We start from the raw sequence: 240,206 nt of genomic DNA, 5'->3' as shown, positions 1-240,206 counted from the left end.
CTGCAGCAGATACAAAATGGCCACCGTATCTGCAGGGTGGGGGCCGGACTATGTGTGGGTGGGTGAGTCTTCATACGCTGTGTAAGGATCCTGATTGGCGGAAGAGACGCCTGTGCAGAAAGCAAGGGCGAGAAGAGGAGGGCTGTACACGTGTCGAAAGAGGCGTGTACAGATACGTGCTCTCCTCGGATGCAATCTGGTATCTCTCAGCAGCGGAAGACAAAATTGAGTGTGATAAATCAGGAGGAAAATGGGGAGAAAATGCATTTGCAAAAAAAAAGAAAAGAAAAGCTCTTGGAAAATGTTTTAAGTGCAAGAGAATGGAAAATTCTTAGTTCTTTTGGAATTAGATCATGAATGCAGCATTGATAAAAGGATCACTGACCTCTCACCTCTCTTATGCAAATGTGTGCATGTGTTAAGTGCAATTGGACAGTGCTGGTGTGCTTTGGTGACTTTTTTTAAGGCAGTGTGTTTCCACTGGGGACTCTGCCTTTAATGTGGTAGCAAACCTGTGATCCCCGACCTTCAACCACTTGTCCTGATCAGAGGACTGTTCCTGTGTCTTTAATAAAAAAAAGTACTCATTCAAGCAAAATGTTTAGAAAAAGCAACTAAAGAACAAAACAAACCGTTTGTATTTCTTTTTAGCTTTTGACGTCTTTGTGTTCAGGCCTGTTTGGTGCACTTTCTTATCTAATTACATGCACATAGACATTTTCTTCATGTAACAAACAAGCAAATTACCATTCACCTCTCTTTTTTCTTCTTTTATAAGAGTCAGTATTAATTTGTTTTCTATTTGTTTTGGTGGTTGTTTTTAAGTGAATGTTATGTAACATTTGTTTGCAGACACGGCAGTATTATTCCTCACCCCATTCACCAATATAACTTTAGTTTTGGAGACCTTTTATATTTATGTGTCTTATTTTTATATGTTTTCGTTATGGTTATTTATTACACAATGTAGTGTACAATATTGTAGTTTGTATTAATACAATAATATATTTTAGTATAAAGAATAATTTCAAAGAATAATAAATTCAAAGCTTGAGAATGAAGTCTAGCATTTCGAAATGTTTCACGCAGAAAGAATATTATTTTCAAATGTTTAATGATTTCCATGTTTAGAACACCAATGAAGTTTTGAACTTTATTTTTGTCACATTGCTCAGTCATATTACTGTCTCGTCTCCCCACTAAACTCTGAAGCTACTGAACGTTGATTTGTTTAATACACATGCACACACACATACGTCTTTGTTGTTGTATTAAAACAATTAAGCTTATCCATGAAACTGTGCTGCCCTTGTTACAAAGCCAAAATGTTGTTCATGTTTTTTCATGTTTTATTTGTGCCAATGTGTCTACGTCAAGGTCACAACTTGTTTTATATGTCCCTGTTTTATCTATGGTTATACATTTTTATAGATAGTTTTTTTGTTTGTTTATGACTCCCCATCACACAATAAAATAAATCATGAATTAATATAAGCTTTTCTGTGCTAAATTTCATTATTTATTATTTAATTCTAATATGAGTGGGGGCCAGTCCATCACAGAGCATTGCCTTCACCTAATTACACTGACAAATCTCCAACTGACATTTTTGTGGAGGCGATAAAACCATAGTTATTTAATATCTGCCTCTTAGTATTAACACTTTTAGAGCTACAGTGCTGTGTAAAAGTATTTTTTTGCAATATTTTAGGTTTTACATTTGCATTAACAGCATGTAGCAGATTTTTTTAAACGTTTTACAATTGAGACTAAATACAGTGAAAGCAATTAAGGGTTAAGGGCCTTGCTCAGGGCCCTACAGTGGCAACTTGGCAAAGGTAAAGCTTGAATCAGTGATTTTCTGGTCCCTGGTCTAGTACCTTCTAGGCTTTAATTTAAAGTAAAGACAACTGGAGTAAAATAAAAATACAGATTTTAAAGGATGGCTTTATTTACAAAAGAAAATAAAGTTAGCTAACACCACCAGAATAACCACAGAGGTAAGAACATTTTTACCTAGGACCAATCAAATTAACCAGATATAATTGATTAGGAGTTGATTAGACTAAAAACACAAGCTGTATTGGGTGGCTCGGTGGGTAGCACTCACCTCACAGCAAGAAGGTCCTGGGTTCGATCCCCAGGCGGGGCGGTCCTGGTCCTTTCTGTGTGGAGTTTGCATGTTCTCCCCGTGTCTGTGTGGGTTTCCTCCGGGAGCTCCGGTTTCCTCCCACAGTTCAAAAAAACATGCAGTCAGGTTAATTGAAGACACTGCATTGCCCTATGGGTGTGTGTGTATGCCCTGCGATGGACTGGCGCCCTGTCCAGGGTGTTACTGTGCGCCTTGCGCCCATTGAAAAGCTGGGATAGCCCCCCTCCCGACAACCCTAATTGGACAAGCAGTTAAGAAAGTGAGTGAGTGAGTGTATGACTGCCAGCCCTGTTAAACACAAACATCACTTAAATAAATCCTTCCCAGCAATGTAAAAAACAACCTTCATTCTAAAAATTGGGACAGTAATACAATGCAAGTTAACTCAAAGAGTAATAATTTGTTGACTCTTTTATAGGAATTTACCTTAAAACAGCACAAAGAATGGATATTTAATGTTTCATCTTATTAGCCTGGTTATTTTAATAGATATATGCTTTTGTGATGCCTGCAACACATTTCAAAAACGTTTGGATGGAGCAATTTAAGACTGGAAAGTTTGTGAAATGAGTAAAACAGCTATTTATTTTTTTAAAAGGTAAAAAGGTGCAATAGGCAACAGGTGAAACTGTCATCACTGGATAATAATGGACCATTAACAACAGACTCTAATGTTTATGGGCAAGAATAGTGAGTGAGTAATTTAAGATGTTTTAAAGTTTTTCAGTGTTTCTAATTACAAAGTTGTTCTTTAGGAAATTTAGGAATTTTACCATTTATTTTGCATGGCATTCAGAGAACTATGTAAAAGAAAGGCCAAAAGACAATATTTAATGCCCTTGAACTTCTGTCCCTCAGATGGCACTGGATAAAATACAAACACTCACTCATTCACTTTCTTAACCGCTTATCCAATTACGGATGGGGGGGTGGGGTGGTTGAAGCCTATCCCAGCTTTTAAATAGGTGCAAGGCACACAGTAACACCCTGGACGGGGTACACATACACACACATACACACCCATTCATCTATAGGGCCATTCAGTGTCTCCAGTTAACCTGACTGCATGTTTTTGGACTGTGGGAGGAAACCGGAGCTCCCAAAGGAAACCCAAGCAGACACGGGGAGAACATGCAAACTCCATGCAGAAAGGACCAGGACCGCCCCGCCTGGGGATCGAACCCAGGACCTTCTTGCTGTGAGGCGACAGTGCTAGCCCAAATACAAACACTCTTCTGTAATTAATATAACATCATGGGTTTGTCAGTGAAACACAATTATCACTGCATCTATATTAACGTTAAGATTACCACACAGAGCAAAAGCAATATTTCTTCAACATCCAAGACACACCATCTAGACTCAAGCTCTTCCTGTCAATACTCAAGCTCTTCCTGTAAGGTGGAAAAGGATCATTTTACACATGATTTTGGTTTGTTGATTGGGCAAAATGGGAAAAGCATTTATTCCAACACAAAATTTAAAAGCTGATATCTGTAATAACATGAGAGGTGTTAGTATCAATGGCATAGATCTGTGAAGGCACCATTAATGCTGAGTGGGAACCTAAAAATCACTTCACTGCATGTAAGTCTTTACAAACTCAATTTTTAAATAGATAAAAATGTAACATAACTATTTAAAAGCTGAATGTGAGATCTAGCCAGTCTACATTTCCATTTACTACAATGTAAGAAGATCAGAAGAGAAAAAGCAGACAAAGATGTAAAAGAAGCTAATTGTCTCCTGCCCTTGAGGACTTCCCCCAAGGTTATTGGCATTGATCAGGCTTGGGTTTCAGGCCAGCTTTTGGGCCAGAGAGCATGAATTAGTAATGCACAAATCTATAATCTGATGAAATGTCTGAAAATGATGCCATGCCACGCCAGCTAATTCCCTCTGATACTGTATGGATAAATGGCTGCTGATGTGGAGTTCTTTGTGTTTGTGCTGATGCAAAAACAGATCTTAAGCTGTTTAACAATATATAGCCTGTTGCATTATTTTCCCCAGGCTCATTTTTAAAAAGATGTATGTTTTATACATCTGAATAATGGACAATATGCATTACTTTACAAGCAACACAGTCAATGTGTATACAGGAAAATACACTGGGAAAAATCTGCATTTTAGAAACTATAAATCCTGTTTCTGAAGAAGTTGGGACCTTTTGTAAAAGGCAGTAGAAATGAGAATCAGTAATATGTTAATCCTCTTAAATCAGCAGTAACAATGACATGTAAACAGCATGGTATTGTGTTGCACTGCTATAAGAGCATAATGGCAGTGCCTGTAATTACTGTGAGACACCATTAATCTAATTCACTCATTCCAACACAACACACACTACCATGTTAGTATGTTGGTGTCACTGCTAAACTGCACACACATGTATGAGGTCTGCAAGGTTATAAATACAGTAGACCCTTGACTTGCGAATTTAATTGGTTCCGAAGGGCTGTTCTTAAGTCAAAATGTTTGTTAGTTAAACCTATTTTTCTCATAAGAAATAATGTAAATGGAATTAATCCATGCCAGACCTCCCAAACCACCCCCTTACCTAACCTTTCTAATGTCTTAAATTGTCTTTTTTGTAATAAATACAACTATATTTTCCCACATTTCAGTACAGTACGTGTGCTTTACTATTCGCTACTCTATTATTTCCTTCTTTATTTCAGTAGTGTTGTATTTTGTAGGTGTAATTGCATGAAAGAAAGAATACTTTACTCAGCGACTGTCTTCTTCTCTCTTACTCACTGTCCTCTCTGTCTAATTTGCCATTTTAATATTGAATTTTACAAAATATAAAGAAAACACCGAAAAACACCGAAAAACACCATCCGCTGTCCGAATGTTCGCTCACTGTATATATAGAGAGAGACGGTCGTGACGTCACGTGTTTCGCGAATTTCGGTTTGTAATCCGAAATTTGTTCGTACGTTAAGTTGAAAAAAATCTTTCGTAACCCGAAATGTTCATATGGTAAACCGTTCGTAACCCATGGGTCCACTGTACTCATTCATCAGCATTTGTATGAATTATTATTGACTATATCTGCTGGCTTCTCTATAAATAGGTAGTGTAAAAGCACTACAAAGTACATACAGTAAAAATCTCATCCAAGGCTGACAAAATGTAAAAAAAAATAAAAAAAAATAAAAAAAAAAATAAATAAATAAAAAAATCAGTAGGCTATATGCGGAGAAGAAATTTCTGTATGTTTACATGTAATCCAAAAACTAGAATCTTCTGGAACACAACTGACACTGTTTACAATCAAGCCAGCTTTTCACTCTATGGGCTGTAGTACAATAAAGAAGCTCCTGCACCACAATCGGCATCCAATAGTTCAATCAAGATTGTTTCTGATTGACAAAAAAAACAGGCTAATGCTTTATTTGAACAACAAATGCTAAGCCCGTGGTAACAAAATTAGTTTAACTGGACAGCCACACCCATGTTACATTAGCTTTTGATTCATGGCAAACCTGTTTCTGGTGATTCCTGGATTACATCTAACCATCAGGACAAATTTGAGAAAGTGTGGAATGGATACAGATCAAATGAACATCAGCACACAGCTGCCCTAAACCCTCTATTCTATGTAAAAAGAGAAACGTAAATAAAGAAAAATCTATTAACAAAATTCCATCTTTAAATCTGGTTAGATCTTGGTTATGGGCAGACATTCAGATTCTGCCTTTTAAAAATTTCCAGTCGATTTTCTCTCCTACCTCTATTCAACGCTTCCTGACCTTACCCGCTTATCTGAAATTTAATTCCAGTACATGCCAGAAGCGCAATTTGTCAGGTATATTTCAAGACACGTCACTTTTTCTGGCATACACAAGCTTAAACGCTGTCCAATGCGATGCCTCATACTAACAAGCGCACAGCATGATGTAACCAATTACGCATTTACACTGTCAGAGCTCTTACTGGACATGACACAATACAGTATGAGTCTTACTAGCACTGATCACTAACTTGACAAGTAAAGCAAACCAGTCCTCTAAACACTGCAGTTTGTGTATATAGTGTATCTTTTAAAGAACTTTGAAAAAAGTGTATGGTGTGGTCAGAAGTATTTGAACACCTAAATAGAACATCTGTGTGTACTTATGATTCCAAAACCATGGCCAATATGGACCTGGTTTCTCTTTTCTGCTATAAGAACTTGCAATCTTCTGGAAAATGTAACTGGCTCGAACAAAGATCTGACCTCAACATGTTCCAGCACCTTTAAAATGAACTGGAATACAAACCAGGCCTTATCGTCCAACATCAGAGCCCAGCATTACCAGATTTTGAAAAATAATGGCAGGTATTCATTTTCATTTAGCCACAATTGCAATACTGTTGGGTTCTGATGTTGGACGATAAGGCCTGGCTAGTGTTCCAGTTCATTTTAAAGGCGCTGGAACAGGTTAGGGTCAGGTCTTTGTTCAGGCCAGTCCAACTTTTCACAATAAATTCAGTAAACCATTTATTTTTGGATCTCACTTATGATGCGTTTTTATGCCAAACTGTTGTCAAAGTTTTGAAACTTTTCAGAATGTAACTAAATATTGCAGTATTAAGATTTTCCCTCAATTGACTCATTCCAAACCACCAAAACAGCATAGACTGTTATTTTTACTTAACTAAACCTTACAGTTGCATTATTATGCATTTGTGTAGGCAGCATTCTCAATGACTTATCACTGTAGAGAGTAGAAACCAATGTCAGTGTGATTTACACCTTTTTCAACAGACATTTATTCCACACCCACTTTTTTGTCAGTATTATTCAAGCAACCAAGGTATCCATTACAAAATCTGCTCTACACAAACTCAAGCCTGCTAATGTTACTGTGTTTCTCTCATATGTTGACCTCTACCTCTGGGGAATGTTAATGGTCAGCTCTTCCAACAACTGTGCTGGTTCTGTAAACAACCAGTGAGCATATGCAATTCTGCAACCCCTCCTCCACCTCACTCACAGCCAGATGGCACAGGATAGAAAAATCAATTAGAGCTCCACCTAAGGGGCAGGGGGAGTTCATCCCAGCTGACCCCTCCCAAAACCACGTACAGGAAGGATTGCTCTCTCTTCCTGCTGCCAGCGCGTATCACCTCAACGCTAATCTACTTCACTTGCTCTTTCCTCCCACACTAACCTCATTACAGCATCAGGAGAAGCAGAGCTGGAGGGTGGGGGGAAGAAATGAATGTATTTGGAACTACATGAATCACCAGATTTATGCTAAATACCGAATTATAAGCACACAATTGGGCTGGGCTGGATTGGTGAGGAACATCAGGACGTATCTATCTGTGCTACTAAACCCTGTTAGAAAACAAGAGGAAACATGAAGACTGGAGAAGGTGTAGGGGGATTCAAAAGCTAGGATTATGTGGACAGAAAAGAGCTGAGCTGATGACTGATTCTGCTTTTGACAAAAGGAAAAAAAGATCAAAACATAGGAGCCATTACACTTTTATGGTAGTAGATTAAAATTAGTTAAATTTTTTTAGCCATGGAGCATACTATGAAAACTGCAAAGAACTAATTACACACATTTTGCATACTGTTGAAGAAATGTAGATGTGTGGGTCTTATTTTGCATGAATTTTACAAAACCTTAAGTAAAGTGTAAAATACACAAATTTAGCAAAGTGTTTACCTTATCATCGGGAGAATTAAGCACTATGCTTTAGACAGTCATAGTCACGGTCCAAGAAACCCTCAGGGTTCAAGCCCTGCCTGAATGAGGATGATGGCACTGAGCATCTATAAGCTTACATATCAGAAATGGACAGTTAGCTCTGTCTTCTATAAGTGGTCAGCTGAACTAGGACTTTGTAGAGTACCAGTTTGTAAAGATGCTTTATGTATTTATGATTCTTAAAAAAACATGCTTTTGTTCATAGATTGGTAGCTATCATTATGAATTAGCTACAGTTATGATTAAAAGTTAAAGCAATCATCATCAAAAATTGAAATAACACAATGAATTCAAATGAATTGAATGTCTGTTTTACCACTGCTTCATCCTACTCAGGGTCAAGGTGGGCACAATTCTCCGGGCGAAATTTAGGAAACACCCTGGACAGGTCACCGGTCCAGCACAGGGCAAACACACACATACATTCACTCACAATCAGGGTCATTTTAGTAGCTCCAGTTATTTGACTGCATGTCTTTAGACTGTGGGAGGAAACAGGAGCACCCGAAGGAAACCCATGCGGACACGGGTTTATCATGCACGCTTCACATAGAAAGGACCTTGACTGCTCCAGCTGGGAATCGATCCCAAGACCTTCTTGCTGTGAGGTGACCGTCCTACCCACCAAGCCACCATGCCGCCCTATTATTCTTTATTAGGATTTTAGCATCATGTTTTATACACTTTGGTTATATTTATGACAGGACAGAAAGTTACTGGTTATATAAGATTAATCATTTCAGGTCTTTAATGTCAAACACCGATCCACCATGACATATTATTATTATTATTAGCAACAGTATAGTTTATACAATGAATTCTAGTTATTTTTTTAATTAATTCCAAAAGTAAAAGGTAAAAGTCTCATGTAAAGGCCAGCGTAAGACTTTACGTTAATGTCAGAGCAATACTGCATAAGCTCTGTTTACTGTACATGTTCCTGCTTGCTGAGTCTTATGTAAAATACCCAGTACTGCATATTGTAAAAAATAAAATAAAATACAATTAACATTATCTACAGATTAATATGCCAGCTCACAGGAATTAACCAGTAGTTTATTTACCTAGTGTTTGAAAATAAAATAAAATACAATTAACATTATCTACAGATTAATATGCCAGCTCACAGGAATTAACCAGTAGTTTATTTACCTAGTGTTTGAAAATAAAATAAAATACAATTAACATTATCTACAGATTAATATGCCAGCTCACAGGAATTAACCAGTAGTTTATTTACCTACAGTGTTTGAAAATGCATAGCCAGTTACCCCACAACACACAGAAATACATAGAAATTGACAGTATGGTATACTACAGCTTACTTTGGGTAACAAAAATTACAGATTGTCCTCTTTTACCCTAAGACATCTTCATATTCCTTTGTCAGAGCCATGTGATGATAAAAAGCAAGAATATTTTCTTCTGCAGACCAATACAGAACACTAAAAATCTTTTTAGAATTAGGTCAAGATTCTATTGCCATTACATCATACAGTGTTGCAAAAGGATCTAATATGATTAATACAATGGCAACAATATATTTGTATATCAGTTAGCAATCCTTTCAGTATCATAACAGGATTAGGATTGTCGGCCAAAGAAAGAATTAAGAATTAGGATAAAGTTCCTTCTATGTGGAAAATGCATACAAGCAGTACATTTCTGTAGAAGGAAACTGAATATATCAGCACAAGACCCCTGGATTGATTTTCAACATGAACCTCATTTCTCATAGCTGCACTGGAGCAGCTTCAGTCAGCAATGTACCAGTTTGAATACTTCCCATAAATCACCTTAACAAGGTGTGTATGCCTGTGTGTGAGATACGTGTCTGGGTGGGCAGGAGTGTAACGTAAACTCTAGAAAAGACAGTCGTAACGCAAATACAACTACCTCTCATTTATCACACAAAAGCGTCTGCAGCCAAAACACACACAGCTCACCAACAAGCGTGTGATTTCACAAGCTTTAATTAAGGAGCACACAGAGCTATTTATAAATGTGCTCATCACTTAGTAGCACTAATAGGGAGGTTAGCTGTTGAAACGTGTATCATTAAGTCTTCCAGGGTAGCACAAGCTCTGTTATTGACTTTGCACCCTAATAAGCTGCTGACTAGGCCCAGATCCATTCCTGTGGTCTGATTAGTCTTCATCAGACAGGAAGAGAGACTCACCACATGGCCTTCACCAGTCAGGAGCAAATTAGTAGTTCAGGAGAAATTAGTAGGTAGGAACACTCAAAACTAGCAAAGGATGAGGGAGGAGCTGTGTTTAAAATCCTGGCTAAAATCACAACCTTATTCCCTCAGGCTGAATTCATTGAGAATATAACAGTTAATGCTGCATGGCTAAACCAATCACACACTAGCTCAGCATTAAAGATTTGCATAAAAAGGGGTCCCATTACTGGTCACAATCCACAGACTAAACCATTTTATTTATTGCCCACTTAACAGGGATGATTACATAAGCGCATAAAGAGACTTGAGTGTGTGCTGGGTGGTGAAGTTGTCAACCATGCCAGCCCGGTAGTTCCAGCACTTTACCATCATGTTATGTACATTCGGAATAAATGTTTATTTAAAATGCATTGGATTATGCAAAGCAAACACATCCAGCAATGTGAACGTTCATTAATACCAAAGCAAACACCCACAAGCATGTGAGCTTTATTTTAAAGCAGTCACATGCTGTATTATTTGTAAAGACTTCAAAGCAAGTGCATGCAGCAATATACAGTGCTCAATACACTTAATTATTACAGTATAACATCAGGTCAGTTAAACTTCACAGATTTCAATCTGTTTACTTAGGAACCATACAGTGGGGCCAAAAAGTATTTAGTCAGCCACTGATTGTGCAAGTTCTCCTACTTAGAAAGATGAGAGAGGTCTGTAATTTTCATCATAGGTACACTTCAACTATGAGAGACAAAATGAGAAAAAAAAATCCAGGAAATCACATTGTAGGATTTTTAAAGAATTTATTTGTAAATTATGGTGGAAAATAAGTATTTGGTCAATAACAAAAGTTCAACTCAATACTTTGTAACATAACCTTTGTTGGCAATGACAGAGGTCAAACGTTTCCTGTAGGTCTTCACCAGGTTTGCACACACTGTAGCTGGTATTTTGGCCCATTCCTCCATGCAGATCTCCTCTAGAGCAGTGATGTTTTGGGGCTGTCGCTGGGCAACACGGACTCCACAAATTTTCTATGGGGTTGAGGTCTGGAGACTGGCTAGGCCACTCCAGGACCTTGAAATGCTTTTTACGGAGCCACTCCTTCGTTGCCCGAGCGGTGTGTTTGGGATCATTGTCATGCTGGAAGACCCAGCCACGTTCCATCTTCAATGCTCTCACTGATGGAAGGAGGTTTTGGCTTAAAATCTCACGATACATGGCCCCGTTCATTCTTCCCTTAACACGGATCAGTCGTCCTGTCCCCTTTGCAGAAAAACAGCCCCAAAGCATGATGTTTCCACCCCCATGCTTCACAGTAGGTATGGTGTTCTTGGGTTCTTCTTCTTCCTCCAAACACGACGAGTTGAGTTTTTACCAGAAAGTTCCATTTTGGTTTCATCTGACCACATGATATTCTCCCAATCCTCTTCTGGATCATCCATATGCTCTCTGGCAAACTTCAGACGGGCCTGGACATGTACTGGCTTAAGCAGGGGGACACGCCTGGCACTGCAAGATTTTAGTCCCTCTCGGTGTAGTGTGTTACTGATGGTCCCTTTGATACTTTGGTCGCAGCTCTCTGCAGGTCATTCATCAGGTCCATCTATGTAGTTCTGGGATTTTTGCTCACCGTTGTCATGATCATTTTGACCCCACGGGATGAGATCTTGACCCCAAGGGAGATTATCAATGGTCTTGTATGTCTTCCATTTTCTTACAATTGCTCCCACAGTTGATTCATTTACACCAACCTGCTTGCCTATTGTAGATTCACTCTTCCCAGCCTGGTGCAGGTCTACAGTTTTCTTCCTGGTGTCCTTCGACAGCTCTTTGGTGTTGGCCATGGTTGAGTTTGGAGTCTGACTGTTTGAGGCTGTGGACAGGTGTCTTTTATACAGATAACGATGTCAAACAGGTGCCATTAATACAGGTAATGAGTGGAGACAGAAGAGCTTCTTAAAGAAGAAGTTACAGGTCTGTGAGAGCCAGAAATCTTGCTTGTTTGTGGGTGACCAAATACTTATTTTCCACCATAATTTACAAATAAATTCTTTAAAAATCCTACAATGTGATTTCCTGGATTTTTTTTTCTCATTTGGTCTCTCATAGTTGAAGTGTACCTATGATGAAAATTACAGACCTCTCTCATCTTTCTAAGTAGGAGAACTTGCACAATCAGTGGCTGACTAAATACTTTTTGACCCCACTGTAAGTGATTATGAATCAGTTTCACCTGCTTTAGTGCAAATGAAAGCAGCAACAGCAAAACACTCTCTCCTCATTCCTCCTGGATGATTCTTCTCTAATAATGTGCATTTTGCTAGTGTCCTTTCCACTACTGGTATCATGAGATAATACCTGCAGCCCATTTAGGTTGCACAGGTAGTCTAGTTCCACCAGGATGCTGTCAAAAGAAGGTTTGCTGTGTCTCTCTGCACAGTCTCAAGATAATAAATGTGTTATGTAAAGAGAAAGCTTTACATTAAGTCTATGCAGAAATGCAACAAGCTCCTGGGGTCCAAGCTTACCTAAACTGAAGACAATAGAAATTGATGCTGTGGTCAGATGAGCCCATGTTTCAGCTTGTTATTGGAAAAATAGGACATTGGGTTTTCTGTGCCGAAGACAAAAAACATCCAGACTGTTATTTGTGAAAGATACAAAAGCCAACATCTGTCATGGTACATCAGAGCCCATAATATGGGTGACTTGCAAATATCTGAGGGTACAATTGACACAGAGGCACATATTGAGATTTTTCCCTGTATTTTTTTCCCTCCATATCTATGGATATTCCAGCAAGACAATAGCAGACGTTATTCTGCATGTGCTACAAAATTGTGGCTTTGTAGACAGAATGTTCGTGCTAGACGAGCCTGCCTGCAGTCCAAATATTTCTCCTTTTGAAAATATATGGGACATCATGAAGAGGAGAATCAGACAATGGTTGACCATACTTTACTCAGCACAATTGACTTCTTCTTCTTTTTTTTAACTACACCTTCAGTTTTTTTTTTACCCCAAGGTGACCATGTACCTTTTCAAGCCCCTAAGGCTGAAGCCTGTAGATTGGAGGCTTCTGTGTCAACAAGGTTGTTCCTTATGTGATGGAATGTCCTGAATTTCACTGTCACACACAATTATCCTTCAGTTCAAAATTGGAATCCTTTATCCCAGAATGCCCAACACCGCAACTGTTGAAGTGGTTGGAGTATATCAGAGGTAGACCTCATTGGATTTCATGCCGATAAGTGCTGATATCCACTAACATACAGATGACAGAGTGAGAACTGGCCATTAATAGCATGATTCCATGGACCTGCCATGTATCAACAGTTTAAGTTGCTGCTGGTGTTGTACTGGTCTAGGGAATATTTTTCCTGTCACACACTGGGCACCCTAATACCAGTTCAGCATTGTTTGAATGCTCCATTCTACTGGAACACTGAGGAAGTTCATTTTCTGGCCACATTTGATCCATCCTGAAACAGCTCTTTCCAATATGATAATGCACCATGTAACAAAGCAAAGACACCTCAAACCATGTTCAGCGCACTTTAGTGGCCTCCCCAGTCACTAGATCTGAATCCAGATGTGGTAGAACAGAAGATGTGCAGTATTACTGTGAAGCTGAAAAATCTAAAGCAATTATACGATGCAATTACTTTAACAAATCCAAAATCTCTACATGTACACAGAATCTTGTAAAAGCCATGCCATTAAGAGGTCATGTTCTAAATGGGGGAAGGTTTTTTTTTTACCCAGTATAAACATGGTGGTTGGCTGGTAAGGTCATTCAAGCCATGTGAGTTTAAGGGCTGATTGGTGTAAAGACCATGCATTAGAAATGTTCAGGTGTTAGTGCAACAGTCTGAGTGAAGTCAGAAAATGAAAGTGCAGTAGGGTAATAAATGTTTTATGGCTCGTAATGGTGAGCTCAAATTACCTCCTCACACTTTTGGCTCCATGGACCTGAGAGACCAAAAGCTTTCCTGTCTTCACCATCCAGAAACACACTGTAGAGCATGGAGTGCACATCACACCCCTTTAGCACAACAGCTGCACAAGAACTGCGGTCAGAGCTATAAATTATGGATATGAGCTAATTGTTTTCTCATTTGGAAATTCTGATCCCTGCCCTGCTGCTAAACAGTTTGTGGTCTTAGTCAGGCATGTGCTTTTCTATTTATTTGCTTATTTAAGTGTTAGAAAATAGAACAAACACTATATGACAGCTTCCTAATATGACTGAAAGCTACCTAATAAACAGCCATGTTTATGAGTATTTGGTTTATGAGCACCACTAACAAGCCCATAGTCTTAAAAGTTTTTTTTTATTATTATTTTTGTTTATGCATTTTCTCCCCCTTTTCTCCCGACTTTAGCATATCCAATAACCCAACTGCATTATGCTTCCTCTCTACTGATGTTGATCTCCACCCTGGTTGAGGAGAGCCGAGACTGACACACCCCTCCAACACGTGCAGTAGCCGACCGCGTCTTTTCACTTGCACGAGGCGAGATCATAGGCAGATGTGTACGGAGAGACACACCCTGATCAACGCATTATACCTAGACTCTGTGCAGGCGCCATCAATCAGCCAGCAGAGTAACTGTATCAGTTATGAGGTCCCGTCAGGCTCCAACCCAATCGTTGTTCATATAGGCGCCCAGCTTGCTGGATATTTTCTATGTAATAAGCAGTATGTTTATTCAACTGCTGTACCACCATCTCAGATAATGTCATGACAAAAAACAAAATCCAATTTGCTTATACCTGTAACCAAAGTTAGTAATAGTTAACTAGCAGTATTAGTCGTAGTCTTGGTTTAGTCAACAAAACCCTGTATTAAAACCTAAATAGAAGGAAGATTAGTTAAAGCTAGCTGCTCTGAATCTTAAATCCAAAGATATAAAGACTACTATTTCTAACAAATCCATGCTCAGAAAACACATGCCCACGGTACCTATGCTCAAATAATTAAGCGCCAGCCATGAAAGCACAAATGCTTTTGTTGAATTGTTGGTTGAATGTTGACAGTTCATACGAGAAATCTTCAAAAAGTTTTCGCACTTTAATATTTTGGTTGGAAACGGTGAGGGTGGGAGGAGCAGTAATCAGTCGTGTCTGAGAGACTGAGAGAGCTTATAGTCATGATTTAGCAGCATCTGATTTCCACCTTTTTGGACCGCTCGAGGAAGTTTTAAGGGGAAGAAAATTTTCATGTGATGATGATGTGAAAACAGTGGTGCATCAGTGGTTACATGCTCAACCAAAAACATTTTTTGCTGATGGCATTAAAGTTAGTACAATTAGAGTTTAAAAAAAAAAACGTTTTATAGATAGCCTATGGCATGTGAGAGCTCTACTTTGAAAAACACTAACCATACATTTAAAACAAATACAACAAAGTATGAGAGGAGATACTTTTGCACATGACTTTCTTTTTATTCGATTAGACATGTCAGAAACAGTAGTTAGTCTCAGATTTACATTCAAAATGTGCTGTTTACAATGAATTGCAATGCCCCACTTCTTCTGAAGCTATTAATATGTAATATTTATTAATCTTAATGAATATAATATCAAACCATTTGCAGTTCAAAATATCTTTTGAGGTGTTTTTAAATTGATACATCTTTGAAATCTTGTATTAAAAATACCTTTTTTTAATGTGTAGAGTAACTGAGCATATTCAGAACAAACTCATCATGAACAGTTTTCCTGTGCCGTCCTGTACTTTATATGCAAAGACAGAGTGAAAGGTAGATTAGGAATAGCTGTATTGATCTGAAATAGTAGCGGCAGGACTAGAAGCAAATATCTCCTCTTTCAAATTCCAGTAATACCAGAGTGGAAAAGAAAAGTATAATGAAAGTGAGCAATTAAAAAGAAAAGAAAGGACTGAAGAAAGCAAATATTTCAACAATCTAGGGCAGCCTAAGAATATTTTTCTGCTGTTAAAACAGGGGAGTAAGTAACTTGTCACCCCTAAAAAAATTCTCCAATTCCCTTTTTAATGCAAACAAAATATGCCAGCATACGGCTTCAGTCCAGTTATTTGATCAGAAGGTTGCTCATAGATCAGACAGCCATTCTGAAACACAACCTGTTAAAATGCTGTCACAATAGGATGGATAAGATGAGGTCAGTTATCCAGGAACCAGTTCCAGAAAGAAAGCAGGCAGATTTCATACTGTCCAAGTATGGAACAGTGGATGCAGTCAGAAGGGCAGATAGTATAGGCTCTAAAGGAGGAGCAGTTGAAAAACAAGTCCAGTACACTATGTTAATCTGTATCCTTCTCGGTTTTGAATGTGTCCAGATCTAATACTGACATTAAGCCATTACTCATGTGTAGAAATGGCTTGCATATTATTCAAGAGAAAAAATGTTCCAAGTGCAGAATAGCCCAAAACCTGGGCTAAAATGTAACTCCAGTTATGTCTCGGTTGTACTTCAGATTTTACTATATACATACACTTCAAAAACTTCACATCCCACGATTCGCAAACGATTCCTCCAGCTAATCCATACTGGTAAAGACACGAGTGCAGATTCCAGTGAGAGTAAAAAGGAGGATGATCTACTGTTTCAGAACATTTGAAATATCAATTCAGCTTATTCACAATTTAAAGCAGTAGCAGCTCCTTTTGAGGAAAAGTAAACCAAGAAACAAAATCAGCACAGCTTCAATAGTCCATTAGCATGAAGTGCAATAGGTACCTTTTTATACTCGTTTTTTTTCACCCACTCATCCTAGCACATTCTGCTGTGTACATATGTTCTCTATAAGCACGATGCGCTGCAATGAAGCATGCCTCTGCTTTTAAGTGATGGATTGTGCAGTGGTCATATTTTGGCATGATCTTCTTTGGACCCTATTGTGAACATGAAGATGAGAGATGTACACTCTACAAAGGCTCTACCTGCCAAAGATGTTCTCAAATTCCAAAAGAATCAGTTCTACTATCTGGTTCTGGTAGACCATGTGGACAGCCATGTTGCCTGTCTCGGTCTCGGGTCGTAGGAGTGTCGGGCCGAACACAATGGCCACGCTCTGGGTAGTCATCCTGTTCGCCTCACCGTGATCTATTACTCTGAAAAGGGAAAACAAACAGGGAGTTACAAATTCATGTTAGTAGAAGAAACAAGTTTATAAACAAGCATACAGAATACAGGGAAGCTTCTAATCTGGAAGAAAAAAATGCTGCAACTGTAAAATTTAACACAGAATATAATATACACCAATCAGCCATAACATTAAAACCACCTCCTTGTTTCTACACACATTGTCCATTTTATCAGCTCCACTTATCATATAGAAGCACTTTGTAGTTCTACAATTACTGACTGTAGTCCATCTGTTTCTCTGCATGCTTTGTTAGCCTGCTTTCACCCTGTTCTTCAATGGTCAGGACTCCTTAAGGACCACTACAGAGCAGGTATTATTTGGGTGGTGGATCATTCTCAGCACTGCAGTGACACTGACATGGTGGTGGTGTGTTAGTGTGTGTTGTGCTGGTATGAGTGGATAAGACACAGCAGCGCTGCTGGAGTTTTTAAACACCTCACTGTTATTGCTGGACTGAGAATAGTCCACCAACCAAAAATATATCCAGCCAACAGCGCCCCGTAGGCAGCGTCCTGTGACCACCGATGAAGGTCTAGAAGATGACCAACTCAAACAGCAGCAATAGATGAGCGATCGTCTCTGACTTTACATCTACAAGGTGGACCAACTAGGTAGGAGTGTCTAACAGAGTGAACAGTGAGTGGACATGGTATATAAAAACTCCAGCAGCGCTTCTGTGGCTGATCCACTCATACCAGCACAACACACACTAACACACCACCACTATGTCAGTGTCACTGCAGTGCTGAGAATGATCCACCACCTAAATAATACCTGCTCTGTGGTGGTCCTGTCGGGTTCCTGACCACTGAAGAACAGAGTGAAAGCAGGCTAAAAAGTATGCAGAGAAACAGATGGACTACAGTCAGTAATTGTAGATCTGCAAAGTGCTTCTATATGGTAAGTGGAACTGATAAAATGGACAGTAGGTGTAGAAACAAAGAGGTGGTTTTAATGTTATGGCTGATTGGTGTAACTTATTGGGGGTCTTACCACATCATCACCACTTCAACTTTATAATTGCAGGAGTGCAGGAAATGCAAGTGCCCTGCTTTATCAACAGATGTCACCAGACAAATGTGAATACTAGAGCAACATCTACCAGTAAGGTAACAGAAGTACATGGTCTATAATTCCAGAAAACCAAATGATTTATAGGTCTGTCACCAAACTGACACTTAAGCTAATGACTGACACATAAATAATTCTGAATAAAGATAATTGTGCATGAGAAATGAGAAAAAGAGAGAGAGCGAGAACTGTGTTTCCAGCTGTGTCACTGAGCCAATATATTACATATTACGAGTACGGTAATAAAACACTTTATGAAAAATAGCCATTAGTAAACATAAACAAATGATAGGCATACAATACAAATAACCATAAAGTATATACATAATTTACAGTGTTTAGAAATGTTCCGTGGGAGTGCAATCTGTATAAATGTGTAAATATGACTCTGTTAAACAAAATATTGACCAATCAGATTCACATGATTAAAACAGAATGTAGTTTTATTAATATAGCCCTCGTTAATTAGCCCTAATCTGCCATGCTAATGTATGAATATGTAGGCATGTGGACCCATATGTTTAGTAGTGGTCATGTCAATTATAATTAGCTTATTTAATTGAGCAAATTTTAATTATTTAATAGCTGTGGCATATCTAACGCTCTGTAGTGATAAACTGCAGTGTTTTTTCCTTCCATTGGCTTCCATACACCTGGCAATTTTCACATGCCCCACACCACCCCCAAAAAAGTTCCCCAATAATGCAAAATACATCTATATTAAATATTATATAATCTATCCTAAATACAACTGATGCAAATTATTATTCTAATACTTGAGTTATCTTTACTGCTTTATGCTATAAAAATAGAGAGCCAAGTACAACACGATTTCTTTGACTCTATGTCAACACACAAATATTAATTCAATCTATCTATGGAAGTAAAATGTCAGGCCATGATGTTTATGAACCAACACTACACCTTCATTCTCCATCTCCACTTACATTGAACTTAAGTCATTTAAATGCAAATAGAGGCAAATGTCAGTGTGTTTAATATAGCTATAAAAAATCTGATCTCAATACCAACATGAACCTTCAGAGAGAGTGAGATATGAGAGCATAGTGATCATAATGAACGACTAAACCCTATAGCGCACCTCCTCCTTCATTCACTTGTCTTTTCCAACTAGCTGGCCACAGTTTAAGTACTGTCTAAATTATAGTTGGAGAGGCTCTAAATAACAATTAATCAAAATAATAGTGATAATAAACTTATCTGAAGATCACACACAGCACTGTGACCTTTCTGTAACGCTGTCATCGTGTTTTAAACAATGTGTGTAAATTTTGGGCAGCAATCAGGGTTTTAGCTTTAGGCTTTTATCAAAATGTATAGATGAATTTGTTGTATGATACTATTCTATAGTTTTACCTCTCACAATTACATAATTTACATTTATTTAATTGTCAGAAACGTTTATTCTGAGCTAAGCAGTTATAAGGTAGATTACAGACTAATGTAGACAGTTTATCAGTAGAATAAAACAATAGTTTAAGTCAAACAGTCCTTTTATCTTGGGCTCAGAATTCTATCCCACTAAACTCCTGAATGTAGACCCATCATTTATCCACTAGTGCAGATGGTAGAAGCGAAGCATAGTTTATAATTGACAGTGCATTAAGAGTATTCTATTTATGACTCTATCACTTGACAGAGATTTATGTAGGTATTTTTATTAACAACCTCGTCCTGATCAGGGGATGGTGGGCACTGCATACTCACACCACAAAGATTAACCGTCAGTGAGGTGTTCTTCTGCTTATAAGCTTTTTTCCTGTTTCCTATAAAGAAATTGCTGAGAAATCACTTTTCTTATTGATTTTCCGATATGTTCCCCGTCCTTCTGGGTTTTGGCAATTTCATGAGCAGTTAGTTCAGACAGCTCTCTTGTCTTGACCATTTATAAAATTAATTAGGCATCATTCTTTTTAAGCATTAAAACCATCATTGATTAAGTGAGCCATCATTTAAATAAATCTAATTTCTGATTCATAACAGGTATGTATAATATGATTAGAATTTCTCAAAAGAGTGCCAATAGCTGTCAAGTCCATATTTTCATTTTTATACTTTTACAAAAAATATTCAGACCCTTAAAAAATTTATTAAAAACTAAAATGATCAGGCATATTCTGTTTTCTTTTATTTAACAAAATTGTATTAAAATGTCATATATATCTATACACAGATAAAGCATAATATTATGACCCCCTTTTGCTGCCAAAACAGCCCTGACCCATCGAGGCATGGACTCCACTAGACCCCTGAAGGAATGCTGTGGTATCTGGCACCAAGATGCAGCAGATCCTTCAACTCCTGTAAGTTGTGAGGTGGGGCCTCCATGGAATCGGACTTGTTTGTCCAGCACATCCCACAGATGCTCGATTGGATTGAGATCTGGGGAATTTGGAGGCCAAGTCAACACCTCAAACTGGTTGTTGTGCTCCTCAAGCCATTCCTTAAGCAGTTTTGCTTTGTGGCAGGGAGCATTATCCTGCTGAAAGAGGCCACAGCCATCAGGGAATACCGTTTCCATGAAAGGGTGTACATGGTCTGCAACAATGCTTAGGTAGGTGCTACGTGCCAAAGTAACAAATCCTCGTGGATGACAGGACCCAAGGTTTCCCATCAGAACATTGCCCAATGTATCACTCTGCCTTCACCAGCTTGCCTTCCTCCCATAGTGCATCCTGGTGCCATGTGTTCCCCAGGTAAGCGATGCACACACACCCGGCCATCCACGTGCTCAGCCCACTAACAGGTGCCGTGATGAAGAGATAATCAGTGTTATTTACTTCACCTGTGATCATGTTATGCCTGGTCAGTGTAAATATATATATATATATATATATATATATATATATATATATATATATATGTGTGTGTGTGTGTGTGTGTGTGTGTGTATCAAAAATACTACATGTGAACTCACTGTAAACATTAAAAACATTTTATGTTTTTTTTTATTATTATTTTTTTTTAAATAGTTTCTTAAATGCCACCCAGTCCTGAAGCCACACCGTTAGATTGTAAGCCCCTCTTTAGAACAGGCGTGCAGATAATTATGATCACCAGGCACAACACAGCTCTGGGATATCTCATGCTTCATGGAGGTAGGGTTCACATGCCCCGTACACTAATGTAATAAAATCCCCCCTGGCCACTCACCCCCGCACACACTTCCACACACAAACATACAGCATAAACATTTCAGCACCTGCAGCAGTGACTCACGGAGTATCTTTATGTAAATTAGTCACTCCACTGAAGCGCTCTAACCCCTTTCCTACTGACTATTTGTCCTCGCCCCACCCCTCTCTCTCTCTCACTGATGTGATCTTTTCAGCATCACCCAGTATCAAGAGGATGTGGTCTATCACCTATCTCCCTCCACATCTCCCCCTGTCCTTCATCTCTCAGCCTCTTCCATAATGGTGCAGTTGGCCAGTGGCCAGGTCGAGTCCCAGTAATGGAGTGAGATAACTCAATACAAACAGCCTGCACAGAACACATACCGTAACCCTACTCAACACAAATACAAACACACAATCAATACAGCCCTCTTTCCTAAACCGTATATTACACATATTACATTATACATTTACACCAAACATACATTTAAAGGTCATACTTCCAACCCCACAGTGTACCATATACAGGGACAGACTTACCTTTTCAGGTGTCTGAACAGGACTTGCATTGTTTCCTGATGCGGCTTTGGTAGCTGCTTAATTAAATCTTTTATGGCCTGGACTCGCTGCTTGTAGTCTGAGTTTTCTAAAGGAGAAATAAAATGAGAAAATTAGATACAGCTTTGAGAAAACTTAGTTTATAGCGCCATCTTTTGGCAATGTGAGATTTTAGTTCCTTCACGACCTCTAAAGTACTAGAGGAATAGACACATAAGAAAAACATACGACAAGTACTGTATGTTACTGTTGTTTTACTTTTCCAGCATGATCCATTAGAAAACCTAGGTACTAAATGCACACAAAAAAAAAAAAGGCAAACTTTGTTGAAATAAGAATACATCCTTTGTATTTACATCCATTGAATTTAGCAGATGCCTTTTTTTTTTTTTACAAAGCAACAATGCAAGCTATTGAGTGTTAATGGCCTTGTGCAGGGGCCTAACAGTGGGGACTTGGCAGTGGCAGGGCTTGAACCAATGTTCTTCCAATCAGTAGTCTAGTACATAAACCAATGAGCTACCACTGCCCATACTACCATAGTGTTCACTACGCAGTGGGACCTTACCAATTGTTACCAAGAAGTAAATAACCATGTGACATTAACGTGGCAGCTACCTGAACCTGAACCTTGTGATAAAAAATGTGCAAGTAAGAAACCCTAAGAAAGGTTCCAATGCATTTTTCATTTTTCTGATCATTGCACTGTAGAGATTATAGAGATACAGGATAAAACTCACTGATGGCATTAACAAAGTCATTGAAGGAGTTGTAGGTGAAGAGAGGCTCAGGAAGCTCCCGGAAAAACATCTTCAGAGCACCAGTGATCACGTGGATATCTTCCCATTTGCTATCTGCTAGATCTACCTTCTCATCTGTCACACACATACAGAGATGCATGATGTAATGTAACTGTAAAGGTTGTCAGGGTAGTATGAGAAAATAGAAATGCTTTAACATTTAATCTGTAACAATACAGACTATCAATTCAGTTTTAATATCTACAATATTCTGTCTGTGACAATATACACATTTAGTTAAAGTAAAGAATGATATTTGATTTCTTTATTCATTTTAGTGTGGGCGGCACAGTGGCCGTGTCTGTGTGGGTTTCCTCCGGGAGCTCCGGTCTCCTCCCACAGCCACATGCAGTCAGGTTAATTGGAGATACAAAATTGTCCATGACTGTGCTTGGAATTAAGCACTTGAAGTGATGAATAACTACCTGTTCTGTCATGAATGTAACCAAAGATGATATTAAAATCCTAATAAATAAATAATATTGTAGACTACATATGACTATGAATAAATATAGATACATTAATTAAGAATGGGAACTGTTGTTTAACCAAGAAGATTTAGTTGCACTATCAGAACACCAAGAAAAAACTTAAAAATGCTTAAAATTCTGATGATATAGATGACTGTCAAGAGAACAAAAATAAGTTTCATAAATTACTAAAATTCCAGCAGTCATGACTTTAATTGTAGATGCAACACATAACTATATTAGTATAGTTTAATTGCAAATTAAAATAGAGAATAAATAATGCATGCATACAATACAAACCATGATTAATAGCAAAACGTAGTTTCTGAATGACAGCCAAATTGCCACTGACTCTGTACAATCCGTCAACATTTAGACCTGAATATTAACAGAAAAGGATGGGAGAAGAGGTGAGGAAGAAAAGAGAAGAGACAAAAAAGAAAGAGACCCATGTTTTCATTTAATGTATGAATGTACTAGAGCTATTATTAAAGCCTTTAAAATAAATTAGCAATGTTAATATCACAGATGCCATTCAGACATGAAAGAGTACCTGTGTTCTCCACATGTTCAATACACATTCTGACAAAATTTGGTACCAAGGTATTCTCCCCGGAACAGAGACTTGTTAAACTGCAGGCAAACACCTGATCTGAAACACATGAGAAGTTCACAAGAGAATATTAATATGAGTTCTACAAACACAAGAGAAACGTCAAACAGCTTCAAGCAGAACAAAATCCTCCAATGTACAATTAATTTGCAGAAATCATTTAACTCAGTATGTCAAGATTTTTTAAAATTTCTTATTCTATGGTTGCAGAAGAAAAATATGAAATCTTTTGAAATGACTTCTGCTTTATTCATGAAACGTGTTTTAATAAAAAAAAAAAACACCCCACAAAATGGACCTTATAGGTACAAATTTCCAGAAACCAACTTCAAAATCTTCTTTTCTATTTCCGATAAAGAAACTGCTGAGAACATCACTTCTCATTGATTTTTCTATTTGACCATCGTCCTTTTGTGTTTTGGCAATTTCATAAGAAGTTATCTCAGACAGCTCTCTTGTCTTGACCATTTATAAGCATTAAAGCCATCATTTATTAAGTGAGCCATCAATTAAATTAATCAAATCTAATTTCTGATTCATAACAGGTATGTATAATCTGATTAAAATGTTCCTAGAAAGCTTTCCTAAAAAAGTGAAAGGCTTTTATCGTCACAAATTAGGGTGCCTACTTCATAATATTTCCACAGTTTTGGGATAGGTTGACCAAAAATCTCATGATCAGGTGTCCTTGGTATTTTTCCCATTTAATGTATGCTAGCCTGGCTTGTCAATTTACCTAATTAGCACATTACATAGTTAAAACAACTATATATATTTCTGCATATCTGATTTTGGATATCTGGTTTTTATACCGGATGCCCTTCTTGATGCAACCCTTATAACTACATTCAGACTTTGGGACCAGCACTGAGAGCGCACCTACCATTCTGGGATTTTTTTTATGTAAACTACATCATATGAAACAAAATTCTAACTGGATAGGCGCTGGACACATTGCACTTAATTTATACTTGTGTGTTTTGTTTTAATATATTGCATCCAGCTTGTTTTATGCTTTAGGTAATTGACTGCTACCCTGAAATTGTCTTATGAAATGTCAATTTGCAATTTTTAAACAGCAGTGATTTTGTTTGGAGTGTCCATCTATTACCACTATTCCAAATATTTCTGCAGGTCTTTTTATTTACTTCCTTCATAAAAGCAAGTACACATAGCATGCTCTTTGACGAACTCATTCCACAGAAGAGTAATAACATGAATGCTCATTTCACTGTTTTAGTGCCCACAATTTTTCTGAGCTTGGCACCTCAACAACCCACATCTAAAGATCTCAATTAAAGCAGTTAAAGAGATGAACTGTGAATACATGTTCAATGTTGATGACTATCAAAGGCATGCAATGTTTTGATCCAGTAATATGACTTGAATAAAAATCAGCCCACATGCTGAGATAATAATGTAGAAATCTGGATAATACCAAAGGATTTACAAACTTTTTTGTTTAACTGTAAAAGTTTATTGCTTAATGCTAAGTGTTAAGTGGCACACCGAAAGTTTTCAAATGAGCAATAACTGTAGTTAATATTTACCCAATATTACCCAATATTTACCTTTGATGTAGCCTTTGTCTCTGACAGCCTGTAAGGTGGGTCTTCGTGTAAGGAATTTCTTAAGTTTGACCCTGGTCTTTTTCTGTTCTGTTGATTCCATACTGGCAGAACTCTTCATACCTAAACATGCAAACACACGCATTTCAATATGGCTCACTGATAATCACACTTGTTTTGCCTAATACTGCAATATACTCTATTTATTTATCTTTTAGTTGGGAGGGCTCAGGTGTTACCTTTACTTTTCTTGAAATCTCGATGCTCTTTTTCTTTGTCTTGTTTCTCAGTACCAGGAGACTCTGGCATGTCCTCTTCAATTGCCTCGTCTGACTCCCATGCCTACAACATATGAGGCCAAACACAGAAGCCGAGACACAAAAGAGAGGCTGAAGCATTTCTAAGTTTGTACAAAAGTATGTTTAGAATCTAAACATGTAACATAATTATAAATTTACAACAGTTGTTTGTACATGTATTTAACATATTTAAATATTTCATCCAAAGCGACTTACAATTGTGACAAATACAATGCAAGCAATTGAGAGCCAAACAGTAGCAACTTGGCAGAGGTGGGGCTTGAACCAGCAACCTTACTAGCTTACTTGGCTCATCCTTTGCTCTGTACACACCATCTACTCCTCTATTGTATCCATGAATCACACATAGGATCCCCACTCACAATTATTTAGGTGATGGATCATTCTTAGCACTGCAATGACACTAATTGGGCAATACTATGGTAGTGTAATGTTCTGGTATGAGTGTTGTTGAGATTATTAAATAATAAACAAACTTGTTGACCTCTTTTTAAGAACAAATACCCTGTTAGTACGTCTTGTAGTTGTACAGTTAAAGACCAGATCTATTATTTTCATGTACAATGTGTATTAATCTTTCTTTAATGTTGTAGGTTTTGTATTTTTGGTTGTAAAGCTTTGACAACAGAATTTTCCCAAGATTCCCAACAACACTGCTACACTCATATCTGTACACAAATTACCATATCATTACCCTATTTGTTATATATTCATTCACTAATTTACTGATATCATTTCATATTATAACATGGGCCAAGAGGGATAACAGGGCTTTACATATACAGCATATACATTTCAAGGAGAAAATACACAAAAATTCACTGCAGTGACTTCACAGTCACATAAATAATAACAAGCCACATTATCACCTAACACTTCCATTTACAGTAAATGTTTGAGATACTCACGTGTGTAGTGATGACCTCAGTAAGAGCTCTGTACCAGTCATAGATGACGCTGTCGATCTCTGACTGAATCAGCAGCTCTGTGCCCTGTCGGGTCTTTATCTGTGTTCAGAAGATCAAGATTAGTTAATAGGCATTAGGTTAATGCTGGAGTAGAGCTTAATATATCACAATGTGTAAATAACACAATTTGGCTATTTCCATGCCATAACGTTTTACCTCAATGACATGTTTCTTGCTGGACTTTTCCCTGGAAGCCCACTCTACTGAACTGCCTCGTAGGTCAACAGTGAACTCTGGTTTTGACTGGTTTCCTCCAAACTTCAGACAAAAGAGTTTAGAAAACAGAGTTACATGAATTCTGTGCATGAAGATAAGCTGTAATACATGCAGTTTACTTGTACAATCCCGGGAGTCAGCAGCCATTACAATTTCTCATGTGTACCATGTTATTGTTTGATTATGCGGTGCTGGTGAACAAAGTTAACCACACACTATGTGCCAGTTAGTTTTGGATTAAAGCGAAGGTTTTACCAATAACTGTTAAAGCAGGGTTAATGTTTTCACAATCTTTACATATGTACACACTCTCACAAATGTGCATTTACACAACATGTCCACTGTGAATATTAATTTAAAATGCTTAATGCAGAACCTATTCAGGCATATTAATGTAGCTCCATAAACACCAAGCCAAGGTTTCACCATGATGTCATTCTGCTAGTTGGAAAAATGTATGGCCTAAACCTACATGCAAAAGAATTCACTTTTTTATTCACACATGTTTAAAACTCAGTTAATGCATGCTAGTGCTTGGTGTTTAGGCATTTCCAGTTTCCAACCATCCATCTGAATAGAATAAAATCCCTTTTACTGTACAGCTACCCCCTTTATGAGTGAAAGGACCCATAGCAAGCAAAGCAAAAAGTATACACCAATCAGCCATAACATTAACACCACCTGCTTTCATTTCTATGTCCCCCTTGTGCAGGCAAAACAGCTGTGTATCATGATGTGTGGACTCCACAAGACATCTGAAGGTGTCCTGTGGTATCTGCCAACAACATGTCCTATATTCATTATCCATAAAGTTCTGTAAGATGCAAAAAGGGATCTCCATTGATCAGTTTCATTTGTTCAGCACATCCCACTCAATTGGAAGATCTGGGAATTTGGAGGCCAAGTCAATGTGGTTCAACCCACATTACCAGGCTGAAAGAGACCACTGCTATTAGGGAATGCTGCTGCCATGAAGGGGTGCAAATGGTCTGCAATGATGTTTAGGTAGATGTTATATGTCACAGTAACATCCACATGAATGTCAGGATGCTAGGTTTCCCAGCAACTTACAATTGTGACCACATACAATGCAAGCAATTGAAGGATAAGAAATGCAACCAGGGACTCAGCGTTGGCAACTTGGTGGCAGCGTTGGGGCTTAAACCAATGATGATCTGATCTTATCTAACCTCTAAGCTGCCAATGTCCTTGGTAGGGTCTTTAGATAAGCAGACCATATATGCAATTAAGCTGTGATGCGGTGTTTTCTAACATCTTTGTATCAGGCTAGCCTTTGCTCATCAACGAGCCTTGAAATCCCATGACCTGGTCACAGTACAGTAATTGTTCTTCGTTGGACCAATTTTGAAAACCAGCCGTTATCTATACATAACAATTTTACCCTCATCAAAGTCCTTATGCTTGCCCATTATTTCTGCTTCCAACACACATCAACTTCAAGAACTGACTGGCCCTTACAGGCGCCACTGTAATGAGATAATCAGTGCTGTTTAGCCAATGCTGTGGCTGAATGGTGTATGATTAAGCATAACAGTTAAGCGGAAGGAAGCCATGCAAAGACAGTGTGAACATGAAGATCCACATGAACAGGTCCTGGAACAGTTTTGATCATTATCTATTTTATTATTTAGGTTGTGTAGGGACTGATAAGAAAATGTGATGTGATCAGAGCCTTATTCTTACACTGACTGAAACTAAAAAGTCAATTGTTCACAATAATTTAGTAGTACTTATGTGATGCTTTGGGATTTATTAAGAATTGTTCTACGATTCATCACGATCGAAGCCCTAAGGGCTGGAAATCTCTTGGCACCTTACAATTTGATTCGATCGTGATGAATCGTAGAACAATGCTACCCAAACTAAAGCTACTGGTTCTTTCTTTTTAGTCGAGATAACGTTCAAACTGTTCCAAAACTCTGCTCAGAGGCTCGCAGCGTAAAGATGCACAGACACATACAGAGGAAGGCCCGATATGCTTATAGGAGACCGCAGGGCGGGGCTTAACTGAACGCTTCCAGTTGCTTAGCAACGAGAGGAGGAGCTCAGGGAAGGAGCCATTGCGGTAGAACGACTTTAAAAAGAGGAGAGAAGGAGGAAGGAGAAGAACAACAGAACAAAAAAGAGAGAATGATGATGCAGGAACAGATTTACAATCACAGAAGAAAAGAAAAAAATATGAAGAGATGAATCCCAGGCAATGCCTAACTCAGGAGGAAGCCACCAGATGGATTGGGTCTAGTTTAAAGCCCTCTCAGGATGGGATACGTTTCTCTGGGTGACGTCTTATTTACTTTGACTTTTATTTGATTGCAGACAGTTTGATCCTGAGATATCTCATGTTTTGTCTGCTCAACTTCATTTCATTTGTTAATGAACCTCCATTCAGGCCTGCAACACATTCCAAAAAAATTTGGGACGGGGGCAATTTACGGCTAGTAATGAGGTGAAAAAACTACAATGGGGCCAAAAAGTATTTAGTCAGCCACTGATTGTGCAAGTTCTCCTACTTAGAAAGATGAGAGAGGTCTGTAATTTTCATCATAGGTACACTTCAACTATGAGAGACAAAATGAGAAAAAAAAATCCAGAAAATCACATTGTAGGATTTTTAAAGAATTTATTTGTAAATTATGGTGGAAAATAAGTATTTGGTCACCCACAAACAAGCAAGATTTCTGGCTCTCACAGACCTGTAACTTCTTCTTTAAGAAGCTCTTCTGTCCTCCACTCGTTACCTGTATTAATGGCACCTGTTTGACCTCGTTATCTGTATAAAAGACACCTGTCCACAGCCTCAAACACTCAGACTCCAAACTCAACCATGACCAAGACCAAAGAGCTGTCGAAGGACACCATGAAGAAAATTGTAGACCTGCACCAGGCTGGGAAGAGTGAATCTACAATAGGCAAGCAGGTTGGTGTGAATAAATCAACTGTGGGAACAATTGTAAGAAAATGGAAGACATACAAGACCATTGATAATCTCCCTCGATCTGAGGCCCCACGCAAGATCTCATCCCGTGGGGTCAAAATGATCATGAGAACGGTGAGCAAAAATCCCAGAACTACACGGAATGACCTGCAGAGCCTGGGACCAAAGTAACAAAGGCTACCATCAGTAACACACTACGCCGAGAGGGACTCAAATCCTGCAGTGCCAGGCGTGTCCCCCTGCTTAAGCCAGTACGTCCAGGCATGTCCAGGCCCATCTGAAGTTTGTCAGAGAGCATATGGATGATCCAGAAGAGGATTGGGAGAATATCACGTGGTCAGATGAAACCAAAATGAAACTTTTTGGTAAAAACTCAACTCGTCGTGTTTGGAGGAAGAAGAATGCTAAGTTGCATCCCAAGAACACCATACCTACTGTGAAGCATGGGGGTGGAAACATCATGCTTTGGGGCTGTTTTTCTGCAAAGGGGACAGGACGACTGATCCGTGTTAAGGGAAGAATGAACGGGGCCATGTATCGTGAGATTTTAAGCCAAAACCTCCTTCCATCAGTGAGAGCATTGAAGATGGAACGTGGCTGGGTCTTCCAGCATGACAATGATCCCAAACACACCGCTCGGGCAACGAAGGAGTGGCTCCGTAAAAAGCATTTCAAGATCCTGGAGTGGCCTAGCCAGTCTCCAGACCTCAACCCCATAGAAAATTTGTGGAGTCCGTGTTGCCCAGCGACAGCCCCAAAACATCACTGCTCTAGAGGAGATCTGCATGGAGGAATGGGCCAAAATACCAGCTACAGTGTGTGCAAACCTGGTGAAGACTTACAGGAAACGTTTGACCTCTGTCATTGCCAACAAAGGTTATGTTACAAAGTATTGAGTTGAACTTTTGTTATTGACCAAATACTTATTTTCCACCATAATTTACAAATAAATTATTTACAAATTCTACAATGTGATTTCCTGGATTTTTTTTCTCATTTTGTCTCTCATAGTTGAAGTGTACCTATGATGAAAATTACAGACCTCTCTCATCTTTCTAAGTAGGAGAACCTGCACAATCAGTGGCTGACTAAATACTTTTTGGCCCCACTGTAAATAATGATGTGATTCCTAACAGGTGATGTCAACAGGTGATTGTAATCATGGATTTTCATATTTCTCCCTCTGCAGCGCATATCATTATTAAACGATTCAAGGAATCGGGAGGAATTTCATGGAGTAAAGTCCAAGCTTAAGCTGAACACCCGTGATCTTCGATCCCTCAGACGGCACTGCATCAAGAACCGCCACTCAACAACAGCTGATATAACCACATGGGTGAGGGATTACTTTGGCAAAACTTTGTCAAGCCCTACAATACAGAGTTACATGCACAAATGCCACTTAAAACTTTACTGTGCAAAAAAGAAGCCCTACGTTAATCATGTCCAGAAGCGGCGTCGACTTCTCTGGGCTCGGAAGCATCTACGATGGACCATCACACAGTGGAAACGTGTATTGTGGTCAGATGAATCAGCATTCCAGGTCTTTTTGGAAAAAAATGGATGGTGTGCTCCAGACCAAAGGTGAAACGGACCATCCAGACTGTTATCAGAAACAAGTCCGAAAGCCAGGGTCTGTCATGGTACAGGGTCGTGTCAGTGCCCTTGGCAAAGGTCATTTACACTTCTGTGATGGCAGCATTAATGCAGAAAAGTACATTGAGATCTTAGAGCAACATATGCTGCCTTCAAGACGTCATCTTTTCCAGGGACGTTCATGCATTTTTTAACAAGACAATGCAAAACCACATGCTGCACACATTACAAAGTCATGGCTGCAGAAGAAGAGGGTACGGGTACTGGAGTGACCTGCCTGCAGTCCTGACCTGTCCCCAATAGAGAATGTGTGGAGAATTTTGAAACGAAAAACGCGATGACGACCCCGTACTGTTGCACATCTTAAGACGTGTTTGCAGGAAGAATGAGACAAAATAAAAGCTGAAACACTAAATCACTTGGTAACCTCGATGCCAAAACGTCTTTTAAGTGTGGTGAAAAGCAATGGCAACATTACAAAGTGGTAAATGCTTTACTGTCCCAACTTTTTTTGGAATGTGTTGCAGGTCTGAAATGCAGGAATGGATGTTTATTAATAAATGAAATGAAGTTGAGCAGATAAAACATGAAATATCTCAGGTTCATTCTGTCTGCAATCAAATAAAAGTCAAAGCCAACGTAAGAAACTCTGTTTTTTTTTTTATTATTTGCTTTTTCCATGCCGTCCCAACTTTTTCTGATTTGCGGTTGTAAAAGTAAAAGAAAATGTACAGCGTACATCTATGAACACAGAGCCTGTCCTGTCTTGTGTTAACAGTTCAGGCTTGTGGTGGTGGTTTATTGGTGCAGAATTGATTTCCTGACACTTGATTGTCTGTTTTAATGTTACATCCTATCTGAGTATCATTGCTGACTGTGTGCATCTACATATGGCCACGATTTATCAATTTATAATTTAATACTAATGCATCATGTCACAAAATACAAGCGGCCTTCAAATTAACTAGATTGAATTTAGAGTTTTATCAGCACCTTGTATAAAATATCCCACAAAAATTGCTGCCCAGCATTTGTATGGTGTTCCTAATAATGTGAACAGTGAGAATGTGAAGTAATACTTTATATACACTGAAGTGCCAGAAAAACTAGTACAGGAGGACTGTAGCAGCTGGTCGTGGCTCCATAATGTTGTGGGGTTTGTTTAGCTGGCATTCCATGGGACTACTTTTTGATGAGTTACACCTGTTCATGTCCTGCATTTATTCTGATGGGTTTGGACTCTTCCAACAGGACAACGTGCCATCACATGTCTAGAGATGCCAAATTCTGGCTAGAGGAACACACATCTGAGTTTGGGGTCTTGACAATCCCACTTAAGTCACCAGATCTCAACGTTATCAAAAACATCTGGTTACATTCACAGCAGTATTTTTATATATATATATACATATATATATATATATATATATATATATATATACATATATGTATATATATATATATATATATATATATATAAACTATCATATCATAGTTTTTCTTTTTCAGTTTTTGTGTTGTCTGTCTTCATATGTGTATTGGTAAAGAGTTCAACTTCAACTTTGTTGAAGATTTCTTTTATCGTTAGGGGGAAAAGCAAGTCTTTGCAGCTCTTGTATATACTGTAATTCTTTAATTCTTTTTATTTCTTGTTTGACCTTTAAAACTATTTTTTCCTCTTTTAGACAACGTGTTGAGTTTCCAATAACGCTGTTTTTCATTATCAAATACAATAATAGCTTTACATTTACTGCTAAATAATCAGTCTACTAAATATTCTGTTTTTTTACGATTTAGCTAATATAATTTGTGATACATATATTTGATCTATCCTCGTTTTAACTGATTTGTCCATTCTAATAAAACAGCTATTGTTAGAGTAAATTTGTCTGAACGAGTCATTGAGGTCAGACAGTGTGCATATTTTACTAAGAAATTTGCTGTCTTAGTTATTAAAATATCCTGATAGGTTAATCTATCTTTCAAATCCATAACTGTCTTAAAGTTGCCACAGATAATAATGAGGAAGCCGACATTCAATAATTCATAAAGTGTGTGTAATACTTTACTGATTACAGTTTGAGCAATTGAGGGTTAAGGGCCTTGCTCATGGACCCAACACTGGTAACTTGGTGGTGGTGTGGCTTAAACCAGCAACCTTTTGGTTACTAGTCCAGTACCTTAATCGCTAAGCTACCCCTACCACCTGACCATGAGCTGGATGGACATGTTTTTTTTTTTTTTTTTTTTTTTTTTTTAAAGAATAGAGTGACCTTTATGTGATTTTTTAGCTAGGACAACAGCCACTCTTCTGAAAAGGCATCTCACAAGATGTTATGTATGGGAATATGTTTAGGTATGGGAATTTGTGCCCATTCAGACACTGCTGTTTTAGAAAGCCTCAGTTGATGTTCCAGTTCACTCTGGAGTTTCTTTAAACTGTGTTTTTCTTAAACTGTTGCTACAAAGTCTGAAGCTTAGAATTTCCATTCTTTAATTGATTTATTACACCTGTTAGCAATTATTGTAGCTGAAACATGTGAATTCAAAGAATTTGAAGGGACGTCCCCATATTTTTATATTTTTAGTAATCACAACTTGTAACCACAGCAATATGTTACACATTATGTTCAGTATTATGTTCAGTTCTTGCCCATCTCTTTCTGTCATTTTGCACATTTGTTTCCCCTTTTTCTACTTTAAACTGCTTAAATTTTTTCAATTATAATTTACATTTCTATTTTAATTTTAAAATTCCTAATTTTCTACACTTTTTCTATATTTCTGTAGTAATATTTTTTCAAATTCTGTAATTACTAATGTGGCCGAGCAGTCACAGAAGCATTTCAGTGCCAGTTGTACTGTGTATGACTCTGTATGTGACAAATAAAATTTGATTTGATTTGATTTATTACTCCTTAACAGTAAATGAAGAACCTGGGCTCTGAACTGAGACCTATCAGTTCAGCTGTGTGGGGCTCTGTACAGTAAATGCTGTATAACCTGAGAGTTCCGAATCTCCACGGTAACCCAAGACTTTTGGAACTCTGGTGATGCAGAGACTCAGGCGTCTTGTAGAACAAGCTCATTTGCATTTGGACCACAGAGGAGAGAGACAGACATTTATCTACCTGTGTAACCAAAATAGCTAAATCGCTACTGGACAGCCAGCATGGACGAGGTCAGAACTGTTAGATTAGCTTCAGTTTTTGATGTTTTATTTAATATAGAGTTTAAAGCTGCTTGTGTGGAAATTAAAGAGAATTTCACTTGGTTGGTAGGTTTTATATTGCTGTAAGGCCTTGTGCTCCTAGAGAAGAGATCCTGTGCTGCTTCTGATATCAAATAAAGTCTAATTATCACTCACAGGCTTTAAATAATGTCTAATCGGGGTGATTTTGATTTTTAAACTTTGTCATTTACAGGCTAACAGCTTTTGGTGTGTTAATAAGCAGCTACTCTGCATCAAAAGCTAAAAAATGTCCTTTATTACAATATATATTCTGTGTCTCTGTCTCTAAGTCTTTGAAGGACTACGCATACTGCAAGGTTCTGGGCGAATGGCCCCGGTACTTTCAGTTGGCTGAGGTGGAGCAGAAAGTGGCTTGGTAAGCACACAGACAGGACCTGGACTCATGTGGGGTAAACGATGGCTTCTGACTAAATTCAGTCCCTTTTTTTTTGCAGTGAAGTGGAGAGACTTAAAAAAATAATGTCCCTCGACACTTCAGAACAAACATCACAGCTGGTAAGTAGTTCCAAATAACCCTGACCTGTGATTAATAAAAGAAGGGTGATAATCAATAAACACCAACCAGCCTGGTTCTAAAAGTGCATTATGGAGATAAATATGATCACGATATGGATATTAATATTAATACTAGGGCTGGCATGGTATCGGTCCGATATTGGCCCAAATCACTGGATCGGATATCGAAAGGAAAAAAAAACATGTAATCCGATCCGATACTGTTGCTTATTGTAAATAACACAATGTAAATAACATTTTATGTAAATAAGGCAATTCAGAAATGAAAACACACTGATCTACTTAAACTTTTAGCATTTTAAAAAATCATCTACTACTGCCACATCTAAAAACACTGTTTTACGGCGTGTCGTCCAAAGTGTCTACAATTGAAAGATGTGGATGTCAATCAAACGCGATGGACCAATTAGAATCGACGCAGTGTTTGGTTGAGATTTTCCGTTAAAGTTCTGTCACATTTTTAGACGATTAAAAACCAAAGCCGCTTATTAAAAAACCCTGCTGGATTTAGAAGAGGACATCTGTGGCTAAACGTGAAACGGTGTAGTTTGTTTTATTTCATAACACTAATGGATTAATCGTAGAGGATGTGAGATATCTTCAAGCCGGGACAAGATATATACATCTGTTTATTTTTTATTATTTAATTGTTTCATTTTTATTGTTTATAAATAATATTTTTATTATTTATTTTATAATTTTTTCGCTGCCTCTTCAAGGTGTGGACTTGAGAGTTGACAGATCTAGAATTTTATATTGAAATGATAATTTATTTGTTAAATACAGATAAAGTTGCACTTTAAATTTTATTTTAAATGTTTGTACGGTGCTGTTAAACAAGCCAAAAATGCTGCTAAATGTTCTGTGTGTAAAAGTTAAAATAAAAACAGCAGTTTTGCATAAGTGTGATGTTGTAGGTTCTGTTTTTATTCCTGTAGAATATTTGTTTCACAGTCTGAGCATTGTTATTTAGATAGCTAGTTTAACCATGGTGCATTGAGACATGTATTATTATTGCCTAGTTGTTTGAGAGGAGAAATATCAGATTGGTATCGGTATTGGCAGATACTCAATTTGCAGTATCGTATCGGACATAAAAAAGTGGTATAGAGCCAGCCCTAATTAATACGTGGCAAAAATTGGGAGGGTACATGTGTGAAGAACAGCTTAGGCAAACACACACACACACACACACACACACACACACACACACACACACACACACACACACACACACACACACACACACACACACTTTTAGAACATTTTAGTAGCTTTAAGTAACTTTTACTATCCTGACTGCACGTCTTTGGATTTGTGGGAGGAAACCCATGCAGACACGAGGAGAACATGCGAACTCCATACAGGGGAGCAGAACCTAGTCCCTTCTATGCCACCGTGCAATATGAAAATATTTCTATTGCAGCAAAGCGGTTTCATTTCCTTCACTAACGTCTACTAACGCCGTTTTAGCTTGACAGCGGAGACCATGACACCGCTGCCACCCCTACATGCTCATCCGAGGGCTCCTCCACCCACGCCCTCCTCCCCAGCACCTGCTCACACCCAGTTCCCTCCGGTGATGCCTCACGGGCAGACAACGAGCGCAAACAGAACAAAAAGAAGCGTAAACTGGTGGAACTGAACAACGAGCCTAAAAGCAGAGAAACAAGAGGCCAAGGGCGGAAAAGGAAAGCCGAGGGTGAGAAAGGAGCCCGCAAAAGGCGTCGCCCTGCGCCGGAGCGAAATCACTACCCTGCTTCAAGTAAGGATTAAGGAAAATCTTATCTGAAACCACATCTGATGATTTAGTGTTAAGGACCTCGTCTATTTTACAATGAAATCTCTAGATGTCTTACATTCTCTGTTCTCTCCACAGACACGTCAAGCAGTTTTAATCTAGTTCCACCACCCCGCCCTGTGATTCCCAAATACCGACTGTGAGTCCGATTCAACTCTCTATGTATAACTCCTCACGCTCTGTGGTCGGAATCGACCTATATTTCACCCCCTTCATCCTCGTTCTACACCGGGGTGTGTAAACTTTTGCTCTCTCTGTCCTCCATAGTCAGTACACTCCAGTGTTATCACTGGAACAAAGGGAACGCTACGTAGCCGACTACATGGCTGCTTACAACGAATACAACTTCTTGTACTCTCGGATTGGAAGTACCCTGCAGCACTTCAATTTCAGAGAAGAACAGCGCAGGTGCATGGCTCCAGGATCCGTGCAGTGTCAGGTCAGGACGCCAAAAGTAAACGCACTCCTAATGTTAAAGAGCTCCAGAGCTACAGAACAGATCTTAATAAATGTGAGACAATCTTGTATTGGGCCTTCGGGTGGTACGGTGGTGAAGCTCGCTAGCCCACCAGTGTGGACTTGAACAATGAGAGACAGGGGATAATGGAGATCAGTGCGTGACTCTCCGTGCACGATATAAATCTCCAAATGAAGCTTATGCACACATGTCGGAAGGGAGGTGTGTTAGTCACAGCCCTCCTGGGTCAAGAGTGGTCAAATACGTAAAAACATATGCTAGCACACCAGAGCTGGGAGCTCGACTACATCATATCGAGTCTCAGCTCTGCCTGCCGGCGGGGCTGAGCAGCCACATGAACAACGATTGGCCTGTTGTTCATATAGGGGTGGGTAAAGCCGGATAGGGACTCACTCATAACTGATGCAACTACGACCTCTGCTGGCTGATTGATGGCGCCTGCACAGAGACGGGGAAAGAGTGCGGATCAGGGTGTGTCTCTCCGTACACAGAGCTGATACGCAGCTGATCTCGTCTAGTGTATGTATGAAAATACATACGGCTGCTGCCCACAAGTCGGAGAGGACGTGGGTTAGCTTCGTTATCCTCAATCAGAGCTGGGGCCGGCATTAGTGTAGAGGAAGCGTGACACAATCGGACAATTGGACACGCTATAAAGTCGGGAGAGAAAGGGAAGAAAATGCATAAACAAAATAAAAAAAATTTTTAATGGTTAAATATGAACAGGGAATTGGATATACTGGGACTATACTGGGAGGGAAGAAAATTGGGCCTTGTATTGTCATTTTGAACAAAGTGAAATATTTTCTGTCGATAATAAACAGCTGGGAATCTCTCTCTTGTGCAGGAGGCGAGTGCCCTGGTGTGGTGCGAATACCTGGATGTGTTACAGGTGAGTTCCAATATAAAAAAAACACCTCATGCACCGTCAAACGTTTCATACATGAAGCTCACGGTCTCTGTGTTTGCCGATTATTAAACACAAGCTAAATGGAAACGTTCTGTGTGTCTGCAGCATCACCCAGGCTACACTGTAGACTGCATTCGCTACTTTTACCTCCAGAGCAAGCTGGCGCACATCAAGAGGCTTGTTAAGGAGTTTGACCGCTCGTGTGGTCAGTTCTTCTACTGATCAGAGCTTCAAAACCCCAGTCAGCGGGAGTCAAGGGGATCTAGCGCTGCAGATTTTTTAATTCTCCGCCATTTTTTATTATATACCGGTTTAAACCATGTGATATGTTTTCAGTCGGCTTTGCTACACATGCTAATGACACACATGCTCACATGCTCTCAGGCTAACGACTCGCCTTGACGAGATGAGCCTCTCTAGCGCAGGACACTCCTCCCTAGGACGGCTTTTTAGCTCACTTGATTTGTTCATTTATTGCGATTGGTGGGCCGCTCATCGTCTTTTAGCTCTGATCTCGTTGAGGTTCGCCTCATCTTAATGCTGTAGTAGCTGGCTAGCATGGCCGCTCCAGCTCCTAACTAACTCGCTGGCTTGCAAACCGGGCCAGCCAACGTGAGCGCTCACCGTGCTACCGGTGTTAGCATTAGCTGCTGATATAGTCACCGACCACTGACTATACAGTCGTTTAACACTGTGTTCTTAGTTCTGTCGGATCCACTGGCTCGGTTTACAAGCTAGTCAGTTGTGTGTGTGTGTGTGTGTGAGTGTGTGTGCGGAGACAGAGGCACAAGACGATGAGCAGTTCACCCAATCAACAATAAATGAACATCTTAAGGAGCTGAAAACTGACCGACTCGGGACGTGTCCTGCGCTAGAGAAACGTATTAGCATGTGTAGCAATGCTAACTGATCACTCTTTGGATTTGTAGATCAGTTAAACAATCGTAATCTTCCCGTCCCTGAACCTACACACCATACACGCCCCCCCTACCAGAAGAACATTTAACACTATTAAAAGATCCCCTTGCCTGCTGACTGCTCACACCCCTTGTTTGTTTTTTCACCCGTCCCCTGACATTCTTTGCTTTCTGAATAAAGAAAATCATTGCAAATGTTTTTTGTGTTTTTATTTCTTTTAAAATCTATCAAATTATTTGAAATGAAGGGAAAATGAGTCTAATTTAATCCATATAAATAAAAAGCTTTGTTTTTATTTTGGGTGCCAGGGAATATTGAAGAGCTTAAATAAGTAAAATACGCTAGCACACCAGAGCTGTGATTTCGAATACATCGTATTAAATCTCAGCTCTGTCATTTAGCTGGGCTGGATGACCACATGAACAACGTTTGGCTGTTGTTCAGGGATGGGACGAGCTGGACCAGGGTTCCTCATAACTGGTGCAATTACGACCTCTGCTGGCTGATTGATGGTGCCTGATCAGGGTGTGGCTCTCCGCGCACAAGGCTGATCGGCATATGAACTCACCTCGTGCAGGTGAAAAGAGGCAGTCTGTACTGATCACGTGTCGGAGGGGGTGTGTGTCAGTTGCGAAGCTCCTCAGTCAGCAGTGGAGGGATGTATCGGTAGAGGTGAAACAGGGTAATTGGATACAACTAGATTAGGGGGGAAAATTGGGGGGGGAAATCAGAAGATGGCAAAATGGCAGCATGGGCCAGACAGACACCTGCACTGGGTGGAAGGTTTGGTTTGGGGGTGGATTGGCAAAGTAATTTCATGTGATTGGTGGCACCATGGCATTGTGAATTAAAACAACAAATAAACTAGTTCATCAGTAGAGCTATTTCACCACAATGTGGCGCTATTTACATTTACATTTTCAGCATTTAGCAAACGCTTTTATCCAAAGCGACTTACAGCACTGTGACAGTATACTGTCTAAGCACTTGAGGGTTAAGGGCCTTGCTCAAGGGCCCAACAGTGGAAACCTGGCAGTGGTGGGGCTTGAACCGGCAACCTTCTGGTTACTGGACCAGTACCTTAACCACTAGGCTACAGCTGCTATCACGGCGTTGACAATAACGAGCATTTGGAAATGTTTGAGCCGTTTCGGAATCATCGGAATCGGAATTGTCACTCTGAAAGCTCCACATGCATCTGTGTTTATCTGGATTTTTCCTTCTGTTTCACTTTTAAACTTGTGTTATAACTCGAGGTTCTGAGAAATTGTGAGAATCAGCTTTTTTAACAGTCTAAAATGCTTATTGTTAAAAAAAGCTTAATGTGGTTTAATGTATTAAAAGAACAACATAGATAAGGAAACAATAAAGAAGTGACGGTAACGTGCAGGTTTTATTGTATTTCAGTGTTTTTATATTGTATTTATGGAATTTTCATTGTACATTATTTTACTTAAGGCTAAAATATATGCAGTTCCACGGGACCATGGAACGCATTAACAGGTTTCCCATACAACAGTTAGAATATGTCTAATAAAGACAGGTTCTTGGCAAGTGTCCCGTTCTGCAGGACTATTTCTGCAAGCTCATAGAGTCTATGCCCTGTCATATTTCTAGTCCTACGCTCCCATGTGGGACCTACCGACTATAAGACAAGTGTACCAGTTTTTCCTGCCACTTCAGTGTATATAGCTTTGATTAGAACAGCCCATTCAATCATACTTAGTTTTTCCCACTTCAAATGTGCAACAGCCACATTTCAAACTTGAAACCAGGGAAAATGTACCTGTTTGTCACGTACATTAAAACATTCATTAATGGCATGTTCGCTACTGTAAGCTATTTTTTCAATCAATTCAGCACTAAACCTGATGTGAAATTCAGTGATGTTTTAAATTTTGATAGTAGCTTCTTCGTTGACAGGTAACCAGTGACTAAGTACATTTGTTTATCTCAGTAAGAAATGGCAAGATTTGAATCCCTAGTCATCCCTTGTATTGTATGCACAGATAAAAGTTGGTAAACAAAGAAGCATTTCTTTCAGTTAATAAAACAAAGAGACCTTAAACTGTATTCAAGAACCTACTGGGCAGTAAACTTAGACAGCAGCAGTGAACACATACCCAGCTGGTTCCACTGGTTTGCCCCTTAGCGAAGAGCAGCGTTGAACCCTGTAAAACCGTCCAAGATGATGTCCAGTTCTTTCTACAAACACAGGAAAGCAAAGCATTCTACAGTCCAAACTATAACATAATATTCTCCAATATAGGACATGAACATTTTGGAGGTAGGTGGGTTAGCTGCAAATTTTGTTATTTAAAATGCAAAGAAATTTCTTTTGGCCAGATTAATGAGGTGAAAAGTACATCACGGACCTCGTTTGTAGCAGACACAGGTTTCTCCACAAGAGGGAGCCATTGGAAGTTTAGTACTTTCTGTGTCAGGTCAAGTCACACTTTTGCTTCATATTACAGATGTAATGGCACAGTATTCTGACTGAGAGTAAACAGTACTTGCATTTAACATGTTAATAATAAATTACTTAATGTGGTAGGACATTAGATTAGATATTATTTGGAAAGCTCAAGCCCCACCACCATCAAGTCGCCATCGTTGGTCCCTGAGCAAAGCTTTTAGGCCTCAATTGCTTGTAGTGTAATTAGTTACAAGAATAAGTCCATTTGGATTAAAGAATGAAGTAAAGCTTGGATTAACTGTGTGTCATACTACTAAAAAACAGACTTCTACATTGTTTGCTATATTAGCTTGGAACAGTTCCACTAGTTGAACTTAAACCTGTGGTAAAACATAACCTAGAATATTCCCTAAATTCTAATTCTAATTCTATATGTCCAATTTATTTCTCATATATAAACACTATTTTCTAAATTATATTTATTATTTATTTATTAGGATTTTAACGTCATGTTTTACACTTTTTGGTTACATTTATGACAGGACAGTTAGTTACTGGTTACACAAGATTTATCAGTTCACAAGTTTAATGTCAAACGCGGTCATGGACAATTTTGCTCCAATTAACCTGACTGCATGTCTTTAAGGAAACCCACGCAAACACGGGGAGAACATGCAAACTCCACACAGAAAGGACCCGGACCACCCCACCTGGGGATCGAACCCAGGATCTTCTTGCTGTTAGGCTACAGTGCTATCCACTGAGCCACCAGGACGCCCGAATTAGATTATTTAAGCCATAAAAACATAATGTAAAAATATTCCAGACAGCAGATCTGTTAAAGTGTTACAGTTAAACAGGACATCGGTCGTGGAGGACTACATACCTGACTTTCTTTCCATTCTCAGTGATCTTGGTCACATTAAGAACTCCACACTTTTCTGAGGGCTGAGAAAGAAAGAAATATAAACTAAAACAATGTAACTAAACAATGACTTTTGTTGGAATCTACAGAATTAAAACATGTAACAGATAGAAAAGTAATCAAACACTTTATGAACTATAGAAATAAAGAATGTAGACAAACAGAGCAAATCATTTTTGTACCAGTGCAGGTACGGACATATACCTTACATGGCCAAAAGTAGACAGACGCACAAACATCAGCATGTCCTTATTGAACATCTCATTTTAAAACCATGGATATGATTATGTACCTTGTTCATCAAGTCCTAACAGCATCTACATTTCTGTGAAGGTTTTTGATGTTTTGTACATAAAAAAACCTTGAAAAATAACTTCCATTCAACCGCAAAACTAAGGTCGAGCACTGATGATGGTAGGTAATGCCTGGCTCACCTAATTAAAATAAATATCTTGGATGTTATTGAGGTCAGAGCTCCATGCAGGCCAGTCAAGTTCCTCTTAACAATTTTAGCAAACCTTTCATTCTTCATTAATTCACTGCTTCATCCTGGTGAGGGTCCTGGTGGAGCCTCAGCTTAAAAACACCAGGTGTTGAATGGGAATACACTCTTTACAGAGTGCCAGACTGACAACTATTACAATACAGTACAGCCTATTCTATTCTATTCCATTCCATTCTACTTTCGGCCAAGTATTGTATATGGTTTATTATGCTTAAGCAAAAAACAAAGACAATAGCACAGACACTAATGGTTCAATGAACTGATTCCAATTTTTTTTTATGTAAATCCCACACACTACTCCCATGTGACCCACACACAGACTTCATGTGTTACACTGACACACACACACCTCATGTGTTACACCGACACCCCAATGTGTTATACCAACACAAATCCCATGTGTTACACTCACACACACATGCATGCATCCCGTGGGTTACACCAACACACAGACATCGAATGTGTTACACCCACACAGACTCATCACTGGTGGTACAGTTAATGAGAATGAGGATATGTGGATTACAAGAGCATTATGAAGACACAAAGTCATTAGTATGTATACTAACTGTAGATGAGTGTTTAGGGGAAGAAGGACATGAATCAGAGTCAGGGGAATTACGTTTGGTGGTCCCAGACTCCTAAAAACCAAAAAGAGGAGGGGAAAAGGTTAGTTCTATATGGAAGGAGTAAGAAAGAAGGATGAACACAGAGGAAACTTAAGCCAGCCTGAAGGTATGTCAGATGATCCTAATGGCTAAACTATTAGCAAAATCAACAACAGTTTCATTCTGGTCAGTGTCATAGTGGGTCAAGTGTTACCGAACTCGGAATGTGAGGTAGAAAAACACCCTGAAAAGGGGCGGCAATCCACTTTAGGGTAACTCAGACTCAAATGAATGTACTTGCTCACTCCTAGGGTTAACGAGAATTTAGTAGCCAATAAACCTCCTGCATGTTTTGGAGGTGGGAGAAAACCAGAGTACCTGACAGAAACCCACACAGATATAGGAGGACATGCCAAATTCCTTATAGAATGTGGCTGGGGATGTGGTTGGGGATGTGGTTGGGGATGTGGTTGGGGATGTGGTTGAACCTTGGTGTTGCTGTTCAACACTCACTTTACCAGTTGCATGTTTTCACATACATTTAAGCAACTCTGAAACACCTTCAGGAAACAACAGAGGTTAGTGGTTAGATTAGGTTAGATTTACATAATTCAATTTTAGTCAAGCAACAAACTCTCACATGCGCACAAACGGTGACGGGTATTTCATTACTATCATGTGTGATTTAATTACTTCCAGTGCATGTATCCACTTCAAATAGACACATATAATGTCTTTTAACATTGTATATGTTTCATCAGCATAAAACATGTTTAAATATTTAATACAATTAATTATAAAGTACTCACACAGTCTAATAAAAATGTATACAGTGGAGGCCAAAAGTCTCAAAAGTTTTTTTTCTATTTTATTTATGCATTTTCTCCCATTTTCTCCCAATTTAGCGTAGTCAATTTGTCTTCCGCTGCTGGGGGATCCCTGATTGCAGTCGAAGTGGGTATATTGTTGCTCACGCCTCCTCCGACTCACGCGCAGCCCTTGGTGGAACCCTTTTTCACTCACACACTCTGCACAGGCTCCTCTTTATCTGCTAATCAAGGTCCTTACACAGCGTTTGAAGACCCCACCCACGTAGTCCGTTCACTCCGCCCTAGCAGAAACGTGTCTGCTGCAGGCACTGCCAATTATGCCCGCTAGATGGCGCCCAGCCGACCAGTGGCAATGCCGAGTTTCGAACCAAGGAGTTCCCGTTGTGCCACCTGGGTGCGTAAGTCATTTTTTATTGAATTTAATATGTTTTTCATTACAAATCTCAAACCTAAAAGCTTTGAAACAACTATTTAAGGACCGAAGTAGATCAAGGAATCCTAACTGTCATGTATCTTTCTTCATAGTCACCTGACTTAAACCCCATTAAGCTTTTTTTTATATGGGAACTTGAAGTCAGACATTTATTTAAATCACAGGATTCTCTTTAAAATATTCGTAAATCATGCTGTGATAACATGGATCATCAGATTTTGCACAAACTTGTGGAGTCTATGCTAGTTTGAGTGCATGGTCATTACAGCTTAAGAGGGACTTTCTAGAATTCATGTAATTTTACTCAAATTGTTATGCAAATTTTTTTAAAAAATGCCAAATTTACACTGTATATGTCAAGTTTACATTGACACAAAGTTTTACATATTAACCATACAATGAAATGCTCTTGTTTAAATTGTACCTGGCCTTATTTATCACTGGCATTGAGAAGGGCTTCTCAAGGACCAAACAAAGAAAAACTAAAATGGAAGAAGTTCCAGAGCCACAGATAGCAAACACCTTAAACATTCCTAACAGTTCAGCTAATTTAATAATCTGCAGGTGGAACGCTAATGGAACCACAACTCATCCCCAGACAAGAACGCCATGCTTTTTTACAACTTTTACAACTTTAACAATCAACAGCAGAGCAATCACTTCTTCCACACTCCGAAATAAAAAGAAATACAGAGAGACACATATCTGCAATTTGTAGACAAGCATTTGTACAAATCAGAAACAAAAACAGAACTCACAGTAAGGTATGGAGTTCAGGGCAAAAGAGACTAAATAATAAATAACTAAAGTCTAAAAGGTTACAATGCTTGAATGGCTGCCAATCTTGTGAAATAAATCCTGGCAAAAGAATCCTGAGTGAAGAATTTCAGAGGGACTTTGGGGAATTAAAGAAAATCTGCCAAGAGGAAAAAGTCAATACCACAACACTAAAAGAGGCTAATTGTTTCTTAGTGGTTTTAAAGCTGTACATAGCACAAATGTAGCAACAAAGTGTACTAATGTTGTTCATTTGTGTTGTCACCATTTTCCCTTTTATTCCCTTAAACATTTATGCTCTTAAGTACATTTTTGTTTATATTAATAAGTACTAATTAAAATGTCACTTGAAAAGTGGATACATGCACTGAAAGTATATTAAACAAAACAAGTACTTTCGCAATGCAAAGACAAACACACAGACGCCAAAGCGTGTATCAAGCTGCTAAAATCAGAACAAAATGTGATCCTTTATTGTAATTGTGTGATTTTCCTAAAAGAAGTTTAACTGAGGAAAACGGCTGATTGGTCAGAGCTCAAGAAAAGGGGAAATGGGACGGGCACTAACTTGACATCTGAAATAGGAAAGGCCAAACGCCTTGGAGAGGTGTCCCAAGGTGAAGCGCCTATTTCTTAGTGACTGCTGGAAAAAAATGTACAGTATATAATGCTGTATTTAATGTAACTGAATTTTACTGTTTAACAGCAATATGTAATGATTATTATAATAAAGAGAAAAAATGATGTCCTTATCTCAAAAGTTTCCAGACTTAATCTTGCTTTCTCTAACCAGATTAAGTCTGGAGAAAGCTGTAATGAATTTTGGTTTAAAGGTGGGTGGAAACATTACAGTAGTAAAAATTAATCTATTTAAACGAAAGGCAAAATAAAGCTGAAATAAAAAAGTGAGTGAACCCTTTAGCATGATCTGGATTTCTGTATTGATTACTAGAAATGTGGTCTGATTGTTATCTAAGTGACTATTATAGACAAACCCTATTGACTACACTATAACACACAAGTGGTTGTACTGTTCACTTCGTCTATCGAGAACATTAAGTAAGCATCTACAGTACAGGGAGAAAGAGTAAGTCAACCTTGAATATAACAGCAATCACCTCCAACTAACATTTCCTGCAGCTACAAATAAGGTTAGCACAACTATGAGGATGAATTTTCGACCATTAGTCTCTAAAAATGTGTTTCAGTTCATCAATATTGCATGCATAGCCCTCTACAGGTCATGCCCCAGCATCTTCATAGGATTAAGGTCAGGAAGGAAGGAAGACTTGGTTAATTGAGTTGATCGTTAATAGATCTTCTGTGTGCTTTGGTTTATTGATTTGTTGCATCACTCAACATCTCTTCCGCTTAAGGTCATGGACTGCTGCCCTTACATTTTCCTGTAAATGTCTCAATGATTGCAAGTCATCCAGGACCTGAGGCAGCAAAGCAGCCTCAAAACATGATGCTCCCTCCAGCATGCTTCGCAGCTGGGATGAGAGGCTGGTGTACATTGTTTTTTGTTCCCCCTAAATATAGCATTGTGCATTTGTGCACAATCTTAACAGGTCACCCACTCCTAGGAAGAGTAACAACATCCCTAATGATTTCACATCCTCAAATCTCAGAGCTGATAACGAGTGAGCTGGTCAAAACAGTCACAATCAGTGTTTTTTTTACAGTCACTACTATTTACTACTATTCTTTACTGACTTCACACAACTACCCAAGCTTTAACTCATATATGACACACTTTAATATACAGTGGGGGAAATAAGTATTTGATCCCCTGCTGATTTTGTAAGTTTACCCCCTTACAAAGACTTGAACAGTCTATAATTTTTATGGAAGGTTTATTTTAACAGAGAGAGACAGAATATCAACAAAAAATCCAGAAAAAAAACATTAAATAAAAGTTATAAATTAATTTGTATTTAATTAAGGGAAATAAGTATTTGATCCCCTACCAACCAGCAAGAATTCTGACCCCCACAGACCGGTTATGTGCCCATGAGGCACACAAATTAGTCCTGTCCCTGTATAAAAGACTCCTGTCACAGAGTCAGTTTCTTCCATTCAAATCTCTCGACCACCATGGGCAAGACCAAAGAGCTTTCAAAGGACGTCAGGGACAAGATTGTAGACCTGCACAAGGCTGGAATGGGCTACAAGACCATCAGCAAGAAGCTTGGTGAGAAAGAGACCACTGTTGGTGCAATCATTCGAAAATGGAAGAAATACAAGATCACAGTCAATCACCCTCACTCTGGAGCTCCATGCAAGATCTCACCTGGTGGGGTAAGAATGATTCTGAGAAAGGTGAGGTCAGTCCAGAATTACACGGGAGGAGCTTGTCAATGATCTCAAGGGAGCTGGGAGCACAGTCACCAAGAAAACCATTAGTAACACACTTCGCCGTAATGGATTGAGATCCTGCAGTGCCCGCAAAGTCCCTTTGCTCAAGAAGGCTCATGTACAGGCCCGTCTGAAGTTTGCCAATGAACACCTGAATGATTCAGAGAAAGCTTGGGAGAATGTGATATGGTCAGATGAGACCAAAATTGAGCTCTTTGGCATCAACTCCACTCGCCGTGTTTGGAGGCAAAGAAATGCCCGGTGGGGATGGTGTTCTTGGGGTCATATCCAGCATTTCTCTGCTCCCAGCTCCCTTGAGATCATTGACAAGCTCCTCCCGTGTAATTCTGGACTGACCCTCACCTTTCTCAGAATCATTCTTACCCCACCAGGTGAGATCTTGCATGGAGCTCCAGAGTGAGGGTGATTGACTGTGATCTTGTATTTCTTCAAGCTTCTTGCTGATGGTCTTGTAGCCCATTCCAGCCTTGTGCAGGTCTACAATCTTGTCCCTGACATCCTTTGATAGCTCTTTGGTCTTGCCCATGGTGGTCGAGAGATTTGAACGGAAGAAACTGATTCTGTGACAGGAGTCTTTTATACAGGGACAGGACTAATTTGTGTGCCTCATGGGCACATAACCGGTCTGTGGGGGTCAGAATTCTTGCTGGTTGGTAGGGGATCAAATACTTATTTCCCTTAATTAAATACAAATTAATTTATAACTTTTATTTAATGTTTTTTTTCTGGATTTTTTGTTGATACTCTGTCTCTCTCTGTTAAAATAAACCTTCCATAAAAATTATAGACTGTTCAAGTCTTTGTAAGGGGGTACTTACAAAATCAGCAGGGGATCAAATACTTATTTCCCCCACTGTATATTTTTTAATTTTATTAAATATTTATTAAAACCAATTCATGCATCCATACCTTCTCGCTGAGGTCTAGAACACATGTACTGTATCTCCACTTCGTCAGAACAATAGGTTCGGGCAGCTTTCTTTCCAAACTGCGACTTTTAGGAATGTCAATGGAGTTTGGAGAAGGAAGACTGTACTATAGTAAGAAAAAATGTATAAATAATGAACAACAAAGAAAGCACAAGAAAGCATCAAAAGGTAATAAAATAAGGATAGAATGAAACAAATAAGAAGCATTTTAGCACAACAAAAAAAGAAAAACAGTTGAGCAAAAAAGAAGAGAATTGTGTCTGCATCAACAGTCACAGTATGTGAAAAGTAAAAAGCACAGAAACATAACTGCATAGTATATTAAGATTAGGGGTCTATACCTATGCCTATAAGCTCTTTGGTTACTTGGTAGACAGAAGGTGATTGCGACTTTTCTTACCTTAGGAAGCTCCCACTCAGAGCGGGATCCATCTACGCTGTAGTAGTACGGCCTGCCTTGTTCATCCACATGCTTTATCCACTACAACACACAGAAGAGAGACAGTAGTACGCAGTCAGAGAAACTGAACACCAGTGGTACGGGTGAGCAATGTGGCAAAAGTCTAATTGTTTAACAATCTTTATTTATGTATCTATTTAATTAGATGTTTAACGCCATGCTTACATAATGGTTATATTCACGGCAGGAAGGGTAGGTAATTTTTATATATGTCAAAACAGGAGAGCTACATGAAAAACACATTTTCATTTCTTATACATATGTAAATAATTACCAAGGGAAAGAACAACAAAACAAAACAACTGATCCAGTTCTTTCCCCCTACTAATATACAGTGTGTCGGATGATATGGTGTAAAGCCGCCACTGGACTCTGGAACAGTGGAATCGTGTTCTGTGGAGTGACACAATTTTCTATCTGGCAGTCTGTGGACAAAAGTTTGGGGAAGGAGGGATATTGCTATGATGTTGTTTTTCAGGGGTTGGCCTAGGCCTCTTAGTTCCAAAATCTTGTTAAAAAACCTTCCCAGAAGTGGAAGCTATTATACCTGCAGGGGGGAAGGGGGTCAACTCGGCCTATGGATTTGAAATGGGATGATATAAAACCTCATTTAAGTGTAATGTGTAGGAATCTCAATACTTTTGTCCATATAGTGTATATTACTGCAGTAAGTGATTCAAAATAACCAGAGCTGGACAAGAGCTTAACTGATCCATAAACATTACACAGAATGCTAGATTATTAGGAATAAACTTGCACCTTCTCATTGTTGTATTCACACACATAAAGTGTATGGCCGTGTTCATCCAGTTCCTCAGACCAGCCTCTGGGGGGCGATCCATACTGACTGTCTGACTGACTCGAGTGTGTGCTCGGGCAGTTCTCTTCAGAGGACAGAGGCTAAAAAGAGGAAAAAAAGAGAAAGACAATTACATTATTTTAAAGTGTAGTTTAACCCTGCCACACAAACAGATGTTACAAATGTTAGTGTTTCTAACTTAAGTTCCTGGTTAAATAAACCAGTTTTAATGCCAGTAAAACCACTAATATGAATATGAATTAATCAATTACATGCACTTAGTGCTTGGTTTAGCTTAATTAGCTTTACAACCCTTATGAGCTGTTTTTTAAAATATAATGCAGTATTTTAATTTTAAAAGCATTCCTCAAAGCAGCAATTAGAACTTCTGGTCCTAGCATACACTCACCGAGCACTTTATTGGAAACACCTGTCCTGAACGTACATTCATAACAATTTTATGAGCTAAACCTACAATATACATAGATGCACTCTTGGTATATTTCACTAGGTGTATTTTATGGATGATCAGAGACTGTAATTCATCTGTTACTCTGTGCACCTTGTCACCCCTCTATACCCTACCCATTAATGGAAAGGGATCCCATAAGACCACCTATAACCAGATGTCACTTGGATTATGGCTCATTCTCAGCATTGCAATGACACTTAAATTGTAATAATGTATACCACACCAGGTATTAGTGTAGTAGGTTCAGTATTATTGGGATTTTTAAAGACTTCAGTGTCGATGCTGGGAGGACAATAGTGCTCCAATTAAAAATAAAATGCCAAAGCATCATATGATCAGAAAGTGTTCACTGACAAAAGTTAACGAGTTCATAATAAAGAGGCATGTAAGAATAAACAGTATGACACTGATGCACATAATACACCGAGAATGGTCTATCACCCAAATAATATATTGTCATAAGGGGTTCTACAGGGATCTTTTTTGATTAAAGGATGATGATGATGATAGCTGGGATTTATTGCCACTTCAGCACGATTACGGCTATATACGTGGCATCTTTTGATTAAAGGAAGAGGCTGACAAGGTGTACAGAGCAACAAATGGGCTACAGTCAGCAATTGTATATGCACAAAGTGCATAAAATGACCAGTGACGATACAATCAAGACTCAAGGTGAGTGTGTTTGAAGCAATAAATCATAATTAGTTCCACCTGCATCTCGACTAAAAACAAAAATCTTTTAAATCATTTATATCTTGTAAATATTTATACTCTATAAAAACTCTACTACCATAATATGACAAGCACTTGACTATAACAAATGCAAACCAGGCTAAACTAATTGCAGTCTTTTGCAGGACAAAAACCCTAACACATTTTTACACTTTTTTGTTATCCGAAACAAACTCCTGATGTCAAAACTATTAAAACACAATATTTAAGCACTAAAACTTGTGTCCGTTCAAATCTTTTCGTAACAAGCTGTACTGTCATGTTTCCACTGCAAAAGATGTTCATCTGCTTCTCTTCTGAAGCTAGGTCAGTGACAATTAGGTGAATCTCAAATATCAGCAGGGCATATGATGTTTAAATATAGAGACCTACTTTAACCCTGGCCTAGTTAACACACACACACACACACACACACACACACACACACACACACACACACACACACACACACACACACACACACACACACACACACACACACACACACACACACACACACACACACACACACACACACACACACACACACACACACACACACACACACAATTGAATCACATTGACAGACTAAATGGACAATGAGGGTGGGTGATAAAACAGTGCCCACGACAACACTGATACATTTCTATACAGTATCGTCATTGTATGACTGACGCAACAATGACGCCATGCTGTGCTTAGAGTCCGCGCATTATTCCTAACAATCAGTTCAATGGTAAAATCGGTCCAGTTCTGTATGAATTCAGTTCTTGTGTAAGTATAATTAGTGGTGTCATGCACAACAGTAAGTTGTTTGCTTGTAACGCTGGTCATTTTCAATTCCGCCTTTCCAACTCTGCTTACGCTTACTTGGCTTGATGCAAACATCAGAACTGTCTCTGACATAAAGGCAGCATTTCATCCCTAGGTAGAGTGCAACCTACCTTTCCAACCAACTGGCATGTTGAGGCTTCAAATCTTTTCCATATAGCACCTGCTCTTTTGGTGAAGTCACATCCAAGCATTTGCATTCCAATGCTGATAATACTCAGCTTATCCTGACATTCCTTCCTGAGACACCTAAGTATCGCATCCCAGCATGCCTGGCAGTTATCTTGTTATGGAAGTCAGCTCATCATCTAAAACTTAAACCCAGTAAGCCTGAGCTGATATATTCCTGGAGATATGTGCCCATTCCAAGATCCAGGTCATTTCAAACCATCTGTACAAAAATATACAAAACCTTGACACTGTTCTGGATAGCCAGCTATTCTTCTCGACTTAACCTGACCGATCATGCCTGTTCTTCCTCTAACACATCAAACCACTTAGATTTGAGTCCAGTCACTTGTCATTTCGAGGCTGGACTACAGAAGCTCCCTTCTAGCGGATCTTTCCATGTCCAGCGTCAGACTTCTGCAACTGATTAAAAATGCACACCTGTTTTTCAATCTACTCTAGCAGAGCCATATCAACCTGTTGCTCCAGTTTCTGTTTACAGGCTTCCCATAGCTACCTGCATACAATTTTAAACAACGGAGCTTGCCTACAAAGTCAAAAACGGGCCGGCCCTGACATATCTTAGAGCAGGGTTTTTCAAGCCCTGGGTCGCGACCCTAAGGTGGGTCACAAGAAAAAAACAATAATGAAATAAACAAATTTTAACAGGTACATGAACTTGTAATAAAAAGCCTCCACAAGGGGGGCGTTCATGTACATCTTGTAAACCACAGTGGGACCAGACTGTACAGAGCAGAGCGAGTAAGATGCATTGTTTGTGTTGCCTGGGTCGCATAAAAAAAATCATGGACAAAATGTGGCTCGCTTGAAAAAAAAGTTTGAAAAGCCCTAATTAAGAGCACTGTGAACAGCTAACTCTCCTGGCGTCTTCAAAATACGACTAAAGCTTCACCTCTTTACTAAGTACCTGAGTGGAAACTAAATTGCATTTACTAATGTCTCTATATTCAAATGTCTCATATTCATATCCAATTGTGTCAAAAACAGTCCAAGGAACTGAGGTTTAAGGACCTTGCTGAGGGCCCCAACAGTGGCATCCAGTGGCACGACTAATCTAGCACCTTAACCTCTGAGCTAGCCCTTGTGTGCCCACTGAGATGATTGATGTGTAGATCCTAGTGCTTTTTCTGGTCAAGAAGCCCGATACACTCACTCACTGTCCTCAAGGTCCTCAAACCTGACCCTTCGCTTAGCTGGTTCTATTTTGATAACAGTAACACGTATTACCTCTATATGCAGAATATTTTGAAGGCCAAGCTCTAAAGGTATGGATTTCCGTTAATGTATGCTCTTACCTCCATGTCAGTGGTGTTAGACGCGTCTCCTCGGCTGCCCCCGGTGTTGTCTCGTGAGCGCGGTGGCTTCCACGTCCTCTCCTGAGTGCTGCGGTTGTAATAGAAATGTCTTCCGCTCAGGTCCTTATGCGTCTCCCAGTCTCCTGCTACATGCAGGGGAGAGGATGAGGGGACAGGAGGTAGAGAGGACTGGGAGATCTTCAGCTCTCGTAGGTTGGTGTAGACTGGAGATTCTGAACGACCATGGCCAGTGGGTGACAACGTCTGAGGGACACAGAGGGGTTCAAGAATTTATGATTAGCTTATTTTCGAGGATAAATGCTAAAAACTAAGTATAGATACTTAATAATCACAGTAGATGTACATTCAGAATAATCAGGACACAAATTTAAAGTCACTTCACTCTACAACTGACAAAAGGGGTTTACAAATATGCACATATGTAACTAAATAAGGATGTCCTTAGAACAAAAAACTAAAACGTGGAATAAATGTGATTTAAATGACACAAAGTGATATGGAAGACTCCAAATGTGTGGCTCTAATTAGTCTCAGGAATGTTGGCAAATTTTTCTATGGCTGTATGCAGAGTTATGTGCTGGTTTAGGGTGTTCATAAGTAGGTCATCAGAATACAATGTCCCTGGCTGTGAATGAAGAGGGGTGATTTTAATGTATTTATTCATTTTATATTGATTTAGTAATGTAATTGAGGGAAACTGGTAAAAATATTTGCCCTTTCTTTAAGTCTTGTGGCACAAAACCATGAAACTAGGTTTCCAATGTATGCAAAAATTATAAGATGTGGAACAATAAGTGCAAGAATGAAAAGCATGGTGTGATTACACTCATACATTAACAGTCTAATCTAGCTCAGTTGCAAATAGGACAGGTGTAGCGTGGGTCAAAAGTAGGCTGACTGTATGCAGAAACACAAGCTAAAATGACCCAGTCTGGTTGATAATATGCTTCAGCTAAACTCTCATTAAATGTGAGTTCTGGAAACCAGATCTGAGTACATTGCTGTCATTCCACAATAGTATGTATAGCAGGTGATAGTGTTGTATGTGTGGGCTGGTTCTGACCCATCACGCATTTCATACAAAATTATTCTTTTCTCACACAATAATTAAACAAACAGCACTGAGAAACCCAGTTTGGGGTTACTGGAAGGTAGTGCAACATATACACTAAAAAAAGAAATTCATTTCCTCAGTAAGAAAGCAGCAAGATTAGCAAAACTAACCTACAACAGTTACAAGTTACTTTTATAACTTGCGCAACAACTTATGCAATAAAGAGACTTTTCTGTGTTTCTATGTTTCAGAATATAATTTTTGCAGTATAACTGGTAAACTAATAATCCTACACTGATATTCATTCCATTATCACATACTCATCCTGTTATTTTATTGTATTTGCAAACTAATAAGAATAAATAACGTTAGTGGTAAGTTTGTTTCACAGTTTACAGTTAATGTAAGTAGTTAAGAAGAAGAAAGTGGTCAGAGAAAACATATCTTTATTCAAATGGGCAAAGAGATTATTTGTATTTTATTTACAGGTAAAACTATTAGTACTCTAATATAATCTAATATAATGTTGAAAATCAGCAAATCAGTTGACAAAACTGATTCATTTTCTGAAGTTACTGTTAGTGAAAATACTCTATATATTATATACTTGTATTTCACATCTTATCTTGTACACATTTTACCTTTCATTATAATTTTACTCATATTTCACTATAACATATTTGCATTATTCATTTTTCTGTTCATAGACATTTTCTTTGCTTTGACTTTTTCTTTAAACAATTACAGGTATTAAAGGGGTAAAACATGTTTATATATTTCTATTATTATTATTATTATTATTATTAGTTATGACAGCTAGACTTTACTTGCCATTCACAACATAATAAATCCCTGCTTATGATCAATATTAACAGCACTTTTCTCACCATTTGTCCTTTGCTGCAGTAAAACACAGCACCTTCCTCTTCATCCTCACTGGTAAAGGTGTCAATGACTTCAAAGCTGAGCATAGTAAACTAAACCACTGCTTGGCTATAGTTCTTCTGCTGTTGCGTTTGTGGTGGAATGAACTTTAAGTGAAACAGTGTGCTCTCTCTGAACTTCTCTTTTCATGACCCTCCTGGTATCCACACACATACACACACAGAAAGTGGAAGTGTGAATTCTGCCTCGCCACGCTTTCACCCTACTAGCTGAATAGTTGTTGTTAAGATGTAATTTTTTAACACTTGTTTTTATTTAACTTCTTTTTTTAGCAAATGATTTTGTGCTTGGGTTAGGGTTAGAAACATATTATTAGGTGCAGTTAATTGTGTGTTCATTGCACTTATTGTTTTTTTGCAATTTTCTGCTGGTTCCACTTTTTGGTGGAATGATTGGTGGCACACTTACTAATTGCAAATTTTTAAGCCAACTGAACTCAAAGGAATGTTTGCTAAGACTTTGCACCTTTTTTCTATTTAAGTGTTTAACTATGTTGTCCCTAAAAACTTTTAAAAGTACATTCACATACAAAGTACATTTAGTAAAGGTAACGTGCGGCACGCAATCAATTTTGATTAAACTCGGGGTATAAATATCTCTCTTTTTTATTTATCCTATGAAATTATGGAATTATTTTGACTCCTGATTGCATAGCAATATAATGTAGATCATCAGTCCAGAAAAGTGAAAAAATGTCCGGAGCAAAAAAAACACTGAATTCCTACTTTCAGTCTTTAAAAGAGAACATGTCTGCAATTTCTTTAAGTCACCAGTAGAGGTCTACATGCATTTATTGGAACGTGAATTAGTGCAAACACAAGGACATTCCAATCCTCACCCTCTGCCATGTGCATGCGCAGGATTGGGGGTGTTTTCGAACAACACAGTGTCTTCTGTCACTAACACATTTGCATTGGTGACTAACAAAATGTGTACCACTGGAGAGCTGGTTGCATAACAGCTTGGCTCTGATGGGATTATGGGATATAGACATAATTATGGGAGAGGGACATACCATGCTGTTACGGGGGAAAAGATCTTTCTGTTTTTTTATCTCTTCACTGGTCACTGGTATATAGCAACACAGCCTATATAACTAAAGGTCTGTGGACACCCAAGTCCCAGACATAGCATAGGTTGAAAACATCACAACACTTAGGAGAATTAGTGAGAAACACAGATTAGGTGTAAGAAAGCCTGACTCGCAGTTAGCATTCCAGGTCATCCCAAATGGGTTGGCAGAGGTTAGGGCTCTGCAGAGGACTGTCAAGGTCAACCAGACCAGACTATTATGGCAAACCATTTCTTAATCATCCAACATGATTTGTGACATGCCATTCATGAAATAGGAGGCCTCTGTAATGTCATTTTATGCAGCTCTTCATTCTAACAGATCCAAAATTCAATTCTTTCTCCACCAGACTCTACAGCCAGATGTGATCATACTGTCTAATAAAGAAATGAGCTACATTGCTTTTCAGCTGAGCTGCTGTTGCTATCTGATATTTTAAAAATAGAAACAATAGAACATAAAAAGTTGACCACTGCAGCTCTTACAGGACAAGAATGTAAAGACCTGCCTTACAGAGTTGGCCTCCCATGTGGAGTGCTGCTTGGAAACTTCAGTATGACCCTCATTTGCCACCAATAAGTGCATATACACATACAAAAACCAGGTGACCGCAAGAAATTTGATTATTAGTCAGTAATGTAATTTCTACAGTAACTGTAAAACAGCTTTTTACATCCAAGTAGGGTGAAATCGCTACTTTATTTAGTCATTAGTCATGTTTACTTTGCTTGGGTGGCACTAAAACACACTGGCCAACTATTGAAATCTGGGGTTTGAATCCCTGCAATACCATTAGCCAGGCGTCTACACAGAACCAAAATATGTGTGTATGAAATGAGTGATGGGCCAAAACCAGCCCACACATACAACACTATCATCTGCTACACATACTTCTGTGGAATGACAGCAATGGACTCAGATCTGGTTTCCAGAACTCACATTTAATGAGAGCTTAGCTAAAGCATACTATCAACCAGACCTCAGAGCTGGACCACTTCTATTCTGAAATCAAACTGCAGCACAATTACTTTATATGGTAGGTGGCATGTGGGTCATTTTAGCTTGTGTTTCAAATATGCCTGCATACAGTCGGCCTACTTTTGACCCACGCTACACCTGTCCTATTTGCAACTAAGCTAAGCTAGACTGCTAATGTACGAGTGTAATCACATCTTGTTTTTCTATTTTTCATCTAGAAAAAAAAATATATTTTTTTAAATAATTCTTGTACTTAGTGTTTCACTTAAGCTATCACTTGCATCCGTGGTTTAAAAAGCCATTTGGAGGTGCACTTGTGCTCTCAATACCGTTCCCAGGCACAGATAAAAGAGGATGGTTGCGTCAGGAAGGGCATCTGGCATAAATTTGTGCCAGGTCAGGTATTCGGAGCAGAATGATCAGCTGTCTAGAGCCCTAAATAAGGAGGCATCTGAATAAAAAGAAAATGTAATGATGGCTGTCTATGCCAGTGAAACACTTGGTGGGTTCTTATTCCTGCTAATATCTCACTCTCATTTCATATTTTCTTCTCATTTCCGCAGCTCCTGTTTGCATGTTTGCAATAACAAACAGCTTAACCGACATTTGCAGATAATTGACTACAGGGAGTACATATCCACTCAAAACCCCATAAGCACATCTGTGACATGTCAATGTCATGCACATCACACACACAGTTTGTATAAAGCGATGATAAAGCCAGTGGTTGTTCATGATTTAGTAGTACTTCATAAAGCTTACAGAGCTCCATTTCTCACATCAGTGAGTTTAACCACACTCTCACGATGTCTGATTGACATGTAATTAACCTTAGCAAGGCACCCACAACCACAGATGAAACCAATCCACCACTCCAACCACACAGAAACTCCACACTTTATCTCAGTACTGTTAGATATGAGGTATGGAAATATACACTGTGGGTGTGTTCGAAAAGCTAAGGAGCTCTCTACATAGGCAGCATTTTACGTCATCCTGTGCGCGCTCCCGAGAAGGAGGCTGTTCGAAATCCTAGATGCCTTAATATGCTCACTACTGAGGCATCTTAATATTTCAATGTTATTTTGACTTAAGAACGAGTGAGCATCCGACGCTGCCTTAGTGATCAAGGCAATGCCAGAATTCATTGCGGGTCGGGTGCTCTTCTCTCACAAAAAAATAAACATGGCTGACGGTGCGGACAAACAAATGGAGTTATTTTCAAACGTAAATAAAATATTACTGATTTTTTACTTATAAACTTGTACCTAGTGTTTTTATTTGCAAGTTCGGGCTTGTCAGGAAATGTAACCGTTATCGGTACCTGAAGGAGATGCTATATTGACATGTTGGCATGCTGTGCTACCTCAGTCCATTGGTTTTAATGGCAGGATGCTAAATGCTAAACGCAAAAACCCGATGAAATCGCTGTCTAAGTAGCGCGTTTGAATAATCTGCCTAATAAGTCAATGACTTATAAGAATCCTCTCTACCGAGGCAGCTGCCTATGTAGACAGTAAGACAGCAAGGCAGCTCCCTAGGATTTCGAACACACCCTTCGAGTCTGAAAACCTAGTGAGCTCTCTGCAGAGACAGCATTTTGTCATCGTACGTGCGCTCACTATAGAAGGCTGTCTAAATTCTTATATTATCTAACATGCTGCGTACCAAAATGTCTTATTCTGAGCAATATTCTGACCCAGCGTTCATCTTTTCTCACAAAAGATTTCTAATATGGTGAACGGAAACAGAGCAGCGAGTGGAGTTATTTTCCAAATGCGAGTAATTCTCATTATTATTCTAATTATTATAAAGGTGCACAAGTGTCCTTTATTTGCAATATTGGGTAACAGTTTTTGGTACATGGTGAGAGATGTTGGCGGACATGCTAGCGAGTTGTGTCGCCTCAGTCCATTGGTTTGAATGGCCTAAGGCTAACTCTGTTAGCCTAGTAAGCTAAAACTGCAGCAGTATGCGGGGACAGCTGATGGTGTAATCTCTGTCTAAGTAGTACATTTAAACAATCTGCCTTCTAAAGATGGTGTCAGTTAGAATCCTTTCTAGGTACGCAGTGGGCAGCAATGCAGCTCACTAGGTTTTTCAGATGGACCTTATATGTTAAGAAATAAAGTCTTCTCTACTTAACATATGTGAATCCATTAATAGGGATTATGAACAGTAAAAGAAAAGAGAAAACCTTCAGAGAGTTAAGGGTCTCAGTGCTATCACACGCTTCTGTGGATGCAACTCTGTTTTGGAATCCGTCCTACACCCTTAGGGCAGACAGCTTTGATGTGTATGCCAAATTCATGAAAGCTTAATGTTTGGCCCATTCCGATGGCAAATCCCTTTTTATTAGTCCTGCTTTTCTTTTAAATTCATCAATTATTTATAAATAAGAGACAGGACCCCTGATGGGATACACTATCTGTGGGAAACACTATTTTCTGTCTGCATATATCTAATCTGTCAGCACTTGCCCTGCAGTCTCATCTAAAACGTCCTTTGTTTCTCCCTAATTGCAGTCACCCAGTGTGTATATAATATACTTAACTACATTAACTACCCAAGCGGCATTAGCGGGGTTTCTTTTAAGGACTGCAAGGACAAAGTCAGCTTTGTGTCAGCAGCAAACTTCCTGTGTACAGAATTTTCTGCCATTATTAGTCAGCATGAAATGAAAAATCTGCACTGAACTGCACTTTCATTCCAGCCATTTATTATAAAATTGATGGGAGGCTATATGCTTTATGGGTAATGGTTAGCCGTCAGCTAATGACAGTCTAAATTAAAAGACATAGGCAAAGTGTGCATTTTAAATGACTGTACTTTTTGTTTTCTATAAATACTAAAAAGAAAAAAACCCTATATGACTATGCATGTCCAAACTTGAAATATCATACATTTATTAATTCAATTTCTCATTAACTGCTAGATCAAAAAACTAAAATCTGGGATTTGTTATTCCCCTCAAATCTTTATTTAACTGACCAACAAAATACAAAGAAAAAAATCTAATGTTTTTACTGACCAACTTAATTATAGGCAGGCCAATTACTAATGAGCTTCCAAGGAAATAAACATCTAAAAACATCTAAAATGCCAATTGGTATCTTCTATTGGAACCTCCAATGTCCCTTTTGTGTCCCCAGAATGTCCCCAGAAACAAGTTAAAATTTTGACTCATTTGACCCCAGCACACGACTTTCGGTCCATCTGAGATAAGCTCAGGCCCAGAAAACTTTGGCATCTTTTTGTGTAATTTTTTTTGTAATTTGTGAACATATTTGAAAACTGAAAGACACAATGAAATCCCTCAATACTTACCCATACACCCACCCTGAATCGTAGAGCCAACACAAACAAAAAAGTTGTTACAAAATTGCTACAGTTGAGAACGATTCTCTAATCCAGAGTACGATAAACAGCTCACATTATTTCATGATACCCTCACTTGTTAACTAGGGGTGGGTTTATAAAATCGATTTTTCGATTCGAATCGATCTTTATTTGAACGATCCGATATCGATTCATATAAACGCGAGATCGATCTTTTAAATACGCCCCTTTTTACGGTGTACACGGAAATCTGTTACCCCTTTAATTTCGCGTGACCAGCCAGTGTTTTTTCATGCAACGAGATCTGACCTGCACATCAGTTTAGCATGGCAGAAGCTCAAGTTATGACCACTACACAACTTTTTTCACTGATTTTCGCTCGGCGACAGGTCGGTGCTGGATTCGGGAGGAACTCGATGTTCGCTCTGCGATCAAAACTCGGCTCTCAATCAATGTGAGAAACAGCGAGGGGAAACACAGGGGAGAGGTTGTAAACAGGTGGTGGAGCGCAATATAGTTTCTATTAGAGATGGAACGATCGATTGGCTATGAATCGGTATCGGCCGATTTTTAATCAAAATATGCTATCGGCGATCGGCCGATATTTCCTAAATGTAGCCGATCCGATCGTGTGATATATAAAAGATCACGTTAAGTTAACAGCTCAGTGGATTGATCCAGACTTTGAGCTACAAAGCACCAACCATTGCATCAAAATTCGTCAACAATCGTACAGAAACCATCGTGAAAGCTCTTACGATGTAATTTTGCTGATTGAAATATTTACTTTTAAAAAATAATTCAACCCGGTCACATCTGATTAGATTCTATCAGCACGTTATATAAACTCCTGGTTCACTTTGGTAAATCGTAAGTGGTTCTTGCTTGTGCTGTAGATGAGAACAGAAAACGTTACAGAGCCAATCAGAGGCAAAAGTTTATTCATTACCAAATTCGTTAGTTCAGGATCATCTGCTGAACTTTTAGGATCATCAGAAAACTTTTAGCTGCTTAGACGGAACGAGTCTGACTCGGTTACAGATCTGTGGTAATAGCAGTTTAATTAAGCTTTTTAATGTAAGAGAGTCACACAAAATGTTCTGTGTTAGTTGGTGTTTATTTAAAACCACAACATTAATTAATAACAGTAAACACGGAGAGATAACTGAGAAGAGAAACTTACGCTTCGCGAAAAATGAATCGACTCGTGAATCACTTTAAGCGATACAGTGAACAGATCATTTCTCTCTCACACACACACACACACGCTGCTCCGGTTTATCTTCACTGTGAGGCTCTTTTTAAGGTTTTTTCAGACTGAACGGGATAACATTAAACCTGCGTGTGTGTGTGTGGTCAGTTAGACTAATGAAATATGTCTCCTGTGGGTAAAAAAAATAATTGTTTGATGTACTTTATTCACTGCAAAATTTATCGGAATCGGCTATCGGCCGATATCCCTGAAAGGAGATCGGAGATCGGAATCGGTGCCAAAAACCCCGATCGGTACATCTCTAGTTTCTATCAGAATACATCAGCACACGAGTTTTACAGTATTTCTGACCTGATCGTTCTCTACAAAACAAAATATTTATTAACCTCCAACTCACTACAGAACGATCCATGCTGCTCGTGTTGCCAAATCCACTCAGATTCATTTATTTCATCAGCGCACAAACTTTCATCTCTCGCTACTTGTTGATGTGCATGTTTGGACGTGGTATCATTAAACCTTTCATCACTTCTCACGTGTGTTTTCGTGACAAAACGTAGTTTTGGAGAGCAGAGAAGCTCGCCTGTGATTCCCCCTGGTGATAGATGGTGTAGTGTAAAACCCCCCATCGCCGATCAGTCGTGTAGTGTGAACATTACAGCGACCAGGTGTTAATCAGAGTGTCGTGTAGTGTAAACTTGGCATAAGCTGTTCAACAGCCAGGTGTATGTTTACATTACATTTACAATGTTGTAGCGTGTCAGACATATCAAATAATAATAAAAAATGAATGTTACTGTTTTCTGTTTTGGATTAATTATTTATGTAAACAAAATACACAAATATTTTTAATAATGAGTGTTCTTTGTACAATTATCACATTCTTTCTCTGAACATCTGTACATATTTAAACAAAACCTGTTAATGTAACTCAAATATGCCTAACTGTGTTGAATCGAAATTGAATCGAAAATCGAAGATCGAATCGGGACCTTGTGAATCGGAATCGAATCGATCCAGGAAATTAGTGGCGATACCCAGCCCTATTGTTAACAATTTATCTGCTTAATGTGTAATGTTTCAAAACAATAGAACTTAAAAATTCCATAAATCCTTTAGTCTTATTTTTCTCCTGTCCCAACTTTTTTGAGCATGTATACAATCAAGATGGTCAGGCAAAACATTAAAAGTCATGTTTCATATTTCATTTACATTTTCAGCATTTAGCAGACGCTTTTATCCAAAGTGACTTACAGTGTACATTCTAAGCAATTGAGCAAGCAACCTGGCAGTGGTGGGGTTTGAACCAGCAACCTTATGATTACTAGTCCAGTACTTAAACCGCTAGGCTACAACAACCCTACAACTTACATCTTTTTCAGTTAAATAGAAGTTCAACAGAATTAACAAATTGCACGCTTTTTAAGTTACAAAATGTCCTTTTCTGAAATTGGGTTTGTAAATCCTGCACATGCCACAAGTCCATTGCACACTTACAGGTATTTGTCACACCCAGCAGAAATTTAAAGTGACCAGTTAACCTATTGGCATGTTTTTGGGAGCTGGAAGGAAACAAAAGTAAGAAGAGAAAACCCACAAAACCACAGTGACAGTCCAAACTCAATACAGACAGTTTCTGGAGCTCAGGATTCAACCTATGTCCACTGAGCTGTGACACACAATCTGTACATGTTTCAACATGATTGTGTACATTCTGTTTGTAAATGCTCATTGGTGCTTGTGAGAGCAGCTGAGAACAGCCTTTAGCAGCAGCTGGTACTAAAACCCAAATCCTGACCTCCTTGACCTGTGTAATGGCCTATAAACCCATCATAAACTCGTCTTGTCCTCTTTTATGAGCACCTAGTGACAAGACAGGACACAACTGACCCAACAACTAAAATCACAGAATAAAAAAATGGCCACACAGAAAGACAAGCAGTAAACGAATGACATTTACTATAGACTAGCTCACACAGCTGGTGGATACACTGATGAATAACAAAGCGTTTTATGTAGTACACTGAAATCAGTGTAGGTAATCATATACAGGCATTATGCACAGACAGCTTTGGAGTGTCTACGCCCCCCTGACTAATGAATAAATCCCTGCTGAGCCAGTGACTAGAGCTAATTAGCAAAGCACCGAGGATGTGGCTGCCTGGCAGTGGTGTCTGAGGTGGCATTATTGTTGGGCAGGTCTGTGTAAAGGTGGCAAAGTCATGTTCATCCATCCATTAAATCAGGATGCTCAGAGGCTGTGTAAACACAAACTAATGAATAAAACGCTAACTGGAACAAAGTACTAAGTGTAAAAAAAAATCAGGATTGCTGTTTTATTTAGTAAAAACTCCAGTGTTACTACAAACGACTGACAGCATGGCCTTATAAAGACTGGGACAAATGTGTCAGTGGCAGCTATAAGCTGATCACTTAACACACAAAGACTTCCTGGCCGGACTCCACCACTTAAGCCACTCTCGACCAAGAAGCACAGGAAGGATAGACTGGAATATGACAAAATGAATGTGAATATGTTCTGGAACACAGTGCAATGCAGTGATGAATCAAAACTGAAACTGTTTGTCCATATGGATTAGCAGTCTGTCTGGCACAGGAAGGGCGAGGCTTATAACCAGAACAATACCCCATGGTCACACACGTAGGTGGTAACATCAGTGATTACATGGGGATGTGTTTCTGCTGCAGGAACTGGCAATTCTGATCATGTGACTGGCATGGATTCACAGAAATACCAGAGCATTTTGAGGAGGAATGTTGCGTCTTCTCTCGTGAAACTGAGAGAAACCTTGGAGACAGTTGGACTTGCCAGCAAGACAGTGTTACCAAACACTTCCAAGACAACCAAAACTTGGTTACCACATCAGTCCTGGTATATCAGATATCAAATTTAAATACCATAGAAAATCTTTGGTGGTATTTAAAATAGCGGATGCATCATGTAACTTATTAAACTACAATGGGCTTAAAGCTTTAGCACGAAAAGAATGGCTAAAGATTCCAGGAGAAGTGTCAAAAACATGTTAGAACTTAAAGAAATTGCTTATTAGAGATTATCAAGGGAAAATGATGTTCCACCAAGTACTGAGGCTGGGGGTTGAATATAAGAACCATATGTTTTTCATTTAAACTCAAAATTTGTCAACTTAGGTAATCAAAATTGCTTGTGTGTATTAATAAATATTTTTTCTCTGTTTACTGAGACTCGTTGTATAATTTCATTTTATTCTATACACATCATAACAGCTTTTAGGTGAGGGGGGCTGAATATTTATGAGTGCAATTGGATATAGAGAACACATATTATTAAAAGTCTGCTACCGTTTTAGCTACATAACATTTATCAGTTTTACAGAGAACGGGACCCACTACAGTGCAACCAAATAAGCAGTTCTTTGAGATTATCTAATGTGTGACCATTAAGGCATTTATGATTTATTTATTACGATTTTAATGTCATGCCTTACACACATTGGTTACATTCATGACAAAACAGGTAATCACTGGTTACACAAGATTCATCAGTTCAAGTTTTTAAATGTCAAACACAGTCATGGACAATTTTGTATCTCCAATTCACCTCACTTGCATGTCTTTGGACTGTGGGAGGAAACCGGAGCTCCCTGGAGGAACCCACGCAGACACGGACCCACAAAGAAAGGATTTTCTAATCCACACAGAAAGGACCCAAATCGCTTCACCTGGGAATCGAACCCAGGACCGTCTTGCAGTGGGCTGACAGTGCTAGTCATCGAGCCACTGTGCCACCTGGCATGTTGTAGCCAAATGCTAAACCTTTATTGCTTTTTGCATTTTTGACTGAGTTCATGCTACATGATTTTATGGCATTTAGCACCTGAAACAAACCAGCGAGAACACACATGCATGTAAAGAATAGAAAGCCTTTATTTGTCATATATACAAATACAGGTGTACAGTACAACAAAATTCTTTCTTTGCATAAACCAGCTTGTTTGGAAGCTGGGGTCAGAGCGCAGGGTCAGCTGCATCTGAGAGGGTTAATGGCCTTGCTCAAGGGTCCAACAGCGGCTGCAAGGCAGAGCTGAGATTTAGACTCTCAACCTTTTAATTGATAGTCCAAAGCTCTACCCACTAGGCTACCACTGTCCCGAATAAATAACCTTCATTTTCTAATCATGTGGCGCCAACTAAACAACAAGAACTGCAGCAAAATTGGAAAAAAAAATAGCATAAATCCAGTTTACACTTTAATCAATCAATTAAACAACAAAAAAAGAAAGAGCTTAACATTACACAACCCTATTATTTATGTAACTTCCTACCAGAAGTCACTGAAGGTATTATGAAGGAAAACTGCCCTTTATAGATCTGCCTTTATGATCTGTAGGGCTGCTTTTAATCTTCATCCCCACATGTACATACAGTGTATCACAAAAGTGAGTACACCCCTCACATTTCTGCAAATATTTCATTATATCTTTTCATGGGACAACACTATAGACATGAAACTTGGATATAAGTTAGAGTAGTCAGTGTACAGCTCGTATAGCAGTGTAGATTTACTGTCTTCTGAAAATAACTCAACACACAGCCATTAATGTCTAAATAGCTGGCAACATAAGTGAGTACACCCCACAGTGAACATGTCCAAATTGTGCCCAAATGTGTCGTTGTCCCTCCCTGGTGTCATGTGTCAAGGTCACAGGTGTAAATGGGGAGCAGGGCTGTTAAATTTGGTGTTTTGGGTACAATTCTCTCATACTGGCCACTGGATATTCAACATGGCACCTGATGGCAAAGAACTCTCTGAGGATGTGAGAAATAGAATTGTTGCTCTCCACAAAGATGGCCTGGGCTGTAAGAAGATTGCTAACACCCTGAAACTGAGCTACAGCATGGTGGCCAAGGTCATACAGCGGTTTTCCAGGACAGGTTCCACTCGGAACAGGCTTCACCAGGGTCGACCAAAGAAGTTGAGTCCACGTGTTCGGTGTCATATCCAGAGGTTGGCTTTAAAAAATAGACACATGAGTGCTGCCAGCATTGCTGCAGAGGTTGAAGACGTGGGAGGTCAGCCTGTCAGTGCTCAGACCATACGCCGCACACTGCATCAACTCGGTCTGCATGGTCGTCATCCCAGAAGGAAGCTGACGCACAAGAAAGCCCGCAAACAGTTTGCTGAAGACAAGCAGTCCAAGAACATGGATTACTGGAATGCCCTGTGGTCTGACGAGACCAAGAAAAACTTGTTTGGCTCAGATGGTGTCCAGCATGTGTGGCGGCGCCCTGGTGAGAAGTACCAAGACAACTGTATCTTGCCTACAGTCAAGCATGGTGGTGGTAGCATCATGGTCTTGGGCTGCATGAGTGTTGCTGGCACTGGGGAGCTACAGTTCATTGAGGGAAACATGAATTCCAACATGTACTGTGACATTCTGAAACAGAGCATGATCCCCTCCCTTCGAAAACTGGGCCTCATGGCAGTTTTCCAACAGGATAACGACCCCAAACACAACCTCCAAGATGACAACTGCCTTGCTGAGGAAGCTGAAGGTAAAGGTGATGGACTAAACCCAATTGAGCACCTGTGGCGCATCCTCAAGTGGAAGGTGGAGGAGTTCAAGGTGTCTAACATCCACCAGCTCCGTGATGTCATCATGGAGGAGTGGAAGAGGATTCCAGTAGCAACCTGTGCAGCTCTGGTGAATTCCATGCCCAGGAGGGTTAAGGCAGTGCTGGATAATAATGGTGGTCACACAAAATATTGACACTTTGGGCACAATTTGGACATGTTCACTGTGGGGTGTACTCACTTATGTTGCCAGCCATTTAGACATTAATGGCTGTGTGTTGAGTTATTTTCAGAAGACAGTAAATCTACACTGCTATACAAGCTGTACACTGACTACTCTAAGTTATATCCAAGTTTTATTTCTATAGTGTTGTCCCATGAAAAGATATAATAAAATATTTGCAGAAATGTGAGGGGTGTACTCACTTTTGTGATACACTGTATGTGCACTTCCTTAAAGCGTACAACAATGAACTCCCCTCGTCTGATGTTACAAACCACAGTTTTTGCAGGAAAGAGCATTAGATACCTTTTACATAACAACACAGCCGGCTTTGGGGTTTATCCAAGCACACACACGATCTTATCCCATTAGTCAACTTCTAAAATAGAAAAACTACAACACTGTCTGCTGTTATATGGTCCTGTAAACTACAATTCCAGTTCTTAGAATAGTTAATATGGGACCGAGCACAACAAAGACGTCTCAACAACTCCAGGCTGTGATTCAGGGCTGTAAATACCACATTGACCGCAAGGTTTCTAAATGTGAGTCATGAAGGTTGCTGGGAGAAATCAGAAAGTTTATGCGATTCGCTCTTACTCATGAGTGCACTCCTACACAACCTTCAGGTCAATCACTGACTGCCATTTCCACTCGCTCATCCGCACAAACAGAGCAAGAACACATTAAAAAGCTTTGTCTTTAGAGACTGATAACATCCCACATGTTCTAAGAATTTAAACGTCTAGACAAGAAAAATCGACCAGCACGGTGTAGCAGAAACTTTTGGTGCCTGTCTCGTAATGATCCTAAAAGAGAACAACAGCTCTTTGGTACAGACTAAACAATGGCTATTCAGCCAGGTCCAGTCTTCAATCCTCAGAATGTCTCTCAATAACAAAACAGTACAGGCAGAGGGAGAAAAGGAGGAGCAGCAGGAGACCAGAGGGTTATGGGGAAGGTCTGCAAATCACATGAGATGCCATGACAAATGCATAATCAATTAAGGAACTGGTCAAATATCTTTTAAGATCAGTGAAAGCTGGTAAAGGCTGTAGTGATAAAATTGGAGAAAGAACTGGATGTCACATTGTAGACTAATCTGAATGAAACATGTTACATTTTATACACCGTGGTAACTAGAACTGTCATTGCTTACATTTTATTGTCACTATAAACACTTAAAAATAAACTATAAACAAATAAATGGCTAAAAATCATTGGCTGTAGTTAATATTGTTTGTTTGTTTATTAGGATTTTAACATCATGTTTTACACTTTGGTTACTTTCATGACAGGAACGGTAGTTATCAGTTCACAAGGTTATATCGAACACACTCATGGACAATTTAGTATCTCCAATTCACCTCACTTGCATGTCTTTGGACTGTGGGAGGAAACCGGAGCTCCCGGAGGAAACCCACGCAGACACGGGGAAAACATGCAAACTCCACACAGAAAGGACCCAGACCGCTCCACCTGGAAATCAAACCCAAGACCTTCTTGCTGTGAGGTGACAGTGCTACCCACTGCTTGATTATTTTATGTCATGCACTGTGTATGTACACAATGCATTTTTATTTCATTTTTTATTTGTTTTACACACTTCGGTTATATTCATGACTGGACAGGTAACCACTGGTTACACATTATTCATTAGTTCAAGTCTTTAATGTCAAACACAGTCATGGACATTTTTGTATCTCCAATTCACCTCACTTTGACTGTGGGAGGAAACCGGAGCTTCCGGAAGAAACCCACACAGACACGGGGAGAACATGCAAACTCCACACAGAAAAGACCCGGACCGCCCCACCTGGGAATCAAACCCAGGCGACAGTGCTAGCCACTGTCCCGCCCCAATGCATTTTAACATTTTTGTGTCCTGTATGTAACAGAGTTTGGAGTCAGTAACATATTACTCATTTAGTTGTACATCATATTTAATAAACATTAAAAGTTCCATATTTTTGTTGATTTTGTAGGTGACAATTTGGTCCTTTTAAAATGAAGCACCTATGCTTAACGGTCCTACTCAGACTTTTATGGGATTGACCTTTTGATTATTTAGTGCGAGTGCTCAAGTGGTACAACAGAGCCCCACTGAAATCCAGGTTCTAAGCATATACACGGACATGACTGGCTGTCTGGGTTGGTGGTGGCCAAAGCCCTGCAATGGATTTGCGCCCTGTCCTGCCTCGCGGCGCGTGTTTCCCAGTGGAACCGTGCCGTCATGACCCTAACCAGAATAATGCTTGATGAAAATGACATGGAATGAAAATCATACAGTGCTCAGTTATCTAGAAATCAGCAGCTTTAAAAAGTAACAAAACATTTCAAATATTAAATAAATTAGGGAATAAAACTTATACAAAACACTTGGCCCCAAACCAGTAAGGTAAATACAACATAGGCTAGCCAGTGAACTATGTGCACATTGAAAACCACTACAATAAATTTTATTTTAACATCAATGCTTGGCTTTAAGGACATACGGGGCAACTTTTGTACACTGCAAATTCCCTTCCCACCACCAACACAAACACACACGCACACACACGCACACACACACACAACACAGTGTGTATGTCCCGTCACTGTGACGAAAGTCATGATGTAATCAGTAAATCGGATGCAGTGACCACACTGGCGTAATGTAAATTCTCGCCTTTCAGTCAGCTGACCTTATGTCCTGTCAGTAAGCATCTGACACTGCCCCAGTTATATCTCTGACATTTTACAATGCATTTAGCGGAGGTCAATACAACCCACATGTTCACTTTAGATGCACTGAAATGTCATAAGCAGAGTTAACATGCATCAAACCGCCAGAACATGACAAAGAACAAAAGCCTGATGGTTTAACACTACAACTGTCACTACAGTCGACCCGCAAATAATCGCAACTTAGATCATCATACAAAGTTACCTACAACATCTAAAGTTTACACAGTACTTTATTCTGAGAACTTACCAAATAGTGAGGGCTATGCAGGTATGAGAACATGTTTTCTGTTGATTTGGGATCAAACACTGACCCTATTTAGGAAAGTAAGAAGTCTTTATCCATGATGAAAACAAAGCAATAAGACAGATGGGAGTTGCTCTCCAACCCACAGCCACAAAACAGCAGTCGGAAGCAGTTAGAAGCATGAAGGAGCATCTCTACAGCTATATTTAGCACCAACAACTTCCCTTTAAATAGACTCCCTTCTCAGGACAGCATCCTCAAACACTGACAAAGAAAGGTGCCGAGGGAACAGAGTATCTCAGAGTGCTGGGGGTCTGTCAGTACTGCATCGAGGTTAAAGGTCATGGCTCCAGGGGTCACAGGAGTTGCAGTTCACACGCTCTGGAGTGGCAGGGTGACGTCTGATCACCTGCGGTGTGTGGCAGTGAAAGAGCACGAGGGAGAACGCACATGAGGAGCAACAAACTGACGGAAACCAAAGTGTTAAAGAACGGTGTTAGATTTCTGGTCTAGGATGCAAAGAAAATAACCCACGGAACAGAACAGATTATGAATGTGGCTTGTCTGACATGGAAGGGGATTATGGAGATTATGGGGATGTCTGCGTGTAATTTGCATAATTCTGTGGACAGCTGTGGACTGCAATTTCATAACAAAGGAGCACTATTCTGTTTAAATAGGCCACTAAAATGCTAATAATAAAAATAAAAACACAATAAGGAGAACAATTTTAAATGAGTGCATTCACCTTTCTGAATAAACAAGCTGCATGAATTGTTATATTAAATACACACATACATAACATACATAAAGTTTATTTGTCCGGCTAATAAAGCCTTTGTGCAAAAGTTTTAACACCCCTTGTATTCAAAATTTCCAAGTGTGGTTGCTTTTATAAGTAAAAATTAATGAAAAACATCAGTTACAGGAAACTTTACTATTTTTCTACATGCACAATTTAAATTTATTTTACAAATGTAAATTATTGGGGGGGTGTAAGCTATTTTTATTTTTTTCCCCTTTTTCTCCCACTTTAGGGTATCCAATTGTTCAATTTGCATCGTGCTTCCTCTGTCTATGCCGAACCCTGCCCTGACCGAGGAGATCGAAGCTAACCCATATCCCCTCCGAAACATGGGCAGCAGCCGGATGCATTTTTGCCACCCAAACATTGATGTGTGGCGCCACCTAGCGTTGCATGCAGAGAGACACACCCTAAGGGCACTCTTCCTCATCTCTTGTGCAGGCGCCTCTAATCAGCCGGCAGAGGTCGTAATCGCATTCTGACAGAGAGAGACCCACATCCGGTTCTTTGTCCCACCCCCACACTGAGCAACCGGCCAATCGTTGCTCATACAGCCACTCAGCTTCAAACTGGTAAAGCAGAGCTGGATTCGATACAAGGTACTCAGAATCCAGCCCTGGTTGCAGCGTGTCTTTTTACCGCTGCGCCACATGAGCGGCTCAGCTATTTTTTATCAATATCAATGACAATAACATGCATTTAAGTTACTGGTTAGGCATTGACCAATGTCGGTTGCTCACTGGTTAAAAGACATTCCTAGCAGCCATACAGCAAGCTCTCATTATAACTGAATAACAAATACTGTTTGTTTTGGGTTTTTTATGCATTTTCTCACCTATTTCTCTTAATTTTTAGCACGTCCAATTTTTTGAGGAGAACGAGATTGTAACACACCCACTCCGACACATGTACAGTAGCCAACTGCATCTTTTCACCTGCGTGAGGCGAGTTCATATGCAATTAGTCTTGTGCAAGGAGAGACACACCCTGATCGCATTATTCCTCTACTCTGTGCAGACGCCATCAATCAGCCAGCAGAGGTCGTAAATAGTTATGAGGTCCCTATCTGGCTCCCTCCTTGGATGAACAACAGCCAAACGTTGTTCATATAGCCGCCCAACCCAGCCAGATGGCAGAGCTGAGTTTCAAAATAACTTGTTAACTGAAGTGAAACAAGTGAATAAAATGACTAAATGGAAAAAAATAGAAAAATAGATTGTGAAGATAATACATTTTAACAACAATAAAATATGCATATTTCTAAATACTGATCCAAAGTTGTTTATAAAAAATAAGAGTATAATACTTAGTTTTGCTGTAGTAATACATTAATACCTTTAACATCCTTATGTGATGCTAAAACCCTATAAAATCTTATAGCTCGAGTCTTTGGCCTTGTTCTTAGAAACGAGTTAGTTCTTATGCTGAATGTGTTTGAGTGTCAGGATACTGCAAGTGTAAGCATTCCTCATCTGTGCCTGGATTAGCCCGGAAACGGAGGCCATGACAAGCTGGGGTTCATGGTCCTAATACTGTTACAACACAACACACTCATAGCTGCTTGAAGAACAAGTGGAATAATAAAACCAAGTATTATGACATAACACTGAATCTACTGTAGTCACTTTTGCTAAGGTTTTCTGCACTTTATTAATAGACAGCTTTGATGACCTGATAATTGTTCTTCTTTATATCAGCTTAATGGCATTGTGCCATTAATCATTAACTGTACTCTCAATATACTCTCACAGACATTTATACTTTATTATGCTCACATACTTTTGTAAGCACATGAATAAGCAACACATACCACATCATATACTTACATGTATTTTGTGTGTATACAATCACTGACTTTAGCCCATCTGTACATAATAGATATTTTAAAAGCTTCTCCTAACAAACAGACACATGTTGTGGGTAGACAATTACTAACCCTAGGTCGTCTCTTGATTTGTGTTCACTTTGTCATTCCCAGTCACCCGGATTCTACACCAGCTAATAGAAAAGGACCCCCACCCCCCACTGATTAGATATTATTTGGGTGGTGAACCATTCTCAGCACAGCAATGACACCAATGTGGTAATTAAATAGTACTGTGCAGTAAATTGGTATTAGTGCATCAGGTGCAATAGTGTTGTTGTGATTCTTAAAAGCAATCCTGAGAAAGAATTTAATTGGGTCTAGTAATCAGAAACTGGCTAGATGAACACACATGGTGCAGAAAAAACTAACTGTACATCTGCAGCCTGAGCTAACAACGTATGTGTGCATAACAGGCCAGAATATGTAATTGTACACTACTTCAAACACCCAGATGTAGCTGCACCTCATGGACTAAACCCTGTTGCTCAAAAATGGCCAATAAATGATAGGTGTTCCTCCAAATAAAGTGGCTGGTAAGTGTAAATTTATTAATATCATTCAGTAATAAACTATGGTTAATGGCAGCTTCTTCATGTACTGAATTAGTACCAAGGATCTAAAGATTTTACTGGTATTAACCCCATGATTTGAATAGCCTCTACTTAGCACTTACATCTTGGTAACAGACATGAATTTTCATTATGCAAAAAGCTGTTTCCTCTTATGCTTAAGCCTGGTTTATGCTTTTAAAAGTCACATGAAACAAACTTTTAGAAAATCTAAAATATTTACAAACAAATCAGCAAAGGGTTTTTAATGAGGTTCATAAAAGCTCACCATTAGACAAATATCTAGAAGAAAACTACAGTGCACATTGTGGTGTCAGCACACTTGGAGATAAAGCCTTAAACTCTTTAAGTGTACAATATTATCACACTTTCTCAGCAGTGCTGGGTAAAATGTAGCTGACTAAGGGTATTTTTCCTAAAGTGTAGAAATGCGTTATATAAAAAATAAAGGAGGCAAGATTTAGCAGTGCTTTTCTGCTACTAAAACATCAAACAAACCAACTGAAGAGGAAAATATATATATATATATATATATATATATATATATATACAGTGTATCACAAAAGTGAGTACACCCCTCACATTTCTGCAGATATTTAAGTATATCTTTTCATGGGACAACACTGACAAAATGACACTTTGACACAATGAAAAGTAGTCTGTGTGCAGCTTATATAACAGTGTAAATTTATTCTTCCCTCAAAATAACTCAATATACAGCCATTAATGTCTAAACCACCGGCAACAAAAGTGAGTACACCCCTTAGTGAAAGTTCCTGAAGTGTCAATATTTTGTGTGGCCACCATTATTTCCCAGAACTGCCTTAACTCTCCTGGGCATGGAGTTTACCAGCGCTTCACAGGTTGCCACTGGAATGCTTTTCCACTCCTCCATGACGACATCACGGAGCTGGCGGATATTCGAGACTTTGCGCTCCTCCACCTTCCGCTTGAGGATGCCCCAAAGATGTTCTATTGGGTTTAGGTCTGGAGACATGCTTGGCCAGTCCATCACCTTTACCCTCAGCCTCTTCTCAATAAAGCAGTGGTCGTCTTAGAGGTGTGTTTGGGGTCATTATCATGCTGGAACACTGCCCTGCGACCCAGTTTCCGGAGGGAGGGGATCATGCTATGCTTCAGTATTTCACAGTACATATTGGAGTTCATGTGTCCCTCAATGAAATGTAACTCCCCAACACCTGCTGCACTCATGCAGCCCCAGACCATGGCATTCCCACCACCATGCTTGACTGTAGGCATGACACACTTATCTTTGTACTCCTCACCTGATTGCCGCCACACATGCTTGAGACCATCTGAACCAAACAAATTAATCTTGGTCTCATCAGACCATAGGACATGGTTCCAGTAATCCATGTCCTTTGTTGACATGTCTTCAGCAAACTGTTTGCGGGCTTTCTTGTGTAGAGACTTCAGAAGAGGCTTCCTTCTGGGGTGACAGCCATGCAGACCAATTTGATGTAGTGTGCGGCGTATGGTCTGAGCACTGACAGGCTGACCCCCCACCTTTTCAATCTCTGCAGCAATGCTGACAGCACTCCTGCGCCTATCTTTCAAAGACAGCAGTTGGATGTGACGCTGAGCACGTGCACTCAGCTTCTTTGGACGACCAACGCGAGGTCTGTTCTGAGTGGACCCTGCTCTTTTAAAACGCTGGATGATCTTGGCCACTGTGCTGCAGCTCAGTTTCAGGGTGTTGGCAATCTTCTTGTAGCCTTGGCCATCTTCATGTAGCGCAACAATTCGTCTTTTAAGATCCTCAGAGAGTTCTTTGCCATGAGGTGCCATGTTGGAACTTTCAGTGACCAGTATGAGAGAGTGTGAGAGCTGTACTACTAAATTGAACACACCTGCTCCCTATGCACACCTGAGACCTAGTAACACTAACGAGTCACATGACATTTTGGAGGGAAAATGACAAGCAGTGCTCAATTTGGACATTTAGGGGTGTAGTCTCTTAGGGGTGTACTCACTTTTGTTGCCGGTGGTTTAGACATTAATGGCTGTATATTGAGTTATTTTGAGGGAAGAATAAATTTACACTGTTATATAAGCTGCACACAGACTACTTTTCATTGTGTCAAAGTGTCATTTTGTCAGTGTTGTCCCATGAAAAGATATACTTAAATATCTGCAGAAATGTGAGGGGTGTACTCACTTTTGTGATACACTGTATATATATATATACAGTGTATCACAAAAGTGAGTACACCCCTCACATTTCTGCAAATATTTTAATATATCTTTTCATGGGACAACACTATAGACATTAAACTTGGATATAATTTAGAGTAGTCAGTGTACAACTTGTATAGCAGTGTAGATTTACTGTCTTCTGAAAATAACTCAACACACAGCCATTAATGTCTAAATAGCTGGCAACATAAGTGAGTACACCCCACAGTGAACATGTCCAAATTGTGCCCAAATGTGTCGTTGTCCCTCCCTGGTGTCATGTGTCAAGGTCCCAGGTGTAAATGGGGAGCAGGGCTGGTAAATTTGGTGTTTTGGGTACAATTCTCTCATACTGGCCACTGGATATTCAACATGGCACCTCATGGCAAAGAACTCTCTGAGGATGTGAGAAATAGAATTGTTGCTCTCCACAAAGATGGCCTGGGCTATAAGAAGATTGCTAACACCCTGAAACTAAGCTACAGCATGGTGGCCAAGGTCATACAGCGGTTTTCCAGGACAGGTTCCACTCGGAACAGGCTTCGCCAGGGTCGACCAAAGAAGTTGAGTCCACGTGTTCGGCGTCATATCCAGAGGTTGGCTTTAAAAAATAGACACATGAGTGCTGCCAGCATTGCTGCAGAGGTTGAAGACGTGGGAGGTCAGCCTGTCAGTGCTCAGACCATACGCCGCACACTGCATCAACTCGGTCTGCATGGTCGTCATCCCAGAAGGAAGCTGACGCACAAGAAAGCCCGCAAACAGTTTGCTGAAGACAAGCAGTCCAAGAACATGGATTACTGGAATGCCCTGTGGTCTGACGAGACCAAGATAAACTTGTTTGGCTCAGATGGTGTCCAGCATGTGTGGCGGCGCCCTGGTGAGAAGTACCAAGACAACTGTATCTTGCCTACAGTCAAGCATGGTGGTGGTAGCATCATGGTCTTGGGCTGCATGAGTGTTGCTGGCACTGGGGAGCTGCAGTTCATTGAGGGAAACATGAATTCCAACATGTACTCTGACATTCTGAAACAGAGCATGATCCCCTCCCTTCGAAAACTGGGCCTCATGGCAGTTTTCCAACAGGATAACGACCTCAAACACAACCTCCAAGATGACAACTGCCTTGCTGAGGAAGCTGAAGGTAAAGGTGATGGACTAAACCCAATTGAGCACCTGTGGCACATCCTCAAGTGGAAGGTGGAGGAGTTCAAGGTGTCTAACATCCACCAGCTCCGTGATGTCATCATGGAGGAGTGAAAGAGGATTCCAGTAGCAACCTGTGCAGCTCTGGTGAATTCCATGCCCAGGAGGGTTAAGGCAGTGCTGGATAATAATGGTGGTCACACAAAATATTGACACTTTGGGCACAATTTGGACATGTTCACTGTGGGGTGTACTCACTTATGTTGCCAGCCATTTAGACATTAATGGCTGTGTGTTGAGTTATTTTCAGAAGACAGTAAATCTACACTGCTATACAAGTTGTACACTGACTACTCTACGTTATATCCAAGTTTTATTTCTATAGTGTTGTCCCATGAAAAGATATAATAAAATATTTGCAGAAATGTGAGGGGTGTACTCACTTTTGTGATACACTGTATATATATATATATATATATATATATATATATATAAAAATATAAGAAAAAAATAAATGAACATTTTAGTCATGACATTAAAACAGCTTAAATGTGATTAAGGTCATGGTGGGTCAGATGCCACCCAAAAACACTGGGTGCGAGATGGTAATACACCAATCTGTTGCAAGGAACCAAACATTCCTACTCTCTCACTGATCCACCTTGGGAAAATTAGGAAAAAAAAACTTCATATGGTGGAATTATACCAAAGCACCCAGAAAAAAACAGAGAACATGCAAAACATCACAAAAGTGATAAGTTCTATGTGCCACATACACTATCTGCATTACCACTGTGCCACTCTACTAAAAGAATGATTGAATAAATGAAAAGTAAATTAAACCTACTTCTGTGTGTAAAATGGGCTCTAAAATGCCTTGAAATGTTAGTTTTGTTGGTGTGTAAAATTGTAATGCCTTGAAATGTTAGTTTTGTCGATGTGTAAAATTGTAATGCCTTGAAATGTTAGTTTTGTTGGTGTGTAAAATTGTAATGCCTTGAAATGTTAGTTTTGTCGATGTGTAAAATTGTAATGCCTTGAAATGTTAGTTTTGTTGGTGTGTAAAATTGTAATGCCTTGAAATGTTAGTTTTGTCGATGTGTAAAATTGTAATGCCTTGAAATGTTAGTTTTGTTGGTGTGTAAAATTGTAATGCCTTGAAATGTTAGTTTTGTCGATGTGTAAAATTGTAATGCCTTGAAATGTTAGTTTTGTTGGTGTGTAAAATTGTAATGCCTTGAAATGTTAGTTTTGTCGATGTGTAAAATTGTAATGCCTTGAAATGTTAGTTTTGTTGGTGTGTAAAATTGTAATGCCTTGAAATGTTAGTTTTGTTGGTGTGTTAAATTGTAATAATTGGTCTTTATTGGTAGAAAAGGCTATAAAATTGTTATAATACTCTTATAGGATCATTTTATTTTGGTTATTTGTAAGCTGATTTTAATATGATTATTTGATAGAGCACAACCTTGACTACAGTAAAAGCAAAAGTGTAAAAGCAATAAAAGTAACAAATTTTTTATAAACATCATTCATATGCAGACAGGAAGTGATGTCACAAATGCAGAAACAGGAACAGACCCAGACAGGAAAAGTGCAAGAACAGCAGTGGTGTCTGGCACAGATGCAGTAGTCTGATGGAGAGCAGAGCGCCAAAAATACTTTATTTTTGCATGTTATGTATGACTTTGGTGCAAGATAAAGAGAGCAAGCTGAGATTAATAAAGCAGAATCAGACAACTGTGATACCAGCAACAGATACATTTAACAATAACCTGTTAAGAATAAAATTAATGGCTGCTCATGCCATGCCAATATAATTATAATCAACAGAGAAAGCACCACTATAGTGAGAGTCAAAATATGGCTACAACACAATCCAACAAAATCAAAAGAATTTGACATTTACTTACACTGGAATAAAAAAGAACTAATATAATAATACTGAATGGATTAGCCAGGGTATTCCTGCCATGTGCCCAGTGTTTACAGTGGAAGTGTGTCGCTGCAAACCTGAACAGGATCATTTATTTCTATTATTTAACATCATGTGTTACACACCAATAGTTACATTCATTACAGGACTCGTTACTCATACTAAAATTGGGTGCTTGGCCAGCGCAACGAGCTAATGCACTAGCCCACCACTGCTGAGCTCTTAAGCTTGAATCTTAGGCAGTGCTGTCGACCTGGCCAGGTGTCCATATACAGGCAATTGACAATTGACTGTGCCTGAAGGTAAGGTGGGAGGTCAATAGAGCATTATCGCTGTACAACTGCAAACTCGGCTGTCTGCACTAGTGGTGAAGTATTGGTGGAGTTGCAGTTCCACCCAGTGGCAGGTGAAAAAAAATGTGGTCTGTACGTGCGAGAGGTGAGGCATGCTAGTTTCAGCTCTCCTTGGCCAGCGTGGGAGTGTTATAGGCAGAAATAGAACTGCAAATTGGCAATAATTAGATTGGGAGAAATAAGGCAGAAAAACAACCAAATATAAAAGATGTAATTAAGATATAACAGGTACATTCAGTAGCACTAACCACAATCTGAAATAAATGGCAAAATGTATAATCTCCAGACAGTTTGCGGTTGTATTTCATGAAAGCAAGTACCGAGTTCCCAAAGTCTTAACTTTTTAACATAGTATAGTTTACTACACACCATTAATTAGAAATTATTCTGTGGAATAAAAAATACTAAATAAAAAAAGCAGTAACAAAAACAATATAATGTCTTTTATATATAAACAATAAAAAGACCCAAAAGCTTCTCCTCAGCTGTGATTAATTAAGCACTTTTATTTTAAGCCCTCAATAGTTGTGTAACTCATGGGGCAGGGTAATGAGATGGCTCGCTTCAAAAACAAACTAAATGTTGTGGAGATGTCCAAACCAAAAGAAAGGAGCTAAACAGCTCTGAGTGTTTGAGCTGGCAGAGAAAGTCTTTAGAGCCACCATGTGCCAGCATAAAGGGACGTTTTTGAGACACGCGATGCCCATTGGCACAAAAAACACTGCGCTCTTTCTCTGAGAAGACTAGCGACAGCACCACACCACAGAAAACACAGAAAGGCAGATAATCACCCGCTAAATAGAGAAGATAAAAGGAGGAGCTGGAGACAGATAGGAAGTCTAAAGGCCCTGGCCCACCAGACCCATGTCTAAAACTAGTGCCAACCAAGCATGTAAAGGTCCTATCAGTAGTATACCAGTAATAATAAGTAGACAAACCATTAATAGTAGCATTTTAGCATGATACTTTTTGACTGTTTAGTCCAGTTGCATGCAACAGAGGAACCAAACAAACCATCCCAGATCAAATATTCGCCACTCTTCTGGGTAGGCTTTCCGTTTTGAAGAGTGTCTGGAGGAATTTGTGCCCTTTCAGTTAAATGTAAGGTTAGGCACTGATGCTGGACAAGAAGGCTTTCAATCAATGACCCAATTCATCCAAAAGGTGCTTACTAAGGTCGAGGTCAGCGCTTTGACCTCCGTGAAGCTGGCCCCCCATGTGGTCAGAAATGGAATATAAATATTATTATTCGTTTGTGCTGCGTTTGTGCTGGTTTGTGCCGTAGGAATCATCGTTTGTGCTGGCACCGTTTTAGAGAAATTAAGTATTATATTTTATTACCCGTGACGTCACTCAGCCCCCCATCAGAGCCCAAATTGCACCAAAAGCATCTCATTCGTTTGTGCTTCGTTTGTGCTGGTTTGTGCTGCTAAAAGAAACATTTGTGCTTTTTTAATTCTCAAGTTATTACGCTATAAATATTACACCCGTGACGTCACCAGCCCCCCCATTAACGTCCAAATTGCACCAAAAGCACCTCATTCGTTTGTGCTGCGTTTGTGCTGGTTTGTGCTGCTAAAAGAAATATTTGTGCTGGTTTAATTTTAAAGTTATAAAGCTATAAATATTACACCTGTGACATCACCAGCCCCCCATTAACGTCCAAATTGCATCAAAAGCACCTCATTCGTTTGTGCTGCGTTTGTGCTGGTTTGTGCTGCTAAAAGAAACATTTGTGCTGGTTTAATTTTAAAGTTATAAAGCTATAAATATTACACCTGTGACATCACCAGCCCCCCATTAACGTCCAAATTGCATCAAAAGCATCTCATTCGTTTGTGCTGCGTTTGTGCTGGTTTGTGCTGCTAAAAGAAACATTTGTGCTGGTTTAATTTTAAAGTTATAAAGCTATAAATATTACACCTGTGACATCACCAGCCCCCCATTAACGTCCAAATTGCATCAAAAGCATCTCATTCGTTTGTGCTGCGTTTGTGCTGGTTTGTGCTGCTAAAAGAAATATTTGTGCTGGTTTAATTCTACAAATATTGGTCCAGTGGCGTCAGTAGGTGTGTGTCAACTTTTGACAGGTAGTGTATTCAGTAGATGTCACTCACCAATGATGAATGCAATACTAATTGAAATGCAAGACACAGAATATCAAGAAGTGGGTTATGTTTAGTATGAATGTAAAAACAGTTACAATTAATTAATTACAAAATTGTTAAAGACAGAACGTAAACATGTGATACAAAATAGAAACATTGTAGGTTAAACAATCTAGTTCACAATTGATGACTGATCATTTTTTTTATGGCATCCAGCCATAAAAGTAAAGACTATCAGTCCTTTGTATAAAATACAACATGTGGTTGAATTTTTGTGTTTTCAGGGGCTGTCATGACGCGATTACAAAAGTCATCATATCGCTCCCAGACAAAGTATGACCTCCTGCAGTAGGCCACATAGTGTCCAAGAGTGTCTTTTGGCCCTGGGAGAAATGCCACAATGCCTCTGAGTGTGAACGAGTCTTTGCTCAGACTAATGTTGATGGGGAATTCACTTAGTGGGAAACTGCATTCTGCTGCTGTTTCAATGTACAGTGCTGGACCACTTGCATAACTGTGCGTGACCAAACCATTGCACATAAATTTCAGTGCTGATGGATGTTCTGTTTTTAAACTGTCTGGACACTTTTCAGGAGACTTCAGTGGCTGAAGACATTTTGATGGCTCCAGCCTCAGACCTGCTTCAAGTGCAGCCTGAAGCCCTCTCATTCCTTCTGTATTTAAAATATCGACATTGACTGGAATCAGAGGAATTTCTCTTGAGCGTACCAAACTACGGCTGCAGTATGGAGAGGAGCACTGACTTTTGCTTGTGACACTTGGCGTATGCTTCATTGTTGAGGTGATAAAGTGAGCGATGTTGCATTCTGCATTTACCTGCTCCACACCTGACTTAAGTTGAACAGAGTTAAATATGTCTAACAACAATTTTGCCCTCTGTTTGTACACACCCTGTTGTACTCCTCTTATGGTTGTGGTCTTAACCAAATTGAACAATTCAACATTGTCTTGCTGTTCAGTTACATAGGAGCTAAAATTTTCACTGTCACAGAAGGCACAGCAGAGACACTGGCAGAAGGAGTCAAAGGCACAGGTATTGATCACGCTCACAAGTGTTTTGTCTACTTTAATGGGCTGTTTTGCAGAGTAATTGCCATTTTTTAAAACACCAATTTGGGTTCTTTGTTTTTTAAGAGATGAATCAACATGTAGCCACTCTGGACAGTGTACAAGGTATGATGATTTTCTCTTTTTCAATGGCAGACCAAGGCCTCTCCAATTTTCAATCGGAGACTCCTGTTCCATTAAGTCTTCTGTAGACTGCTGTATTTGTTTGTTCTCCTGAATCAACTGATCTTTCATGTTTGCAGGATGTCCACATTCATTTGACTTTGATATTGTTTTCTCATTATTTGCAGATGTGGCTGCTGAAGAAAGTCTCATGGTCCCTTCAATGAACCCAAGGTGTCGAGTGATGAAGCGGTCTACTCGAATTGGCAAACTTTCATGTTTGAAGAGGCCGTACTTCAAATTTTTGAATTCAGCTTCAGCATGGGCAGAGCTTGCTGTGATGCTGTCACTTTTGAAAAGTGGAACCATTACACCTGTCCAGAGAGGTAGATAAGAACCTAGTCTTATTAGATGGGGAATAAATTCTGGAAGAAAATGTAAATTATCCCGATCACCGTCGTGAACAGCCAGAATCTTGCTTTCCTCGCAGATGTCAATCACCCACTTCTTAACATCAGTGGTACATTCTGTCACAGGCTCCTGAGTCTTCACTGTGTCCAGACTGTCATCAGTGCATGTGAGTGGATCGTATCCATCAGCAATTCTTTTTTTCAGATTTGTTTTGCAAATCTCTGAGATGACAGGCATGCCCTTTTTGTCATTACCCTCAGACTCACTCAGTGCAACAATTGCAATAGAGTGTATGAGCTGCCTTGCATCCTGGATTGTCACAGACTGAAGAAGCTGTGCCATGGCTCTTAGATAAAAATCTTTAACCCGCCTTGCTTTCTTATGGAGACATTCCCATTGACTAATCATCTTTATGCAGTGTGCAACATCTACTCTGATGAAGCAAGGAGGCAGTTTTGTTGACTTCCAGCTGTTTAGTACACCAAAACACTCATTTATATAGGTCTTCAAATCAGAGTAAGGAGTAAAGGCCTTAACAAGACCACCCAGCAATGCAAGGGAGAAATCAGAAACAACTTCTTTTGGTACAGATGCTCCTGCTCTTAGCCATTCAGAGAGCCAGTTTGATATGGCATTAATGTCATGCCGCTCAGACAGCATTTGCACCACTGGGATATGAACAGAAGTATCTCCATGTGAGGACAGAACTCCTTGATACAAAAATATATGTCCTGATGTTTCTGTTGGTCTAGTGAGCCTTTTGACTACTGTACCTGTAGCATCAAAACTTACACTTGAACCTTGAGTCTTTACTAATGTTTTGTAGACTAGTAGTTGAGAGGGGGTCCAATAATGGCAAAAAAATTTGTCAAGGCCTATGTCATGAATACTGCCCCTATGAGGCACACTGTATTTTATCAGATGAAGGGAAAGGATGGGGTCTTTGTGTCCTAACTCCTTATCCCCTCTCTCTTGTTTTGCTTTTCTTAATGTATTCAGGCTTGGTAGGTGGCTAGGCTCTGGGTCACCGAGTGCCATTATTTTGTAAGCCTCTGCGGCTCGCCACACATGTGGCAGTTTTTTACCCTCCCAGAGTTCTTTAGAGACCTGCAGTCTTTTCTCTCCAGATAGCATGCGTTTTGCCTTCCCAGTATGAAGACTTTCATCAATGTTATCTATTCTGCATTTTAGCACTGCTGGTGTGCTCACCTCTGGTAGACTTTCACTGGAAATGCACAATTTTGCATTGCACTCAGTACAGTGGCCAGCGATGTCAATGCACTTAGATGCACTCTGTGGGTACACTTTTGCTCTTTTAAATCTAAGTGTGCAGGCTAATTTGGTCATGTTCCAGATCTTTTCATTTAGGACATTAGACCATGTGCCATGTTTCAAGATGGTGTAAGTTCTTTCATTTGACTGTGCAGCTTTGTTCTTGTAGACTGCTTCTTCTTGCCAGATGTCAGTCCACTCTTGAAAGGGGATGGTAAGTTCAAAGTTGATGTTATTTGTCTTTTGTGTGGAATGTTTATCAGAATCAGAGCTGTCACTGTCCTCATTTACTTGTATACCTAGGCTTTGCCAAATGTTGTGTCGATCCATCTTGACGAATGTGTACAAGCTTTTAGGAGTCATTTTTCCACCAAGCTGTTCACTAAGTTCTGTCCACACCTTTTCAGAGGGGTGGGCAATACACTGTGCTCTGACAATTGTATCCCTAGCAGCTTGGATGAGTTTTATGACATCATCCTTGTTACAAATTGGCAGCTTCGGCATCTATGTAAAAGAACATCAGTTATTTTTGATGCAATCATTTTCAGGTTTTTTTTTGTTCCACGTGTCTATTAATATATATGTACAGCATATGTTTGTTTTATATTTTTCACAGAACTGTCCAGTCTTGTTTTAAATGTCATTAATATGATTTAAATTCTCACAGGACTATTACAGGGTTTTATTAGAAGCAATAAATTACCTTGAAATGAGAATTATGTGTTTGTGTTATAAAAACACTTTCCTTTTTTGTCAACAGTCGCCTGAGGAGAGGACAAAAGAAAAGTATGCTCAGACCCTCAAACGTGACAATGAACTTTTTGTTGCTGGGACAATGTTCTTTTTTTTTTTTTTTTTTTTTTTTTTTTATTAAATAAAGGTTGCATAAAAAAATTTTTTTTATCATGCCTTGGATTGTTGAAGCCCAATTTACTGGCCAGTGAGCATAATTAAAATGTAGGTATTCATAATGTGGTAATGTGGTGTATAGTGGAGCAGAATGACATTCTGCCAGGGTTTTGGTGCAGCATGCTATCTAGTGAAAGGGTACAAAGTAAAGTACAAAATGAATGAGTGCAGTGTTATTAGACAAGACAGTGCATCTTAATACAATAAATATGCAGGGCAGCATGGTGGAAAGTATAAATGTGTAATCTATGAAGATGTGTGAAGACCTAACAGAACTGACAGCAAGTTGCACAGGGAGACAGATGGATAAATAAGTATAACCTGAATGACTAATATGACGTTATATGGTGAGGGTTATATATTTTTGTGTTTTGTAAGTGGATGCTGCAGTAAATTTTTGCTAACAATGTTAATGATCTAAGGATATTACTTCTTTCTAGTGTCATTACAGTGATACACATATGGGAATACATTGCCCCAAGCAATGACCATGAAAACTTGATAAATTTCCCACAGCAAACAATTTGCTGATCCCCATTAAACTGCATGACAAATCAAACATACATTGCATTTTTCATATAATATTTTCTGTATTTTATCACTGATGTTGAGTCTACTAGAGACTTTTCATTAAGTGACAAAGTCTAAAATCTTGAAAATAGGTTATGTTACTGTTATTTTAGTTATATTTTTACCTGGAAAAGAAATTTTGGGGGTTGGGAAGAACTGCTGTCTGAAAATGACTGCTTACAGTCAACAGGTCCCCACCCCTTTTCTGCATCTCGGACTGGGGTCCACATGGAAACATGGCTTAAAATAAAGATTCCCCTCATAAAGAAGTCACATAGAGAGAATAGGTTTATCACATAAGTTTTGACATTAAAATTATTGATGGTGGTGAATTATTGAAGTGTCATCACTTTACATATTATTTAGCCTATAACTCGAGAATTAAACCAGCACAAATATTTCTTTTAGCAGCACAAACCAGCACAAACGCAGCACAAACGAATGAGGTGCTTTTGATGCAATTTGGACGTTAATGGGGGGCTGGTGATGTCACAGGTGTAATATTTATAGCTTTATAACTTTAAAATTAAACCAGCACAAATATTTCTTTTAGCAGCACAAACCAGCACAAACGCAGCACAAACGAATGAGGTGCTTTTGGTGCAATTTGGACGTTAATGGGGGGCTGGTGACGTCACGGGTGTAATATTTATAGCGTAATAACTTGAGAATTAAAACAGCACAAATGTTTCTTTTAGCAGCACAAACCAGCACAAACGTAGCACAAACGAATTAAAGGGTTTTGGTGCAATTTGGACGTTAATGGGGGGGCTGGTGACGTCACGGGTGTAATATTTATAGCTTTATAACTTTAAAATTAAACCAGCACAAATATTTCTTTTAGCAGCACAAACCAGCACAAACGTAGCACAAACGAATTAAAGGGTTTTGGTGCAATTTGGACGTTAATGGGGGGCTGGTGATGTCACAGGTGTAATATTTATAGCTTTATAACTTTAAAATTAAACCAGCACAAATATTTCTTTTAGCAGCACAAACCAGCACAAACGTAGCACAAACGAATTAAAGGGTTTTGGTGCAATTTGGACGTTAATGGGGGGCTGGTGATGTCACAGGTGTAATATTTATAGCTTTATAACTTTAAAATTAAACCAGCACAAATATTTCTTTTAGTAGCACAAACCAGCACAAACGCAGCACAAACGAATGAGGTGCTTTTGGTGCAATTTGGACGTTAATGGGGGGCTGGTGATGTCACAGGTGTAATATTTATAGCTTTATAACTTTAAAATTAAACCAGCACAAATATTTCTTTTAGTAGCACAAACCAGCACAAACGCAGCACAAACGAATGAGATGCTTTTGATGCAATTTGGACGTTAATGGGGGGCTGGTGATGTCACAGGTGTAATATTTATAGCTTTATAACTTTAAAATTAAACCAGCACAAATATTTCTTTTAGCAGCACAAACCAGCACAAACGCAGCACAAACGAATGAGGTGCTTTTGGTGCAATTTGGACGTTAATGGGGGGGCTGGTGACGTCACGGGTGTAATATTTATAGCGTAATAACTTGAGAATTAAAAAAGCACAAATGTTTCTTTTAGCAGCACAAACCAGCACAAACGTAGCACAAACGAACGAGGTGGTTTTGGTGCAATTTGGACGTTAATGGGGGGCTGGTGACGTCACATGTGTAATATTTATAGCTTTATAACTTTAAAATGAAAAAAGCACAAATGTTTCTTTTAGCAGCACAAACCAGCACAAACGAAGCACAAACGAATGAGATGCTTTTGGTGCAATTTGGGCTCTGATGGGGGGCTGAGTGACGTCACGGGTAATAAAATATAATACTTAATTTCTCTAAAACGGTGCCAGCACAAACGATGATTCCTACGGCACAAACCAGCACAAACGCAGCACAAACGAATAATAATATTTATATTCCATTTCTGACCACATGGGGGGCCAGCTTCACGGAGGTAGCGCTTTGTCCTCCACACCAAAGCAGTCACACATGAACAATGTGTTCATGTTCCAGCTCTGTGAACAGGGAAACAGTAGTGCTGGAGCAGGACAAAGCCTTTTCCAAACCGATGCCACAAAGCTGGAAGCATATTATTTATTTAATATAACCCTTTTTATAAACCCAACTGGCTGAAACATCTGAACTCAATCATTAAAAGAAGTGTAAACCTAGTGAGCTCTCTAAACAGACTGGATTTTACGAGCCTCCGAAAAGACAGAAAAGAATTCTTAGATGCCTTAAAATGCAGCCTGATAAGGTGCCTTATTTCAAAGTTATAAACTGCCTGATTAACGAGGGAGCGTCCAATGCTTTCTTGTTCTTGGTGAAGACAATCTAGCATTCAGTGCAGCACAACTTTTCTCTCAGAAAATTACAAATATGGCGGACCATGTGGAAATTCAATGCCGATGACAATTTAACCATTTTCTGTACACAGAGGGAGATGTTAGCTGGCATGCTAGTGAGTTGTGCCACCTCAGCCCATTGGTTTGAATGGCCTGAGGATAACTGTGTTAGCTTAGTAAGCAAAAACTGTGGTGAAGTAATGGCTGTCTAAGTTTGTTTGTTTGTTTATTAGGATTTTAACGTCATGTTTTACACTCTTTGGTTACATTCATGACAGACACACGGTAGTTACTCGTTACACAAGGTTCATCACTTCTCAAGGTTATATCAAACACAGTCATGGACAATTTTGTATCTCCAATTCACCTCACTTGCATGTTTTTGGACTGTGGGAGGAAGCCGGAGCACCCGGAGTAAACACACGCAGGCACGGGGAGAACATGCAAACTCCACACAGAAAGGACCCGGACCGCCCCACCTGGGGATCGAACCCAGGACCTTCTTGCTGTGAGGCGACAGTGCTACCCACTTAGCCACCGTGCCGCCCGTCTGTCTAAGTAGTGTGTCTGAATAAGCTGCCTTATAAGTTCGATGTCTTATTAGAATCCTCTCTACTTAGGCAGCTGTCTAGGTAGGCAGTAGTGAGGTTTCATTCTCAATGTTTCTGTCAAAAGAACCACCAATATCAGCCCACAGGAAAAAGTGAGAGAATTCTGGCTCATATTTGGTGTGCAACAATCCAGTTTAACCCTTTAAAGGTCTCACCAAGAAAATAATGTTGAATATTTTTTATTAGTGCACACAGTATTTTAATGAGCCCCTACCAAACAGTTCAGATGATCACAAAAGTGATTCATGGATAATTTTTTCAGCTGCTAGTTTCAAGCTGCCATATAGGTTAGAAGGCTGTTTTCATAAACTACCTATCTACCAATATTTTCGAGTTTAACACGTCACCCATATGGCCCAAATAAAGCTGATTTAAATACAGCTTATTTTACCCAGGTATTTAGACTCAAAGAAAGCTTACATTACATTTTACTTTTTCAGCATTTAGCAGATGCTTTTATCCAAAGCAAATTACATTATACAGCTTAAGCAGTTGAGAGTTAAGGCCCTTACTCAACAGTCACAACCTGGCAATGGTGGGGTTTGAACCAGCAACCTTCTGCTTACTAGTCCAGTACCTTAACTGCTAGGCTACAACTACCAAATGGTTGAGCAGACCATTAAAGGGTTAAAATTTGTTGGTCAGAAATGAGCACATGCATATACTTCTCAATGTCCAGTTGATTGTTTATAGTTTGCATTACTGATGAAAGACATTTTCTTTAAATGTTTTACATCTTTCATTTACAGACTTGGTCAGAATTTGCGCTGCTTTTTGTTTGTATTTTTATTTGGATGGAAACAATGCAGAATAGAACGCTTTTATTAGTCATATATACATAAACACGTACATGTGTTCAGTACAATGAAATGCTTTTCCACTAATCCCAGCTTGCTTGAAAGCTGGGGTCAGAGCGCAGGGTCAGCTATTGTACGCTGCCCCAGGAGGGCCCAAAAGTGGCTGAATTGCAGAGCTGAGATTTGAACCCATCACTGGGAGTTTGACAGGAATAAATATAGAAAAATCACATATAAATATTTCTGCCATGGTTAATTTGGTCCAAATCCAAGTGCAGTTGCTACTCACTCACTCGATTAAATAAACCATATGAGGGGCTTAGCTAAAATAGACTAAACCGAACAGGTGTGTCACCATCTAGGAGTGTTGTACATTACAAGGCACATAGTGATGGCTACTGAACCACAGATGCAGGATAATAAAGATAAGGTAGGTGTGTGTGTGTCCCAGTTTGTTCTGCTCTAATAAGAAGATTTACAGAGTTGAATGTGTTTGTAATTTTTATTCCAGAACACAGACAGCGGAAATAATGTCACCCTCTTATACAACAGTCTATAACTTACTAATCCCTTGTCCAAAAGACAGGGCAGCTCCAGTCCCACACAGCTTGTTTTCTTTAAAAATATTTTATTAAGTGTACCATCAGTAAGAGAATTCAATTTCTGAACTCTGCAATGTTATCAGATTTAACACCATCAAAACGGAACCTTGTTTGCTTGGTCAGCTAAATCAGACCCATTTCCACGACAACGCTTCAGCTACCCTGCAAAGAAAGTACCCTCAGTTACCAAGGGCTGGAAAGTTAGACAGACCACTTAAAGTCCAGTCTAAAACCAGCCAAACCCATAAAGAAGCATGTGACACTTGAGCTGAGCTCCCCAGAAGCAGATGGCCTGCAGGCTCTGCTGGTGGAATGAGAAGAGGAAGAGGAAGAACAGCACAGACTGCTTTCTGAGGATTAGACTGATTTCCTAGAATGAGATCCACTCTGCTAAATGGCACCGGTCAAATAAAAGGTCAAAGCATCAGGGTGGATGCAGTACCGAGTAGAGAAGCAGAACTGAATGCCACTATGACTCAATACCTAGAAAACAACTGTTTCACTTTTACATTTGCTTTGGAACCTAATACAAATACTAACCTTATACTGACCCTATAACACATTACACTATAAAGAATATGAACAAAAGATTATTACATTTTAAAGTGTCTTTTTTCATTTACAGTGCTACGGTCACATTAATGTAAATATATAAACTAAACTATAATTTCAGGCAAAACTTAAAAACTACCTGATGTTAGCATTTATCAATATGCAATTGCTTGCCTAATTCAGTATATAAAGTTGACGACCACCCCCCAATGTCATTGTATAATTTGCACTCTATAACTATTTACAATCATCATTTGCCTTGCAAGTTATAGTGTAAAAGTACGGTATGATTATTAACTGCTTATAAAAAAGTAAAATATGAAATAAGACATATTATTTAAACCATTATGTAAATAATTGTGATTTGAATTAAAAAAAAAAAAAAAAAGGCAGTTTTACACAGCCTGAACATGACAATACTGAAAATAGTCAGCAGGGGGTAACAGGACACGAAGTTACATTGTCCCTCCAGTGTCCCTACAGAGCTTGGAAACAGACCTAAAAGTGGTGCATTCTGGGCCAAATCTGCCATTGTGCAAATTTGTTTTGTTCACATCCGACCACAGTACTGTGAGTGAGTCAGCATTAAGAGCTGAAATATTACAGTCAATGCCGTTAATCGATTAATGGTTTAGTTTACAAATATCTTTCAAATTTCACCAGCTGATGCTTGATTCTATCTGAGAGCCGCTACAATCTGTACAGAGTAGAAATGCAGACACATCACAAATCTTTATAATGTATGCAGCAGCTCTGTGTACAGCCGCGTGTGGAGTTTTTAATCTGAAGGATTTTTATGCATTTATATAATTTTAATAATAAACAACAAAACCATAACGCATTAAAATTATAACTGGGAGCTGTTTTGTGTGACTATAGAGTCTAAATGCATATGCACATGCGAAGAAGTGTGTAATTTTGTAATTTACAAAAATAATATGTGCATTTTGCATCATCTTCCAGTTTAAAGGTAAAACTCTGCTTATCATCTTATTGTTACTACACTAACGTTGACAGGAAATGCTTTAATAAACCTTCTGCATCTTAATCAACATTTATTGTTTGGTTACTATTTATAATAAACTGTTTGCTACCTACTCTATAAAAATACACATTCTGAACGCTGAACTGGTTTTAGTCCCAAACAAATTTCTGCATGTTTGTGTGTTCATACACAACCTGCCTATAACATCTTCGCTTGGAGAACAAAACGGACGGACGGACGGACGGACGGACGGACGGATTAGATCATCTAGTCATGTTTTACATGTTTTACATTCATGGCAGGAACGATAGTTATTCGTTACACAATATTCATCAGTTTTAATATCAAACACAGTCACAATTCACATCACTTGCATGTCTTTGGACTGTGGGAGGAAACCGGAGCTCCCGAAGGAAACCCACACAGACACAGGGTGAACATGCAAACTCCACACAGAAAGGACCCAGACGTTCCACCTGGGCATCAAACCCAGGACCTTTTTGCTGTGAGGAGACAGTGCTACCCACTGAGCCACCGAGCCGCTGGATGGATGGATGGATGGATGGATAGACAGATAGACAGATAGATAGATTATTGATCCCGAAGGAAATTAAAGCCCCAGTAGCATCATATAGCAATGATGTAATTACACTAGGGCTGGGTATCGCCACTAATTTCCTGGATCGATTCGATTCAATTCACAAGGTCCCGATTCGATTCGATTTCCGATTCGATTCGATTCGATTTCGACTCAACACAGTTAGGCATATTTGAGTTACATTAACAGGTTTTGTTAAAATACGTAAAGATGTTCAGAGAAAGAATGTGATAATTGTACAAAGAACACTCATTATTAAAAATATTTGTGTATTTTGTTTACATAAATAATTAATCCAAAACAGAAAACAGTAACATTCATTTTTTATTATTATTTGATATGTCTGACACGCTACAACATTGTAAATGTAATGTAAACATACACCTGGCTGTTGAACAGCTTATGCCAAGTTTACACTACACGACACTCTGATTAACACCTGGTCGCTGTAATGTTCACACTACACGACTGATCGGCGATGGGGGGTTTTACACTACACCATCTATCACCAGGGGGAATCACAGGCGAGCTTCTCTGCTCTCCAAAACTACGTTTTGTCACGAAAACACACGTGAGAAGTGATGAAAGGTTTAATGATACCACGTCCAAACATGCACATCAACAAGTAGCGAGAGATGAAAGTTTGTGCGCTGATGAAATAAATGAATCTGAGTGGATTTGGCAACACGAGCAGCATGGATCGTTCTGTAGTGAGTTGGAGGTTAATAAATATTTTGTTTTGTAGAAAACGATCAGGTCAGAAATACTGTAAAACTCGCGTGTGCTGATGTATTCTGATAGAAACTATATTATCCCCCTGTACCACCTGTTTACAACCTCTCCCCTGTGTTTCCCCTCGCTGTTTCTCACATTGATTGAGAGCCGAGTTTTGATCGCAGAGCGAACACCGAGTTTCTCCCGAATCCAGCACCGACCCGTCGCCGAGCGAAAATCTGTGCAAAAAGTTGTGTAGTGGTCATAACTTGAGCTTCTGCCATGCTAAACTGATGTGCAGGTCAGATCTCGTTGCATGAAAAAACACTGGCTGGTCACGCGAAATTAAAGGGGGTAACAGATTTCCGTGTACACCGTAAAAAGGGGCGTATTTAAAAGATCGATCTCGCGTTTATATGAATCGATATCGGATCGTTCAAATAAAGATCGATTCGAATCGAAAAATCGATTTTATAAACCCACCCCTAAATTACACACTATAAAAATTCTAAAGAACAAGTACGAAATAACAAAAACATGAAGAACAAAGTACAACCATCAGTACAGATACGAAAACTGAACATACACAACAATAGGGACCTTTAAGGTACCTGTATTTTATATATATTTGATAGTTGTAGCAAGTCAACACCACGAGTACAATTTAATAAATGAATAAATGTGTAAATGAATGAACAAATGAATAAATGAATGAATGTGTAAATATAGAATAACCCAGGTCTCAATCATTTCTCACAAAGAATGGGCTTGAATAGTCAGCTGATCCTCCAGAAGTGTGGTACTGTATTGTGGTAGGCAACAGTTTTAACCTTATGTCACATTAGAGATGACATACGGGGAGGATTTCATCCAATCCCAAACAAGCACAACAGCCTGGTGGCCTTGTGCTTCCTATCCGGTGTTCCACACACAGTGATGACAAGCCTCAGTGTTAAAATTAGAGCTGTATAGCCACTGATAATATTTACTTCCGTCCAGTGCAGAGCTGTAAATGTGTTTGGTTAGCAATTATGTTAAATTAGAAGGTGTTTCTGCCTTAATAACAAGCTGTTCAAAGTTTATACACCAAGTAAAGAAAAAGAGTCAGACCACAGAAAGCAAAAGTGTTTGTCATATTCCTAAGCATTAACATTTATATAATACAACAGCAAATGGTTTCCCAGGTAGCTTGTGTGCATGAGTGGTGAGGGCATGGCTTTGGGGGAACACTGGGGAAGGTGTTCTTCAGAAAGAACAATGCTTTCAAATTTGTTAGTTTTACATCTCTGACTTTTGTTCCTTATCAGGGTACATGTGAATTCTGAGTTGTATAAATTCAAACATTTGTATAAACAGTGTTAGAGCTGGGTATGGTCCCAATTAAGTCAGCCTTAAACTGAGGGTCTGAAGGTTTGCTTTAATTAAACAGACTGTGCTGTGTATGGAAGTTTTCTGGACAAGAAATAATTAACTGAATGTGAACAGCAGTATATTACGCTAGTCCACCAATGCTAACACCCAGGGTTGATTCCCGGGAATGGAAAGAATTATAAATATTTAATAAACAGAAGTGACATTTACATTTTTAGCATTTAGCAGACATCTTTATCCAAAGCGACTTACAATTAAGACTGTACACATTGCAAGTTAATGAGGGTTAAAGGCCTTGCTCAAGGGCCCAACAGTGGCAACCTGGCAGATGCGGGATTTGAACCAGTGACCTTTCAGTCCTGTACTTTAACCGCTGAGCTATCACCGCCCATATATAGCATGAACATGAAAGCCACACACTTACTTATTGCCTCATATTGAGGAAGGTAGTTTTACCCTGTAGTAATTTTCAAGTCTCCTTAAAAAAAGAACATGCCAAACACATTATACACAGTGAACAAACATGTTTTTAACTCATTCTTCCAGGACCCCCCACAATACCACAAAGCTATATTTATTTAGTTTTATTATAAATGCTTGGGTGACACAGTGGTAAACTGTGCTAACCTACTACTGCTGAAATCCAGGGTTCGAATACCCAAGGGTGCTATTAGCTATACAGCCATGATTGCCTATTTTCTCTGGAGGGACAAAGGAGGTGATGGCCGAGGCCCTGTGATGGATTGGTGAACTGTCCACAGCATTGCACACGGTGATTCCAATGAATCCAGACCCACCACAGCCCTGACCAGGATAGATTAAGGGTTAAAACATGATAATGAAATAGAAAAAACTCAGTGACGTCAGCGTTAGTAGTTTTTAGACCTAGAAATGAGGGCTGAGACCTAGCTTACAGAATTTGGGTCAGGACAAAGCACTGCAGCACCGACCAGTTGTGATTATGAGGGAGTGAAAGGAAGCACCTGCCTTATAATAAAGAGGCTTCATGAAACCCACTGATTATAGTGGTGAAGTCGATTGTTCCAGCATGGGGGGAGTGAAGAAGTGATTCGGGATTCTTCTGCTCTGCCCCGTTACCCCCTCATTGTCCTGGCCCCATCTATTCATCAGGCTCAGAGGTGGAGCGCCCTGCCAACAAAAGAACTCGGCTGCTCTAGAAGTGCCATTCACACGTTCCCACTGCATTATAATGGGCAGCAGCATCACAAGGCCCGATGCACCAACACCCAACAGAGCTCACAGTCAGGAAGCAAAAAGTAAGAACGAGAGAGATCATTTTAGTGCGTGCACCCCCATCTGTCCCATATACCTCACTGAGGACACAGAAAAAGAGGATAGTTGAGCTGAGAATTGCTTAAACATCAGAGACAGGACTCGTCGTTTTAATCAGTGCTGCAGAGGAAACTTCAAGGATTTTTTTTTTACATTCATTACAACAGCATACACAATCAGTGTTGCTGCTGATCTTGACTTGCAGTGATTATGTAAGGTCTGACACACACACACACACACACACACACACACACACACACACACACACACACACACACACACAGGACACACACACACAGGACACACACACACACACACACACAGGACACAGTAACTGCCTCTGTACACCTGGGATATTATAAGTAATGTTTTTTTATTGCGTTTTCATTAACAGCTTCATCCTGGTCAGGGTTACAGCAAGTATAGTCCCCCTGGGAAACACTGGGTGTACAGCAAGAATACCCTTACAGGGAGCCAATCCATCAGAGGGTTTCAGCCACCCCTTCCACGATGTAGCCAAATCATGTCTATATAAACACACTGACCTCAGTGGGAGTGGGTTAGCGTAATAGATAAATTCGCATTCATATTTAAAAAAATATTTAAGACTTTTAGTCTTAAAGTCTGCTGAGTCTGAGAATTTAATAATCATTTATCTGATTGTCCTTGTGTCTATTTAGCTGAAAGATTGACTGAATATGTAGTGTAATGAAATCCCTTAAGCAAAGCCCTAAAACCTGTGTGTCTATGTTTAAGGGCAGTTCTTCTGTATGTTGTGTGTTTATGTGAGTGTTCTTTTGGAAATATTTCTCTGACTTCTTGAGTAAATTAAGCCCTAAATCTGTTACATACACTGATCAGCCATAACATTAAAACCACCTCCTTGTTTCTACACGGCTCCACTTACTATATAGAAGCACGTTGTAGTTCTCCAATTACTGACTGTAGTCCATCTGTTTTTCTACATACTTTGTTAGCCCCCTTTCATGCTGTTCTTCAATGCTTAGGACCACCACAGGACCACCACAGAGTAGGTATTATTTGGATGGTGGATCATTCTCAGCACTGCAGTGACACTGACATGGTGGTGGTGTGTTAGTGTGTGTTGTGCTGGTATGAGTGGATAAGACACAGCAGCGCTGCTGGAGTTTTTAAACACCTCACTGTGACTGCTGGACTGAGAATAGTCCACCAACCAAAAATATCCAGCCAACAGCGCCCCGTGGGCAGCGTCCCGTGACCACCGATGAAGGTCTAGAAGATGACCAACTCAAACAGCAGCAACAGATGAGCGATCGTCTCTGACTTTACATCTACAAGGTGGACCAACCTGGTAGGAGTGTCTAATAGAGTGGACAGTGAGTGGACACAGTATTTAGAAACTTCAGCAGCGCTGCTGTGTCTGAACCACTCATACCAGCACAACACACACCAACACACCACCACCATGTCATTGTCACTGCAGTGCTGAGAATGATCCACCACCTAAATAATACCTACTCTATGGTGGTCCTGTGGGGGTCCTGACCACTGAAGAACAGGGTGAAAGCAGGCTAAAAAAAAAGCATGCAGAGAAACAGATGGACTACAGTCAGTAATTGTAGAACTACAAAATAAGTAAGTAAGTAAAATTTATTTATATAGCACTTTTCACAGATAAGAATCACAAAGTGCTTTACAAAAACATTACTTGACAAAATATACACACTCATCTACATAATAAAACACACAAAAACATTACATGACATAAAATACACAAACACACACACAAAAATTCATTTAACATCTTTTAACATCAAACAAATGCCTGCTTCAAAAGATAAGTCTTTAGGTTTTTTTTTTGTTTGTTTTGTTTTTTTAAGAATCTACAGAATCTGCAGATCTTAAAAAGTTGGGTAGTGCGTTCCATAATTTTGGCCAGCGAAGAAGTCCAAGTTGTTTTAATACTGATAAACACGATGGAGTAGTGTAATTGTTAAGTTTCATCAGTTGGTTGACGGAATAACTTAACATCGTGCGCGTTGGGAGATTAGCCAGCTGTAGCTGCTACTCGTAGAAGCGGTGCACAGAACCAGACCACAAGGCAAGGCACACCAGAAAATTTAAGCCCAGGTAAGAAGTTCCTGTTTTGTAATGCTGACAGCAGATAGGTAGAAATCGAGAGTCATTCCAGCTTACTCTCCTCTTTCTCAGTTGCAGGTCTGAGTTTTAGATATCTCGATGTACTGTAAGTACAAAGCGAGGAGGGAAATCACGATGGCGAGGAGGGAAATCAAAGTTTAAGCAGTTCCATAGCTGTATAATGTAGTCCAGACATCACCGTTTCGACCACATTTAAAACACAAAAGTTAAAAATGAAAAAATTATGACGATTATGAAGGTAGAGCAGCAGTCACCAAAAGTACCAGTGTCCGCATCTTTTAAAATTATTCAACACACGCCATAGTCATTTAATACCCAACAGGTGCCGAGATTATCTGATAAAATCAAGAAACAGAGCAACAGGAGCGGTAGCGATCACAGGCGTGTATAAAAAGATGAAAATGAAAGAAAAACACAGTGAAATACAATAAAATACGGAAAAATACGGTAACGGCAGCCAAAATGCGCCAGCGTCCACCATCACCATGACAACATTTTTTTTTTTTTTTTAAGTGCTTCCATATGGTAAGTGGAGCTGATAAAATGGACAGTGAGTGTAGAAACAAGGAGGTGGTTTTAATGTTATGGCTGATCGGTGTATATCTCTTAAGGGAAAGGGCCGATTTATTAAAAACACTTGCAGGTCTACGATAAGGCAAACAACACTGTTGCACCTGCTACACAAGTACAACACACATCATATCATAAGTGCATTAGTGTCTAAAATCATGTACAGGGGTTAGAAAGTGTACAGAGAAGCAGATGGGCTACACTTATTTGGACTGTCATATCCTTTATTGTTAAAGTGTAATAGCTGCTGACAATTCTGAATTATATAGTCTCAGATTAAATATACGTACAGACAGACAGACCGACATCACACATTTTGTAGACAGACAGTAGACAGGTAATGGAAAAGCATTCCCTTAAAACAAACACAGCTGATATAATCACTCACACATATCCAAGGCTGAATACATCATCAGCTGAACAATCAGCACGAGCTCCAGCTAAACCCACGCTTTAAAGTCTGAGTGACAAGACTGATTAGATCACTCACAACTGCACTAACAGGAGCCACTGAGAGACAAACAAGGATTAAATGCTACTTTCGGTCACAGACTGTATCTGCATATGATCTGCAGCTGGTAATGTAGCTGTAGAAGATGATTGTAGCAGGCATGAATTACCTTACCTGCTGTGTGCATTCACTTCATAACACACCAGAACAAGTGTGATTAACTTCTCATACACACACACACATACACGCAGAGTGTTCAACAGAAAGCACACGCGTCAGCAAAGCAAGCAAAAGCGAGGAGATGCAGTGACAGCATCACAGGGTCTGCCCAGTTACAACACACACACACACACACTTATTCCAGCTGTTTCCTATTTCCTGGATAAAGGCCTGTACCCAACACACACATTACTTGGTTATTTGGTCAAAAAGTATGTGGACACCTAAATATGGGCTTGTTGGACAACTCATTCCAAAAACATAAACATGTGTAAAGCAACTACACACCCCACTGAACCTCCTATAACCGCCTGTATTCATCAGGGAAGACTTCAAAACTTGAGACTTTTTAAGGCTTTTTCAGAAAAATGTGTCAGTGGGATTTTGCACCTATTCAGTAAAAAATAGTATTTGTGAGCTTAGGGGAATGAGAATTCCTGGCATACAATCAAAAATCCCAATGTAATGTGGTTGATGTCAGGGCTTTATGCAGGCCACAGGAGGAGAACTTGTCAACTCTTGATTGGCACAAAGGACCTTTCGTAAACTGTTGCCATAAGGTTCTAAGCTTTTTATTCTTTTTATATAATTGATTTGATATACTTTTTAGCAAGGGGTGTGGCTAATTAATTTTTGGCGGTATATTGTATGTTTATGGCATTATCTACTGGACCATTTCAGTCTCAATCAAAAATAGAAGGAAAAACTAAATAAAAGATAAACAGCCTCAACGTCATCTGAATTCTTGTGATATTAAGTGTGAACAGTGTGTGCATAATAATTAAACACAAAACAAGTGTAACCAGTGTGTAGGGTTTTTAATTAATTGTCTAAACCAGCCTTTCTCAACCGGGTTGCCGCGGCACCCTGGGGGTCCGTCTGGCTTCATCAGGGGTGCCGTCAAAAATATTCTGACGTTACTGATATTATGAAATAAATTTAAAATACAAAAAAGTCAACTTATCATGAAAATGTAGACCATTAGCCGCCTCAAACATTAAAAATTGTCTCACACACCCCTTTCCCCATTCTACAACGTCAACGCGGGTTGCGTGCGTTGCCTATAGTGATGGCTCGTTCGCGAACGATCCGATTCTATTGAACGGCTCTTTAAAATGAACAAAAGGAACCGAGTCGCGCCTCTGGGAGCCGCTATATATATATATATATTTATATTTCTTATTGGCTGTAATTCAACCATTCTGCTTCCATCAGTAGAGGGAATTAATCAGTCATAATAAGAGCTGTTTATTGTCGAAATTCAAATCACTTTCAGTATCGCGGAGAGAGCAAGCGACACACACACCGACACACTCAAACTCTCAAACTCAAAAGAAGCTTTATTGGCATGACAAATAAGGACATTCGTATTGCCAAAGCAAGTTACAGAGAAATATTACAAATAACAATAAGAAAGAACAAATATATACAAAACAGTTACATGTGCAAAAAATATAAAATAGAATAAAATATTAATAGAAACAGTGCAAAATAATAACAATAAAAATTATAATATTTACATTAATGAGGTAGTAATTACAATCAGTTTGTGTGTGTGTGAGAGAGAGAGAGCTCATTACCTCATTAATGTAAATATTATCATTTTAATTGTTATTATTTTGCACTGTTTTTATAAATATTTTATTCTATTTAATATTTTTGCACAAGTAACTGTTTTGTATATATTTGTTCTTTTTTATTGTTATTTTTATTATTTCTCTGTAACTGAGCTTTGGCAATACGAATGTCATGCCAATAAAGCTTCTTTTGAGTTTAAGTTTGAGAGCCGTAACCGAGCTACAGAGAAACCATGCAGACTGTGAGCAGTGCTAGTGGTATAATGACAAATAATTGAGAAATAAACTATAAACTTGTTTAATGACGTTAAATCTGATTGGTTCATGGTGCGTATGTTTTAAAGCAGAAACAAACACAGGCTCATCTCTTCACAAGAGAGGATTTTTCTGAAGCTTAATGCAATGCAACCACAGTACGTCTCATCCCTGTAGTGTGTTTGTGTGTTAGCAGTCCGAGGGATGCAGAGTGTAAGTTTTTTAATACATTTTAGACTGGGGTGACTCGAGATTTTGAATACTTTTAAAGGGTGCCGTGACTGAAAAAAGGTTGAGAAACACTGGTCTAAACCACTGTCCATAACATATACATCCACAGTGATGAAATTCTTCATTTCACTTTAAGCTGATCACCACTCAAAGGGTGCCATGACCATCCTCCTCAATCCGAAGTGACAGTAAATTTATAATTTCATTATTTCACAAATACAGGTAGTAATTGTCAAGACCCCTTGCAAAAAATATGGCTTTAATATAAATGACCAAAGCTGAAGCTCCACACTACTCCTTTCATGTCCTTCCCTACCAGCTGTACTCAAAGTCTTTCATTACAGAGTCACCGGGTTTGATTTACTGAAGAAATGGCATGCCTCTGTGCACATTCATGGCTGGCAGTAAAAGTGTGTGTGCTTTATGTACATACACAAAGTCTCGCAGCATCTACCTTCACTGCACCGAGGAAGATGAGGCTTAGCATGGGGGATGGATGTGGGAAAAGCAAGACAGAATCAGGCTAAAGCTGAGAGCAGGAGAGAAGTATTCCCTGTGTAGGTTATGTGTACACAGGTGGAAAGATACTAGATAGATTTATTTGATAAAGAAGCAAATATTGGATTAGGGTGACGAGCGCTTTCTATGATCTGGAAAGCTGGACCTAGTTTCCCAACTCGGTCTGTGTGTGTGAGTGTGTGTGTGTGTGTGTGTGTGTGAGTGTGAGTGTGTATAAGAGAAGGAAAGGAATGCTCAGGAGAGAAAGCAGAGCCTTCTTTATAGTCTGCACAAGAAGGTAGAAAGAACAATGTATGCACCAAAAGAGGAATTGTGTTTGTTTTCCAAAATTGAATTTAATTGAGTTTTTTTTTTTTAATTATTATTATATTAGGATTTTAACGTCATTTCTTACACACTTCGGTTACATTCATGACAGGACAGGTAGTTACTCGTTACACAAGATTCATCACTTCAAGTCTTTAATGTCAAACACAGTCATGGACAATTTTATATCTCCAATTCACCATACTTACACGTCTTTGGACTGTGGGAGGAAACCCACGCAGATACAGGGAGAACATGCAAACTCCACACAGAAAGGCCCAGAACCGCTTCACCTGGGAATCAAATCCAGAACTTTTTTGCTATGAGGCGACAGTGCTACCCACCGAGATACTATGCAGCCCCAATTGAAATTAAACAAATACAAAAAATTATACATAATTAACTGATCCATTTGTAACAATTGCTTTATTATGACCAGGGCTGTGCAGTGTCCAGTAAAAGTTAAACTCAAGGCATTGATTAATCACAGGCCAAAACACATAAATTTAACTACTCGCATACAGCCATATAATATAATCATTTTTATATTTTGAAGAGTGCTTCGAATTTGGAAGGCGAGAGGAAACTGGAGAAAAAACCCCCATAAAAAACAAGGAAAACATGACAATGACGAAAAGCAAGGATTGACCCCCAGGTTATCAGTAACCTAGCGCTGTCCAGCACTTCCACTACCCGGAATTTGCATATAAAGCACAAAATCTAAGCTGTCAGAACACACACCACTTAAGAGACATGTTTCTCACACAGCACACACTAAGCCCATGGAGATGTAACGCTTGTTTGATTGTGGACAGTGACCAGCAGCTTCCAATTCACAGCAGACCTCTTGTCTGTCGTTATATACATTTAGAAGAAGAATGCCTTAATTTGTCACATATACATACACAAGTACAGTACAATGAAATTCCTTTTACACATATCCCAGCTAGTTTAGAAGCAATGGTCAGAGCGCAGGGTCAGCCATTGTACGACGCCCCAGGAGCAGACAAAGCTTTACCCACTAGGCTACCACTATCCCGGATTTGACCTGGATGACAAATTTCCTCTCAGCATAAGGTGAAAGTTTGGCTTTTTTGTCTTCATGACTTTGCAAGAGAAAGCTACTCATGTAGTTTAATGGATGCAGTCATACTAACCCTATTTATATGGGCACAGAGAATTCATCCGCTTGAGTCAATCAATCCTCAACAAAAATGTATGTAGAAAACCCACAATGAAATGAAAGAACTCAAATTTCTTAAAAGTGAGTTTCAATCTATTACAACTTCTGATGACCAAACAGATAGTTTTTTTTCCCAGAATATCCTGCCATCTAGTTGGGAATTCAGGCTTCTCAATGACTCTTTTAGTTGTCCTATAACTGTATCCATCTGTCTTGTTGCTAGCCATCCTCTTCGTCTTTAACCTTCAACTCTTCCATCGACTTGGTTTTTTACATAATGTGTCCAAAACAATCAGGTTCGATCAGGTTTGATTTCTTTAAAAATCTATTTGTTTGTTGCCTTTGCTGTTTAAAGTACTCTCAAAAAGCAAGCACTAAAGTTAAAAGGCATTACTGTACATGTGGACAAACGTATTCGTAATTATTTGTTTGCCCAAAGAATTCTCAATAAATATTCTATTCATTTATACAACATTGTTCTCATTGACATCTTTAGAGAGACAGTCCTTGAGGACAATAATCTGCAATAAACGCTTTTGATTTCTTTACTCTTCTTAAGCAAACTGTTTCTGCACCCTTAGTTTTATAGGGGCCTTTTCACATCCTGCCACTTTTAAATCTTTCGACAGATGTTGATTTAGATCATGACTCATAGCAACATCACACGTCTCTTACACGTGCATTTTAACTTTTGACTTTAACTGTGGTGTTTACAAGGAACAAGGCAAATAACAAATGCAGATTATTGATTATGAAGACACACATGCTAAATGCAGTAAAAACATGCCAAAAAATTATACTGTGAGAGAGACAAAGTCCATGTTTCCACGCAGCTGCCTCTTCTAATAATGTTATATATTCCACTGCAGCGCTTTTATTAGTATAGAGACACGCTGCTTAATCCCACATATTTAATCCCCTGCTCATGTTCAGATTTTAGAAGCAGTTTTAGTTTCTGATTAATGTCAGAATGAATATATAGAGTAATATTTTAGGCGCTTTTTACCTCTTTTTATTAAAAAAGTAGAATACAGTGTGTGCATTATTATTTTAAATGTATTTTCATTACTTTTATCCATGCTAAATCATTTAGGGACAGTGGTAGCCTAGTGGGAAGAGCTTTGGGCTATCAATTGAAAGGTTGAGAGTTCGAATCTCAGCTCTGCCATGCAGCCACTGTTGGGCCCTTGAGCAAGGCCCTTAACCCTCTCTGCTCCAGGGGCGCCGTACAATGGCTGACTCTGCGCTCTGACCCCAGCTTCCAAACAAGCTGGGATATTTGGGAAAACAATTTCATTGTACTATACACGTGTATATATTTATGTATGACAAATAATGGCATTCTACTCTAGTAAAGTAAAGTAAAAGATGCTTAACAAGCCTGATTAACCAAAGAATGCTTCAGCTTAAAGGCTACAAATTGTACTTCAAGCATCCCTGAATGCCATAAAAACAAGTAGTTCAGTCAGCTAATATATGAACAGCTAGTTTAAAACGATAAAAATTTACCCATAATTAGGGGGTGTATTTACTACTGTTTATGACATTGGCTTTTCCACTTAGCACATTAAAAATGGCATATCTATGGTCCAGCTCGAGCTGTGGACTTGTGTAAAGTTGTGTTTGCTGTTGAGTCCACTACAATTTAGTTTGACTCATTCAACAGCATCTTCGGGCAAATATATGTCTTGTAATTTCAATTTAAATGTCCTGATCAAGCTGTTAAGCTCAGACCTAAAATCTTAAAAGTACAACCATAATTTCTGATTATCAGTCTTCTAGCAGGAAATCTGAATAAGTTAAGAGGTACCTGGCAGCTTGGAACAGCACTGTGTTTTGCTGTTTCACACATCTTTGCTACAGACTGCACTGACAGCATACCTTATCATTTCCTTCATATTTTATGTGGCTGGACAGGATAAGCTGCTGTGGGCCAAATAAGCAATCAGCTTGTAATTGTGTAAAAAAGTGACATCATAGTTATGGGAAATTTAAAATAGGTTGCTGGTATATAACATAATGACAAAAACAAATGAAAAGAAAATTAATATATATAAATTAAACATACTTATATACCCTAATGGTGGTCATCAGAACATCCTCATATACCAATTTAGACTGATCATTCCACCTTGTGCATGTACGTACACAGAAAAAACCCTTAGACTGCTGAGACTAAAAAGGCCTGTCCGTATCAATAAAACCACATGATATGGTACATTGTTTCATTTAATTTCCATCAGTCGCTTTATTGTGAACGGACAGGTCCGGATCCACCCAGGAAACACTGAGTGCAAGGCAGAAACACCCTGACTGATAGAGATCAATCTATCAGTCAAACAAACCCTGTTAATATGGGCGCAGAAAATTCATCAGCTTTAGTCAATCAATCACTGAGCAAAAATGTAACCCTTAACAAAAATGTTTGTAGAAAACCCACAATAGCCTGACAGCACCACTGAGAGGCTATAAATTAGATCAATAACCCTCTGTTCCATTAAATAAAAACTATTCAACAGAGTAAAAGAGAAAGTATGCTTTTATTTTACTTAATCAAGTGTGCTCGATTGGTTTGTGCAAATTCTCCACATTCTTGCACGGACTGTTTACGTTGGAAGCTAACACACTGTGCCCTGGCATAATGCAGCATCTAATAGGTACCACTGAGTGTCATGAGTTTATTTTTAATGGCTTGGCACAGCACGTGTATAAACAAATGTTAAAATACAAAGGGTTTCATTAACTATGCTATACATCACGTACATGCCCGGCGTAAACTGCAATAGTAATTTACTTGACCACACTTTTTTGCCATTTTCTCAGAAATTTGTTTAATTTTTAATGGTTTGGGTGGAGAAGCCCCTTAAAGCTGAACACACTGCTCTGTTCTTAGCAGAACCAGTCTGACTGACCAAAGAAAATGATGACGCATCCGCTTAAAGGCTACAAATTGTACTTCAAGCATCCCTGAATGCCATAAAGCAAGTGTTTTAGTCAGCTAGTATCAACAACTGGTTTAAAACTGCAAAAATGTACCCATAATTAGAGAGTGTATTTACTACTGTTCATGACAATGCCTTTCCATCCATGGACCAGATCAAGCTGGCTTCTAATTCAGAGTCAGTATAACAGATGTGTCCAAATAACTTGACTTCAATTTGATTTCATTTGACTTTTGATTCAGCATCTTTGTGCTGAGTGTCATGAGTTTATTGTTAATGGCTTGGCACAGCATGTGTATAAACAAATTTTAAAATGCAAAGAGGTTTCATCAACTATTCTAAACATCACGTACGTACATGCCCGGTGTAAACTACAATAGTAATTTACCTAACCACACTTTTTTGCCATTTTCTCATAAATGTGTTGATTTTTTTAAATGGTTTGGACAGAAAAGCCCCTTCGAGCCAAACACACTGCTAACCCCGTGCACCCCACTGTCACGTCCAGTCTTTGTGTGTCTCTCTTCATCACATACTCATGGGTGTGGGGGTAGAGGGCACAACAGCATCCTATGACCTACTTTTTATCCTCCCACAGCCCCCCGGTGTTCCTCTCTGCAAAGAGAAGTTGAGACAGGGAGGCAGGAAGCCATATGTGTATGCATGTGTGTTTCTATTGTGTAGGAATTTTTAAAGGGGTCTTTTGAGTCAGTATGTAACTTTAGTGGCATTGCTAATATCACTGTTTGATCTCAGTACAGTGCTAGTTTTGTGGGTGCTGTAGTCACGTGCAGCATACATTTTAAGGATGTGAACGATCAGTTAATCTAACTGTCATTGCGTTGCATTTTACCATAGTTAACCACAAGTATAATCCTGCCAATAGATTTGATTTTGACTTGATTCTGACTATTCGTGCTCTTAGAAATGCCCTAATTTTACAAAGACCTAGATGTTACATAATTAGGACGCTATTAAATTCACTGGAAAATGTGCTTAATTTCACAGAACTGTTGAATGAAAACCTAGAACATCCAGCGATGGTGCGAGCCTTCGTGTTCTGTCTCAAATACAAAAATACTCGTCCGTGTTTTGACACCCCCTCAACATCCACAGAATTGGTTGGGAGTTTTCCAAACTCAGCTACATAAGTAGTGTTTTAAGCTGCTTCAGACTTTGACATCTTGGGCATTTTGACTAACCGACTGCTAATTGAATTGCCGTAGGATTGCGAATTAAGCAGAAGTTTGAACTTCACAGAAAATGAAATATTACATGGGAAACGGCTCATCAGGGTTGGTGATGTGATTTTCAGAGCCGTGAATTAGGTAGGGCCTTATATGTAAAATACAATTTTCATCATAAGAGAGGTCAATAATGGATTTGTTCACAAGAGACTTAAAAGATGACAATTAATAGTAGGGTCTACATCATATAACATAATATCTAACAGAAAACATGTGGACAAGCTGCAATAGTAAAACAGAGCTAAACACTGCAAAAAAGCAAAAACACATGACTGCCCTCCTATTAATAATTCCATCTCAGTAGGTTGCTGGTATAATAAAGACAAAAAGAAATAATCCTGAGCAAAGTTGCTAATGATTAAACCACAACTGTTGCACGCAGTGTGAAAAAAACATTAAAACAGTGGAAATAAATTATTACGGCCACATAGCAAGAAAAACAGCACCTCACACACAGGAGAGAAGAAATCACATGCCTGTGCCTCTGGCAAACAGAGAAAGCAGGGAGAGAAGGTAGATAAAGAGCAAAACCAAAACAAATCTGACAGCAATGGCTGGAGCAATGCAGCTGGGAGTTGGCCGAGTGGCGAGTCGTGATTCTCTTACCTGCACGTGCTCTGTGGAGCTGCTGCTCAGCTCGTCTCCCGATTCCGAGTCGTTACGCAAGGTCTCGGAGCTGTTTCCCGGCAATGATCCATCTGCGTCCAACAACAACACTCCTAAAGGTTTTCTCCGGCAACCTGGCGGCTCCTTGGATGGCGACTCGGGCCTGGTACGTGAGAGCGCCGTTGTGTTTCCATGGTGATGGTTGTGATGGTTGTTGTTGTTGAGCAGAGCAAGCTCCGCCAGCACGTCCTTCATGCCTGCGTTTTGATTGGTGTCCCTCAGCAGTAAAGGTGGAGTGTGTTGCTCCGGTAACGGAGACGGCGTGCAGGAAGGGGGTGGCCGTCCGAAGCTGACCATGTCCGGTGGCGCTCGCTGCTGAACGTTCTCGTTGGGAAGGACGATGGGCAGGACGTTAGGGGGCTTGGCACGAGGTTTGGGTGGAGGCAAGACGGCCCGTCGTACCTCGCGCACGTACTGCGCTGGCACGTAAAAGGCTTTGGTGCCGTCCTCCCGTCGCACCTGCCACCAGTCCGAGTTGGTTTTCTTTACCAGCATGTAGCACTCGCCCTGGTGGATGGAGATGAGCCTGTCTTTGGCTTTGTACTCGTAATCATACTCGACCTCCACGTAGATCTGCCCAGGTGCCGGTCCTGAATCGCTGTGAACCTCCTTCTCAGACATGACTTGGTGTGTGCGCTGAGATTCAGAACACACCGAATGAAAGAATCCACATCTCTTTTAGTTATGTATCCACACGTCTCTAAAAACAAAAAACAGATCTCGTTTAACAGGATGTAAAACACCTGCACACATCATATTTGGCTGTTCTAAATGTATGCCAAACTCACAGTTGAATAGAAATTATTCTAGACTGAGCAATTTTTCATGCACACTTACTGTATATCCACACACATGCTCAGACAGGAAGTCCTGATGGTGCTGTACCCTGGAGCACTGACCGTATCAGCATGGTAACACAATCATGCACGAGGACACCATGGCAACAAGCATATCAGTAACTCAGTGATCAATTTACACTGACAGGACCAGTAAGCACATACACACACGACTCAAAAACTTGAAAATACAGCCTGGTTCAACTATATTAACATCTGGTCCTAAAGGACACCATTACCCCCTTTTCCACCAAAAAAAAAAAAAAAACGTAGTTCTTGAACCGGTTCTGTTCAGGTTTCTCTGAACCTTGGTGTTCTGTAGAGAACCGACGCGCGCTTCCACCAGTTTTTGAGAACCAAGCAGCGTCATCGTCAGTGGGTGCTACTTACTAAGAGTTAAGAGCAGTAATAACATGGCGGAGTGTGTGGATTATGTGCGAGCATTTGTGCTGCTGTTACAGATATTTGTTTTTATGTAAAAAGCAGCGATCTAACTATCGGTGATAAGAAGACGTGACGTGTTTGTCTCAGTTGTTGTTTTCTTTAGTTTATTGGCGTGAGAGGAGTTTTGCACTTCGGTTTCACCGCGACTCTCGGCGCAGATAACCGATTTGCTCAGCGCTCGACTCGAGCGGTGAAACATCATTAAAGTTCCACAACACAAACATTAATCTGTGTGAAATAACCATCAAACCCACTCTAAAATACAACATGTATCTGTGTTTAACTGGATTTACTTCACGTGTGTTTATGCAGCTTGGGGAGTTGAAAAAGCTTCATGCTTTATTATTCATGTTAAGCGTTTTTCGTTCTGTCCGGGTCTCTTTTATCACGTAATATCACGCAGTTCATCGTTTTAAAAGCGCTTTGAAAATATCAGCGGCAAACTGGCTCAAAATGTAATCAGGTGAAGTTTAAAAGATAAAAATGCAGCATTACGCTCCATATGAGACTCCAGCTGACGCCATTGTTGCTAACGCGCTATGCTGTACAACATGACACGCCCACTGACGGACGTCACGGTTCGCGCTGAAAAAACAAGTATTCTGTGGTGCCAGATTGGCCCGCTAGTTCACTGTCTGGAACCTCCTTTTTTCCGGTGGAAACACGCGGAACCGGTTCAAAATCAAGTTCGGGAACCGGAACGGGCTCCGTGCCGCGTCGGTGGAAAAGGGGTATATGTGATCAAAAATCTGTGGACAGTGGACACATGACCATCATCTTAATGGATATTTAATTTGTTCAAGTTGCCCTATGCTTGCGACAATAATATAGCCTCCACTCTTCTATAAGAAGGCAATCCACAGGATTTTGGAGTGTGTGGTCAAAAGAGCATTTGTGAGAAAATGCACTAATGTGAATGAGAAGGCCCGGCTTGCAATCAACTTGCAACTCAATCCTAATAAAACTGAAGTTTTGCTTGTTGGGCCTAAGACACTGGTCTCTACGTTTTCCAGTCTGTCTGTTAATGTGGATGGTCTATTCTGTCAATACATTCAAATACCTTGGTGTTATTTTCAACTCATCACTTCCTTTTGAGGCTCACATTAAGTCGATCACTAAAAATTCCCACTTCCATTTGTGCAATGTTGCACCCCGATGTCGATGCTAAAATGCTGGTAAATGCTTTCATTTTTTTTCTCGCCTGGTTTATTGCAATTCCCTTCTTAACGGTCTTCCTGCTAAGCTGGTAAACCGGCTTCAGCTTATTCAAAACTCAGCAGCCAGAGTCCTCAAATATACTATATGGTCTGCCCACATCACTCCTATCTTCCACCAGTTGCACTGGCTTCCAATAGCCGCCCGTATCAAACACAACATAATTCTGCTCACTTTTAAAGCCCTTAATGCCCTCGCCCCTTTTTACCTCAGCAAAGTCTTCACCCTTACCGTCCCAGTCGTGCCATAAGATCCTCTGGCAAGGACCTTCTAGTGGTTCCCTGTTTTAGACTTGGGTCGGTTGGCGGCAGGTCCTTTAGTTCCTCAGCCCCCAAACTCTGGAACTCTCCCTTCCACAATCGCTTTGTGACTATTCCTCCATCTCCTCCTTCAAAGATCAACTAAGATCAACTAAGATCCTCTTTACTGCACATTATTCTTCTTTCTCAATGTGTTAGTTTTGCTGTTTTTTGTGTGTGTTATAATGATGTTATATGCTCTTTCCCAAGTGTCCTTGGGTATGTGGCACTATATAATCTGAACTGAAAATATTATAATTATTATTAACTGGAGTGGTTGCATCATCCCAAACACATTAACCCAAGTCTTCATAGACCTTGCATTGTGCTTAGGCATCACAGTCATGCTGAAACAGTATAAAGTCTACCTCAAACTGCTGCCACAGTTTTACCTGTAAGCAATGGGTGTGGCTGAAACACCTGACCTTGATAATTGGAAGGGGTGCAAGATATTTTTAAACAGTTTAACCAATTAGTCCCTATGACTTTCTACGACTGGTCACCTGTTTCTGTTCTTAATGTGCATGACTGATATTTCCTCCAGTGCATTCTTCATATTAGTACTTTAGTACTAATTCTCTGTTTCATGTATTATTTCAAATTATTTTGCATAAACTATTTTAGCATAAAATGTAAAACAACATTAGATGCTATTGTTAAAATAATACAACCCCTGGCAAAAATTATGGAATCACCACTCTTGGAAGATGTTCTTTCAATTGCTTAATTTTGTAGAAAAAAAATAAATCACAGACATGCCACAAAACTATCATTTCTCAAACTGTCAACCCTCTGGCATTAAGAAACAATAAAAAAAGAAACAAATATAATAGTTGTGGTCAGTCACAATTGCTTTTTTTTAGATCAAGTAGAGGAAAAAAATATGGAATCACTCAAATCTGAGGAAAAAATTATGGAATCATTAGAAAACACTGCACCATTATTACTTTGTTGCACCACCTCTGGCTTTTATAATGGTTTAAACTCTCTGAGGTATGGAGTTAACTAATGACAAACAGTATTCTTCATCAATCTGCCTTCAACTGTCTCTTGCTGTTGCCAGATCAGCTTTGCAGGTTGGAACCTTGTCATTGACCATTTTCTTCAATTTCCACCAGAGATTTTCAAATGGATTGAGATCCGGACTATTTGCAGGCCATGCCATTGACATTATATGTTTTCTTGAAGGAAAGTTTTCACGTCCTTTGCCCTATGGCAAGATGCATTATCATCTTGAAAAATGAAGTCATCATCACCAAACATCCTTTCAACTGATGGAATAAGAAAAGCGTCCAAAATTTCAATGTGGACTTTGGCATTTATTGAAGACCATCTCCCCTGTGCCTTTACCCGACATGCAGGCCCATATCATCAACAACTGTGGAAATTAACATGTTTTCTTTAGGCAGTTATCTTCATAAATTTCATTGGACAGACACCAAACAAAAGTTCCAGCATCATCACCTTGCCCAATGCAGATTCGCGATTCATCACTGAAGATCACTTTTATCCAGTCACCCACAGTCCACGATTGCTTTTCTTTAGCCTACTTTGACCTTGTTCTTTTCTTTTTAGGTGTTAATGATGGCTTTTGTTTGGCTTTTCTGTATGTAAATCCCATTTCTTTTAGGTGATTTCTTACAGTTCAGTCACAGACATTGACTCCACTTTCCGGCCACTTGTTTCTCATTTGTTTTGTTGTGCATTTTCTGTTTTCAAGACATATTGCTTTAAGTTTTCTATCTTGATGCTTTGATGTCTTACTTGGTCTACCAGTATGCTTCCCTTTTACAACCTTCCCATTTTGTTTGTACTTGGTCCAGATTTTAAACACAGCTTACTGGGAACAGCCAACATCTTTTGCGACATTCCACAATGATTTATCTTCTTGAAGGAGTTTTATAATCCTCTCATTTGTTTCAACTAACATATCTTGTGTTGGAACCATGATTCATGACAATCTGCTTTGTGCAACAGCTCTCCGAGGTGTGAGCACTCTTTTTAAATTGAAGAATAATTAGCAAATCTAATCTGCTGCAGATGTTTTGTTTTTAAACTGCAAATTACAGAGTGATTCCATAATTTTTTCCTCAGATTTGAGTGATTCCATATTTTTTTCCTCTACTTGATCTAAAAAAAGCAATTGTGACTGACCACAACTATTATATTTGTTTCTTTTTTTTATTGTTTCTTAATGCCAGAAGGTTGACATTTTGAAAAATGATAGTTTTGTGGCATGTCTGTGATTTATTTTTTTTCTACAAAATTAAACAATTGACAGAACATCTTCCAAGAGTGGTGATTCCATAATTTTTGCCAGGGGTTGTAATTCCGGATGGCACGGTGGCTTCGATGGTGGTTCGATTCCCAGGTGGGGCAGTCCGGATCCTTTCTGTTCGGAGTTTGCATGTTCTCCCCGTGTCCGCGTGGGTTTCCTCCGGGTGCTCCGGTTTCCTCCCACAGTCCAAAAACATGCCACCAGGCTAATTGGAAACACTGAATTGTCCTATAGATACCTAGCCGCTAGATGCACAAACCAGTGCATTGTAGTGCCGGTCCCAAGCCCTGATAAAATAGGGAGGGTTGTGTCAGGAAGGGCATCCGGCGTAAAAATTGTGCCAAATCAATTCGGATCATGATCTGCCGAGCGCCGACCCCGCAACCGAACGGGGTAGCATTGCAGACCTTAAATATCAGCTGTAAAGAGACTGTTCTCCTCCACCTGACCTGATTAAGCTTGGAGATTAAGGTTACATGCTGCAACTTTACTGCCTGTTTTCTTTTACAATGGTTGTTTATGGTCAGTTTCCAAATTCCATTATTTCCTCAAGAGTAATTAACAATCAGTGCTTAACAAAGCCCTATCCCTAACATCCATCAGCAGCCCAGTCATCAGTCCCTATGTAGTTCAGATCTGTGCATTCTGGTAAATATTTTTAGGCTCACAGCTACATTTAGCACTGCATTTAAATAATATCAGTTACCAGGACAAACAGTCTACATACAGCTTACAAGATTAGCATGCCATCCTTTTATAGAGTATGGATGCATGTAACGTTATCCTCAGAGATGTGAGGAGCTCCCTGCGGTCCCTTGTGTTAAATATACACCTACATGTTTGCATATGGAAGCTGCAGCTGAGTGACTGCAGCAGCAGCCTGAACGCCAGCACTATTCACGCAGGCACTCACATTTCCTCTTTCATACTCTGCTTCATTCAGAAATAAAGAGGAAAAAAAGGCAAATGCACTGGAGTTCTATGCATGAAACAATATTTGCTGTAAAATAAGATAGTAAGTGGTACAAAATATATTATGTCAAGGAAATTCAGATTCAAGTCCCCTACAGTATATTGATGTAAAATTAAAAATTAACATATTTTAAACACTAGCTTTGCATAATGTTAGAATCCATTGCTGTTCCCTTTGGTTGTTGATATGGCAAAAATGTCTCAGAAGGGCAAGGACCCCCCCCACCCCCAACCTTCCACACTCTCCCAATGTTCAATCCATGACTATGGCTCTGTATTATATTTGCTGTGAAATTTAAAATGTAATGTTTGTGTTCAGTGATTTAACATTTTTCATTCATGTAGCATTCAAGTGCCTCATGTTTACCGTTAATTTTCACTACATGGCGGTCCTAGCAATCCTACGACAATTCAGTTTGCAATTGCTTAGTGAAAATGTCCAAGACGTTAAAGTCTCAAGCAGCTAAAAACACTACTCGGGTAACTGAGTTTGGACGCAGAGGAGGGTGTGTCAAAATTTTCATCTTTAAGACAGAGCCTCGCACCATCACTGAATACATAGATTTACATTCAACCATTAAGGTAGTCTATGCTGTGTATTGCACCTTCTGTTTATTCTATCATTTAATTTATGAGTGTTATTTAATGGCTGACGTGAAATGTGGTGCTTTTCTTTCAAAATCTGTGAAATCTGTGATTTTTGAAAAAAAAAAGAGGTCCGTGAAATTAAGCACATTTTCCCGTTAATATAGTAGGACCCTAATCATCATAAACCACATACTAAGCACGATGTCAGACACCATTGTGCGAGCACCAATTAAAAAGCAGATACATACATTAAATATTTAGCAAAACAACCCAAGTTATACACAGTTTAGCACCCAGTGTGTACTAAACACAAAGTTCTATATTACTGTATAATATTGTAATAATATCACTCAGCCCTAATTTGCTGTTTTAGAAACTACATGCACCTTGTTGGAAACACCCTGCTCAACAACCTCTTCCAATCATCCCTCAGGTCTGATTGTACACCCCCTGCTTCACGTGTGATCGGATTATCAAGTGACATAAATAGCATCCTACTTCTAGACTGACTGCTGCACATGCATGTAATTGTTAGCTCAGTTTTGTGCACTCGCAACTCGGAACTAAATTTAAATATGGGGACCACATGTAAGTCATCTAGGTTATAAAAGGAGACATACAATTTATCCCTTTCAGCACATGGTAAGTGAATGCTCTGGTGATAACACAGTAGTAGAAAACTGAAGGGAAACACTCCAATCATCATTAATATATGGACTGCATTTAGGCTTAAAAATCGACAAATAGCTACCAACATTTAATTTTAAATTTACATTCTGAACATCTAACTACAGACTGGCCTATTAAATAAAATGTGTTTTCTGCTTCCCTGCTAACAACTACTATTTAAAGCATTTTATACTCAATAATACAAATGTATAAAACTCTAAAGCTTCTGTATTCAGGGAAAAAAAAGCCCCCCTTTCTGCATTTATTTATTACACTACTGACCTTGGTGCCATTTTGGCTGGGATAGAAAAGGTTTTGCTAAGATTCCTTGCCCAGACATAATCAATGACCAGTCCTGCTAAGACCCAGCACCTGTCTGAGGAACTAGATTATTTCAGCACTTAATATAGAGCAAAGTGGTAAGAAAATAATGTAAATAAGGAACACAGCACTTCTGCAATTTTAAGTGCCATTAAGAGAACGGATGGGAAGAGGTGAGGACCTAGAGCACCCCTGCTTCCTGTGAGGATCCTCTTCGTTCAATACAAATTGTTACATTTGCCAACATGGGATTGTTTCATGGTCACATGTGATTCTTGTATAACCCTTCTCTGTCAGAAGTCTACTAGCTTTTCAAAGAAATCTGATTGAAAGCAACACCAAGTAAACCAGTTTTGGATTATGTAATAAAGATCAAGTTGTTTGAGCTCATGTAAAAATTGGTTGGCTATATCTCAAACTACATATTCTGTACTAAACAGACATGTCCAGGTCTTTTTTTTGAATTCCGGATCCTAATAAAAACACTGCACATTAGACAATGTGATACTGATCTGATTGTTTACGCAAAACTTTAAAGGCGTACTGGTAACGTTTCAAGTACTTTTGCTTCCGGTCATGTTGGTAAAAAATCCGGGCCGCACGGTGGCTCAGGGGGTAGCACTGTCGCCTCACATCAATGATTCCCAGGTGGTGCATGTTCTCCACGTGTTTGCATGTGTTTACTCTGGGAGCTCCAGTTTCCTTCCACAGTCCAAAGACATGCAAGTGAGGTGAATTGGAGATATGAAATTGACTGTGTTTGACATTAAAAGACTTGAACTGATGAATCGTGTGTAACCAGCAGTTACCTGTCCTGTCATGAATGTAACCAAAGTGTGTAAAACATGACAATAAAATCCTAATAAATAAATAAATAAATAGTAAAAATCAAATTTAAAAGATAAATCAGTAAAATGTAAAACGTACCCGATTATAATAGCATTTTGGCTGGTACTCTAGCTAATACTAATACTCTGCAATAGATATTAATTGTACTACATAGTGTGGGTGTGGTAGAGAAAGTGCAAAAAGGAATCAGAAACAATTGCATGTACTGAAAACGCAAAAATGCACACAAGACAACTTAAAGTAAACTGCTATCACACCTCTAACTATCTCTACCTTTTATTAGTACGAGGATGTTAGGATTATGTCAGTGAAGAGCAACTATGAAAAGCTTTGCTGTCAAAAACTGAAAATATAATGAATGACTAATATAACATCTAAACACACAAAAATGACTAAGCAAGTATGTATGCAGAATGCCCTCAGAATGATGACGTCCCAACATTATGCCTTATCAATTCAATCACTTTTCTTTAAAATCCATAATGTAAAGAACTTTATACAAATATATAATACATGCTATCTAAAAAAGAATAAGGAGTTCGTCTCTACCATGTGTCTCTCATTTTAGAATTTGAACAGGGGCCAGAGTGGAGGCTCTATAAACATGAAGCAGATGGAAGGACTCTGGTTTGGCTGAGAATGTGAGGTCAAAATAGCACACAGAAACCACTACTGACTCTCCCAGTGTGTTTGTGTGAACACTCAGCTAAGATAACTGGCAGTCTTACAGAAACCTGCTCTCTTTATTATGACAGGGTCAGTTTTACACTGATTTCCTCAATCAGTCAGTTTTCAAAGTGGAGAGCAGAACATTTCTGGATTTCCTAAAACTAGAGAAGATGCACATCCATGCATGTGTGTATATATGAAAGATTATGCAGGCACATTTGTTAGAATAATGTGCTTTCAACCCTTTGCTAATGACTTACTGTTTAATTGCTGTTAAGAAAATGAATTCAAATATGCCTGACCCAACAAAAAGGAAAGAGCCACAGTATTTGCATAATCAGGCTATACAAAAGTGCAGTGTGTGTTTGCCTTCCTCTATTTGTGTTTTGCAGACTGTTATTTGGTGGTGTTTAAACCCTTGACTCTTAGAGAGAGCTGAGATTCATTCTGTTGCTTAAAGCTCGGAGAATCCAGCACAGACGTTACATGCACTTGTACAAACATCATTAAGATGCTTCAGGTTAAAGGTTCTCCACCTGAAGCCTGATATATAAGAGTGCAATAATATAGTCCAATTACTACCGTACATTAACAGATGTACTGATGCCCTTGTGGTGACTTCTATTGGCTAATTATGCAACATGGCCAGGACAAAATACTGATATGCATTAACCCTTGTGTTGTTGTAACATTGTGTATACTCCCCTTGTCCTAAAGGTCAACAAAAAAAAAAACAGTTTGTTTTCAGTAAACCCCTAATATAAGGCAGCTTAATTAAATTTTAGAACCTATTTTGTATAATTTATTTATTTTATTAGTATTTTTTACACACTTTAGTAACATTCATGACAAGACAGGGCGTTACTAACTACACAAGATTCACCATTCAGGTTTTAATGTTAAACATGTCAAAAGTCATGGACAATTTTGTATCTCCAATTCACTTCACCTGCATTTCTTTGTACTGTGGGAGGAAACCGGAACCACCGGAGGAAACCTACACAGACACGGGAAGAACATGCAAACTCCACATAGAAAAAAAACCGGACCGCTCCACCTAGGAATCAAACCCATGACCTTGTATAAAGAAGCAACCTGTCATTTATCACAAATTTTGTGAGTATCTGGGGTCACCCTAGAAATAGTCAAATTAATAAGACTGGGTCATTTTTGACCCTTAAGACAATGTGTCCAATGTCTATCAGCATTATGTTTCATTCTCTTACTGAATCCAACCGCAAACCAGCATGAGAGCATCACCAGTGCCAACACCGTAACTCAGTAAAGTGAAGCATCACTAGTTGATAGTAAACTGCAATAAAAACAATAGACCATCTGGCCTGCACCAAACATTCAGACAGCCTGCGGGGTGAAATCTGACAGGATTGCACTCTTAAGCACCGTCCTACTCTATTGTCAAAACGATTCTTTCTGGGTCTTCTGCCTGACATGGATGTCAAACATCATTATAGGTTTAATACATACTGACCTAGATTTCTGAGGATTTAGAAGCAAAACAAACTGAACTTAAATTACTTACAATGTTCACATATAAACAGTCAAGGACTACCATAAAGATTTCCCTTTATAATTTAGTAAACCAAGCTCAGGTGAAGCCGGTACAGAGTTAAAACTAAACATAACCAGCCAATATGTAAAATTAAAAGTAGAATGGCTGTATTCTTTAACAAGAGCACAAAACACCACTTCTTCTTTAGCTGCCCATTCAGCCGAAGAATCTGAATCTTACCAGGACTGCAGTATTGGCCCCTTTGAAGACTGATCCCAGCTTTTTTTTAAAAACAATCCAAGACATTTAGCCATAAAACAGTAAACATTTTGTAATGTCACTTACTAGGAGAGTGAATAGCATTACTTAAAACCCATAACGCTTAAATGCAAGACATGAGGTAAAAAACAAATGGTAACAATATACTTCTCGATAAATGGACAGTCCACACTCCAGAAACTTCTCATAAAAGTTCAATGATGGTTAAATCTGAAGACTATGGAGGTCATGGAAAGTGCTTGAATTAAATCAATGCAATAAGCCACCCTCATATAATTTTTGCACGGTGTATGGGATTTCTATCATCCCAAAAAAATGAGACCATTAGCAGGAAAGAATGTTTGCAGCAGAGTGTGTTTATGCAGGAAAATTTTTTGGAACTAATGATTTTCACCAGATGGCTAATCATACCATTATGAATTCTCCACTGTACAGCCTGCAGCAGACAAAAAGGCCTCCTTTAAATTCCTGGATGTTAAAATTACTGACAATTTTTTGTTCATTGTTCATGAGCCAGGGGTCTAAGTTTTGTGCTCCTTTAAGCTCCTTTAAGCTATGTACATTTAAACAGTGTGATACCCTAATATTTGGCATCATAGCTGTTCGTTTTTAAGAATGCTGCAGAGTAATAGTATACACCGGCATGCACCAATCCATTACTGAGTATCTGTAGCAATAAATTGAAATGAGATGCTGGATCTGTCTCAGACTTGATGACATGCTGTGTTTCTGATATTCACTAACACATGATCCTGCATGTGAACACAAAGCACAAACTAGATTAAATGATCCTACAATCACACCTTTATTTCTTTAATTTTCTTGTTTTGCCACCACTGTATCCTGATCAGGGTTGCGGTGGGTCTGGTTTCCCTGGAATCACTGGGTCCAATGCATTAACACAATCCGTTGTAGGGCCTCAACCATTACCTACCTCAGACACAGCCAATCATGTCTGTATGTAAAAGCCTGACTGGCCGATAGCAACTCTGGGGATATGAAACAGTAGCGTAATCTACCCAACCGCCCATCACACTCCTTATTGATCATAAATCCTGCTCGAGAGCCAGCACGGTTACCGTGATATATCGTTCTTTGGGGGTTTTTTTTGTTTTTTTTAAGGCAAACCCTGCATCCCTAAATTGTAGTGACCACAGCACTTCTCACACATACATGCATTTTCAAACTGTGTTTACATTTACTGATGGTTTTAAATGAGGTGAGGCATCTCTGATTGATGAGTTGATTTCATTAAGAAGGAAAAACCTACAAGAAGAGCAGGATTCTGCAGCATTTCCCAAAATAGGTCAAGTCAAATCTCCTGAGCTAATTTGCTGCCCTAAGTGACCTTTCGAGCTGATAGAGCAGCCTGTAATCAACTCATTGCATTTTGGAGCTGCTTAGATTTCATATGCATGTGCTCCAGCATGCATGACTTCCTGCCGTTCGTCCAATTAAACAGTTTTAAAACACAGAGCCAGGGCAAAAGCTCTATGTGGTCCAAATGATCATAAATAAACCACAGTGACTAAGAGTTAAAGTGTATCCTATAAAAACAGCTCTTTTCCTGCTCAGTCCACCTGCTTCTTCTCCAGTGCTTTATGTCATTGAGGTCAGTTTTGGCCCGACATTTAGCTTTCCTACTTCTTGCATATTGTCTCAGACCTAAAGTAAATACAGAGCAGATCATGTGCAATCTGAAACACTGCTCAGCGTTTAGTTAACAAAAACAAACAAGAAAAAAACTACTAGTACCACATAAAGTGCCACATAACAGACATAAACAAGCATAACAATATTTAAAAAATTAGTTATGGAAACTCAAAGACAATTGCACTATAATGTAATACTACAAAAAGTTGCATTTCCACATGGTTCTTAAAATGTTCATTTAAAAGGGATTAAGGATAGCACAACAGATTCTTTAATAAAAACGCTTTAGCTACTTTAAACTGCTTCAGGTCCCAGAAATGTTTGATCATATTACCCTGTACACAGTCTTACTACAATTTAGTCATTTTAAAGATCTTGGAAATCAATGATTTCGGATTTGCAAATTTTACTGATATCCTGAAGCAATATAGCCCATCTCCATGACTTTATTTAGCCAAAGCAGGACTTGTGTTAATCCCCTGGATTGATCATGGCTCAGCCAGTAAACGTTTATATATGTATGACCCCTAAACACTGACATTGTGTCGTTATATCCTATAAATATTCTATCCTATGTTAATATTTTGTATTAATAAATGCATTTATGTTTTGTAGCCATTTTTATAGTTTTATAGTTGAATTACTGTAGATTGTTCCATTATCATGCTTTGTTATAAACCTACTTCTTTTGTAAGAATGTAAGTATGTGTATAATAAGTATGCTTGTGTATTATGAAGAGCAAGATAAACATACTGCTGATGTCCAAGATTATTATTATTATTATTATTATTATTATTATAAACACGTCAAATATTTCCTTAGATGAACAAACCAAAGAACAACTTCAGGTGCAAGTTAAAATCGTATTTGTCTCCTTCTACACCTTGTATCTTTAAAAATAGATTCTGCTACATCAACACAACAAACAAGCGTTTAAAAGGCGTTCAAAACATTCGGCATGTTAAGTGCCCAGGATAAAAATAAACTTATTATTACACTGCATGCAGAAATTTACACCCAACATGCAAATACCGTCTTAATTCAGATTTAAACTCTACACTTTAACGCAGTTAGCATACAGTAAAACCTTTAGCAGGCTGCATTTGACCGCAGCTCCTGAAGTGGTTAGCCGCAGCGGAGCAAACCGCCAACCATCACTAACAACAATGTAACTCTTCATATATCAAACAATGCTCTGTTCGGCTAATACCTATGCACCTACAACGTCTTTCTACTGACCTTGCGTCCTCTGAATCGGTGTTACGAGGCCCGTGTGTCCTGGAAATTTGAAAGGAAACTTTTAAATGTCCGTTTTGAAGTGAAAAAGCACTTTGCAGTAAACCACACCAAGCGAGAATCTCTGAACCACACGCTAGTCCGTTACTGCCTCAGCAATGCGCGCTCCCATCTTCCCGCGCGCTCCCTGCTTCCTACTCCGGTATGCTCAGAGACTGCGCGCTCCCGCGTCTCTCATGCGCGCCTGTGTTCCTCGTCCCATATGAACTGCTCTGTTTCTGCATTATTATTTGCATTATATATTTCTGATTGTTCTAACTTCTCTACACAAGGATGTTAAGAAAGCAACAACAAAGCTGCCTTTTAAAGAGAAGATTTTGTTTTAGAAATGCTAACCAAAGGTGTAAATACAAGCATGTTTCTATCATAGTGGATAAACAATTAAAATGATGTAAACTATATAATTGATGCTTTGTAAAAGTCAATCAATATTTTAAACAACTCTTTTTACTTTAAAATACTTATTTAATTCCTTCATTTGCGTCAGTTTTAATCATGTCAATTGTTAGTTTAAATTCTTACTAGTTTTCTAAGTGACACTACAACTCAAATACATTACTGTTCAGAATGAGCTATAAATTAAAAGTCCCCTGAGCCCTCCACAACTTCTGTATATTTATAGTGAAGTTTAGAGTTTATCAGTCTCTATAAATGTGCTAAAATAGTAAAATAGTACATCTCTAAACCTCACGTGAAGAACTGGAATAGTGGGCTGCATAATACTGCCATCACTCGTTCATCTGAAAGCAGTGCAGCACATCATCATATACAGTAATACAATCATCATTTTGTAATAAGGTCATTCTCTGAATATACTGTAGTTTATATATATATATATATATATATATATATATATATATATACAGTGTATCACAAAAGTGAGTACACCCCTCACATTTCTGCAGATATTTAAGTATATCTTTTCATGGGACAACACTGACAAAATGACACTTTGACACAATGAAAAGTAGTCTGTGTGCAGCTTATATAACAGTGTAAATTTATTCTTCCCTCAAAATAACTCAATATACAGCCATTAATGTCTAAACCACCGGCAACAAAAGTGAGTACACCCCTTAGTGAAAGTTCCTGAAGTGTCAATATTTTGTGTGGCCACCATTATTTCCCAGAACTGCCTTAACTCTCCTGGGCATGGAGTTTACCAGAGCTTCACAGGTTGCCACTGGAATGCTTTTCCACTCCTCCATGACGACATCACGGAGCTGGCGGATATTCGAGACTTTGCGCTCCTCCACCTTCCGCTTGAGGATGCCCCAAAGATGTTCTATTGGGTTTAGGTCTGGAGACATGCTTGGCCAGTCCATCACCTTTACCCTCAGCCTCTTCAATAAAGCAGTGGTCGTCTTAGAGGTGTGTTTGGGGTCATTATCATGCTGGAACACTGCCCTGCGACCCAGTTTCCGGAGGGAGGGGATCATGCTCTGCTTCAGTATTTCACAGTACATATTGGAGTTCATGTGTCCCTCAATGAAATGTAACTCCCCAACACCTGCTGCACTCATGCAGCCCCAGACCATGGCATTCCCACCACCATGCTTGACTGTAGGCATGACACACTTATCTTTGTACTCCTCACCTGATTGCCGCCACACATGCTTGAGACCATCTGAACCAAACAAATTAATCTTGGTCTCATCAGACCATAGGACATGGTTCCAGTAATCCATGTCCTTTGTTGACATGTCTTCAGCAAACTGTTTGCAGGCTTTCTTGTGTAGAGACTTCAGAAGAGGCTTCCTTCTGGGGTGACGGCCATGCAGACCAATTTGATGTAGTGTGCGGCGTATGGTCTGAGCACTGACAGGCTGACCCCCCACCTTTTCAATCTCTGCAGCAATGCTGACAGCACTCCTGCGCCTATCTTTCAAAGACAGCAGTTGGATGTGACGCTGAGCACGTGCACTCAGCTTCTTTGGACGACCAACGCGAGGTCTGTTCTGAGTGGACCCTGCTCTTTGAAAACGCTGGATGATCTTGGCCACTGTGCTGCAGCTCAGTTTCAGGGTGTTGGCAATCTTCTTGTAGCCTTGGCCATCTTCATGTAGCACAACAATTCGTCTTTTAAGATCCTCAGAGAGTTCTTTGCCATGAGGTGCCATGTTGGACCTTTCAGTGACCAGTATGAGAGAGTGTGAGAGCTGTACTACTAAATTGAACACACCTGCTCCCTATGCACACCTGAGACCTAGTAACACTAACAAATCACATGACATTTTGGAGGGAAAATGACAAGCAGTGCTCAATTTGGACATTTAGGGGTGTAGTCTCTTAGGGGTGTACTCACTTTTGTTGCCGGTGGTTTAGACATTAATGGCTGTATATTGAGTTATTTTGAGGGAAGAATAAATTTACACTGTTATATAAGCTGCACACAGACTACTTTTCATTGTGTCAAAGTGTCATTTTGTCAGTGTTGTCCCATGAAAAGATATACTTAAATATCTGCAGAAATGTGAGGGGTGTACTCACTTTTGTGATACACTGTATGTACAGTGTATCACAAAAGTGAGTACACCCCTCACATTTCTGCAAATATTTCATTATATCTTTTCATGGGACAACACTATAGACATGAAACTTGGATATAACTTAGAGTAGTCAGTGTACAACTTGTATAGCAGTGTAGATTTACTGTCTTCTGAAAATAACTCAACACACAGCCATTAATGTCTAAATGGCTGGCAACATAAGTGAGTACACCCCACAGTGAACATGTCCAAATTGTGCCCAAATGTGTCGTTGTCCCTCCCTGGTGTCATGTGTCAAGGTCCCAGGTGTAAATGGGGAGCAGGGCTGTTAAATTTGGTGTTTTGGGTACAATTCTCTCATACTGGCCACTGGATATTCAACATGGCACCTCATGGCAAAGAACTCTCTGAGGATGTGAGAAATAGAATTGTTGCTCTCCACAAAGATGGCCTGGGCTATAAGAAGATTGCTAACACCCTGAAACTGAGCTACAGCATGGTGGCCAAGGTCATACAGCGGTTTTCCAGGACAGGTTCCACTCGGAACAGGCTTCACCAGGGTCGACCAAAGAAGTTGAGTCCACGTGTTCGGCGTCATATCCAGAGGTTGGCTTTAAAAAATAGACACATGAGTGCTGCCAGCATTGCTGCAGAGGTTGAAGATGTGGGAGGTCAGCCTGTCAGTGCTCAGACCATACGCCGCACACTGCATCAACTCGGTCTGCATGGTCGTCATCCCAGAAGGAAGCTGACGCACAAGAAAGCCCGCAAACAGTTTGCTGAAGACAAGCAGTCCAAGAACATGGATTACTGGAATGCCCTGTGGTCTGACGAGACCAAGATAAACTTGTTTGGCTCAGATGGTGTCCAGCATGTGTGGCGGCGCCCTGGTGAGAAGTACCAAGACAACTGTATCTTGCCTACAGTCAAGCATGGTGGTGGTAGCATCATGGTCTTGGGCTGCATGAGTGTTGCTGGCACTGGGGAGCTGCAGTTCATTGAGGGAAACATGAATTTTAACATGTACTGTGACATTCTGAAACAGAGCATGATCCCCTCCCTTCGAAAACTGGGCCTCATGGCAGTTTTCCAACAGGATAACGACCCCAAACACAACCTCCAAGATGACAACTGCCTTGCTGAGGAAGCTGAAGGTAAAGGTGATGGACTAAACCCAATTGAGCACCTGTGGCGCATCCTCAAGTGGAAGGTGGAGGAGTTCAAGGTGTCTAACATCCACCAGCTCCGTGATGTCATCATGGAGGAGTGGAAGAGGATTCTAGTAGCAACCTGTGCAGCTCTGGTGAATTCCATGCCCAGGAGGGTTAAGGCAGTGCTGGATAATAATGGTGGTCACACAAAATATTGACACTTTGGGCACAATTTGGACATGTTCACTGTGGGGTGTACTCACTTATGTTGCCAGCTATTTAGACATTAATGGCTGTGTGTTGAGTTATTTTCAGAAGACAGTAAATCTACACTGCTATACAAGTTGTACACTGACTACTCTAAGTTATATCCAAGTTTTATTTCTATAGTGTTGTCCCATGAAAAGATATAATAAAATATTTGCAGAAATGTGAGGGGTGTACTCACTTTTGTGATACACTGTATATATATATATACCTACCTACCTACCTATATACAGTGTATCACAAAAGTGAGTACACCCCTCACATTTTTGCAAATATTTCATTATATCTTTTCATGGGACAACACTATAGACATGAAACTTGGATATAACTTAGAGTAGTCAGTGTACAGCTTGTATAGCAGTGTAGATTTACTGTCTTCTGAAAATAACTCAACACACAGCCATTAATGTCTAAATAGCTGGCAACATAAGTGAGTACACCCCACAGTGAACATGTCCAAATTGTGCCCAAATGTGTCGTTGTCCCTCCCTAGTGTCATGTGTCAAGGTCCCAGGTGTAAATGGGGAGCAGGGCTGTTAAATTTGGTGTTTTGGGTACAATTCTCTCATACTGGCCACTGGATATTCAACATGGCACCTCATGGCAAAGAACTCTCTGAGGATGTGAGAAATAGAATTGTTGCTCTCCACAAAGATGGCCTGGGCTATAAGAAGATTGCTAACACCCTGAAACTGAGCTACAGCATGGTGGCCAAGGTCATACAGCGGTTTTCCAGGACAGGTTCCACTCGGAACAGGCTTCACCAGGGTCGACCAAAGAAGTTGAGTCCACGTGTTCGGCGTCATATCCAGAGGTTGGCTTTAAAAAATAGACATATGAGTGCTGCCAGCATTGCTGCAGAGGTTGAAGACGTGGGAGGTCAGCCTGTCAGTGCTCAGACCATACGCCGCACACTGCATCAACTCGGTCTGCATGGTCGTCATCCCAGAAGGAAGCTGACGCACAAGAAAGCCCGCAAACAGTTTGCTGAAGACAAGCAGTCCAAGAACATGGATTACTGGAATGCCCTGTGGTCTGACGAGACCAAGATAAACTTGTTTGGCTCAGATGGTGTCCAGCATGTGTGGCGGCGCCCTGGTGAGAAGTACCAAGACAACTGTATCTTGCCTACAGTCAAGCATGGTGGTGGTAGCATCATGGTCTTGGGCTGCATGAGTGTTGCTGGCACTGGGGAGCTGCAGTTCATTGAGGGAAACATGAATTCCAACACGTACTGTGACATTCTGAAATAGAGCATGATCCCCTCCCTTCGAAAACTGGGCCTCATGGCAGTTTTCCAACAGGATAACGACCCCAAACACAACCTCCAAGATGACAACTGCCTTGCTGAGGAAGCTGAAGGTAAAGGTGATGGACTAAACCCAATTGAGCACCTGTGGCGCATCCTCAAGTGGAAGGTGGAGGAGTTCAAGGTGTCTAACATCCACCAGCTCCGTGATGTCATCATGGAGGAGTGGAAGAGGATTCCAGTAGCAACCTGTGCAGCTCTGGTGAATTCCATGCCCAGGAGGGTTAAGGCAGTGCTGGATAATAATGGTGGTCACACAAAATATTGACACTTTGGGCACAATTTGGACATGTTCACTGTGGGGTGTACTCACTTATGTTGCCAGCCATTTAGACATTAATGGCTGTGTGTTGAGTTATTTTCAGAAGACAGTAAATCTACACTGCTATACAAGCTGTACACTGACTACTCTAAGTTATATCCAAGTTTCATGTCTATAGTGTTGTCCCATGAAAAGATATAATAAAATATTTGCAAAAATGTGAGGGGTGTACTCACTTTCGTGATACACTGTATATATATATATATGTGTGTGTGTGTGTGTATGTATGTATGTATGTATATATACTGTATATATACCCACTTCACGCCCTGGAGGTGTTTCGACAGTCACAGACTGATTCCTTCCAAATGCAGGACTGAACGCTACAGGAAATCTTTCCTTACATCTGCAATCAGACTGTTCAACAACTCATAATAATTTAAAATAATTCATAATAATGTACAATAAATACCTACTTTTTGTATGCTATGCATGCACCATAAGACCAATGTTTACATACCTAATAAATACATACATTTTGTATGCTATGCATGCACCATAAAAGTGTTTACATGTACAGTATATAGAATCATACTGTACATTTTTATTTTTATTGCTTGTTTTTATAGTTAGTGAAAGGATCAATAACCTACCTACCTACCTACCTACCTACCTACCTACCTACCTACCTACCTACCTACCTACCTACCTACCTACCTACCTACCTACCTACCTACCTACCTACCTACCTACCTACCTACCTACCTACCTACCTACCTACCTACCTACCTACCTACCTACCTACCTACCTACCTACCTACCTACCTACCTACCTACCTACCTACCTACCTACCTACCTACCTACCTACCTACCTACCTACCTACCTACCTACCTACCTACCTACCTACCTACCTACCTACCTACCTACCTACCTACCTACCTACCTACCTACCTACCTACCTACCTACCTACCTACCTACCTACCTACCTACCTACCTACAGTATCTATCTGCATTTTCTCCCCTTTTTCTCCCTTTTTAGTGCGTCCAATTGCCCGATTGCATCATGCTTCCTCTCCACCAATGCCGATCCCTGCTCTGACAGGAGAATGAAGCTAACCCACACCCCTCCGACACGTGGGCAGCATGCCGTATGCATCTTATCACCTACACTTTGACGAGTGCAGTGCAGCTCAGCACTATGTACGGAAAGACACACCCTGAGAGCACTCTTTTCTCATCTCTGTGCAGGCGCCATCAATCAGCCAGCAGAGGTCGTAAGTGCATTAGTTATGATTGAGTCCCTATCCGGCTTAATCCCACCCATATCTGAACAACAGGCCAATCGTTGTGTTTTTACCGCTGCGCCACCAGAGCAACCCTCTGAATATAGTTTTAAGGCTTTGGTCAAACTTTCACACAAACTTAATGTTTATATATTTTATTAAATAATACAAGTATATCTGGTTATGTTTTTATTTTAAATACTGGTTGTCCTGTATTCATTATACTGTACTTTACCATACATAATAAAATATTACAGAATTTAGGGCACATGTTTACATGAATGCATGTATGTGTGTATGTATGCATTAATTTAATTTAATTTATTTATTATCCATTGTCTGTTTTACCACTGCATTATTCTATTCAGGGTCATGGTGGGTACAATTCCCTGAGTGAAAGGTGGAAAACACCCTGGACAGGTCACCATTCCATCAGAGGGCACACACACACACACACACACACACACACACACACAGCTAGGGTAATTTTAGTAGCTCTATTTAACCTGACTGCATGTCCTTGGACTGTGGGAGGAAACCGGGGCTCTTGGAGAAAATCAACATGATTGCTCCACTTGGGAATCAAACCCATGTGACAGTTCTACCCACCAAGCCACAATGCAGGCCTAATTTCATCCAGAACAGAGAGTTACTCGTTGTAGCATGTAGAGAAAATGAGGTTGATGCAAGTTAATGACTCATTCACATTACTGTTTTTCTTTCAGCCTGTTTAATGTCAGGCTGTCAGTGGTGTTATTTGTAGTGGTGTAACAGCTACTAATTTTAACAGCATTTAATATAAATGACAAATTAAAACCTTTCTTAGAATAAAAAAAATATGTAATAACACATATTATGTTCATAATTTATCCAGTATTTTAAAATCTAGTATCTATTATACAGCCATCAGATGTGTTCGAAGCAGTAAAATGAGGAACTGCCAAGATCTGAGCATTTTTGACAATGGCAAAATTATAACGACTTGGTCAGTGTCCTGAGAAAAACAAACAATGAACAGGCAACCAGGTCATGCATGCCCAAGGATCATACAGTATATGTGTGTGGGGAGTAAAGGCTAGCCCATCTGGTAAAATCCCTCAGAAGAGCTACTATAGCACAAATAGCTGGAAAAGTTAATGCTGCTTATGATAGAAAGTAATCACAAACCATAGAGTGCCCATGCTGACCACTGTCCACTATCAAAAGCACCTACAATGGGAACATGAGCATCAGCACTGGATAATGAAGCAGTGCAAGAAGGTGGTCTGATCTGGCATCACATTTTCTTTTCTTGTGGAGGCCCAGACGCATGTGCATTACTTACCTGGAGAGTGATTTTACCAGCAGGATATTTTATGGTAAGTCGAACTGGTAGGGGCAGTCTGATGCTCTGAGCAACCTGGCATTTTCATGTGGCTATTACGTAGACAAGTCCCACGTACGTAAACATTGTTGCACCTAGTACAACAATGCAAACACCTAAATATAGTACAGCCCCACCATGACAACATTCATGAGTGAACTCTTTCAAAGAGTGATAGAGTTCAAGGTTTTGACCTTGGTCTCCAAATTCCCCAGATCTTAATCTAGACTGTGGGATGTGCTGGACAAACAAGTCCAATCCACAGAGGCCTCACCTGGCAGCTTACAGAACTTAAAAGATCTGATGATAAGCTCTTGGTGCCAGATACCACATGACACCTTTAGGGGTCTTGTGGAATCCATGCGTTGTTGAGTCAGAGCTGTTTTGTTGGCACAAAAGGGACTTAAATATTAACCAAGTGGTGATTGGTGTAGAATTTGGCTAGTTTTATACTGGAAGATGAATAATAATAATAATAATAGTTTAAAAGTTTAAATATTTTGCAAGAACAAATCAAGAAAAAGTGGTACAACCAGCTATATTTGACAAAGGCTGCTTTTTCTCTGAATAATTATAATACTTGATTATTATCCTTCCACAGTGATTCGTGGAAGACTGAGACGGTTCTCTTCCTGCATTCTACATACACAGAGATGTAACTGGTCCAAATTCTCAAATTTGTTTGAGGAAAAATTGTGCATTTTGCTGTTCGAAGCTCCAACATTTGCTAATAGTAACTAAACATTACTGCCCTCTTAAATATTCTCTGTATTTTACACACCAGTCATCCATCCCATACTCAGAATGACACAAAAACAAATGTTGAGAATACCTTAGCAACAAAGCTAAACAAATACAAACGAGTTCCACTAAACAAGCCAAAAACTGCACGTTAGTCACTGTTGCTCTGTTGGTTGTTTCAGTTTGCACTGTCTGTACTACATCTCTGCTTTCCCTAACTGCACTCAACTTACAACTTTCCCAAGGTCTCTAGTATTTCATCATTTATAATTTAACATGGTGTTCTTTATGTCAGGCACTTTGTTTACTGTCACATGCAGAGCTGTACAGAACCAGAATTATTAATATCATCATGTTGCAACAAAACATTGAAAAAAAATAAATAAATAAATAAAGCACAAATGTTCAATGTTTTTAACCATTAACTTTATTGGCATTTCATGTCAAGGGTGAAAACCTGACCTACAGTAAGCATTTAGAAGAAATATACATAGCAGTTTAGTCCAGTCAATGATTCAGCACAATTTAGAGAGCTGAGTGTGAGCACACACAATATCTCTCATCATTCCAGACAATAATAACAATGTTAACATAATTTAAATCACAATGCTGGTTCGAAGAAAACAAACAGTTTTTAAAACAACCGGCCTTCACTAATGAAACTGTCCAAAACAGTTTGGTCATTTCAAATTTCTGCAAGGAAAATTTTCATTTAGTCAAGTTGACTTGAGATGTTTATACTCAGGTGTAACAGACATTTAAAGTGCTTTTCAAATTTAATAAGAAAAAAAAAAAACAGGCCAGTAGTGTGTGTTGGTAATTCATCCCTAATAATTCATCTTTTATCACGTAGTGTGAAAGCTGAATTATATCTGATCCATATTGCACATATCAACATTATTTCTGTCAAAATTATTCAGCCACCCAAATTTACACAAGGAGAACTAACCAGATGAAATATTAAGCTAAATCATTTATTAAAACTGGAAAAAAAGATAAAGGAAATAAAACCAACATGTAGAAAACTGAAACAACCAAAAACGTTTTATGTCTATATTAAAACAAATAAATAAAAACATACACCTGCAAATACAATGAATGAAAACATGATAAATGACTTAAATAGACCCCGTCCAAAATTCAACAACCATTTAAAGGCCAGCAATTTCATTTCATGCTGAATCTTAGAAGTGGACAAAATCCAAATATTCAAAACTAATGAACCCATCTAGAAGAGAACTTGCAATCACAAGGCGACAAAACGTATGTGGAGTGTTATATTAAGCTTCATTGCCTTTGATTTGAGTCAAAGCCAAGCATAATGGCTACAGTAACATTCAAACTTCATTAACGCTTCCTAGCTGACAAATAAAACTAAGCTGATTTATTAAAGCCTTTACCTTACACTATCTGCACACGTTATTCTAGACAATGACCGGAGAACACATTTTTCAATCGTGGGCTTGCATTTCGGTGCATAGCGGTACACGACCTTTGCTGAATGCTTTTGGAAATTCTGATCCATTCCCATGTCAATTTCTGAGGCAGTTTACTAAAGAAAAAACAATTCTGTCCAATTGTGCACATGTTGTGTCTACACTGAAATGAAGAGAACATGTGCTTAACTAAAAAGCTGAAATTCTCCACATTGATCAGAATAAACGTGGAACACATGAACATATAGAGAACAGGCTTACTAAAACTAAAAGCTAAAACAGCCCAAACCCACTTCCTCTAATTGCAACATTCCACTCAAAATGTGCAGAAATCCATGACACTTAGAACGCTACAAATGTTATCAAACCCGCCTAATTAAAAGCAGCAGACTAAATTCAAAGGATCGACTGATGACTTGATTAGTGATTGATTTATTAAATCCACCTTAACAGGGAAGGGAGCAGCAATATTGTAAGTATTAACTTTCTCCATCGGCTATAAAAACAGCAATATCTATAATAGGACAAGAGACTTTTCATTTACACAGACTGAGAGTTCACAAATATCTTTATGCTGATATCACTATCAGAAATGATGCATATCAACCACTATGTTCTGTACAGTGCATTAAATTATCATGTGGAGTGTCTACAAACAGCAGCTTTCAGTCGTCTTTTAAACTGTCGCTTCGTTTCATCATTTCTTTCTGTCCATCAGGTGTGTTTACACAATCTGATAACTGCAATAAGTCAGATTTTGGCAGTGATTCGATCACCAGGTGTACGTACACTTCAGCAATCTTAGATTCATCAGTGAGTTTTTCTTCTAACCATTCAAAATATAACATCAGCATAGACATCTATGTCAGTATTAACTTATTTATTTATTTATTTTCCCCCCTTTTTCTCCCCCTTTAGGGCATCCAATTGTTCAATTTGCATCGTGCTTCCTCTCTGCCTATGCTGAACCCTGCCCTGACCGAGGAGATCGAAGCTAACCCATATCCCCTCCGAAACATGGGCAGCAGCCGGATGCATTTTTGCCACCCACACATTGATGAGTGTGGCGCCACCTAGCGTTGCATGCGGAGAGACACACCCTAAGAGCACTCCTTCCTCATCTCTTGTGCAGGCGCCTCATCAGCCGGCAGAGGTCGTAATCGCATTCTGACAGAGAGAGACCCACATCCAGTTCTTTGTCCCGACCCCCAACTGAGCAACCGGCCAATCGTTGCTCATACAGCCACTCAGCCTCGAACTGGTAAAGCAGAGCTGGATTCGATACGATGTTCGGACGTGTCTTTTTACCGCTGTGCCACCTGAGCGGCTTTAGTACTGTAGTAGTGTTTGCAGTTCGTAATAGCCGTTTTAACTATCAGGTGTGTTTTCACAAATGACAACTGATATCTTAAAAATCTCTTATGGCTGCTCCTGTATTTAGGTCTGCATTCCTGCTTAGACACTGTTTTTACCTGGGATTCATGCATCCCTAATTCATCTGGCCTTGGGAGTGGCACTGAGAGCACACTGGCAAGTGCCCCTCTTAATGGCCATCCCCTCAAACATAGCCAATCGTGTCCGTGCATATGCCCGACCGGTCGATGGCACCATCTATTGGCCAGTGTAAATTTAAAACTCATATATTGAATAAAAATCATGATGCGCTAATCTAGAGTATGCTGGGACTTGACTAATTATAAAACTGGCAAAATCTGATTATCAGTGTTCATGTAAACACACCCACTGTTAATAATGTTATTTCATACTAAAACCCTAATGCTTAATAACTTACTCAGGTTCTGTGCTTATGTACAGTCACACTGTAGTGCTAAACTTTTCCAATCAGGTGAATTAGTATAATGAAAACTGCTCCGCAAGAGAGAACTACACCACTTCCTTTAAAAAAAAAAATCAAAACAGGTAGCAGTAACATACATGAACAAGCTAATAGAATGCATTTGCTGTTTTTCTTTCTTTTTCTATTTTTTTCATTCATTTTTGCCTTTTTAAACATGTGTAAGTTTTGCTGTAAGATACATTCCGCTTGGCACAGTGAGGGACTAGGATGATCGATTTTAGAGTAAAGCTATGAGCTACTTACATTGCAGTGACTGCACTTGTTTTAGTCTTGCTAGTGTTTCTGTGTGGGAAATGAAGCTCTATTGAAATGAGCAAAAGGGGACAACTGTACAGCACATGTAGGATAGTTTCATACATTATATATATACTTATATTCAAATATATATATATTTATATAGTTTAATATGTTAGGCCTGAAGAACTGTCCACCGCAGGAGAGAACGTTCAGCTGTTCTGTATCATAGCAACATCATCTAGACAACTTCAAGCTTTAAACCCTAGAAAAAGAAAACAATAGAAGGTTTAACATTACAAATCAAACTTTCTACAAGTTAAAAAAAAAGTACAAAATATCAACACGCACTTTACTGTTTAGCTCCGCCTCCTCGGATTGCAAGTGGCTGGTTGCTGAAGAGCCCCGCTCCCGAGCGGCTGATGTTAGGGTGGGTGGGGGAAGCGACCGGTTGCTGTCCTGGTCTGATTGGTTTGGCTTTAAAAAAGAAGAAGTTAATAAGGACTGAAAAACACTCATAATATTCACAAGTAACAGGGAATACTAAACTTTTACTCTCCCCAAACTCCTGATTCAATTTCCAAGCTAATAACCAAACTTATGAGCTCAGTCATTTGTGATGTCACACGTCCTGCATTAGCATATAAGAAAAATTTAGTGTGTTGTATCTGCCAAAGTTTATGGTCTGTGTTTTCCTTTCAATTTGCCATTTCTCCTCGATGTAAAAATGTATTAGTAGTTTGATATCTGTTGAAGGGTTTTGATGTTTGTTGTATATTGTCTTGTTTTTTTTTTTTTCTGTGGCGAGTTGATTCACTTTTTCATTCAGAATGAAGCAAATACTAATTAATGACTATTAATTTTAGGGTGACTTTAATAGAAAAAGATCTGCAGGTAACAAAATTATGACTCAATATCGCTGAGCTCTGTGTCCGTACGAGTGCTTACCAATCTGGGCAGAATGTCCTCTGCGGGCCATGTTCTTGGCTCTGACAGCCTCTTTGATACGGTCCACCTCCTGCTGATAGCGCTTGCGGTCACGTGCTGCGTTCTCTTTGGCCTCCTTTAAAGCTGATTCCAGGGCCTTCACCCGCTCAGCAGTGGCACGCAGGCGCTTTTCCAGCTTGGGCAGCTCACAGCGCAGATCAGCATTATCACGCACCAGCTACACACAAGCGCACAGACAAAATATAAATGTAAGGTAAATGTGTACTCAAAAATATTACAGGAATAAAAATGTAAACAACCTTCACTTTCACCTTCAAGAAAGAGCTTTTAAACAGTCTGGACTATTTTACTGTCTCTAAATACATTAATCTAGAGTGCATGTGAGTGTGTGTGAGTGTGTGTGTGTGTGTGTGTGTGTGTACCTGCTTGTGGACTTTAGTAAGTTGTTCTAGATTGTTCTCCAGAAAGGAGATCTTCTGTTTTTGAGCTGCGCTGCCACCAGTGTCATCTGAGTCCATCTCTGCACTCTGCAATAAAAAGAATAACTCTTGTTTTTGACACACACAAAAAGGAAATACAGTCTGAATATGGTAGAAAATATGTCTATTTCAGCATCAAGGTGCAAAATGTTTTAAGACAATGCTTCAAAACATGTTCGAATAACTAGTTATTCATATTACGTTTGATACATTGTTTTATTGTAAGTATTTTTTTTTTAAATAATATAATTTGTTATATTCTGATCATGGAGATGCTTCTTTGTCCCATCATGGATTGGTTGGACTCCAACTGAGCAAACAGGGTGCACCTGACCACAATTCACAATGTCACAACACAGGGTCTGTTTTTAAATTTTTACTGAATTACAAAATCATTTGTCATTGTGGGGGATTAAGTTTATATTGGTGGGCAAAATTGGCCGATATATCCATTTAAAATCAAATGAACAAGACAAGGCTGCAAAAAAGGTTGAGAGGTCTGAATACTTTCTATATGTACTATACACATACGCTGGGGGTCAAAAGTCTGAGTCAACTGGTGGAAATGCTTCTATTTTGCTTTTTAATGCATTCTTTAACTAGCATAACAATTTAAGTGAAAAGGCGAATATTTACATTTTTACAGGAATTTCAGAATGCCTTAGTATTTGAACTGGCAATTTTGTTAATACTAGATGAACAATGACTGCAAATGTATTTACTTAAACAAGGTTCTGATTAATAGATCAAATCCACATGATCAAAGACATCTGAGCATATGCTTTATTAGAAAATAATGGATAAGACAAGACATAAGAGTACAGACAAATACATATTCTAAAACATGTATCTTTGTTTGTTCATTTGGCACTTTATTCAAAGATTTAACTTTTTACTCCAATTGTTAATGCTCATTATAATATTAGCAGTGAAAAACATAGCATAAAAATGAGAAACATTTTTATTAGTGGTCTCAGACTTATGGCAATTCCTTTACATATTATTTTTAATATTTTGAGATGCCAAAGCAATGAATGGGTGGTTTACTGTCTGCGGCCATCAACTACCATCTAAAATGCCTGTTGCATCTAAAATTTCTCAAAAATAAAAGTCCGATTCCATAAATTTAATATTATAAAAACCTGAACATGTTCTACCTTCTTGACCCGAGTTGCCAAGTCCTGCACGAACAGCTTCCGCAAATTGTGAAGAGTCTGCAGTTCCTTAGCCTGAGTAGAATAGTAGAAAAAACATATACTGAGTACCTCAAAACATATATACACAAACACACATATAATGGCAGATTTGTGTGGTAAGTCAGGCACTTACCACGGTCTCCTCCAGGCCTTTAAGGTCTTGTCTGGCCTGCTCCCTTCTGTCCTGCATAACCCTGTTCACATACATACACAGGCCAAGCGGACATCAGTTACAGTCAAAAAGCCTCTGATCCAGGAAGTGTCAAAGTATTATTCAAATACTGTTTTAATACCAGTCCTCACTTTAATAGTCTTAATTTAACAGAACATGCTTTATACACCTGCAGCAGATGGAACATTTACAGTTATGGCTTTATACACAACTTATTCTCCAGCCTTTATGTCTTCATTTCTATTAACAATATAGCGACTGACATATCCTAGACAAAGTCATCAGACTCTTGTTGTAAAACACTGTTTGTGAGGAACACAATATCCATTGTTAGTTTGTGTTTTGCTGGTGTTGTGTATTGTTTATCTAGTTTACATATAGTGAGTGTTTCCTTAACCTAATTATTGTCCACATTTACACCATTACAGCAAAGGGCTGGATTTACCTACCAATACTGCCTTCTACAGACAATAAGAAATATACAAACACAACAAACAATTATCATGACTAAGACAATGAAATAAACACATTTAGAATTTTCATAAACACTGACTTTAAGAGGAAGGAAACATACTTGAGTTCATGCAGTTTACGGCTCTTGTCCTGGTCCATCGTTTTAAGTTTCTCATGTTCCACCCGCAGACGCTCCTGTTCCAGCATGATCTTTTGATTCATACTGACAGGGAGAGGAAGAGTGAGACAAATAAAAAGAGAAGAAAGAAGAAAAAAATATGGTGATCAGAGCTATCAAAACATCAAGAAATGCATGCAACTTTATTTATTTGTAGAATGCTGTTTCTCTTACTCCTGCAGTTCAGTAATGAGTTTCTCCTTAGTCTCCAGTTCATCTCTCAGACTGCTTAGCTGTTTCTGATGAGCCTCCCTGTGGTTCTGGATCTGCTGCTCCACTGCTGTCTGAACATACAAACACACATTCAGTTACAACCACATCTAGTCAATTGTAGTCAAGTCATTTTATCTGTATAGTGCTTTTTACAATGGACATTGTCAAAAAAAAAAACTTTACAAACTCCAGGACCAACAGACCAAAAACCCCTGTTGAGCGAGCCGAGGGCGACAGTGGAAAGGAAAAACTCCTTTAAAACTGCTTTAAAACTCCTCTAAAAAAGAACCCTTGAGAAGAACCAGACTCAACAGGGACCCCCATTCTCCTTGGGTGGCCTTCTGCTGTGGAAATGCTGACTAACCTATACTTAAAAAACACTACAAATTAAATGTAGATGTGCACCAAAAATAGGCTATGTTAATACAGTGGTTTCCTACACAACAAAGCACTATAAATCAAATAAAGTAAGCAAGAAAGTAACAGTACAACAGGCTTACTGCATAAACAGGGAAAGAAACCATGTCACTGGGTCTGGAGTAAAACTTGGCTTCCAAGAATGTAATATATTACATTGAACAGCCCATTTCACAGCCAAACATTATAACAGCTGTTATTTTATTCTTACTCAAGTACACTGTTATAAATAACATGTTACCGGCAAGGTGTTTTAACCATCACACATCACCACAAAACCTACCTTGACCTCATTGGCTGTCTGAATCTCATTCTCTTTCTCCATAGCATGAACTTTCTCTGTAAAAGATAATAAGCATGGTCATAAAACCTGTGGATGCCGATTGTGCAGGAATCACAACTCGTGCAATTCTGAATGACTGAATACAGTATACACACTATATAAAATTACAAACAGATCATGCAGTCTAAAAACTGTAGTCTTGAGATGTGGAGATATGTGAGGTAACGTGTATATACCCTGTGCACTGATTTTCACAAGTTCCTCATTGAGGGAGTCTACATTTTCCTCAAGCTGTCGCTTCTTCTGTTCCACATTCTGAAGGTACTCTGTTAGAGACTTAATCTTAGCTTCATGCTGCAGAAACAAAAATAAAACAATATAAAACTGGCACAGTTAAAACAGCAAGACATATTGCACAACATACACATTTTAGGGTTTCAGACATGATATTTTACATCACACCTGTTTGTGGCTTACAATTAATGGCAAATAAAATTACTGGTTGACACATGACCATGTCAGGTATTGTCTGAAAGGTTTTATGGCATTTCTACATCTGTCTGTTTAAAAGGGTAGCAGAGTTTACACATTGTCTGGCTTCTTGGCAACTTTTTATTAACATGTTGTTTGCTTTGAATGTCATAGAAATCAGTGCATTTATACCAACACATCCTTGTGAATGCAGTTCAAGGTTTTAAAACAAATACGAAGCATGTACAATTCACACATCACACAAGTCACACATGTCTTGCGTCAATTACCTGAGAGATGCGGAGTTGGCAAGAGGCCAGCTCCTTCTCGTTCTCGTCCATTTTCTTGTTGCTGTCCGTCTGCGCCTCCTCCAGTTGCTTACTGCGCTTCACCAGAGTCTTCACCTCAGACTTCATCTTACTGATGTACAGCCTGGCCACCGTAAACTCTTCGTCGATCACGCCACTGCCCTCATGCTGCTAAGAGACAGAGACGAACGCAAAATGGGACAAAAAGAAACAACAACAAAAAAAGAAAGAAAGAAAAGGGGACAGGGTGTGCAGCACAAAATAAGTTATAGAAAACAATTACTGAATTTTTCAATTTTTTTTTTATCAACAACTTTATCCTGATCAGGTTTGTGGCAGGTCTGTTTCCGCTGGGAAACACTGGGCACAAGGCTGAAACACCTTGGACAGGGAGCCAATCCCTCAGAGAGCTTGGACATGGCCAATCATGTCTCTGTAGACCCCTGAATGGCTAGTAGCACCGCCTTGTTGTGGTTTAAATACCATGCCAGCCCTTATGCCATTTTCATGGCAGGAACAGTTAGAAGCTAAGAGTGTATGTTAAGAGTCTATTTATGTGCTTTCAGTCCTGTCACTGTTAAATATTTCCTCTGTTGCCACAGGAAAGTGTAATATTTTGTAATGGTACATGAAGTGTTTAATTAGCAGATGTTTGATGGCACCGCTGAGATTCAAACCCAGATCCCAGCTGTGGTAGGGTAAGGTAATAGACCACTGCACCCCCCAAAAGCCTGTGTTGACTGTCACTCTTAAAACAAGCATGTAACTACAATGTCTGCTTTTGAGCATTAAGGACAGCAAAGGGAAAACATGGCTAAAAACAAGGCACTGAAGCGCCTGTTCTAATGCAGTGGTTTCTAACTATGGTACGGTCTCCCTCTAGTGGTATGCAAGGGGATCTACTAAAAAATAAAAGAAAGTCGAAGAATGAGATAAAATTAATTTAACCTTAAGCTGAGGTAGCGGAAAACGATAAAGAGCTTAACAAATCTTCATGGCTCCAAACAGTAATGTTATTTTATACAGGGTGCTGAACAGAGTGGGCCTATATGCTATTAAGTTTAATGTCGAAAATAATGGTGGTATTCGGCAAGTCAAATGCTTTCAAAACATCTGAATAAATAAGTGTTCCAACAGCCAGATCAGCAGTGTGACACTAACCTTTATGTCATTACTGCCCACAGCAATACCAATCTCTGTCAGGTCCTTTAGTAGTGAAGACATCATTTCAGTCACTCTCTTCTTCTGGTGATTGGTCATCTCCTTCAGCTTCTGCAGCTCTGAGTCTAAAGAGGCCAAAACGCTCTAGAAAAAACAGACAAAAAAGAATGTAACTTAAAAACCATAAATATGCATTATGTACCATTATACTCATTAGTAATTGACAGGAAATAATACTATCCTAGGTTCCTGTCACAAATCACCAAGAAGTTATTTTATCTGGACTAGATATTCCTTGGTTGTTTACACTCATGCACTAATAAGATCTGTATCTTTAACTAGTCTTTAAGTGAACACAATCTTCAAATCTTCAGATACACAAAAGGTACACTGACAAGTGTGGGAAGAATGCTCATGGCATAGCAGATGTGTGTAATAAAAATAAAGTACAGATAATTACTTTGGCAGCAAGCTTAGTGCTCATGTTTAAAATGTTTGAGTACTTTTCTGTGTATTTATATATACCGATTTCTGGCTGAGTTCCTCATTAAGGGTTTCAAATTCTTTGGTCTTGTCCTCAACTTCCTGGCTCTTCTGGTCGTAGTTAACGGCCAGCTCCTCCAGAGCCTGCAGCACCTCCTTCACCTCCTCTTTAGACGCTTCATTCTCCATCTGCAGCCGCATCAGCTCTGACTGCAGGTTATCATGGTCCCTACGTGACGAGCCCAGCAGCTGGAGAAAGCACATGTAGTTAATACAAAGCCAAACAGAGGTGCACATTAATTACCATGCTTACAAATTTCACACCCTTTCCAAAGTCTCTAAAGACATGTAGCTAGCTACAACCTCTTTTCTAACTGTAGCTCATGCAATGAATACATTTATTCTTTTATTTATTAGGATTTTAACGTCATGTTTTACACACTTTGATTACATTCATGACAGAACATGTAGTTACTGATTACACAAGATTTATCAGTTCAAGTTTTTAATGTCAAACACATTCATGGACAATTTTAGTATCTACAATTCACCTCACTTGCATGTCTTTGGACTGTGGGAGGAAACCGGAGCTCCCGGTGGAAACCCACGCAGATACGGGGAGAACATGCAAACTCCACACAGAAAGGACCCGGGCCACTCCACCTAAGAATCAAACCCAAAACCTTCTTGCAGTGAAGAGACCGTGCTTCCCACCGAGCCACCATGCCGCCCTTGCAATGCATTAATAAAATCCACTTGCTTTGTGGATTCAGAGAGATTTGTTTTAATGTTACATTATTGACTTCCTTGTGGAAGTAGCCTATTTACAAATGGTAAATTCCACAATACCATCACAATACCATGAGAAACTAATTGCAACTTTTAATGAACTCTGTTTCCACCCCTAATGTACCACAGTACATTATACATACAGGGGTTGGACAAAATAACTGAAACACCTGTCATTTTAGTGGGAGGTTTCATGGCTAAATTGGACCAGTCTGGTGGCCAATCTTCATTAATTGCACTTTGCACCAGTAAGAGCAGAGTGTGAAGGTTCAATTAGCAGGGTAAGAGCACAGTTTTGCTCAAAATATTGCAATGCACACAACATTATGGGTGACATACCAGAGTTCAAAAGAGGACAAATTGTTGGTGCACGTCTTGCTGGCGCATCTGTGACCAAGACAGCAAGTCTTTGTGATGTATCAAGAGCCACGGTATCCAGGGTAATGTCAGCATACCACCAAGAAGGACAAACCACATCCAACAGGATTAACTGTGGACGCAAGAGGAAGCTGTCTGAAAGGGATGTTCGGGTGCTAACCCGGATTGTATCCAAAAAACATAAAACCACGGCTGCCCAAATCACGGCAGAATTAAATGTGCACCTCAACTCTCCTGTTTCCACCAGAACTGTCCGTCGGGAGCTCCACAGGGTCAATATACACGGCCGGGCTGCTATAGCCAAACCTTTGGTCACTCGTGCCAATGCCAAACGTCGGTTTCAATGGTGCAAGGAGCGCAAATCTTGGGCTGTGGACAATGTGAAACATGTATTGTTCTCTGATGAGTCCACCTTTACTGTTTTCCCCACATCCGGGAGAGTTACGGTGTGGAGAAGCCCCAAAGAAGCGTACCACCGAGACTGTTGCATGCCCAGAGTGAAGCATGGGGGTGGATCAGTGATGGTTTGGGCTGCCATATCATGGCATTCCCTTGGCCCAATACTTGTGCTAGATGGGCGCGTCACTGCCAAGGACTACCGAACCATTCTGGAGGACCATGTGCATCCAATGGCGGTGCCGTGTATCAGGATGACAATGCACCAATACACACAGCAAGACTGGTGAAAGATTGGTTTGATGAACATGAAAGTGAAGTTGAACATCTCCCATGGCCTGCACAGTCACCAGATCTAAATATTATTGAGCCACTTTGGGGTGTTTTGGAGAAGCGAGTCAGAAAACGTTTTCCTCCACCAGCATCACGTAGTGACCTGGCCACTATCCTGCAAGAAGAATGGCTTAAAATCCCTCTGACCACTGTGCAGGACTTGTATATGTCATTTCCAAGACGAATTGACGCTGTATTGGCCGCAAAAGGAGGCCCTACACCATACTAATAAATTATTGTGGTCTGAAACCAGGTGTTTCAGTTATTTTGTCCAACCCCTGTAAGTGTCATTTAAAAGACCATGTAAACTAGATTTGGTCTATCAATGTAATAAGCATATTTGAAAGGAATATTAAATAGTGAAACGTATAAATATAAACTTATAAATAGTGTTTTTTTTCCACTGATCTGCTGTCGACTCCACATTCACAGTTACTGTGTTTTAATGGTCTTTGCCCTGAGAACAGCACACATGTACAAACACGCACAATTAACTATGAGGCTTCTTTCTGTGTACAACTCATGATGGGTTACATAAAGAATCTTTAATTAAGAGTGAAAGACTACCAAAATGTAAATATTATGTATATGTAAAATGGGATTTTGTAAATAAAATAATACCTCAATAATGCCTCCATAATACAGATACATTTTGTACTTTCCTAAAAGGGACATAAACTATTCACTTTATCAGGGTAACAGCAGGTCTGGCTCTCATAGAATCACTGGGCACAATACAGTAACACTGCCCAGACAGGACACCAATCCCTTGTGCAGCATCAGCCATACCCCCTCCTCAGACATAGCTAATATGTAGCTATGTCTGTAGCTATGTAGCTAGTATGTAGACGCCCAATCGACACAGCTGGGGATTCGAAACCTGGATCCTGGCAGTAATTTACCACTGCGCCACTGGAGCGCCAAGACATAAACTACTAAGGTAAAAAAAATACAATACAAGCCACTGAGGTTAGGGGCCTTGTTCAGAGGGTTGTTTAGTGGAAGCTTGGCAATCGTGAGGCTCTGAATCCGCAACCTCAGTCGATACACCTTAATCGCTGTACCAGTGTATTTATTTTATGACCTATATTGACAAGATCATGGAGCTGCAATAGCCAGGTAACATCTTACATGTCACAATTAATAGAATTGAATTCAACAAAGCCAAATTCTATAAAAGAGACAGTATGTAAAATTAAAACATGCAGGGGTTCCTACCTCTTCCTGGTCCAACATCTGCTGCTTGAGTTTCTCAACAAGCTGAGATTGCTGGTTAATCTCATCATCCTATACAAGGAAGAAAATGTGACTTTTAAAGAAGGGAAATTCCAAATATATAGCAGTAAATAACCCCAACTGAAATTCGGACACAAACTCAACAGCCAGCATCACCTTGTCATCCAGCTGCTTGTACATCTTGGCCAGTTCAGCCTCACACTTGTCCCTCTCCGCGTCGGTCAGGCGTACACCAGGGATGTTAGGAGTGGAAGCAATCTTGTCATTATTTACGGTGTTATCAAGAGCCAAAACATCAGCGTTGGCCTTCTCCTTATCATACTGCTCTTCAATCGGCACACTCTCACCTACAGCCAACCACAAACATGCATCATTTACAACCAAGCTGGGCCTGTCTGATGACAGAGTGAATATGTAGACAGCAAATAAATGTTCTTGTTTGTACCATTCCTCCAGCGATTCAGCTCGTTCTCCAGCCAGGTGATGGTGTTGCGGAGTGTTTTGTTCTTTTCTTTCTCTTTCTCGTACTTTTTCTTCCACTGTTCTGCTGTCAACTCCACATTCACAGTTACTGTATTCTTAATGGTCTTTGCTCTGAGAACAGCATAGCACATACACATGTACAAACACGCACAATTAACTATGTGGCTTCTGTATACACCTAATTATGGGTTACATAACGAATATTAAAATAACAGTGTGAGCAGAAGTATGTGGACACCCAAACATCAGGCGGCCTTTATTTTTTCACTAATAAACTTTACTCACTCAAATGCAAAGTGCAGTTATAGAGTTCTTTTGACACCTAAACCATAGCTGGCTGTCTCTTTTCAAATGGTTATGTATATAATGATTTATCCAAAGGTAATATGGGACTGAGTATTGAGTGTTGCCACATAAAGACATGATTATGCTTTAACACCTTCTAAGCACCATCATGCCTAACTGATACATGTTTCCACTGCACAGTAACACCAAATGTGATTAACTAACTTGTCAAAAAGGTGCTATTTTATGCCACATTAAAAAACAGTGAACTTAAAATATATACTGATTTATTGCCAACGTTATATACCATTCCAATGACGATGCAATGTTCTATTGCCCATTAAGATTACACAACTGTTTACACAGCATCTATTAGCAACTAGTGTAGCTGAAATAACCAAACCCACTAATTAAAAAGGATGCCCATATACTTTACAGCAGGGTTTTTAAACACTCGGACACAAACCTTGGGTAGGTAGCAAACAAAAAATAGGTCGCAGAAAAAAATAATAATAATTAAATCAATCAATTATAACAGGCACGAAGCCACTCAGGTGGCGCAGCGGTAAAACACGTTAGCACGGCAGAGCTGACATTTTGAACTCATCGGCTCGAAACTGGACGGCTACATGAACAACGATTAGCTGTTGTTCATACAGTGTGGGAAGCCGGAGCCGGGAGCTCATAATTGATGCAATTACGACCTCTGCTGGCTGTTCGATGGCGCCTGCATGGAGTCAAGGAATAATGCATTGATCTGGGTGAGGCTCTACCGTACACAAAGCTGATCCGGATTTGAACTTGCCTTGTGCAGGTGAAAAGATGCAGTCGGTTACTGCACATGTCGAAGGGGGCGTTTGTTAGACTCAATCAGAAGTGGAGATAAGCATCAGTAGAGAGGAAGCGTAATGCAATTGGGTAATTGGATACAACTAGATTGTGAGAAAAATAGGGGGAAAAAACAACAGACACAAACACAAAATTAACTTGAACACATGCCCCCTTGTGGAGCCTTTGCGTTACATCTTGTAAACCACAGCAGGACCAGATTGCGACCATTTTTATTAAATATATTTCGTTTTGTGTTTCATTTTGATGCATTGTTTGTGTTGCCTGGGTCAAAACCTCGGACAAAATGTGGGTCACTTGAAAAAAGTTGGAAAAACCCTTATCTACAGTAACTGTGTAAACGTGTAAACTGTGCACAAATAATCACCTCTGTCCAAACATGAGAGTGGATTTGCTCTCAGCCTCATTAAACGAGGATGGAGAGCAGCAGATGACGATGGTAGTTCTGCAGTTACCACCCAGAGAATCCTGAAGAATCCTGGTCATCTTACTGTCTCTGTATGGAACATATGTCTGAAATAGATGCATACCATGTTCGTGAAATGCCACAATAAGGGAAAGCAGGTAAATGGGGAAAAATGCACACAAAATAAATTACATGATACAATATCATGAACTATTGGTGGCTTGAAAAGTGCATGAAAACAGAACTTAATACATACCGATCCTTCAGCCAGCGCAGAAATAACGTTGCCCAGAGAAGAGAGCGACTTGTTTATGTTTTTGGCTTCATCCAATACAGCTCCCTCAGCTCCAGTTTTACTGACCTACACACAGAGTGTAAATAACCACAAACTAGGAGTCAAACAAGGAACCAAACGAAGTAAAAAATACAAACCGGATATAAACAAAGAAAGACATTTACCTTTTCACTACCAGCCAAATCAACCAGATAGAGCTTTCCACTCAGTTTCTGCTCTGTCTGTGTGTTCTCTTGCTTTACATTAATCTGGAAGATACTGTGACTTCTAGAGCTGTGCTCATTCATGTCTAAAACACAGATAAATAAGACATTACAGCAGGTTAAAATAAAGGAAAACAGAGGCAGTGAGGTGGCGCTAGCTCATTGTCATTGAGAAACAAGTCTTGATGGCATCACCAGTCCAAATGAGGCCCAATTGCGCTTCATTTTTCACTGCTAATTGCACCTCATATCTTTTGCTGCTACTATTGACTGTTTGCTGCTGTCATTATCTGCATGTTTAGCACGTGTTTCCTGAATTCCACAGCAATTGCTAACAGGTGTAATAAATAATGTAATAACTAATTTTTTGCTTTCGAGTTTAAGAATGGCCGTTTCATGTTCCAGCATGACTGAACCCCAGTGCATAAAGTAAGGTCTATAACATGAAAAAAGGCTTGGTTCAAAGAAACTTTAGTGGCCTCCAAAGAGCTCTGGCCTCAGCCTCATGTAATAGCTCTGAAATGAACTGGTACAACAATTGACCAGCTTTCTTGACCGACATCAGTGCCCACCCATACAGATGCTCTTTTGAGTTAATGAGTCCAAATTCCCACAGACATGGAAAAGTAAGGGCCTACATAGCATTTGTCTATAATATATGTATCTTAGAACTGCAGCATGAAGGGCTGTGGAAGCCGAAACAACTGAATCATCTGCTTGGTGACGCAGCCAATATCTACTGTGGCTGTTGACAACAGCAGCTCTAAACACCACCCCTGGGACTTGCAAATCTCTGGTGACTAAAATGTATGTGGCAACAACACATGTCTGCGTTTAAAGAATCCTCAACAATCTTGTAAACAAAAAGGTAAATCCTGTTTACTTTCTAGGTGATTCCGTTAATTTTTCGACATTTTTCTCGATTTTATTACAAATCAAACAATCAGAATAACAATCTGAGGGAATCCAAGTTGGATCTTTGTAAACATTATACAAATTACTTAGTATTTTGCACTACTAAAAAGTAAGCACATTTGTGAAATTGGCAGTGCGAATTTCTTTGAACAAAAACATTTACAGATCATGAAATGCAAAGATGAAATGACAAAAAGAACATTTATACATTTATACTTTTAAATAAACCGTTTGCTTATAATATCTAAAAGATTGCTGTATGAGTCTGCACACACAGCTTCAGCCAGCAAGGTGAAATGCGGCATCTCAAAGGGGGGGACAAACTAAATACCAAGAAATTCTGCAATTCATGTAATAGTTTCCTCTATTTATTTCTAATTATTTCCCTTCAGGACACCACCGTTTTGTATTTGTGAATAACAGAAAACACGTCTGTTGGCTTACTTGTCACAGCCACATGTCTGTTGGATTTGCCCTCATCAATTGTGTCCATCACCTCCTCAGGGCTGCAAACAAAGCGCTCAGTGCAACCCTGCAGAACAAGTGAGACAATCAATTACTTCTATTCTGAACACAATAACCCCCACAAGTGGCTTCTCTGATACCAGTGAAAGTCTTATATTTTACCTTGACGTATGGAACCCTGTTCTTGTCTTCATGCACAGAGAGATTAGTCTTAGATACTGAAAGGAAAACATTGCATTACGTTAGATGTGTTTCGTGACTGCAATGCAAATTTAAAACAGTGATAATAAAATAATTACACTTACCATCCAGCAAGTCTCGAATTTTATCCAGGTAAATCTCAAAATATGACACCTAGCAACAAAACGTAAGTTAGTTTACAGAGCATTACTATATAAACATTATAAAGATTTAAACACATTACAAAATAATTTATAATACCAAGGCAATGTAATCACCATCATTCTCAAAAATAAAGTGTATTTTTTCCAATATATATTTGTCAAAACAAACAAATTAGAAATAATTAATACTTATAAATACTGATAATCAATACATTTAAATACCCCATTAAGAGTTATTTGTAGTCTAGAACATGGAATTGATCCAAGTTACCTGGTCTATTTGTGTATAACATTATATTAAACACAGCTTGTAGATGGGGTATAAACAATTTTGTAATCAGATACGCATATGAAGAATTTTAACTTGACTAATGGGATTAAACATCATTTACTTGACAAAACTAGCTACTTCATAACTAATTCTATTTACCCAAACAGGAGAAATTAGTGATTTCGTAAGGAAATGCCCTTAGCCTTCTGCAATATCTTAGTAAATCAACACCAAATCAGTCTGACAGTTCACTGGTCACTATAGAGGAGGCAGAACTGACAGATGAATGCAAGTTTTTTTTTTTTAAACAGTCATTTGATCAAATCCATGCATTGAAATAAGCAGCCAGGTAAACTGTAGTGTAAATCCTGCATGTGTGTAAACCAGTGCTGGAAGATAAGGTTTTAAAATGTAAAAAAGGCTCCTAGTGTATTCAAAAAACCAAGTACTTATAACTATTCATCTCTGCAAAACTCCAGAGTTCATTTACCTTAATATGGAATTCCAGATTTTCATCCATCGAGTAAATGTAGTTAAATATGTCCTGTACAATACGTGGAATGATTCCCATACCGTCTGGGTCATGCAGATTACCCTGAGCAAAAAATAACATATATTTAATATTAATTATTTGTATTTTGTGCAATTGAATTATGCATTTAGTGGAAGCATACATTTCAGTTCCACAGTGCTAGTAAAAAAAGAAGCTATTGCTAGAGAAGCTTACCTCCATAGTGTGTGTTTTTCCAGAAGATGTCTGCCCATAGGCAAATATTGTACCGTTATAACCCTCAAGCACATCTACAGCAAAAAGGAAATGTTTAGTAATACAGAACGTTTATCAGCAAGATTATAAATTGCCAACGTTTTAACTGCTCATTAATTTTGGTGTTAAAGTATTACAGGTACACTTCAGTGAAAAAGCACTTTTCTATTTTCATATATTTGTAAAGGATATGATATATGCAATCAGATTAATTCCTGCCAGCTCTGATTAATAAACATCACCTAAATAACTAAATGTAAGCTAGGCTAAAATTTCTTAACAAGACAGCCACAAGAATAATGTGCATTAAAATGAATTTAGAACTGCATGATGGCACCCTAAATCATAATCACACTGAACTGTACCACCACTATTAGCAAGTACAAGTCTTTCTTTTGTATCCTGCTTACCTTTAACAATCTTCTGAGCACAGGCGTTGTACACCTGCTCCTGTGTAGTGTTAGACGGGAAAACATGGTCAAAGACGTACGGCTTGCCCTGAATAACAGAAACCAAAAAAGAAAAAGCAGAGTTGAAGTGTTTTCTCACGCTGGAGGAAATACATATATGATGTGCATTTACAAACTGGACAGCAATAAACCTTCATCTGCTACAGTAAGCAACTTACAACCGTGACAATCTGTTATTTATTTATTAGGATTTTAACGTTTTACACACTCTGGTTATATTCATGACAGAAACGGTAGTTACTCATTACACAAGATTCATCATTTCACAAGTTTAATGTCAAACACAGTCATGGACAATTTTGTATCTCCAAATTACTTTACTTGCATGTCTTTGGACTGTGGGAGGAAACCGGAGCACCCGGAGTAAACTCACGCAGACATGGGGAGAACATGCAAACTCCACACAGAAAGGACCCGGACCGCCTTACCTGGGGATCAAACCCAGGACCTTCTTGCTGTGAGGCGACAGTGCTACCCACTTAGCCACTGTGCAGCCCACTCATTTTATGTAATCACATTTGTGTAAAACAACCTAAAATATGAACACCATGTCATGTACTAACCTACTTACTGGGTGTGAGACAGGCAAAAAGTTACCTTACTGAATTGAAAACAGAATAATAAAAATTCTCTCGATGTAGAAGCTATTGAAACCAATAGCCAATAGTCCATCAGTATTCAATTAATTGCTAGTCTGAAAATCGTTGACCCAGAGCCTCCTACTAACTACAGCTTGCTTTTCTTGCCCTTAAACTTTACTTCTGGGACACACATCTGTTAATCTGTTTAAATAACCATAACAGATCTTTATTTAAGTTAACATTAAAAAAATGCTTTTTAATCTGCTTAAACTAACTATGGAAAAAATAAAGAACTCTTAATAAATCTTCAAAATCCAAAAAGAGCTGCATGTTTTTCCTCCTGTAACTAATATGCTTTCAAATTTATTTGCTACTATACTGATGCCAGTACAAGTGGTTATATGTGTCATAATTAACACAGTAGAAAAAACATGGAAGAGTATAACAGCTAGTTTCAGACAATGACCAAGCAGAATTTCAACCCTAACAAACACGAGGTCAGAATTTAAACAGCTTATGATCAAGCTGTTAACAATTAAAATACTCCTCAATAATAACCTTTACCAAAACTATAAAATGTAATTTTCCCTGGAGGAATTAAGGCCAGTGTACATAAAAGTCAACTAAACTACAGTTTATTTGTTCATTCTAGCTGTTGGTTATCAGATACACTGCATATTGTAGATCTGCAGTAACTAGGGTGGAGAAGTTGGCAGATATTCAGTGCCATGTCATGGCCTAATCCATTTGGTGATCCTGCATATTGCCAAGTTCTGTGGCTGTAGTTCATTTGTACAGATTAAAAAACCCACACATGCTGGCAAGCTAAGCGCATGCTAATGGATAAACTCAGTGAACCTTAATGACTGATATAGGGATTTTTGTTTCATCCTTTAAAACAACTAATGGACCCTTTTTGTCAGACCAACATAGATTACAAAGCAGTGACAGTAAGCCCTGCTTCTTGTTCTCTGTTACCTACTGATGTCAGGTCAAAGCACATTATATGACCAAAAACTACATGAACAGCCCTCCTATTTATTGAGGTCAAGTTTTAAACACTCACTGATATAATTATAAAAATATATAATAGTCATTTCATCTAAATAAATATCAATAATATAAATAATATACTTTCTAATATAATATACATTTAATCTAAAAACCTATCAGAAATAAAACTATGACATTCATGGCAGGAATCTGTGTTTATGCTCAGTTGTAGTTTTTAGCTGTAAAAAGCAAATAAAGGTCTGATCTATTCCATCTTGCTTCCCAATCGGATAATTTTTTTAATAAATAAAACAATAAATCTACTTCTGCATCTTAGGCTGCTATGTCAGCTATGGTGGATCCAGAAGGCCTGCTTTACCATCCGTCATTACTCTGCCACTCTGCCATTACTAACACGTTACATGTCTTGTCATAGTTCTTGACCCACCTCTTACTCAATTAAGTTATGACTTCATATTTTCACTATGTGGGTTGCCAGTGCAAAATAATCAACTGGCCATTAGAGCTACCTCCTTGTAAAGTGTTCTTGCTTAAGACAGATGAAGCAGGTTAAAATTATTGGTTGCTGCAAAAGCTTTTTGAAAACTATTAAGTAACTCCTAACAGTGAAAAACAACGCTAAATACAACACACTGGCTCATGAAGGCAAATTGCGGATGTAACTACCTAAACCAACCGACACTGTACACATAAGGCAAATAAAGGACAGATAGAGATATAAACAAGTACAAATGTAAGCAATACAAAGACAAAGCCTGTAGAAACGACAGATGAAACATTTAAACCAACAGGAATTTCCTACTGTGTGTATTTGGCAGAACTCTAGTCTAAATCTAGATAGATGTCATCTATTCCTGTCCTGCAATGTTAAAAGCCAACATACTCTGGACCAACTCCGCAATAGAACCTTATAATTAGAGCTGTACAAAACTAGCTACAATATTGATTTCTTTTATTAAAATCTTAATTTTTATACAAAATTTGTAAGCAATTTTAAATCATGAGGTGTTTGAGACACATGGATCAGGAAACTGATCAGCTCAGAGACACAGCTTCAGCCGAGAAGCTGGTGGGTGTGCCTCAAACCGTACTTTACTATACAGGGTGTACAAAATATTTATCCATCAAGAGAGGAAATCATTTAGGACACTATTTATCATTATTATTATTATTATAATTATTATTATTATGGGATAGAGGACAGCTTTCTTCTCTTTTGTGTGCATCCTGACACAGGGGGTATGCTGGATGCTTTGTGATGCACTCAGCATACTTTTCATTCTTTTTACACGCCCATTCTCACTCATGCAGACTGCATGGCTGATTGTAGAATTTCAAACATGCTGGAAAATAACAACTGGAGAAATTGGGTTACCAAGCAGTGCCACCATACAAGCACTTAACAAGGGTACACGCCTGAGTAGTGTGAGCCACACCATGAACACATGACAATTTTTTAAATATTAAAGAAAAGCATGGAAATGTACAAGCCAACAACTGGATTTATTTATTACTTGGTTTATTATGGATTTAATGCCATGTCAACACCACAGTTACATTCATGGCAAGAATGTAAATCACATTTAATACATTAACCTAAGGCCTATGTCAAAGGTCTTTCTAAAATGGCAATTTTAGATGTGTGCTTTCAGGTTTGACCAGATTTAAAAAAAAATTAAAAATACACATTATTTTTAAAGGTGGTATTTAAAGGGACCATTGGCTTAATATTGTGCGCACATACACTACTACAGCTATTACTTTTTCATTCATGTCGCTATGATTATTATCTTTGTACACATCACACACTGTACAATATGCTACACTTTAGATTGTCAAGTGCTGTGCTTGGCAAATCATCAAATTTATAACAGCAAATCACATTTAAATGACAGATAATGTTAAAAGAACATCTTTATAAATCAGACACTGATAAAAAAAAAAGTCAGCAAACTTTGTGCAAGCTAATCCCATTTCCAATGCATCACTGTGATGATTGACAATTTATGTGCAGGCTGCCTCAAAGAAGCACACTTTACCCTTTTTAATTATGTATAACGCAGAATGCACTTCTCTATTAAGCTGGATGTACACTGGGATTTTGGAAAACGTTTGCGCTGCTGACAACTCTGTTGTGGTCAAAAGCTTTGATCTGTATGCTTACACTGCGGTCCAGCTACAATGACATAACATGGGAACTCACACTGTAACACCCCCCACTCTTAGTCTTTTCTACTGAAAACTCATTTTAAAACAATAAAGCCACACCTAGTGTGGTGCTATAATGTGTCCCGAAATAAACAAAAATGAACTGAGAAGACACTAACTAAAACATACGATAATAAAAAATATTATTATTATTATTGGGTATAAGTCATAAGTTTTATATATTTTGACAAAACACCAGACCAAATATTTAAAACGTAGCAAATCATCTGAAACCTCAGTCTTAGCTTGTTTTTGCAATTAATAATAGTTCACTGCACCTTCAGACACACTGCATGTCAAACAACCAATGATGCAGCTGAAGTTCAGTCTGACTAAGATCTGAGTGCTGCTTATAAACAATTTAGTTGTCAAGTCATTCAGCAATCCTATCTCTTTAAAATTTGGTTTTTAAAATACACACTTTGCACCACTATTTTTACAACCACTGTGTTTTGTATGTCTTTTATGAAACAGTGATGTGTAACTCACAAGTAATGCAATCAGCAAGATCTTCTCTAACGAAGATGGCTAAGTGGTAGCACTGTCGCCTCACAGCAAGAAGGTCCTGGGTTCGATCCCCAGGTGGGGCGGTCCGGGTCCTTTCTGTGTGGAGTTTGCATGTTCTCCCTGTGTCCGCGTGGGTTTCCTCCGGTTTCCTCCCACAGTCCAAAGACATGCAAGTGAGGCGAATTGGAGATACTAAATTGTCCATGACTGTGTTCGAAATAACCTTGTGTGAACTGATGAACCTTGTGTGATGAGTAACTACCGTTCCTGTCATGAATGTAACCAAAGTGTAAGAACATGACGTTAAAATCCTTATAAACGAACAAACAAACTCTAACGAAGGTTTTCTGGAGCAATTAATGAACATCCTGAAGTGACACCTCCTCCACATTTACTTAACAATACCCGACAGCACACACTAGAAAGAAGTAGCTACAAAGAAAAGGCTAAACAGTTTTTTGTCAGGCAAGTCAGGCTTGAATCAAGAAACAACAGTTTATCTTACATAAGACCCTAACCAGTATCGTTTGGGCACACATATTAGCCAATGTTAATGGTTAATGAGTGTAGCAGATAGACAGGACCTGTAATGTCTTTTCTGAAACATTATTTCTGGACTAATGTCGTTTAACATGTCCAGAATACAATGTAGTGAAGTAAAGGGATTCTAATTACACATGTTTTTAGAGTATACAAAGCCTAATAAACATGTAAACATGAACAGTGACAATTGTGACAGTGTTTGGGGTTTTAAATTGAGTCAAGCATGTTAACTTTTTACAGTTGTTCATGTGCAGTCCTACAAGAAAGCACACAAAATGATTGTAGGACATTTACAAGAAAGTTTTCTTCATACTGTTTTTATTCTATTGTAGTAAAGCAAACGTGTGAGATATTAAGGACCGTGCTTCCTGTGATTGCTTAAAGGTCACCTACACTTGAGTTCTTTTAGTTTTGCGTTTTCTAGAATAGAAATAAAATGTTTAGGAGACAAAACAAGGACACAAATACCATGTCACTAGCTTTATAATTGCCTAACATTTTCACATGACAACTCAACTCTTTGTATGTTTGTGTGCTGGCATATGATGCCTGGACAGAACATAACATTAGTAAGCCCTATGTGAGTAAAACTTAATTTAAGTCAAGAAATTGTGTTTGCTTAATATTAAGCCATATTAAACTATTTTAATCAGTCTGAACTAGGGATGTCACTGATTAACTGGTTAACCAATAAGTGACATGAGAAGTAATTGTTTGATTAATGCTTACAGTTAAAAATGACATTAATTTAAATCAGCTGACACTGCTAAAGCAGAGCTACAGTCTAAACAAAGTAAGACTGTATTTAGATTGACACTATTTAAATTCACTGCATTTTATATTATTTAAATAATATATGGCAAAAATATTACACATCAAAAATCACAAATTGTGAAGCCGGTTTGCATTAGTATGGAGTCAAACTGCATGTTAAACTCTGCACATGGATTTGTGGGATATGTGTAACATGTTTTTGTTTTTTTAGAAAAATGATGTGGATATTTTGCATTGTGTTCCAGTATAAAACGTAAAACTCTGCTTATCATCTTATAATAATTACATACTAAAGTTGTCAGGAAAACCTTAAATATACCGGCTGCATCTCTATAAATTATGATTAGTGTGTTTACTTAGAACTTGTAATCAAGTTTTTGCTACCGACTTGGTTTAAAATCTACATTCTATGCTGATTTTGCTCACTGTGTTTATGTTCATCTTACTGTTCTACATAACATTACAGGACAGTTCATTACACTGTATTAATCAATAAAGCATGCGTAACTTTTCGATATAAAGCTTGGTTATTTATTTATTTATTTTTTTTATGCATTTTCTCCCCTTTTTCTCCCCCTTTAGCGCGTCCAATTTCCCCCAATTGCATCATGCTTCCTCTCCGCTTATGCCGATCACTGCTCTGACTGAGGAGATCGAAGCTAACCCATGCCCCCTCCGACACGTGGGCAGCAAGCCATATGCATCTTATCACCCACACATTGACGAGTGTTGTGCCACCTAGCGTTGTGTATGGAGAGACACACCCTAAGAGCACTCTTTCCTCATCTCTGTGCAGGTGCCTCTAATCAGCCAGCAGAGGTCGTAATTGCACCAGTCTGACAGAGAGAGACCCATATCCGGCTTAGTCCAACGCACCTGAACAACAGGCCAATCGTTGTTCATGTGACCGCTCAGCCTCAGCTGGCAAAGCAGAACTGAGATTCTATATGACAATCCCAGCTCTGGTTGCAGCGTGTGTTTTTACCGCTGCACCACCTGAGCGGCTTTGGTTATATGTTTTAATAAGACACTATAAATCTGTCTTATTAAGACTTTTATCGGGTAAAAGCAATCAGCAAAATTTGCATCCCTAATCTAAACCTGATAACATCTTCAACCTGTTATCTAATTCTAGCAGCTGGTTTTAACAATAAGTGCAAGCTGCAAAATGTAATTGTCATCTAAATACTAACCAGAATCCAAAAGTCAATTACCTCCATATACAAACCATATATTTATGTTGTACATATACAGTATATTTATACAAACCATATATTTATATATTAACTACTGTTATGTTTTCTTGGTGGCTCAACAGTATTCCTAATTAAAAGTCAAATAAAGGCAGGCCATGACATGTTTGCCTGTTTATAGTTTGTTACATGTTGTAATGCACTCGAAATTATTTTAGTAAGTTACATTTAAATAAAATTCATTTGACAATATGGGTTGTTTGCTTTTGTTTGACTGGCATATGTGAATAGGTGGGCCAAGTTCGGAATGATGAACAAACTGCAGCAGTGATGCTGTGCCAACTTCCTTTTAAAATAATGAAGCGCACAATCACTCTGCAAATTGTGCGATTCATGTATTATCATTATTTATATTTGAATAAAGCCTTGATGCTGTGTATTTAATAGGACTTGGGGTTCTAGTAGTTTTCTACTAAAGGCACAAAGAAGAAAGAATGAAAAGTTAAGGATAGATGGGCGGACTGCCCATTACATTATTATGATAATAACAGGTATTGTCGACGGCTCTGAAATTAAAGTTTTTTCCCGCAGTAATTAAAATGTATGAACAATATAAATAACTAGCTTACCTGGTAACAAAGTAAACAAGTCAATAATAAAATGCAACAATTGTTAGCTGCTGGGCTAGGGAGCTATTCAGTTAGCATATCCAAGCTCGGTCATAAACCGCATCCTAGTACACTAACTACTGTGTCAAACTGGCAATGGTAGTGCACTTATTTGTACATATTACTACTAAGGCAGAGTGCGGTTTAAAACACAGCTATATTAAAGGTTAGAATAAAATATACGTAGATTTTAAGTAAAAATACACACATTACGTTTGCTAGCTAAGACTATAGCAAATGATACCAACTGTTCTACAATGTCTATCTCACGTTAGCTATTGACCGTCATTGGACTTGGCTCGGCCACAATGGGCGTCCTTCCTAAACTGCGCATAACTTACTAAGTAGTGTGCTAAATCAAGCACATAACTCATTGTTAGGGTAATAATTGTTAGGGTACGTTCACTGCTGTATTTCGGGACGCAGCCCATCTCTGGGTTAGGTTTGGCTAGTTACCTAGCTAGCGTTCATTTACAATGGAAAGCTAGCTAAGGCAGCGGTTCAGATATATACATACATTGGCGCAGACTTACCCCAACCACTACGTTGTCGTCTCCTTGAAATTTAGGGACGTATTTATCCCCCCTTTCCACCTCGGATTTGTTCAGTGGCCTGAAACGGCACATTACTTTGATGGTGCACTCCGCCGGGGCCGCCATCTTTCCCCCAGATCAAATCGGGGTGTCAACACCACACAGATCCTGCTCCGTCCGTCCGTCCGGGAGGAGGCCGCGCCTCAAGTAAAACCCTTTCGATTAGTAGTGCAATTGTACAGTTTCACAGAGTTGTCCTCGAATATGTCTCGTCTTAATGTCCCGCTAATAAGGCAGCTGCCATAGCGGGGTGAACCTGACACTGTACGCGGCTCTCCGTCCCTCCCGGTTCGACTCTTGGTGGAGCGCGGATGCTCGATGACGTCACTGCTGTGTCCTGAAGGGGCGGATGCGGCTCATGACAACAGTCCCTACAGCAAAAATCGTACACACACTGCATCCACTGCTTATATTCTTATATATCTTATATTTAATAATACACACGGTTAGAAAAGTCAATTCCATAACATTTGAATGCTTGCTATGCCCAGCCACGTCGACAAGGTCGCTTAGTTCTGTAATAAACTGTTAGCCTAGTTAGCTTCCCTTAACCATGACATGACCTCATTGATATAATCACCAGTGTGGAATTTTTGCATAAACACACATGAATGACTGAGGGAATGGAAATAACATACGGTCCATAAACTTACAAAATGACCATACCAAAACTAGGACTGCACAATTAATTATGAATTAATTGTATAGGAAACAGTCACATTTGGGTAGTTTTATATCATTGTTTGTTTATTAGGATTTTAAAGTCATGTTTTACACTTTGGTTACATTCATGACAGGAACAGTAGTTACTCATTACACACAAGGTTCATCAGTTCACAAGGTTATATTGAACACAGTCATGGACAATTTAGTGTCTCCAATTCACCTCACTTGCATGTCTTTGGACTGTGGGAGGAAACCGCAGCACCCGGAGTAAACCCACACATGCAAACTCCACACAGAAAGGACCCGGACCGCCCCACCTGGGGATCGAACCCAGGAGCTTCTTGCTGTGAGGCGACAGTGCTACCCACTTAGCCACCGTGCCGCCCGCCAGCACTATCCACCTCACTTGCATGTCTTTGGACTGTGGGAGGAAACCGGAGCACCCGGAGGAAACCCACGCAGACACGGGGAGAACATGCAAACTCCACACAGAAAAGACCCGGACCGCCCCACCTGGGGATCGTACCCAGGACCTTCTTGCAGTTTTATATCAAACAGGCCACATTTTGCTAGTGTAGGAAATAAATTGACACAGTGGACTGAGTTTAGAATTTTTACAGCATTCATTTGCATCATCATATACTTGTTTTTCCATTGATTAAAACAACTCTGCCATATCTTAAACAGACCTAAAGCAAGAGGAACTAAATAACAGTTTCAATACAAATGTATACCGAATACACTAGTGATTTTGGTCGTGGATGCCAATATACAGTTTACCAATATACAGTGTATCACAAAAGTGAGTACACCCCTCACATTTCTGCAAATATTTCATTATATCTTTTCATGGGACAACACTATAGACATGAAACTTGGATATAACTTATAGTAGTCAGTGTACAGCTTGTATAGCAGTGTAGATTTACTGTCTTCTGAAAATAACTCAACACACAGCCATTAATGTCTAAATAGCTGGCAACATAAGTGAGTACACCCCACAGTGAACATGTCCAAATTGTGCCCAAATGTGTCGTTGTCCCTCCCTGGTGTCATGTGTCAAGGTCCCAGGTGTAAATGGGGAGCAGGGCTGTTAAATTTGGTGTTTTGGGTACAATTCTCTCATACTGGCCACTGGATATTCAACATGGCACCTCATGGCAAAGAACTCTCTGAGGATGTGAGAAATAGAATTGTTGCTCTCCACAAAGATGGCCTGGGCTATAAGAAGATTGCTAACACCCTGAAACTGAGCTACAGCATGGTGGCCAAGGTCATACAGCGGTTTTCCAGGACAGGTTCCACTCGGAACAGGCTTCGCCAGGGTCGACCAAAGAAGTTGAGTCCACGTGTTCGGCATCATATCCAGAGGTTGGCTTTAAAAAATAGACACATGAGTGCTGCCAGCATTGCGGCAGAGGTTGAAGACGTGGGAGGTCAGCCTGTCAGTGCTCAGACCATACGCCGCACACTACATCAACTCAGTCTGCATGGTCGTCATCCCAGAAGGAAGCTGACGCACAAGAAAGCCAGCAAACAGTTTGCTGAAAACAAGCAGTCCAAGAACATGGATTACTGGAATGCCCTGTGGTCTGACGAGACCAAGATAAACTTGTTTGGCTCAGATGGTGTCCAGCATGTGTGGTGGCGCCCTGGTGAGAAGTACCAAGACAACTGTATCTTGCCTACAGTCAAGTATGGTGGTGGTAGCATCATGGTCTTGGGCTGCATGAGTGTTGCTGGCACTGGGGAGCTGCAGTTCATTGAGGGAAACATGAATTCCAACATGTACTGTGACATTCTGAAACAGAGCATGATCCCCTCCCTTCGAAAACTGGGCCTCATGGCAGTTTTCCAACAGGATAACGACCCCAAAACACAACCTCCAAGATGACAACTGCCTTGCTGAGGAAGCTGAAGGTAAAGGTGATGGACTAAACCCAATTGAGCACCTGTGGCGCATCCTCAAGTGGAAGGTGGAGGAGTTCAAGGTGTCTAACATCCACCAGCTCCGTGATGTCATCATGGAGGAGTGAAAGAGGATTCCAGTAGCAACCTGTGCAGCTCTGGTGAATTCCATGCCCAGGAGGGTTAAGGCAGTGCTGGATAATAATGGTGGTCACACAAAATATTGACACTTTGGGCACAATTTGGACATGTTCACTGTGGGGTGTACTCACTTATGTTGCCAGCCATTTAGACATTAATGGCTGTGTGTTGAGTTATTTTCAGAAGACAGTAAATCTACACTGCTATACAAGCTGTACACTGACTACTCTAAGTTATATCCAAGTTTCATGTCTATAGTGTTGTCCCATGAAAAGATATAATGAAATATTTGCAGAAATGTGAGGGGTGTACTCACTTTTGTGATACACTGTACATCTGTTAAGTTAATACACTGTGCCACCACCTCAGACAATATTAGTCCTTCTGAAAAATTTATGTCATTTCCCAAAGGATTTCTGTAGCCTAAAAAGGACCTAAAAACATCTTAAAATGTGGAATTGTTGGTGTTTCTCTTATACTTGTTGAGGTGGTAAAAGAGAATTGTTTTAATGTTGCATATATCCTTCTGCTTGTTGTAATTACCCAGGAAAAAATTTACTGCGAAGTTTTACAGTTGAACCATAATACGTAGTTCGTAGTTCTACTGTCACCTTTACAGTTTGACCATGAGTTCAACTGTGAACTCTCATGTTACTATGAAGTTCATGGTCACCTCTTCCAGTGTTTATTAATATTGACTGTGAAGTTTACAGTTCAACTGTAAACATGATATTGTTGAACTGTGAAATTAAGTTTGTACAGTTTTAGTCAATTAACAGTTTACAGTTTAACTAAGAATAGTTCATAGTCATCTCTTCTGATGTTTAAAGTTTACAGTTTAACTATGAAATTTAACAGTAAATTTTTTCCTGGGTATAATATCTTACATACCACTGCAATGGACTAACACATGTATTGATTACTGATTATTCACATTAGTCACATTATTACTCAGGCACAAGCAATGCTGTCATCTAAAGCTTAAACAATGTATGATTTAGGTTTTTTCCCCTGTTAGTAGACGCCTATATTTGTTTTGATCGTTAAGTGCAGGAACTGGGTCAACAACTCTGAATGAATATAATGAAACCAAAATCCTGTTCTGTAATTCATCTGTACGTTGTCTGCCAGGATATGTAGGGCTTGTACCTGAAGTCTATTGTATATTAAAGTCAAATGCTTTAAAAGCCCAAAAGATTTTGAAGAAACAAAACATGGCCATATCAAAACCATTATCAAAATGAGGACAATCATAAATAAATAAGGTGGCCAAATTAACAGAAACAAAGTAACATAAAAAAATACAAAACGTCTGCACTGCAATAGAGAAAGATAGAACAGGTATAGCACAGAACTAAGAACTAATTGTTACAATATGACAGACTTCGGCTGTCTGCGACAACTGCTTCTTTTCTACAGGTTCATACAGGGATAAGTATCATAAATGGAGAGTCATACACTGGTCTCAATTATCCCCATCGACCAACCAGCAAAGGCCATAATTGCAGCAGCAATGAAGAATCCTTTTCCAGCCCTCCCCCTAGCATAGCCTGACTGACCATTAGTAGAGCTGAGATTCAAAAGCTAGAGCTCGAAATCTCAGCACTGGTGTGCTAGATGTGCCACATGAGAGCCCTTTGATGAACTCTACATGAGGCTCACTGCCAAATTACTTCAGCAGCTGGCACATTAAACAGTGACAGAATAACTAGGAAATAAGCTATTTAGTGTGGCCATTTGAAGTCCTTTTCTCTCGGTGTGCATTTTTGTTTTATTGCAGTTAATATGGGGCATGAGCAGGTAAGCAGAGACATTAAAATTAGAATATCTGGCTCAGGTCTTGGAGTAGGAACAAAGTAAAACTGCAGACTGTTTGGGCTTGTAAAAGCCACCCAAAATAAAAAAAATAAAATAAAAAAGACATTTTTTACTTTCCATTCACTTTCCAAAGCATGAAGGATAGAGATTGGCTACTCTAAATTGCTCCTAGAAATAATTTCATTATTTGTGTGGTTCTATCTGATGAATCTGTACCCTGTTTGTCTGTCCAGGGTTTATTTCTGCCGTGCACCCAGTAAAAAAATGGTTTAAACACTTGTGTCATACAACCGCATGATTCATCATTACATCATTGGGCAAAAGGCAGGAAACACCCCGGTCCATCACAGGGCAAACACACACACACACACACACACACACACACACTTAGGGCAATTTTTAGTAGCTGTATGTCTTTGGACTTGTGGGAGGAAACCAGAGCACACAGAGAAAACCCACAAGAACAAAGGGAGAACATGCACACAGCTCCCCTGGGCATCTGGCCGGGGAATCAAATTGAGGCTGTGAGGCGACAGCACTACCCACTGCACCACCATGCCTATTCACTCACAAATATTCCCAAATGAATTTGACCTGATGTATGTAACACAAGTCTTATTAATGTACATTCCATACACAACTGAGATATCATCAATGGGAAGGGAAGTGTGGAATGATGTGTCTTTATGAACTGTATCAAAGCACCTGTTTTATTTGGATATGTGCCTGCATGCCTTTCACTCTTTGCAAAGCACACTTACACTGATCAGCCATAACATTAAAACCACCTCCTTGTTTCTACACTCACTGTCCATGTTATCAGCTCCACTTACCATATAGAAGCACTTTGTAGTTCTACAATTATTGACTGTAGTCCATCTGTTTCTCTGCATGCTTTTTAACCTGCTTTCACCCTGTTCTTCAATGGTCAGGACCCCCACAGGACCACCACAGAGCAGATATTATTTGGGTAATGGATGACTGCATTCTCAGCACTGCAGTGACACTGACATGGTGGTGGTGTGTTAGTGTGTGTTGTGCTGGTATGAGTGGATCAGACACAGCAGCACTGCTGGAGTTTTTAAATACCGTGTCCATTCACTGCCCACTCTATTAGACACTCCTACCTAGTTGGTCCACCTTGTAGATGTAAAGTCGGAGACGATCGCTCACCTATTGCTGCTGTTTGAGTTGATCATCTTCTAGACCTTCATCAGTGGTCACCGGATGCTGCCTACGGGGCGCTGTTGGCTGGATATTTTTGGTTGGTGGACTGTTCTCTGTCCAGCAGTGACAGTGAGGTGTTTAAAAACTCCATCAGCGCTGCTGTGTCTTATCCACTCATACCAGCACAACACACACTAACACACCACCACCATGTAAGTGTCATTGCAGTGCTGAGAATGATCCACCACCCAAATAATACCTACACTGTGGTGGTCCTGGGAGAGTCCTGACCATTGAAGAACAGGGTGAAAGCAGGCTAACAAAGCATGCAGAGAAACAGATGGACTACAGTCAGCAATTGTAGAACTACAAAGTGCTTCTATATGGTAAGTGGAGCTGATAAAATGGACAGTGAGTGTAGAAACAAGGAGGTGGTTTTAATGTTATGGCTGATCAGTGTATATTTGTAATTAAACACGTGTATAAACTAAGTTGGTTCAATAGATTTTTATACATTGATTTGTTAAACACATTTTCATTTAATTCACAAATTTTTTTAAAATTTAGTAAATGCATTTTAGATATTTCTAGACACTAGCTGATCACAGAGGACCTGTGCTAGAAATAGAATGCTGCAGTAAAACACTTGCAGCAGAGAAACAGATGCAGACTGGCAAAACAAAACATATATCTTTAATTACAGACTAATAATATTCTTTGTGATATGTTTTTTTCCTAGCGTTATCATGGTACATTTTTGCTGTTTGCTTCTTAGCCTTAGAGCTGTCGGTATCTCGGCAAGGTCATACCTAAACGTTGATTAACTATCCATTCTCTAAAAAAGTTCAGTAGAAAATTACATGACAGTTGATGGTAGTTATAAATATTACTATGCTTTTTATAGGTGATGCAATATATAATTGAATAAATTTTCTTTGACTAAAATATACAATGCAGTTAAATTTCTGTAATTTTTAAGTTTTTTTCTAGTATGAAGGTAAATATTCAAGCAAAAAATATTTATATTTCCAAGGGTGAGAAAATCCATTGGTCAAAATCCAGTTAATCCACTATTTAGTATTTAATATCAAGTCTTTCCTGCTCCATTGGCAGGCTGATACAGCAAGTGTCATGATAATATATTATGTAAATGTGATTCTTCTTACCTGTTTCAAATTTATACTTGATTTCACTCTTAAGTTGTTTAAGTTGTAGAGGGCCTGTGGCAACCCCAGCATCCCCCTTCCTGCTCTTTAAATCAGTTTTTCACTTTGGGGTAAAAAAATCACCAGAACAATGTAATTGAAGTAGGTATATTTGGACATAAAAAATACATTCCAGACGGAAAGGAATGCTCCAGCAGATAAAAGCACTAAGAGATGTTACACAGGCATACAGATAAGCTGTAAGGTATGATAAAAAAAATGTAATAAAAAAAAATATATGTTGCTATGCAGTGTAGGTCATTTATAGATTTATTTTACGGTGCTTTGTACACTACATGTTGTTTAGTTATTTATGCTGATGTGACCTGAACTCATGACTACCAGCATGCTGAGCACTTATAAAGGGAATGATTGGCTCATCACTCAGGTTGGATGCCAGAGGAGATTCCTCATTACTCTGCTGGCTGACCTCTGCTGGCTGACTGATAGCATCTGCACAAAAATGGTGATCAGTACATCAGTGCATGACTCTCCATGTGCGAGACTGAGCCCCATATGAACCCGTGTGTTAGTCATGGCTCTCCTTAGTCAGGAGTGGGAGAAAAATGCAATCAGGTAATTGGATATGACTAGATTGGGAGGAGAACTGGGGAAAATGCAAAAAAAGATGGGTTTGAAGGATCAACACCAACCTTCAATGGTAGCACACGTTTATACACATCTTCACTTATTTCAGTTTTCCTAGTTTTTTAAACTTTACACTTTTAAAACTTAAACCTAAACATTATCATTTATTAATCATAACTTTAAGCGATCAATTAATTTGTTCTCCTTGACATTTAATTATATATTTTTTTCTTTATTATAGGCCATAGGCTCTAAGATTTGTTTATTCTATTATTGACCACAGGGTGGCGCTGTTGCCCACAGATGCTATTAAGCACATCCTTACAGAAAGGGGAATTCTTAATTAAATATAAAAAAAAGATCAACACGTCAAAATGTGAGATAAGACATCATTTAATAAGTTTCTAGGGCTTTAGGGATAATTTAAACAATGGAAAAAGTAAAGTTTAATTCACAAATGCATTTGTTTAAAGGTTTCAGTGCAAAGTACCCACCCAACATGACAGTTCATTGACAGTTATTTGCTGTAACTGGTCCAGTAATGTGTTGAACACGTTATTGTGCTTTAAAGTCTGAAATAAATTTACATTTACATGAAGTGAGAGGTAGAAAAGGGAGTGAGTGAACCAACGAGAGAAAGCATTCATTAGTGTTCACATGCTGTTCATTTGCTTCTAACCGTCTGCCATAATTTTGCCCTAATTACAAAAACCAATTACAGCAGTGGGTCTGTTAGTATGACCAAATTATACACACAGTGCAGGTTATTTACACCATCTGGTCAAGAACAATATTACTATGCACACATAAAAATACAGCTGAATCGTAAACTACTTTACTGTGTGTTGTATGCTTTAAACATCCCACTGCCCCAGTATAGTCTGTGTACAACATTCCCATTTTATGGCATAATTGGGCAAATAGTAGCTTTGCATTATGCTACAATTGTTATTATTAATCACATAAAAACAAGACAGTAAATTTTATCTGTTAATGTGACTCTGTGAATGTTTCTTGTTTGTTTATTCACGCAACGCAAATGGTAAATACACTATGGACAAGATGCCAGTCCATTACAGAGCATCCTACACTTAATCATTGATCAGAGACAAAAGTACATACATGTAACTAAAGTTGAAGCTGCAAGGCACCAACACTATCCACTGTACCACGGTATCACCCCATAGTCACAACTGTGACCCAAAATGTGTTTTTCCCCTCAGAATTGGTTTCAGCCTAATGTACAGTGGTGTTCAAAAAATTAGCAGTCCAACACCATTAACCTGATAAATCACTGTTTTTAGTAGAATTTACTTGAAAGTGTAGTAGAGTAATGAAAACAAAACAAACCCAACAATTAGGACATGCATCCCACTCATTCTGAGTAATCCAAGCATTGATTGAAAGGGGTTGTTCAAAATAATAGCAGTAAGGAGTTTAATTGGTGAAGTCATTCATTCTGCAGAAGAACGGCTGTCAATTTTGGTCCTTATTTAAGGTAGGAGGGTGGCAAATGTTGCACAGGTTGGTTATAGCACATTTTCTTTTGAATACTGGGTAAAATGGGTTGTTCCACACATTGTTCTGATGAACAGCGTACTTTTATTAAAAAGTTGCTTGTAGAGGGAAAAAACATACAGAGAAGTGCAGCAAATTATTGGCTGCTCAGCTAAAATGATCTCAAATGCCTTGAAGTGACAACCAAAACCTGAAAGACGCAGAAGGAAGCGATTAACACAAACTGGTCAAATTTTTTAAATGTTTTGATTTAGAATTGAAAGTGTAGTATTTTCAGTGCATTTGCATTTAGGGAAATAAAAGTTATTATAATGATTTTGTGCTTTATTCACTTTTTTAAAATCACTGCTATTTTTTTGAACACGACTGTATTTGTTAGTTAAGTCTCAGTGGTGATTGACTGTCACTGGCTGAAAGCAATAAGAGGCCAAAAAGGGAATTGGTCTCCATCTTTGTTTTAAAGGATGTGCAAACCCTGTCTTATTTAAAACTTGAATGTCCATCACAGCAGATTTCCAACTGGCTAAATTAATATTATGCTTTTACGTGGGACTCAATCTAATTTTATAGCTAAAGCAATCCCTGGAGTGACTGGATGTCATCCATCTTTTCTTTGGCAAAGAGTTTCTCCACACCAAACTTGTTAAACCATGTCTTTATGCTTCCCTAAAATGTTGCCACAGCTTTTGAGAATATTATTAATGTTAAGACAGTTAATCTCAATAATTAGAAAGTGTTCACATACTTGGCCATATAGTGTAACACTTACAGACTACTATTATAGAGCTATGATTGATTAATATCCACATCACACAGTTACCTTGTTACCATACAGTGAAGAGTATTTTTAAAAGTCCAATATGTTTAATGGCAAAAGAAAAACAAAAGTATAGCCCAAGTATTAATTAGGAATATTATATTGTTATACATTATACACTGATCAGCCATAACATTAAAACCACCTCCTTGTTTTTACACTCACTGTCCATTTTATCAGCTCCACTTACCATATAGAAGCACTTTGTAGTTCTACAATTACTGACTGTAGTCCATCTGTTTCTCTGCATGCTTTTTTAGCCTGCTTTCACCCTGTTCTTCAATGGTCAGGACCCCCACAGAGCATGTATTATTTAGATGGTGGCTCATTCTCAGCACTGCAGTGACAATGACATGGTGGTGGTGTGTTAGTGTGTGTTGTGCTGGTATGAGTGGATCAGACACAGCAGTGCTGATGGAGTTTTTAAATACCATGTCCACTCACTGTCCACTCTATTAGACACTCCATCCTAGTTGGTCCACCTTGTAGATGTAAAGTCGGAGACGATCGCTCACCTATTGCTGCTGTTTGAGTTGGTCATCTTCTAGACCTTCATCAGTGGTCACAGGACGCTGCCCACGGGGCGCTGTTGGCTGGATATTTTTAGGTTGATGGACTATTCTTAGTCCAGCAGTGACAGTGATGTGTTCAAAATCTCATACCAGCACAACACACACTAACACACCACCCCCATGTCAGTGTCACTGCAGTGCTGAGAATGATCCACCACCCAAATAATACCTGCTCTGTAGTGGTCCTGGGAGAGTCCTGACCATTAAAGAACAGCATGAAAGGGGGATAACAAAGCATGCAGAGAAACAGATGGACTACAGTCAGTAATTGTAGAACTACAAAGTATGGTAAGTGGAGCTGATAACATGGACAGTGAGTGTAGGAACAAGGAGGTAGTTTTAATGTTATGGTTGATCGTTGTGTATATTCCAACAGAAAAATTGAGTCAAAACTATAAAGTCATTTTGAAAGGATTATGGAATTAATCTACACCTGCCAGACAAGCTGAAACATTGAAGGTATTCTCATGGCATTTTCAAGGTGGCCAAAACCATTAAAACTAAAAGTGCTAATACACAAATATGTGTGTAATGAGTTACTCTGAGATTATGTGGGTTGAAGCACTTTTATTGGTCAGTTAAACCAAGGAAAAGATATTTTAAGCTGGTTCCCAGGGTGATCATTGCCACTTTTTTACATCTCTTCTCAAATAAAATTAAATTAAGATTAATAATTAAAGCCCAATACCTGATTATCAATTTTCTATCATTATATCATGCAACACAATTAATAGCACATTTTAATTGAGTGTTGCATGATAAACAACACTAATAAAGGTTGACAGTATATTCCTAGCCACGGTCCATGCTTCCTCAGCCTAGCATAACAACAAGCACTGCATTTCATTGAATATTATGAATGAAGAAGTTCCCTTGGCAACAAAAGTGTGAATGCTAAGACTTTACCATGCCTTCATATTTCAGTCAGTTACTATAGTAATGTCCTTGATGTCATTCCAGCCCATTGTGTTTGTATTCTACTGTGGTTTTCAATATTCTCAAGGTTAATTATTTGACCCCTGCTGGAAACATTATGACAGTATAGCTGATAAAACCAGCTTGCCTGCAGCCGAGCACTGCAGCTGCACAAACTACATTTACTGCTATTAATATACAACAACTAATTCCACTTATGATTGACCTTAAGCAGAATGCAACACTCAGGAAACCATAGAAACACAAGACCTAAAGGCATAATACAATCTAGTTTTAAAAAAGGACCTTATAAAAGACTTATATATAAACCATTTCTCTTTTGATTGACATTTTTTGTATTTTGTTTATGTATCGTCTCCCTTTCCCTCCAAATAGCCTTCTGCTGCTGGGGACCTAGATCGTAGACACGCAGTGAGAGACACGTACTGATCTCCTTGTTCCTCCACCTCTGTACAGGTGCCTCAGGCTACTAACCAGGGTTCTTACACACTGTTTTTTAGTCAGGTCTTTTTGCATTCAGCAGACTAGTGGCCAATTTTGTCTGCTGAAGGCACTGCCAGTTGTACCTGCTAAGGGACCTGCCCAGTCGATCAGTAGCAGAGCTGAGATTCAAACTCAGCAGTAGTGTGCTAACAGAATATCCCACTGCACGACCATGCCATTGATTAAAATTGTAATTAAAATCAAACATTTACATAAAGCTTTGAGGAACATTTTATATACACTTTATGAACGTGACATTTTATATACACTTTATAACCAAAGGTATGTGGACCATGAGCTTGTTAATCATCTCATTTCAAAACCATGAGCAGTAATATGAAGTTCCTCCCTTTCCTTGAGATTAAAACCTCAATATTCTCCAATATTCTCAAAAATCTTAACACAAAATTTTGAAGTGTCTGAATTTATGCCCATTTAGTCAAAAGAGCAGGACAGGCACTGATTTTGGACAAAAAAGGAATTTGGGTTTAATTTATTCCAAGTCAGGGCTCTGTTCAAGCCACTAGAGTTTCTCCAACCATGCTGTTATTTACCTCACTTTACACACGGGGCAAATTACAGAACAGCAAAAAGCATTTAGAAAAATCCTGCCAAATTTGGAAGCATATAACTACCAATTGATCTCTTAGCAATAGGTGTAGCTGGAACATCTGAACTGTTTGTCACTAGGTTAGCTGCCTAATCCACCAGGCTGCGACAATCACATTCTTGAGAAAAAAAGTGTACATGGAGAAAACTCAGAACAAATTGGGGTGGCTATAAAACAAGCAGGACTACCACTCTACCTACTGGCATAGCCCACATGGATAGCATGAATCCAAATGTGGGGGCTCTGGAAGCAACTCGCCAGTTTAGGGCAATTCCACTGTGATGGCTGAAAAGTCCCGCAAAGCCGGCTGAGTTCCCAGGAAAAAGATGAAGTGCTGACATCTGCATGACGGAAAACCGGACTGTATCAAACCCAGCATCATGGTTTCCAGAGAAAAGCAAGTTGCAAATAGAGGAGCCAGCAACCCTGTGGGAAAGAAATCATGATTAAATCGAGTTAAATTAAATCGAATTAACGCTCAATAAGTTGCAGAGCTTGTTGGTTAAAGAAATCAATACAATGGCATTGATTTCTAGTGGCATGGTAGATGGGCATGATTCTGCAACTGATGCCCACCTGCCAAAATGTATGGCAGTTGGACGGACCCATTACGTATAGAAGAGAAAGATGTAGTAATTCCAGAGCACAGTCATTTCTGTGTATTGACAGATTTTTCTAGACTTAGCTGATATGTCCTCATTTTAATGACATGTAATGGCTTGTTTTGTGGCATTGTCAATGCACATCATCTTCACTATACTGACTGTTGTACCTGTGTAAGCAACAAACGGCAAATAAAGTGCTTTGTGGAGTGTAACTAATAGCTGCCTAGTCTACACTAAATGATCATTTAACACCATGAGACTCTGGTCCATGCTCTAGTCACCTCCCGGCTTGACTACTGCAATTCAATTTTATATGGGCTTCCTGCCAAAACCCTCCGCCCTCTCCAACGTATCCAAAATACTGCTGCTCGGATCCTTACATTTTCCCAAAAATATGACCATATTACACCTGTACTGGCTAAGCTGCACTGGTTACCTATCTCTTTGAGAATTAAATATAAATTACTTATACTTACATTTAAAGCGCTACATGGCTTGGCCCCGGTATATTTAGCTGACTTACTAACGTATCACTCTTCCTGCCGCAGTCTTAGGTCCTCTGACTCTGACTTATTGGCTGTACCCAGGTTCAAGCGGGCTTCTATGGGTGGCCGTTCATTCACCTGTGCTGCCCCTCGCCTCTGGAATTCCCTTCCTCTGGCTCTCCGCTCTGCGTCTTCCCTCACTATTTTCAAATCTTTGCTTAAAACACTTCTCTTTACTGAGCATTTTTCATAGTTTTTGTATTGTATTGTAAAAGTATTGTATTGTATTGTATTGTAAAATGTTGTAAAGCGTCCTTGAGCATTGAGAAAGGCGCTATATAAGTTTAACTTATTATTATTATTATTATTATTAATTGGTTTTAGGCTTGAATAAAATGAATTTATATCCGGGTAACGTCTAAAGACTGCATTGCATAAAAAGATGAATTTTTTTCCTAGAAGTGCAACATAATGTGCATATGAAGCATTACAGGACTAAACTGCACACTAATTTCTGGAAGACGCTGGCTCACTTTGCAGTACAATTCAGCCACTCTAAAAAAAGTGTAAAAAAAAAAGCTGTTTGCATTTAGCTGCTTCCAACACGGTGTCCTTCTTAGCATTACATCGATCTGTCTTCTTAATCATTTTTGACCAGTCCAGTCGATGGTTTGGATATTAGTTTTAAGTTTTAATTAGAAGGGGGTAACACAGAAGCAATAATAAACAACTGAGCAGGCAGAGTAGAAATTTCCCACCTGAGCAAGTTGTTGAAAAAATTTTACCATAAAAACTTACCCTAGACCATGTTTAAACCAACCAAACCACCTTATTAGGTGATACCCTCCCCAAATCCTCATCCCAAAGTCTCCTATAGATTCCGAAAAGGTGGTGTATGGGCAAAAGGAACTTGTCTAAAAGCTGCTAATGCAAGAACAGTGCCAAAGTCTCTAAAAGTGTTAATACCAAGATTAGAACCATCAAGAAAGGAAGAAGAAAAAGCATGAATAGGAGCCAGTGGAGCATATGCAGAAAATGATTGGAAGCCAAAATGTTGTTTTTAAGGTTTAGACAATCATGTGAAATGAGTAGAAGAAATGTGGGAGAGTGTTGATTTTAACAGAATTGATACAGGCAATCAAAGAAAGATTAAGCACCAACCAGCGCTCACAATCTTTGCAGATACAGGTCAATAAAGGGTGTAGATAGCATTGTAAAGTTCTTCAAACATGTCTGTGACCTGTATTCCAAGACACCTAACACTATGTGAGGCAGATTTAAAGTGAAAGTCATATAGAGGATACTTCCTAGCTGCTAAATCAATAGAAAATAATTCACTCTTATGTAAGTTCAATTTCAATCTTGAGATTTGGCTGAAAGATTGAAGAGTAGCTATAGCAACAGTGATAGAGACAGGCAGGTTAAAAACATCCAGCAAAAGGTCGTCAGTATAGGGGAAGCAATGGCGATTACGAATAACAGTTAATGACCTGGTAGATCGACACAGGTAAATATAGTCAGATTGGATATTATCTGTTCTACCCAAAGTCTGCAGGCCCTCAAGATAACATTTTTGTAAAGCCAAATTTTTGAAGAGCATAAAAAGGTAACTCCACCCTGTCAAAAGCGTTATCAGCATCTGATGATATAAAGACTAGAGCTGGGTGGTTCCTGAATCACCCGGGTTAATGATTAGATTCTTCGTACTGAATCAGGAATCATGAGTCCGAGGTCTGAATTAACCCGGATCCTATGAGTCCTCTGATTGGCTGCTGCTAAGTACGCAAGGCGAGTGAACAGACTCCCCGGAAACACTGCGGACTGTGATTTGGCTGAGCCGGCTTCACTCCAGTCCATGAATCTAAGTAATAAGTTAAATATTCCAGCAAACAAGCGGTTAAACACACTGGTGTTTGTTAAGTGGTTGATTTTATGCACATGCTATTATTATTATTATTATTATTGTTATTATTATTATTATTATTATTATTATTATCAGTAGTAGTGGTATAGATTAGTAATGCAGCATATTTTCTTGTAAGCAAAACAACAACAAAATATAGTTATATTATTATTAAAATGCAAATGCTTACAGGCTACTTTAGGACTGTACCACTTAAGGAGTATTATAGCCCTTGCCCATGGAAATTTATTGACTGTTTTGGTGCCACTGTGGCTGCCTGACTGGGTCAAGTTACAATGGCATCCCCCTTGAACCCTTGATCCATTAATATACCCATCTGATCGGTAGGTGAGTCCACCCCCCTCTCCCCTCTCCTTGTCCCTATCCCCCTTGATCAAGATATCACTTAGAAAAAAGTGTCAACTTGTCACTGACAACAGAAGTGAGAGGTGCCGAGAGAATTAAGAGAGAAGGATTTATTTACAAACGATGAGTGCACGGAAGACAAGTGATATTTGGATGCATTTTCATGCAGTAAATCAATTGCAATCAAGATGTCAGTACAAGTGACTCAAGTGACTCAAGTGAACCGGATCACATTACTGAGTGACTCAGATTAACCCGAATCCATAAAATGAGCCGAATTTATAAAGATGTGAGAGCTGGAGATGGAGGAATTATAGATTATAGATTACACAGACGTCTAAGCAACAGTGATAGAGACAGGCAAGTTGAAAACATACAGCAAAAGGTCAGTATAGGGGAAGACCTACAACTCTGTCTGTATTATTCCATAGTATACCAGTAATTGGTTTAAAGCAATGGCGATTACAAATAACAGTTGGCTCAAGGACCTGGTAGATCAACACAGGTGACTATACTCAGATTGGATATTATTTGTTCTACCCAAAGTCTGCAGCCAAATTTTTGAAGAGCATAAAAAGGTAACTCCACCCTGTCAAAAGCCTTATCAGCATCTAATGATATAAAGACTTTGTGAGAGCTGGAGATGGAGGAATTAGAGATTACACATACTGTATGTCTAAGATTGAAAAAGGAATGTCTTATTTTGAATGAACCAGGCCTGGTATTGGGACATAATGAACAGTAGAATGCATTCCAGGCATAGGAGAGCAGCTTGGATAATACTTTGAGATCAATGTTTAGTAGATGAGTGGGTCTTTGCTTTAGTAAAAGTTAGAGGAAGGTGGCCAGAGTTGAATGACTCAATAAATATTAATCAATTGAGGAGATAATTTATATTTAAATTTCTTTTAGAAACTCTGAGGGTAGAAGTCAGGTCCAGGGCTTTTCCCACTCTATAATGCAAATGCTGCTACTTTCAATTCTGAAACAGAAGTTGGTTTCTCTAGTTCCTCTGTCACAGACTGTCTAAAAATGGGAACAACCAAATAGTTTCCGAAAGTAGATATTCATAGGAATTTGGGCATGATCAGCTGTAACAATGGCGTTATATGTGCATGCAGGCAAGCAGTCTATCAACTAAAAAAAACAAAAGTGAGAGTATGATGGATATGAGAAAAGAAGAAGTGTTCCCTCTCAAGGGGATTTAAAAAGCGTCCGACGGTGCACGCAACCCAACCTCTAAAACTAAACAATCATGCCTTACAGTAACTCTGTCACAGCTGCTACCTAGCATTTTCTGACAAATGTTACTCATTACAATATACACTGATCAGCCATAACATTAAAACCACCTCCTTGTTTCTACACTCACTGTCCATTTTATCAGCACCATATAGAAGCACTTTATAGTTCTACAATTACTGACTGTAGTCCATCTGTTTCTCTACATACTTTTTTAGCCGCTTTCACCCTGTTCTTCAATGGTCAGAACCCGCACAGGACCACCAGAGAGCAGGTATTATTTATTCTCAGCACTGCAGTGACACTGACATGGAGTGGATAAGACACAGTAATGCTGATGGAGTTTTTAAACACCTCACTGTCACTGCTGGACTGAGAAAAGTCCACCAACCAAAAACATTCAGCCAACAGCGCCCCATGGGCAGCGTCCTGTGGATCAGACACAGCAGCGCTGCTGGAGTTTTTAAATACCATGTCCACTCTATTAGACACTCCTACCTAGTTGGTCCACCTTGTAGATGTAAAGTCAGAGACGATCGCTCAACTATTGCTGCTGTTTGAGTTGGTCATCTTCTAGAACTTGATCAGTGGTCACAGGACGCTGCCCATGGGGCGCTGTTGGCTAAATGTTTTTGGTTGGTGGACTTTTCTCAGTCCAGCAGTGACAGTGAGGTGATTAAAAACTCCATCAGCATTACTGTGTCTTATCCACTCATACCAGCACAACACACACTAACACACCACCACCATGTCAGTTTCACTGCAGTGTGTGTAGAAACAAGGAGGTGGTTTTAATGTTATGGCTGATCGGTGTAGATAAATCTACAATATAGGTATACACCAATAAATGTAAAGACACATGTAACCAGTCTTAGAAAAATACATTGCAGAAACAAAATGATTGGTAAACCAGTTCAAAATTGGTGCTTTTTGTATCGTGGTGGCTGCGGAATCTTGTTCAGCGGGTGATAGACATTAGGAGTCGTGTACCTCTGTGTAGCCTATTTTTGTCTGGCAGATGGAACATGGTGGCACATGGTGGTAGTGTGTGATCTGTCAATTCCTTTTGAATGTCAATCACCTGTGCCTCATGAGGGTGTATTCGCTCAGGAAATATACTTCAGAGCCTGGAATATTTTATACCTCTCTGCTTTTTTATAAATCTATTAGTTCGCTGTCTCCTCTTTGTCAGTTTTCACACCCCTTACATTAAAAATCTGTAGTGTGAAAAGCATGTCGTGTCTTTAATGTGGTTATGTAAGTTTTAAATGCGAGCTGGCGCTGGGAAAGGTGCTTGGTGATTATTGTTCTGGACAGAATCCATATTCACAGTTTCACACGTCATTGTCACTAGAAAAAGATTACTTAATAAATAATTCAAATAACTGAGATTATTAACAAATTTTTTTTATTAAAGAAACTTTTAACTGGTATTTCGTCTGACAGTAAATTTAAAAAGGATTTATCCTGCGAGTGGAATAAGAGCTTATATTTAGAGTGATCTGAGTGTCCAGGGATCAGCAACAGAATTTAATTAAAGAAAAATGTGGCAGGGCTCCCATGTTTAATAAAATGCATTTGAAGAGGCCACTGAATGTGGTGGAACAAATCAGTTCCTGACTGAGCATTATCACTACTCATTTAAAATGAAGAAAATGCAGACACTCATAAATCAAATTAATTATTTCTTGTTTGTGTTTGGTGTCATTTAATTATCTAGCAGTCTTTTAAAAGACCATGAATGATGTGGAATAGTTTTCCAGTCTTATGATGTTTATCTAGACATTTAAATTTAATCATAAAATAGAAGTATGCAAATGAACTTTGTATAGGGCAACATAGTGGTACCAAAGTGGGTGTCATAAAGCAGTTTGAGTCCAAAGGACCTGGGTTCGATCCTTATCTAAGGTCACACAGTGTCTGTGTGTCACGAATCAAGCCTCAATGCTCCTGGAGTTTGTTTATGTGCCACGCCCCTCTCTTCAGGAGCACATGTTTGGAGTGTTTGTTTTCAGGGGCTATTCAACACCCCCTCACAGTGATTGGTCTCCTTCTAATTATCCACAGCTGCACCTCGTCTGAGGGAATATGCTAAGAGGATTTAAGCAAGCTGTGGTGGATCGGAGATTTTGCCCTTGTCATGCTTTAGGTTCTAAGTACATGTTATTTTGGTTTTGCTTAGCTCATTACTTTGTAGCGCTCCTGTCCGTTAGCTCTTGCTCATGTTTAGTGTTAGTCTTGTTCATGTTTAGTTTATTTGTTTATTGGGATTTTAACGTCATGTTTTACACTTTGATTACATTCATGACAGGAACGGTAGTTACTCATTACACACAAGGTTCATCAGTTCACAAGGTTATATTGAACACAGTCATGGACAATTTAGTATCTCCAATTCATCTCACTTGCATGTCTTTGGACTGTGGGAGGAAACCAGAGCCCCGGAGGAAACCCACGCGGACACGGGGAGAACATGTTCATGTTTAGTGTTAGCTTAGCTTATGGTTTAGGTTTGGTTAGATTCAAGTTTCTTGTGTTTAGCTTTGTTCGATTACAGGGCCAGCTGTAGCCTAGTGGTTAAGGTACTGGGCCAGTGATCAGAGGGTTGCTGGGTCAAGCCCCACCACTGCCAGGTTGCTGCTGTTGGGCCCTTGAGCAAGGCCCTTAACCCTCAATTGCTCAAACTGTATACTGTAACTGTAATGTGAGTCGCTTTGGATAAAGACGTCTGCTAAATGCTGAAAATGTACATTTAGATTAGCATTAGCATTTAGCTTAGGTCATGTGTTAGTGTGTCTTGTGTTGTTCCAACCTATCCTGTGTGATCCTGTCTTGTGTTTTCTTATTATTTAACAGTTTGTTAAACATCTCTGCGTGCGTGTCTGCCCCTCTTGTCACGTCTAGCCCAAAATTCGTTACACTGTAAGGAGTTTTGAATGTTCCCCTGGTGTTCACCACTTCTACCTCCAAAACTTGGAGTGGATTAGCTGCTGTTGAGTTTGTAATTGCCTGCAATGAATTGGCATCTGGTTCAGGGTGTATTCCTTAATTGTGCCTAGTGTTTCTAGACATACGTAGAAGTTGATAATTGTAATATATAGATTACAAGATTTAATATACGGCATGTATTATATTCAACAGGTATACAAAACATGGTGACAAATATTTAAAAAAATACAGTGGTACCTTGAAAGTCGATGTCAGTTGGTTCTGGGAGTGGGGTTGAGTTTAAAAGGCGTTGAGTTTCAAGGTATTTTTTTCCATAAGGTTGTATGGGAAACCTGTTAACGCCTTCCATGGTCCCGTGAAAATGCATATACATATTTTAAGCTAATGTAAAATAATAGGGTTGTTTTTTACACTTATACACTGAAAATAACACAAATATAATATCAAAACACTAAAATACAATAAAAAAACAGTTAAAAATCAATCAAAATACAATAAAACCTGCTTTTTACCTTTACTTCTTTATTGTTTCCTTATGCTTCTTAATCGTGGAGATGCTTGATCTTGGAATACCTATTCCTTAGCGAGTTCAGTAAGGGCACATTCACATGAGAAGCGGCAAAATAGCTTTTGCGCTGGATGTGCCATTATTTCCAATGGAGTGTGCAGGTGCACAAAGCTTACCGTGGTTTATTATACTAAAACAACAAGCAAGGAATTTCAATAGTGGAGAGAACATGTGAGCAGTTATAATAAAGAGAAGTTTAATGTTCCTGTGTCATTCTTTTAATACATTAAGTCACAGCTTTTTGTAAACAATAAAAGCAAAAAGCTTTTAAAATTGGAAAAGCTGATTCTCAGCACCCCGAGCTATAACACGAGTTTAAAATCCAGCTAAACACAGATACATGTGGATGCTTTCATTTAACGGTTATTCCACACAAATGCATATTTGTCTCATATGCGCACTTTGATGACGTTTTACCACACCGCTCAAGCCAAGCGCTTAACAAAGCAGCAGTCGCACACACATTGAGTTTAAGGGAAACGTCAAGTTTAAGGGTACAAATTTCTCAACAAAGGGTGTGGAGTTTCGAAGATTTTGAGTTTAGGGGTCGTCGAGTTACAAGGTACCACTATATAATGTTTTGCAATTATTTACCAGTATACAGATATTATTAATTAATCCTCTTTATAGAGGTATTTGGGAGGATACTACAACCATTCTCTTGTTGGGTTCTTAATCCTGTTCTCCATGGCTAGACAGCACAGTGGGAAGTGTGTATCTGGAGTGTGATGCACAGTGCCGTGATCGTAATCCCTAAATAAACACACATCGCACACGCAAAGAGAGAGAGAGATTAGTGAGTCAGCCAAGTGGGGGTGGGGAAAGGGAATAGCATTAGCATATCAGAAAGTCAAGAAGTTCTTAATGTCAAAGGAATTCTAATTATATCTTACAAGTGTGGCTTTTATATTTATGACATTTAGCATTTGCTTTAATCCAAAGCAACTTACAATTGTGACTGAATACAATTTGAGCAGTTAATGGGTAAGGGCCTTGCTCAGGGGCCCAACAGGGCAACTTTGTGGTGGTGGGGCTTTAACCAGCTGCCTTTTGATTGCTAGTCCAGTATCTTAACCACTAAATTGCTTATAAATTTCTTATAAGGTGCACCTTAAAAATCATATAATGTAAAGACGTCAATGTTTGCTAAAATTAAGTCGTTTTTTTTTTCACATGCATTGGGTGCAAGAGGACATCCTCTATGTCTACGATGACAAAATAACATTATTTATTGTTTGTTTCTTTTTTGCTATTCAAACCACCGGTTTAGTATCTGTTTTATTAGTTTTATTTTTAGGGATGTAAAATAGCAGCACATTCATAAATATACATATTTTCTAAGTATTATTTTATATTACATCATGTCCTGTATGTATCTAGCTACACTACATTGACAAAAACATTTGGGCAGTAAAAAATTTAAATATAACCACCAGGGGGCCGCTCAGGTGGCGCAGCGGTAAAAACACATGCTGGAACCAGAGCTGGGATCTCGAATACATCGTATCGAATATCAGCTCTGCCTGCCGGCTGAGGCTGAGCGGCCACATGAACAACGATTGGCCTGTTGTTCAGATATGGGCGGGACTAAGCCGGATAGGGTCTCTCTCCCATGACTGGTGCAATTACGACCTCTGCTGGCTGATTGATGTTGCCTGCACAGAGATGGGAAAAGAGTGCTCTCAGGTCGTGTCTCTCTGTACACAACGCTGAGCTGCACTGCACTCGTCAAAGTGCAGGTGATGAGATGCAGACGGCATGCTGCCTACGTGTTGGGAGGGGGAGTGGGTTAGCTTCGTTCTCCGCAATCAGAGCAGGGATCGGCATTGGTGGAGAGGAAGCATGACGCAATTGGGCAAATGGACGCGCTAAAAAGGGGAGGAAAAGAAAATGCATAAACAAAATATATATATATATATAAAAAAAGAAATAAAACCACCAGCAACGATTTGTACATTTGTTGACCTGTATTCAAAGAAAAACAGTATAAACAGGATAAATATAATACAACACATTTCAAAAAACGTTCTGTAACCATTTAGAAACTAAGGACACCAATAGTCATTGTCAAAGTGGAATGTTTCCCCCATTCTTAATGCATTACATTCCAGTGTCTATGTTGACATATACTGCACTTCAAAACGCTCTACACAGTTTCAATAAGACACAGGTCTGGACTGCAGGTAGGCCAGTCTTGCATCTGCACTCTCTCACTACTATTGTTTACAAAAACAGTTTCAAAAGGTGGAACCATCAGACCACAGCACATAACAATTCTGTGTGAGTCTGTCTCAGGTGAGCCTGAGCCCAGGGTAGTCAGCAACGTTTCTGGATGTTATGCAAACTAAAAGCCATATTTGAACATCTGCCAACAGCTGTGCAAATCAGAGATAGCATCTGTGAGCCTGTGGCCCTCCATGGTCCTGTTATTGTGCATGTGGGGAATGTGAAACTGGCTTTTTCTACAGTGGGGAGAAAAAATGTAGCAAAAATCAGAAAATAAGCACTTACACCACCACCACTGTATTATTATGTGAGACCTTAGGCTGTGTTTATAAGAGGAGCTGCAAGAAATCAAACATGGCAGCATAGACATTCAATTTCATTGAACATGGTAGAGCACTCACTGCACTGACTCAATCAATTTTCATTCATCTTATATGTTCTGCCTCTGCACCAAATAGCTCATTTTTTTTACACTTACCGTCTTTATCAAGGCTATAGAAATGAATTGAAAATGACTAACTTTACTGGGAAGGGGGTGGGGGGTGCTTGCCATTAATAAATACTGACACATTTACATTCACTCATTCAGCTACACATTAGGACAAATAAGAGCAGACAATTTAACCAGCTGTACATTAAATGGGATTGTATCTGCTCTTGGTGATGTGCAACTAAAGCCTGTTAAACATGGGTTCGGTTAATGGCATTACTTGCAGTAATAATGATGCAGTTGCTTTTTGGTAATGTGTTGTCATGGTAATGACTCCAGTTATTATTGAAGGTGGTAGAAAATGTAACAGAACTAAAGCATTGAGTACTATCGGTGCTAGTTGTTGAATGTACAGTGGAAGAAATGACATTTGAAAGTAGATTTTAAAAGAGACGGTAGAGAAAATCAGAGAAAACCCCTGGAGAGTAGAGAAAGTACGACTGTGTGTGGTGTGATACCTGAGGACTCATTATACTTACAACTATAGATGATTCAATATGAGTGCACTCATCTAAGCACACACACACACATAAATGACACGAGTTAATCTCATTACTAGGGCAACTAATAGGATACTTTGGGTTCTCATTGATTATTAAACTGGACACACACACACACACAGACTTCTAATGTTTTTCAGAGCTGAGGGTATACGAGTCCATGTGGAGGAGTGAAACAATTACAAAGCCGCTATAAATAGGCAGCAGGAGTCATGCTGGGGTTTTTATATCAATCCATGCTGGCGATTCTATCTAAATATCTTCACCCGGAGAGAGTGGTAATAGTAATCCTGCAGCCCACACACTCAGCGGCCATCTACTCCCCTCCAGAGTCGTCTTCTTTACCCCCACCCACAACAATAGCTGATCTATCAGTGTGGGATGCAGCCTCTTCCAACCCTTATTAGACGTATTAGGAACATAACTCTGCTGTATTACGCACTACTAAGTAAGGCCAATAGTATGTGGACACCTGGCCATGATCTTGTATATAAAATATAAGAAAAATACAAGAATTTAAAATTTGTTTGTCCCTTTTTTATATTAATGCTTCAAGACACTTTTGATAATTGTTTTCTTCGGTGTATTCCATTTCATGCATCAATACTTATTTATATATTCATTCATTGTCTGTTTTACCACCGCTTAATCCTCTTCAGGGTCACGTTAAGTCCAATTCACTGGGCAAAATACAGGAAACACCCCGTACAGGTCTCACACAGGTCTCACACAGGTCTCACACAGGTCACACACAGACACACACACACAGACACACACACACACAGACACACACAGACACACACACACACAGACACACAGACACACAGAGACACAGAGACACACACACACACACACACACAGACACACACAGACACACACACACACAGACACACAGACACACAGAGACACACACACACACACACACACACACACACCTAGGGGGACTTTAGTATTTATATATTTAGACATTTTCTATTAAATGCATTTATTAAATATTATTATTATTATTATTATTAACTTTCTTGGGATACATTCAGTATATGAATAAATCTATATTTAATTCATCATATTTTTTTATGGATGATTGTAAATACTTGAAATTGTGAGAGGTTTTATATGAAAACGTTAAGTGATTCAGACAATGTACCAGAAAGTCCAGGTCTACTCATTATCTTCAGTCTGCTTTTTCACTGAGATGCTTTTCATCGATCTTGGTATTGATTACTCAAACATGGTTGTTTGCCAAATTACTTTACAAGGATTTTCTCCCCTCATCACTCATAGCAACAGCACAATCCAAAAAAAAGGTATCTTTATCAGAGTTCCAATACCACTTGAAACTCATGGTGGTCATGGTGAAGGATCTTCTTTTTAAATTTCAGGTTTTATTATTTACACAGAACCTTCTAAGCTATTAATACATCTACCTTGGGATTGGTTTGATTGAAAAATCATCTCTGTTCTCTGATTCAGAAGGATGGTTTTATAAATGAAAAACCGCCATTAGTCAACAGTTAATAACAGACAAGCTTATGGCAGCCAATCAAAATAGAAAACATATTTTTGAGGTTCATATCAACGACATTTCGTGCTTTATTAATTAAAAAAACAGTATAATATTGTGAACATGGCAGTAATGCAGAACAGTTAAATGATCATGAACATAAATAGATTTACATTTTTGCCATTTAGGAGATGCTTTTATCCAAAGCGACTTACAGTTGTGACAGTATACAATCTAAGCAATTGAGGGTTAAGGGTCTTGCTCAAAGGCCCAACAGCAGCAATCTTGCAGTAGTGGGGCTTGAATAGGCAACCTTTTGATAACTAGTCCAGTACCTTAACCACATGGCTACAGATAATGAGCATAGATAAACTTTAAAGCCAATAGCAAAATGTTCATTACAAGTATACATGCTAATCATAATTAATAAATAAGCAGTCAGTATATTAAAGCTGTTTCTGACAACATTACTATTATAAGACAATAAGCAGAGTTTTACTGTTGTACTAGAGCATGATGCAAAATACAGTATATATCAACTGCCATTGTTTTCTGGTGCTTTGCCTTCAAAAGCACTCAAAAATTTCATCTCTCTTAATAGAAATGTCAGGTCCCTTTAGAACGTTACCTGAAACTTAGGATCAAACACTAAGCCTGAAGCTTTGTGCAATCAATGTACACTGACTAAGGTATAACATTATGACCACTGACAGGTGAGGTGAATAACACTGATTATCTATCTATTCATCACTGTACCTGTTAGTAGGTGGGATATGTTAGGCAGCAAGTGAACATTTTATCCTTAGTTAATGTGTTAAAAGCAGGAAAAATGGGCAAGCGTAAGGATTTGAACCCTTCTACACCCTTTCATGAAAACGGTATTCCCTGATGGCTGTGGCCTCTTTCAGCAGGATAATGCGCCCTGCCACAAAGCAAAAATAGTTCAGGAATGGTTTGAGGAGCACAACTACGAGTTTGAGGTGTTGACTTGGCCTCCAAATTCCCCAGATCTCAATCCAATCGAGCATCTGTGGGATGTGCTGGACAAACAAGTCCGATCCATGGAGGCCCCACCTCACAATTTACAGGAGTTAAAGGATCTGCTGCTAACATCTTGGTACCAGATACCACAGCACACCTTCAGGGGTCTAGTGGAGTCCATGCCTCGACGGGTCAGGGCTGTTTTGGCAGCAAAAGGGGGACCAACACAATATTAGGAAGGTGGTCATAATGTTATGCCAGATCGGTGTATAATCCCAGATTACTTTTCTCTCTAAAAAAAAGCACAAAGCTTGTGAAAGCCAAGAGAGGACCTAAGAGGACACAAAGGGATTGAAAAATACAGTGAGATGGGAGTACAGAGGCAGTCTGGAGGAAAATAAGTGGACAGGATAGGTCAGCAAAGCACAAGAGAGAACAGAAGGGCAAAGGAGAGGTCAGAAAAAAAAGATGAGAGAACAAAAGGTTACAGGAAAGGAGATGGCAGAAGGAAAGAGGAGAGGTTGAGAGAGAGCAGGAGATGTTAAGAGGCAAGGAGAATTTAGAAGTGGACCACAGGGGGGATGAGAATGATCAAAAGAAGACCAAAGAGGACAGGATAGGTTGGTAGACAAAAAAAAAAAAGAACCTAATTTGCATCTTAATGTTCAGTGAGGGAAGTGAAAGTTCTTTGGAGTCACTGAGAAAGCTGGGTTGAATAACGTAGTGTTAGGCATTAATTATTTCTTTATTTCTTTATTTTATTTTTATTTTTTTAATATTTTCTTTAAGCATTTTGCCTCTTTTTCTCCCTTTTTAGCGCGTCCAATTGCCCAATTGCATCATGCTTCCTCTCCACCAATGCCCATCCCTGCTCTGATTGAGGAGAACGAAGCTAACCCACGCCCCCTCCCAACACGTAGGCAGCATGCCGTATGCATCTTATCACCTGCACCTTGACGAGTGCAGTGCAGCTCAGCGTTGTGTACGGAGAGATACACCCTGAGAGCACTCTTTTCTTATCTCTGTGCAGGCGCCATCAATCAGCCAGCAGAGGTCGTAATTGCACCAGTCATGAGAGAGACCCCATCCGGCTTAGTCCCACCCATCTGAACAAAAGGCCAATCGTTGTTCATGTGGCCGCTCAGCCTTAGCCGGCAGGCAGAGCTGAGGTTCGATACGATGTATTCGAGATTCAGCTCTGGTTCCAGCTTGTGTTTTTACCGCTGCGCCACCTGAGCGGCCACCATTTCTTTATTTTTTAAATGGATGTGGTAAAGAGTGGCACCTAGCGAAAGAGAAGCTTTGAAAAGTTTTGGAGGCTAAGGGAACAGAGGAGGTCAGAAGAAGACATGGTTGTATTAGGGATAGGAGAGACCACGAGGGTACAGGCGGTACCTAGAGGAAGCACAGGTCTTGTGTTCTTAATTCCTTCAATGCCACAAAGAGCGATTTTGTAGCTTTGTATGCCTACTTACGATAAAAGCAGAAGAAAAACCACTCTGGTGTTTTCCTCCCTACCCCCTTACTCTGCCTCTCCAGCATCCATTCAGCTAAATGGATGGGGCTAGGCAGGTGCATGACGAACAGAAGATCTGTTGTAAGCCCTCTACATGATCAAGCCTCATTCTAAACAGGTGCATGCAAATCCCCTTGCTGGATGCCAAATCACACAATCTGCCAAATGTCACTAATACTCTAATTTCAGATTTTTTCCACATTCTCCACAGTGGGTTGGGGACTGTTTTTATGTGTTTTGTTGCTTTGCTGCATAATTGTGAAGTATGCATGTGTACAAGTGGCAAAAAACACTGTAATTAACATCTCATAGCATCTGTTCATACTAGTTTGCACACTACTGGCTAGTACATTGTTACATGGAAACTGCAAATTCATATTTGTTTGCAAACTACACATTTCTGGAGTTTTTCAGGCCTACAGTCTGGCTTTCAGTGTACTCATCCTGATTTTTAAGCCAGTTGTAAGGAAAAAAGGAAGGAAGGACATCTCTCCGAACTTGATAAAAAATGGTCAGTCTTTATTACAAGTTTTTACACTTTTGGTTACATTCATGACAGGAACTCATTACACAAGATTCATCAGTTCACAAGGTTATATCAAACACAGTCATGGACAATTTAGTGTCTCCAATTCACCTCACTTGCATGTCTTTCGACTGTGGGAGGAAACCAGAGCACCCGGAGGAAACCCACGCAGACACAGGAAGAACATGCAAACTCCACACAGAAAGGACCCAGACCGCCCCACCTGGGGATCGAACCCAGGACCTTCTTGCTGTGAGGCGACAGTGCTACCCACTTAGCCACCGTGCTGCCCCTTTATTACAAAAAGCAGTAGCAAGATACAGTGGGGGAAATAAGTATTTGATCCCCTGCTGATTTTGTAAGTTTACCCCCTTACAAAGACTTGAACAGTCTATAATTTTTATGGAAGGTTTATTTTAACAGAGAGAGACAGAATATCAACAAAAAATCCAGAAAAAAAACATTAAATAAAAGTTATAAATTAATTTGTATTTAATTAGGGGAAATAAGTATTTGATCCCCTACCAACCAGCAAGAATTCTGACCCCCACAGACCGGTTATGTGCCCATGAGGCACACAAATTAGTCCTGTCCCTGTATAAAAGACTCCTGTCACAGAATCAGTTTCTTCCGTTCAAATCTCTCGACCACCATGGGCAAGACCAAAGAGCTATCAAAGGACGTCAGGGACAAGATTGTAGACCTGCACAAGGCTGGAATGGGCTACAAGACCATCAGCAAGAAGCTTGGTGAGAAAGAGACCACTGTTGGTGCAATCATTCGAAAATGGAAGAAATACAAGATCACAGTCAATCACCCTCACTCTGGAGCTCCATGCAAGATCTCACCTGGTGGGGTAAGAATGATTCTGAGAAAGGTGAGGTCAGTCCAGAATTACACGGAAGGAGCTTGTCAATGATCTCAAGGGAGCTGGGAGCACAGTCACCAAGAAAACCATTAGTAACACACTTCGCCGTAATGGATTGAGATCCTGCAGTGCCCGCAAAGTCCCTTTGCTCAAGAAGGCTCATGTTCAGGCCCGTCTGAAGTTTGCCAATGAACACCTGAATGATTCAGAGAAAGCTTGGGAGAATGTGATCTGGTCAGATGAGACCAAAATTGAGCTCTTTGGCATCAACTCCACTCGCCGTGTTTGGAGGCAGAGAAATGCCCGGTGGGGATGGTGTTCTTGGGGTCATATCCAGCATTTCTCTGCTCCCAGCTCCCTTGAGATCATTGACAAGCTACTCCAGTGTAATTCTGGATTGACACATGACACCAGGGAGGGACAACGACACATTTGGGCACAATTTGGACATGTTCACTGTGGGGTGTACTCACTTATGTTGCCAGCCATTTAGACATTAATGGCTGTGTGTTGAGTTATTTTCAGAAGACAGTAAATCTACACTGCTATACAAGCTGTACACTGACTACTCTAAGTTATATCCAAGTTTCATGTCTATAGTGTTGTCCCATGAAAAGATATAATGACATATTTGCAGAAATGTGAGGGGTGTACTCACTTTTGTGATACACTGTAGTACATGTATAGTCATATGGGTTGGATGGCACAGTTACAGTTCACTATGCTTTTTCAAATGTAATACCACTAATACCTTGTGTTGGATGTATTTTACTTCACATATAAACCATCTAGCAGATGCTTTTAGACAAAGGGATTTGTGACCAAGTACACTGGAAGCATAAACTATGTGAACTAAGCATAGTTTCTAATCAGACAATTGATTTCCTACTCTGGAAGGCAATGAAGAATGGGCTTCCTCCTGCTGAGTTTCACTTTTACCAAGTTTTTACTTCTAACTACATTACAGAGAAATTTAAATTGCCAGTCACCTTTGGCTTGCTTAGAAGCCTATATTAAGCCTGTGTGGCTGTAAAACCATTAATGAACCACACTACTGCTTAAACAGCAAACCACTGGGGGACAATTTCCATTTGCTAAACGTCTAAAATCCAAGATACGTCCATGAGGTGTTTCAAATCTATAAAGCAGTACATAGGATCCTATTCTGTTTGCATCTGTGCCTGGAAATGCTTCAAAATCATCTTTGTTTCTTTCTTCAGAGCTTTTTTGTTGATTTGATGACTCACTCCTGAAAGTGTAAATGTTTATTCCCAAATAACATCTTTCCATGATGACTGAGATTTTCAAGGGACACTGTTGCTTAGAGAACACCAGAACAGATCATGAAAAACATGCAGTTTATAAATATCAGATGACAAATGATGTCATAAACAAAACCACAATAATAAATTCATTTTGTGAGACGCTCTCGCAGACTGCCCCCAGCTTTTGTATTTTTGTATCTTCTGAGTAGACAACAGAGAAAAAGAAAAGGTGAATCACACTCTGAGCGGTGATGATGATTTGACCTTTTAGTTGTTTTTATCAACAGCAGTGTGAGATTCTCACTTTATATTCATCTGTAATGAATGAATCAGGGCTAATGATATTATACACTGATCAGGCATAACATTATGACCACCTTTCTAACATTGTGTTGGTCCCCCTTTTGCTGCCAAAACAGCCCTGACCCCTCGATGCATGGACTCCACAAGACCCCTGAAGGTGTGCTGTGGTATCTGGCACCAAGATGTTAGCAGCAGATCCTTTAACTCCTGTAAGTTGTGAGGTGGGGCCTCCACAGATGCTTGATTGGATTGAGATCTGTGGAATTTGGAGGCCAAGTCAACACCTCAAACCCATTGTTGTGCACCTCAAACCATTCCTGAACCATTTTTAATTTGTGGCAGGGGGCATTATCCTGCTGAAAGAGGCCACAGCCATCAGGGAATACTGTTTCCATGAAAGGGTGTACATGGTCTGCAACAACACTTAGGTAGGTGGTACGTGTCAAAGTAACATCCACATGGATGGCAGGACCCAAGGTTTCCCAGCAGAACACTGCCCAAAGCATTACACCGCCTACGCTGGCTTTCCTTATTCCCATTGTGCATCCTGGTGCCATGTGTTCTCCAGGTAAGCTCCACGTGATGTAAAAGTAAACATGATTCATCAGACCAGTCCACCTTCTTCCATTGCTCCGTGGTCCAGTTCCGATGCTCACGTGCCCATTGTTGGCGCTTTCGGCGGTCTACAGGGGTCAGCATGGGCACCCTGACTGGTCTGCAGCTGTGCAGTCTTCTTCAGCAATTTGAGCTACAGTTCCTCGTCTGTTGGATCGGACCACAGGGGCCAGCCTTCGCTGCCCACGTGTATCAATGAGGCCTTGGCCGCCCATGACCCTGTCGCCGGTTTACCACTGTTCCTTCCTTGGACCACTTTTGATAGATACTGACCACTGCAGGCCGGGAACACCCCACAAGATGGAGATGCTCTGACCCAGTCGTCTAGCCATCACAATTTGACCCTTGTCAAATTCGCTGAAATCCTTACACTTGCCCATTTTTCTTGATTCTAAAGATCAACTTTGAGGATAAAATGTTCACTTGCTGCCTAATATATCCCCCCACTAACAGGTGCCGTGATGAAGAGATAGATAATCAGTGTAATTCACTTCATGTTATGCCTAGTCGGTTTATATCTTAAGGCTTCTTAAAATGTTTGTATTATCATTTTCAGTTCATTCATTCATTCATTGTTTAAGTTGGGTACACATAAACATATAAAGTTTCTGACCCAACAAAACACTGATTAGGATGAAGCAATTAGCAAAAAATGGCTAAATGGAGAAAATGAGCTTTTAGAAGATTTGCCTCATCAGAAATCGCTGCTGATTTTGAATGCAAGTCTACACTGAAAAGCTTTTCGGACAAGTATGTGTTTTGCAATGTGGAATACGTGGTCAGTGGTACATTATTCCACATCTCTGGTGTACAGTGCATTGCGTTGGGTTGCTGTTTTGTATGGATAGAATTATAAACAGCGCTATAACATGAGGAAAAACTGCTTGAAGGATGCTATAGTGTGTGCATGCTTTCATATATATATACAGTGGTGTTCAAAAAAATAGCAGTGATTTTAAAAAAGCGAATAAAGCACAAAATCATTATAATAACTTTTATTTCCATAAATGCAAATGCACTGAAAATACTCCACTTTCAATTCTAAATCAAAACATTAACAACATTTAGCCAGTTTGTTTTAATCCTTTACAGAAAATTAAGAAAAATGAATTTTAGGCTGTTAAAAAAAATAGAAGTGCCAGCAATTTTCTTTAAAAACTCAAAAAATGTATCTATAAACTGAAAATGTTTGAGGTTTCACTTTACTTTAAATTACTGAACTAATATTTAGTGGCATTACAATTGTTTCCGATATATGTGTAGCATGGCGTCGATCAACTTCTGGCACCTCTGAACAGGTATTCCAGTCCAGGATGATTAGACGACATTCCACAGTTCTTCTGCAATTTTGGGTTTTGCCTCAAAAAAACGTGTTTCAGATATCAGAACACAAGTTCTCTCTGGGATTGAAGTCAGGGGATTGGGCTGGTCACTCTATTACCTCAATCTTGTTTGTCTGTAACCAAGATGTTTTGGGTCATTGTCATGTTGAAACATCCATTTTAAGGACATTTCTTCTTCAACATAGGGCAACATGATCTCCTCAAGTATTCTGATATATTTAAATTGATCCATGATTCCTCGTATGTGATAAATAGATGTAACACCATGTTATGAAAAACATTCCCATATCATCATTTTGTACCACCATGCTTTACTGTCTTCACAGTGAACTTTGGCTTGAATTCAGTGCTCGATGGTCGTCTGACATACTGTCTACGGCCACCAGACCCAAAAAGAACAATTTTGCTTTCACCAGTCCACAAAATGTTGAGCCATTTCTCTTTGGACCAGTCAATGTGTTCCTTGGCAGATTTGAACCCATTCAGGACACGTCTTTATCTTAACAACGGGACTTTGCAAGGAGTTCTTGCTGGTAAATTGGCTTCATTTAATCATCTTCTGTACTCACTGGTAAATTTAGATGTTCCTTGATCTTTCTGGAGGTGATCATTGACTGAGTATTTGCTATTTTGGCTATTCTTCGATTCAATTGAACAGTAGTTCCACGCTTCCTTCTGCGTCTTTCAGGTTTTGGTTGTCACTTCAAGGCATTTGAGATCATTTTAGCTGAGCAGCCAATAATTTGCTGCACTTCTCTGTATGTTTTTCCCTCTACAATCAACTTTTTAATCAAAGTACGCTGTTCATCAGAACAATGTCTGGAACAACCCATTTTACCCAGTATTTCAAAAGGAAATGCGCTATGACCAACCTGTGCAACATTTGCCACCCTCCTGTAATATTCATGCATGATTGCACTGAATATGTTGTATGATTGATTTGGAGTTGATTGCATATTAAAGGGATGCTGTGATTGGTTAATGAGCATGCCGGTTTGCTATTGGTTGAATTATGCAATCTGTATGTATGTAGTGGGTGGGACGTAAGGAAAATGCTAGTAGAAATGGCGGAATAGTAATGTGATATGTAAATGCGCTGTTATTGAATAAATTACGCTTAAAATACCAATAACTCGTCATCCTGAATCTCTTTAAAAACGAGAATTAAAACACCTCCTATCTTAAATAAGGGCCAAAATTGACACCCGTTCTTCTGCAGAATGAATGACTTCACCAATTGAACTCCTCACTGCTATTATTTTGAACAACCCACTTTCAATCAATGCTTGGATTACTCAGAATGAGTGGCATGCATGTCCTAATTGTTGGGTTTGTTTTGTTGTCATTACTCTACTACACTTTCAAGTCAATTTTTTGCTGTGTAGGAATATCACTTCTACTAAAAACAGTGATTTATCAGGTTAATGGTGTTGGACTGCTATTATTTTGAACACTACTGTAAGTGTATGCAACACACAAATTCATTATACCAGATTCTTGACATCTAGCAAGGCAGCTTTAATGACATGCCAGCTTCAAGCCCACAGGATTCAGGCTCAGGAAGGTGGGAAGGTACATTACAGAACCACCTTAAAGAAACACTAATGATGTACCTAAATATAATAACACATGCACACTTCTATTTAAAGTCAGGGTTTCTGCTAACATTAAACCTGCAGCTTGTGCTCAGATGTTCAGCTGGATACCTCAATCTCTCACTCACACACACGATTCTTTGATTTTACCTGCTGTTTACCCATCATGTGTTCCCTCTCAGATCAAACAGCATGCTGAGAGCTCTGACCCAGAGTGCAGCACGACTTCATAAGAGCGTATACAGAGCACCATCCTGTGAAACACTGGTGACATCCTAAAATCTATTCACCTTCAACTGATAACCATGTTATTGTCATGCAGTTCCAAATGACCGAGTGTATAAATCCACAATATTACTCTGATCAGTTCAGCACTGTACCTATACTTAAAATACAAGTATTAATGTGTCATTTTTTCTATAAAAGATAAAACCACCTGGTGTTTAACTCAAAAAAATATTTTATTTATGCATTTTCTCCCCTTTTAGCACGTCCAATTGCCCGATTGCATCATGCTTCCTCTCCACCAATGCCGATCCCTGCTCTGATTGAAGAGAACTAAGCTAACCCACACCCCCTCCGACACATGGGCAGCATGCCGTCTGCATCTCATCACCTGCACTTTGACGAGTGCAGTGAAGCTCACACCCAGAGAGCACTCTTTTCTCATCTCTGTGCAGGTGCCATCAATCAGCCATCAGAGGTCGTAATTGCATGGGAGAGAGACCCTATCCGGCTTAGTCCCGCCCATATCTGAACAACAGGCCGATCATTATTCAAGTGGCCGCTCAGCCTTAGCTGGCAAGCAGAGCTGAGATTCGATACGATGTATTTAAGATCCCAGCTCTGGTTCCAGCATGTGTTTTTACCGCTGCGCCACCTGAGCGGCCGCTTTTTAACTCTTCTAAGACAGCTTTTCAGATATTTTCACAATTTCTTTGTCCATATTGTATATACACATGCATTATTTAAGATGTTTAAATTGTGAGTCAGCTAGAAATCAGCATTTAAATAAACCATTTACTTGGCATAATGTATTAAAATCGGAAGGCGGTAATCACAATATAAAAATGGGGCACAGGTGAATGCACAGCCGCCTAATATTCAGATATGCTAAAAAAAAAAAAAAAAATTTACTGATGTAAAAATCATAGAAAAACACTTTACCCAGCTTTGCATAATGTCAGAATTTCAATTAGTTGTTGATGTGGAACGTCTTCCTATAGTCACAGTAAGAGGCAAATTATTTTTTAGCTATGTGAAATGCTCCCACACATTACCAGACAGTAAAGCAGGCTTACAGCTAATGTAGTTGAGTAACATAATTCATAATAGATTAAATTAGACCAAGAGAAATAATTTTTTCCACTTTTAATATGACTTGTACTTCGTAAGCTCTTTGTGGACGTAACATCTGCTATAAACATCAAGAAAATCTCGCTATAACAGCGGAAATTTATCTGGAGTTAATCATTATAACTGATGGCAGGTGTCACTGTACTATTTAACACGAGTTTTAATGTGATTGGTTCATTCTGAACACGGCCACATCTATTATAAGAGTGTGTTTACCCTCGAAGTTTGTTCTTCAATTGAATTAATTATAGGTCACAAAGTTCTGAAATGATTTATTTGTCAGATTGTTGTCATGTTGACTTTTTATCCATTTCACAGCTTGATGCTTCTAATCTCTAAAAAGTTTTTAGAATCACGCTGCTAGTTTAGTGATTTCTTTTTATCTTGATAGCATAAAGTTAATGTAATTCACTTGTTCATTTTCACTCGTTTACTAACATAACTTAAACAAAGACATGTGCAGGAGGTCAACTTTTCTGAACAAAGAAAAAACAAAAACAAAAAAACAAGAGTTCCAATTTCAAATAACACTCAAGTCATATGGGTTGGTTAGTAAAACTAAAAACTACAGATAAGGACGTTGGTGCTTGCTTTATTATTTAATTTCCATTTAAAGTTTTATATTTAATACTTCAAATTATCAGTTAAGTAACAAAGCACAATGTTCTCACTACATAATGCCTATAGATTGCTCCTCTGTTCCTACACAATGTGGGATGCTTTTGTTCTCAAAAAAGATGTAATCATTTTACTGGGGTTTTATGCATTTTACACTCCAAGAAAGTCTTGCTTATGACATAAAGCCATTAAAAAGGTTTAGATCCTCTACATCTTGCTAATTTCCTATAGCAGTATAGCCCACCCACAGTTCACTTTGTTTAGCCAGTGCATTTCTAAGATTAAATGCAGTTTTTTCCTATATTGCCTTACAATCTGGAATAGATATTTAGTATATTAGAAAAGCAAAGCTACAAAATTAAGCAGTGGTAGCTCAGAAATTAAAGTACTGGACTAAAGAGCAAAAGGTTACTGTTTTAAGCCCCACCGCTGACAAATTGCCACTGTTTGACCCTGGAGCAAAACCCCTAGCCCTTAAGTGCTTGTATTTATTTACAATTGTTAAGTTGCTTTGGAGTTAAACACCTGCTAAATGTTATAAGTTTACAACGGTTTTAGATCTAGATTAATTGTAAACGTTTAGCATCACTAATCTAATCTAAAAAAAAAAAAAAAAAAAAAAAAAAAAAAAAAAGTTTTTAAATGTACAGTAAAAAAACGTAGACATTTTACACATTCCTATTAAACATACTGCATATTTCTTAATGCAATTTGACAAAATAATTTAGTTTATTAACTAATACACAACAAAATGTTTATGTAAAGAATATTAAATTTTACCTAATGTGTATATGGACCCAGTAATACGTAGATTATGCTCCTTGTTTTAATACTAGGACATTTTCAGCAGTGGCAGCATTTCATTCATTCCCACACACTCAGATTCTCTCAATAAATGCACAACAAGACCTTATCACATAACCTGGGTTTTATTGTCAGATTTCTGTGTGAATGGTCACATCTTTCCCCTCTTGATTTTTCAATAATATTTATTTTTTCCCCCTCAAATTTTTTAATAGTTTAATTCTTTAGCTGCCACCAGGTTTGACTAGACGGAGGTTTAGTTCAGCCAGTGGACTGGGTATCGGAGATCCAGGCTCTGGACAAATTAGAACTGCAGGACTGCAGTCTTGCCCGAGAGCTATCCTCTTCATGGAAGAGATGAAGCAGCATATTCCCAAAGGAAGGCACACCTTTTTTTACTTGTGGTTTTAGGACATGAAATAGTCTGAAGTCTGTTGGAAACTGGAGCTGGATGTGAAGCTTCCTGCTCCTTTTAAATCTTGCCATTTTGCTGAAATAAAGACACGGGCACAGCAACAATGGACAATCATCTGCATTCGCTTATCAGTGACGGCTACTGACAAGGACAATGCCTTTCACCACGCGAAGCGCAAAGTCGCTTCACCACAAGAACTGAAACAAAACTATAACAAAAGTTACAAAAATAATTGTCTCTGTTGTACAAAGAAATTAATATGGGAAGGGGAAACGATAATTCAGAGTATTAAAAGGAACTGAAATTATACAAAAGCAGCAATAATCACTAAATAAAACAAAACAAACAAAAATAAAACAAAACAGTGCTTAGTTGAGGTGGAAGCCACAGATGCTTCCGAGTGAACACTTCATGACCTGTCATCACTTGTTTTGGGATCTTTAGTTAATGGAAGATTCCTACACTCCACTCCACCCACCATACCCACAGAGTGACCCAAATCCACACAGCCTACCCACAAACAAAAACACCAAAATGAACTAGAAATGAACAAACTGGGGACATGATTGAAAAGATTGGGAGGAGGAAGGAAAAGGTTGTGTTGCATTCATGTGATTTGGAAAGAGAATGAAGAACCTGATGCTGTTCACAATGTAAAAAAAGGTAAAGCTAGCCAAAAACCTACACCACAGGAACAGATGAGGGTACAGTGTTCATGGAAAAAGAAAGTGTAAACACAGCACAATAAATAGGTAAAACAGCAGGTTTCCTTACATGCACAACACTATGACTTAGTCATTCTCTTGTGCAACACAGCTTACACTCAATCTCAATATTATTTTCCTCCCCTTTCCTTCTGCTTGATCATTTTTGTAATATCCTAAGTGCAAAATATCACAAATGAACAAATCTGTATTCAGGTTTAACATATATACACTTTTGGAGGGTGGAGGAAATTACCTTTTTTTTTTTTTTTTACTTTATACAATTATGCAGTTTCTGTACATTGAATATTGGCCATATTCATAATTTACATATGGATTTTCTCTTATTAACAGTGATGAATATATTAAAAAAAGAGAGAAAAGGACAAAGAAAAAAAAATTGAGATTTGCTGTCAAGGTCTGACAGCTGCTGTGAAAACCCGCTGTCCCTTTGCATTCCCAGAAGCGATTGGTGCACAGCACCAAAGAAATGGAGTGGGTGGGAAATTGTCGCCCAGGCAACAGTTACTACGTCACCTCCATAGCGACTGTGTTTTCCGCTATACTGTTGAGGGGCTGCTTATCCTGTTCATGATTCTCCCTGTAAATAAGCACACACAATTCCCGCTTTAGTTTCTTTACATCGCCGGTGTAGCATCATTTCATTGTGTGTACAATTTTAAAACCAAAGACGCTCACCCAGTGGTGACTTTGGGGAGTTGACAGTTGGTAGCAGCGGCTGCTAGCTTCAAGGCAGCAGGTGGCATGCCGCCGAGACTTCTGGGTAGGTGGCGAGAGTTGAGGGTGGCGATCTGGGGTGTGGCCATGCTGAGACGGAGATGCTGCTGTTGCATGCTGCTGCCAATCAGAAGCTGGGGGGCTGAGTTAGCAGTACTGTTCCCGTGGTTGCTGAGGGGGGAGTGAATATTGTGGACAGAACTCGTAGTGGAGTTAGTACTGTTAGCAGTGGGTAAGCTAGCAGGGGTTGAGGTCAACCTCATTGGAGATGGACTTGTGTGGATAGAAGATGTAGACACGTGTGAGCTCTTATAAACCCCTGGAACAGAATTCACACACAAGACTAAAATAAGACGTTTTGAAGTGTGATGGCTGACATGTTACAGCAAGCTTCCAAACTAATAATAACACTGCACTTTTTCCATGTCTTTTCACTGTCATTAATCCCCCAAAAGCATTTATTTATCAGGATTTTAACGTCACACTTTTGTTACATTCATGACAGAAATGGTAGTTATAAGATTAATCAGTTCACAAGTTTAATGTCGAACACAGTCATAGACAATTTTGTATCTCCAATTCACCTCACTTGCATGTCTTTGGACTGTGGGCTCCTGGAGAAAACCCACGCAGACATGGGGAGAACATGCAAACTCCACAAAGAGAGGACCCAGACTGCTCCACCTAGGAATCAAACCCAGGACCTTCTTGCTGTGAGGCGACAGTGCTACCCTCTGAGTCACCCAGCTAAAAGCCATCTATTTTTAAATAGGTCTATTTTTCCTATTATTTATTTGGATTTTAACACCATGTTGAACGTGTTATTATGGGGATTATGTTTTTGTCTGCTTAGTTCATCTTGTTTTTATATTTTGGGACCATTTTACATTTATTTTCATGGTTGCCAGGTAGGTTAGGACTGCTTTTGTGTTAATTCTTCTATTATAATTGTTTAAGTCAGCGCACCTGATGCCTGAAGGATGCCATTTACTCCACTTCCAATAACACCATCCTCTTTGACTTTCAGGGTCAACAGCTGATCAGAGGTGAGCAGAGCAGAGGCAGCAAAATGGGCGCTGGCTGAATCCAGCATTTTTGACACAACAGCCTACAGATAAAAAAAAAAAAAACACACACATACATACATAAGAATGATTGTAATGCCTCAAATCTCAATGAGAGTTACACTCACACCAACCCACCCCTACCTGTGAGTGGTTGGGAACATCAGTTATCTGCTGTTGGATCTGTTCCAGCTGTTGTTTCTGCATGAGAGCCAGCTGTTCCTGATGCTCCTGGAACTGTTCTGCTGTGAATGCTTTTTAAAAAAAAAACATCATCAGTAAGAAATACAAATCATCTGTAATTATTACACAGCATGCTTGTGTGTAATGACGTCCTGTAAATTGTTTGCATCCTTGTGTTAGACAATCTGTTGCAGCCCTTCGGTAGATTTTAACTGTTCTAAATAATAAAAATAATAAGAAGAAATTGCGATCTTCTGTGTGAAACCAACAAAGAACATCCATTAGATCTCACACTGCGTGATTTGCCAATACATTAGCTTGTTGTGCTAGTCGGCCCATTAAATTTGATAATGATTAGAATTAAACAGCTGTGTTTTTACAAATATCAACAGTGTAAAAATGTAAATAAGAGAAATGTTTATTTTTTGACTAATATTAAAAATACAATACCAAACAGAACATAAATCCCAACCCAAAAAGAAAAAGACTACTGATACTGAAGACATTCTAAATTTATACTGGTAAACCACATGTTCCCACCTCCAGTCAGATCAGTTCATCAAATCTTAATAAAATGTGGATCTAGTTCTGAGACAATGATTTGTTGTTTTAGTTGCAGATGTGGCAACATATCAGAAAAAATAAGTTTTTGATTAATAAACCATTTCTACTTTATATTAGGGAAGATTTGTTTGGTGTGTCATAAAATACCTCATCATGAGCAAGCATAAGTTGTCTATTCACACTATTTACTGTTTTTAAATGGGACTATACATACAACTACAGCAAAAAAAAACAATCAATGACATGTTCTAAGGCAGGGGTTTTCAACCTTTTCGGACATGCGCCCAAACCTCACCCACCCTCAGTGTGCCAACTGTAAACTTGACAACCCCCTGCTATATCAACCCTTGCCCAGAAACCATTGCAAAAGCGTTGTGCACATACGATGCAATTTGCTGTTTTAAATATTTACAATGATGCCTTATTCAATGTGACAGCTGAGCCTGTTTCTGTGAGCACATCGTAGAAATTTGTGGTTCAATATCAGTTACAGCTAGTAGTAAATCATCCTCCGCTTTCAATAAACATGAGCGGCACTTGCTTTTGATTCAGGCGAGTGCAGAAAACGCTGCTTTATAGAGCCAAGTACAGGCAAAAGTACATCAATTGCTAGGTTCGCCAGTTCAGGATACTCTGCTTTGACTGACGGCCAAAACTCTTAATGTAGATTGCTTATCGGCATAGATGGTATCGAAATCGATGGCCTTGCTATGGAGTCCTCGGCTGAAACAACGCAGTCATTATTTTTGTCACTCTCAACCAATTTATCTTCACCACTTGCCCTATTTTTAGCCATCGGTGCATTTTCAGACCGAGCTGGATAACATTAGACGTGCGTGGTCCAACTAATCAAATATGCCTCTTGTGGGTGGAAAATTAACTGCTTTAGTTTTAGAAGTAAAAAAATATTGCAATGTCACACCCCCCTGGACAGGTACTTGCCCCACAGGTTGAAAACCCCAGTCTAAGATAGTCAGTGAACAGCTAAAAATTAATTGCAAGACTGTACAGTTTCTAATTTTAAGTGTGTATGTGCGAGTGTGTAGACTTACCAACTGCAGAAGGTAAAGCAGCAGTCCCTCTGTTCACTGTGTTAGTGCACAATCCTAATGGGGTGTTTGGGAAGCTCTTGAGGCCTCTGTGGGACGACCGGTCCCCAGGATTTATCTGTCGTTTTAGTGTCCGTGGTTTAAAGTGTCTCCAGCGACAGGCCTTAATATTGCGCAGGACTTGCCGTAGGTCAGACGATGAAGAAAAATAAGAGGGAGGGGGATGGCTTGGGGATGATGGGGTGGGGATTGAGGTACTGCTGTAAGAGGAGTTCTCTGAGTGAAGAGGAGAAGCAGAAGCAGCTGACTCTTCTATGTGTGAATCCAAACTGTGAAAAATGTCGCCCATATCCGAATGGGCCCGATCGAGAAGCACTCTACGTTAAAAGATAACATTTGTATGAGAGCTCGGAGTATATGAACCTCAATACAGTAAAAAGATTGTGTCAGGTCGTATTTTCAAAGTCTGCAAAGCATCATTGCCATTGATGCATCATCATTGCAATTTAGCATCAATTCTTCACAAACATTTTTGAAGCCATTTTATTGTTCCATGGATACTCGTATTGTATGTATATATATATATATATATACAGTGAAGCCCGAAATTATTCATACCCCTGGCAAATTTTGACTTAAAGTTACTTTTATTCAACCAGCAATTTTTTTTTTGACCAGAAATGACACAGGTGTCTTCCAGAAGATAATAAGACGATGTACAAGAGGCATCATTATGGAAAAAAATATTTCCCAGCTTTTATTTACATTTGAACAAAAAGTGGCATGTCCAAAATTATTCATACCCTTTGCAAACTGTCACAGTCTATGGGAAAATCCAAAGTTCTATACCATTCCAAATAGTCCAAGCTGTTCTAAAGCATCCTAATTACCCTGATTCATTGGGAACAGCTGTTTTAATCAACTCAACAGGTGAAAAACAGCAACTCTCTGCAGTTGGTTTGTGGACAGTCATGGCTAAGACAAAGGAGCTCACTAAGGACCTGTGGCTGTGCATTGTGGCAGCTCACAAGTCAGGAAAGGGCTATAAGGCCATATCTAAAAGTTCCAGTGGCTACAGTGCAAAGTATTATTAAAAAATACAAGACATTCCGCACTGTGGAAAATCTCAGAGGACGTGGTCAGAAGCCAAAAGTGACACCTGTGCTGGCCAGGAGGATAGTGAGAGAGGTGAAAAAGAATCCAAGGATCACCACCAAGGCCATCCTGGTGAATCTGGGCTCTGCTGGTGGCAACGTCTCAAGGCAGACAGTCCAACGGACACTGCACACTGCTGGGTTCCACGGACGCAGACCAAGGAGGACGCCACTTCTCCAGAAAAGGCACACAAAAGCTCGCTTGGCCTTTGCAAATGCTCATCTGGACAAAGAAGAAGACTTCTGGTCTTCTGTTTTATGGTCAGATGAAACAAAAATTGAATTGTTTGGCCACAATGATGTATCCTTCATTTGGTGTAAAAAAGGAGAAGCCTTCAACCCTAAGAACACCATCCCCACTGTCAAACATGGTGGTGGGAACCTAATGATTTGGGGGTGTTTTTCAGCCAATGGACCAGGGAACCTAATCACAGTAAACGGCATCATGAAAAAAGATCAATACATCAAGATTCTCAACAACAACATCAGGCAGTCTGCAGAGAAACTTGGCCTTGGGCACCAGTGGACATTTCAGCACGACAACGACCCAAAACACACAGCAAAAGTGGTGAAGAAATGGTTAGCGGACAAAAACATTAACATTTTGCAGTGGCCCAGCCAGAGTCCTGACTTGAATCCAATTGAGAATCTGTGGAGGGAGCTAAAGATCAGGGTGATGGCAAGGAGACCCTCCAACCTGAAAGAGTTGGAGCTCATCGCTAAAGATGAATGGGCAAAAATACCAGTGGAGACATGCAAAAAGCTGGTCAGCAATTATAGGAAGCGTTTGATTGCTGTAATAGCCAATAAAGGCTTTTCTATTAATTATTGAGAAGGGTATGAATAATTTTGGACATGCCACTTTTTGTTCAAATGTAAATAAAAGCTGAGAAATATTTTTTTCCATAATGATGCCTCTTGTACATCGTCTTATTATCTTCTGGGAGACGCCTGTGTCATTTCCGGTCCAAAAAAAAAATTGCTGGTTGAATAAAAGTAACTTTAAGTCAAAATTTGCCAGGGGTATGAATAATTTCGGGCTTCACTGTATATATATACACACACACACACACACACACACATATCTTAAGAAGATAACTGTGAAGCTAATGAAAACTGCCTCACTGTCCTGATGCCTTTTTCTAATATTATCAAGCCCACATTCTAAACTGATCTCGTACCAGCATCCTTACAGTAATCAAGCTGACTTCCCTTAAGCATTCAACATCACTAAGCCTGGTGGTGACAGGATTCAGGTTTGTGTTGTACGTTTTATCCCCAAACCCTGTAATCAGTACCGGTTTGGCAGATACAAGAACAAACCTATTGACAATTCTAAAACTTAATGATGTTTGTAATTTCCAAAATGTCTTTCAGAATTAAGGCTGCAGTACTCTAACAAGAAGAAATTACCTGCCGCCTCGTCCCACTCTTCGCCGTGCCAAACCCAGACAGCGGGGTGGTGCAGAAAGGCTGGTAAGCGAGTAACGGAACCGTGGATCACAGGATCCACCCTCAGATTCATTGCACCATGGCCAGCTTCCCACCTGATCCAAACGAGCCTGATGAGAGTTAAAGAGATAAGTTTGTTAGTATGGTTGAAGAGCATGAGAATATAAAGAGGCCGTTTCAGCAAAACTAGTAATCACACAGCTTAGAGAAGTGCTGTCAAAATGCAAACAGATTTTAAACAAAGAAAGCAGCAGAAATCAGCAAGCAGAAAAGGACAGGAGAGTTAATACATACTGCATGGTAAACACATCCAGCTTTCCTTCTGAAGACAAATGCTCCATCAGGGTCGTTTTCCTCCTCAGCATCCGATGACCCAGAATGCATCTGCATTGTAGACAGCATAAATCAGAAACAATTCCAAAAGCTAAGGAAATAGCAGTTTCTATTTTAGCCTTTAACAAAACACTGTCAGATATTGTGCAGTAAAACTGAAATATACATGATTCTTTAAGAGTGCTGAAAAGAGCATGCATCAGGTATTCTTTAATAAATAATAACCTAATAATACATACCTGTGAGAAAGGATCTTCATCTGAGTTAGGAAAGTCATACAGGTTGAGGTCATTAAGGTTAAAGTGGCCAGACTGGGAAGAGGAGAAGGGCTGGATTTTGGGCTTTTTCTCATATTTCCTTTTGGTTCGGACAACCTCAGGCTTCTCAGGCTGAAGGACAGAAAAATAAAACCTTGGAATCAGTTGTTTGTTAAGAAGTCTTAACAATCAGTCAATAAAACACTACAGCTGACCATTTACCTATGCCTATATTTGCATAATATAATCTTTCTTCATAATTTTTGTTTTCGTCCAATATTGGATAAAGCAATCAGCAAATATTACCAGTAATGGAACTTTATTTAGTAACTGACATTCGAAGGGATAAATACACTGAAGAACTTCAACAAATCTTGAACAGTGGACATGTATTTCTGATAAAAAGAAAACCTCAGAAACCTCATTGATAACGGCACAGCACCCCAAGTTCTCAGTTTCATTTGATGCAATGATTAATTTAATAACATACATTTATTCATTATTATTAATTGTAGTTCTAAATAAACCCTTACCTTCGATCTATAGTCTTTGAGCTCATGGTGGTCCTGGTGGCGGTACTGACTGCCGCTGGGTAAGGGAATGATGGGAATCTTGTAAATGGGCTTGGCAGTGGCCAGTGCCTCTGCCATCACATCAACACCAAAGTCAGGCATGCTGTTCCTAAATATACAGAACACAAAATTAAAGATGTAAAATCTGTAAATGTAATATGCTCCGGAGCATTGCTCCATTGTTTTCACCAACAATGATGCATTTTTATTAATAAGCATAAGGAATTGAATTTGGAAAGGCTCCTTCTGGAGGTGTGGCTCTGCTGCATGACCCTGCGAGCTTGTGGCCGAATGTTTGTTGTGTGACTTCGTTTTTAATATTATTAGAAAGAAAGATACAATTCATGCATAGATTTGGTAAAACTGTGTTTGGCCTCATGCCTCTTGTCGATTTTACAGCTCATCTACACACAGAAATACCCGCTTTCTTTCAGCTATATCTGGTTCAAGTTTAATTTAAGACTTGGGAAACATGGTGAGCGAGCTTCCTTGCCGGCAATTACTTTTTTAATGTACGATCACTGCATAACAAAACAGATGAACTGCTCACTAAGTAAATATTCAAATGTTCAGCCAGAGTAATTGCTTTATCAAAACATGGCTGTGAAATGAGTTGAGCGATGTGTCTGTCTCTACCCAACTACACCATTTAAAGAACAAACAGAGATGACATTAATTCACTGAAATCTATCAGAGGTGGGCTGTCCATGCATGTGGATTACAACTGGACAACCAACTTTTGCATACGAGAGCAGACAAGCTCTTGGGACCTTGAGCTCCTCACCATGTCTTTCAGGCTCTTTTACCTTACCAAATTTGGGCAGGTACCTATAATTTTGGTTTACATGCCAGGTCTGGATTATAAAGGTGCTGATATATAAAAAACACGGAGAGTTACAATAATGCACTGATGCGCTCCTTGAACCAGACTGTGTCTATTCTAGGGGGTTTCAATGATGTGACTATGTCTGTCCAAGCTGCACAGCTAAACGGAATGTACTACCCACCTTAAACAGACAATGGATCAGTGTTATGTCAAATAGGATTACAAAGAAGATAACTAAGAAAACCAGTCAACTAATCGATGATGGTTTAAAAAATATATTGTAGATGTTCAATTATTAGAATACAATAATGGAGATACAGTGAATATTTTGGTACCTCTTTTCCACTATTTCCAGTGTCAGGTGCAGCAGCTCTCTCTTGCTCTTTTCACGTTTCTTGATCATCTCCAAAATAGTGACAGCCCTGCTAAGGTCTCTCCTCAGTTTCAGCATCTTCTCATATGATGCTTCATCATTCTTACGGTTCTGTAATAAATAAGCAAAAACATTAATTAGCAAAAAGTAAATCCAAAAAAGTTTATTTAAAAAAAATACTTTAAAAATAGAGCCTATTTTAATGACCATCAAGTGACCCACCTTTCTGGTCTGCATTTTCTCTGTCCTGCGCCTAAAGGCCACATAGGGGTCACCAGTGCTGGAGCCATCACGCTTTTCCTGTTTTACTACTGGGGCAATTGCTCCAGTTTTACTTGACTTCCTCTTCCTGCTCCAGTACTCAAACACCTCCCTGATCAACTCATCATCCTCTTTCAGCAGGAGCTTCGCTTCCTGTAGAGTCACCAGCTAAAACAGAAATAGGTGTATTGTTTGTAAAAAAGCAACAATGCATTAGCTTCTAATTTTCCATATAAAATGTTAATAAGGCACCTAAACAGCCTTGTTTAGCCCTGTTTAGTCAGAACCCTCTTACAGTGGTGTTCAAAAAAATAGCAGTCCAACCCCATTAACCTGATAAATCACTGTTTTTAGTAGAAGTGATATTTCTACATAGCAAAAAATTTACTTGAAAGTGTAGTAGAGCAATGAAAACAAAACAAACCCAACAATTAGGACATGCATGCCGTTCATTCTGAGTAATCCAAGCATTGAGGTGTTTAATTGGTGAAGTCATTCATTCTGCAGAAGAACGTGTGTCAGTTTTGGTCCTTATTTAATGTAGGAGGGTGGCAAATGTTGCACAGGTTGGTCATAGCGCATTTACTTCTGAAATACTGGGTAAAATGGGTTGTTCCAGACATTGTTCTGATGAACAGCGTACTTTGATTAAAAAGTTGATTGTAGAGGAAAAAACATACAGAGAAGTGCAGCAAATTAGAGGCTGCTCAGCTAAAATGATCTCAAATGCCTTGAAGTGACAACCAAAACCTGAAAGACGCAGAAGGAAGCGTGGAACTACTGTTCGAATGGATCGAAGAATAGCCAAAATGGCAAATACTCAGCCAATGATCACCTCCAGAAAGATCAAGGAACATCTAAATTTACCAGTGAGTACAGAAGATGATTAAATGAAGCCAATTTACCAGCAAGAACTCCTTGTAAAGTCCCGTTGTTAAGAAAAAGACAAGTCCTGAATGGGTTCAAATCTGCCAAGGAACACATTGACTGGTCCAAAGAGAAATGGCTCAACATTTTGTGGACTGGTAAAAGCAAAATTGTTCTTTTTGGGTCTAGTGGCCGTAGACAGTATGTCAGACGACCCCTGATCACTGAATTCAAGTCACAGTACACTGTAAAGACAGTAAAGCACGGTGGTACAAAATGATGATATGAGGATGTTTTTCATACCATGGTGTTACGTCTATTGATCACATACGAGGAATCATGGATCAGTTTAAATATATCAGAATACTTGAGGAGATTATGTTGCCCTATGTTGAAGAAGAAATGTCCTTAAAATGGATGTTTTAACATGACAATGACCCAAAACATCTTAGTTACAGACCAACAACATTGAGGTAATAGAGTGGCCAGTCCATTCCCTGACTTTAATCCCAGAGAGAACTTGTGTTCTGACGTCTGAAACACGTTTTTTTGAGGCAAAACCCAAAAATTGCAGAAGAACTGTGGAATGTCGTCTAATCATCCTGGACTGGAATACCTGTTCAGAGGTGCCAGAAGTTGGTCGACTCCATGCAACACAGATCTCAGAAACAATTGTTATGCCACTAAATATTAGTTATTATTAGTTAAATATTAAAGTAAAGTAAAACCTCAAACATTTTTTCAGTTTATAGATAAATTTTTTTAGTTTTTAAAGAAAAATGCTGGCACTGCTATTTTTTTGAACAGCCTAAAATTCATTTTTCTTAACTTTCTGTAAAGTATTAACACAAACTGGCTAAATTTTGTTAATGTTTTGAATTAGAATTGAAAGTGGAGTATTTTCAGTGCATTTGCATTTATGGAAATAAAAGTTATTATAATGATTTTGTGCTTTATTCACTTTTTTAAAACCACTGCTATTTTTTTGAACACCACTGTACCTTTAATTGACTGGACCGAAAAAAGCTGGGTAATACAGTTTTGCAAGTGGTCATCATGACTGAGTATGAAAAAATAGTATTATAGTAAGGGTGGTTATTATGTCCCAGTGGTTTAATCATGCTATAAGCCAAATTTAGGTTATACAGACTAAAAGAAGGTTTTAAGATCAGCAATCTTATAGGCTGAATAATCGTGTCATGTCGACATTGAATAAAATACAGGCCACAAATTATTTACAAACCACTGTGTCAAACTTATTTCTTCTATTATGAAACTTAGTTTGTCAAAGTGTATTTGTGTGTTTGTATATATAAACCGATTAGCCAAACATAACCAGGCTAAGAAATTGTTGTTGTGATATTACCTGCTGGCCACTGCCTTTCTCCAGCCTGTCAATCATCAGCTCAAACTGCAGAACTCCCACCTCCATCTTCTTTTTCAGCCTGTTCACAAATGCCTCATCTTCAGAGTCCAGATCATAATCTGGCTGCTCTGCATCCAGACTGAAAGCTGTGGCACATTAAATAAAAAAATTCCCATTAATAAACATACATTTGTTAATGGGCTAGCAGAAAAACTACACAACACACACAAATAGCCATCACTGTGTCAAATTTGGCAACACACATAGTAAGTAGTAAATAAGGTATCTATACATGTTGTAATACTGTGTTTTATAGGACCTATAGGAGTGTGAAGTTTCATTAAGCAGACGAGGCATAGTACCAATAAGACAGTGGCTAGTCATACTTATAACGGGCAATCAAACTGCATGCTAAAAGCTGTCTTTAATAATAAAATAATGTTGCATTAGAAAAAGTATTTACTATTTCCTTAAATCAATCCATTATTACTACTGGAGAGTTTTTAATTAGGTTCATTGGTCAGGACATAAACGTTTAATTAATATTATTAAAGCTATTCTTGAGTTAGAAAAATCAGTTGTTAAAATAAGTTGTTTTTATGTCTGCCAAAAACAGCTTTATTAATTAGCTTTATTAAAATAAAATCATTATGCATAACTGTGCCGTAAAACAGTACCAATTATGTTTATTAGAACCAGAAACTGCTACTTAAAGCATAAAAAAAAAAAAAGGCATGGCACTAACAGCTGTCACATTTTGCATAATCTGGCAACTAAAGCTTCCGATGAGCTAAGCCTACGTCCCTTCGATTCACCATTAATCTTTGGCACCCTTCCAACTGTCCATTGACAAAAAAAAATACTGACCCAGTCACACAATAAGGTTTAGTGGAAATAGAGGTCAGTGAGATGAGCCTGCAGTCACATGCAGCAGCCAGACCGCTACACTTCTGCTACGTACTTGTATATTCAAACAGTTATAGAGTAAATGACACACACACACATATATATATATATATATATATATACAGGGTGGGCCATTTATATGGATACACCTAAATAAAATGGGAATGGTTGGTGATATTAACTTCCTGTTTGTGGCACATTAGTATATGGGAGGGGGAAAACTTTTCAAGATGGGTGGTGACCATGGTGGCCATTTTGGATCCAACTTTAGTTTTAGACACATCAAACTTATTGAGAATTTCACAAGAAAAACAATGGTGTGCTTGGTTTTAACGTAGCTTTATTCTTTCATGAGTTATTTACAAGCTTCTCTTTGTTTACAGCCATTGACATGTCGCAGAGGTTAACACGTGAGGAGCGGATAGAAATTGTGTTGATGTCTGGTGAACGCAGTACCCGGGTCATTGCAGCAGATTTCAATGCAAGACACCCTACGAGACCACCCATCTCCCATGCTACAGTTAGCAAACTGCTTGCCAAGTTTCGTGAAACTGGTTCAGTGTTGGATTTGCCAAAATGTGGACGCATGAAAACTGTCACTAATGAAGAAACATCAGTGGCTGTCCTAGCTTCATTCAGCAAGAGCCCACAGCGTAGCACTCGCCGCATGTCACTGGAGAGTGGCATCAGTCGAACATCCCTTCGGCGGATATTAGCTACTCACAAATGGCACCCTTACAAACTCCAGCTGCTGCAGCATCTCAACGAGGATGACCCAGATCGGCATACTAAATTTGCAGAATGGGCAAAACAAAAATTGGAACAGGACCCTCAGTTTACACAGAACATTTTGTTCAGTGATGAGGCAAACTTTTATGTGAATGGTGAAGTTAACAAACAAAACCACCGCTATTGGTCTGACACTAACCCACATTGGATAGATCCCTCCAAGACTGTTGGAACACAAAAATTGATGGTATGGTGTGGTATATGGGGTACAAAGATAGTGGGGCCATTCTTCATCAATGGAAACCTCAAGGCCACTGGATATTTGAAATTGCTACATGATGATGTGTTTCCCTCTCTGAAGCTGGCACATTCCCTGAGCTTTTCCAGCAAGATGGTGCACCACCACATTATGGGTGTCGGGTCCGAGCATTCCTAGATGAACAGTTTCCTGGAAAGTGGATTGGTCGTCGTGGGCCAGTTGAATGGCCCCCAAGGTCTCCCGATCTGACCCCCTTAGACTTTTATCTTTGGGGTCATCTGAAGGCAATTGTCTATGCTGTGAAGATACGAGATGTGCAGCACCTGAAACTACGGATACTGGAAGCCTGTGCTAGCATTTCTTCTGCGGTGTTGCTATCAGTGTGTGAAGAGTGGGAGAAGAGGGTTGCATTGACAATCCAACACAATGGGCAGCACTTTGAACACATTTTATAAGTGGTCAGAATCTTGTAAATAACTCATGAAAGAATAAAGTTACGTTAAAACCAAGCACACCATTGTTTTTCTTGTGAAATTCTCAATAAGTTTGATGTGTCACATGACCCTCTTCCCATTGAAAAAACTAAAGTTGGATCCAAAATGGCCGACTTCAAAATGGCCTCCATGGTCACCACCCATCTTGAAAAGTTTTCCCCCTCCCATATACTAATGTGCCACAAACAGGAAGTTAATATCACCAACCATTCCAATTTTATTTAGGTGTATCCATATAAATGGCCCACCCTGTATATACAGTGTATCACAAAAGTGAGTACACCCCTCACATTTCTGCAGATATTTCAGTATATCTTTTCATGGGACAACACTGACAAAATGACACTTTGACACAATGAAAAGTAGTCTGTGTGCAGCTTATATAACAGTGTAAATTTATTCTTCCCTCAAAATAACTCAATATACAGCCATTAATGTCTAAACCACCGGCAACAAAAGTGAGTACACCCCTTAGTGAAAGTTCCTGAAGTGTCAATATTTTGTGTGGCCACCATTATTTCCCAGAACTGCCTTAACTCTCCTGGGCATGGAGTTTACCAGAGCTTCACAGGTTGCCACTGGAATGCTTTTCCACTCCTCCATGACGACATCACGGAGCTGGCGGATATTCGAGACTTTGCGCTCCTCCACCTTCCGCTTGAGAATGCCCCAAATATGTTCTATTGGGTTTAGGTCTGGAGACATGCTTGGCCAGTCCATCACCTTTACCCTCAGCCTCTTCAATAAAGCAGTGGTCGTCTTAGAGGTGTGTTTGGGGTCATTATCATGCTGGAACACTGCCCTGCGACCCAGTTTCCGGAGGGAGGGGATCATGCTCTGCTTCAGTATTTCACAGTACATATTGGAGTTCATGTGTCCCTCAATGAAATGTAACTCCCCAACACCTGCTGCACTCATGCAGCCCCAGACCATGGCATTCCCACCACCATGCTTGACTGTAGGCATGACACACTTATCTTTGTACTCCTCACCTGATTGCCGTCACACATGCTTGAGACCATCTGAACCAAACAAATTAATCTTGGTCTCATCAGACCATAGGACATGGTTCCAGTAATCCATGTCCTTTGTTGACATGTCTTCAGCAAACTGTTTGCGGGCTTTCTTGTGTAGAGACTTCAGAAGAGGCTTCCTTCTGGGGTGACAGCCATGCAGACCAATTTGATGTAGTGTGCGGCGTATGGTCTGAGCACTGACAGGCTGACCCCCCACCTTTTCAATCTCTGCAGCAATGCTGACAGCACTCCTGCGCCTATCTTTCAAAGACAGCAGTTGGATGTGACGCTAAGCACGTGCACTCAGCTTCTTTGGACGACCAACGCGAGGTCTGTTCTGAGTGGACCCTGCTCTTTTAAAACGCTGGATGATCTTGGCCACTGTGCTGCAGCTCAGTTTCAGGGTGTTGGCAATCTTCTTGTAGCCTTGGCCATCTTCATGTAGCGCAACAATTTGTCTTTTAAGATCCTCAGAGAGTTCTTTGCCATGAGGTGCCATGTTGGAACTTTCAGTGACCAGTATGAGAGAGTGTGAGAGCTGTACTACTAAATTGAACACACATGCTCCCTATGCACACCTGAGACCTAGTAACACTAACAAATCACATGACATTTTGGAGGGAAAATGACAAGCAGTGCTCAATTTGGACATTTAGGGGTGTAGTCTCTTAGGGGTGTACTCACTTTTGTTGCAGGTGGTTTAGACATTAATGGCTGTATATTGAGTTATTTTGAGGGAAGAATAAATTTACACTGTTATATAAGCTGCACACAGACTACTTTTCATTGTGTCAAAGTGTCATTTTGTCAGTGTTGTCCCATGAAAAGATATACCTAAATATCTGCAGAAATGTGAGGGGTGTACTTACTTTTGTGATACACTGTATAAACAGAATAACTTCATATGGCAACGTCAAATCAGCTCCATGCTGCATTATATGATGCTTTATAAATTAGTTACACCAAGGCTTGAAAATTAATATATGGGGTGTCTGCATCTTACATGTAGTTTAATATTTGACCTCAGATTCTTAATGAAATGGAAAAAAATGTGTTACTTCTATACAACCCTTTAACACTTGTTGACAAGATGAATGTTGTGGACTCAAAAATGGACTCAACTGAGTGCATGCTGTATATCCATCAGTATTAAACTAGTTGCAACATCAGTTGATATTTGTACTTATACTCCAGTGCACACCCAGGTCAACTAATAAAAACCAACCAAACTTTAAATATATCTGATGCAATACCAGAGCACTACTATCTAGCATCAGAACCCTTTAAACAGAACCTACTGCTGGTAGATTTATTTACGCAACAGTACGATAAATAGCCTGAGGGGTCACCAGCACTTCATCTAAATGCTGTGAAGGGAGAAATGAAACAGAAAAAACACAGAAAACTCAATATACATTGCAGTGGCTTAGGTATTTTAAAACAGCATAGAACTAGCAATGACAAAGCAAAGAGTTTAAGAGTCTTTGTAGGACGCACAAGATCAAATTTTAGTTATAATATTAGGATGGGACTTCACCTTTCCTCACCTGGTAGATATGCAACAAATTGGCTATCTAGTCAAAGTCAAAAAGGATCGTTTCCCTTACTTGTTTTTTTGTTTTTACTTTTTAATTACTTTTAAATAGACCCAACAACTTAGGCAGAAATGCCTTGTTGATAAAACATGTTTGAAGAGAATAGCAAGACTGTGCCAACAGGACTGCTACACTAAATAAATAACCACCCTTTACAACTGTGGCCAGCAAGAGCACATCGGAAATCACTCCTAGGGCAGATTTATTTATTTATTAGGATTTTAACGTCATGTTTTATTCATGACAGACACGGTAATTATTCGTTACACAAGATTCATCAGTTCACAAGATCAATGTCAAACACAGTCATGGACAATTTTGTATCTCCAATTCACCTCACTCCTGCATGTCTTTGGACTGTGGGAGGAAACCGGAGCTCCCAGAAGGAACCCACATAGACAGAGGGAGAACATGCAAACTCCACACAGAAAAAACCCGAACACTCAATTTCACAGGAATTTGTAAGTATAGTGGGCGCTGGTTTACCAAAACTGAACAGGTAAGAAAAAAAGGAAAATCAATGCTGTGCAGTGACATACAAGGGTCAGAACGTGGCACAAACAGTAGAAATCCATGAACCCAACTGGAATGTTGAACAGTTTTAAGTCAAAGACATGGCAGTCAAAAGACATGTAAGTTAGGTAAGTTTGAGATACAAAATAGTCTGTGTTTGACATTGAACTTCAACTGATGCATGTGTAACCTGTAACTACCTGTCCAGTCATAAATTTCACCAAAGTGTAGAACCTGACGTTAATTCTAATAAATAAATAATATGCATTTCAGTCAGTAATTCTATGATAACAAACCACTAAGTTTATATAGGTAAATAAGTAACCAGATTTTATAGAGTGAGAACCTGTAGTAAAGCTGTTTAGACTTAAAAACAGTAACTGTACTATACTGGAATGTAATGTTTACTTAAAATTTAACAATTTTACTGATTAAGAAGAACTGATAAACTTTTCTGCATTTAATATTAAGAGCTTTACAGACATGAGCCATAAATAAAAATACATTAAAAGCCAGAGGGGAAATTGTCTGTGTAGATTATGTACAGGGGTTGGACAATGAAACTGAAACACCTGGTTTCAGACCACAATCATTTATTAGTATGGTGTAGGGCCTCCTTTTGCGGCCAATACAGCGTCAATTCGTCTTGGAAATGACATATACAAGTCCTGCACAGTGGTCAGAGGGATTTTAAGCCATTCTTCTTGCAGGATAGTGGCCAGGTCACTACGTGATGCTGGTGGACGAAAACGTTTCCTGACTCGCTTCTCCAAAACACCCCAAAGTGGCTCAATAATATTTTGATCTGGTGACTGTGCAGGCCATGGGAGATGTTCAACTTCACTTTCATGTTCATCAAACCAATCTTTCACCAGTCTTGCTGTGTGTATTGGTGCATTGTCATCCTGATACACGGCACCGCCTTCAGGATACAATGTTTGAACCATTGGATGCACATGGTCCTCCAGAATGGTTCGGTAGTCCTTGGCAGTGACGCGCCCATCTAGCACAAGTATTGGGCCAAGGGAATGCCATGATATGGCAGCCCAAACCATCACTGATCCACCCCCATGCTTCACTCTGGGCATGCAACAGTCTGGGTGGTACGCTTCTTTGGGGCTTCTCCACACCGTAACTCTCCCGGATGTGGGGAAAACAGTAAAGGTGGACTCATCAGAGAACAATACATGTTTCACATTGTCCACAGCCCAAGATTTGCGCTCCTTGCACCATTGAAACCGACGTTTGGCATTGGCACGAGTGACCAAAGGTTTGGCTATAGCAGCCCGGCCGTGTATATCGACCCTGTGGAGCTCCCGACGGACAGTTCTGGTGGAAACAGGAGAGTTCAGGTGCACATTTAATTCTGCCGTGATTTGGGCAGCCGTGGTTTTATGTTTTTTGGATACAATCCGGGTTAGCACCCGAACATCCCTTTCAGACAGCTTCCTCTTGCGTCCACAGTTAATCCTGTTGGATGTGGTTTGTCCTTCTTGGTGGTATGCTGACATTACCCTGGATACCGTGGCTCTTGATACATCACAAAGACTTGCTGTCTTGGTCACAGATGCGCCAGCAAGACGTGCACCAACAATTTGTCCTCTTTTGAACTCTGGTATGTCACCCATAATGTTGTGTGCATTGCAATATTTTGAGCAAAACTGTGCTCTTACCCTGCTAATTGAACCTTCACACTCTGCTCTTACTGGTGCAATGTGCAATTAATGAAGATTGGCCACCAGACTGGTCCAATTTAGCCATGAAACCTCCAACACTAAAATGACAGGTGTTTCAGTTTCATTGTCCAACCCCTGTATGTACTACTATGTAGGCTATGTAATTTTTTTTGTGAAAGCATCACAAGAAATGTATCAGAGTTTTTATTTAAATAAATGGCTCCTTATTAAGATACACTAAAACTGCCTTATGTTTAAACCAGTCATGAAGATCATCTTCAACAGAGCACCTTTTACATGTGATCAACAGGATTTTTTTATTATTTACAAATATCTGACTACAAATATTTTAATTCTGTTATGAGATTAAATAATGGCCCACACAGTAGCCACATGATGTCTATTAATAAAGTGACCAGTGAGTCCATTCCTCTTAGCTCTTTTTTCAGTTAGACATTTATATCCACTAAAAAGTGCCTGGCACAACTCTGGTTTAATAATATCTGGTTTTCTGGCAAAAACCTTTCAGTACATTCCACAAATTCCCGACAGGATTAAGGGCAGTCATTCCAAATGCTTAATCTCAAGGTTTAACTGCAGAAGTTTATGGTAATTTTCTTCCTTGATCATCATGAATTGTTTGCTTTCTGCAACGCACCAGTTACACTTGCAGAAAATAATCCTAGAGCATAATGTTGCCATCACCATGCTTGGCCGTAGGCAGGGTTGTTTGGTTTAAATGCCTCACCCTTTTGTCTAAACTTAGAGGGAAACTACTCCTAATCGGTTGTTATTTTCATCCAAAAAATTTGCTAACAGGTTTTTACACACATGGTCATGAATTCTCTATTAGGGCTGCAACGATTAGTCGACGTAATCGATAACGTCGACTATAAAAATTTGTCGACGTGGAATTTCATTGTCGACTAGTCGTTATTGATGCAATGCACTAAAGGGACTGCAGGGGGCGCAGCATCGCTTCCATGGCGCAGCGGGGAGTTTATGAAGACAGAGAGGCAAAGATAAAGAGACTGAAACTTTCTAAAGTATTTCAGCCAAAATAACCCAAAGAAACGAGCTGGACGCAGACACTACAGAGCAGAGTTGTGGTTTCACACCAGCACTACAGTGAAACGCCTTGCAGCCATGATGAGCAGCGTTATTACGGTAAGTTTTTACACCGCTTTGTGTTTTAACCAACGTAGTTAATGTTTGTTAATGCTAGAGTACTTGTCGGAAAACTATCTAAGAGTTCGCTATTTTTCAGGTTTGTTTGCTAGCTAACTCATTAAGTGCAATAGCTAATCAGTCATTTATATGAGTAACGTTATATAACTTAACATTATAGCCTAACGTTACCCTGTCTCGTCTTCCATATTTTTTGCTCTCGTTAATGAGAGCATTCATTCTAAATAATAAGCCTCATCCACTTAATGATAGCTAGTCAGCTCAGCAGATAATTCAGTTAGGATATTTAACCTGTTATGGTTTAGTTGGCATAGCCAGTACACTATTTGTAATAAACTATGATACATAGCCTTCAGTTTGTGATAATTAATACAGCTTTCTCTTTTGTGCTTTCTATTAATAGCACTAAGCAATGGAGTGTGGATGAGAAGAGGTTCATGAACCCCTCAGATGGCTGAGGTCTTCACAGACAGCATTCACATGTTTCTCAACCACGTTATATATGTTTTTGACTTCCAGAGTGATAACGTCTGAAACATAAGTTTCTAATGCTGTCCAAAGCTTTCTTATTTAATTTTTTTTTTTTATTGTGATTGTGTATTAATGTTTCAAATATATTTAATTAAACTATCAAGCTTAAGTTTCATATTCATGTTTCATGGGTCATTATTTTAATTTGATATTGGAACTTAAATGACATAAGAGTTTTGTTATGTTAAGGCAGAGATGACATATGACATAAATAATCGTTGACTAGTCGAAAAAATAATCGTCAGATTAGTCGACTACTAAAATAATCGTTAGTTGCAGCCCTATTCTCTATAGAGCAAAACACTGGCAGCAAAATACGTTTTACTGAACAGCTTACTGACTAAATGTGGGACTTTCATGGAATGCTATCTCTACTACACCTTCGCTCTGCTAGGCCAGGTTACATGCAAGAACAAATATGTAACTGTAAAAGAGGCATTATGGAGCAACAGCAGTTCATCTATGTTTGGTGTGAGAGAACTCTAACAGACTGCACACAGCCCTGATCTTAACCCAATCAACACCATTAATTATGAGCCAGGCCTTTCTATCCATCACCAGTGTCTGATCTGACTAAATGGGCACACATTTCCACAGACACACTAAAAAAATCTTGTGAAAGTCTCCAGAGATGAATATAGATGTGCAAATAAGGTAATAGCACTTTGAGTGGCAACTGTTTGTAAATGAAAAATGCAAAGAGCATATGGTCAGGTGCAACACAATACTTTTGGTAATCACAGCAAATTAATACCATAACCTTAATTTTATTAGAGCATGAACATTTTTTCAGTCCACTGGCACATGCTTAAAACATTTATTTTGTCTGACATGAGCCAATATAAGCAGACATTTGTACTTTTATAAATCCTTCTAATTGCAACTGTATCTGCAGTCCTACAGAACATCACAACAATAAAAGCCTCAAAGAATACCTTCACACAAAGCTTATAACCAACAGCCAAACGGATCAAATACATCATGGTAATTTATCTAGAAATGTAAGAATTTTGCTGAACCATCTTGGTTAAACAGGCTGTTCTGCTTATTTAACACTTATATGAGAACACCACGAACAAAGTCTGTCTCTGAAGACTCACGCTGTATGTGAATGAGCTGCTTTGGCATCTTGAAGTCTCCGGGGTAAAGTGACTCATAATAGGAGATGTTGCTCTCTGCTTCGGGCACTGGGATTACCATGTTGTCTCTCTTTTCCCCATACACCTGCTGCGCTGAGATAGCCCGCTGGAGATGGTGTTCCTGAAACCCAAGAACATTAAAATGAATATTCATGTGCATACTTGCTTAAAAAACAAACACATTAATAGTAGGAAAAATAACACCTGCAGATTTAAAGATGCTTTCATTATGGAGAAACTTTGCTGAGCTAAATGCGAGTGAATAAAATAGAATTAAGGTCCATATTGTGCATTATATCTGTGAAGATATGAATCATTACAAAAAGACATATGGATTGTTGATACACTGGTAAAAATGTTAAAGATTTAACTAGAGATGGGACGATCGATCGGCTATGAATCGGTATCGGCCGATTTTTAATCAAAATATACTATCGGCGATCGGCGATATTTCCTAAAAGTAGCCGATCCGATCGTGTGATATATAAAGATCACGTTAAGTTAACAGCTCAGTGGATTGATCCAGACTTTGAGCTACGAAGCACCAACCATCACATCACCATTCATCAACCATCGTACAGAAACCACAGTGAAAGCTCTTCATGACCTAAAATAACATCATTAACTTTGTGCATCATACATACGATGTAATTTTGCTGATTGTAATATTTACTTTAAAAAGATAATTCAACCCGGTCACATCTGAGTCGATTCTATCAGCACGTTATATAAACTCCTGGTTCACTTTGGTAAATCGTAAGTGGTTCTTACTTGTGATGTAGATGAGAACAGAAAACATTACAGAGCCAATCAGAGGCAAAAGTTTATTCATTACCAAATTCGTTAGTTCAGGATCATCTGCTGAACTTTTAGCTCCTTAGACGGAACGAGTCTGACGGTCGGTTACAGATCTGTGGTAATAGCAGTTTAATTAAGCTTTTTAATGAAGCTTTTTAATGTAAGAGAGTCACACAGAATGTTCTGTAGTAGTTGGTGTTTATTTAAAACCACGACATTTAATTAATAACAGTAAACACGGAGAGATAACTGAGAAGAGAAACTTACGCTTCGCGAAAAATGACTCGTGAATCAATGAATCACTTATAGCGATACAGTGAACAAAGCGTCTCTTCTAAAGGCGCGCACACACACACACACACACACACACACACACACACACACACACACACACACACACACACACACACACACACACACACACACACACACACGCGCGCGCTGCTCCGGTTTATCTTCACTGTGAGGCTCTTTTTAAGTTTATTTATTTTATTTACTTTAAAAAGCAGAGGCAGTGACCCATTCTAATTAGTCACTGGCTAGTCAACATCAATGTACTTAATTAGCTAACATGTCTCCAGTGTAGACACATAAAAAGAAAGAATACACATTTTAGTGGTTTCTTTTAACCGAAAACCATCAGCTACGCTTATAGCATCTCATTAGTACATAAAATCACTGAGCTTCATATCAACAAGTCTATTTTTTATTGATTAAAAACACTGCAACATAGTCAACATATCAGTATGTGAAACAGCAAGATAAACACTGTTTAGAACCAGTTCAGCACTCAGAATGTAGATTTTACACCAAGTCAGTAGGATTCATCCCATTACAATCACTAGCTAAATATGCTAAATCACAAAGGAGATGCAGTCAGTATATCAAAAGTTCTTCCTGACAACATTAGTGTAGCAATTTTAAGATAACTGGCAACGTTTTACCTTTATTCAGGAGCATGATGCAAAATATTCACAAAATTCAAAGAATTTAAGAAGATATGAAGAAAGAAAACCTGGAGAGATTAACATTAACTCTGACTCCACACTGAGCCACAACAGCTTTCATTTGTGGTTTTAATGTTCATTAGTCAACATTTAATATTTAAACAATATAAATACATAAAAACATTTTCCTATGAAATGAGAGTTGGTTTCTCTTCATTATCTTTCTGTCTGGATTGTAATTGTGCTCTCAATCACAATCAAGCTTCAGCTGCTGGAAATTAATTTAAAAGACTTTTAACTGACAGAATTAATCAAACAATTACTTCATTGTCATTTATAGGTTAATGATTAACATTCCCCCAAGTAACATTATGTACCTTAAAACAGATAAAACAAAAAAAATACCTTCTATTATAAAAACAATAACAAAGAGCGTGGCTCCAAATGTTGCCTCTGTAATGTAGCATTTGTATCCTACAGTACATTTTAAAAGACCATAAAAAGTGTGTGTTTTTTCTGTCCTCTTTAAAGGCAAAAAATGCACTACAAAAGGTTAATTACATACTAAAAAGCCTAGGATGCTGAAACTGCTTCCTTGCACTACACTCTTCATAAACTGCACAACGAAATGTAATTTTAGGCTGGTTACTAAAGACAAAAAAACTTTCTTGGTTGGAAGATTTTTCCACCAAAATGACTGGCAATAATGATTTTATTCAGGGTTATACTTTCAAGAATGATTACATGCCCCAATAAGAAATGCAAAGCTCATATCTGAAGCAACTAAAGAAATAAGAATTTCAGCTTGAAGTCCTTAAGGGTAAAGTTCAAGTAATGGTATTGTTTTAGTAGTTTACGTGACAAAATCATTGTAAAATAATATATTAAACAGCTCTAGCAATATTGACTGCTATCATAGCAACTTTGTAGGAACTAGTAGCTGTGAAATGGTTAGCAATGCTAGCTAGTGCTTTACCAGAGCTGCATGCCAAATAGTTAGTTAAAAGAAAATTACAACACTAAGTTAGAACTGTCATTCACTTTAATGGAAAAATCTAATAAGTGTTCACAAAGATTTTTGGGTGAATTTGTAATTTTATCATACTTCTCTAATGTCAAAAATGGATACTGCTATTAGCTGTGATTGTGTTTATCACCGTGAGACACTGGTTTATTACAAGGCGATGTTTGTAACCAAAGTGTGTAAAACATTACATTAAAATCCCAATAAACACACATTCATGACAAACGGTAATTATTCATTAAACAAGATTCATCAGTTTACAAGTTTATATCAAACACAGTCTTGGACAATTTCGTATCTCCAGTTCACCTCACTTGCATGTCTTTGGACTGTGGGAGGAAACCGGAGCACCCGGAGGAAACCCATGCGGACATGGGGAGGACATGCAAACTCCACACATAAAGGACCCGACCGCCCCACCTGGGGATCGAACCCAGGACCTTCTTGCTGTGAGCCACCGTGCCATCCCACAAGGTGATGCATGGTACTAATCGCAATAGGCCTGAAAAGACAACTAAGCAACATTCAGACATGCACAAAAGGTGTGTATTAAAAAAACCTTTTTCCAACTGGGTGCAACATAAGTGAATTCTATTTACAACAGTATACACAGACAACAGCTCAGCTGAAAATTGTGCCAATAAAGTTTTCCTAATAACCAACCATCAGATAGGTTAGCAAGAGTTTTCTGCATGATTAAATAAATTTACACAGCAAACACGACAGCAGAGCTGCCAACCTTGAAATAATTTTATGAGTACAAAACACCCCGCCCCGCTCAAGTCCAGTCCACCACCGCCCGCCTACCACTTAGATTTCACTCAAGTTTTATTATCAAAACAGCTTTACAACGGTGTTGTGGTCATTATAATAACAACAGATTAACTGTAGAACACAGTTACTTCTTTAAACTGTTTCTGCTTGTTGCTTCACATGGGCTGTGTGTAAGCAACATTGAAATGTAGCCCAATGCTTTGCTTTCCTTAGTTCAGGGGTGCACAACTTCTTTTTACCAACGGCCGATTTCACATAAACACCTAAACCAGAGGGCCACACATTTCATTTTTACAGATCTGTCCACATGAATTTGTAATACAGTTAGGGCTGGGTGATATTGAAAAAAAAAATTTCGATTATTTTCAAATGTATTATTGATTCTCGATTGCGATTGCAATTTTGTTTTTGTATAATGCAATTGAAAAATTTTAATTTCAAAGACTGCAGAAATGCAAAAATAGTAACAGCACCACCTAATTATCCTTTCAAGGAACTCAAACTTTATAACAATAACAATATAACAATAATTAACAATAATTTGAACAAAATAGAAATCTTAATTAGCTATATCCTTTATATAAAAAACTCACAAACAACTCACTTTAAATAATGTGCAGCATAAGAAAAGTGCAAAACCACAAACAGTTCTTTACAGGTTTTTTAAAAGGAACTCGAGCCTGTTTACTGTTTCCACCATATAAGTGAGTCTGTATCAGTATCTACACTGGGGGACATCGAATAAGCACTCAGCTCAGCTTTGATTTTGTCTTCTTGTGACTGGGGGGTGGATGGAGGGGGCATATTGCACGTCTAACCATATGGACTACAATTCCCATGAGCCCCTGGACTGTCAGTCTGTCAGGATTCAGTTCAGCTGTGTTCGGTTCCATGAATCTTATTTAAACTCTTCTGTTTGTGTGTTTCGATGTGAAGTTTTGCTGATCGTGTTTGTGTCCTTATTTCTGAATATAACCATTACCGTGTATAATCCTTGCTGTCTTCCGTTTCCTGCCTGTCTGTTTATCCTCTGGTTTTGGACTCTGTTTTTGCCCTTTTGATATTAAACGTTCCCTGATTTATATTCCGCGAGCGTCTCCTCAGTTTCTGCCTCGTGACATGTTGGTATTTTAATTAAAATATAAAGTATGTAAACAATCGCGATTGTCACATTTCTAACATCATGTGAAAAAGTTCATTCTAATTAACAGAATTAATCGTGAAAATCGCCCAGCACTAAATACAGTTACATAACATCAGGTACTTAGAAGAAATGTGTTGGTCAGTGGGAGATACTGCAGCATCTTTCTGACACCAACTGATTAATGTGGTCGCAAGCACACCAGACATGAGAAAATACCTGTATGTCCATTCAGGGTTAAATTTTGTATGCTCGAGATCCACTTTTCCTTTTTTACTCGTACTTGGTTTGGACAAACACATGGTGCAGCTGAAGTAACTTGTATTTACATAATTTACTTTTCAGTCGCAAGTTCATGGAATTACCCGGTGAATTTAAAGTGACAGCATCATTTATTTAAAAATGCATCAGCACCTCATTTGCCGGGCCGGATCTGGCCTGCGGGCCGTATGTTGTGCACCCCTGCCTTAGTTACTCCATAAGCATATACTTGTAAACCATTACTTTTGGACAGTTACTGCAACCACACCACACACCCGACATTGCATTGAAAATAAACTATAGTACAAGAGGTATAGCCCATGGAAACTCATTCCACCTGAGAATTTTCTCAGAAATGAAAGTAAACTGAAGACATTCTTTGTAAATAAATAAATAAATAAAAATATTAAAATTATAAGAACACAGGGAAACGTGATGGTTACAATTGCAACACACATTGAATAGATGAACCTTGTAACCTTGACAAGTGGTTAACAATACCATCGGGTTAATATTGGGCTAACTCATCGTCTTAATTTTACCTTTTCAATGTTTTCAGGTCAACGGGCGAAAGGGAATTAGCATTTAAACAACATATTTTACATCATTGATAAAATCTGATAAAAACCTCATGAAAAGTTTTTGTAGCGTCTTTCTCAATAATGCACAAAAAACGGCTCGTTATGACTACTGCGCACAACTCCACAGCGAGAGGGGGTTCGCCACTAGCACGCTGACCCCCCTCCGCTCTTGGCACAAGCAGCAAGCTGATTGGCTCTTTTTGTTGAAGGGCGGGACTTTATCCCTGAATGGACGCCATGATTCGCGTTGTGAGAAATCCCATTCATTCTGCAGTCAGTGGCGGGTCTCAGACTGAAGCGCGAGGCGGGGCGGTTGGGTGAAAATGAAGCGCTCCGATTGGCTGAAAGCACTCCGCTTACGCACAGATCTCTGTGGCTCAGCGGCGGAATCAACTTTAGTGACAACCTGGTGACAACTTGACTGAAACTGGCGAAATGCGAGATCAAACGATATGTGTACTTTAGTACATGGAATCGTACAAGCGTACTAGGAGGTCCAAATGCCTGCCCGTTACGCAAAATGCGTACATGTTGGCAGGTCTGTGACAGTAATGTGTAACAGCAATATGACCATCAGCAGCAAGAACAAAACCTACTGAGCATTTAGAGTTAGAAATGCACATTTTGACTTCATTCAACCAACAACCAAACATCATTATTCAACAAGCATATAAAAAATATAAATCACTAAGCTTCACAAGTCACACATGCTTTAATAATGCAATAGCAATGCAACACAATCATTGACATCTCTACTTAGAATGTAGAATTTATTAATTTATTAGGATTTTAACGTCATGTTTTACACACTTTGGTTACATTCATGACAGAAACGGTAGTTACTCGTTACACAAGATTCATCAGTTCAAGTTTAATGTCAAACACAGTCGAGGACAATTTTGTATCTCCAATTCACCTCACTTTGTTTTTGGACTGTTGGAGGAAACCGGAGCTCCCGGAGGAAACCCACACAGACACGGGGATAAAATGCAGACTCCACACAGAAAGGACGCTGACCGCTCCACCTAGGATCTGAATCCAGGGTCTTGTTGCTGTGAGGCGACAGTACTACCCACTGAGCCACCCCAGTTGAGCTCTCTGCATTCCACAACAAAAAAGGTCATTTAATTTAATGAGCGATCAGCAACAAGACTTAGGTACTTGGGTAATGCCGACTGCCACTAATAACATTCAAAACACACATACAATAAAAAGCGTTTGTATTTTGGGAGTAAGGGAATAAGACATTCTCGTGACCTACACTCCAGTGGTATAACAAAACATTAGATGCACTAGTTTATATACAACTAAGATCTTCCAATATAAACAGTGAACATAAATGGTCAGTTTCCAATAACTATACTAAAATTATATTTACACAGCGGATAAATACAGTTTTAATTGTATTAATGATAATAAAAATAAGTAACAACATATTAGGAGTTTAGAAAATAAAGTGATGTCAGTGTATAAGTTCTAGGAAAAAACCCTCATCAGGCAAACAACATTAGGTCTGGCTGCCTCGACTGTAGAGAGACTCGTAGCAGAGTCTGACGGCAGTGGGTAAAAAGACCTCATATGCCACTCTTTGGCACCGCGTTACTGTTTTAGTCTGGTACTAAACCCACTTTTCTGTGCCTTCACTGTAGAGTGAACGGGGGTGTGCGGAACTGTACAAGAGTCAAATTTATTAAGTGTCCTACATGGTCAGTGTTACACTGACAAAGTGAAAATGTGCATCTCATGTAAAAAAGGAAATCAGTCTCCTCAGTCAGTCTCTGGAGGTTTACAGTGATGTGTGGCTGCTTAAGTTATGCTGTAATAGCTGACTAATGCAGTCCAGCTTGAGTGTTTATACTGGCATTCTGCCTGGGAACCAGGGGAAAGCAGGTCAAATCCAAGTGGAACGCTTCATCACCTACAACACAAACTGCTTACTGGCATGCAGAACATAAACCACTGCAAGAAATACATAACAGACATGACTTCTAACAGATTGCTTTCACTGACGTGTGTTCTTTAGTTTCTTTCCACCCTTTTCCAATCTAGTCAAATAATTAAATTGCTTATCGTATATTGCAATCCTCTGCTGCATGCATTAGCCCGTACGAGCTGCAGACATCATATAGAACCCCTCCCCCATGCAGTATTAGCCCACATGAGGTTATGCCTAATCTCGCAAAGCCATACTTATTTCCACACAAGTCTAACTACTGATCAGCCAACCATTTTTCCTTCAGTACAAACTAGGGATGCATCAATACCATTTTTTCCCAACCGAGTACAAGTACACGTATTTTTGTACTTGCCGATACCGATACCAATACCTATTGGATCAGATGTCTGACATGCTAGAAAACTCGACCTGTTCGCCGAGCGCTCGGCGAGCCGGTCGGATCGAGTTGTTGGATAGTTCACACTTAGCGATCGAGAGCCGAGTTTTGATCGCCGAGTTGCTCCAGAGCCGGCGAGCCGGCAAATCTAGCGCCGGCCAGTCGCTGAGCAAAAATCAGGGCAAAAATCGTGTAGTGTGAACTAGGCATAATGCAGCAACGTGCACTAGGCATACGGTATCGGATGTTTAGTATCGGAGCCTCGTTTGCAAGTACGAGTACAAGATAATGAGCGCGGTATCGGGCAAATACCCGATTACCAGTATCGGCACTCATGCATCTCTAGTACAAACGTTTACAATTTGTCATAAACAAGAAAGATGGTGCAGTCATTAGTCAGATGATTAGAGCTGTGGCTACAGATTTATATACATGACATGTCAGGTATTGTAATTACTCAGTGACATTAGAATCAGAATCGGGCTTTATTGGCCAAGAATGCTCACACATACAAGGAATTTGTTTTTGGTTACACAGATGCTTGCAGTGCACGAAAAATACAGTAAAGACAATCTTATTCACACAGCTCACTCTCTCCTTACACACACATTCATACCTGTAAACATAGAAAACATTTGTAAACATTTAGCATGTGCAATTGACATTGTGCAGGAACACTGTTTACCTGAATCTGTCAATAGTCAAACTTATCTTTAAGGTAAAAAACCACTAACAGCAATAGACATGTGTGAAGGTGTAGCTGACACAGGACTCATGGTGTACATGCACCCTTCTACTGAGCATCACTGCAAGCAAAAATATGATCTGCACAAGAGTCAAAACTATTTTATCTAACCCGTTTTCAGCTTAAATGATACAAAACACCTGACCTACTTTACACAACACCCCCACCATACATTAGTTGTAGTTCCCTGACATCACTGAAAAGCAGACAAAAGACCAATCACTGGTTCAAAAAGTGTTTCACTGACATTGACCATAGAAGTAAGATATCAGCACATTTTAGCCTTAAATGAAAGTTAAACAATCAATTCATGGATAAGACAATATTAGGGATGCATCGATACCATTTTTTCCCAACCGAGTACGAGTACAAGTACATGTATTTTTGCACTCGCCGATACCGATACCTATTTAGAATGATGCAATCTGGAGCATTATGGAATAGTGTAGTTTTTAGTGTAAAATAGCGCAGTGGAACAGACATCATTGAGAAAGCTTCTGACAAGCTAATGTAAACGTTCATTAATAAACGCACGTAATTAACGTTGTGCACATCATACATGCGATGCGATTCTGCTGATTGAAATATTTACTTTAAAAAGATAATACAGTCCGATCCCATCTGAGCCGATTCTATCAGCACATCCATTCGTGGTTCACTTCGGTAAATCGTAAACGACCGAGAGTCGGCTCCCGCTCGGTGGTAAAAACCAGTATAATTAAGCCTGAGCTTTATAATGTAAGCGAGTCACACAAAATGTTCTGTAGTATTTGGTGTTTATTTACAACCGCATCATTTATTATAACAGTAAACACGGAGAGATGACTGAGAAAAGAAACTCACGCTGTGCTTAAAATGAGTCGACTCCTGAATCACTTGTATCGACACTGTGAACAGAGTATTGAACACAAACACGTCCTATAACAGCGGTCGCTGCTTTTGTAACCGGTTATCTTCACTGTTAGCTCTATTTTGAAGGTTTTTTTTTGTGAAGCGGAACTAAATAACATTAAACGTGCGTGTGAGCGTGGTCAGTGAGAATAATTCAATCTGTCTCCCGTGGGTGAAAAATGAATTGCTTTAGTTTTAGAAGTAAAAAAATCTCGTAATGTCACGCCCCCCCGGTCAGGCACTCGCGCCCCACAGGTTGAAAATCCCTGCTTTAACGCAGCAACGTGCACTAGGCACAAGGTATCGGATGTTTAGTATCGGAGCCTCGTTTGCGAGTACGAGTACGAGTTAATGAGCGAGGTATCGGGCTAATACCCGATACTAGTATCGGTACTCATGCATCTCTAGACAATATAAACCTGCAATGATACAGACACAAGGACAAGGCTGGCCTACATACAACTAACCATGCCCAGAGAGCGAGCAAACAGTTCACAGATCTGAAACAAAAATGAGAAAGTCACTTGCTGGAAGGATTATTACTAATAATTTGTAGGTAATTAAATGAGACTGTTTCCATTTACATGGAAATATTTTAACTAATTTGATTAAATTGATTTCAGTTATAGATTAAGACTGGGGTGTTCAAATGAACACTACACTCAACATGATGAAAATCTTTGTTTACAAATAATCCAATCCAAAAATGGCACGCATGTGTAGAGTCCTACTTCATGTAATTTAACATCATAAGCATCACGTGGCTCTAGTCAGAGAAAAAGGAGCAGTGAGACATGACCGGAGTTTTAAATTGATGACTCAGAAAAATGTACTTCTTGTTTACTGAAGAGGAATAGTGGCAAGAAGAATACATAATGTCCTGCAGCATTCTGAGGCATATGAGCTGGATGCCAGTCCCACTGTCTATGACACTAACCACCCAGATGAAAGTGGGAGGGTTCAGCTAGGTGGGAGACTAAAATAATTAAAAGTAACTAAAAGTAAAATTTCCGTGTGACACAGCAGTCATTCATGATTTATGACATGATTTAAAAATTCTCACTGTGCAGAACATACCAGAGTATAATGGGAATGCACATGTGTATAGCATTCTTTCTGATTGGGAATGTAATCAGATACAGGTGTTTACATGGCTATTATTTTTCTTTTTAAAAGATTGTTTCGAAGATTTCCCACCTCATTCAATCCAATAGAAACAGTATTCAGAATGGCCTCAATCTGACTGATGTATACACGAACGTATTCTACTCCAACTGAGCTGTTAGTTACATTATTTAAGGATTATCAGACTGAATGTAAACATGGCTATTGTAAAATAACAGTGAAAAAAAGTTTTTAAACTGAATAAACAAGTGATAGGTCTGGGATTTGGATAAACCAAGTTTATCTCAAGGCCCATTGGGAGATATATTTTTTTATCTTTATCTTAAAATGTCAGCACTGAAGTTTCTAATCAATACTTGTTGCATTTCTTTTAAACCATAAATACATTCAAGTGAATCTTAATAATTTTAGCACGATCACATATTTCCCACAAATTTTAAGTAAATCCTGCAGGTTGCATGTTTGAAATGATGACAGGCAGTGAAAGTGTTGCCAGCGAAAACAAACAAAAACATCCTCACTATCTAAAAACTGCAAAACGCTTATGGTGGCTTTGTGTTTTTTTTTTTTTTTTAAAGCCGAGTTCTGCTAAGCTTGGCAACTACACTACAAACGAGACACTGTGTAGAACTGGCACAGCTCTTTAGTTGAAGTAGGATGGGGGAGAGTGGACAGGCACTGTCTACACACACACACATCATGGATGTGAGAGCGCAGCTAGAAATCCCTCCAACACAGACAAGCAAAACAGAGTGATGACTTGTGACTCATCCTTACCTATCCTCAATGTGCATGGGCCAGTTTTGTTTACAGATGCATTCAGAGAGAATTCCTAAGTAAATTTTAAAAGCCAGAACCAAGTGGTAAAAAGGTAACTTAAGTTTGTTTGCTTATACATGGATTTAATGTTTGCTCTGAACTGGCATTTTCACACCTATCGCTTGTTTGCTCTGGTCTGGTACTTTAAAAATTTTAAGTACACCAAAATGCCTTACAAGAAACCATGCGAACGTTCACTCCACTTATTAATCAGATGTGTCTGAGGCAGGAGGAAGTAAATCCAGGATAACTGCAATTACACAAGGAGCAATGGCAAAGATAGTGTCAGTCATCTGAGCAATATACCAGGCTAAACTACATCAGCAGAATGCCGAATTTACTTTAAGACCACATCTTGAAAATACGGCTTCAGATTTTGCAAAGAAGACATGCTGCTTTCAGACGACTGAGCAGAAGCAGGGAGCTTAATATTAAGAATGCACAACAAGAAGCTAGCTGGGTCAGCTCGAGGTCAAACCACAGTCTGACTACAAACAAACTGCTCAAGAGTTTTTTTTGGGACTGAACCAAGACCACCTTAGGGACCACAATGGAAATAAGTCTATGGACTTTTTGTGTTATCCCTGACTGTTTCAGTTTTTTATAGGAGGTATTGTATCTATTTATAAAATATGAAATGGTTCAATAAAATCAAATCAAATCAAATCAAACCTCCTCTCAAGGGTCTTGGTGAGTTCACACTACCCAGATGAATTGCAACGAAGTGGATATAAAAAAAAAAAAAGAATTGGTTATTATTAAGGCTAAAATTTTAGGCTAGCTTCGGCTCTATATACATTTTGGACCGGCACATCCAATACTAACATACAGTTAAATGACAAAACTGTAAATGTACATTTACAAGAATTGTCAATGTGTAAGGGAATAAAGTGGCATATGGCATGACTATGGCATTAAAAGGGTTAGTAAATAAAATGGTATGTCAAGAACATTGAATACCACATTTAATACATTTTTTTTGTTTGCATTTCTTGTTAACAGGAATTTGATTAGCATTCTCCTAGGCCACTTACAAATATATTATATATTTTTATATATGTATACACATCATTGGAAACAGTCACTGTCTTATATAAAACCTATTACAGCATTTTAGGACAGATAGATTATCCAATGTTCTATATGAACTCCAGCATTTTATTTCTTTAAATATAAAACAAGAGTGACCTAATAATAATAACAACATTTTTATTATTACTAACGAACCTGGTGTGTGCCAATGTGATTGTGATTTGAGTTGAGATTACAAAAAGCAAATATGCAAGAGCTGCAGAGCTACACTACATTATTCAGTATCGAGAATGAAAGCACAACACTCCATGAATATTTTTACTCCCCCTGCCCTGGGGATGCACTGAGCCAATACAGAGTGCATCTGGCTGGATACTGGCTCATAGAGCTGGTAACATTATCGGATTTGACTTAATGTATTACAAACAGAACCTCTTCAGAATGTGTGCCAATATTTAAGCAATAGAACACGAGAGGGAGTGTGTTATCACGAATAACATCACGGCTGTGATTTGGTCACAGGCACGAGACAAAGGTGAGTGCCGTAGATCACAGCCGTAATGTTATTCGCGATAACACACTCCCTCTCGTGTTCTATTGCTTTTATACAACAGTTTTTTTGTTTTTTTAAATAAAGAAAGAAAATCAAAGAAGCCCTGAATTTCATATTGAATATGCTTTAATATTGACAATACCTTCCGCCAAAAAGTAGTTCCACAACGAATGAGTTGCTGCGATGCAACGGTAAAAATTCCCTACCCTGCCTTAACACAGTAGGCTAAAAAGGCATATAGTTTAACACTACAAAGCAGACATCCCAAGTTGCAAAAACTCATTTCAGGGAGGTAAGAAGAACAAAAAGAAGAAGGCAAGAACCTCCGAAGGGAAAAAAAAGAAATAAAAAAACCTCTCGCACACACCAAAGGATATGGGTGATAACAGAACTTTTAGGAGCTGCTAACTGGGCTATTAAGCTAACTGTTCGCGTTACAAACACATTAATGTTCCCTACATAGTGCACTAGATTGTGTATCAGATAACGGATTTATGTTCCCTACATAGTGCACTATAGTGAATGAGACAATTGGTTATGTTCCCTACACAGTGCACTAGATTGTATATCAGATAACGCATTCATGTTCACTACATAGTGCACTAGACAGTATATTAGACAATTGATTTATGTTCCCTACACAGTGCACTAGATTGTATATCAGATAACGCATTCATGTTCACTACATAGTGCACTAGACAGTATATTAGACAATTGATTTATGTTCCCTACACAGTGTGCTAGATTGTATATCAAATAACGGATTTAAAACGCGATCGGGAAAAAAAGGCTGTGTCGCCTGCGTGCGCGTTTGTGTGCATGAAGCTTGTCGTTACTGGCAACGCGTCAGCGGAGTAATACCATTGTGGTGTGAAAAGACAGTGCTGTTATCACAAATATCAGCACAGTTAGAACGCTTCTCAACCAATCAGATTGTAAGGTTGGAACTAACTGTTGTATAAAAAATATAAAACATTAGAGTTAAAAATTGTTTTTGGCTCTGCTTACACATGCAGAACTAGGGCTGTCGCGCTAACCGCAATTTTGAAATATCGCGGTATAGACCAGCCAACCGCAGGGCATGCCAAGCAACCGCATCACCGCGATATTCACATTTTTTCTTTCTTTCTTAACTTTTTTATTTTTGCAGGGTCCATCTTGTTTTATACGCTTACAATCGGGCGTAATAAGTGTTAAATAAATTCATAATGAAAATGAGCTAGGAGCGACATTTTCCCGCAACCTGTTCGCATGCGTTGCTGCTGAGTGTCAGGCTTTGTGTTTTAAAATGTTAACAATCACAACAGGAATTATAGGCAAGTTTATTAATGATCAAATTGAGTTCACACTCAATAAAATACTTGTAATTTAGACTATATTCAAACAGCCTTGGTGAACTAAAACACTTAATGACGGTTAATATGGCATTGCAGCCTGCAAATATTCTCTTGCTGGCTTGCTGGAATGATTTAAATGTATTTTTTCGTTGAATAAAAATGTATTGAAACGAATAATAACTTAAAATGTAGTATATATTATTATATTAATTATATCTACTAAATAGATATTTAATAGTGGCGCAATAACCAGGCTAGATTTGCTTTGATCTGTAAAGTCGCATGCAGGATCAGTACACGTGTATTAGTGCAACATCGGTAACGTCGGGAACATCTCTACCCCACTCAGATCCTCTCTAAACCACATCAGATGAACATGTTGGTTCTTCTAGCGCGCATGATAACGCAGGTTTAAACTCTTACAGACTATTCTTTATTCAATTTTTTTTTTTTTACCATATTTTGATTAGATGTGCGTTTATTTAAATATTTAGCGTAAACTCTTTTTTTTTTTCGTTTCACAGTGTATATCTATCCTAGGCTAGAAGCTAAATTTAAACCTTTTTTAATAGAGAAAAGACGCGCATCCCTGCTCTGTTCTGTATTTAACATTAAACACGCATTTCATTGGTCTTAAAGCTGTCTCTTCTTTGTCATTATAAAGCAATAATATACCGAATCATAGCCTAACAATAAAGCTTGTTTATATAGCTCTAAAATCCAGACCTGTGACATTTCCCATACCTTGGTAACAGATTGCCAAAAGTTGACTCAAATATTAGATACTGACTTACCCCTTAGTTTAGTCCCAACAATATCTGCCTTTTTTTGTAACTGATGCTTAGAGTAAGCCGTTCAATTGTGCAGCAGCATTAAAATATTACATACCAAAAGCAACAGATAAAAAAAAATTGTTTCTATCTTTTCTATCAATCTTGCAATGACATTTGGCACCTACATGTTCATGTGTTTAGATGAGGAAAAACTGTCACCCTGTTTAAAGCACACTCTTGCCTTGTGTCCAGTGTAATAAAAAAAAAAATGCTGCCTCAACATTTTGCAGACACTTATCTAAAGGGACTTACAGTACTGTAACAGTATTTTGTCTAAGCAATTGAGGGTAAAGAGCCTTGCTGGGTTTGAACCAGCGACCTTGTGATTACTAATACAGTACCATAACCACTAGGCTACAACTGCACAATCTTAAAATTAGTTGGGTAAGCACTATTTAATGACCCAAGTGCTTTTCTTTACCAGGTCTGGTAAAACGTTTTACTCAAGACAACTGATTTACTTGCAATTAAATATTAGAAATTTTAATCATTTGTTATTTATAATATTAAATAAACATTCATCCCAATCATATATCTTGGGACTACAGTCACTATCAGGTCACTATCAGTTAATAAATGGTGATCCTTAGAGTTGGAGTAGAGGGCAATAAACCTGTCATTAAAATAAAGTACCTTAAACATTTGTTTAAACATTATTTATTTGGTACTTCTACAGCCATTCACCGTTTTATTAGATTGATCCAGTCCAGTCAGTAGAATATGGATATGACCACAAGGAGATTTTATTTAGATGGTAACCAGACATTGTTGTTACAAACCATTTTCACATTTACATTTTAGCTAATGGTTTATCCAAAGCAGTATACATTGCAAGCAATTGAGAGTTATGGTCCTTGCTCAAGGGCCCAACAGTGGCAACCTGGCAGATGTGGGGCTGAACCAGCAACCTTCCAATTACTAGTCCAAACCATGGCTTTAAAGTGATGAATGGGACAACAGACCAGCATGATTAAAATCCATAACGAGTTATTCCCTTCACTATGAGCTGAAAGCAAGCAATAAAGTGGCCAGTCTTTAAAAACACCCAAACAGTGCTACATGTGCATAATTATCACTATTGGTCCATCAAGTCATATGCTGGTCCTTTCCACTAATAGATCAGGTAGAGGACATATACTTTCCCACAGACTGTAGATATACAGTGTATCACAAAAGTGAGTACACCCCTCACATTTCTGCAAATATTTCATTATATCTTTTCATGGGACAACACTATAGACATGAAACTTCAGTGTACAGCTCGTATAGCAGTGTAGATTTACTGTCTTCTCAAAATAACTCAACACACAGCCATTAATGTCTAAATAGCTGGCAACATAAGTGAGTACACCCCACAGTGAACATGTCCAAATTGTGCCCAAATGTGTCGTTGTCCCTCCCTGGTGTCATGTGTCAAGGTCCCAGGTGTAAATGGGGAGCAGGGCTGTTAAATTTGGTGTTTTGGGTACAATTCTCTCATACTGGCCACTGGATATTCAACATGGCACCTGATGGCAAAGAACTCTCTGAGGATGTGAGAAATAGAATTGTTGCTCTCCACAAAGATGGCCTGGGCTATAAGAAGATTGCTAACACCCTGAAACTGAGCTACAGCATGGTGGCCAAGGTCATACAGCGGTTTTCCAGGACAGGTTCCACTCGGAACAGGCTTCGCCAGGGTCGACCAAAGAAGTTGAGTCCACGTGTTCGGCGTCATATCCAGAGGTTGGCTTTAAAAAATAGACACGAGTGCTGCCAGCATTGCTGCAGAGGTTGAAGACGTGGGAGGTCAGCCTGTCAGTGCTCAGACCATACGCCGCACACTGCATCAACTCGGTCTGCATGGTCGTCATACCAGAAGGAAGCTGACGCACAAGAAAGCCAGCAAACAGTTTGCTGAAGACAAGCAGTCATAGAACATGGATTACTGGAATGCCCTGTGGTCTGACGAGACCAAGATAAACTTGTTTGGCTCAGATGGTGTCCAGCATGTGTGGCGGCACCCTGGTGAGAAGTACCAAGACAACTGTATCTTGCCTACAGTCAAGCATGGTGGTGGTAGCATCATGGTCTTGGGCTGCATGAGTGTTGCTGGCACTGGGGAGCTGCAGTTCATTGAGGGAAACATGAATTCCAACATGTACTGTGACATTCTGAAACAGAGCATGATCCCCTCCCTTCGAAAACTGTAAAGGTGATGGACTAAACCCAATTGAGCACCTGTGGCGCATCCTCAAGTAGAAGGTGGAGGAGTTCAAGGTGTCTAACATCCACCAGCTCCATGATGTCATCATGGAGGAGTGGAAGAGGATTCCAGTAGCAACCAGTGCAGCTCTGGTGAATTCCATGCCCAGGAGGGTTAAGGCAGTGCTGGATAATAATGGTGGTCACACAAAATATTGACACTTTGGGCACAATTTGGACATGTTCACTGTGGGGTGTACTCACTTATGTTGCCAGCTATTTAGACATTAATGGCTGTGTGTTGAGTTATTTTCAGAAGACAGTAAATCTACACTGCTATACAAGTTGTACACTGACTACTCTAACTTATATCCAAGTTTTATTTCTATAGTGTTGTCCCATGAAAAGATATAATGAAATATTTGCAGAAATGTGAGGGGTGTACTCACTTTTGTGATACACTGTATATCAGTATTCATGTCCAACTTGTGCACTTAAAAGTAGGGATGCACCGATCCAACTTTTTCAGTTCCGATACCGATCCGATACATATACTTTGCATATCGGCCGATACCCGATACCGATCCGATATTATTGTTGAATTAATAAACCGTATACTTTATTATGTGGGAAAGACTTAAGGCATCAGGATTGACTTAAACATTACTAAGTTTGCAAAACAAAATATAATTAACACAGATATAAATGTACTGAACTGCTATTTATTTGTCAATACTGTATAATAATAAACAGGCATCTTAATATTTCAGTGTTATTTTCACTCAACGAGTAAGCATCCGACGATGCCTTGGTGACCAAAGCAATCCCAGCATTCATTGCAGAAAAATAAACATAGCTGAAAAGGGCGGAGAAACGAATGGAGTTATTATCAAACGTAAATAAAATATTACTGATTTTTAACTTGTATAAACTTATATCGAGTGTTTTTATTTGCAAGTTCGAGCTTGTCAGGAAATGTAACCGTTATCGGTACATGAAGGGAAATGTTATATTGACGTTAGCGTTAGCGCTGTGCTACCTCAGTTCATTGTTTTTAATGGCAAGATGCTAAATGCTAAACCCGATGGAATCGCTGTGTAAGTAGCACGTTCGAATAACCTGATTTATAAGTTGATGACTTATTAGAATCCTCTCTACTGAGGCAGCCGCTTATGTAGACAGTAAGACAGCGAGGCAGCTCCTTAGGTTTTCGAACACACCCAAAATGTGGCTGCTGACAATGAGAAAAACAGTAGTAGCTTAAATAACTTTTTCAAATAAACTTATCCGTAAATATTTAGTGCAAACAGTAATTCAAAATAAAATATAGCAGCTAAACATGAGTAATAAACATGTTGCCATCGAACTTGTTAGCATAGCAAGCGTGAAATACCTCCATGCAGCTGACTCTTTGGCTCGCTCCATGTTGCTCTTTTTGTTTGCGTTATACGCCATACGTCAGCAGCGCGTCCTGTATGGGCTTAGCATGCGTCGCAAACGAACTAAAGTGAACGTATCGGACCCATGGATCGGCCTGATTATCCGATCCATCTCATTTTGGTAATATCGGGACCGATATCCGATCTTAATATCAGATCGGTGCATCCCTACTTAAAAGGTATACTTGGTAAAGTCTCTTACACACACTTTATAGATTGATGCACCTATATGGTACTTACAATCACTACATAAGCTATGCATGTGTGTGCATAATTCTCAAGCCTTTTATTAGCAAACACTTCTGATCACAGGCTAAACTTTTAATTGGAGCACTATAAACCTCCTAGCAATGACAGTAAAGTGTTTCCAATCAACAACACTGCTGTAACTACTACACTTTCACAAGACACAATGCCATGCCATAACCAGTGGAGAATGATCCATCACCACATATCATCGTCAGTCATGGTTAAGCGGGGTTGTGATTGGGTACTGTCAGTAATTGTATACCCACAAAAGTTCACCTTTATGAAAGGTATAGCTTATATCCGATACGTTCATTCAATATTGTATGTTATGTATACTATATATGCACACACGTGTTCATTCTTCCCCAACTGTTTATTATTATTTATTTAAGCTCAATATACACACTAATATTTTTAGTAATTAGTAATAATTTTTAAGCCTTTTATTAGCAAACACTTCTGATCACAGGATAAACTTTTAATTGGAGCACTATAAACCTCCTGCTAGCAATGACAGTAAAGTGTTTCCAATCACAACAACACTGCTGTAACTACTACACTTTCACAAGACACACCCGACATGCCATAACCAGTGGAGAATGATCCATCACCCAAATATCATCGTCAGTCAGGGCTAAGAAGGGTTGTGATTGGGTACTGTCAGTAATTGTATACCCACAAAAGTACACCTTTATAAAAAGTATAGCTTATATTTGCTACATTCATTCAATATTGTATGTTATGTATACTATTATATGCACACGTGTGTTCATTCTTCCCCAACTCTTCTGATCACAGTACATACTTTTAACTGGCAATGACAGTAAAGTGTTTCAAATCACAACAACACTGCTGTAACTACTACACTTTCACAAGACACACCGACATGCCATAACCAGTGGAGAATGATCCATCACCCACATATCATCTTCAGTCATGGTTAAGCGGGGTTGTGATTGGGTACTGTCAGTAATTGTATACCCACTAAAGTACACCTTTATAAAAGGTATAGCTTATATCCACTACATTCATTCAATATTGTATGTTATGTATACTATAATGCACACACGTGTGTTCGTTCTTCCCCAACTGTTTATTATTATTTATTTAAGTTAAATATACACGCTAACATTTTTAGTAATTAGTAATAATTTTCAAGCCTTTTATAAGCAAACACTTCTGATCACAGGATAAACTTTTAATTGGCAATGACAGTAAAGTGTTTCAAATCACAACAACACTGCTGTAACTACTACACTTTCACAAAACACACTGCCATGCCATAACCACTGGAGAATGATCCATCACCCAAATATCATCTGGTCAGTCATGGTTACACACAAAAGTTCACCTTTATGAAAAGTATAGCTTATATCCGCTACGTTCATTCAATATTGTATGTTATGTATAGTATATATGCACACACAATTGTTTATTATTATTTATTTAAGCTAGATACACACACGCAAACATTTCAAATTGAACATGGTGTCCTGTATGAATGAGCCATCTGCTGGTTACTCCGTCTCATTACAGCCACGGTCCGTGTCAAATCGAGCTATATGGACAAAATGTCCGCTGAGCCCCGATCACGTGACTCCTTTGTGTTTTGCAACCCGATTGCTGGTTCAACGCCACTTCACAACCCGAATTTTTCACCCAAAATAGTCGGATATGATCCCCAAGATTTAATTCAGGCTATAAAATACGGCACACTGAACAGAACGTGTATGATTTACCGTGCAGAAAAAAAACCGAAACGGCCGCCATTTTGTGCAAACCTGCGCAGGCAAAAGCAAGGCGCGCCTTTATTTTCAAAACGCAGAAAATTTGAACAATATTAAGCGCAAAGCTGTTAAAACGTACCGATTCCTCCTCCTTTTCCATGCCAGTGGGCATCTGTGGCACTGCCCGGTTGATAGAGGCATATTCGTGCAGGTCTGGTAGATCCTCGCAGCGGAAGACGGGTAAGGGCTTGGTAGCGTCCAGCGCCCGCGCCCGAAACGATAGTTTGCTCATTTTATTGTGCGGAGAAGCGCAGCAGAAACATAGGAGCTCCGGTTAGATTCCCAAATGAAACCGTTAGCGCTCTCATTGAGGAAAGTGTGCCGCTCTGAGCACTCACTCCTTCGCTTGAGCGAACAGAAGGTAGTCCAGTGGGAAGAAGGGAGCCGAGAAGGCCCGGGGCTCGGTCGCTCTCTGTCGGTCGGTCTGGTTTCTCAGTAGCGCCGCTCTGTCTCTGTGCTTCAGCGCGCCATGAACAACATGGCGGACATTACACACTCTTCAGCTCTGGGTTTGTTTCCTGCGGCCCGACCCCCTCCTCCTGCGCCGCGCGTTCACGAGCCACTCATTCCCGCGCAGTCCGACCAGCGTGCGCGCTCCCGCACAGGGTAAGGGGAGCTAGTTGTAGTGCTGGTCGATATATCGAGATTTACCATCATTTACACAATTTTTCTGAGGTAGTCATCTTCGGTTCATCTTCAAGTTCCCAAATTATTGGCGATGATTTGAAACTTCTCTTTCCTAGTTTGTCCTGCTGTGCAAAAAAAAAAATCTAGGGGTTATTTCCGATCCAGCTCTCAAATTTGACAGACAAATTAATTCCGTTGTAAAAAGTAGCTTTTACCAATTAATGCCAAGTTCACACTACACGACTTTCTGATTTGTCGGGTCGCTGTACAGTTCACGCTACACGACTGAATCTTTGGCACTCGGTCGGGAGTCTTTCAGTCGGTGTATATTTCACACTACACGACTGATCGGCGATAGGGGGTTTCACACTACACGACCTATCACCAACTGGAATTACAGGCGAGCTTCTCTGATCTCCCAAACTACATTGTTTTTTTGTACAAAAACACACGAGAAGTGACGAGGGGTTTAATGATACCACGTCCAAGAATGCACGTCAACAAGTAGCGAGTGATCAAAGTGTTTGTGCGCTGATGTGCAGCGTAAAATCAAGGAGGAAAAATAAATGAATCTGAGTGGATTTGGCAACACGAACAGTATGGCTTGTTCTATAGTAAGTTGGAGGTTAAGTAATATTTTTGCAATGCAGT

At 39.2% G+C, this 240,206-nt stretch overlaps 3 protein-coding genes and 1 long non-coding RNA gene across 7 annotated transcripts; 1 reads left to right on the top strand and 3 right to left on the bottom strand.

Annotated features, from left to right (window-relative positions):
* Positions 1 to 15,479: 15,479 nt before the first annotated feature.
* arhgap12b (Rho GTPase activating protein 12b) lies at positions 15,480 to 122,793 on the bottom strand. Of its 3 annotated transcripts, none has more exons than XM_063002946.1 (18): positions 122,615 to 122,793; positions 108,733 to 109,492; positions 53,899 to 54,162; positions 50,358 to 50,498; positions 49,539 to 49,619; positions 49,119 to 49,244; positions 42,639 to 42,700; positions 41,460 to 41,541; positions 28,890 to 29,003; positions 26,849 to 26,950; positions 26,633 to 26,731; positions 25,644 to 25,746; positions 25,408 to 25,527; positions 23,777 to 23,875; positions 23,524 to 23,601; positions 22,694 to 22,828; positions 21,936 to 22,041; positions 15,480 to 17,152 (listed from the first exon to the last, which is right to left on the bottom strand). In XM_063002946.1, the coding sequence occupies exons 2-18, from the start codon at positions 109,411 to 109,413 to the stop codon at positions 16,978 to 16,980; spliced, it is 2,568 nt and encodes an 855-aa protein (XP_062859016.1). In that variant the 5' UTR covers positions 109,414 to 109,492; positions 122,615 to 122,793; the 3' UTR covers positions 15,480 to 16,977. The 3 variants fall into 3 exon arrangements, with proteins under 3 accessions (XP_062859016.1, XP_062859017.1, XP_062859018.1); XM_063002947.1 differs by having other exon boundaries at positions 28,938 to 29,003; XM_063002948.1 differs by lacking the exon at positions 28,890 to 29,003.
* Positions 34,576 to 35,209, top strand: LOC134321295 (uncharacterized). The gene is made up of 3 exons (XR_010013832.1): positions 34,576 to 34,641; positions 34,983 to 35,068; positions 35,148 to 35,209. It is a non-coding gene; the product is annotated as an uncharacterized LOC134321295 (long non-coding RNA).
* Positions 122,794 to 131,943: 9,150 nt separating the features above from the next.
* Positions 131,944 to 159,091, bottom strand: kif5bb (kinesin family member 5B, b). Of its 2 annotated transcripts, none has more exons than XM_063002944.1 (26): positions 158,735 to 159,091; positions 150,654 to 150,741; positions 150,205 to 150,278; positions 149,968 to 150,072; positions 149,168 to 149,216; positions 149,025 to 149,080; positions 148,842 to 148,929; positions 147,444 to 147,568; positions 147,241 to 147,345; positions 146,946 to 147,091; positions 145,407 to 145,555; positions 145,118 to 145,308; positions 144,944 to 145,012; positions 141,872 to 142,078; positions 141,347 to 141,490; positions 140,168 to 140,356; positions 139,643 to 139,760; positions 139,407 to 139,462; positions 138,668 to 138,777; positions 138,437 to 138,538; positions 137,824 to 137,884; positions 137,652 to 137,723; positions 136,438 to 136,542; positions 136,016 to 136,232; positions 135,419 to 135,544; positions 131,944 to 135,332 (listed from the first exon to the last, which is right to left on the bottom strand). In XM_063002944.1, the coding sequence occupies exons 1-25, from the start codon at positions 158,858 to 158,860 to the stop codon at positions 135,420 to 135,422; spliced, it is 2,877 nt and encodes a 958-aa protein (XP_062859014.1). In that variant the 5' UTR covers positions 158,861 to 159,091; the 3' UTR covers positions 131,944 to 135,332; position 135,419. The 2 variants fall into 2 exon arrangements, with proteins under 2 accessions (XP_062859014.1, XP_062859015.1); XM_063002945.1 differs by having other exon boundaries at positions 140,168 to 140,353.
* Positions 159,092 to 195,957: 36,866 nt separating this feature from the next.
* Positions 195,958 to 239,581, bottom strand: epc1a (enhancer of polycomb homolog 1 (Drosophila) a). The gene is made up of 14 exons (XM_063002943.1): positions 239,008 to 239,581; positions 218,037 to 218,196; positions 208,030 to 208,175; positions 205,758 to 205,964; positions 205,498 to 205,646; positions 204,298 to 204,445; positions 203,747 to 203,896; positions 203,469 to 203,558; positions 203,136 to 203,284; positions 200,572 to 200,945; positions 198,917 to 199,026; positions 198,675 to 198,816; positions 197,670 to 198,027; positions 195,958 to 197,571 (listed from the first exon to the last, which is right to left on the bottom strand). Exons 1-14 carry the CDS (start codon positions 239,158 to 239,160, stop codon positions 197,499 to 197,501), a joined length of 2,409 nt encoding a protein of 802 aa, XP_062859013.1. The 5' UTR covers positions 239,161 to 239,581; the 3' UTR covers positions 195,958 to 197,498.
* Between the last annotated feature and the right edge of the window lie 625 nt (positions 239,582 to 240,206).

Source organism: Trichomycterus rosablanca, chromosome 10 (assembly GCF_030014385.1).
Source record: "Trichomycterus rosablanca isolate fTriRos1 chromosome 10, fTriRos1.hap1, whole genome shotgun sequence".
In the NCBI taxonomy this organism is placed as follows: domain Eukaryota; kingdom Metazoa; phylum Chordata; class Actinopteri; order Siluriformes; family Trichomycteridae; genus Trichomycterus; species Trichomycterus rosablanca.
The sequence above is the reverse complement of the archived record's forward strand: the minus strand, read 5'-3'. Positions and strand labels throughout refer to the sequence as shown.

Excerpts from the sequence above, each read along its gene's own strand:
- epc1a (XM_063002943.1), bottom strand. The coding sequence starts at position 239,160 with ATGAGCAAACTATCGTTTCGGGCGCGGGCGCTGGACGCTACCAAGCCC. Across the intron at positions 203,897-204,297 it reads TCAAAGACTATAGATCGAAG|CCTGAGAAGCCTGAGGTTGT; the intron begins GTAAGGGTTTAT and ends TCTGTCCTTCAG. Across the intron at positions 203,285-203,468 it reads CTGGATGTGTTTACCATGCA|GCTCGTTTGGATCAGGTGGG; the intron begins GTATGTATTAAC and ends AACTCTCATCAG.
- arhgap12b (XM_063002946.1), bottom strand. The coding sequence starts at position 109,413 with ATGTCTGAGAAGGAGGTTCACAGCGATTCAGGACCGGCACCTGGGCAG. Across the intron at positions 49,620-50,357 it reads GTGAATACAACAATGAGAAG|TGGATAAAGCATGTGGATGA; the intron begins GTGCAAGTTTAT and ends TGTGTGTTGTAG. Across the intron at positions 23,602-23,776 it reads TGAACATGTGGAGAACACAG|GTCTAAATGTTGACGGATTG; the intron begins GTACTCTTTCAT and ends GTTAATATTCAG.
- kif5bb (XM_063002944.1), bottom strand. The coding sequence starts at position 158,860 with ATGGCGGCCCCGGCGGAGTGCACCATCAAAGTAATGTGCCGTTTCAGG. Across the intron at positions 150,279-150,653 it reads TGCTCAGAAGATTGTTAAAG|ATGTGCTTGAGGGTTATAAC; the intron begins GTAAGCAGGATA and ends TTTTTGCTGTAG. Across the intron at positions 136,543-137,651 it reads TGGCAACTCGGGTCAAGAAG|AGTGCAGAGATGGACTCAGA; the intron begins GTAGAACATGTT and ends TTTTTATTGCAG.